At 44.3% G+C, this 288,358-nt stretch overlaps 12 protein-coding genes and 3 long non-coding RNA genes across 114 annotated transcripts in view; 8 read left to right on the plus strand and 7 right to left on the minus strand.

The window, feature by feature from the left end:
* Positions 1–15,113: 15,113 nt before the first annotated feature.
* On the plus strand, positions 15,114–18,791 carry LOC127908447 (uncharacterized). 50 transcript variants are annotated; one of them, XM_052466894.1, is made up of 7 exons: positions 16,063–16,170; positions 16,589–17,212; positions 17,299–17,532; positions 17,773–17,967; positions 18,225–18,302; positions 18,342–18,458; positions 18,619–18,738. In XM_052466894.1, exons 1-7 carry the CDS (start codon positions 16,084–16,086, stop codon positions 18,736–18,738), a joined length of 1,455 nt encoding a protein of 484 aa, XP_052322854.1. In that variant the 5' UTR covers positions 16,063–16,083. The 50 variants fall into 50 exon arrangements, with proteins under 50 accessions (XP_052322875.1, XP_052322883.1, XP_052322869.1 ...); XM_052466908.1 differs by having other exon boundaries at positions 16,589–17,056; positions 17,135–17,212; positions 18,225–18,458; XM_052466907.1 differs by having other exon boundaries at positions 16,589–17,017; positions 17,096–17,212; positions 18,225–18,458.
* Positions 18,792–22,110: 3,319 nt separating this feature from the next.
* On the minus strand, positions 22,111–25,462 carry LOC127908449 (uncharacterized). Of its 4 annotated transcripts, none has more exons than XR_008067385.1 (3): positions 24,252–25,462; positions 22,617–22,694; positions 22,111–22,462 (listed from the first exon to the last, which is right to left on the minus strand). It is a non-coding gene; the product is annotated as an uncharacterized LOC127908449 (long non-coding RNA). The 4 variants fall into 4 exon arrangements; XR_008067386.1 differs by lacking the exon at positions 24,252–25,462 and adding an exon at positions 23,785–24,021; XR_008067384.1 differs by lacking the exon at positions 24,252–25,462 and adding an exon at positions 23,746–24,021 and having other exon boundaries at positions 22,111–22,423.
* Positions 25,463–31,853: 6,391 nt separating this feature from the next.
* Positions 31,854–34,318, plus strand: LOC127908448 (uncharacterized). 2 transcript variants are annotated; one of them, XR_008067382.1, is made up of 3 exons: positions 31,854–33,083; positions 33,117–33,248; positions 33,377–34,318. It is a non-coding gene; the product is annotated as an uncharacterized LOC127908448 (long non-coding RNA). The 2 variants fall into 2 exon arrangements; XR_008067381.1 differs by having other exon boundaries at positions 31,859–33,116; positions 33,150–33,248.
* A 13,345-nt stretch (positions 34,319–47,663) lies between these two features.
* Positions 47,664–54,375, plus strand: LOC127908493 (uncharacterized). Its single transcript, XM_052467057.1, has 2 exons — positions 47,664–47,708; positions 53,431–54,375. The coding sequence occupies exons 1-2, from the start codon at positions 47,664–47,666 to the stop codon at positions 54,373–54,375; spliced, it is 990 nt and encodes a 329-aa protein (XP_052323017.1).
* Positions 54,376–59,845: 5,470 nt separating this feature from the next.
* Positions 59,846–132,871, minus strand: kif23 (kinesin family member 23). Its single transcript, XM_052467058.1, has 25 exons — positions 132,768–132,871; positions 132,484–132,550; positions 128,404–128,532; positions 126,354–126,459; positions 124,261–124,397; positions 123,966–124,078; positions 119,650–119,820; positions 115,950–115,997; positions 115,478–115,590; positions 113,722–113,843; positions 109,368–109,470; positions 109,009–109,088; positions 101,077–101,196; positions 96,315–96,474; positions 93,581–93,636; positions 93,430–93,528; positions 92,108–92,143; positions 90,033–90,206; positions 81,483–81,683; positions 79,681–80,073; positions 79,011–79,247; positions 73,101–73,189; positions 63,676–63,757; positions 61,394–61,464; positions 59,846–60,066 (listed from the first exon to the last, which is right to left on the minus strand). Exons 1-25 carry the CDS (start codon positions 132,779–132,781, stop codon positions 60,051–60,053), a joined length of 2,937 nt encoding a protein of 978 aa, XP_052323018.1. The 5' UTR covers positions 132,782–132,871; the 3' UTR covers positions 59,846–60,050.
* Positions 132,872–134,686: 1,815 nt separating this feature from the next.
* LOC118396020 (protein FAM180A) lies at positions 134,687–140,308 on the minus strand. Of its 2 annotated transcripts, none has more exons than XM_035790166.2 (3): positions 139,918–140,308; positions 139,605–139,684; positions 134,687–137,110 (listed from the first exon to the last, which is right to left on the minus strand). In XM_035790166.2, the coding sequence occupies exons 1-3, from the start codon at positions 139,991–139,993 to the stop codon at positions 136,757–136,759; spliced, it is 510 nt and encodes a 169-aa protein (XP_035646059.1). In that variant the 5' UTR covers positions 139,994–140,308; the 3' UTR covers positions 134,687–136,756. The 2 variants fall into 2 exon arrangements, with proteins under 2 accessions (XP_035646059.1, XP_035646061.1); XM_035790168.2 differs by having other exon boundaries at positions 139,605–139,704.
* Positions 140,309–140,474: 166 nt separating this feature from the next.
* kbtbd4 (kelch repeat and BTB (POZ) domain containing 4) lies at positions 140,475–146,166 on the plus strand. Of its 2 annotated transcripts, none has more exons than XM_035790164.2 (7): positions 140,475–140,535; positions 140,935–141,103; positions 141,383–141,537; positions 141,662–141,833; positions 142,283–142,424; positions 142,526–142,632; positions 142,848–146,166. In XM_035790164.2, the coding sequence occupies exons 2-7, from the start codon at positions 140,957–140,959 to the stop codon at positions 143,706–143,708; spliced, it is 1,584 nt and encodes a 527-aa protein (XP_035646057.1). In that variant the 5' UTR covers positions 140,475–140,535; positions 140,935–140,956; the 3' UTR covers positions 143,709–146,166. The 2 variants fall into 2 exon arrangements, with proteins under 2 accessions (XP_035646057.1, XP_035646058.1); XM_035790165.2 differs by having other exon boundaries at positions 140,512–140,646.
* Positions 146,167–155,548: 9,382 nt separating this feature from the next.
* On the plus strand, positions 155,549–185,148 carry rapsn (receptor-associated protein of the synapse, 43kD). The gene is made up of 9 exons (XM_052466945.1): positions 155,549–156,807; positions 162,999–163,178; positions 164,241–164,399; positions 166,885–167,043; positions 177,348–177,446; positions 178,002–178,178; positions 178,518–178,717; positions 179,591–181,982; positions 182,145–185,148. Exons 1-8 carry the CDS (start codon positions 156,523–156,525, stop codon positions 179,661–179,663), a joined length of 1,332 nt encoding a protein of 443 aa, XP_052322905.1. The 5' UTR covers positions 155,549–156,522; the 3' UTR covers positions 179,664–181,982; positions 182,145–185,148.
* A 9,782-nt stretch (positions 185,149–194,930) lies between these two features.
* On the minus strand, positions 194,931–225,385 carry ighmbp2 (immunoglobulin mu DNA binding protein 2). The gene is given in 19 exon segments (XM_052466946.1): positions 194,931–195,234; positions 197,432–197,634; positions 201,552–201,873; positions 202,147–202,325; positions 202,573–202,762; positions 209,250–209,425; positions 209,505–209,628; positions 209,771–209,865; positions 210,344–210,462; positions 210,848–211,030; positions 215,752–215,926; positions 216,165–216,312; positions 216,813–217,013; positions 219,364–219,527; positions 219,725–219,822; positions 220,875–221,070; positions 221,257–221,426; positions 225,304–225,346; positions 225,349–225,385. Coding segments are annotated over 19 exon segments (3,018 nt in total). The 5' UTR covers positions 225,380–225,385; the 3' UTR covers positions 194,931–195,033.
* A 3,652-nt stretch (positions 225,386–229,037) lies between these two features.
* chid1 (chitinase domain containing 1) lies at positions 229,038–244,714 on the plus strand. Of its 5 annotated transcripts, none has more exons than XM_052466950.1 (13): positions 229,039–229,567; positions 230,202–230,351; positions 230,914–231,046; positions 231,230–231,274; positions 231,749–231,855; positions 232,606–232,667; positions 232,792–232,884; positions 238,662–238,760; positions 238,908–239,057; positions 240,670–240,750; positions 242,583–242,625; positions 244,426–244,453; positions 244,485–244,714. In XM_052466950.1, coding segments are annotated over exons 1-13 (1,122 nt in total). In that variant the 5' UTR covers positions 229,039–229,438; the 3' UTR covers positions 244,487–244,714. The 5 variants fall into 5 exon arrangements, 4 of the variants coding, with proteins under 4 accessions (XP_052322907.1, XP_052322910.1, XP_052322909.1 ...); XM_052466949.1 differs by adding an exon at positions 244,154–244,262 and having other exon boundaries at positions 229,040–229,567; positions 244,426–244,569; XR_008067387.1 differs by having other exon boundaries at positions 229,041–229,567; positions 244,154–244,453; positions 244,485–244,541.
* A 943-nt stretch (positions 244,715–245,657) lies between these two features.
* On the minus strand, positions 245,658–248,556 carry gatd1 (glutamine amidotransferase class 1 domain containing 1). Its single transcript, XM_052466952.1, has 7 exons — positions 248,388–248,556; positions 247,992–248,068; positions 247,790–247,895; positions 247,483–247,590; positions 246,990–247,084; positions 246,768–246,861; positions 245,658–246,105 (listed from the first exon to the last, which is right to left on the minus strand). The coding sequence occupies exons 1-7, from the start codon at positions 248,434–248,436 to the stop codon at positions 245,990–245,992; spliced, it is 645 nt and encodes a 214-aa protein (XP_052322912.1). The 5' UTR covers positions 248,437–248,556; the 3' UTR covers positions 245,658–245,989.
* Positions 248,557–251,484: 2,928 nt separating this feature from the next.
* On the minus strand, positions 251,485–254,570 carry tmem258 (transmembrane protein 258). The gene is made up of 4 exons (XM_035790161.2): positions 254,409–254,570; positions 252,291–252,400; positions 251,845–251,974; positions 251,485–251,621 (listed from the first exon to the last, which is right to left on the minus strand). The coding sequence occupies exons 1-3, from the start codon at positions 254,409–254,411 to the stop codon at positions 251,848–251,850; spliced, it is 240 nt and encodes a 79-aa protein (XP_035646054.1). The 5' UTR covers positions 254,412–254,570; the 3' UTR covers positions 251,485–251,621; positions 251,845–251,847.
* A 505-nt stretch (positions 254,571–255,075) lies between these two features.
* On the plus strand, positions 255,076–256,171 carry LOC127908451 (uncharacterized). Of its 15 annotated transcripts, none has more exons than XR_008067389.1 (4): positions 255,076–255,553; positions 255,696–255,741; positions 255,875–255,998; positions 256,031–256,171. It is a non-coding gene; the product is annotated as an uncharacterized LOC127908451 (long non-coding RNA). The 15 variants fall into 15 exon arrangements; XR_008067403.1 differs by lacking the exon at positions 256,031–256,171 and having other exon boundaries at positions 255,875–255,916; positions 255,953–255,981; XR_008067401.1 differs by lacking the exon at positions 256,031–256,171 and adding an exon at positions 255,840–255,861 and having other exon boundaries at positions 255,696–255,751; positions 255,893–255,975.
* myrf (myelin regulatory factor) overlaps positions 255,906–288,358 on the minus strand; it is a 138,775-nt gene continuing 106,322 nt past the window's right edge. For 5 of the 6 annotated variants that reach the window (XM_052466956.1, XM_052466958.1, XM_052466957.1 and 2 more), the window contains exons 18-25: positions 284,867–284,928; positions 284,478–284,594; positions 272,037–272,418; positions 267,187–267,249; positions 262,661–262,766; positions 262,413–262,487; positions 256,835–262,318; positions 255,906–256,802 (exon numbers count right to left, since the gene is read on the minus strand). In XM_052466956.1, coding sequence (XP_052322916.1) covers positions 262,226–262,318; positions 262,413–262,487; positions 262,661–262,766; positions 267,187–267,249; positions 272,037–272,418; positions 284,478–284,594; positions 284,867–284,928 — 898 coding nt within the window. In that variant the 3' untranslated portion in view covers positions 255,906–256,802; positions 256,835–262,225. Of the gene's footprint in view, positions 262,319–262,412; positions 262,488–262,660; positions 262,767–267,186; positions 267,250–272,036; positions 272,419–284,477; positions 284,595–284,866; positions 284,929–288,358 lie in introns of all 6 variants that reach the window. The other variant, XM_052466954.1, reaches the window with a different exon arrangement.
* On the plus strand, positions 257,813–259,814 carry LOC127908450 (zinc finger protein 814-like). Of its 22 annotated transcripts, none has more exons than XM_052466977.1 (3): positions 257,813–258,829; positions 259,054–259,215; positions 259,666–259,713. In XM_052466977.1, exons 1-3 carry the CDS (start codon positions 257,813–257,815, stop codon positions 259,711–259,713), a joined length of 1,227 nt encoding a protein of 408 aa, XP_052322937.1. The 22 variants fall into 22 exon arrangements, with proteins under 22 accessions (XP_052322937.1, XP_052322926.1, XP_052322935.1 ...); XM_052466966.1 differs by lacking the exon at positions 259,666–259,713 and adding an exon at positions 259,440–259,573 and having other exon boundaries at positions 257,813–259,081; positions 259,188–259,215; XM_052466975.1 differs by lacking the exon at positions 259,666–259,713 and adding an exon at positions 259,350–259,573 and having other exon boundaries at positions 259,054–259,081.

Consider the following 288,358-nt stretch of genomic DNA (forward strand, 5'->3'; position numbering starts at 1 on the left):
GTTCATAGTGAATGATGGCAGGCCCTACTGTCTGGAAACACACAGTCCAGTTCATAGTGAATGATGGCAGGCCCTACTGTCTGGGAACACACAGTCCAGTTCATAGTGAATGATGGCAGGCCCTACTGTCTGGGAACACACAGTCCAGTTCATAGTGAATGATGGCAGGCCCTACTGTCTGGGAACACACAGTCCAGTTCATAGTGAATGATGGCAGGCCCTACTGTCTGGGAACACACAGTCCAGTTCATAGTGAATGATGGCAGGCCCTACTGTCTGGGAACACACAGTCCAGTTCATAGTGAATGATGGCAGGCCCTACTGTCTGGGTACAGTCCAGTTCATAGTGAATGATGGCAGGCCCTACTGTCTGGGAACACACAGTCCAGTTCATAGTGAATGATGGCAGGCCCTACTGCCTGGAAACAGTCCAGTTCATAGTGAATGATGGCAGGCCCTACTGTCTGGGAACAGTCCAGTTCATAGTGAATGATGACAGGCCCTACTGTCTGGAAACACACAGTCCAGTTCATAGTGAATGATGACAGGCCCTACTGTCTGGAAACACACAGTCCAGTTCATAGTGAATGATGACAGGCCCTACTGTCTGGAAACACACAGTCCAGTTCATAGTGAATGATGACAGGCCCTACTGTCTGGAAACACACAGTCCAGTTCATAGTGAATGATGACAGGCCCTACTGTCTGGAAACACACAGTCCAGTTCATAGTGAATGATGACAGGCCCTACTGCCTGTGAACACACAGTCCAGTTCATAGTGAATGATGACAGGCCCTACTGTCTGGAAACACACAGTCCAGTTCATAGTGAATGATGACAGGCTCTACTGCCTGTGAACACACAGTCCAGTTCATAGTGAATGATGGCAGGCCCTACTGTCTGGGTACAGTCCAGTTCATAGTGAATGATGGCAGGCCCTACTGTCTGGGTACAGTCCAGTTCATAGTGAATGATGGCAGGCCCTACTGTCTGGGAACAGTCCAGTTCATAGTGAATGATGGCAGGCCCTACTGTCTGGGAACAGTCCAGTTCATAGTGAATGATGACAGGCCCTACTGTCTGGGAACAGTCCAGTTCATAGTGAATGATGACAGGCCCTACTGTCTGGGAACAGTCCAGTTCATAGTGAATGATGACAGGCCCTACTGTCTGGGAACAGTCCAGTTCATAGTGAATGATGACAGGCCCTACTGTCTGGGTACAGTCCAGTTCATAGTGAATGATGGCAGGCCCTACTGTCTGGGAACAGTCCAGTTCATAGTGAATGATGGCAGGCCCTACTGTCTGGGAACAGTCCAGTTCATAGTGAATGATGACAGGCCCTACTGTCTGGGAACACACAGTCCAGTTCATAGTGAATGATGGCAGGCCCTACTGTCTGGGAACAGTCCAGTTCATAGTGAATGATGGCAGGCCCTACTGTCTGGGAACAGTCCAGTTCATAGTGAATGATGACAGGCCCTACTGTCTGGGAACACACAGTCCAGTTCATAGTGAATGATGGCAGGCCCTACTGTCTGGGAACAGTCCAGTTCATAGTGAATGATGACAGGCCCTACTGTCTGGGAACACACAGTCCAGTTCATAGTGAATGATGACAGGCCCTACTGTCTGGGTACAGTCCAGTTCATAGTGAATGATGGCAGGCCCTACTGTCTGGGAACAGTCCAGTTCATAGTGAATGATGGCAGGCCCTACTGTCTGGGAACAGTCCAGTTCATAGTGAATGATGACAGGCCCTACTGTCTGGGAACACACAGTCCAGTTCATAGTGAATGATGGCAGGCCCTACTGTCTGGGAACAGTCCAGTTCATAGTGAATGATGGCAGGCCCTACTGTCTGGGAACACACAGTCCAGTTCATAGTGAATGATGGCAGGCCCTACTGTCTGGGAACAGTCCAGTTCATAGTGAATGATGGCAGGCCCTACTGTCTGGGAACAGTCCAGTTCATAGTGAATGATGGCAGGCCCTACTGTCTGGGAACACACAGTCCAGTTCATAGTGAATGATGGCAGGCCCTACTGTCTGGGAACACACAGTCCAGTTCATAGTGAATGATGACAGGCCCTACTGTCTGGGAACAGTCCAGTTCATAGTGAATGATGGCAGGCCCTACTGTCTGGGAACACACAGTCCAGTTCATAGTGAATGATGGCAGGCCCTACTGTCTGGAAACACACAGTCCAGTTCATAGTGAATGATGGCAGGCCCTACTGTCTGGGAACACACAGTCCAGTTCATAGTGAATGATGACAGGCCCTACTGTCTGGGAACACACAGTCCAGTTCATAGTGAATGATGACAGGCCCTACTGTCTGGAAACAGTCCAGTTCATAGTGAATGATGGCAGGCCCTACTGTCTGGGAACAGTCCAGTTCATAGTGAATGATGACAGGCCCTACTGTCTGTAAACACACAGTCCAGTTCATAGTGAATGATGACAGGCCCTACTGTCTGGGAACACACAGTCCAGTTCATAGTGAATGATGACAGGCCCTACTGTCTGGGAACAGTCTAGTTCATAGTGAATGATGGCAGGCCCTACTGTCTGGAAACACACAGTCCAGTTCATAGTGAATGATGGCAGGCCCTACTGTCTGGGAACACACAGTCCAGTTCATAGTGAATGATGACAGGCCCTACTGTCTGGGAACACACAGTCCAGTTCATAGTGAATGATGACAGGCCCTACTGTCTGGGAACAGTCTAGTTCATAGTGAATGATGGCAGGCCCTACTGTCTGGAAACACACAGTCCAGTTCATAGTGAATGATGGCAGGCCCTACTGTCTGGAAACACACAGTCCAGTTCATAGTGAATGATGGCAGGCCCTACTGTCTGGAAACACACAGTCCAGTTCATAGTGAATGATGGCAGGCCCTACTGTCTGGGAACAGTCCAGTTCATAGTGAATGATGGCAGGCCCTACTGTCTGGGAACAGTCCAGTTCATAGTGAATGATGACAGGCCCTACTGTCTGGAAAACACAGTCCAGTTCATAGTGAATGATGGCAGGCCCTACTGTCTGGGAACAGTCCAGTTCATAGTGAATGATGGCAGGCCCTACTGTCTGGGAACAGTCCAGTTCATAGTGAATGATGACAGGCCCTACTGTCTGGAAACACACAGTCCAGTTCAAAGTGAATGATGACAGGCCCTACTGTCTGGAAACACACAGTCCAGTTCATAGTGAATGATGACAGGCCCTACTGTCTGGGAACACACAGTCCAGTTCATAGTGAATGATGGCAGGCCCAACTGCCTGTAAACACACAGTCCAGTTCATAGTGAATGATGTCAGGTCCTACTGCCTGTAAACACACAGTCCAGTTCATAGTGAATGATGACAGGCCCTACTGTCTGGAAACACACAGTCCAGTTCATAGTGAATGATGGCAGGTCCTACTGTCTGGAAACAGTCCAGTTCATAGTGAATGATGGCAGGCCCTACTGCCTGTAAACACACAGTCCAGTTCATAGTGAATGATGGCAGGCCCTACTGTCTGGGAACACACAGTCCAGTTCATAGTGAATGATGACAGGCCCTACTGTCTGGGAACACACAGTCCAGTTCATAGTGAATGATGACAGGCCCTACTCTCTGGGAACAGTCCAGTTCATAGTGAATGATGACAGGCCCTACTGCCTGTAAACACACAGTTCAGTTCATAGTGAATGATGGCAGGCCCTACTGTCTGGGAACACACAGTCCAGTTCATAGTGAATGATGGCAGGCCCTACTGCCTGTAAACACACAGTCCAGTTCATAGTGAATGATGGCAGGCCCTACTGTCTGGGAACACACAGTCCAGTTCATAGTGAATGATGACAGGCCCTACTGTCTAGAAACACACAGTCCAGTTCATAGTGAATGATGACAGGCCCTACTGTCTGGAAACACACAGTCCAGTTCATAGTGAATGATGGCAGGCCCTACTGTCTGGGAACACACAGTTCAGTTCATAGTGAATGATGGCAGGCCCTACTGTCTGGGAACACACAGTCCAGTTCATAGTGAATGATGACAGGCCCTACTGTCTGGGAACAGTCCAGTTCATAGTGAATGATGGCAGGCCCTACTGTCTGGAAACACACAGTCTAGTTCATAGTGAATGATGTCAGGCCCTACTGTCTGGAAACACACAGTCCAGTTCATAGTGAATGATGGCAGGTCCTACTGTCTGGGAACACACAGTCCAGTTCATAGTGAATGATGACAGGCCCTACTGTCTGGGTACAGTCCAGTTCATAGTGAATGATGACAGGCCCTACTGTCTGGGAACAGTCCAGTTCATAGTGAATGATGGCAGGCCCTACTGTCTGGGAACACACAGTCCAGTTCATAGTGAATGATGACAGGCCCTACTGTCTGGAAACACACAGTCCAGTTCATAGTGAATGATGACAGGCCCTACTGTCTGGGAACACACAGTCCAGTTCATAGTGAATGATGACAGGCCCTACTGTCTGGGAACAGTCCAGTTCATAGTGAATGATGACAGGCCCTACTGTCTGGGAACACACAGTCCAGTTCATAGTGAATGATGACAGGCCCTACTGTCTGGGAACACACAGTCCAGTTCATAGTGAATGATGACAGGCCCTACTGTCAGGGAACAGTCCAGTTCATAGTGAATGATGACAGGCCCTACTGTCTGGGAACACACAGTCCAGTTCATAGTGAATGATGTCAGGCCCTACTGTCTGGGAACAGTCCAGTTCATAGTGAAGGATGACAGGCCCTACTGTCTGGAAACACACAGTCCAGTTCATAGTGAATGATGACAGGCCCTACTGTCTGGGAACAAACAGTCCAGTTCATAGTGAATGATGGCAGGCCCTACTGTCTGGGAACAGTCCAGTTCATAGTGAATGATGGCAGGCCCTACTGTCTGGGAACACACAGTCCAGTTCATAGTGAATGATGTCAGGCCCTACTGTCTGGGAACAGTCCAGTTCATAGTGAATGATGACAGGCCCTACTGTCTGGAAACACACAGTCCAGTTCATAGTGAATGATGACAGGCCCTACTGTCTGGGAACAAACAGTCCAGTTCATAGTGAATGATGGCAGGCCCTACTGTCTGGGAACAGTCCAGTTCATAGTGAATGATGGCAGGCCCTACTGTCTGGAAACAGCCTAGTTCATAGTGAATGATGACAGGCCCTACTGTCTGGGAACAGTCCAGTTCATAGTGAATGATGGCAGGCCCTACTGTCTGGGAACACACAGTCCAGTTCATAGTGAATGATGGCAGGCCCTACTGTCTGGGAACACACAGTCCAGTTCATAGTGAATGATGGCAGGCCCTACTGTCTGGGAACACACAGTCCAGTTCATAGTGAATGATGGCAGGCCCTACTGTCTGGGAACAGTCCAGTTCATAGTGAATGATGGCAGGCCCTACTGTCTGGAAACAGCCTAGTTCATAGTGAATGATGACAGGCCCTACTGTCTGGGAACAGTCCAGTTCATAGTGAATGATGGCAGGCCCTACTGTCTGGGAACACACAGTCCAGTTCAAAGTGAATGATGGCAGGCCCTACTGTCTGGAAACACACAGTCCAGTTCATAGTGAATGATGGCAGGCCCTACTGTCTGGGAACACACAGTCCAGTTCAAAGTGAATGATGGCAGGTCCTTCTGTCTGGAAACAGCCTAGTTCATAGTGAATGATGACAGGCCCTACTGTCTGGAAACACACAGTCCAGTTCATAGTGAATGATGACAGGCCCTACTGTCTGGGAACAGTCCAGTTCATAGTGAATGATGGCAGGCCCTACTGTCTGGGAACACACAGTCCAGTTCATAGTGAATGATGACAGGCCCTACTGTCTGTAAACACACAGTCCAGTTCATAGTGAATGATGACAGGCCCTACTGCCTGTAAACACACAGTCCAGTTCATAGTGAATGATGGCAGGTTTGTGTGGCAAATTACTTATTTGCACATAGGCCTACTTTTGCTCTGATTGGCTATGGCGCACCGGTCTGTGTCTACTGCAGTAGAGTCTGGTCCAGAGGTGCGTTCAGTTTGCAGTAGAGTCTGGTCCAGAGGTGCGTTCAGTTTGCAGTAGAGTCTGGTCCAGAGGTGCGTTCAGTTTGCAGTAGAGTCTGGTCCAGAGGTGCTCAGTTTGCAGTATCCAGAGGTGCGTTCAGTTTGCAGTAGAGTCTGGTCCAGAGGTGCGTTCAGTTTGCAGTAGAGTCTGGTCCAGAGGTGCGTTCAGTTTGCAGTAGAGTCTGGTCCAGAGGTGCGTTTTCTGGTCCAGAGGTGCTACTTTGCAGTAGAGTCTGGTCCAGAGGTGCGTTCAGTTTGCAGTAGAGTCTGGTCCAGAGGTGCTTCAGTTTAGTAGAGTCTGGTCCAGAGGTGCGTTCAGTTTGCAGTAGAGTCTGGTCCAGAGGTGCGTTCAGTTTGCAGTAGAGTCTGGTCCAGAGGTGCGTTCAGTTTGCAGTAGAGTCTGGTCCAGAGGTGCGTTCAGTTTGCAGTAGAGTCTGGTCCAGAGGTGCGTTCAGTTTGCAGTAGAGTCTGGTCCAGAGGTGCGTTCAGTTTGCAGTAGAGTCTGGTCCAGAGGTGCGTTCAGTTTGCAGTAGAGTCTGGTCCAGAGGTGCGTTCAGTTTGCTATGTTGCGGAACTGTTTGTGCTGAATGACACGTTCCCCCCATCAAATGACTAAACAGACTTTAAGGTATTTTAACTCCCGTTTGGTGGGCGTGGCAAGGTGTGGCTTCAGGTAATGAGTGACGTATTTAAAGGGGAAGTGGCCATGCTGACAGCGTCCCCACAACCCAACTCTGGTCATTCAGTACCGCTTCCGTTCGATTGAGGTAATGAGTGACGTATTTAAAGGGAAGTGGCCATGCTGACAGCGTCCCCACAACCCAACCCTGGTCATTCAGTACCGCTTCCGTTCGATTGAACGTCCCAGAACGTAAAAACGTAGCTGGACAAGACAGACAACGTTTTTAAACTTTTTTTATTAGGTTTTATATACTGCAGTTTCTATGAAATGTCCAAACACACGGCCACTTTCCCACTCTATATTGCTATAGAATCATCCCCCAAATTCTATTAAAGTATGAAAACGATCATAGGTAAGATGTCACTTCTCAGAAAGTGTATTCTTCTTCCTGGATGGGTGTGTATGATTTCATGTGGCTAAAACGCTGTCAGTTCCACTTTAAAGTCATCTGCTATTGAGCTCCTCTAAAGCATGACAAAATGTCATATTCAATAGTTTTATTTTTCTGTATTTTCATTACAAATTATACATCATTCAAAATGTGCCAGAATATAAAGAGGGTTAAAAGAACACCAACCAAACTCAATTTAACTCATTAAGTAAATAACTCAGAAGTGCTTAAACATTTATGGTTCTATGGTTCTGTAGAAGGTTCTAGGTGGTTCTAAGGATTGTTCTGCTGGATGGACTGTTGGATCTGCCTCTTCATCCACGTGTCTCATCAATTATCTCTTTATACTTCTTCTAAAGGCGAACCCCACCTTCCCCAGAGTTGGTCCCGACCTTCCCTGGGCCTCCAGCCCTGCCCTTCCCTGCTTGGGAGGAGAGAAGAGAGGTGCTAGCGGGACCAACTGGACTGGCCAGTACTGAGAGGAGGTAGGGGGGTTAGGACTAGGGCTGAGAGGTGGATGGGGTTAGGGCTAAGAGGTGGAGGGGTTAGGGCTGGGAGGTGGAGGGGGTTAGGACTAGGGCTGAGAGGTGGAGGGGGTTAGGACTTGGTGATAAGGGAATGTATATGTTTAAAGTAATGACTAAAGAATTCCACCCTGAAACGTAATTAACTGTGTGAAATGTGTTAGGATTATTAAACTATAATCCAATAATATATGTTAATATTTCCACAGCTACTTATAAATATTAATATTCCTACACCTACTTATCAATATGAATATTTCTACACCTACTTATCAATATGAATATTTCTACACCTACTTATCAATATGAATATTTCCACAGCTACTTATTAATATTACTATTTCTACAGCTACTTATTAATATTAATATTTCCACAGCTACTTATTAATATTCAAATTTCTACAGCTACTTATCAATATGAATATTTCTACAGCTACTTATCAATATGAATATTTCTACAGCTACTTATCAATATGAATATTTCTACAGCTACTTATTAATATTAATATTTCTACAGCTACTTATTAATATTAATATTTCTACAGCTACTTATTCATATTTCTACAGCTACTTATTCAATATTTCTACAGCTACTTATTAATATTAATATTTCTACAGCTACTTATCAATATGAATATTTATACAGCTACTTATCAATATGAATATTTATACAGTTAATATGAATATTTCTACAGCTACTTATCAATATGAATATTTATACAGCTACTTATCAATATGAATATTTCTACAGTTAATATGAATATTTCTACAGCTACTTATCAATATGAATATTTCTACAGTTAATATGAATATTTCTACAGCTACTTATCAATATGAATATTTCTACAGCTACTTATCAATATGAATATTTCTACAGTTAATATGAATATTTCTACAGCTACTTATCAATATGAATATTTATACATCTACTTATCATATGAATAGTTCTTTAGCTAGTTATTTTCTCTGTTGTCCCGGTTGTGTTGGTTGTGCTCTGGACAAAACACAGAGGTTAGAGTTAGGGTTGGAGATACTTTCTATTTTATTAGGATCCTTATTATCTGTTTCAAAAGCAGCGGCTACTCTTCCTGGGGTCCACACCAAACATGAAACATGACATAATACAGAACATTAATAGACAAGAACAGCTCAAAGACAGAACTACATACATTCAAACATGGCGCGCGTAGCCTACATATCAATACATACACACAAACTATCTAGGTCAGATAGAGGAGAGGCGTTGTGCCGGGATGTTTTGCTTTGTCTGTTTTCTGAAACCAGGTTTGCTGTTCATTTGAGCAATATGAGATGGAACGGTAGATCTCGTACAACGCTGTGTACTACTCCCTTCACAGAACAGCGCAAACTGGCTCTATAACCAGAATAGAAAGACGAGTGGGAGGCCCCGGTGCCCAACTGAGCCAGACGACACGTACATTAGAGTGTCTAGTTTGAGAAACAGACGCCTCACAAGTCCTCAACTGGCAGCTTCATTAAATAGTAACCGCAAAACACCAGTCTCAACTTCTTCAACAGTGAAGAGGCGAATCCGGGATGCTGACCTTCTAGGCAGAGTTGCAAAGAAAAAGCCATATCTCAGACTGGCCAATAAAAATAAAAGATTAAGATGGGCAAATGAACAGAAAGAAAAACAAGGACATTTCTAAGTGACCCCAAATGTTTTAACGATAGTTTAAGTTTTCTCAACAACAGGTTATGGTCAATAATATCAAAGGCTGCACTGAAATCTAACAGTACAGCTCCCACAATCTTCTTACTATGAATTTCTTTCAACCAATCATCAGTCATTTGTGTCAGTGCAGTACATGTTGAGCGCCCTTCTCTATAAACATGCTGAAAGTCTGTTGTTCATTTGTTTGCAGGGAAACGGTTGGAGCGAGCGGTCGCATTCGCACTTCGCTCTGCAGGTTGTATAACTTTTTATAACTTTTTCATTACATTTCATTATAGTACAACGGTTGATTTGTCTAATCTTAGCAATTCTTCTTAGCTAGCTACATAGCCGTCCTTGTATCAGAGATAATTGCATAATTATCGTATTTCGTCGCCCTAACGTAGCCTTCACTGCTATTCGCCCAGGAGCTAGCTAACGCACACAGATTAGCATCACTGTAGTGCTATTCACTCAACTGTACGACTTGATTAGTTCAGTGTTAGCTAGCTACATAGCTGTCTTTGTTTCAAGATAATTGTGTAGTTTAGTGTGTGTAGCCTTGGAGTGATTATCTTAATTCACTGAGGTTCGCTAGCCAGCTATTTGTCGTCCTTAACGTAGGAGACTCTGCTAGCTAGCCAACAGCTAACTGCTAACAGCTAGCCAACGTCTGCTGTTTTGAATTCAACAACCCGGTCAGGTGGTTTCACATTTTCGTTTCATTGCAGTGCAGCGGTTTGATTTGTTTGATCGTGGCTAGCTGCATAGCCGTCTTTGTTTCAAAGATAATTGTGTAGTCTAGACCGATTCCCTAGGTTAGCTAGCCAGCTAGCCCCGAATAACAGCACTGTAGCACTATTACACTCAACGGAACGACTTGATTAGTGTAGTGTCAACAACGCAGCTACTGCCAGCTAGCCTACTTTAGCAGTACTGTATCATTTTAATCATTTTAGTCAATAAGATTCTTGCTACGTAAGCTTAACTTTCTGAACATTCGAGACGTGTAGTCCGCTTGTCATTCCAATTTCCTTGCATTAGCGTAGCCTTTTTCTGTAGCCTGTCAACTATGTGTCTGTCTATCCCTGTTCTCTCCTCTCTGCACAGACCATACAAACGCTCCACACCGCGTGGCCGCGACCACCCTAATCTGGTGGTCCCAGCGCGTACGACCCACGTGGAGTTCCAGGTCTCTGGTAGCCTCTGGAACTGCCAATCTGCGGCCAACAAGGCAGAGTTCATCTCAGCCTATGCCTCCCTCCAGTCCCTTGACTTCTTGGCACTGACGGAAACATGGATCACCACAGATAACACTGCTACTCCTACTGCTCTCTCCTCGTCCGCCCACGTGTTCTCGCACACCCCGAGAGCTTCTGGTCAGCGGGGTGGTGGCACCGGGATCCTCATCTCTCCCAAGTGGTCTTTCTCTCTTTCTCCCCTTACCCATCTGTCTATTGCCTCCTTTGAATTCCATGCTGTCACAGTTACCAGCCCTTTCAAGCTTAACATCCTTATCATTTATCGCCCTCCAGGTTCCTCGAGAGTTCATCAATGAGCTTGATGCCTTGATAAGCTCCTTTCCTGAGGACGGCTCACCTCTCACAGTTCTGGGCGACTTTAACCTCCCCACGTCTACCTTTGACTCATTCCTCTCTGCCTCCTTCTTTCCACTCCTCTCCTCTTTGACCTCACCCTCTCACCTTCCCCCTACTCACAAGGCAGGCAATACGCTTGACCTCATCTTTACTAGATGCTGTTCTTCCACTAACCTCATTGCAACTCCCCTCCAAGTCTCCGACCACTACCTTGTATCCTTTTCCCTCTCGCTCTCATCCAACACTTCCCACACTGCCCCTACTCGGATGGTATCGCGCCGTCCCAATCTTCGCTCTCTCTCCCCCGCTACTCTCTCCTCTTCCATCCTATCTTCTCTTCCCTCTGCTCAAACTTTCTCCAACCTATCTCCTGATTCTGCCTCCTCAACCCTCCTCTCCTCCCTTACTGCATCCTTTGACTCCCTATGTCCCCTATCCTCCAGGCCGGCTCGGTCCTCCCTCCCGCTCCGTGGCTCGACGACTCATTGCGAGCTCACAGAACAGGGCTCCGGGCAGCCGAGCGGAAATGGAGGAAAACTCGCCTCCTGCGGACCTGGCATCCTTTCACTCCCTCCTCTCTACATTTTCCTCCTCTGTCTCTGCTGCTAAAGCCACTTTCTACCATTCTAAATTCCAAGCATCTGCCTCTAACCCTAGGAAGCTCTTTGCCACCTTCTCCTCCCTCCTGAATCCTCCCCTCCCTCCCTCCCTCTCTGCAGATGACTTCGTCAACCATTTTGAAAAGAAGGTCGATGACATCCGATCCTCGTTTGCTAAGTCAAACGACACCGCTGGTTCTGCTCACACTGCCCTACCCTATGCTCTGACCTCTTTCTCCCCTCTCTCCAGATGAAATCTCGTTGACGGCCGGCCGCCCAACAACCTGCCCGCTTGACCCTATCCCCTCCTCTCTTCTCCAGACCATTTCCGGAGACCTTCTCCTTACCTTACCTCGCTCATCAACTCATCCCTGACCGCTGGCTACGTCCCTCCCGTCTTCAAGAGAGCGAGAGTTGCACCCCTTCTGAAAAAACCTACACTCGATCCCTCCGATGTCAACAACTACAGACCAGTATCCCTTCTCTCTTTTCTCTCCAAAACTCTTGAGCGTGCCGCCCTTGGCCAGCTCTACCGCTATCTCTCTCAGAATGACCTTCTTGATCCAAATCAGTCAGGTTTCAAGACTAGTCATTCAACTGAGACTGCTCTTCTCTGTATCACGGAGGCGCTCCGCACTGCTAAAGCTAACTCTCTCTCCTCTGCTCTCATCCTTCTAGACCTATCGGCTGCCTTCGATACTGTGAACCATCAGATCCTCCTCTCCACCCTCTCCGAGTTGGGCATCTCCGGCGCGGCCCACGCTTGGATTGCGTCCTACCTGACAGGTCGCTCCTACCAGGTGGCGTGGCGAGAATCTGTCTCCTCACCACGCGCTCTCACCACTGGTGTCCCCCAGGGCTCTGTTCTAGGCCCTCTCTTATTCTCGCTATACACCAAGTCACTTGGCTCTGTCATAACCTCACATGGTCTCTCCTATCATTGCTATGCAGACGACACACAATTAATCTTCCTTTCCCCCTTCTGATGACCAGGTGGCGAATCGCATCTCTGCATGTCTGGCAGACATATCAGTGTGGATGACGGATCACCACCTCAAGCTGAACCTCAGCAAGACGGAGCTCCTCTTCCTCCCGGGGAAGGACTGCCCGTTCCATGATCTCGCCATCACGGTTGACAACTCCATTGTGTCCTCCTCCCAGAGCGCTAAGAACCTTGGCGTGATCCTGGACAACACCCTGACGTTCTCAACTAACATCAAGGCGGTGTCCCGTTCCTGTAGGTTCATGCTCTACAACATCCGCAGAGTACGACCCTGCCTCACACAGGAAGCGGCGCAGGTCCTAATCCAGGCACTTGTCATCTCCCGTCTTGATTACTGCAACTCGCTGTTGGCTGGGCTCCTGCCTGTGCCATTAAACCCTACAACTCATCCAGAACGCCGCAGCCCGTCTGGTGTTCAACCTTCCCAAGTTCTCTCACGTCACCCCGCTCCTCCGCTCTCTCCACTGGCTTCCAGTTGAAGCTCGCATCCGCTACAAGACCATGGTGCTCGCCTCCGGAGCTGTGAGGGGAACGGCACCTCAGTACCTCCAGGCTCTGATCAGGCCCTACACCCAAACAAGGGCACTGCGTTCATCCACCTCTGGCCTGCTCGCCTCCCTACCACTGAGGAAGTACAGTTCCCGCTCAGCCCAGTCAAAACTGTTCGCTGCTCTGGCCCCCAATGGTGGAACAAACTCCTCACGACGCCAGGACAGCGGAGTCAATCACCACCTTCCGGAGACACCTGAAACCCCACCTCTTCAAGGAATACCTAGGATAGGGTAAGTAAGGGTAAGTAATCCTTCTCACCCCTCTCTCCCCCAACAAGATTTAGATGCAAGTGGCTGTTCCACTGGTTGTCATAAGGTGTATGCACCAATTTGTAAGTCGCTCTGGATAAGAGCGTCTGCTAAATGACTTAAATGTAAATGTAATGTAAATGTAAATAGCATTGTTTTTGGTCAACACACTTTTTTCCAACAGTTTGATAGGTCTGCTGTTAGAACCAGTAAAGGCCGCTTTACCACTCTTGGGTAGTGGAATTACTTTGGCTTCCTCCAGGCCTGAGGACAAAGACTTCCCTCTATGCTCAGATTAAAGATATGACATATAGGAGTGGCTATAGAGTCAGCTACCATCCTCAGTAGCTTTCCTTCTAAGTTGTCAATGCCAGGAGATGAATAAGCCATCTGTCTCGATGAAAGATGGAGTGGAATTTGTCTGTCTGCCCATAATTTCATTTAAGGTTTTTTATATCATAATCTGCTCATCTATCACTCCAGTGTTAATGCTAAATTGTAATTATTTTCACCTCTATGGCCTGTTTATTACCTTCCTCCCTCTTCTACATTTCCACACACTGGACATAGATTTTTCTATAGTGTTATTGACTGTGCGTTTGTTTGTGTGTAACTCTGTGTTGTTGTTTGTGTCACACTGCTTTGCTTTATCTTGGCCAGGTCGCAGAGAGAACATGCTTCCTACAAGGCTCTCCCCGCCCTCCCTTTGGCAAATCAGATCACGCCTCCATTCTGCTCCTCCCCACCTATAGGCAGAAACTTAAACAGGAAGCCCCCATGGTAAGGACTGTTAAACGTTGATCTGACCAATCGAAATCTATGCTTCAAGATGTTTTCATCACGCAGACTTGAAAATATTCCATGTCGCCTCTGGGAATAGTGTCAATGTACACACTGACTCTGTGACTGGGTTCGTCAAGAAGTACATAGAGGATGTTGTTCCCACTGTGACGATTACAACTTATCCCAACCAGAAACTGTGAATAGATGGCACCATTTAACCACAGCAAGATAACTGGGGACAAGGACGAGAACAAATAATCTAGCCATGCCCTCCGTAAAGCAATCAAACACACTCCTTCCGGCCCAGACGGCATCCCAAGCCGTGTCCTCAGAACATGTGCAGACCAGCTGGCTGGAGTGTTTTATGGACATATTCGATCTCTCCTTATCGCAGTCTGTTGTTCCCACTTGCTTCAAAATGTCAATCGTTGTTCTTGTACCAAAGCAAGCGAAGGTAACGGAACGAAAAGACTATCGCAACGTAGCACTCACTCCTGTCATCATGAAGTACTTTGAGAGGCTAGTTAAGGATCATATCACCTCCACCTTACCGAACAGATCCACAGACGATGTGATCACCATCGCACTGCACACGGCTCAGTCCCACCTGGACAAGAGGAATACCTGTGTAAGAATGCTGTTCATTAACAACCCTGGGTCTAAACCCCTCCCTGTGCAACTGGGTCCTAACCTTATGACATGGCACAGGTTACAAGGAGTATATACAGGGATATGACATGGCACAGGTTACAGTGGAGTATATCCCTATTCATATGACATGGCACAGGTCTACAATGGACAAGTTTGCTGGGATATGACAGTGACCTGATTACAGGTGACAGCCTACAGGGAGGGAGGGCACAGGTTACAGTGGAGTATATACAGGGATATGACAGGACAGTTACAGTGGAGTCTCCAGGGATATGACATGGCACAAATATTTGGGACAGGTTACAGTGGATATGACATGCACAGGTTACAGTGGAGTATATACAGGGATATGACATGACACAGGTTACAGTGGAGTATATACAGGGATATGACATGGCACAGGTTACAGTGGAGTATATACAGGGATATGACATGGCACAGGTTACAGTGGAGTATATACAGGGATATGACATGGCACAGGTTACAGTGGAGTATATACAGGGATATGACATGGCACAGGTTACAGTGGAGTATATACAGGGATATGACATGGCACAGGTTACAGTGGAGTATATACAGGGATATGACATGGCACAGGTTACAGTGGAGTATATACAGGGATATGACATGGCACAGGTTACAGTGGAGTATATACAGGGATATGACATGGCACAGGTTACAGTGGACAGTATATACAGGGATATGACATGGCACAGGTTACAGTGGAGTATATACAGGGATATGACATGGCACAGGTTACAGTGGGTTAGTATATACAGGGATATGACATGGCACAGGTTACAGTGGACATGGCACAGGTTACAGTGGAGTATATACAGGATATGACATGGCACAGGTTACAGTGGAGTATATACAGGGATATGACATGGCACAGGTTACAGTGGAGTATATACAGGGATATGACATGGCACAGGTTACAGTGGAGTATATACAGGGATATGACATGGCACAGGTTACAGGGATGGGCACAGGTTATGGAGTATATAGGGATATGACATGACACAGGTTACAGTGGACAGGTATATACAGGGATATGACATGGCACAGGTTACAGTGGAGTATATACAGGGATATGACATGGCACAGGTTACAGTGGAGTATATACAGGGATATGACATGGCACAGGTTACAGTGGAGTATATACAGGGATATGACATGGCACAGGTTACAGTGGAGTATATACAGGGATATGACATGACACAGGTTACAGTGGAGTATATACAGGGATATGACATGGCACAGGTTACAGTGGAGTATATACAGGGATATGACATGGCACAGGTTACAGTGGAGTATATACAGGGATATGACATGGCACAGGTTACAGTGGAGTATATACAGGGATATGACATGACACAGGTTACAGTGGAGTATATACAGGGATACAGGGATATGACATGGCACAGGTTACAGTGGAGTATATACAGGGATATGACATGGCACAGGTTATACAGTGGATATGACATATATACATGGCACAGGGATATGATATGACATGGCACAGGTTACAGTGGAGTATATACAGGGATATGACATGGCACAGGTTACAGTGGAGTATATACAGGGATATGACATGGCACAGGTTACAGTGGAGTATATACAGGGATATGACATGGCACAGGTTACAGTGGAGTATATACAGGGATATGACATGGCACAGGTTACAGTGGAGTATATACAGGGATATGACATGGCACAGGTTACAGTGGAGTATATACAGGGATATGACATGGCACAGGTTACAGTGGAGTATATACAGGGATATGACATGGCACAGGTTACAGTGGAGTATATACAGGGATATGACATGGCACAGGTTACAGTGGAGTATATACAGGGATATGACATGGCACAGGTTACAGTGGAGTATATACAGGGATATGACATGACACAGGTTACAGTGGAGTATATACAGGGATATGACATGGCACAGGTTACAGTGGAGTATATACAGGGATATGACATGACACAGGTTACAGTGGAGTATATACAGGGATATGACATGGCACAGGTTACAGTGGAGTATATACAGGGATATGACATGGCACAGGTTACAGTGGAGTATATACAGGGATATGACATGACACAGGTTACAGTGGAGTATATACAGGGATATGACATGGCACAGGTTACAGTGGAGTATATACAGGGATATGACATGGCACAGGTTACAGTGGAGTATATACAGGGATATGACATGACACAGGTTACAGTGGAGTATATACAGGGATATGACATGACACAGGTTACAGTGGAGTATATACAGGGATATGACATGGCACAGGTTACAGTGGAGTATATACAGGGATATGACATGGCACAGGTTACAGTGGAGTATATACAGGGATATGACATGACACAGGTTACAGTGGAGTATATACAGGGATATGACATGGCACAGGTTACAGTGGAGTATATACAGGGATATGACATGGCACAGGTTACAGTGGTACAGTGGAGTATATACAGGGATATGACATGGCACAGGTTACAGTGGAGTATATACAGGGATATGACATGGCACAGGTTACAGTGGAGTATATACAGGGATATGACATGGCACAGGTTACAGTGGAGTATATACAGGGATATGACATGGCACAGGTTACAGTGGAGTATATACAGGGATATGACATGGCACAGGTTACAGTGGAGTATATACAGGGATATGACATGGCACAGGTTACAGTGGAGTATATACAGGGATATGACATGACACAGGTTACAGTGGAGTATATACAGGGATATGACATGGCACAGGTTACAGTGGAGTATATACAGGGATATGACATGGCACAGGTTACAGTGGACAGTATATACAGGGATATGACATGGCACAGGTTACAGTGGAGTATATACAGGGATATGACATGGCACAGGTTACAGTGGAGTATATACAGGGATATGACATGGCACAGGTTACAGTGGAGTGGATATACAGGGATATGACAGGTGGCACAGGTTACAGTGGAGTATATACAGGGATATGACATGGCACAGGTTACAGTGGAGTATATACAGGGATATGACATGGCACAGGTTACAGTGGAGTATATACAGGGATATGACATGGCACAGGTTACAGTGGAGTATATACAGGGATATGACATGACACAGGTTACAGTGGAGTATATACAGGGATATGACATGGCACAGGTTACAGTGGAGTATATACAGGGATATGACATGGCACAGGTTACAGGGATATACAGTATGGACATGACACATTGAACAGGGATATATACAGGGATATGACACAGGTTTACAGTGGAGTATATACAGGGATATGACATGGCACAGGTTACAGTGGAGTATATACAGGGATATGACATGGCACAGGTTACAGTGGAGTATATACAGGGATATGACATGGCACAGGTTACAGGAGTATATACAGATATGACATGGCACAGGTTACAGTGGAGTATATACAGGGATATGACATGGCACAGGTTACAGTGGAGTATATACAGGGATATGACATGACACAGGTTACAGTGGAGTATATACAGGGATATGACATGGCACAGGTTACAGTGGAGTATATACAGGGATATGACATGGCACAGGTTACAGTGGAGTATATACAGGGATATGACATGACACAGGTTACAGTGGAGTATATACAGGGATATGACATGGCACAGGTTACAGTGGAGTATATACAGGGATATGACATGGCTTGGTTACAGTGGAGTATATACAGGGATATGACATGACACAGGTTACAGTGGAGTATATACAGGGATATGACATGACACAGGTTACAGTGGATATGTATTATAGTAGGGATATGACATGACACAGGTTACAGTGGAGTATATACAGGGATATGACATGACACAGGTTACAGTGGAGTATATACAGGGATATGACATGGCACAGGTTACAGTGGAGTATATACAGGGATATGACATGGCATTGTAACGTGTACTATTGAACTGACAGTGTGTAACAACCCCCCACAGGCTCCTCCCTCACGTCCCACTACTAGCTCCGGATTGGCTACACCAGATAATGTGATTTAACTAAAGATAGTTGGTATCCATTACTGGGAGTTAGAGGAGAGGTACTGTTTGCACAAAGCGTTTTCAACCAACCATAGTGATACTGTCTTTTTGTCCTTGATTCGTGGAGAAACAGGTGTCTCATAAAACGTCTGTGTCCAGTTGCAGAGGGGTCAGTTTTAAATGTTGCGTTATTTAAATAAATACTTGTTTTCTAAATTCAAACGGACCCCCTGCTGAGGAGAGGAAACAGGCCTGTTGATTGGATGAGTGAAGGAGAGGAGGCAGGCTTGTTGATTGGATGAGGGGAGGAAGGGAGACAGACCTGTTGATTGGATGAGAGGAGGAGGGAGACAGACCTGTTGATTGGATGAGGGGAGGAAGGGAGACAGACCTGTTGATTGGATGAGGGGAGGATGGGAGACAGACCTGTTGATTGGATGAGGGGAGGAGAGGAGACAGGCTTGTTGATTGGATGAGGGGAGGAAGGGAGACAGGCTTGTTGATTGGATGAGAGAAGGAGAGGAGACAGGCTTGTTGATTGGATGAGAGGAGGAGAGGAGACAGACCTGTTGATTGGATGATTCTTCTGTTCTGCATGTTTAATCATCGTCACTCTCCCTCTGAAAGGCTCTGTTACAGGAGACTGCAGAAGCAGAACTGCTCATTGGATGATACTTCTGCCTGTACATGTCCATCTGAATGGCACTTAGTTTCATCACAGCCTGTCAGCACTGAGGGTCCTGTGTGAATGGAGGTTCAGGCCAGAGCATGTTGCTGTCAGCCTGTTGGTTTAACAGTCTGCTGCTCCATCTCCTCACTAGATCTGTCACCTAGGGATTTCACAACATACTACTCCTCCACATTCCTCAGTCTCTCTCTGCCGTAAAACCGTGTTCTCAGTGAGAGCACGACATTCAGCGTGGGAATGTGGGTTCAAATGTATCTCATTCACCTCATTGTTTTCTTGATGAACTGTGTGTATATCGTGTCTATTTGTAGAGGCAGGTAGCTTAGTGGTTAGAGAGGCAGTTAGCTTAGTGGTTAGAGGCAGGTAGCTTAGTGGTTAGAGAGGCAGGTAGCTTAGTGGTTAGAGAGGCAGGTAGCTTAGTGGTTAGAGAGGCAGGTAGTTTAGTGGTTAGAGAGGCAGGTAGCTTAGTGGTTAGAGAGGCAGGTAGCTTAGTGGTTAGAGAGGCAGGTAGCTTAGTGGTTAGAGAGGCAGGTAGCTTAGTGGTTAGAGAGGCAGGTAGCTTAGTGGTTAGAGAGGCAGGTAGCTTAGTGGTTAGAGAGGCAGGTAGCTTAGTGGTTAGAGAGGCAGGTAGCTTAGTGGTTAGAGAGGCAGGTAGCTTAGTAATATATAATAATAATAATAATAATATATGCCATTTTGCTGACGCTTTTATCCAAAGCGACTTACAGTCATGTGTGCATACATTCTACGTATGGGTGGTCCCGGGAATCGAACCCACTACCCTGGCGTTACAAGCGCCATGCTCTACCAACTGAGCCACAGAAGGACCAATAGTGGTTAGAGAGGCAGGTAGTTTAGTGGTTAGAAAGGCAGGTAGCTTAGTGGTTAGAGATGCAGGTAGCTTAGTGGTTAGAGAGGCAGGTAGCCTAGTGGTTAGAGAGGCAGGTAGCTTAGTGGTTAGAGAGGCAGGTAGCTTAGTGGTTAGAGAGGCAGGTAGCTTAGTGGTTAGAGAGGCAGGTAGCTTAGTGGTTAGAGAGGCAGGTACCTTAGTGGTTAGAGAGGCAGGTAGCTGAGTGGTTAGAGAGGCAGGTAGCTTAGTGGTTAGAGAGGCAGGTAGCTTAGTGGTTAGAGAGGCAGGTAGCTTAGTGGTTAGAGAGGCAGGTAGCTTTGTGGTTAGAGAGGCAGGTAGCTTAGTGGTTAGAGAGGCAGGTAGCTTAGTGGTTAGAGAGGCAGGTAGCTTAGTGGTTAGAGAGGCAGGTAGCTTAGTGGTTAGAGAGGCAGGTAGCTTAGTGGTTAGAGAGGCAGGTAGCTTAGTGGTTAGAGAGGCAGGTAGCTTAGTGGTTAGAGAGGCAGGTAGTTTAGTGGTTAGAAAGGCAGGTAGCTTAGTGGTTAGAGATGCAGGTAGCTTAGTGGTTAGAGAGGCAGGTAGCTTAGTGGTTAGAGAGGCAGGTAGCTTAGTGGTTAGAGAGGCAGGTAGCTTAGTGGTTAGAGAGGCAGGTAGCTTAGTGGTTAGAGAGGCAGGTAGCTTAGTGGTTAGAGAGGCAGGTAGCTTAGTGGTTAGAGAGGCAGGTAGCTTAGTGGTTAGAAAGGCAGGTAGCTTAGTGGTTAGAGAGGCAGGTAGCTTAGTGGTTAGAGAGGCAGGTAGCTTAGTGGTTAGAGAGGCAGGTAGCTTAGTGGTTAGAGAGGCAGGTAGCTTAGTGGTTAGAGAGGCAGGTAGCTTAGTGGTTAGAGAGGCAGGTAGCTTAGTGGTTAGAAAGACAGGTAGCTTAGTGGTTAGAGCGTTGGGCCAGTAACCGAAAGGTTGCTGGATCAAATCCCCGAGCTGCCCCTGATTCCCCGTTCTGCTCCTGAATAAAGCAGTTAACCCACTGTTCCCTGGTAGGCCGTCATTGTAAATAAGATTTTGTTCTTAACTGACTTGCCTAGTTAAATAAAGGTTTAAAAATATATATATTTTAATATACGGACACTATCTGATTAGTCATAAGGCAGGGGAGCCCTTTGTGACCATCTGCAAGGCATCGGAGGGAGGTCCGAGGACCTTACGACCTGCAGCAACCCCGCGGCAATGTGACCCCTCCCCCTGTCCTCTGCCTTCTGCCCTGGTACTCCTGGTCACACTCTTCCTGGTCTCACTCTTCCTGGTCTGACTAGTCTTTAACCCCTCACCTCCCACCCTGCAGCGTGGACTAGTCTTTAACCCCTCACCCCCCACCCTGCAGCGTGGACTAGTCTTTAACCCCTCACCTCCCACCCTGCAGCGTGGACTAGTCTTTAACCCCTCACCTCCCACCCTGCAGCGTGGACTAGTCTTTAACCCCTCACCTCCCACCCTGCAGCGTGGACTAGTCTTTAACCCCTCACCTCCCACCCTGCAGCATGGACTAGTCTTTAACCCCTCACCTCCCACCCTGCAGCGTGGACTAGTCTTTAACCCCTCACCTCCCACCCTGCAGCGTGGACTAGTCTTTAACCCCTCACCTCCCACCCTGCAGAGTGGACTAGTCTTTAACCCCTCACCTCCCACCCTGCAGCGTGGACTAGTCTTTAACCCCTCACCTCCCACCCTGCAGCGTGGACTAGTCTTTAACCCCTCCCTCACCTCCCACCCTGCAGCGTGGACTAGTCTTTAACCCCTCACCTCCCACCCTGCAGCGTGGACTAGTCTTTAACCCCTCACCTCCCACCCTGCAGCGTGGACTAGTCTTTAACCCCTCACCTCCCACCCTGCAGCGTGGACTAGTCTTTAACCCCTCACCTCCCACCCTGCAGCGTGGACTAGTCTTTAACCCCTCACCTCCCACCCTGCAGCGTGGACTAGTCTTTAACCCCTCACCTCCCACCCTGCAGCGTGGACTAGTCTTTAACCCCTCACCTCCCACCCTGCAGCGTGGACTAGTCTTTAACCCCTCACCTCCCACCCTGCAGCGTGGACTAGTCTTTAACCCCTCACCTCCCACCCTGCAGCGTGGACTAGTCTTTAACCCTCACCTCCCGTCCTGCAGCGTGGACTAGTCTTTAACCCCTCACCTCCCACCCTGCAGCGTGGACTAGTCTTTAACCCCTCACCTCCCACCCTGCAGCGTGGACTAGTCTTTAACCCTCACCTCCCACCCTGCAGCGTGGACTAGTCTTTAACCCCTCACCTCCCGCCCTGCAGCGTGGACTAGTCTTTAACCCCTCACCTCCCACCCTGCAGCATGGACTAGTCTTTAACCTCCCGTCCTGCAGCGTGGACTCCCCTCACCCCCCACCCTGCAGCGTGGACTAGTCTTTGCAGCGTGGACTACCCCTCACCTCCCACCCTGCAGCGTGGACTAGTCTTTAACCCCTCACCTCCCACCCTGCAGCGTGGACTAGTCTTTAACCCCTCACCTCCCACCCTGCAGCGTGGACTAGTCTTTAACCCCTCACCTCCCACCCTGCAGCGTGGACTAGTCTTTAACCCCTCACCTCCCACCCTGCAGCGTGGACTAGTCTTTAACCCCTCACCTCCCACCCTGCAGCGTGGACTAGTCTTTAACCCCTCACCCTGCAGCGTGGACTTTAGTCTTTTTAACCCCTCACCTCCCACCCTGCAGCGTGGACTAGTCTTTAACCCCTCACCTCCCACCCTGCAGCGTGGACTTTAGTCTTTAACCCCTCACCTCCCTAGTCCCCCTGCAGCGTGGACTAGTCTTTAACCCCTCACCTCCCACCCTGCAGCGTGGACTAGTCTTTAACCCCTCTCCCACCCTGCAGCGTGGACTAGTCTTTAACCCCTCACCTCCCACCCTGCAGCGTGGACTAGTCTTTAACCCCTCACCTCCCACCCTGCAGCGTGGACTAGTCTTTAACCCCTCACCTCCCACCCTGCAGCGTGGACTAGTCTTTAACCCCTCACCTCACCCTCCCAGCGTGGACCTGCAGCGTGGACTAGTCCTTAACCCCTCACCTCCCACCCTGCAGCGTGGACTAGTCTTTAACCCCTCACCTCCCACCCTGCAGCGTGGACTAGTCTTTAACCCCTCACCTCCCACCCTGCAGCGTGGACTAGTCTTTAACCCCTCACCTCCCACCCTGCAGCGTGGACTAGTCTTTAACCCCTCACCCTCCCACCCTGCAGCGTGGACCCCTCACCTCCCACCCTGCAGCGTGGACTAGTCTTTAACCCCTCACCTCCCACCCTGCAGCGTGGACTAGTCTTTAACCCCTCACCTCCCACCCTGCAGCGTGGACTAGTCTTTAACCCCTCACCTCCCACCCTGCAGCGTGGACTAGTCTTTAACCCCTCACCTCCCACCCTGCAGCGTGGACTAGTCTTTAACCCCTCACCTCCCGCCCTGCAGCGTGGACTAGTCTTTAACCCCTCACCTCCCACCCTGCAGCGTGGACTAGTCTTTAACCCCTCACCTCCCACCCTGCAGCGTGGACTAGTCTTTAACCCCTCACCTCCCACCCTGCAGCGTGGACTAGTCTTTAACCCCTCACCTCCCACCCTGCAGCGTGGACTAGTCTTTAACCCCTCACCTCCCACCCTGCAGCGTGGACTAGTCTTTAACCCTCACCTCCCACCCTGCAGCGTGGACTAGTCTTTAACCCCTCACCTCCCACCCTGCAGCGTGGACTAGTCTTTAACCCCTCACCTCCCACCCTGCAGCGTGGACTAGTCTTTAACCCCTCACCTCCCACCCTGCAGCGTGGACTAGTCTTTAACCCCTCACCTCCCACCCTGCAGCGTGGACTAGTCTTTAACCCCTCACCTCCCACCCTGCAGCGTGGACAAGGTACAGATCCAAGCTAGTGATGGGAGAATGCAGTTACAGTAATAGTTAGTCGCAATGTTATTTTTGGAGGATATTATATAGATACTTTGACACAAAGCATCAATTTGTGTTTTTTTTTTTAAGTAGCGTTCGCGACAGCTAGTCTGGTAAAACTCTGGTTTGGTAAAACTCTGGTATGTTTCATCCTATAGTTCTCCATCCTCTTTGTAAATAGTGAGCCAACGTGTTTTCAGCGTGTTTGTCGAAAGGTTAGTGTTGCCTAGGAAGTCAGTCCACACCCTTCCCCTCCCCCTCTCCCCCTCCCACACAGTAACAGCAACAGTAGGAGTCAGTTAGCCAAGGTAAACACAGTTCATCAACACCATGTCCTCTACTGTGAGACAGAGCCCCTCCCATGATTATAGCTCTTCCAGTGCCTTCGTAAAGTATTCATACCCATTAACTTATTCCACATTTTGTTACATCCTGAATTCAAAATGGATGACATTAGTTTTTTCCTCAGCTATCTACACACAATACCCCATAATCAACAAGGGAAAATATGTTCTAAGAAATGTTTGCACATTTATTAAAAATGAAATACAGAAATATTTAATTTACAATACGTTTTCACACTCCTGGGTCAATACTTTGCAGAAGCACCTTTGGCAGTGATTACAGCTGTGCGTCTTTCTGGGTACGTCTCTAAGAGCTTTCCACACCTGCTATGTGCAAATAATTCTTCAAGCTCTGTCAAATTGGTTGTTGGTCATTAGTATACATTTTCAGGTCTTGCAATAGATTTTCAAGCCGATTTAAGTCAAAAGTGTTACTAGGCCACTCAGAAACAATCAATGTCATATTTGGTATGATTTTCAAGTAAATTTCAGTTAAAACTGCAACTCAGGAACAGCAACCAGTATGATGCAGCAACCACTATGGAGCGTGGTGCTCAGTAATATGTTGTATTGGAGAGTGGTACTCAGTAATATGTTGTATTGGAGAGTGGTACTCAGTAATATGTTGTATAGGAGAGTGGTACTCAGTAATGTGTTGTAATATATGCCATTTAGCTGACGCTTTTATCCAAAGCGACTTACAGTCATGTGTGCATACATTCTACGTATGGGTGGTCCCGGGAATCGAACCCACTACCCTGGCGTTACAAGCGCCATGCTCTACCAACTGAGCCACATAGGAGCCATATTGGAGAGTGGTACTCAGTAATGTGTTGTATTGGAGAGTGGTACTCAGTAATGTGTTGTATTGGAGACTGGTACTCAGTAATATGTTGTATAGGAGAGTGGTACTCAGTAATGTGTTGTATTGGAGAGTGGTACTCAGTAATGTGTTGTATTGGAGAGTGGTACTCAGTAATGTGTTGTATTGGAGAGTGGTACTCAGTAATGTGTTGTATTGGAGAGTGGTACTCAGTAATGTGTTGTATTGGAGAGTGGTACTCAGTAATGTGTTGTATTGGAGAGTGGTACTCAGTAATGTGTTGTATTGGAGAGTGGTACTCAGTAATGTGTTGTATTGGAGAGTGGTACTCAGTAGTGTGTTGTATTGGAGAGTGGTACTCAGTAATGTGTTGTATAGAAGAGTGGTACTCAGTAATGTGTTGTATTGGAGAGTGGTACTCAGTAATGTGTTGTATTGGAGAGTGGTACTCAGTAATGTGTTGTATTGGAGAGTGGTACTCAGTAATGTGTTGTATTGGAGAGTGGTACTCAGTAATGTGTTGTATTGGATTGGAGAGTGGTACTCAGTAATATGTTGTATTGGAGAGTGGTACTCAGTAAGGTGTTGTATTGGAGAGTGGTACTCGGTAATGTGTTGTATTGGAGAGTGGTACTCAGTAATGTGATGTATTGGAGAGTGGTACTCAGTAATGTGTTGTATTGGAGAGTGGTACTCAGTAATGTGTTGTATTGGAGAGTTGTACTGGTATTGGAGTGGTACTCATGTGTTGTATTGGAGAGTGGTACTCAGTAATATGTTGTATTGGAGAGTGGTACTCAGTAATGTGGTGTATTGGAGAGTGGTACTCAGTAATATGTTGTATTGGAGAGTGGTACTCAGTAATGTGTTGTATTGGAGAGTGGTACTCAGTAATATGTTGTATTGGAGAGTGGTACTCAGTAATGTGTTGTATTGGAGAGTGGTACTCAGTAATATGTTGTATTGGAGAGTGGTACTCAGTAATGTGGTGTATTGGAGAGTGGTACTCAGTAATGTGTTGTATTGGAGAGTGGTACTCAGTAGTGTGTATTGGAGAGTGGTACTCAGTAATGTGTTGTATTGGAGACTGGTACTCAGTAAAGTATTGTATTGGAGAGTGGTACTCAGTAATGTGTTGTATTGGAGAGTGGTACTCATTAATGTGTTGTATTGGAGAGTGGTACTCATTAAGGTGTTGTATTGGAGAGTGGTACTCAGTAATGTGTTGTATTGGAGAGTGGTACTCAGTAATGTGTTGTATTGGAGAGTGGTACTCAGTAATGTGTTGTATTGGAGAGTGGTACTCAGTAATGTGTTGTATTGGAGAGTGGTACTCAGTAATGTGTTGTATTGGAGAGTGGTACTCAGTAATGTGTTGTATTGGAGAGTGGTACTCAGTAATGTGTTGTATTGGAGAGTGGTACTCAGTAATGTGTTGTATTGGAGAGTGGTACTCAGTAATGTGTTGTATTGGAGAGTGGTACTCAGTAATGTGTTGTATTGGAGAGTGGTACTCAGTAATGTGTTGTATTGGAGAGTGGTACTCAGTAATGTGTTGTATTGGAGAGTGGTACTCAGTAATGTGTTGTATTGGAGAGTGGTACTCAGTAAGGTGTTGTATTGGAGAGTGGTACTCAGTAATGTGTTGTATTGGAGAGTGGTACTCAGTAATGTGTTGTATTGGAGAGTGGTACTCAGTAATGTGTTGTATTGGAGAGTGGTACTCAGTAATGTGTTGTATTGGAGACTGGTACTCACCCCCCTCCCCCCTAAAAAGATTTAGATGCACTATTGTAAAGTGGCTGTTCCACTGGATGTCTTAAGGTGTATGCACCAATTTGTAAGTCGCTCTGGATAAGAGCGTCTGCTAAATGACTTAAATGTTAAATGTATATACAGTGTGTTACGGTACAGAGTCAATGTGGAGGCTATATACAGGGTATTACGGTACAGAGTCAATGTGGAGGCTATATACAGGGTATTACGGTACAGAGTCAATGTGGAGGCTATATACAGGGTATTACGGTACAGAGTCAATGTGGAGGCTATATACAGGGTGTTACGGTACCGAGTCAATGTGGAGGCTATATACAGGGTATTACAGTACAGAGTCAATGTGGAGGCTATATACAGGGTGTTACGGTACCGAGTCAATGTGCGGGGGTACAGGTTAGTCAAGGTAATTGAGGTAATATGTACATGTAGGTAGGGGGGAGTCAATGCAAATAGTCTGGGTAGCCATTTGATTAGCTGTTCAGGAGTCTTATGGCTAGAAGCTGTTAAGAAGCCTTTTGGACCTAGACTTGGCGCTTCGGTACCGCTTGCCATGTGGTAGCAGAGAGAACAGTCTATGACTAAGGTGGCTGGAGTCTTTGGCAATTTTTAGGGCCTTCCTCTGACACCGCCTGGTACTTACTCACATCGGCTACGGAGAGTGTGATCGCACAGTATATAGTCTCGCTATTGTTATTTTACTGCTCCTCTTTAATTACTTGTTACTTTTATTTCTTATTCAACTGCATTGTTGGTTAGGGGCTCGTAATGTAAGCATTTCACATGTCTAATAAAATTGTATTTGTTTTGACTTATTGATGAAGCCGGCAACTGATTTGGTATACTCCTCAATGCCACACATTTTCCGTCTGTGCTGTAGCTTAGCATCAGCGTCATCTGACCACTTCCGTATTGAGCGAGTCACTGGTACTTCCTGCTTTAGTTATTGCTTGTAAGCAGGAATCAGGAGGATGGAATTATGGTCAGATTTGCCGAATGGAGGGAGAGGGAGAGCTTTGTATGTGTCTCATTCGTCGTAACGAGGAAACCAAGGCGCAGCGTGATTGGAATACATTCTTCTTTTATTTAACAAAGGCCACTTAAACTATCGTAAAGCTATAAACAACTAGTGCTTCCATGCAACTACACATAGACAATAACCCACAAAACCAAAATGGAAAAATGGCAACCTAAATAGGATCCCCAATCAGAGACAACGATAAACAGCTGCCTCTGATTGGGAACCAATTCAGGCCACTATAGACCGACATTTACCAAGACAAACCAAAACCCCATAGATATACAAAAAAACCTAGATAAGACAAAAACACACATACCACCCTCGTCACACCCTGACCTAACCAAAATATATAAAGAAAACTAAGATAACTACGGTCAGGGCTTGACACTCTGTGTGTGGAGTAAAAAATGTTTCTTTCTCTGGTTGCACATGTGACATGCTGGTAGAAATGAGGTAAAATGGATTTAAGTTTGCCTGCATTAACGTCCCCGGCCACTAGGAGCACCGCTTCTGGATGAGCATTTTCCTGTTTGCTTGTGGCCTTATACAGCTGGTTGAGTGGCCTTTATACAGCTGGTTGAGTGGCCTTTATACAGCTGGTTGAGTGGCCTTATACAGCTGGTTGAGTGACCTTATACAGCTGGTTGAGTGACCTTATACAGCTGGTTGAGTGACCTTCTACAGCTAGTTGAGTGACCTTATACAGCTGGTTGAGTGGCCTTATACAGCTGGTTGAGTGGCCTTATACAGCTGGTTGACTGGCCTTATACAGCTGGTTGACTGGCCTTATACAGCTGGTTGAGTGGCCTTGGTTGATACAGCTGGTTGAGTGGCCTTATACAGCTGGTTGAGTGGCCTTATACAGCTGGTTGAGCTGGTTGAGTGGCCTTATACAGCTGGTTGAGTGCTGGTTGAGTGGCCTTATACAGCTGGTTGAGTGGCCTTATACAGCTGGTTGAGTGGCCTTATATACAGCTGGTTGAGTGGCCTTATACAGCTGGTTGACAGCTGGTTGAGTGGCCTTTATACAGCTGGTTGAGTGACCTTATACAGCTGGTTGAGTGGCCTTATACAGCTGGTTGAGTGGCCTTATACAGCTGGTTGAGTGGCCTTCTACAGCTGGTTGAGCTGGCTGGTTGAGTGTGGCTGGTTGAGTGGCCTTATACAGCTGGTTGAGTGGCCTTATACAGCTGGTTGAGTGGCCTTTGATATACAGCTGGTTGAGTGGCCTTATACAGCTGGTTGAGTGGCCTTATACAGCTGGTTGAGTGGCCTTTATACAGCTGGTTGAGTGGCCTTATACAGCTGGTTGAGTGGCCTTATACAGCTGGTTGAGTGGCCTTATACAGCTGGTTGAGTGGCCTTATACAGCTGGTTGAGTGGCCTTATACAGCTGGTTGAGTGGCTGGTTGAGTGACCTTATACAGCTGGTTGAGTGCTGGTTGAGTGGCCTTATACAGCTGGTTGAGTGGCCTTATACAGCTGGTTGAGTGGCCTTATACAGCTGGTTGAGTGGCCTTATACAGCTGGTTGAGTGGCCTTATACAGCTGGTTGAGTGACTATACAGCTAGTTGAGTGGCCTTATACAGCTGGTTGAGTGGCCTTATACAGCTGGTTGAGTGGCCTTATACAGCTGGTTGAGTGGCCTTCTACAGCTGGTTGAGTGGCCTTATACAGCTGGTTGAGTGGCCTTATACAGCTGGTTGAGTGGCCTTATACAGCTGGTTGAGTGGCCTTATACAGCTGGTTGAGTGGCCTTCTACAGCTGGTTGAGTGGCCTTATACAGCTGGTTGAGTGGCCTTATACAGCTGGTTGAGTGGCCTTCTACAGCTGGTTGAGTGGCCTTATACAGCTGGTTGAGTGGCCTTATACAGCTGGTTGAGTGGCCTTATACAGCTGGTTGAGTGGCCTTATACAGCTGGTTGAGTGGCCTTATACAGCTGGTTGAGTGGCCTTATACAGCTGGTTGACCTTAGCTGGTTGAGTGGCCTTATACAGCTGGTTGAGTGCTGGTTGAGTGGCCTTTATGGTTGACCTTATAGCTGGTTGAGTGGCCTTATACAGCTGGTTGAGTGGCCTTATACAGCTGGTTGAGTGGCCTTCTACAGCTGGTTGAGTGGCCTTCTACAGCTGGTTGAGTGGCCTTATACAGCTGGTTGAGTGGCCTTATGGTTGACAGCTGGTTGAGTGGCCTTATACAGCTGGTTGAGTGACCTTATACAGCTGGTTGAGTGGCCTTATACCGCTGGTTGAGTGGCCTTTATACAGCTGGTTGAGTGGCCTTATACAGCTGGTTGAGTGGCCTTATACAGCTGGTTGAGTGGCCTTATACAGCTGGTTGAGTGGCCTTTATACAGCTGGTTGAGTGGCCTTATACAGCTGGTTGAGTGACCTTATACAGCTGGTTGAGTGGCCTTTATACAGCTGGTTGAGTGGCCTTATACAGCTGGTTGAGTGGCCTTATACAGCTGGTTGAGCTGGTTGAGTGGCCTTATACAGCTGGTTGAGTGGCCTTATACAGCTGGTTGAGTGGCCTTTATACAGCTGGTTGAGTGGCCTTATACAGCTGGTTGAGTGGCCTTATACAGCTGGTTGAGTGGCCAGCTGGTTGAGTGGCCTTATACAGCTGGTTGAGTGGCCTTATACAGCTGGTTGAGTGACCTTATACAGCTGGTTGGCTGGTTGAGTGACCTTATACAGCTGGTTGAGTGGCCTTATACAGCTGGTTGACCTTATACAGCTGGTTGAGTGGCCTTATACAACTGGTGGAGTGGCCTTATACAGCTGGTTGAGTGGCCTTATACAGCTGGTTGAGTGGCCTTATACAGCTGGTTGAGTGGCCTTATACAGCTGGTTGAGTGGCCTTATACAGCTGGTTGAGTGGCCTTATACAGCTGGTTGAGTGGCCTTCTACAGCTGGTTGAGTGGCCTTGGTTGATGGCCTTACAGCTGGTTGACTGGCCTTATACAGCTGGTTGAGTGGCCTTATACAGCTGGTTGAGTGGCCTTATACAGCTGGTTGAGCTGGTTGGCCTTCTACAGCTGGTTGAGTGGCCTTATACAGCTGGTTGACTGGCCTTATACAGCTGGTTGAGTGGCCTTATACAGCTGGTTGAGTGGCCTTATACAGCTGGTTGAGTGGCAGCTGGTTGAGTGGCCTTATACAACTGGTTGAGTGGCCTGGCCTTATACAGCTGGTTGAGTGGCCTGGGTTGAGGGGCCTTATACAGCTGGTTGAGCTGGTTGAGTGGCCTTATACAGCTGGTTGAGTGGCCTTATACAGCTGGTTGAGGGCCTTATACAGCTGGTTGAGTGGCCTTCTACAGCTGGTTGAGTGGCCTTATACAGCTGGTTGAGTGGCCTTATACAGCTGGTTGAGGGCCTTATACAGCTGGTTGACTGGCCTTCTACAGCTGGTTGAGTGGCCTTATACAGCTGGTTGAGTGGCCTTATACAGCTGGTTGATACAGCTGGTGGCCTTATACAGCTGGTTGAGTGGCCTTATACAGCTGGTTGAGTGGCCTTATACAGCTGGTTGAGTGGCTGGTTGATGGCCTTATACAGCTGGTTGAGTGACCTTATACAGCTGGTTGAGTGGCCTTATACAGCTGGTTGAGTGGTCTTTATACAGCTGGTTGAGTGGCCTTATACAGCTGGTTGAGTGGCCTTTATACAGCTGGTTGAGTGGCCTTCTACAGCTGGTTGAGTGCGGTCTTTGTGCCTGCATCAGTCTATGGTGGTAAATAGACAGCTTTGTAAAATATAGATGAAAACTGTCTTGGTAAATAGTGTGGATTTGGACCTGGCCCAGTATCAGCAGTAAATCCTTTGAGTCCGATTCATTAAAGAAGAAATATTCTTCCAGTATGAGGTGAGTAATCTCTGTCCTGATGTCCAGAAGCTCTTCTTGGTCATAACAGACGGTGGCAGAAATATTATGTACAAAAGAAGTTACAAACGCGAAAAAACACATGAAATACCACAATTGGTTAAGATCCGGTGCCATTATGCAGCCTTCGTAAGAAACAGAGCAGTGTAGCTCATGCCTTTCATGCAACATTTTCAAATCATCATTCGAGTCACATCACGCAGCCTTGGAGTGTATTAAAAATCAAAACATCAACCTTTGTAGAACAGCTGAGGTTACATTAATAACTCTACATGAAGAAGATCGGAGGACCAGTTTCTTTGTTGACCTCTAAGCACAGAACAGCCGGATGTGCCTCACTCCCTCGGAAATCGACGGGGGAAAATATTATTTCTGTTTTAATTCAGCTCTGTTCAATTCTATTCTTCTTACTACAAAATCATATAAAATAATGCCACAGAAATTCTAAGCAAATCCTGTCTGCTAAATGAACTAGTGTAGTCCACAGCCATATGGAATAGCCAGATTGGGGCCGAACGAAGGGAAAACTCAGAATATGCAATTCTGTTCTTCTGAAATAAACTACATTTTCTTCATAGCATGTTTCTTTAGACCTGTCTAAAATAAATAATGGATTTATTGTGAAGGTGTAGGCTATGTTACATGGATTTATTGTGAAGGTGTAGGCTATGTTACATGGATTTATTGTGAAGGTGTAGGCTATGTTACATGGATTTATTGTGAAGGTGTAGGCTATGTTACATGGATTTATTGTGAAGGTGTAGGCTATGTTACATGGATTTATTGTGAAGGTGTAGGCTATGTTACATGGATTTATTGTGAAGGTGTAGGCTATGTTACATGGATTTATTGTGAAGGTGTAGGCTATGTTACATGGATTTATTGTGAAGGTGTAGGCTATGTTACATGGATTTATTGTGAAGGTGTAGGCTATATTACATGGATTTATTGTGAAGGTGTAGGCTATGTTACATGGATTTATTGTGAAGGTGTAGGCTATGTTACATGGATTTATTGTGAAGGTGTAGACTATATTACATGGATTTATTGTGAAGGTGTAGGCTATGTTACATGGATTTATTGTGAAGGTGTAGGCTATGTTACATGGATTTATTGTGAAGGTGTAGGCTGTTACATGGATTTATTGTGAAGGTGTAGGCTGTTACATGGATTTATTGTGAAGGTGTAGGCTATATTACATGGATTTATTGTGAAGGTGTAGGCTATATTACATGGATTTATTGTGAAGGTGTAGGCTATGTTACATGGATTTATTGTGAAGGTGTAGACTATATTACATGGATTTATTGTGAAGGTGTAGGCTATGTTACATGGATTTATTGTGAAGGTGTAGGCTATGTTACATGGATTTCTTAGTGTTTTTAGGTCTGCATCAGTGGCTACGAGTGGAAGCCGGGAGATGTTCATTACCAGTAGACAAGCAGTTATTTGCATGACAATCACCGTCTGACAAAATGTCATGACCGCAACAGCTGTAGTTGTGTTAGTTACCTCGGCTGGATGTGGCTGGCTGACAGCATGGTATCACTCTGTCATGTCTGAGCTCTTTCTGACAAAGGACCAACTCACACTCACTCTAATCAGGGTGGAATGGAGTGTTTGGGGTTGACTCCTATTCGACTCAAACCAACCAACCAGGGCTCAGGCCCAAGACTCGAACCAACCAACCAGGGCTCAGGCCCAAGACTCGAACCAACCAACCAGGGCTCAGGCCCAAGACTCGAACCAACCAACCAGGGCTCAGGCCCAAGACTCGAACCAACCAACCAGGGCTCAGGCCCAAGACTCGAACCAACCAACCAGGGCTCAGGCCCAAGACTCGAACCAACCAACCAGGGCTCAGGCCCAAGACTCGAACCAACCAACCAGGGCTCAGGCCCAAGACTCGAACCAACCAACCAGGGCTCAGGCCCAAGACTCGAACCAACCAACCAGGGCTCAGGCCCAAGACTCGAACCAACCAACCAGGGCTCAGGCCCAAGACTCGAACCAACCAACCAGGGCTCAGGCCCAAGACTCGAACCAACCAACCAGGGCTCAGGCCCAAGACTCGAACCAACCAACCAGGGCTCAGGCCCAAGACTCAAACCAACCAACCAGGGCTCAGGCCCAAGACTCGAACCAACCAACCAGGGCTCAGGCCCAAGACTCGAACCAACCAACCAGGGCTCAGGCCCAAGACTCAAACCAACCAACCAGGGCTCAGGCCAAAGAGTAAAACCGACCAAACAGGGCTCAGGCCCAAGACTCGAACCAACCAACCAGGGCTCAGGCCCAAGACTCGAACCAACCAACCAGGGCTCAGGCCAAAGAGTAAAACCGACCAACCAGGGCTCAGGCCCAAGACTCGAACCAACCAACCAGGGCTCAGGCCCAAGACTCGAACCAACCAACCAGGGCTCAGGCCCAAGACTCGAACCAACCAACCAGGGCTCAGGCCCAAGACTCGAACCAACCAACCAGGGCTCAGGCCCAAGACTCGAACCAACCAACCAGGGCTCAGGCCCAAGACTCGAACCAACCAACCAGGGCTCAGGCCCAAGACTCGAACCAACCAACCAGGGCTCAGGCCCAAGACTCAAACCAACCAACCAGGGCTCAGGCCCAAGACTCGAACCAACCAACCAGGGCTCAGGCCCAAGACTCGAACCAACCAACCAGGGCTCAGGCCCAAGACTCAAACCAACCAACCAGGGCTCAGGCCAAAGAGTAAAACCGACCAACCAGGGCTCAGGCCCAAGACTCGAACCAACCAACCAGGGCTCAGGCCCAAGACTCGAACCAACCAACCAGGGCTCAGGCCCAAGACTCGAACCAACCAACCAGGGCTCAGGCCCAAGACTCGAACCAACCAACCAGGGCTCAGGCCAAAGAGTAAAACCGACCAACCAGGGCTCAGGCCCAAGACTCGAACCAACCAACCAGGGCTCAGGCCCAAGACTCGAACCAACCAACCAGGGCTCAGGCCCAAGACTCGAACCAACCAACCAGGGCTCAGGCCCAAGACTCGAACCAACCAACCAGGGCTCAGGCCCAAGACTCGAACCAACCAACCAGGGCTCAGGCCCAAGACTCCAACCAACCAACCAGGGCTCAGGCCCAAGACTCGAACCAACCAACCAGGGCTCAGGCCCAAGACTCAAACCAACCAACCAGGGCTCAGGCCCAAGACTCGAACCAACCAACCAGGGCTCAGGCCCAAGACTCGAACCAACCAACCAGGGCTCAGGCCCAAGACTCAAACCAACCAACCAGGGCTCAGGCCAAAGACTAAAACCGACCAACCAGGGCTCAGGCCCAAGACTCGAACCAACCAACCAGGGCTCAGGCCCAAGACTCGAACCAACCAACCAGGGCTCAGGCCAAAGAGTAAAACTGACCAACCAGGGCTCAGGCCCAAGACAAATGCTCTGTCTTTATTATTATTATTTGTGTTTGGTATCTTGACGTCCCCACTTAGATTTGTTCATTAACCATTAACCATTATTTTACCAGGTATATTGACAGAAAACATGACTATCTCTCGTACACTAAGGACCTGGGGCAGAGGAGAAGAATGTGCCTGTTTGAAAGCAACAAAAAATAAATGTAGCTCGTAGCTATGTTAATTTCTTTATTAAGTATCTCATGCTAGAAAAGGTTGGAGACCCTTTATTTTTTTTTTTTTTTTTAATTTCACCTTTATTTAACCAGGTAGGCTAGTTGAGAACACCTTTATTTAACCAGGTAGGCTAGTTGAGAACAAGTTCTCATTTGCAACTGCGACCTGGCCAAGATAAAGCATAGCAGTGTGAACAGACAACACAGAGTTACACATGGAGTAAACAATTAACAAGTCAATAACACAGTAGAAAAAAAGAGTCTATATACATTGTGTGCAAAAGGCATGAGGAGGTAGGCAAATAATTACAATTTTGCAGATTAACACTGGAGTGATAAATGATCAGATGGTCATGTACAGGTAGAGATATTGGTGTGCAAAAGAGCAGAAAAGTAAATAAATAAAAACAGTATGGGGATGAGGTAGGTAAAAATGGGTGGGCTATTTACCGATAGACTATGTACAGCTGCAGCGATCGGTTAGCTGCTCAGATAGCAGATGTTTGAAGTTGGTGAGGGAGATAAAAGTCTCCAACTAAGGTGGAGCTTCACAGGCAGCAGAGTACTGGAACGAGCATGGACTTGTGAGATAACCTGGAGCCAGTGGGTCTGGCGAGATAAGGTGGAATGGATGTAGATAACCTGAGCCAGTGGGTCTGGCGAGGAATATGTAGCGAGGGCCAGCCGACTAGAGCATACAAGTCGCAGTGGTGGGTGGTGTAAGGTGCTTTAGTAACAAAACGGATGGCACTGTGATAAACTGCATCCAGTTTGCTGAGTAGAGTGTTGGAAGCAATTTTGTAGATGACATCGCCGAAGTCGAGGATCGGTAGGATAGTCAGTTTTACTAGGGTAAGTTTTGCGACGTGAGTGAAGGAGGCTTTGTTTTGCGGAATAGAAAGCCGACTCGAGATTTGATTTTCGATTGGAGATGTTTGATATGAGTCTGGAAGGAGAGTTTACAGTCTAGCCAGACACCTAGGTACTTATAGATGTCCACATATTCAAGGTCGGAACCATCCAGGGTGGTGATGATAGTCAGGCGTGCGGGTGCAGGCAGCGAACGGTTGAAAAGCATGCATTTGGTTTTACTAGCGTTTAAGAGCAGTTGGAGGCCACGGAAGGAGTGTTGTATGGCATTGAAGCTCGTTTGGAGGTTAGATGGCACAGTGTCCAAGGATGGGCCGGAAGTATATAGAATGGTGTCGTCTGCGTAGAGGTGGATCAGGGAATCGCCCGCAGCAAGAGCAACATCATTGATATATACAGAGAAAAGAGTCGGCCCGAGAATTGAACCCTGTGGCACCCCCATAGAGACTGCCAGAGGACCGGACAGCATGCCCTCCGATTTGACACACTGAACTCTGTCTGCAAAGTAGTTGGTGAACCAGGCAAGGCAGTCATCAGAAAAACCGAGGCTACTGAGTCTGCCGATAAGAATATGGTGATTGACAGAGTCGAAAGCATTGGCAAGGTCGATGAAGACGGCTGCACAGTACTGTCTTTTATCGATGGCGGTTATGATATAGTTTAGTACCTTGAGCGTGGCTGAGGAGCACCCGTGACCGGCTCGGAAACCAGTTTGCACAGCGGAGAAGGTACGGTGGGATTCGAGATGGTCAGTGATCTGTTTGTTGACTTGGCTTTCGAAGACCTTAGATAGGCAGGGCAGGATGGATATAGGTCTGTAACAGTTTGGGTCCAGGATGTCTCCCCCTTTGAAGAGGGGGATGACTGCGGCAGCTTTCCAATCCTTGGGGATCTCAGACGATATGAAAGTGAGGTTGAACAGGCTGGTAATAGGGGTTGCGACAATGGCGGCGGATAGTTTCAGAAATAGAGGGTCCAGATTGTCAAGCCCAGCTGATTTGTACGGGTCCAGGTTTTGCAGCTCTTTCAGAACATCTGCTATCTGGATTTGGATAAAGGAGAACCTGGAGAGGCTTGGGCGAGTAGCTGCGGGGGGCGGAGCTTTGGCCGAGGTTGGAGTAGCCAGGCGTAAGGCATGGCCAGCTGTTGAGGAATGCTTGTTGAAGTTTTCGATAATCATGGATTTATCGGTGGTGACCGTGTTACCTAGCCTCAGTGCAGTGGGCAGCTGGGAGGAGGTGCTCTTGTTCTCCATGGACTTCACAGTGTGCCAGAACTTTTTGGAGTTGGAGCTACAGGATGCAAATTTCTGCCTGAAGAAGCTAGCCTTAGCTTTCCTGACTGACTGCGTGTATTGGTTCCTGACTTCCCTGAACAGTTGCATATCGCAGGGGACTGTTCGATGCTATTGGAGTCCGCCACAGGATGTTTTTGTGCTGGTCGAGGGCAGTCAGGTCTGGAGTGAACCAAGGGCTGTATCTGTTCTTAGTTCTGAATTTTTTGAACGGAGCATGCTTATTTAAAATGGTGAGGAAGTTACTTTTAAAGAATGACCTTGCCCCAGGGAGTGTCTAGTATAGCATAATTCAGTGAGCTGGGTTGCTAGGGAGTGTCTGTTTTATGGTAATTTAAAGGAATGCAGTGAGTTCAGCATAGATAATGGCTACTCAGGGATAGTCAAGGTAACTATCAGACCTGTGTGTATAACAGTCTACTATTAGGCTACATTGTAACACAGTGTGTAACAGTCCACTATTAGGCTACATTGTAGCACAGTGTGTAACAGTCTACTATTAGGCTACATTGTAGCACAGTGTGTAACAGCCTACTATTAGGCTACATTGTAGCACAGTGTGTAACAGCCTACTATTGGGCTACATTGTAGCACAGTGTGTAACAGTCTACTATTAGGCTACATTGTAGCACAGTGTGTAACAGTCTACTATTAGGCTACATTGTAGCACAGTGTGTAACAGCCTACTATTAGGCTACATTGTAGCACAGTGTGTAACAGTCCACTATTATTGACTATGACTTGTAAAACAGTGTCAGTGATAACACCAGGGTGTGTACCCAACACATTCCTGAGCTACAGATAACATGAAACTGTCCAATGCTCTAGACATCAGATAACGTGAAACTCTCTCAGAGCTCTAGACTTCAGATAACATCAAGCAGCACAGAAAAGTCCAACTCTGTGAGGCTGAAACATTAGTTGGCTGCTCTCTCATTCCCTCTGTGGTGCATTCTTTAGTTAGACCCATAAATGGCTGTAGTCGTGGCAACAGAGCAAAGTAAACAACCAAACAGTCATGTGAGAGCAGTGAGTCACCACCGGGGTATTCCACTGAAGGAGGAGGAGGAAAATTATTCAAGACATTTAGCTAAAACATTCAGTGTTTTCTTTCTATTCATCCATTCCGTGCCACTGGCAGGTCTTGCTTAGTTTTGCGATTTGACTGGAGTTCACTGAAGTCTTACCTGTATAGGAGACAGTGCTGAAGTGTAGTAGTGTAGCAGTATAGTGGTGTGGTAGTATAGTAGTGTAGTAGTATAGTAGTGTAGCAGTATAGTAGTGTATTAGTATAGCAGTGTATTAGTATAGCAGTGTGGTAGTATAGTAGTGTAGTAGTGTAGCAGTATAGTGGTGTGGTAGAATAGTAGTGTAGTAGTATAGTAGTGTATTAGTATAGCAGTGTGGTGGTATAGTAGTGTAGTAGTGTAGCAGTATAGTGGTGTGGTAGTGTAGTAGTATAGTAGTGTATTAGTATAGCAGTGTGGTAGTATAGTAGTGTAGTAGTGTAGCAGTATAGTGGTGTGGTAGAATAGTAGTATAGTGGTGTGGTAGTATAGTGGTGTGGTAGTATAGTAGTGTAGTAGTATAGTAGTGTAGCAGTATAGTGGTGTGGTAGTATAGTAGTGTAGTAGTGCAGCAGTATAGTGGTGTGGTAGTATATTAGTGTAGTAGTATAGTAGTGTAGTAGTGTAGCATGGTCCTTCTGTGGCTCAGTTGGTAGAGCATGGCGCTTGTAACGCCAGGGTAGTGGGTTCGATTCCCAGGACCACCCATACGTAGAATGTATGCACACATGACTGTAAGTCGCTTTGGATAAAAGCGTCAGCTAAATGGCATATATTATATTATTTATTATTATTATTATATTAGCAGTATAGTGGTGTGGTAGTATAGTAGTATAGTATTGTAATAGTATAGTAGTCTAGCAGTATAGTGGTGTGGTAGTATAGTAGTGTATCAGTATAGTAGTGTAGTAGTATAGTAGTGTATTAGTATAGCAGTGTGGTAGTATAGTAGTGTAGTAGTGTAGCAGTATAGTGGTGTGGCAGTATAGTAGTGTAGCAGTATAGTAGTGTAGTAGTATAGTAGTGTAGCAGTATAGTGGTGTGGCAGTATAGTAGTGTAGTAGTATAGTAGTATATTAGTGTAGTCGTGTAGCAGTACAGTGGTGTGGTAGTATAGTAGTGTAGCAGTATAGTAGTGTAGTAGTGTAGCAGTATAGTGGTGTGGTAGTATAGTAGTGTAGTGGTATAGCAGTGTAGTAGTGTGGTAGTATAGTAGTGTAGTAGTGTAGCAGTATAGTGGTGTGGTAGTATAGTAGTGTAGTAGTATAGTAGTGTAGTGGTGTCGCAGTATAGTGGTATGGTAGTATAGTAGTGTAGCGGTATAGTGGCGTGGTAGTGTAGTAGTATAGTAGTGTCGCAGTATAGTGGTGTGGTAGTATAGTAGTGTAGTAGTGTCGCAGTATAGTGGTGCGGTAGTATAGTAGTGTAGTAGTATAGTGGTGTAGTAGTGTCACAGTATAGTGGTGTGGTAGTATAGTAGTGTAGCAGTATAGTGGTGTGGTAGTATAGTAGTGTATTGTAGTAGTATAGCAGCTTAGTAATATAGTAGTGTGGTAGTATAGTATTGCAGTATATTTGTGTGGTAGTATAGAATTGTAGTAATATAGAGGCATAGTAGTGCGCTATTATAGTAGTATAGTAGTGTAGCAGTATATTATTGTAGTAGTATAGTAGTGTAGTGGTATAGTAGTGTAGTAATATAGTAGTGCAGTAGTATAGTGGTGTAGTAATATATTAGTGTAGTATGGCAGTGTACTAGTATAGTAGTGTAGTGGTGTAGTAGTATATTATTGTAGTAGTGTAGTGGTATAGTAGTATAGCGGTGTAGTAGTATAGTAGTGTACTATTGTAGTACTAGTGTGGTGTAGTAGTATAACATTGTAGTAATAGAGTGGTGTAGTAGTATAGCAGTGTACGATTGTAGTTATATAGTAGTGTGGCTGTATAGTAGTGTACAATTGTAGTAATATGGTAGTGTAGTGGTGTAGCAGTATATTAATGTAGTAATATAGTAGTGTAGTGGTATAGTGGTGTGGTGGTATAGTAGTGTAGTAATATAGTAGTGTAGTAATATAGTGGTATAGTGGTGTGGTGGTATAGTAGTGTAGTAATATAGTAGTGTAGTGGTATAGTAGTGTAGTATAGCAGTATATTAATGTAGTAATATAGTAGTGTAGTGGTATAGTGGTGTGGTGGTATATTAATGTAGTAATATAGTAGTGTAGTGGTATAGTGGTGTGGTGGTATAGTAGTGTAGTATAGCAGTATATTAATGTAGTAATATAGTAGTGTAGTGGTATAGTGGTGTGGTGGTATAGTAGTGTAGTATAGCAGTATATTAATGTAGTAATATAGTAGTGTAGTGGTATAGTGGTGTGGTGGTATAGTAGTGTAGTAATATAGTAGTGTAGTGGTATAGTGGTGTGGTGGTATAGTAGTGTAGTATAGCAGTATATTAATGTAGTAATATAGTAGTGTAGTGGTATAGTGGTGTGGTGGTATAGTAGTGTAGTATAGCAGTATATTAATGTAGTAATATAGTAGTGTAGTGGTATAGTGGTGTGGTGGTATAGTAGTGTAGTATAGCAGTATATTAGGGTAGTAGGATAGTCGTATAGTATTATGGCAATATAGTAGTATGGTGGGGCGGTGGTTTAGTAGTATAGTAGTGTATTTTGTAGTAGTATAGTAGAGTAGTGGTATAGTAGTGCAGTGGTATAGTAGTGTAGTGGTGTAGTGGTATAGTAGTGTAGTAATATAGTAGTGTAGTGGTATAGTAGTGTAGTGGTATAGTGGTGTAGTGGTATAGTAGTGTAGTGGTATAGTAGTGTAGTGGTATAGTGGTATAGTGGTATAGTGGTGTAGTGGTATAGTAGAGTAGTGGTATAGTAGTGCAGTGGTATAGTAGTGTAGTGGTGTAGTGGTATAGTAGTGTAGTAATATAGTAGTGTAGTGGTATAGTAGTGTAGTGGTATAGTGGTGTGGTGGTATAGTAGTGTAGTGGTATAGTAGTGTAGTGGTATAGTGGTGTAGTGGTATAGTAGTGTAGTGGTATAGTGGTATAGTAGTGTAGTGGTATAGTGGTGTAGTGGTATAGTAGTGTAGTGGTATAGTAGTGTAGTGGTATAGTGGTATAGTGGTATAGTGGTGTAGTGGTATAGTAGTGTAGTGGTATAGTGGTGTAGTGGTATAGTAGTGTAGTGGTATAGTGGTGTGGTGGTATAGTAGTGTAGTATAGCAGTATATTAGGGTAGTCGTATAGTCGTATAGTATTAATGCAATATAGTAGTATGGTGGGGCGGTGGTGTAGTAGTATAGTAATGTATTATTGTAATAGTATAGTAGTGTAGTAATATAGTAGCATAGTAGTGTGGTACTATAGCCGTTTGGTAGTATATTCTTGTAGTGGTGTAGTAGTATATCAATGTAGTAGTATAGTAGAGTAGTGGTATAGTAGTGCAGTGGTATAGTAGTGTAGTAGTATAGTAATATATTCTTGTGGTAGTATAGTAGTGTAGTAGTATAGTAGTTTGGTAGTATATTCGTGTAGTGGTGTAGTAGTATATCAATGTAGTAGTATAGTAGTGTAGCAGTATATTATTGTAGTAGTATAGTAGTGTAGTAATATAGTAGTGTCGTAGTATAGTAGTGTGGTGGTATAGTAGGGTAGTAATATAGTAGTGTGCTATTGTAGGAGTAGTAATATAGTAGTTTGGTAGTATATTCTTGTAGTGCTGTAGTAGTATATCAATGTAGTAGTATAGTAGAGGTATAGTAGTGTAGTGGTATAGTAGTGTAGTGGTATAGTAGTGTAGTAATATAGTAGTGTGGTAGTATAGTAGTGTGGTGGTATAGTAGGGTAGTAATATAGTAGTGTGCTATTGTAGGAGTATATTTTAGTAATATAGTAGTGTAGTAAGATAGTGGTGTGCTATTGTAGTGGTATAGTAGTGTAGTAATATAGTAGTGTGCTATTGTAGTAGTATAGTAGTGTAGCAATATAGTAGTGTGGTAGTACATTATTTTAGTAATATAGTAGTACAATAGTGTAGTGGTATAGTAGTGTAGTAATATAGTATTGTTGTAATATAGTAATATAGTAGTGTAGTAGTATAGTAGTGTAGTAGTATAGTAGTGTGCTATTGTTGTAATATCGTAGTGTTGTGTCGTGTTGTATAGTAGTGTAGTGTAGTAATATAGTAGTGTACTAGTATAGTAGTGTAGTGGTGTGGTAGTATATTATTATGGTAGTATAGTAGTGTAGTGGTATAGTAGTGTAGTATAGCAGCTTAGTAGTATTGTGGTAATATAGTAGTATAGTGGGGTAGTGGTTAGTAGTATAGTAGTGTACTATTGCACTAGTATAGTAGTGTGGTAGTATATTATTGTAGCCATATAGTAGTATAGTAGTGTTGTGGTATAATAGTGTAGTAATATAGTAGTGTACTATTGTAGGAGTATGTTATTGTAGTAATATAGTAGTGTGCTATTGTAGTAGTATGGTAGTGTAGTAAAATAGTAGAGTAGTAGTATATTATTGTAGTAATATAGCAGTACAGTAGCATAGTAAAATAGTAGTGTTCTATTGTAGTACTATAGCAGTGTAGTAGTATAGTAGTGTATTAGAATGGTAGTATAGCAGTGTAGTGGTGTGGTAGTATATTATTGCGGCAGTATAGTAGTACAGTAGTGTAGTGGTATAGTATATTAGTATTGTAGTATGGTAGTGTGGTGCTATAATAGTATAGTAGTATTGTATAGCTTTATATTGGTGTAGTAGTATAGTACTGTGGTATAGTAGTGTAGTAATATCAGCATAGTAGTATTGTATATCAGTATTGTTGTATAGTAGTGTAGTGGTATAATAGTGTAGTGATAGTAGTGTAGTTGTATGGTAGTATAGTGGTATCGTAATATAGTAGTGTTGTAATAGTAGTATGGTAGTGTAGTGGTATATCGGTGTAGTAATTGTACTATAGTAGTGTGGTGGTATAGTTGTGTGGTAACAGTAGTATAGTAGCCCGGTAGTATAGTGGTGTAGTGGTATGATAGTGTGGTAATAGTAGTTTAGTAGTATAGTGGTGTGGTGATAGTAGTATAGTGTAGTAATAGTTGTATAGTAGTGTAGTGGTTTAGTAGTACAGTATAGTAGTGTAGCGGTATAGCAGTATAGTGTAGTGGTATAGTATAGTAGTGTAGTGGTTTAGTAGTATAATGTAGTAGTGTAGTAGTCGAGGTATAGTAGTGTAGTGGTTTAGTAGTACAGTATAGCAGTATAGTGTAGTGGTATAGTATAGTAGTGTAGTGGTTTAGTATAATAGTATAATATAGTAGTAGTGTAGTAGTATAGCAGTATAGTGTAGTGGTATAGTATAGTAGTGTAGGGTTTAGTTTAGTAGTATGGTATAGTGTAGTGGTATAGTGGTATGTAGTATAGTAGTGTGTAGGAGTTTAGGTTTGTAGTGGTATAGTGGTATAATAGTAGTGTAGTGGTTTAGTAGTATAATGTAGTAGTGTAGTAGTCGAGGTATAGTAGTGTAGTAGTTTAGTAGTATAGTGTAGTGGTATAGTGTAGTAGTATAGTATAGTAATGTAGTTGTTTAGTAGTATAATGTAATAGTGTAGTCGTCGAGATATAGTAGTGTAGTAGTGTGGAGACAGTGCTGGAGTGTCTCGGCCCACAGCAGACAGTCTTGGTAAAACTCCACATAACTCAGCTGGTACTCCATCTTGGACAGGACATGAACAGGAACCACCTGCCAGACAAACACAGGAAGCTTTAGTTACTTCACTGTTATATTGTCTCTTGGTTTACTAAAGGATTATTAAATGTTTACTCAACATTTACAAATGGTTTCCTAAAGGCAGTTGCATGTATTCATGGTTGCCAAGAGAAGCATCGGAGAAAGCATCCGAGCAGGTAAAACGGTGCCCCTTTGTAAAACGGTGCCCCTCTGTAAAACGGTGCCTCTCTGTAAAACGGTGCCCCTCTGTAAAACGGTGCCCCTCTGTAAAACGGTGCCCCTCTGTAAAACGGTGCCTCTCTGTAAAACGGTGCCTCTCTGTAAAACGGTGCCCCTCTGTAAAACGGTGCCCCTCTGTGAAACGGTGCCCCTCTGTGAAACGGTGCCCCTCTGTAAACGGTGCCCCTCTGTAAAACGGTGCCCTCTGTAAAACGGTGCCCCTCTGTAAACGGTGCCCCTCTGTAAAACGGTGCCCCTCTGTAAAACGGTGCCCCTCTGTGAAACGGTGCCCCTCTGTGAAACGGTGCCCCTCTGTAAAACGGTGCCCCTCTGTAAAACGGTGCCTCTCTGTAAAACGGTGCCCCTCTGTAAAACGGTGCCCCTCTGTAAAACGGTGCCCCTCTGTAAAACGGTGCCCCTCTGTAAAACGGTGCCCCTCTGTAAAACGGTGCCCCTCTGTGAAACGGTGCCCCTCTGTGAAACGGTGCCCCTCTGTAAAACGGTGCCCCTCTGTAAAACGGTGCCCCTCTGTAAAACGGTGCCCCTCTGTAAAACGGTGCCCCTCTGTAAAACGGTGCCCCTCTGTAAAACGGTGCCCCTCTGTAAAACGGTGCCCCTCTGTGAAACGGTGCCCCTCTGTAAAACGGTGCCCCTCTGTGAAACGGTGCCCCTCTGTGAAACGGTGCCCCTCTGTGAAACGGTGCCCCTCTGTGAAACGGTGCCCCTCTGTAAAACGGTGCCCCTCTGTAAAACGGTGCCCCTCTGTAAACGGTGCCCCTCTGTAAAACGGTGCCCCTCTGTAAAACGGTGCCCCTCTGTAAACGGTGCCCCTCTGTAAAACGGTGCCCCTCTGTAAAACGGTGCCCTCTGTAAAACGGTGCCCTCTGTGAAACGGTGCCCCTCTGTGAAACGGTGCCCCTCTGTGAAACGGTGTCCCTCTGTGAAACGGTGCCTCTCTGTGAAACGGTGCCCCTCTGTGAAACGGTGTCCCTCTGTAAACGGTGCCCCTCTGTGAAACGGTGCCTCTCTGTGAAACGGTGCCCCTCTGTGAAACGGTGCCCCTCTGTAAACGGTGCCCCTCTGCCCGTGAAACGGTGCCCCTCTGTGAAACGGTGCCCCTCTGTGAAACGGTGCCCCTCTGTGAAACGGTGCCCCTCTGTAAACGGTGCCCCTCTGTGAAACGGTGCCCCTCTCTGTGAAACGGTGCCCCTCTGTGAAACGGTGCCCCTCTGTAAAACGGTGCCCCTCTGTGAAACGGTGCCCGTCTGTAAAACGGTGCCCCTCTGTGAAACGGTGCCCCTCTGTGAAACGGTGCCCCTCTGTGAAACGGTGCCCCTCTGTGAAACGGTGCCCCTCTGTGAAACGGTGCCCCTCTGTGAAACGGTGCCCCTCTGTGAAACGGTGCCCCTCTGTGAAACGGTGCCTCTCTGTGAAACGGTGCCCCTTTGTGAAACGGTGCCCCTCTGTGAAACGGTGCCCCTCTGTGAAACGGTGCCCCTCTGTAAAACGGTGCCCCTCTGTGAAACGGTGCCCCTCTGTGAAACGGTGCCCCTCTGTGAAACGGTGCCCCTCTGTAAAACGGTGCCCCTCTGTAAAACGGTGCCTCTCTGTGAAACGGTGCCCCTCTGTGAAACGGTGCCCCTCTGTGAAACGGTGCCCCTCTGTAAAACGGTGCTTCTCTGTGAAACGGTGCCCCTCTGTCTCTCTGTGTCAACCATCTATCTGCTCCAAAGTGGTATGACATTGTTGCCGCTAGTAGCATTGAATGGAAAGCAAGGGAAGCCAGCGAGCATTTGACCTCCCTTGATAAAAAAAAAAGGTATAAGAAATTAGCCAATCAGCATTGAGCTAACCTGAGCAAGCTCAACTGTGAATGGTCCTGGCACACCAAAAAAACAAGTGTCAAGAGAAGCCACTCCAATCAAATCGCATTGAGAGCAATACGTCATTGAAAGAAACAACTTGAATTGTTGCATCTCGTTGTGTTGTTGTCCTCCGGTGGCTAGCTAGCTAAAGTTGTCCCTTTCCTAAATTAGCCGTGGATGGAGATGGGACTCGTGTTTTTACTTAATTCTCCTTACTGGTCAATGATTATAACGGCGATTCTGAACCAACCAGTCAAAAGTTTGGACACACCTCCTCATTCAAGTAGTTTTTTTCTTCTAGATTTCTAATCAATACAAAATGTAATTAAAATGACTGAATTAGGTTGGCTAAATGAGAAGGAGTCGGCTACAATGATCCAACCAACAGGTGGGCTGTTGTTTCATATGAATAGAGTTGTTGTAGACAAGGACGCCTCAAAATATCCTCAATTAGCCTTGCTACATCAACAAGCTAGATGGCTAGGCTAACTAAGCTGGCTAATGTAGCTAGCTAGCTTCTTTACAAGGATGTGGTGCAGTCAAGACAATTGATGATTTTTTTCACATGACTGGGCAGGGCCACAGCCATGCATAGGCCCACCTACTAGGGAGCCAGGCCCAGACAGCCATAATGAATTTTCCCCACAAAAGGGCTTTATTACAGACAGAAATACTCAAGTTTCATCAGCTATCCAGGTGGCTGGTCTGAGACGATCCCGCAGGTGAAGAAGCCAGATGTGGAGGTCGTGGTCTGCGGTTGTGAGGCCTTGTTGGACGTACTGCCAAATTCTCTAAAATGACAGAGGTGGCTTATGGTAGAAAAATGAACATTCAATTCTCTGCCAACAACTCTGGTGAACACAATGGTGTAAAGTACTTGTTTTTGGGGGTCTGTACTTTTGTATGTTTGACAACTTTCACTTAATGTACTTTTTACTCCATCTTTCCTTACGCACAAAAGTACTCATTACATTTTGAATTCTTAGCAGGACAGGAACATTGTCGAATTCACTTATCACGAGAACATCCCTGGTCGTCCCTACTGCCTCTGATCTGGAAGACTCACTAAACAGAGAACATCCATGGTCATCAGAGTGTCCCTGGCTATCTGTAAATGATGTCTGAGTGTTGGAGTGTTCGCCTGGCTATCTGTAAATGATGTCTGAGTTTTGGAGTGTTCCCCTGGCTATCTGTAAATGATGTCGTCGTGTTCCCCTGGCTATCTGTAAATGATGTCGTCGTGTTCCCCTGGCTATCTGTAAATGATGTCGTCGTGTTCCCCTGGCTATCTGTAAATGATGTCGTCGTGTTCCCCTGGCTATCTGTAAATGATGTCGTCGTGTTCCCCTGGCTATCTGTAAATGATGTCGTCGTGTTCCCCTGGCTATCTGTAAATGATGTCGTCGTGTTCCCCTGGCTATCTGTAAATGATGTCGTCGTGTTCCCCTGGCTATCTGTAAATGATGTCGTCGTGTTCCCCTGGCTATCTGTAAATGATGTCGTCGTGTTCCCCTGGCTATCTGTAAATGATGTCGTCGTGTTCCCCTGGCTATCTGTAAATGATGTCGTCGTGTTCCCTGGCTATCTGTAAATGATGTCGTCGTGTTCCCTGGCTATCTGTAAATGATGTCGTCGTGTTCCCCTGGCTATCTGTAAATGATGTCGTCGTGTTCCCCTGGCTATCTGTAAATGATGTCGTCGTGTTCCCCTGGCTATCTGTAAATGATGTCGTCGTGTTCCCCTGGCTATCTGTAAATGATGTCGTCGTGTTCCCCTGGCTATCTGTAAATGATGTCTGAGTGTTCCCCTGGCTATCTGTAAATGATGTCTGAGTGTTCCCCTGGCTATCTGTAAATGATGTCTGAGTGTACCCCTGGCTATCTGTAAATGATGTCTGAGTGTTCCCCTGGCTATCTGTAAATGATGTCTGAGTGTTCCCCTGGCTATCTGTAAATGATGTCTGAGTGTTCCCCTGGCTATCTGTAAATGATGTCTGAGTGTTCCCCTGGCTATCTGTAAATAAAAAGGAAAAAAATAAAGTGCTGTCATCTGTTTCTTTATAAAAATGAATTTTAAAAAGATGTATACTTTTGCGTTTGATAATTCAGTAATATTTAAAACCAAATACTTTTAGTCAAGTAGTATTTTACTGGGTGACTCACTTTTTCTATTAAAGGTATCTTTACTCAAGTATGACAAATGGGTACATTTTTCACCACTGGGTGGGTATTCAGAACAGGGCTCCGGGCAGCCGAGCGGAAATGGAGGAAAACTCGCCTCCCTGCGGACCTGGCATCCTTTCACTCCCTCCTCTCTACATTTTCCTCCTCTGTCTCTGCTGCTAAAGCCACTTTCTACCATTCTAAATTCCAAGCATCTGCCTCTAACCCTAGGAAGCTCTTTGCCACCTTCTCCTCCCTCCTGAATCCTCCCCCCCCCCCCCCTCCTCCCTCTCTGCAGATGACTTCGTCAACCATTTTGAAAAGAAGGTCGATGACATCCGATCCTCGTTTGCTAAGTCAAACGACACCGCTGGTTCTGCTCACACTGCCCTACCCTATGCTCTGACCTCTTTCTCCCCTCTCTCTCCAGATGAAATCTCGCGTCTTGTGACGGCCGGCCGCCCAACAACCTGCCCGCTTGACCCTATCCCCTCCTCTCTTCTCCAGACCATTTCCGGAGACCTTCTCCCTTACCTCACCTCGCTCATCAACTCATCCCTGACCGCTGGCTACGTCCCTCCCGTCTTCAAGAGAGCGAGAGTTGCACCCCTTCTGAAAAAACCTACACTCGATCCCTCCGATGTCAACAACTACAGACCAGTATCCCTTCTCTCTTTTCTCTCCAAAACTCTTGAGCGTGCCGTCCTTGGCCAGCTCTACCGCTATCTCTCTCAGAATGACCTTCTTGATCCAAATCAGTCAGGTTTCAAGACTAGTCATTCAACTGAGACTGCTCTTCTCTGTATCACGGAGGCGCTCCGCACTGCTAAAGCTAACTCTCTCTCCTCTGCTCTCATCCTTCTAGACCTATCGGCTGCCTTCGATACTGTGAACCATCAGATCCTCCTCTCCACCCTCTCCGAGTTGGGCATCTCCGGCGCGGCCCACGCTTGGATTGCGTCCTACCTGACAGGTCGCTCCTACCAGGTGGCGTGGCGAGAATCTGTCTCCTCACCACGCGCTCTCACCACTGGTGTCCCCCAGGGCTCTGTTCTAGGCCCTCTCTTATTCTCGCTATACACCAAGTCACTTGGCTCTGTCATAACCTCACATGGTCTCTCCTATCATTGCTATGCAGACGACACACAATTAATCTTCTCCTTTCCCCCTCTGATGACCAGGTGGCGAATCGCATCTCTGCATGTCTGGCAGACATATCAGTGTGGATGACGGATCACCACCTCAAGCTGAACCTCAGCAAGACGGAGCTCCTCTTCCTCCCGGGAAGGACTGCCCGTTCCATGATCTCGCCATCACGGTTGACAACTCCATTGTGTCCTCCTCCCAGAGCGCTAAGAACCTTGGCGTGATCCTGGACAACACCCTGACGTTCTCAACTAACATCAAGGCGGTGTCCCGTTCCTGTAGGTTCATGCTCTACAACATCCGCAGAGTACGACCCTGCCTCACACAGGAAGCGGCGCAGGTCCTAATCCAGGCACTTGTCATCTCCCGTCTTGACTACTGCAACTCGCTGTTGGCTGGGCTCCCTGCCTGTGCCATTAAACCCCTACAACTCATCCAGAACGCCGCAGCCCGTCTGGTGTTCAACCTTCCCAAGTTCTCTCACGTCACCCCGCTCCTCCGCTCTCTCCACTGGCTTCCAGTTGAAGCTCGCATCCGCTACAAGACCATGGTGCTCGCCTACGGAGCTGTGAGGGGAACGGCACCTCAGTACCTCCAGGCCCTGATCAGGCCCTACACCCAAACAAGGGCACTGCGTTCATCCACCTCTGGCCTGCTCGCCTCCCTACCACTGAGGAAGTACAGTTCCCGCTCAGCCCAGTCAAAACTGTTCGCTGCTCTGGCCCCCCAATGGTGGAACAAACTCCCTCACGACGCCAGGACAGCGGAGTCAATCACCACCTTCCGGAGACACCTGAAACCCCACCTCTTCAAGGAATACCTAGGATAGGGTAAGTAAGGGTAAGTAATCCTTCTCACTCCCCCCCCCCCCCAACAAGAGTTAGATGCAAGTGGCTGTTCCACTGGTTGTCATAGGTGTTTGCATCAATTTGTAAGTCGCTCTGGATAAGAGCGTCTGCTAAATGACTTAAATGTAAATGTAATGTATTCCTGCAGTCAGCATGCCAATTACACACTCTCTCAAATCTGCGGCATTGTGTTGTCACACAAAACCTCACATTGTAGAGTGGCCTTTTATTGTCCCTAGCACAAGGTGCACCTGTGTAATGATTACTGTTTAATCAGCTTCTTCATATGCCACACCTGTCAGGTGGATGGATTATTATGTAAGAGAAATTATCACTAACAGGGAATTTTTTTTTAACTAAAAAATTGTGCACAAATTGAGAGAAATAAGCTTTTTGTGCACATGGAACATTTGTGAACTTTTATTTCAGCTCATGAAACCAACACTTTGTTTGCGTTTATATTTTTGTTCAGAATATGAAGACAGAAAGGGGAGAATCTTCTACATGCTACTGTTCATCCAGTACATAACCATTCCCAAATCATTTAAATGTAAATGTATGATAAACCAGCAGAACTCAGGTTAACATGTCAGAATCAGATTCAATGGGGCGGCCTAGTGGTTAGAGCGTTGGACTAGTAACCGAAAGGTTGTAAGTTCAAATCCCCGAGCTGACAAGGTACAAAATCTGTCGTTCTGCCCCTGAACAGGCAGTGAACACACTGTTCCTAGGCCGTCATTGAAAATAAGAATTTGTTCTTAACTGACCTGCCTAGTAAAATAAAGGTACAATTTTTTTTAAATAAAAAAATAAATAAAAATCAGAATTCTGTTGTACATTTCAAAAGTGCTGAAAAATATAGTTATATTGACTACGTCTGTTATCACTAGCTCATGTCTAAATCGAAATGACAGATTGCCACTTATCCGCTCATCGTGTTTTTTTTTAAAAAGGCAGTAAATTAAGCTGAATGAACCGTTTCACTGCCAGACAAGGCTCCGCTGATAGCCAGGTGTAGCAGTGGTAAGGTGTTGGGACTCTGCTGATAGCCAGGTGTAGCAGTGGTAAGGTGTTGGGACTCTGCTGATAGCCAGGTGTAGCAGTGGTAAGGTGTTGGGACTCTGCTGATAGCCAGGTGTAGCAGTGGTAAGGTGTTGGGACTCTGCTGATAGCCAGGTGTAGCAGTGGTAAGGTGTTGGGACTCTGCTGATAGCCAGGTGTAGCAGTGGTAAGGTGTTGGGACTCTGCTGATAGCCAGGTGTAGCAGTGGTAAGGTGTTGGGACTCTGCTGATAGCCAGGTGTAGCAGTGGTAAGGTGTTGGGACTCTGCTGATAGCCAGGTGTAGCAGTGGTAAGGTGTTGGGACTCTGCTGATAGCCAGGTGTAGCAGTAAGGTGTTGGGACTCTGCTGATAGCCAGGTGTAGCAGTGGTAAGGTGTTGGGACTCTGCTGATAGCCAGGTGTAGCAGTGGTAAGGTGTTGGGACTCTGCTGATAGCCAGGTGTAGCAGTGGTAAGGTGTTGGGACTCTGCTGATAGCCAGGTGTAGCAGTGGTAAGGTGTTGGGACTCTGCTGATAGCCAGGTGTAGCAGTGGTAAGGTGTTGGGACTCTGCTGATAGCCAGGTGTAGCAGTAAGGTGTTGGGACTCTGCTGATAGCCAGGTGTAGCAGTGGTAAGGTGTTGGGACTCTGCTGATAGCCAGGTGTAGCAGTAAGGTGTTGGGACTCTGCTGATAGCCAGGTGTAGCAGTGGTAAGGTGTTGGGACTCTGCTGATATCCAGGTGTAGCAGTGGTAAGGTTTTGGGACTCTGCTGATAGCCAGGTGTAGCAGTGGTAAGGTGTTGGGACTCTGCTGATATCCAGGTGTAGCAGTGGTAAGGTGTTGGGACTCTGCTGATATCCAGGTGTAGCAGTAAGGTGTTGGGACTCTGCTGATAGCCAGGTGTAGCAGTGGTAAGGTGTTGGGACTCTGCTGATAGCCAGGTGTAGCAGTGGTAAGGTGTTGGGACTCTGCTGATATCCAGGTGTAGCAGTGGTAAGGTGTTGGGACTCTGCTGATAGCCAGGTGTAGCAGTGGTAAGGTGTTGGGACTCTGCTGATAGCCAGGTGTAGCAGTAAGGTGTTGGGACTCTGCTGATAGCCAGGTGTAGCAGTGGTAAGGTGTTGGGACTCTGCTGATAGCCAGGTGTAACAGTGGTAAGGTGTTGGGACAGCTTTGTCGGCCCTAACAGTTTGTGGGTACCATGTCACCTTTATAGTGCAATTAATGTATTATTTAGAATTGTGTAGTGGCTTTGCTGGCATGCATCTAAAATAATTTGGGGGAGTCTTCCCAACCAAGATTTACATGCTAAAATAGCCACTGCATTCAGGTAGTCTTTTCAGAGCTATTATTTCAGTGGCATAACTCGCCACTAGAGGACCCGCCACTAGAGGACCCCGCCACTAGAGGACTCGCCACTAGAGGACTCGCCACTAGAGGACCCGCCACTAGAGGACCCGCCACTAGAGGACCCGCCACTAGAGGACCCGCCACTAGAGGACCCTCCACTAGAGGACCCTCCACTAGAGGACTCGCCACTAGAGGACCCGCCACTAGAGGACCCTCCACTAGAGGACCCTCCACTAGAGGACCCTCCACTAGAGGACCCGCCACTAGAGGACCCTCCACTAGAGGACCCGCCACTAGAGGACTCGCCACTAGAGGACTCGCCACTAGAGGACCCTCCACTAGAGGACTCGCCACTAGAGGACCAGCCACTAGAGGACTCTCCACTAGAGGACCCTCCACTAGAGGACCCTCCACTAGAGGACCCTCCACTAGAGGACTCGCCACTAGAGGACTCGCCACTAGAGGACTCTCCACTAGAGGACTCTCCACTAGAGGACCCTCCACTAGAGGACCCGCCACTAGAGGACTCGCCACTAGAGGACTCTCCACTAGAGGACCCTCCACTAGAGGACCCTCCACTAGAGGACTCGCCACTAGAGGACTCGCCACTAGAGGACTCGCCACTAGAGGACCCTCCACTAGAGGACCCTCCACTAGAGGACTCTCCACTAGAGGACCCTCCACTAGAGGACCCTCCACTAGAGGACTCGCCACTAGAGGACTCTCCACTAGAGGACCCTCCACTAGAGGACTCGCCACTAGAGGACTCTCCACTAGAGGACTCGCCACTAGAGGACCAGCCACTAGAGGACCAGCCACTAGAGGACTCTCCACTAGAGGACTGTCCACTAGAGGACCCTCCACTAGAGGACCCTCCACTAGAGGACTCGCCACTAGAGGACTCGCCACTAGAGGACTCTCCACTAGAGGACCCTCCACTAGAGGACTCGCCACTAGAGGACTCGCCACTAGAGGACTCAGGCTGATGGTAGGTCTTCAGTGATGTCGTGTCTTTGTAATGGGTATAAAGTTCAACTCTTTACTGGCATACCTTGGTATGGCCCATCAACATAAGGTTCAAAGATGCCATGTCTATCAACTCAAATTGTCACATGTGCCGAATACAACAGGTGTTGTATTACAGTGAAATGCTAACTGACGAGCCCTTAACCAACAATTAAGAAAAGAGCAACAATAAAATAACAATAACGAGGCTGTTACGGTACCGATTAAATGTGGAGGACATTTTTATTTTACTTTATTTAACTAGGCAAGTCAGTTAAGAACAAATTCTTATTTTCAATGATGGGAACAATGGGTTAACTGCCTTGTTCAGGGGACCAGTGGGTTAACTGCCTTGTTCAGGGGACCAGTGGGTTAACTGCCTTGTTCAGGGGCAGAAAGACAGATTTTTATCATGTCAGCTCTGGGATTCGATCTTGCAACTTTCCGGCCACTAGTCCAACGCTCTAACCACTAGGCTACCCTGCCCCCCCTATATACAGGGTGTTACAGTAGAGTCCGTCTGGAGGTTATATACAGGGGTACAGGTTCGTCGAGGTAATATGTGCATGTAGGTAGGGCTAAAGTGACTGCATGGTTAAAACGGAGTAGCAGCAGCGTGAAAAAAGGTGGTGGGGGTCAATGCAAACAGTCTGGGTAGCCATTTGATTACCTGTTCAGGAGTCTTATGGCTTGGGGGTAGAAGCTGTTAAGAAGCCTTTTTGTCCTCGACTTGGCAATCTGGTACTGCTTGACGTGTGGTAGCAAAGAAAACAGTCTGACTTGGGTGGCTGGAATCTTTGACAATTATTAGGGCCTTCCTCTGACACCACCTGGTGTAGAGGTCCTGAATAGCAGGAAGCTTGGCCCCAGTGATGTTCTGGGCTGTACACACTACCCTCTGTAGATGTGAGCCACGACCAGCCTTTCAAAGCATTTCATGACTACAGACGTGAGTGCTTCGCGTCGGTAGTCATTTAGGCAGGTTACTTTGGTGTTCTTGGACACAGGCACTACGGCGGTCTGCTTGAAACATGTTGGTATTACAGACTCAAAATGTCAGTGAAGACACCTGCCAGTTGGTCAGCGCATGCTCGGAGTACACGTCCTGGTAATCCGTCTGGCCCTGAGGCTTTGTGAATGTTGACCGGTTTAAAGGTCTTATATCACCTACGGAGAGCGCGATTAGTCATCAGGAACAGCCGATGCTGTCATGCATGCTTCAGCGTTGCTCGTCTCGAAGCGCACATAGAAGTAATTTAGCTCGTCTGGTAGGCTCGTGTCACTGGGCAGCTCACGGCTGGGATTCCCTTTATAGTCCGTAATAGTTTGCAAGTCCTGCCAGATCTGATGAGCATCAGTGTAGTAGGATTCAATCTTAGTCCTGTTTGATGGTTCGTCAGAGGGCATAGCAGGATTTCTTATAAGCTTCCGGGTTAAAGTCCCGCTCCTTGAAAGCAGCAACTCTACCCTTTAACTCAGAGCGGATATTGCCTGTAATCCATGGGTTCTGATTGGGGTATGTACGTACAGTCACTGTGGGGACGACATCCTCATTGATGAAGCCAGTGACTGATGTGGTGTACTCCTCAATGCCATCGGAGGAATCCCAGAACATTCCAGTCTGCAAAACAGTCCTGTAGCATAGCAGTCATCTGACCACTTCCGTATTGAGTGAGTCACTGGTACTTCCTGCTTTAGTTTTTGCTTGTAAGCAGGAATCAGGATAGCATTATGGTCAGACTTGCCAAATGGAGGGCATCTACGCTTCTCTGTGTTTAGAGTAAAGGTGGTCTAGAGTCCCCCCTCTGGTTGCACATTTAACATGCTGGTAGAAATTAGGTGAAACAGATTTAAGTTTCCCTGCATTAAACTCCCTGGCCACTAGGAGACCCACCTCTGAATGTGCATTTTCATGTTTGCTTATGGCCTCTTAGTGAATCGGTTTGTGGTGGTAATTAGACAAATTCTCGTGGTAACCTGGGATGTTCACACACACTATTCTACTGTCAATGACACGCCAACATTGTTCACCCTAATATTTATATATTTCTTAACACCATTTACTTTAGGTGTGTGTATTGTTGAGAATTGTTAGATACTACTGCACTGTTGGAGATAGTGAAATGCTTGTGTTCCTACACCCGCAATAACATCTGCTAAATATGAGTATGTGATTTGATCTTCCTTAATATTAGATTTGGCGCACCAGCGGTGACCTATCAAATAGACCCACACCACCACACCTCGTCTTACCAGAGGCAGCTGTTCCCTCTTCCAGATGCACCGAAAACCCAGCCAGCTGTATGTTATCCATGTCGTCGTTCAGCCACGACTCGGTGAAAACACAAGATATTACCGTTTTTAATGTCCCGTTGGTAGGATAGGTGTTGAACGCAGCTCACCCGGTTTATTTTGAGTATGAGGAGAAAAACAGTAGATGTTCAGACTACATGTAAATCGAGGCAGGGGCAGGAGGAGGACAGAGACCATAGGAGGCATAGTTCGTAAGGAGAGAAGGATCTACAGCTAGCCTAAGCCAATGGCGTTACAACTTAGTTATTTTAGAGAGAGCTTGCAGGCTGGGAGGTTTCTCTTGTGGTGATGGGGAAGTTGTTTTTACACATTGCCCCAATCCCTTTTCCCCCCAGTGCATTCTTAGTTCAGGAAGAGAACAGCCCATCCTCTACAGTAAATTACAGTCATTCTTGTAATATCCAGTCCAGCCATTTATACTTTTTTACATTTTAGTCACTTAACAGATGCTCTTATCCTGGTCCTTCTGTAGCACAGTTGGTAGAGCATGGCGCTTGTAACGCCAGGGTAGTGGGTTCGATCCCCGGGACCACCCATACGTAGAATGTATGCACACATGACTGTAAGTCGCTTTGGATAAAAGCGTCTGCTAAATGGCATATATTATTATTATTATTATTATTATTATTATATCCAGAAGGGCTTTAGAATTGTGTACCATAAAACAGCTGATGATCTAGGTTAACACTTCACATGCAAAACTCATTCTATATAAAAAAAATACCACAAAAAGGTGTTTAGAAAGGAATTTAATTCCTAAACTACTTTTACAATGAAAGCTGTGGAGATCAGTTCAGTTCAAACCAGAATAAAATATCTTTACAAAACGACCAGAGAAATATGAAAAATATAATATACCAGCTGATTCAAAACGAAAGTGAACATTAATGAAGGCTTGAACTTAGTTTCAAACAGACAGAAAATCAGCAGAGAAAAAATTTCACTGAACAAAATGTATCCCGACATTATAGCCCGGTCTCAGATCTGTGTCGTCTTGTCAACTCCTGTGCTCATTGTCACGCCACAATAACTATAGTATTTAGCAACAGTACAAACGGATCTGAAACCAGGCTACTCTTCACTGACTTGCCTATGTGCCACCTAACAAAATACAACTATCCCTTAAATTTAAAAAAAAAATTAAAACTGAAAAAAAATAAAATAAAATCTGAAAACATTGAACTATTCTTATATTGTCAACAGGCCCAGTTCGTTATGAACCACAGCAGTCCATCTTTGGCTGAATCATGATGCATTCAGTTAATACTGGCTTTATATGTACCACACCACACACCAAAATATTAAATATTTTACAAAATAAGTTGATGTATATATACACACACACATACTACTGTACAAAAGTTGGGGGTCACTTGAAAATTTCCTCCTTTTTTTAAAAAGAAAAGCACCTTTTTTTGTCCATTAAAATATAATATTGATCAGAAATACAGTGTAGATATTGTTAATGTTGTAAATGACTATTGTAGCTGGAAAAATCTGATTTTTAATGGAATATCTACATAGGCATACAGAGGCCCATTATCAGCAACCATCACTCCTGTGTTCCAATGGCACGTTTTGTTGGCTAATCCAAGCTTATCATTTTAAAAAGGCTATTGATCACCATTTTGCAATTATGTTAGCACAGCTGAAAACTGTTGTGCTGTTTAAAAGAAGGAATAAAACTGGCCTTCTTCAGACTAGTTGAGTGTCTGGAGCATCAGCATTTGTGGGTTCGATTACAGGCTCAAAATGGCCAGAAACAAAGACCTTTCTTCTGAAACTCATCAGTCTATTCTTGTTCTGAGAAATGAAGGCTATTGCACGCAAGAAAGATGTCATACAACTCTGTATTACTCCCTGCACAGAATAGCGCAAACTGGCGGAGGCCGCGGTGCACAACTGGAGCAGGAGTACATTAGAGTGGCTAGTTTGAGCAACAGACGCCTCGCAAGTCCTCAACTAGCAGCTTTATCAAATAGTACCTGCAAAACACCAGTCTCGACATCAACAGTGAAGAGGCGACTCCGGGATGCTGGCCTTCTAGGCAGAGTTCCTCTGTCCAGTGTGTGTTCTTTTGCCCATCTTCAGGTACTATTTAATGAAGCTGCCAATTGAGTACTTGAGAGGCTTCTGTTTCTCAAACTAGACACGAATGTACTTGTACTCTTACTCAGTTGTGCACCCGGGCCTCCCACTTTCTATTCTGGTTATTGACAGTTTGCGCTGTTCTGTGAAGGGAGTAGTACACAGCGTTGTATGAAATCTTTCTCGCATGGAATAGCCTTCATTTCTCAGAACAAGAATAGACTGATGAGTTTCAGAAGAAAGGTCTTTGTTTCTGGCCATTTTGAACCTGTAATCGAACCCACAAATGCTGATGCTCCAGATACTCAACTAGTCTAAAGAAGGACAGTTTTATTCCTTCTTTTAAAAACAGCACAACAGTTTTCAGCTGTGCTAACATAATTGCAAAATGGTGATCAATAGCCTTTTAAAATGATAAGCTTGGATTAGCTAACACAACGTGCCCTTGGAACACAGGAGTGATGGTTGCTGATAATGGGCCTCTGTACGTCTATGTAGATATTGCATCAAATCTGCCGTTTCCAGCTACAATAGTCATTTACAACATTAACAATGTCTACACTGTATTTCTGATCAATTTGATGTTATTTGATGGACTTTTTTTGTTGCTTTTCTTTCAAAAACAAGGACATTTCTAAGTGACCCCAAACTTTTTAACGGTAGTGTATAACACACACTGTTTTTCATATATAAAAAAAAGCAATAGGAAATGTTTAAATAGTTGTTACTAAGGCTAAAGATTAAAAATAAAAAGTTTCCAGAGTGTTAGCTATTGCACACCAGCCGCGTGGAGGTGAGGAGGGAGGGGTTCGGAGGGCTGAGGACAGAGGGAGGGGTGAGGACAGAGGGAGGGGTTCGGAGGGCTGAGGACAGAGGGAGGGGTGAGGAGGGCTGAGGACAGAGGGAGGGGTGAGGAGGGCTGAGGACAGAGGGAGGGGTGAGGAGGGCTGAGGACAGAGGGAGGGGTGAGGAGGGCTGAGGACAGAGGGAGGGCTGAGGACAGAGGGAAGGCTGAGGACAGAGGGAAGGCTGAGGACAGAGGGAGGGGTTCGGAGGGCTGAGGACAGAGGGAGGGGTGAGGAGGGCTGAGGACAGAGGGAGGGGTGAGGAGGGCTGAGGACAGAGGGAGGGGTGAGGAGGGCTGAGGACAGAGGGAGGGGTGAGGAGGGCTGAGGACAGAGGGAGGGGTGAGGAGGGCTGAGGACAGAGGGAGGGGTGAGGGATGAGGGTGTATGGAGCAGCCCAGACAGGATCTTCAGGGCTTTCTGCGTCTAAAAACACAAAAACATAACAGTTACTCACTTTAGAAACACACAAACACCTTCCTAATGCGCTGAACATACCAAACATGGGAGCTTCTTCCTAATGCGCTGAACATACCAAACATGGGAGCATCTTCCTAATGCTCTGAAAATACCAAACATGGGAGCATCTTCCTAATGCGCTGAACATACCAAACATGGGAGCATCTTCCTAATGCGCTGAACATACCAAACATGGGAGCATCTTCCTAATGCGCTGAACATACCAAACATGGGAGCATCTTCCTAATGCGCTGAACATACCAAACATGGGAGCATCTTCCTAATGCTCTGAACATACCAAACATGGGAGCATCTTCCTCATGCTCTGAACATACCAAACATGGGAGCATCTTCCTAATGCGCTGAACATACCAAACATGGGAGCATCTTCCTCATGCTCTGAACATACCAAACATGGGAGCATCTTCCTAATGCGCTGAACATACCAAACATGGGAGCATCTTCCTAATGCGCTGAACATACCAAACAATCTCCTAATATTGAGTTGCATCTCCCCTCCACACTTTTCCCTCAGAACAGCCTCAATTCTTTCTTCAGGGCATGGACTCTACAAGGTTCCACTGGCCAACGTTGAGTCCAATGCTTCCGGAGTGTACAAAACAGTTCCAATCCTCAGAACAGCCTCAATTCTTCGGGGCATGGACTCTACAAGGTTCCACTGGCCAACGTTGAGTCCAATGCTTCCGGAGTGTACAAAACAGTTCCAACCCTCAGAACAGCCTCAATTCTTCGGGGCATGGACTCTACAAGGCGTTGAAAGTGTTCCACAGGGATCCTGGCCCATGTTGACTCCAATGATTCCCACAGTTGTTTCAAGTTGGCTGGATGTCATTTGTGTGGTGGACCATTCTTGATCCATATGAAACTGTGGAGCATGTAAAACCCAGCAGCGTTGCAGTTCTTGACCCAAACCGGTGCACCTGGCACCTACTACCATTCCCCGTTCAAAGGCACTGAAATATCTTGTCTCGTCCATTCACACCCGGAATGGCACAAATACACAATCCATGTCTCAATTGTCTCAAGGCTGAAGAATCCTTCTTTAACCCGTCTCTTCCCCTTCATCTACACTGAATGAAGTGGATTTAACAGGTGACATCAATAAGGGATCATATTCACCTGGATTCACCTGGTCAGTCTATGTCATGGAAAGAGCAGGTGTTCCTGATGTCTTCTACACTTGAGTATTAATTTAGAAACCTTGAAAAGTGTCCCCCGAAAGTTCAGACGCATTTGTAAAACAAAACCTATGGAAGACATTACACTCACTTACTTCTGATATCCATGGTGCTGGTAGCCTGGACCCAGGTTAGATCCAGCCCTCATCTCCACAGCCATAGAACACTGGAACATAGAACACACACAGTGTGGAAGCTTCTACAATGGTTAACTACAGGTAACTAACTGGTCAGAAATGTTTTAACATCAAAAGTGTCTTAAATGGGGGCCACCAAGAGCCAGAACAGCTTCAATGCACCTTGGCAAAGATTGTACTAGTGTCTGAAACTCTGTTGGAGGGATGAGACACCGTTCTTCCATATCATTTGGTGTTTTGATGGTGGAAAACTGGTCTTGGGAGCCGCTCCAGAATCTCCAATAATGTGTTCTATTGGGTTGGTGATCTGGTGACAGACTGCCCTGTGGATGGGGGCTTTGTCATGCTATAGCCATGGTAGTCAAAATAATGGCCTCCCAGCATTTTATACATGACCCTAGGCATGATGGGATGTTAATTGCTTAACTCAGGCACCACACCTGTGTGGAAGCACCTGCTTTCGATATACTTTGTATCCCTAATTGACTCAAGTGCATCCATTGTTTTGGCAGTTACCTGTACCTTACTGTATACCCTACAGCCATGACAGCCTGGTACCAGATACGAGTGTACGGTCTTGGTCATTGTCCTATGGTCAGTCACAGGTCGTGGTGTTAGCACACAGTTAGGCCAGGATACACTGCCACACTCCATCCCCCAGGGGCAGCAGAAACCTTGTCCAGTTGCTGAGCCTGGTTGATGACCACAGCTCAGGGTCCCAGCTGGTAAGCAGTGAGGCTTTTCCTTTGGTTCAGTCTTTAGTTTGGGGATGCCTTATGCATTTGTCCTTTTTGTACATGTGAGGCGTAACATATCTTAATCTTTACAAATACTCATTTGCTTGGAAGACCAAGAGGTCAGAGACAAAGCTGGCCCTGGACCAAGGTAATGTTGCCGTCTCCCTAAGTAAATATATATATTTGACACCTAGGCACATCCACTGATTTCTTACATAAATGCACACATTCATTCAGGTTCCAGACCAGTCAACAAGGCCTAGGACCCCTAGACATAATGATTCAGGTTCCAGACCAGTCAACAAGGCCTAGGACCCCCTAGACATAATGATTCAGGTTCCAGACCAGTCAACAAGGCCTAGGACCCCTAGACATAATGATTCAGGTTCCAGACCAGTCAACAAGGCCTAGGACCCCTAGACATAATGATTCAGGTTCCAGACCAGTCAACAAGGCCTAGGACCCCTAGACATAATGATTCAGGTTCCAGACCAGTCAACAAGGCCTAGGACCCCTAGACATAATGATTCAGGTTCCAGACCAGTCAACAAGGCCTAGGACCCCGAGACATAATGATTCAGGTTCCAGACCAGTCAACAAGGCCTAGGACCCCGAGACATAATGATTCAGGTTCCAGACCAGTCAACAAGGCCTAGGACCCCGAGACATAATGATTCAGGTTCCAGACCAGTCAACACGGCCTAGGACCCCGAGACATAATGATTCAGGTTCCAGACCAGTCAACAAGGCCTCGGACCACTAGACATAATGATTCAGGTTCCAGACCAGTCAACAAGGCCTAGGACCCCGAGACATAATGATTCAGGTTCCAGACCAGTCAACAAGGCCTAGGACCCCGAGACATAATGATTCAGGTTCCAGACCAGTCAACAAGGCCTAGGACCCCTAGACATAATGATTCAGGTTCCAGACCAGTCAACAAGGCCTAGGACCCCGAGACATAATGATTCAGGTTCCAGACCAGTCAACAAGGCCTAGGACCCCTAGACATAATGATTCAGGTTCCAGACCAGTCAACAAGGCCTAGGACCCCGAGACATAATGATTCAGGTTCCAGACCAGTCAACAAGGCCTAGGACCCCTAGACATAATGATTCAGGTTCCAGACCAGTCAACAAGGCCTAGGACCCCGAGACATAATGATTCAGGTTCCAGACCAGTCAACAAGGCCTAGGACCCCGAGACATAATGATTCAGGTTCCAGACCAGTCAACAAGGCCTAGGACCACTAGACATAATGATTCAGGTTCCAGACCAGTCACCAAGGCCTCGAACCCCGAGACATAATGATTCAGGTTCCAGACCAGTCACCAAGGCCTCGGACCCCTAGACATAATGATTCAGGTTCCAGATCAGTGAGTGCAGCAAAATCAGTGGGCTTGTTATGAGTTTCGTAACACTAGGGCTTGAACAGCAAAAACTGACCTGGGACCAGACAAAACAGTACAATAGCCAGTGTAGAGAGTGAGCCCTGTCTCTTACCCTGGTCTCCACATCTGTCCAGTCTCCCTCCATACGGTCACCCCCCTGGGCAGTGTTGCCCTCTGACGACCTCCTCTTACGGCTGAACGGAGGAACACACAGTGAGTGTTTGACATCAACAGACGATACAAAAGGAAATGATCTTCACCTTATCGTTCTGATCTAAGATTCACAAAACTATTATTATGTGATCCAAGATTAGACATTTTTACAAGTGTTTGCACACGGATTTTTAAAACTTTTACATGTATTTTACCAGGCAAGTCAGTTAAGAACAAATTCTTATTTTCAATGAGGAACAGTGGGTTAACTGCCTGTTCAAGGGCAGAACGACAGATTTGTACCTTGTCAGCTCGTGGATTCGAACTTGCAACATTTCGGTTACTAGTCCAACGCTCTAACCACTAGGCTACTAGGCTACCCTGCCGCTCAATAACAAGTATTCAGACTCTTTACGCAGTACTTTGTTGAAGCGCCTTGGGCAGCGACTACAGCCGCATGTCTTAGGTATGAAGCTACAAGCTTGGCACACCTGTATTTGGGGAGTTTCTTCTCTGCAGATCCTCTCAAGCTCTGTCAGGTTGGACGGGGAGCGTCTGAATACTTATGTAAACGTGATTTCAGTTTTTATTTTTAATAAACCTGTTTTTGCTTTGTCATGTGGTATTGTGTGTAAATTGATGAGCGGGGGGGAAAAAAACTATTTAATCCATTTTAGATTAAGGCTGCAACCTATCAAAAAGTGGAAAAATTGAAGGGGTCTGAAGACTTTCTGAATGCACTGTATGCATGAAAGTACAATGAACCAAAATATAAAACGCAACATGGAACAATTTTAAATATTTGACTGAGATAATAGTTCAACTAAGGAAATCAGTTAATTAAATGAGGCCCTAATCTATGGATTTAACATGACTGGGAAAACAGATATGAATCTGTTGGTCACAGATACCTAAAAAAAAATTGTTTTAAAGAGTTGAGCAAACAAGTCAGTATCTGGTGTGGATCAGAACACCAGTCAGTATCTGGCGTGGATCAGACACCCAGTCAGTATCCGGCGTGGATCGGAACACCAGTCAGTATCCGGCGTGGATCAGACACCCAGTCAGTATCCGGCGTGGATCGGAACACCCAGTCAGTATCCGGCGTGGATCGGAACACCAGTCAGTATCTGGTGTGGATCGAACACCAGTCAGTATCTGGTGTGGATCGAACACCAGTCAGTATCTGGTGTGGATCGGAACACCAGTCAGTATCTGGTGTGGATCGAACACCAGTCAGTATCTGGTGTGGATCGGAACACCAGTCAGTATCTGGTGTGGATCGAACACCAGTCAGTATCTGGTGTGGATCGGAACACCAGTCAGTATCTGGTGTGGATCGAACACCAGTCAGTATCTGGTGTGGATCGGAACACCAGTCAGTATCTGGTGTGGATCGAACACCAGTCAGTATCTGGTGTGGATCGAACACCAGTCAGTATCTGGTGTGGATCGAACACCAGTCAGTATCTGGTGTGGATCGAACACCAGTCAGTATCTGGCGTGGATCGGAACACCAGTCAGTATCTGGCGTGGATCGGAACACCAGTCAGTATCTGGCGTGGATCGGAACACCAGTCAGTATCTGGCGTGGATCGGAACACCAGTCAGTATCTGGCGTGGATCGAACACCAGTCAGTATCTGGCGTGAATCGAACACCAGTCAGTATCTGGCGTGGATCGGAACACCAGTCAGTATCTGGCGTGGATCGAACACCAGTCAGTATCTGGCGTGGATCGGAACACCAGTCAGTATCTGGCGTGGATCAGAACACCAGTCAGTATCTGGCGTGGATCAGAACACCAGTCAGTATCTGGCGTGGATCAGAACACCAGTCAGTATCTGGCGTGGATCAGACACCCAGTCAGTATCTGGTGTGGATCAGACACCCAGTCAGTATCTGGTGTGGATCAGACACCCAGTCAGTATCTGGTGTGGATCAGACACCCAGTCAGTATCTGGTGTGGATCAGACACCCAGTCAGTATCTGGTGTGGATCAGACACCCAGTCAGTATCTGGTGTGGATCAGACACCCAGTCAGTATCTGGTGTGGATCAGACACCCAGTCAGTATCTGGTGTGGATCGGAACACCAGTCAGTATCTGGTGTGGATCGGAACACCAGTCAGTATCTGGTGTGGATCGGAACACCAGTCAGTATCTGGTGTGGATCGGAACACCAGTCAGTATCTGGTGTGGATCGAACACCAGTCAGTATCTGGTGTGGATCGAACACCAGTCAGTATCTGGTGTGGATCGGAACACCAGTCAGTATCTGGTGTGGATCGGAACACCAGTCAGTATCTGGTGTGGATCGAACACCAGTCAGTATCTGGTGTGGATCGAACACCAGTCAGTATCTGGTGTGGATCAGAACACCAGTCAGTATCTGGTGTGGATCAGAACACCAGTCAGTATCTGGTGTGGATCAGAACACCAGTCAGCATCTGGTGTGGATCAGACACAGTCAGTATCTGGTGTGGATCAGACACCCAGTCAGTATCTGGTGTGGATCAGACACCCAGTCAGTATCTGGTGTGGATCAGACACCCAGTCAGTATCTGGTGTGGATCAGAACACCAGTCAGTATCTGGTGTGGATCAGACATCCAGTCAGTATCTGGCGTGGATCAGAACACCAGTCAGTATCTGGTGTGGATCAGAACACCAGTCAGTATCTGGTGTGGATCAGACACCCAGTCAGTATCTGGTGTGGATCAGAACACCAGTCAGTATCTGGTGTGGATCAGAACACCAGTCAGTATCTGGTGTGGATCAGACACCCAGTCAGTATCTGGTGTGGATCAGAACACCAGTCAGTATCTGGTGTGGATCAGACACCCAGTCAGTATCTGGTGTGGATCAGAACACCAGTCAGTATCTGGTGTGGATCAGAACACCAGTCAGTATCTGGTGTGGATCAGAACACCAGTCAGTATCTGGTGTGGATCAGAACACCAGTCAGTATCTGGTGTGGATCGGAACACCAGTCAGTATCTGGTGTGGATCAGAACACCAGTCAGTATCCGGTGTGGATCGGAACACCAGTCAGTATCCGGTGTGGATCAGAACACCAGTCAGTATCTGGTGTGGATCAGAACACCAGTCAGTATCTGGTGTGACCACCATTTGTCTCATGCAGTCAACACATCTTTCACATAGAGCTGATCAGGCTGTTGGATGTGGGATGTTGTTCCTCTTCAATGGCTGTGTGAAGTAGCTGGATGTTGGGAGGGAACTGGAACACGCTGTCGTACAAGTCGATCCAGAGCATTCCAAACATGCTCAACGGGTCACATGTCTGGTGAGTATATGCAGGCCATGGAAGAACCTCAATGCATGGCCCCTGCGACATGGGGCTGTGCATTATCATGCTGAAACATGAGGCGATGAGGCGGATGAATGGCACGACAATCGGCCTCAGGATCTCCTCACGGTATCTCTGTGCATAGTCATGCTGAAACATGAGGCGATGAGGCGGATGAATGGCACGACAATCGGCCTCAGGATCTCCTCTGCATTCAAATTAATAAAATGTAATTGTGTTCATTGTCTGTAGCTTATGCCTGCCCATACCATAACCCCACCATGGGGCATTCTGTTGACATCAGCAAACCGCTTGCCCACATGACTCCACACACGCCGTCTGCCAGGCACAGTTAAAAGTGGGATTGATCCGTGAGGAGCAAGTCAAGACACTGGTGAGGACGATGCACATACAGATGAGCTTCACTGAAAGGTTTGACAGTTTGTGCAGAAATTCTTTGGTTGTGCAAACCCAGTTTCATCAGCTGTCCAGGTGGCTGGTCTCAGACCATCCTGCAGGTGAAGAAGAAGGATGTGGGGATCCTGGGCTGCCGTGGTTACACATGGTCTGCGGTTGAGGCCGGTTGTACGTACTGCCAAATTCACTAAAATGACATTGAGGCGGCATATGGTAGAGGAATTAACATTAAATTCTCTGGGAACAGCTCTGGTGGATATTCCTGCAGTCAGCATGCCAATTACACGCTCCCTCAAGACATGTGGCATGGTGTTGTGTGACAACTGCACATATTAGAGTGGCCTTCTATTGTCCCCAGCACAAGGTGCAGCTGTGTAATGATCATGCTGTTTAATCAGCTTATTGATATGCCACACCTGTCAGGTGGATGGATTATCTCAGTGAAGGAGAAATGCTCACTAACTGGGCTGTAAAACACATTTTGGCACAAAATCTGAGCGAAATAAGCTTTTGTGCGTATGGAACATTTCTGGAGTATTTTAATTCAACTCATGAAACATGGGATGCATGAAGTTAGCAGTACCAGTAGTACTAGTAGCAGTAACAGTAGTACTAGTAGCAGTACCAGTAGTACTAGTAGCAGTAACAGTAGTACTAAGTTAGCAGTAACAGTAGTACTAGTAGCAGTAGCAGTAGTACTAGTAGCAGTAGCAGTAGTACTAGTAGCAGTAACAGTAGTACTAGTAGCAGTAACAGTAGTACTAGTAGCAGTACTAGTAGCAGTAACAGTAGTACTAGTAGCAGTACTAAGTTAGCAGTAACAGTAGTACTAGTAGCAGTAACAGTAGTACTAGTAGCAGTACTAGTAGCAGTAACAGTAGTACTAGTAGCAGTACTAAGTTAGCAGTAACAGTAGTACTAGTAGCAGTAACAGTAGTACTAGTAGCAGTACTAGTAGCAGTAACAGTAGTACTAGTAGCAGTACTAAGTTAGCAGTAACAGTAGTACTAGTAGCAGTAACAGTAGTACTAGTAGCAGTACTAAGTTAGCAGTAACAGTAGTACTAGTAGCAGTAACAGTAGTACTAGTAGCAGTACTAGTAGCAGTAACAGTAGTACTAGTAGCAGTACTAAGTTAGCAGTAACAGTAGTACTAGTAGCAGTAACAGTAGTACTAGTAGCAGTACTAGTAGCAGTAACAGTAGTACTAGTAGCAGTACTAAGTTAGCAGTAACAGTAGTACTAGTAGCAGTAACAGTAGTACTAGTAGCAGTACTAGTAGCAGTAACAGTAGTACTAGTAGCAGTACTAAGTTAGCAGTAACAGTAGTACTAGTAGCAGTAACAGTAGTACTAGTAGCAGTACTAAGTTAGCAGTAACAGTAGTACTAGTAGCAGTAACAGTAGTACTAGTAGCAGTACTAGTAGCAGTAACAGTAGTACTAGTAGCAGTACTAAGTTAGCAGTAACAGTAGTACTAGTAGCAGTAACAGTAGTACTAGTAGCAGTACTAGTAGCAGTAACAGTAGTACTAGTAGCAGTACTAGTAGCAGTAACAGTAGTACTAGTAGCAGTACTAAGTTAGCAGTAACAGTAGTACTAGTAGCAGTAACAGTAGTACTAGTAGCAGTAACAGTAGTACTAGTAGCAGTAACAGTAGTACTAGTAGCAGTAGTACTAGTAGCAGTAGTACTAGTAGCAGTAGTACTAGTAGCAGTAGTACTAGTAACAGTAGTACTAGTAACAGTAGTACTAGTAACAGTAGTACTAGTAACAGTAGTACTAGTAACAGTAGTACTAGTAACAGTAGTACTAGTAACAGTAACAGTAGTACTAGTAACAGTAGTACTAGTAACAGTAGTACTAGTAACAGTAGTACTAGTAACAGTAGTACTAGTAACAGTAGTACTAGTAACAGTAGTACTAGTAACAGTAGTACTAGTAACAGTAGTACTAGTAACAGTAGTACTAGTAACAGTAGTACTAGTAGCAGTAGTACTAGTAACAGTAGTACTAGTAGCAGTAACAGTAGTACTAGTAGCAGTAACAGTAGTACTAGTAGCAGTAACAGTAGTACTAGTAGCAGTAACAGTAGTACTAGTAGCAGTAACAGTAGTACTAGTAGCAGTAACAGTAGTACTAGTAGCAGTAACAGTAGTACTAGTAGCAGTAACAGTAGTACTAGTAGCAGTAACAGTAGTACTAGTAGCAGTAACAGTAGTACTAGTAGCAGTAACAGTAGTACTAGTAGCAGTAACAGTAGTACTAGTAGCAGTAACAGTAGTACTAGTAGCAGTAACAGTAGTACTAGTAGCAGTAACAGTAGTACTAGTAGCAGTAACAGTAGTACTAGTAGCAGTAACAGTAGTACTAGTAGCAGTAACAGTAGTACTAGTAGCAGTAACAGTAGTACTAGTAGCAGTAACAGTAGTACTAGTAGCAGTAACAGTAGTACTAGTAGCAGTAACAGTAGTACTAGTAGCAGTAACAGTAGTACTAGTAGCAGTAACAGTAGTACTAGTAGCAGTAACAGTAGTACTAGTAGCAGTAACAGTAGTACTAGTAGCAGTAACAGTAGTACTAGTAGCAGTAACAGTAGTACTAGTAGCAGTAACAGTAGTACTAGTAGCAGTAACAGTAGTACTAGTAGCAGTAACAGTAGTACTAGTAGCAGTAACAGTAGTACTAGTAGCAGTAACAGTAGTACTAGTAGCAGTAACAGTAGTACTAGTAGCAGTAACAGTAGTACTAGTAGCAGTAACAGTAGTACTAGTAGCAGTAACAGTAGTACTAGTAGCAGTAACAGTAGTACTAGTAGCAGTAACAGTAGTACTAGTAGCAGTACTAAGTTAGCAGTAACAGTAGTACTAAGTTAGCAGTAACAGTAGTACTAGTAGCAGTACTAAGTTAGCAGTAACAGTAGTACTAGTAGCAGTAACAGTAGTACTAGTAGCAGTACTAAGTTAGCAGTAACAGTAGTACTAGTAGCAGTAACAGTAGTACTAGTAGCAGTAACAGTAGTACTAGTAGCAGTAACAGTAGTACTAGTAGCAGTAACAGTAGTACTAGTAGCAGTAACAGTAGTACTAGTAGCAGTAACAGTAGTACTAGTAGCAGTAACAGTAGTACTAGTAGCAGTAACAGTAGTACTAGTAGCAGTAACAGTAGTACTAGTAGCAGTAACAGTAGTACTAGTAGCAGTAACAGTAGTATTAGTAGCAGTAGTACTAGTAGCAGTAACAGTAGTACTAGTAGCAGTACTAAGTTAGCAGTAACAGTAGTACTAGTAGCAGTAACAGTAGTACTAGTAGCAGTAGTACTAGTAGCAGTAACAGTAGTACTAGTAGCAGTAGCAGTAGTACTAGTAGCAGTAACAGTAGTACTAGTAGCAGTAACAGTAGTACTAGTAGCAGTAACAGTAGTACTAGTAACAGTAGCAGTAGTACTAGTAGCAGTAACAGTAGTACTAGTAGCAGTAACAGTAGTACTAGTAGCAGTACTAAGTTAGCAGTAACAGTAGTACTAGTAGCAGTAACAGTAGTACTAGTAGCAGTAGTACTAGTAGCAGTAACAGTAGTACTAGTAGCAGTAACAGTAGTACTAGTAGCAGTAACAGTAGTACTAGTAGCAGTAACAGTAGTACTAGTAGCAGTAACAGTAGTACTAAGTTAGCAGTAACAGTAGTACTAGTAGCAGTAACAGTAGTACTAGTAGCAGTAACAGTAGTACTAGTAGCAGTAACAGTAGTACTAGTAGCAGTAACAGTAGTACTAGTAGCAGTAACAGTAGTACTAGTAGCAGTAACAGTAGTACTAGTAGCAGTAACAGTAGTACTAGTAGCAGTAGCAGTAGTACTAGTAGCAGTACTAGTAGCAGTAGCAGTAGTACTAGTAGCAGTAACAGTAGTACTAGTAGCAGTAACAGTAGTACTAGTAGCAGTAGTACTAGTAGCAGTAGTACTAGTAGCAGTAACAGTAGTACTAGTAGCAGTAACAGTAGTACTAGTAGCAGTAACAGTAGTACTAGTAGCAGTAACAGTAGTACTAGTAGCAGTAACAGTAGTACTAGTAGCAGTAACAGTAGTACTAGTAGCAGTAACAGTAGTACTAGTAGCAGTAACAGTAGTACTAGTAGCAGTAACAGTAGTACTAGTAGCAGTAGTACTAGTAACAGTAGTACTAGTAGCAGTAGTACTAGTAACAGTAGTACTAGTAGCAGTAGTACTAGTAGCAGTAGTACTAGTAACAGTAGTACTAGTAACAGTAGTACTAGTAGCAGTAACAGTAGTACTAGTAGCAGTAACAGTAGTACTAGTAGCAGTAGTACTAGTAACAGTAGTACTAGTAGCAGTAGTACTAGTAACAGTAGTACTAGTAGCAGTAGTACTAGTAGCAGTAACAGTAGTACTAGTAGCAGTAACAGTAGTACTAGTAGCAGTAGTACTAGTAGCAGTAGTACTAGTAACAGTAGTACTAGTAGCAGTAGTACTAGTAGCAGTAGTACTAGTAGCAGTAGTACTAGTAGCAGTAACAGTAGTACTAGTAGCAGTACCAGTAGTACTAGTACTAGTAGCAGTAGTACTAGTAGCAGTAACAGTAGTACTAGTAGCAGTAGTACTAGTAGCAGTAACAGTAGTACTAGTAGCAGTAACAGTAGTACTAGTAGCAGTAGTACTAGTAGCAGTAACAGTAGTACTAGTAGCAGTAGTACTAGTAGCAGTAACAGTAGTACTAGTAGCAGTAACAGTAGTACTAGTAGCAGTAGTACTAGTAGCAGTAACAGTAGTACTAGTAGCAGTAACAGTAGTACTAGTAGCAGTAGTACTAGTAGCAGTAGCAGTAGTACTAGTAGCAGTAACAGTAGTACTAGTAGCAGTAGTACTAGTAGCAGTAACAGTAGTACTAGTAGCAGTAGTACTAGTAGCAGTAACAGTAGTACTAGTAGCAGTACTAAGTTAGCAGTAACAGTAGTACTAGTAGCAGTAACAGTAGTACTAGTAGCAGTAGTACTAGTAGCAGTAACAGTAGTACTAGTAGCAGTAGTACTAGTAGCAGTAACAGTAGTACTAGTAGCAGTACTAAGTTAGCAGTAACAGTAGTACTAGTAGCAGTAACAGTAGTACTAGTAGCAGTACTAAGTTAGCAGTAACAGTAGTACTAGTAGCAGTAGTACTAGTAGCAGTAGCAGTAGTACTAGTAGCAGTAGTACTAGTAGCAGTAACAGTAGTACTAGTAGCAGTACTAAGTTAGCAGTAACAGTAGTACTAGTAGCAGTACTAAGTTAGCAGTAACAGTAGTACTAGTAGCAGTACTAAGTTAGCAGTAACAGTAGTACTAAGTTAGCAGTAACAGTAGTACTAAGTTAGCAGTAACAGTAGTACTAGTAGCAGTAACAGTAGTACTAGTAGCAGTAACAGTAGTACTAGTAGCAGTAACAGTAGTACTAGTAGCAGTAACAGTAGTACTAGTAGCAGTAACAGTAGTACTAGTAGCAGTACTAAGTTAGCAGTAACAGTAGTACTAGTAGCAGTAACAGTAGTACTAGTAGCAGTACTAAGTTAGCAGTAACAGTAGTACTAGTAGCAGTACTAAGTTAGCAGTAACAGTAGTACTAGTAGCAGTAACAGTAGTACTACTAAGTTAGCAGTAGACAGGACACCTACCTTGGTCCAGTGGGCAGCTCTTGTCTCAGAGTTTCTATATCAGTGAACTGGACTGCCTGTCCTCCCCCTCGTGTCTTGAACACTTCACCCTAAAACAACACAGGCATCAGAACACATTTCAGTCATTGAGCAGACTCATATCCAGAGCCACAGTAGTGAGTGCATACATTTTCAATACTGGTCCCCCGTGGGAATCGAACCCACAACCAGACGTTTCCAGCGCTATGCGCTGCTGCCAACTGAGCCCCACAGGAATACAGACATGAGAACACAAGCATTAAAGATGGCGCTGTAGAGATGGACAGCTGTCACCTTTATGAGCTCCTGACCAATTCTGCATGGTGGTGGTAGTAGTACTGGTAAATTAGTCAAAGTAGCAGTAGTAGTAATAGTAAATTAGTAGAAGCCATGGATTACAGGCAACATCCGCACTGAGCTGAAGGATAGAGCTGGCTCTTTCAAGGAGCGGGACACGAATAAGAAATCCTGTTACGACGTCCGACAAGCCATCAAACAGTCAAAGCATCACTGCAGGACGAAGATCGAATCCTTCTACGTCGTTTCTGATGCTCGTCGGGTGTGTCCGGTTTGGCAAACCACCATGGATTACAAAGGGAAACAGCCACGAGCTGCCCAGTGACGCAAGCCTACCAGACGATCTAAATTCCTTCTACGCAAGCAACACTGTACCATGCATGAGAGCAGCAGCTGTTCCGGACGACTGATCTCGCTCACCTTAGAGGATGCAAGACCTTTAAAAAAACAGGGTAGCATTCACAAGGCCGCATGGCCAGACAGATTAACAGGACTCATACCCAGAGCATGCACTGACAAGGGTCTAAAGTGACATTATCAAACCTCTTTCTGACCCAGTCTGTAATACCTACATGTTTCTAGCAGACCACCATCGTCCCTGTCTGAGTCTGTAATACCTACATGTTTCTAGCAGACCACCATCGTCCCTGTCTGAGTCTGTAATTCCTACATGTTTCTAGCAGACCACTATCGTCCCTGTCTGAGTCTGTAATACCTACATGTTTCTAGCAGACCACCATCGTCCCTGTCCCAGTCTGTAATACCTACATGTTTCTAGCAGACCACCATCGTCCCTGTCTGAGTCTGTAATACCTACATGTTTCTAGCAGACCACCATCGTCCCTGTCCCAGTCTGTAATACCTACATGTTTCTAGCAGACCACCATCGTCCCTGTCTGAGTCTGTAATACCTACATGTTTCTAGCAGACCACCATCGTCCCTGTCTGAGTCTGTAATACCTACATGTTTCTAGCAGACCACCATCGTCCCTGACCCAGTCTGTAATACCTACATGTTTCTAGCAGACCACCATCGTCCCTGTCCCAGTCTGTAATACCTACATGTTTCTAGCAGACCACCATCGTCCCTGACCCAGTCTGTAATACCTACATGTTTCTAGCAGACCACCATCGTCCCTGTCTGAGTCTGTAATACCTACATGTTTCTAGCAGACCACCATCATCCCTGTCTGAGTCTGTAATACCTACATGTTTCTAGCAGACCACCATCGTCCCTGTCTGAGTCTGTAATACCTACATGTTTCTAGCAGACCACCATAGTCCCTGACCCAGTCTGTAATACCTACATGTTTCTAGCAGACCACCATCGTCCCTGTCTGAGTCTGTAATACCTACATGTTTCTAGCAGACCACCATCGTCCCTGACCCAGTCTGTAATACCTACATGTTTCTAGCAGACCACCATCGTCCCTGTCTGAGTCTGTAATACCTACATGTTTCTAGCAGACCACCATCGACCCTGTGCCCAAGATCACCAAGGTAACCTGTAAATTATTACCACCCCGTAACACTTACACATGTAGCCCTGAAATTACTTGGAAGGCTGACATGGCTCACATCAAATCCATCATCCCAGACACCCTCGGCCCACTCCAATTCGTATACCGCCCCGACAGATAACGCAATCTCTATTGCACTCCACACGGCCCTTTCCCACCTGGACAAGAGGGACACTGACGTCAGAATGCTGTTCATTGACTACAGCTCAGCATTAAACACTATAGTTCCTTCCAAGCTCATCACTAAGCTAAGGTTCCTGGGACTAAACACCTGCCTCTGCAACCGGATCCTCGACTTCCTGACGAGCCACCCCCAGGTCCCGAGTGGAAGCAACACATCCGCCATGATGACCCTCAACACGTGGGCCACTCGGGTGTGTGCTCAGTCCCCTCCTGTACTCCCTGTTCACCCACAACTGCGTGGCCGTGGACAACTCCAACAACATTATTAAGTTTGCTGGTCCGATCGACGACGAGAGCCTATAGGGAGGTCGTCAGACACCTGGCAGTGTGATGTCAGGACAACAACCTTTTCCTCAACGTCAGCAAGACCAAGGGGCTGATCGTGGACTACAGGAAAAGGAGGGCCGAGCACGCCCCCATCCACACCGAATGGGGCTGTAGTGGAGGAGGACGAGAGCTTCAAGTTCGGTGCCCATATCACTTAGGAATTATCATGGTACACACATCAAGAAAATATTTTGTATGGGCCCTCAGATCCTCAAAAAGTTCTACAGCTGCACCATTGAGAGCATCTTGACCGGCTGCATCACCGCTTGGTATGGTAACTGCTTGGCATCCAACTGCAAGGCGCTATATACACACTTTACACAGGGCGTTGTCAGAGGAAGGCCCTAAAAATGGTCATAAACTCCAGCCACTCAAGTCATAGACGGTTCTCTTCGCTACCGCACGGCAAGCAGTACCGATGCACCAAGTCTGGAACCAACAGGACCCTGAACAGCTTCTACCCCCAAGTCATAATACTGCTAAATAGTTAGTCCGGTATCTATTGTTTAACTATTTGCATTGATCATGAAGGCCAACATTTTGACTCATCACATACGCTGCTGTTACTGTTTAATCTGGTTGCCTAGTCATTGTATGTACATATCTACCTCATTCACTTCATACCCCTGCACATCGACTCAGTACTGGTACTCCTTGTATATAGACATGGTATTACCTCGTACCCCTGCACATTGACTCAGTACTGGTACTCCTTGTATATAGACATGGATGTGACTGTGGAACACAGAGAGACACTTGGACATCAGAAGGTTGAATAATTGAACAGTATTTCTGTATTCCAAGCAGTTGGAACGGTCAGTGGACACTTCAGTCATGTCGAGTTGGTTTCATCTGGTGACCTCATGAAGGACAGGAGAGACAACTGTTTTTGTTAGTATACACTTGTCGATTATGGGGTTGGAATGTTGTACAAAATAAATGATTAAGCATAAGAATACTTTTGGAAAGACAACGTGATGTTTGTCTTCTAAATGAGAATCGTTTTTCATAGTAACTTAGGATCAGTCAGTGGCCACGCCCCCGTGAGCACAGACATTACACGGAACGCCCCACGTGAGCACAGACGTTACACGGAACTCCCCAGTGAGCACAGACGTTACACGGAACTCCCCAGTGAGCACAGACGTTACACGGAACTCCCCAGTGAGCACAGACGTTACACGGAACTCCCCAGTGAGCACAGACGTTACACGGAACTCCCCAGTGAGCACAGACGTTACACGGAACGCCCCAGTGAGCACAGACGTTACACGGAACTCCCCAGTGAGCACAGACGTTACACGGAACTCCCCAGTGAGCACAGACGTTACACGGAACTCCCCAGTGAGCACAGACGTTACACGGAACGCCCCAGTGAGCACAGACGTTACACGGAACTCCCCAGTGAGCACAGACGTTACACGGAACTCCCCAGTGAGCACAGACGTTACACGGAACTCCCCAGTGAGCACAGACGTTACACGGAACGCCCCAGTGAGCACAGACGTTACACGGAACTCCCCAGTGAGCACAGACGTTACACGGAACTCCCCAGTGAGCACAGACGTTACACGGAACTCCCCAGTGAGCACAGACGTTACACGGAACTCCCCAGTGAGCACAGACGTTACACGGAACGCCCCAGTGAGCACAGACGTTACACGGAACGCCCCAGTGAGCACAGACGTTACACGGAACGCCCCAGTGAGCACAGACGTTACACGGAACGCCCCAGTGAGCACAGACGTTACACGGAACTCCCCAGTGAGCACAGACGTTACACGGAACTCCCCAGTGAGCACAGACGTTACACGGAACTCCCCAGTGAGCACAGACGTTACACGGAACTCCCCAGTGAGCACAGACGTTACACGGAACTCCCCAGTGAGCACAGACGTTACACGGAACTCCCCAGTGAGCACAGACGTTACACGGAACTCCCCAGTGAGCACAGACGTTACACGGAACTCCCCAGTGAGCACAGACGTTACACGGAACGCCCCAGTGAGCACAGACGTTACACGGTGTCATTGAACGCCTCCTGTTCTGCTAAAAGTATAAAACCCACTTCCGACAAAATGTACAATAGACTAGAAAACACGGAAGCTGTCGCTACACGTCGAAATGGTTGACAACTCTACCGAAGGACAAGAGCAGAGAACATGGAGATCATTCCCACGTTGAAAATGGCTAAGAAATCTACAAACTAAAAGAACATTTATTCAGACTGCAGCTGTTTTAATTCTATAGTTTGGTAAACACAACCGGTTGAACGACCAAATGGTACTCTGACGTATCCATTATAACAATCTACAACTGATCTAATCAATTCTGTGATTGATTAGTTAGTAAATAAATAACTAAGCCAGTTTGTATATCGCTGATTCATGATGTTAGGGTTGGTGCAGATCTCCAAGGGTTTGCAACATTCAGGAATGAGACTGATGAGGTCATAACACATTAATAGAAGACTGTAATCGATAAGAGTTAATTCGGGAAATAGACTATAAACATTTCCCTGTGGTGCCCCAACTTCCTAGTTAATTACAGTTACATGGTTAGTTTAATCCCTCCCGTAAGGAATAATTACACAGAGAATTGATTTGATAACAGTCTTCACATGTAATGACAGCAAACGCTACGACACCAGGCATCGGCACACATTTCAGCAAATAAACAGATTTCAAGGTTTACAATGGACAACTGATATTCCCACGGTCATTAACAAAATATTTTGTCATCGTTGCCAGCCATGGTGCCACCTAAAAGAAAATTACATCAAATTCAAGCTAGCAATGATCAAATTGACAGAACAAAATTTGGGTGAAGCAACAGCCAGGCAATCTGGGACCGATCCAAAAGTTAGAACGGCGAAGTCAAAAAGTAGAAGAAAAATCAGAAGAGGGTGAGACTGCAACGGTGGGGGTGGGGGGGGTTTAGTAAGGAAATAGAAGCCCCCGGGCCAAATAGAAGCCCCCGGGCCAAATAGAAGCCCCCGGCCCAAATAGAAGCCCCCGGCCCAAATAGAAGCCCTCGGCCCAAATAGAAGCCCCGGGCCAAATAGAAGCCCCGGCCCAAATAGAAGCCCCCGGGCCAAATAGAAGCCCCCGGGCCAAATAGAAGCCCCGGGCCAAATAGAAGCCCCCGCCCAAATAGAAGCCCCTCTCTAATAGGCCCAAATAGAAGCCCCGCCCAAATAGAAGCCCCGCCCAAATAGAAGCCCCGGCCCAAATAGAAGCCCCGGCCCAAATAGAAGCCCCCGGCCCAAATAGAAGCCCCCGGCCCAAATAGAAGCCCTCGGCCCAAATAGAAGCCCTCGGCCCAAATAGAAGCCCTCGGCCCAAATAGAAGCCCTCGGCCCAAATAGAAGCCCTCGGCCCAAATAGAAGCCCCGGCCCAAATAGAAGCACCCGGGCCCAATAGAAGCATCCGCCCAAATAGAAGCCCCTCTCTAATAAGCGCTGGTTGTGTTCAGTGATTAAAGTAAATAAACAGCCAGGCTATTCATTGAAATTTGCCGATAGATAAATTCAGAGAGCTGTCTGCAAGTCTGGCTGGTACATACCTTGATGAGTTTGGTCTGTATCTCTCCATCAGAGGCCACGTCTTGGTGAGTGAGCATGTACTTGTCACACTTGGCTAGGGCCTTCTCGCTGGGGGCCGAGACCTTAATGGCGTTGGAACCCAGGATGGGCTGCATCACCGTGTCCAGCTCCACGTTAGACGACGGCTTGTGGTCCACCCACCTCTCCCCGCCCGCAGAGTGGGAGCGCCTGTGGACCGCACGCACCGGGGGGCCCGTCTGGTCGTCGACGGAAACCAAGCAGAGTGGAAGTCAGAGAATCATGGGTTGCTAACAATAAAACCATTCCTGGAGTTAGTGACAATAATAGAACATCAACTCTACAGGAAGTACAATCTAGCCAAACAAAACAAAACAACTCAATCTGATTCAAATCAGGGATCAGTCATCATGGTGGTAGAAAACGACAAAACATGGCTTGGGAGTGGACATGTTGTTTTAGAAGAACCTGTTAAGTTAGAAAATCATTTTATTTCAGTCTAAAGTGTAAACAAGAACATAGTACCAGTTATATAGGAGGGAGTGTTCATACAAACATGAGCCCACAAACCTAAAGGTCAGCTGATGAGCTGGTTGAAGGAATCTACTTTAACCGCAGCTCTGCTACCTACCAGATGACCTTACCACCTTTAATCTGATGAGACTCACTGACCCTGTGTGCTCCTTCCTGTTCCTCTAGGTCTAGATCACAGGTCTGGTCAGGAACCTCTCTCTCTTCCTCTCTTTCTCTGGCCCTCTCCCAACACCTGCCTCTCCTCCTGCTAAGGCTGCTGGGTAGACCCTGGGTCTGAGCTAGGGTTCTAGTCTTAGGGGTCCCGTACTGGGCCGGGTCAGCATGTCTGTCCTGAGGGACTCTCTGCTCCCACTCTGAGATGCAGGAGGTGACAGAGAGGGAACTGGTGCCGGTGCTAGCGCTCTGAGGAGGGGAGGTGGGGTGGGAGCCTGGCCACTGTCTGACCTGCTGGGGATGGGGAGGGGCGTACACTGGGTCTAGGGCCTGGCTGGACCTGGAGTGGACGGGCTGCAGGGCAGAGTACAGAGTATGGTGGTGGTGCAGATAGACAAGTCAACCAGCTAGTTGGGATACATAGCATCCATCCATTACATACCATTCATCCCATACATGGCTGGCTGCACACACTAACAAACACACACAGGCTGCGTGAATCACCAGATAGACAACACACAATTACATAAATGTTACATTCAATCAAAGTATGACAAAGTATGGGATAGAACGGTGGATTTCAGTTAAACCTTCTACATAAAGGTCAGGGTCAGTAAATTCAACTCATTAAGTCCACATTGTAACACGTAAAATAACAGTCAGATGTGTTTTCACATCACGATTAACAGACCTGCCAGTCAGTCAGTCAGATGTGTTTTCACATCATGATTAACAGACCTGCCAGTCAGTCAGATGTGTTTTCACATCATGATTAACAGACCTGCCAGTCAGTCAGATGTGTTTTCACATCACGATTAACAGACCTGCCAGTCAGTCAGATGTGTTTTCACATCACGATTAACAGACCTGCCAGTCAGTCAGTCAGATGTGTTTTCACATCAGTCAGAGATGTGTTTTCACATCATGATTAACAGACCTGCCAGTCAGTCAGTCAGATGTGTTTTCACATCACGATTAACAGACCTGCCAGTCAGTCAGTCAGATGTGTTTTCACATGATTAACAGACCTGCCAGTCAGTCAGATGTGTTTTCAGTCAGATGTGTTTTCACATCACGTAACAGACCTGCCAGTCAGTCAGTCAGATGTGTTTTCACATCACGATTAACAGACCTGCCAGTCAGTCAGTCAGATGTGTTTTCACATCACGATTAACAGACCTGCCAGTCAGTCAGTCAGATGTGTTTTCACATCATGATTAACAGACCTGCCAGTCAGTCAGTCAGATGTGTTTTCACATCATGATTAACAGACCTGCCAGTCAGTCAGTCAGTCGTGTTTTCACATCATGATTAACAGACCTGCCAGTCAGTCAGTCAGATGTGTTTTCACATCATGATTAACAGACCTGCCAGTCAGTCAGTCAGATGTGTTTTCACATCATGATTAACAGACCTGCCAGTCAGTCAGTCAGATGTGTTTTCACATCATGATTAACAGACCTGCCAGTCAGTCAGTCAGATGTGTTTTCACATCATGATTAACAGACCTGCCAGTCAGTCAGTCAGATGTGTTTTCACATCATGATTAACAGACCTGCCAGTCAGTCAGTCAGATGTGTTTTCACATCACGATTAACAGACCTGCCAGTCAGTCAGTCAGATGTGTTTTCACATCATGATTAACAGACCTGCCAGTCAACAGAGGCTGGTCAACCTGTTAGCAGTAAAGGAGGAAACGGTAGTTTGATTAGGAAAGGAAAACACTTCAGTAGGGTATATTAGCTGGATGAGTCAGTGCTCTAGAAGCGCATGTCGTGGTAACGTACGGGAACGGGTGACGGTGAGGCCGATCTCTTGGCGGGAACGCGGTCCCTCTCCCGGGAGGGGCGCTGGGGCTTGTCGGGGACGGGGCGCTGGTCTGAGGGGGTCTTGCTCTCCGTCACGATGGCCTTCAACTGCTTCAGCTTCTCGTCTTTCACCCACAGCTTGTTCTGCATCTCCAGCTGCTTGGCGCACACACGACGCTCCTGGAAACACACCAGAACCAGCCAGGGTTAACACAACACGTGCCCAGATGATGGTTGTCAGTTCAAAACCAAGAACTCAGGACACGTGTTAATGCGAGAGCTTAATGGAGTAAGTTAACTAACGAGTAGGAAAACAGATGTATAGATCAAGCACCCTGATGAAGTCCAGTCTACATTTGTGTTCTTCAAATTACTTGCCACCAGCTGTTAGCCAGCTGCTCTGACCAACTAGAGTGAAGTTTAACACAGAATCCAAGTTTATTGGAGCCACCCTGCTTCATTTAAGTGCTGGGACTGTATTTCCAGACCCGAGTGCACACCATCTGTGCATATACAAGCTAGTTATGACTGAAGATGGGAGCCAGTTAAACTCCACAAAAACCAAGAAATGTGAGAACTCTAAATGTTTGTTTGTTTTAGTGTAACTCGCCGCCTTCCATTGTGAAAAACGTAAAGACATTTGAATTAACAGGTGGGATGATTTGGCCTCACTTGGAAGATCAAGGAGGTCCAGGAACAACCGGCCTTAATGAAGGATTCTACCCAATAGGAGGCATCTGAGAGCGCCACCCTAAACGACCAGGCCAAGCACCAATCAGAGGGGGTTCCTCAGCTGTAGTGGCAGGGGAGGGAGTGCTTAGGATGGTGCCTTCACACGCCTCACAGGCTTGCCTGCGCTACCCCCATCCAGCAGATCATTGTTGGAGGAAGGTGGGAGGTGCCCACGGTCACTCACAGCGGTCACCCACAGCGGTCACCCACAGCGGTCACTCACAGCGGTCACTCACAGCGGTCACCCACAGCGGTCACTCACAGCGGTCACCCACAGCGGTCACCCACAGCGGTCACCCACAGCGGTCACCCACAGCGGTCACCCACAGCGGTCACCCACAGCGGTCACCCACAGCGGTCACTCACAGCGGTCACTCACAGCGGTCACTCACAGCTTCCAGCCGCCCCCACCCCCATTTGACAACTTCCACCGTCATCGTGGTAAACTCCATGGCGAGGGAATTACATATACCGTTGGAAGTATGTGGGCACACTAAAGTCCACCGTCACCCCGGTGCCCGAGTCCGGAACATGTGATCGGGTTGAGAGATGCTTTGGCCTCCTGGGAACTGATTTGTATTCAGTTAGTACAGTATGTATTAATTCATCTGACCTCATTTTAGAAGTGATGTTCCCTACCCTGACAGTATGTATTAATTCATCTGACATCATTTTAGAAGTGATGTTCCCTACCCTGACAGTATTAATTCATCTGACATTTTAGAAGTGATGTTCCCTACCCTGACAGTATTAATTCATCTGACATCATTTTAGAAGTGATGTTCCCTACCCTGACAGTATGTATTAATTCATCTGACCTCATTTTAGAAGTGATGTTCCCTACCCTGACAGTATGTATTAATTCATCTGACCTCATTTTAGAAGTGATGTTCCCTACCCTGTAGTATTAATTCATCTGACCTCATTTTAGAAGTGATGTTCCCTACCCTGACAGTATGTATTAATTCATCTGACCTCATTTTAGAAGTGATGTTCCCTACCCTGACAGTATGTATTAATTCATCTGACCTCATTTTAGAAGTGATGTTCCCTACCCTGACAGTATTAATTCATCTGACCTCATTTTAGAAGTGATGTTCCCTACCCTGACAGTATGTATTAATTCATCTGACCTCATTTTAGAAGTGATGTTCCCTACCCTGACAGTATTAATTCATCTGACCTCATTTTAGAAGTGATGTTCCCTACCCTGACAGTATGTATTAATTCATCTGACATCATTTTAGAAGTGATGTTCCCTACCCTGACAGTATGTATTAATTCATCTGACCTCATTTTAGAAGTGATGTTCCCTACCCTGACAGTATGTATTAATTCATCTGACCTCATTTTAGAAGTGATGTTCCCTACCCTGACAGTATGTATTAATTCATCTGACCTCATTTTAGAAGTGATGTTCCCTACCCTGACAGTATGTATTAATTCATCTGACCTCATTTTAGAAGTGATGTTCCCTACCCTGACAGTATGTATTAATTCATCTGACCTCATTTTAGAAGTGATGTTCCCTACCCTGACAGTATGTATTAATTCATCTGACCTCATTTTAGAAGTGATGTTCCCTACCCTGACAGTATGTATTAATTCATCTGACCTCATTTTAGAAGTGATGTTCCCTACCCTGACAGTATTAATTCATCTGACCTCATTTTAGAAGTGATGTTCCCTACCCTGACAGTATGTATTAATTCATCTGACATCATTTTAGAAGTGATGTTCCCTACCCTGACAGTATGTATTAATTCATCTGACCTCATTTTAGAAGTGATGTTCCCTACCCTGACAGTATGTATTAATTCATCTGACCTCATTTTAGAAGTGATGTTCCCTACCCTGACAGTATGTATTAATTCATCTGACCTCATTTTAGAAGTGATGTTCCCTACCCTGACAGTATTAATTCATCTGACCTCATTTTAGAAGTGATGTTCCCTACCCTGACAGTATGTATTAATTCATCTGACCTCATTTTAGAAGTGATGTTCCCTACCCTGACAGTATTAATTCATCTGACCTCATTTTAGAAGTGATGTTCCCTACCCTGACAGTATGTATTAATTCATCTGACCTCATTTTAGAAGTGATGTTCCTTACCCTGACAGTATGTATTAATTCATCTGACCTCATTTTAGAAGTGATGTTCCCTACCCTGACAGTATGTATTAATTCATCTGACATCATTTTAGAAGTGATGTTCCCTACCCTGACAGTATTAATTCATCTGACATCATTTTAGAAGTGATGTTCCCTACCCTGACAGTATTAATTCATCTGACATCATTTTAGAAGTGATGTTCCCTACCCTGACAGTATTAATTAATCTGACCTCATTTTAGAAGTGATGTTCCCTACCCTGAGAGTATTAATTCATCTGACCTCATTTTAGAAGTGATGTTCCCTACCCTGACAGTATGTATTAATTCATCTGACATCATTTTAGAAGTGATGTTCCCTACCCTGACAGTATGTATTAATTAATCTGACCTCATTTTAGAAGTGATGTTCCCTACCCTGAGAGTATTAATTCATCTGACCTCATTTTAGAAGTGATGTTCCCTACCCTGACAGTATGTATTAATTCATCTGACCTCATTTTAGAAGTGATGTTCCCTACCCTGACAGTATGTATTAATTCATCTGACATCATTTTAGAAGTGATGTTCCCTACCCTGACAGTATTAATTCATCTGACATCATTTTAGAAGTGATGTTCCCTACCCTGACAGTATTAATTCATCTGACCTCATTTTAGAAGTGATGTTCCCTACCCTGACAGTATGTATTAATTCATCTGACCTCATTTTAGAAGTGATGTTCCCTACCCTGACAGTATGTATTAATTCATCTGACCTCATTTTAGAAGTGATGTTCCCTACCCTGACAGTATGTCGGAAGTTTACCTTAGCCAAATATGAGATATTTAGTCCAAATTGTGCAACCCTACATCACATCTCAGCTACAGGCCCTAAAAAACGCATCACTGACAGTATATCTAACACACAGTGCAATCGGAAAGTTAAACCAGACCCCTTCCCTTCTTCCACAATTAGTTTCGTTACAGCTTTACTCTAAAATTGATTAAATAATTCCCCCCCTTCAATCGACACACACCAACCCATAATGACAAAGGAAAAAACAGGTTTAGAAATGTACATACATACATACATACATACATACATACATACATAAAATAACAAAAGTAACTTATTTACATAAGTATTCAGCCCCTTCAGTCACTAGTCGGCTATCCTCCAGTACTGCTGCCCTATGTAGATGGTCATGGAGGCTATCCTCCAGTACTGCTGCTCTATGTAGATGGTCATGGAGGCTATCCTCCGGTACTGCTGCCCTATGTAGATGGTCATGGAGGCTATCCTCCAGTACTGCTGCCCTATGTAGATGGTCATGGAGGCTATCCTCCAGTACTGCTGCCCTATGTAGATGGTCATGGAGGCTATCCTCCGGTACTGCTGCCCTATGTAGATGGTCATGGAGGCTATCCTCCAGTACTGCTGCCCTATGTAGATGGTCATGGAGGCTATCCTCCGGTACTGCTGCCCTATGTAGATGGTCATGGAGGCTATCCTCCAGTACTGCTGCCCTATGTAGATGGTCATGGAGGCTATCCTCCGGTACTGCTGCCCTATGTAGATGGTCATGGAGGCTATCCTCCAGTACTGCTGCCCTATGTACATGGTCATGGAGGCTATCCTCCGGTACTGCTGCCCTATGTAGATGGTCATGGAGGCTATCCTCCAGTACTGCTGCCCTATGTAGATGGTCATGGAGGTTATCCTCCGGTACTGCTGCCCTATGTAGATGGTCATGGAGGCTATCCTCCGGTACTGCTGCCCTATGTAGATGGTCATGGAGGCTATCCTCCAGTACTGCTGCCCTATGTAGATGGTCATGGAGGCTATCCTCCAGTACTGCTGCCCTATGTAGATGGTCATGGAGGCTATCCTCCAGTACTGCTGCCCTATGCAGATGGTCATGGAGGCTATCCTCCAGTACTGCTGCCCTATGTAGATGGTCATGGAGGCTATCCTCCAGTACTGCTGCCCTATGTAGATGGTCATGGAGGCTATCCTCCAGTACTGCTGCCCTATGTAGATGGTCATGGAGGTTATCCTCCAGTACTGCTGCCCTATGTAGATGGTCATGGAGGCTATCCTCCAGTACTGCTGCCCTATGTAGATGGTCATGGAGGCTATCCTCCGGTACTGCTGCCCTATGTAGATGGTCATGGAGGCTATCCTCCAGTACTGCTGCCCTATGTAGATGGTCATGGAGGCTATCCTCCGGTACTGCTGCCCTATGTAGATGGTCATGGAACACTGGTCTCAACAGTCTACAGACTAAGCCCTGTCTACGCCTGGGGAGGGGTCTCCATATAGACTTCCATTCATTTTCCAACCGGGGGACCTTCAGACGAGTCTTGTGAAGCCTGTGGGTGTCGTAGAGCAAAACCACCAACGTGTGCGTGAGTCTAACCTTTCCATAGAGGGTCATATTATTGTGTAGCCCAAACTGTTCGGATACTACAGACAGAAGTTTGTAGATCGGCTAGCCCCCTAGAGTCGATTTATGTTAGTGGTTAGCTACAGTACATATGTACTGTGCATTCAGAAAGTTCAGACCCCTTTTCCAAATATTGTTATGTAACAGCCTTGTTATTTTCCCTCAGGCTACACACAATATCCCATAATGACAAAGCAAAAACTACATCTGGACCTTTGAATACTTATGTAAAATGTCAGTTCTGACTCTTTACTCAGAACTTTGTTGAAGCACCTTTGGCAGCAATTACAGACTTGAGTCTTCTTGGGTATGATGCTACAAACTTGGCACACCTGTATTTGGGGAGTTCCTCCCATTCTTCTCTGCAGATCCTCTCAAGCTCTGTCAGGTTGGATGGGGAGCGTCGCTGCACAGCTATTTTCAGGTCTCTCCAGAGATGTTAGATCAAGTTCAAGTCCAGGCTCTGGCTGGGCCACTCAAGGACATTCAGAGACTTCTCCCGAAGCCACTCCTGAGTTGTCTTGGCTGTGTGCTTAGGGTCATTGTCCTGTTGAAAGGTGAACCGTCTCCCCAGTCTGAGGTCCTGAGCGTTCTGGAACAAGTTTTCATCGAGGATCTCTGTACTTTGCTCCATTTATCTTTCCCTCAAATCCTGACTAGTCTCCCAGTCCCGGCCACTGAAAAACATCCCCACAGCATCATGCCGCCACCACCATGCTTCAACTTAGGGAGGGTGCCAGGTTTCCTCCAGACGTGACGCTTGGCATTCAGGCCAAGGAATTCAGTCTTGGTTTCATCAGACCAGAGAATCTTGTTTCTCATGGTCAGAGTCCTTTAGGTGGTTTTTGGCAAACTCTAAGCGGGATGTCATTTACCTTTTACTGAGGAGTGGTTTCCGTCTGACCACTCTACCATAAAGGCCTGCTTGTTGGAGTGCTGCAGAGATGGTTGTCCTTCTGGAAGGTTCTCTCATCTCCACAGAGGAACTCTGGAGCTCTGTCAGAGTGACCATCAGGTTCTTGTTCACCTCCCTGACCAAGGCTCTTCTCCCCCAGTTTCTCAGTTTGTCCGGGCGGCCAACTCTAGGAAGAGTCTTGGTGGTTCCAAACTTCTTCCATATAAGAATGATGGAGGCCACTGTTCTTGGGGACCTTCAATGCTGCAGAATGAAGATGGAGGCCACTGTGTTCTTGGGGACCTTCAATGCTGCAGAATGATGGAGGCCACTGTGTTCTTGGGGACCTTCAATACTGCAGAATGATGGAGGCCACTGTGTTCTTGGGGACCTTCAATACTGCAGAATGATGGAGGCCAATGTGTTCTTGGGGACCTTCAATGCTGCAGAATGATGGAGGCCACTGTGTTCTTGGGGACCTTCAATGCTGCAGAATGATGGAGGCCACTGTTCTTGGGGACCTTCAATGCTGCAGACATTTTTTGGTACCCATCCCCAGATCTGTGCCTCAACACAATCCTGTCTCGGAATTCTACCGACACTTCCTTCCACCTCATGGTTTGGTTTTTGCTCTGACATGAACTGTCAACTGTGGGACCTTTATATAGACAGGTGTTTGCCTTTCCAAATCATGTCCAATCAATTGAATTTACCACAGGTGGACTCTAATCAAGTTGTAGAAACATCAAGGATGATCAATGGAAACAGGATGCACCGGAACTCAATTTCAAATCTTATAGCAAAGGGTCTGAATACTTATGGGAATTAGGCTGTTTATTTTAAATTGAGTTCTGCCCCCACATTTTCCATAGGTTTGAGGTCAGGGCTTTGTGACGGCCACTCAAATACCATGACTTCGTCCTTAAGCCATTTTGCCACAACTTTGGAAGTGTGCTTGGGGTCATTGTCCATTTGGAAGACCCATCTGCGACCAAGTTTTAACTTCCTGACTGATGTCTTGAGATGTTGCTTCAATATATCCACATCCTTTTTCTTCCTCATGATGCCATCTATTTTGTGAAGTGCACCAGTCCCTCCTGCAGCAAAGCACCCTCACAACATGATGCTGCCACCCCCGTGCTTCACGGTTGGGATGGTGTTCTTTGGCTTGCAAGCATCCCCCCTTTTCCACCAAACTTAAATGGTCAATATGGCCAAACAGTTCTATTTTTGTTTCATCAGACCAGAGGACATTTCTCCAAAAAGTACGCTTTTTGTCCCCATGTGCAGTTGCAAACCGTAGTCTGGCTTTTTTATGGCGGTTTTGGAGCAGTGGCTTCTTCCTTGCTGAGTGGCGTTTCAGGCTGTCGATATAGAACTCGTTTTACTGTGGATATATACTTTTGTACCCGTTTCCTCCAGCATCTTCACAAGGTCCTTTGCTGTTGTTCTGGGATTGATTTGCACTTTTCGCACCAAAGTACGTTCATCTCTAGGAGATCGAACGTGTGTGTGTGTGTATATAAAAATGAGCAAACATGTCATTATGGGGTATTGTGTGTAGATTGATGAGGAAAATGTTTATTTAATCCATTTTAGAATAAGGCTGTAACGTGACAGAATGTGGCCTGAATACTTCCCGAATGCAGTGTATGCAGGAATCCCTTTGCCGATTTAAAACTTGAGCTTAATATGGGCAAAACTAAATACATTGTTTTTAAAGTTTGGTCAGAATGTTCCAGATTAAGGGCATGTTCCATCATCAGATGGTTCTCCAATGGAACGCGTTCCTGCAGATCAATACTGAGGCATTTGGATTTATATGGGTTGACGTTTATAAAACATAGAGATGAGCTGGTTAAGATAAGATTTAAAGTTTTCTTTTTCTACAGAAACAGATGGTGTCTTTCTCTGAGCAGTAGGAAGCAGATTATTCAGTCAACCTTTTGATCCGTTGTTTATTATGGTAATGTTATTTATGAAAGTGCAGCTGCTGCTGCTCTTAAACCTTTGGCTGCCATCTACCATAGTGCCCTTCATTTTGTTACAGGCCAGTTTTGATCCTGATCACTGTATCCTGTCTGAAAGGTTTGGCTAGACTTTGATAAAGCCTGTAGATCTCTCAATTTTTGTTTACAAGGAACGTCTTTGATGAGACAGTAGGAGGCACTCTTTCCTCTAGCCTAAAAAAAATATCCCAAAGCCCCAGGGCAGAGATCCCACCTCCTGCTATGGCACAGAGAGAGATTCCCCCACCCCCGCTGACACAGAGAGAGATCCTCCTCCTCCTGCAGAGAGAGAGATTCCCCCAACCCCCCGCTGCGGCACAGAGATAGACCCTCCTCCTCTAGGCTACTCACACACTCCTTCTCCCACTTGTGCTTGGTGTCCTGGACCATGCCCTGCATGCGTTGCTCCATGCGTCTCTTCTCCGTCTGCTCTCTCTGCAGACGCTGCTCTCTGCTCTCCAGCTCCTGCTGCAGCGTACGCTTGTCATCCTCATAGATGTTGGTGGTCTTCTGCAGGATCTCAATCTGACGGAGAGAGAGAGAGAGATGTTAAGTGACAGTACATGGCACTACAGACAGTTGTTATAGTTGTTATTTTACCTGAAATGCACAAGGTCCTCTACTCCGACAATTAATCCACACATAAAACGGTCAACCGAATCGTTTCTAGTCACCTCTCCTCCTTCCAGGCTTTTTCATCTTTGAACTTATATGGTGATTGGCATCTAAACTTTCATTGTATTACCACGACAACCAGCAACAGTTCATCTTTCAATCACCCACGTGGGTATAACCAAATGAGGAGATGGCACGTGGGTACCTGCTTCTATAAACCAATGAGGAGATGGGAGAGGCAGGACTTGCAGCTCGATCTGCGTCAGAAATAGGAATGACCCTTTTAGCCCTTGGCGTAGCAGACGGTCGTTGGCGCGCGCGGGGCAGTGTGGGTGTAATAATTGAATAACGTGGACACAGGGCGTGTCTGGTCAGCATGTTACTGTTCTCACTGTCAGAGCGCAAAACACAAGCTACACTTCATTCCATCTAAAAGTTGTCAATTTAGTTCTGGTCTTGAGAGCTCTTGTCAATGTAGAGTAAGGATGTGCACCCGATTACACATAGAAGTAGGCCTATAGACTACCTGAACTGTGGGCAAATGTGGGCATATCAATGTGCCCATTTGGGGATCTGATAGCATTTCTGATTGGCTTAATGCTACCACCACCACCACAATCTCAAAGTAATGTTTTCAGCTCAAAAACAGCAAGTAAACAAAGTCTGTTTTTACATCTATTGAAAATGACAATAGTTCTTCAATGTATTAGAAACATCTTTCAAGCCCTCTTCCTTTCAATAAACACTCAATGTGTTAGGGGCAACTTCATGAAATAGGCCTGTCTACCGCATTACATCTTATTCCTTGGGCAAATAGCCTACAGCTGTGTGTCCCGAGCTGCAGTGGTGGGGTAAACTCAGTTTGTCATGGCAAAAAGTGCCCCAGGCTCTGCATCGAAATGGCTGTCTGCCTGTCACCTACCTGCCTGCCTGGTACACTCAATATGTCCGTCTGTCACCTACCTGCCTGCCACACTCAATATGTCCGCCTGTCACCTACCTGCCTTTGGAACTTGGGAACTCTCCGTCATACCTTGTAGTGAATGGTGAAGGCCAGCAGTATATTGGGTACTATTTCATTGTGTTTACCTTGTGGTGTTTACTATTTCTTGTAGTGAATGGTGAAGGCCAGCAGTATATTGGGTACTATTTCATTGTGTTTACCTTGTAGTGAATGGTGAAGGCCACCTTGTTTACTCCAGCATCTTTTCATTGTGTTTACTTCTTCTCATTGTGTTTACAGAATGGTGAAGGCCAGCAGTCAATCTCAGTCTATATTGGGTACTATTTCATTGTGCTTGTAGTGAATGGGAAGGCCAGCAGTCTTGTCCTTCTCCCCTTGTAGTGAATGGTGAAGTATATTGACCATTGTGTTTACCTTGTAGTGAATGGTGAAGGCCAGCAGTATATTGGGTACTATTTCATTGTGTTTACCTGGTGAATGGTGAAGGCCAGCAGTTCTATTTCATTGTGTTTACCTTGTAGTGAATGAAGGCCAGGCTATTTCTGTGTTTACCAGCTCCTGGAATGGACTTCAACATGTCGCTGGAGGAGGATTGGGTAGGGAAACAAATTCATTGATCAAAAAGCCCCATCACAGCTTGTAGTTTGTGGCAGTATATTGGGTACTATTTACCAGCCCCGTATGTACTCCCGGGTCACCATCCTACCAGCCCCCGTTGTACTCCCATTGGGTCACCATCCTACCAGCCCCGTTGGGTACTCCCGGGTCACCATCCTACCAGCCCCCTGTTGAAGGGTCTTGTCCTTCTCCCCAGTTGTCACCATCCTACCAGCCCAGTTGTACTCACCAGCTCCTGGAGCATGGACTTCAACATGTCGGCATCCTAAAGGGGAGCCCCAAATTAAGACGTGATCAAAAAGCCCCATCACAGTACTCCCGGGTCACCATCCTACCAGCCCCCGTTGTACTCCCGGGTCACCATCCTACCAGCCCCCGTTGTACTCCCGGGTCACCATCCTACCAGCCCCCGTTGTACTCCCGGGTCACCATCCTACCAGCCCCGTTGTACTCCCGGGTCACCATCCTACCAGCCCCCGTTGTACTCCCACCATCCTACCAGCCCCGGTCACCATCCTACCAGCCCCGTTGTACTCCCGGGTCACCATCCTACCAGCCCCGGGTCACCATCCTACCAGTACTCCCGGGTCACCATCCTACCAGCCCCCGTTGTACTCCCGGGTCACCATCCTACCAGCCCCCGTTGTACTCCCGGGTCACCATCCTACCAGCCCCGTTGTACTCCCGGGTCACCATCCTACCAGCCCCGTTGTACTCCCGGGTCACCATCCTCCCAGCCCCCGTTGTACTCCCATCCTACCAGGGTCACCATCCTACCAGCCCCGTTGTACTCCCGGGTCACCATCCTACCAGCCCCGTTGTACTCCCGGGTCACCATCCTCCAGCCCCGTTGTACTCCCGGGTCACCATCCTACCAGCCCCCATTGTACTCCCGGGTCACCATCCTACCAGCCCCGTTGTACTCCCCGGGTCACCATCCTACCAGCCCCCGTTGTACTCCCGGGTCACCATCCTACCAGCCCCGTTGTACTCCCGGGTCACCATCCTACCAGCCCCCGTTGTACTCCCGGGTCACCATCCTACCAGCCTCCGTTGTACTCCCGGGTCACCATCCTACCAGCCCCGTTGTACTCCCGGGTCACCATCCTACCAGCCCCGTTGTACTCCCGGGTCACCATCCTACCAGCCCCGTTGTACTCCCGGGTCACCATCCTACCAGCCCCGTTGTACTCCCGGGTCACCATCCTACCAGCCCCGTTGTACTCCCGGGTCCCGGGTCACCATCCTACCAGCCCCGTTGTACTCCCGGGTCACCATCCTACCAGCCCCCGTTGTAGCCCCCTACCAGCCCCGTTGTACTCCCCTCCCAGGGTCACCATCCTACCAGCCCCGTTGTACTCCCGGGTCACCATCCTACCAGCCCCGTTGTACTCCCGGGTCACCATCCTACCAGCCCCCGTTGTACTCACCATCCTACCAGCCCCGGTCACCATCCTACCAGCCCCCGTTGTACTCCCGGGTCACCATCCTACCAGCCCCGCTGTACTCCCGGGTCACCATCCTACCAGCCCCGTTGTACTCCCGGGTCACCATCCTACCAGCCCCGTTGTACTCCCGGGTCACCATCTTACCAGCCCTGTTGTACTCCTGGGTCATCATCTGCCTGATCTTGTGTCTCTTCTCCAGCACCTCACCATGAGGCGGGGCCCCGTGTACGTCATCATGGGGTCCGTGATCTCGCTGGCAGGCAGAGGGGAAGGTTCTGGAGCAGTTGGTGCATCACTGACTGGGTGGATTCTAGACCCAGAGGGGAACACAGACCACAGTTCATAAGTACAACCCATTGGATAAGACCATCCTACCAGCACCAGTTGTACCCCGGGTCATCATTTACACCCCTTCAGATAACATACCATCCTACCAAACAACATAGTGTCTTCAGCAAGTATTCACCCTGGACTGAGTTGGGTTCCACAGTTTGAACACTGAGACATTAATAATATATAATAATAATAATAATAATAAAATATATTATATTATTATATATATTATATAACCATTATATAATTATTAAAGACATGATAGATCAGACCCATAGAAAGACAGATAGCTGTGGAATGTGTTGGGTGGACAAGAGGAGGGAAACGTGCTGATACAGGTGAGACATCTGTGGATTAGGTGAAGGAGGGGTTGAGGTCAGGACAGAGGGTCACCATCCTACCAGCCCCCGTGTTGATACAGGGTCAGATGGACATCTGTGGATTAGGTGAAGGAGGGTTGAGGTCAGGAGGTCAGGACAGAGATGTGTTGATACAGGGGAGACAGATGGACATCTGTGGATTAGGTGAAGGAGCCCGGTTGAGGGGTCACCATCCTATCAGGAGGTCAGGACAGAGATGTGTTGATACAGGGGAGACAGATGGACATCTGTGGATTAGGTGAAGGAGGGGTTGAGGTCAGGACAGAGCATGTGTTGATACAGGGGACAGATGGACATCTGTGGATTAGGTGAAGGAGGGGTTGAGGTCAGGACAGAGATGTGTTGATACAGGGGAGACAGATGGACATCTGTGGACAAACAACATAGGTGAAGGAGGGTTGAGGTCAGGACAGAGATGTGTTATAATAATACAGGGGAGACAGATGGACCTCTGTGGATCAGGTGAAGGAGGGTTGATAATTATATAATTCAGGACAGAGATGTGTTGATACAGGGGTGAGACAGATGGACATCTGTGGATTAGGTGAAGGAGGGGTTGAGGTCAGGACAGAGATGTGTTGATACAGGGGAGACAGATGGACATCTGTGGATTAGGTGAAGGAGGGGTTGAGGTCAGGACAGAGATGTGTTGATACAGGGGAGACAGATGGACATCTGTGGATTAGGTGAAGGAGGGGTTGAGGTCAGGACAGAGATGTGTTGATACAGGGGAGACAGATGGACATCTGTGGATTAGGTGAAGGAGGGGTTGAGGTCAGGACAGAGATGTGTTGATACAGGGGAGACAGATGGACATCTGTGGATTAGGTGAAGGAGGGGTTGAGGTCAGGAGGTGAGGACAGAGTCATCAGGAAGTAATAAACATTTGGTATCCTTTTACTCTCTTCCTGTGAAACCATAAGATGCAACCATTGGGAAGAAGGAGGGTCTTAAGTGGGATATATAATCAGAACCATTGGGAAGAAGGAGGGTCTTAAGTGGGATATATAATCAGAACCTGATACACCCAGTCACTACAAAGATACAGGCTTCCTTCCTAACTCAGTTGCCGGAGAGGAAGGAAACCCCTTGGGGATTTCCCCATGAAACCAATGGTGACTTTAAAACAGTCAAGAGTTGAATGGCTATGATAGTAGAAAACTGAGGATGGATCAACAACATTGTAGTTACTCGTAACCTAATTGACAGAGTGAAAAGAAGAACGAACAGACTATACAGAACAAACATTTTCCAAAACATGCATCCTGTTTAATCAGAACCATTGAGGCACTAAAGTAATATAATCAAAAAAATGTGGCAAAGGAATTAACTTTTTGTCCTGAATACAAAGTGTTATGTTTGGGGCAAATCCAATACATTACTGAGAACCACTCTCCATGTTTTCAAACAGTTGTGGCTGCATCATGTTATGGGTATGCTTGTAATAATTAAGGACTAGGGGTTTTTCAGGATTAAATCAGAAACCGAATGGAGCTAAGCACAGACAAAATCTAGAGGACAACCTGGTTCAGCCCGCTTTCCACCAGACACTGGGAGATCAAATCTCCGTTCAGCAGGACAATCACCTAAAACATTTACATTACATTACATTTACATTTAAGTCATTTAGCAGACGCTCTTATCCAGAGCGACTTACAAATTGGTGCATACACCTTATGACATCCAGTGGAACAGCCACTTACAATAGTGCATCTAAATCTTTTAGGGGGGTGAGAAGGATTACAAGGCCAAACCTACCCTGGAGTTGCTTACCAAGAAGACAGTTACGCCCTCGAGTCGCCATTGAAAATCTATGGTAAGACTTGAAAATGGTTGTCTAGCAATGATCAAGAACCAATTTGACAGAGTTTAAATCATTTTGAAAAGAATAATGGGCAAATATTGTACAATCAGATGTGCAAAGCTCTGAGCCTCACCCAGAAAGACACAAATCACTGCCAAAGGTGATTCTAAAATGTATTGACTCAGAGGTGTGAATACTTATGAAAATTAGATAAGCATTTTATTTTCAATACATTCAGAAAAATATGTTATAATTTTGTCGTTATGGGGTAGTGTGTGTAGACGGGTGAGAAAAACAATGGAATCCATTTTGAATTCAGGCTGTAACAAATCGTGGAATAAGTCAAGGGAAAGGAATACTTTCTGAAGACACTGTACACCCTCACTGTACCGTGATTGACTTTGAATAAAAGCTTCTGGCAAGTGGCATGATATATATTATTACTCAAAGTGCAACAGTCATCCTCGCTACCTGTATTGACAGGACCTCCTCGTTCCTCCAGGCGTCTCGACAACTCGTCTTTGAAAGCTTGGTTTTTCTGCCGGCGCCCAGCAGCTAAGCCACAGATGGGCCTGTCCACGGGCCTGGCTACCTCCACCTCCTGGGTCATCTCAGCAAAACGCATCACCAGCTGCAGAAACACACACAGATCAGACAGACCCCCAGCTGTAGAAACACACAGATCAGACAGACCCCCAGCTGCAGAAACACACAGATCAGACAGACCCCCAGCTGCAGAAACACACAGATCACCAGCTGCAGAAACACACAGATCAGACAGACCCCCAGCTGTAGAAACACACAGATCACCAGCTGCAGAAACACACAGACCCCCAGCAGTAGAAACACACACGGATCAGACAGACCCCCAGCAGTAGAAACACACAGATCAGACAGACCCCAGCTGTAGAAACACACAGACCACCAGCTGCAGAAACACACAGATCAGACAGACCCCCAGCTGTAGAAACACAGACCCCCAGCAGTAGAAACACACACAGATCAGACAGACCCCCAGCTGTAGAAACACACAGATCAGACAGACCCCCAGCTGTAGAAACACACAGATCAGACAGACCCCAGCTGTAGAAACACACAGACCACCAGCTGTAGAAACACACAAGATCAGACAGACCCCCAGCAGTAGAAACACACAGATCAGACAGACCCCCAGCTGTAGAAACACACAGACCACCAGCTGCAGAAACACACAGATCAGACAGAACACCAGCTGCAGAAACACACACAGATCAGACAGACCCCCAGCAGTAGAAACACACAGATCAGACAGACCCCCAGCAGTAGAAACACACAGATCAGACAGACCCCAGCTGTAGAAACACACAGACCACCAGCTGCAGAAACACACAGATCAGACAGAACACCAGCTGCAGAAACACACAGATCAGACAGACCCCCAGCAGTAGAAACACACAGATCAGACAGACCCCCAGCAGTAGAAACACACAGATCACCAGCTGCAGAAACACACAGACCCCCAGCAGTAGAAACACACACAGATCAGACAGGCCCCCAGCTGTAGAAACACACAGACCCCAGCAGTAGAAACACACACAGATCAGACAGACCCCCAGCTGTAGAAACACACAGACCCCCAGCTGGCCGAAACACACAGACCACCAGCTGCAGAAACACACAGATCAGACAGACCCCAGCAGTAGAAACACACAGACCCCCAGCAGTAGAAACACACACAGATCAGACAGGCCCCCAGCTGTAGAAACACACAGACCCCAGCAGTAGAAACACACACAGATCAGACAGACCCCCAGCTGTAGAAACACACAGACCCCCAGCTGTAGAAACACACAGACCACCAGCTGCAGAAACACACAGATCAGACAGACCCCCAGCAGTAGAAACACACAGACCCCCAGCAGTAGAAACACACAGATCAGACAGACCCCAGCAGTAGAAACACACAGACCCCCAGCAGTAGAAACACACAGATCAGACAGACCCCCAGCTGTAGAAACACACAGACCACCAGCTGCAGAAACACACAGACCCCCAGCAGTAGAAACACACAGATCAGACAGACCCCAGCAGAAGAAACACACAGATCACCAACTGCAGAAACACACAGACCCCCAGCAGTAGAAACACACAGACCCCCAGCAGTGAAACACACAGACCCCCAGCAGTAGAAACACACAGACACCCAGCTGCAGAAACACACAGATCAGACAGACCCCCAGCAGTAGAAACACACAGACCCCAGCAGTAGAAACACACAGACCCCCAGCAGTAGAAACACACAGACCTGGACAGACCCCCAGCAGTAGAAAATCACACAGACCCCCAGCAGTAGAAACACACACAGATCAGACAGACCCCCAGCTGTAGAAACACAGACCACCAGCTGCAGAAACACACAGATCAGACAGACCCCCAGCAGTAGAAACACACAGACCCCCAGCAGTAGAAACACACAGATCACACAGACCCCCAGCTGCAGAAACACACAGATCACCAACTGCAGAAACACAGACCCCAGCAGTAGAAACACACAGACCCCAGCAGTAGAAACACAGACCCCCAGCAGTAGAAACACACAGACCCCCAGCAGTAGAAACACACAGACCCCCAGCAGTAGAAACACACAGACCCCCAGCAGTAGAAACACACAGACCCCAGCAGTTTAAACACACACAGACCCCCAGCAGTAGAAACACACACAGACCCCCAGCAGTAGAAACAAACACAGACCCCCAGCAGGCTGAAACACACAGACCCCCAGCAGTAGAAACACAGACCCCCAGCAGTAGAAACACACACAGACCCCCAGCAGTTTGAAACACACACAGACCCCCAGCAGTAGAAACACACACAGACCCCCAGCAGTAGAAACACACACAGACCCCCAGCAGTAGAAACACACACAGATCAGACAGACCCCCAGCAGTAGAAACACACAGACCCCCAGCAGTAGAAACACACAGACCCCCAGCAGTAGAAAAACACAGACCCCCAGCAGTAGAAACACACAGACCCCCAGCAGTAGAAACACACAGACCCCCAGCAGTAGAAACACACAGACCCCCCCAGCAGTAGAAACACAGATCAGACCCCCAGCTGTAGAAACACACAGACCCCCAGCAGTAGAAACACACACAGATCAGACAGACCCCCAGCTGTAGAAACACAGACCCCCAGCAGTAGAAACACACACAGATCAGACAGACCCCCAGCAGTAGAAACACACACAGATCAGACAGACCCCCAGCAGTAGAAACACACACAGATCAGACAGACCCCCAGCAGTAGAAACACACAGGCCACCCATGGACCGGTGTGGCTCAGTAAGTAAAAGCATGGAGCTCAAAGCCAAGTTGTGGGTTCAATCAAGCAGTCATTTTGTCACCATAGAAGAATGTCAGGCCAAAGACGCATCCATTCCTACAAACAATAAACGGTGGGAGAATCATTCCACGTAGGGGATAATGGACTCACCATGGTTTCCACGTAGGGGATAATGGACCCACCATGGTTTCCCCACGTAGGGGATAATGGACTCACCATGGTTTCCACGTAGGGGATAATGGACTCACCATGGTTTCCACGTAGGGGATAATGGACTCACCATGGTTTCCACGTAGGGGATAATGGACTCACCATGGTTTCCCACGTAGGGGATAATGGACTCACCATGGTTTCACGTAGGGGATAATGGACTCACCATGGTTTCCACGTAGGGGATAATGGACTCACCATGGTTCCCACGTAGGGGATAATGGACTCACCATGGTTCCCACGTAGGGGATAATGGACTCACCATGGTTCCCACGTAGGGGATAATGGACTCACCATGGTTCCCACGTAGGGGATAATGGACTCACCATGGTTCCCACGTAGGGGATAATGGACTCACCATGGTTTCCACGTAGGGGATAATGGACTCACCATGGTTTCCACGTAGGGGATAATGGACTCACCATGGTTTCCACGTAGGGGATAATGGACTCACCATGGTTTCCACGTAGGGGATAATGGACTCACCATGGTTTCCACGTAGGGGATAATGGACTCACCATGGTTCCCACGTAGGGGATAATGGACTCACCATGGTTCCCACGTAGGGGATAATGGACTCACCATGGTTCCCACAGTAGGGGATAATGGACTCACCATGGTTCCCCACGTAGGGGATAATGGACTCACCATGGTTCCCACGTAGGGATAATGGACTCACCATGGTTCCCACGTAGGGATAATGGACTCACCATGGTTCCCACGTAGGGGATAATGGACTCACCATGGTTTCAGACACGTAGGGGATAATGGACTCACCATGGTTTCCACGTAGGGGATAATGGACTCAACATGGTTTCCACGTAGGGGATAATGGACTCACCATGGTTTCCACGTAGGGGATAATGGACTCACCATGGTTTCCACGTAGGGGATAATGGACTCACCATGGTTTCCACGTAGGGGATAATGGACTCACCATGGTTTCCACGTAGGGGATAATGGACTCACCATGGTTTCCTCGTAGGGGATAATGGACTCACCATGGTTTCCTCGTAGGGGATAATGGACTCACCATGGTTTCCACGTAGGGGATAATGGACTCACCATGGTTTCCACGTAGGGGATAATGGACTCACCATGGTTTCCACGTAGGGATAATGGACTCACCATGGTTTCCACGTAGGGGATAATGGACTCACCATGGTTTCTACGTAGGGGATAATGGACTCACCATGGTTTCCACGTAGGGGATAATGGACTCAGCATGGTTTCCACGTGGGGATAATGGACTCACCATGGTTTCCACGTAGAAATAATGGACTCACCATGGTTTCCACGTAGGGGATAATGGACTCACCATGGTTTCCACGTAGGGATAATGGACTCACCATGGTTTCCACGTAGGGGATAATGGACTCACCATGGTTTCCACGTAGGGGATAATGGACTCACCATGGTTTCCACGTAGGGGATAATGGACTCACCATGGTTTCTACGTAGGGGATAATGGACTCACCATGGTTTCCACGTAGGGGATAATGGACTCACCATGGTTTCCACGTAGGGGATAATGGACTCACCATGGTTTCCACGTAGGGGATAATGGACTCACCATGGTTTCCACGTAGGGGATAATGGACTCACCATGGTTTCCACGTAGGGGATAATGGACTCACCATGGTTTCTAGCGTAGATAATGGACTCACCATGGTTTCTACGTAGGGGATAATGGACTCACCATGGTTTCTTCGTAGTCCCCGGCTTTAGGATTGACACATACAACCATCCGTACTTTACCCTCCCCGTCAAAGTAGTTCTTGAACAAGTGAGTCACCTTGGAGTCACGGTATGGAACCATCTGTGTGTGGAAGAGAGAGAGAAAGACTTCCATTAGGCCTGTTCACGGTGCCTTGTTCTTAGCCCCAGACTGGCTCTGGGCTGGATTAGCATGCATGTTAACCCGGGGCTAAACTTTAAGGCCCCCAGCGATTCACACAGACCAACAACACGACACCAACATTCTCTCTGACATGACCAATGTTATTATAAGCAATACGACATGCATCAACACAGCTTCTAGCCTAGCATTTGATTTCCAACAGTTAACGGTTTGGATAAACCTTCCGCCTGACCTCGGAAAACAAGGTTTAACTTTTGAAATTCAATCTGGCCTGTACAGAGAATGCTGCGTACGTTTCCTGATCCAGGAGAAATCATTCAACATTATCATGGCTATATCATAGAAATAAAGAGCTATGAAACTAGACAAAATGGAGAGTTTGGTCATAAAGACCCTAATAAATGACTAGCTTAATTACTAATTCTATGCATTTGCTGCCCTTCAGACGTTAGGCACTGACCTGCATAGCAACCATTTTAGTTAGGCACTGACCTGCATAGCAACCATTTTAGTTAGGCACTGACCTGCATAGCCACCATTTTAGTTAGGCACTGACCTGCATAGCAACCATTTTAGTTAGGCACTGACCTGCATAGCAACCATTTTAGTTAGCCACCACCTGCATAGCAACCATTTTAGTTAGGCACTGACCTGCATAGCAACCATTTTAGTTAGCCACTAACCTGCATAGCAACCATTTTAGTTAGGCACTAACCTGCATAGCAACCATTTTAGTTAGGCACTGACCTGCATAGCAACCATTTTAGTTAGGCACTGACCTGCATAGCAACCATTTTAGTTAGGCACTAACCTGCATAGCAACCATTTTAGTTAGGCACTGACCTGCATAGCAACCATTTTAGTTAGGCACTGACCTGCATAGCAACCATTTTAGTTAGGCACTAACCTGCATAGCACCATTTTAGTTAGGCACTGACCTGCATAGCAACCATTTTAGTTAGGCACTAACCTGTATAGCCACCATTTTAGTTAGGCACTGACCTGCATAGCAACCATTTTAGTTAGCCACTGACCTGCATAGCAACCATTTTAGTTAGCCACTGACCTGCATAGCAACCATTTTAGTTAGGCACTGACCTGCATAGCAACCATTTTAGTTAGGCATAACCTGCATAGCAACCATTTTAGTTAGGCACTGACCTGCATAGCAACCATTTTAGTTTGGCACTGACCTGCATAGCAACCATTTTAGTTAGGCACTGACCTGCATAGCAACCATTTTAGTTAGCCACTGACCTGCATAGCAACCATTTTAGTTAGGCACTAACCTGCATAGCAACCATTTTAGTTAGGCACTGACCTGCATAGCAACCATTTTAGTTAGGCACTGACCTGCATAGCAACCATTTTAGTTAGGCACTGACCTGCATAGCAACCATTTTAGTTAGCCACTGACCTGCATAGCAACCATTTTAGTTAGGCACTAACCTGCATAGCAACCATTTTAGTTAGGCACTAACCTGCATAGCAACCATTTTAGTTAGGCACTAACCTGCATAGCAACCATTTTAGTTAGGCACTAACCTGCATAGCAACCATTTTAGTTAGGCACTAACCTGCATAGCAACCATTTTAGTTAGGCACTGACCTGCATAGCAACCATTTTAGTTAGGCACTGACCTGCATAGCAACCATTTTAGTTAGGCACTGACCTGCATAGCAACCATTTTAGTTAGGCACTGACCTGCATAGCAACCATTTTAGTTAGGCACTGACCTGCATAGCAACCATTTTAGTTAGGCACTGACCTGCATAGCAACCATTTTAGTTAGCCACTGACCTGCATAGCAACCATTTTAGTTAGGCACTGACCTGCATAGCAACCATTTTAGTTAGGCACTGACCTGCATAGCAACCATTTTAGTTAGCCACTGACCTGCATAGCAACCATTTTAGTTAGGCACTGACCTGCATAGCAACCATTTTAGTTAGGCACTGACCTGCATAGCAACCATTTTAGTTAGGCACTGACCTGCATAGCAACCATTTTAGTTAGGCACTAACCTGCATAGCAACCATTTTAGTTAGGCACTAACCTGCATAGCAACCATTTTAGTTAGGCACTAACCTGCATGGTTTCCATTTTAGTTAGGCACTAACCTGCATAGCAACCATTTTAGTTAGGCACTGACCTGTATAGCCACCATTTTAGTTAGGCACTAACCTGTATAGCCACCATTTTAGTTAGGCACTGACCTGCATAGCAACCATTTTAGTTAGGCACTGACCTGCATAGCAACCATTTTAGTTAGCCACTGACCTGCATAGCAACCATTTTAGTTAGCCACTGACCTGCATAGCAACCATTTTAGTTAGGCACTAACCTGCATAGCAACCATTTTAGTTAGGCACTGACCTGCATAGCAACCATTTTAGTTAGGCACTGACCTGCACTCAACCATTTTAGTTAGGCACTAACCTGCATAGCAACCATTTTAGTTGTCGGGCTTAGGCACTGACCTGCATAGCAACCATTTTAGTTAGCCACTGACCTGCATAGCAACCATTTTTGTTAGGCACTAACCTGTATAGCCACCATTTTAGTTAGGCACTGACCTGCATAGCAACCATTTTAGTTAGGCACTGACCTGCATAGCAACCATTTTAGTTAGCCACTGACCTGCATAGCAACCATTTTAGTTAGCCACTGACCTGCATAGCCACCATTTTAGTTAGGCACAGACCTGCATAGCCACCATTTTAGTTAGGCACTGACCTGCATAGCCACCATTTTAGTTAGGCACTGACCTGCATAGCCACCATTTTAGTTAGCCACTGACCTGCATAGCCACCATATTAGTTAGCCACTGACCTGCATAGCCACCATTTTAGTTAGCCACTGACCTGCATAGCCACCATTTTAGTAAGGCACTGACCTGCATAGCCACCATTTTAGTTAGGCACTGACCTGCATAGCCACCATTTTAGTTAGGCACTGACCTGCATAGCCACCACTTTAGTTAGGCACTGACCTGCATAGCCACCATTTTAGTTAGGCACTGACCTGCATAGCCACCATTTTAGTTAGCCACTGACCTGCATAGCCACCATTTTAGTTAGCCACTGACCTGCATAGCCACCATTTTAGTTAGGCACTGACCTGCATAGCCACCATTTTAGTTAGGCACTGACCTGTATAGCCACCATTTTAGTTAGGCACTGACCTGTATAGCCACCATTTTAGTTAGCCACTGACCTGCATAGCCACCATTTTAGTTAGGCACTGACCTGTATAGCCACCATTTTAGTTAGGCACTGACCTGCATAGCAACCATTTTAGTTAGGCACTAACCTGCATAGCAACCATTTTTGTTAGGCACTAACCTGCATAGCAACCATTTTTGTAAGGCACTAACCTGCATAGCAACCATTTTTGTAAGGCACCAACCACATTTCCATCCACAGTTTTTACGAGTGTAAAGTCAAGACAGTTGATGGAAACTGGAACAATTTTATAAAGGAAGAAAATGTGTTCAACATGTTGGGACCTCTGTGTGTCTGTCACATTAATTATGCGAGAAATGACGGTGGAAATTATTTTATGCACAAATATTGATATAATAACCATCTCATGGAAGTAAACAGGAGTGTATGCACACATGACTAAGTCGCTTTGGATAAAAGCGTCTGCTAAATGGCATATATTATTTATTATTATTCCTCCCCCGATTTAGGAAAGCATGCAGTTTATTAAGCTACAGATGCTACAAGTGATGAACTTCACAGGGTGGTGGAATGGCACGGTGACGAGCTTCATGCTCCTGTCAATAAATATCCAGGGTCTAATTCTGGTGACGTGACGACGGACGCTTGACTGCAGTTTGACTAATAAAATAAATATTCTCACTCTTATCCACAATAATGTCATCATGTAGAATAGGCTACCAGCACTGTATCTGCCAGCTGTTGGCCAGAGAGCACGTCAAGACCAGACTATTCAATGCAACAGTTGTGACTAAACTAAGGGGAGAGTTGAAAATGTGAGGCAAACATATGGAACAGTTTATGTACTACGTCATCGCTGTTATCCTCAACTACATTTGGTGGGAAAATGTACCCATTTACTTTACGCGGATCCGAGAATAGTCACTAGAAAACCTGTCACCAAAGTGGATGGAAACCCAGCGAGAGCAACCTAAGTTTCTACACAGATTAAAGTAGTTTGGTTTTTGTCCTCGGATGATTTAGTATGAATTAAGATACTTATCAACATAATGGGCAGAAGGTATTACAGGCATCACAAGCATATGACGATGCAGCATGGCCCGTCTGCCAAATACAGACCCTGTGATACAGCATGGCTCATCTACTCTGCCAAATACAGACCCTGCGATGCAGCATGGCCCGTCTGCCAAATACAGACCCTGCGATGCAGCATGGCCCGTCTGCCAAATACAGACCCTGCGATGCAGCATGGCCCGTCTGCCAAATACAGACCCTGCGATGCAGCATGGCCCGTCTGCCAAATACAGACCCTGCGATGCAGCATGGCCCGTCTGCCAAATACAGACCCTGCGATGCAGCATGGCCCGTCTGCCAAATACAGACCCTGCGATGCAGCATGGCCCGTCTGCCAAATACAGACCCTGCGATGCAGCATGGCCCGTCTGCCAAATACAGACCCTGCGATACAGCATGGCCCGTCTGCCAAATACAGACCCTGCGATGCAGCATGGCCCGTCTGCCAAATACAGACCCTGCGATGCAGCATGGCCCGTCTGCCAAATACAGACCCTGCGATGCAGCATGGCCCGTCTGCCAAATACAGACCCTGTGATACAGCATGGCTCATCTACTCTGCCAAATACAGACCCTGTGATGCAGCATGGCCCGTCTGCCAAATACAGACCCTGCGATGCAGCATGGCCCGTCTGCCAAAACACAGACCCTGTGATACAGCATGGCCCGTCTGCCAAATACAGACCCTGTGATACAGCATGGCCCGTCTGCCAAATACAGACCCTGTGATGCAGCATGGCCCGTCTGCCAAATACAGACCCTGTGATGCAGCATGGCCCGTCTGCCAAATACAGACCCTGTGATGCAGCATGGCCCGTCTGCCAAATACAGACCCTGCGATACAGCATGGCCCGTCTGCCAAATACAGACCCTGCGATGCAGCATGGCCCGTCTGCCAAAACACAGACCTACCTATGTGAGAATGCTGTTCATCGACTACAGCTCGGCATTCAACACCATAGTACCCTCAAGCTCGTCATCAGCTCGAGACCCTGGGTCTCGACCCCGCCCTGTGCAACTGGGTACTGGACTTCCTGACGGGCCCCCAGGTGGTGAGGGTAGGCAACAACATCTCCTCCCCGCTGATCCTCAACACGGGGCCCCACAAGGGTGCGTTCTGAGCCCTCTCCTGTACTCCCTGTTCAGACTGCGTGGCCACGCACGCCTCCAACTCAATCATCAAGTTTGCGGACGACACAACAGTGGTAGGCTTGATTACCAACAACGACGAGACGGCCTACAGGGAGGAGGTGAGGGCCCTCGGAGTGTGGTGTCAGGAAAATAACCTCACACTCAACGTCAACAAAACTAAGGAGATGATTGTGGACTTCAGGAAACAGCAGAGGGAACACCCCCTATCCACATCGATGGAACAGTAGTGGAGAGGGTAGCTAGTTTTAAGTTCCCGGCATACACATCACAGACAAACTGAATTGGTCCACTCACACTGACAGCGTCGTGAAGAAGGCGCAGCAGCGCCTATTCAACCTCAGGAGGCTGAAGAAATGGCTTGTCACCAAAAGCACTCACAAACTTCTACAGATGCACAATCGAGAGCATCCTGGCGGGCTGATCACCGCCTGGTACGGCAACTGCTCCGCCCTCAACCGTAAGGCTCTCCAGAGGGTAGTGAGGACTGCACAACGCATCACCGGGGCAAACTACCTGCCCTCCAGGACACCTACACCACCCGTTGTTACAGGAAGGCCATAAAGATCATCAAGGACATCAACCACCCGAACCACTGCCTGTTCACCCCGCTATCATCCAGAAGGCGAGGTCAGTACAGGTGCATCAAAGCTGGGACCGAGAGACTGAAAAACAGCTTCTATCTCAAGGCCATCAGACTGTTAAGAGCCACCACTAACAGTGTGAGTGGCTGCTGCCAACACACTGTCATTGACACTGACCCAACTCCAGCCATTTTAATAATGGGAATTGATGGGAATTATGTAAATATATCACTAGCCACTTTAAACAATGCTACCTTATATAATGTTACTTACCCTACATTATTCATCTCATATGCATATGTATATACTGTACTCTACATCATCGACTGCATCCTTATGTAACACATGTATCACTAGCCACTTTAACTATGCCACTTTGTTTACTTTGTCTACACACTCATCTCATATGTATATACTGTACTCGATACCATCTACTGTATGCTGCTCTGTACCATCACTCATTCATATATCCTTATGTACATATTCCTTATCCCCTTACACTGTGTATAAGACAGTAGTTTTGGAATTGTTAGTTAGATTACTTGTTGGTTATCACTGCATTGTCGGAACTAGAAGCACAAGCATTTCGCTACACTCGCATTTAACATCTGCTAACCATGTGTATGTGACAAATAAAATTTGATTTGATTTGATTTGGATTTGACCCTGCGATGCAGCATGGCCCGTCTGGCAGACCCTGCGATACAGCATGGCCCGTCTGCCAAATACAGACCCTGTGATGCAGCATGGCCCGTCTGCCAAATACAGACCCTGCGATGCAGCATGGCCCGTCTGCCAAATACAGACCCTGCGATGCAGCATGGCCCGTCTGCCAAATACAGACCCTGCGATGCAGCATGGCCCGTCTGCCAAATACAGACCCTGCGATACAGCATGGCCCGTCTGCCAAATACAGACCCTGCGATGCAGCATGGCCCGTCTGCCAAATACAGACCCTGCGATGCAGCATGGCCCGTCTGCCAAATACAGACCCTGTGATACAGCATGGCTCATCTACTCTGCCAAATACAGACCCTGTGATGCAGCATGGCCCGTCTGCCAAATACAGACCCTGCGATGCAGCATGGCCCGTCTGCCAAATACAGACCCTGTGATGCAGCATGGCCCGTCTACTCTGCCAAATACAGATCCTGTGATGCAGCATGGCCCGTCTACTCTGCCAAATACAGACCCTGTGATGCAGCATGGCCCGTCTACTCTGCCAAATACAGACCCTGTGATGCAGCATGGCCCGTCTACTCTGCCAAATACAGACCCTGTGATACAGCATGGCCCGTCTACTCTGCCAAATACAGACCCTGTGATACAGCATGGCCCGTCTACTCTGCCAAATACAGATCCTGTGATGCAGCATGGCCCGTCTACTCTGCCAAATACAGATCCTGTGATGCAGCATGGCCCGTCTACTCTGCCAAATACAGATCCTGTGATGCAGCATGGCCCGTCTACTCTGCCAAATACAGACCCTGCGATACAGCATGGCCCGTCTACTCTGCCAAATACAGATCCTGTGATACAGCATGGCCCGTCTGCCAAATACAGACCCTGCGATGCAGCATGGCCCGTCTGCCAAATACAGATCCTGTGATGCAGCATGGCCATTTACAGAGCGGTACAGCATACGTGGTGTCATGTGGTGTAGTATAGATACATATCCCCAACCGTACATAGTTGGCTCCACTGCCTACATCATCATATACACAACGATAGCATGGAGTACATAAATGGTCCAGAATCTATTAAATACAGTCCGAACCTTGTTTGTGCCACACATTTGATTCTCCCGAAGCACTTCGATACACGTCCTCAAAGTCATGAGCGACTGGTTGATGTTACCTGAAATCAGAAATATACATTTCAACTTGCAAGTAGAAAAGACATATTTCCTGAAGAAAATGTGAGCCTTCTTCAGCAGTCCAAGTAACGACGGTGTCTCCTGGTAGTGGGTAACATAGATACTCAGGGTTCTCCCTTTGGTTTAATACCATCGAAGGCTCTAGATGGCAGATGCAGGTGTTCAAAAGGCCCTCTCCCATCGTCCTCAGAAGCCCCACCTTGTTAAAACCGCCTGGGGAGAACCCTGACATTGTTGAATGGAAAGTGACTAGAACCCACCTGCTTCTCTGAGGCGGCTGCCCTCAGCCCGGGTCCTGCTTGTGCGCTCACTCCCCGCCAAGTCAACCAGGCACAGCTGACTGACGCTCACCTGGTTCTTATCCTGAGCACACAAAGTCAAAACATTTACACATATTTACTCTTCAACTAGACAGTTATTTTTACGACCCTATAGTCGATGTCCACACCCCCATAGGGGGAAGAAATGATTCTGTTTCGGCTAGAGATATGTCGATGTCAGCCTTTCAGATCTGCAGTGGAAGGTGGCAAAGCTACAGCAGTGTTTGGCAGACAAGGAGACATCCCGAGTCCCCACATGGAAACGTGACGGGACTCGTCTGAAGTCGGTACCACCGATCTGCCAACTTGCAGATCGGATCATTTAGCTATGTATATAAATATCCATAGCTTAGCAAGCATGCACAGGAAATACAAAAAAAAACATTCTGCAGATGAGTGATCCAATCAGTGGATTCAGAGGAAATCATTCTTAATCTTCCCTTGGCTGTGTATGTTTCTAACAGAACACAGCATCAGTGTCCAACACAAGTTAAAAATGCTCACCTCCAACGCTCGACAGAGCCCTTTGGGGCCTACTTCCCAAGCCGTTTGGCTCAGTTGACATGCTAGTGAGTGAAATAGAACAGCTGATCGAGCTGTCATGTGACCGAATGCTAGAGACAACACATTCGCTGGTCACTAAGGAGGAGTTTTGGGTCCTGCCGTCTCCCTCTGAGCATTAATGCTGCGTTCAAAACCACTGGGAACCCAGACCTGGAACCCAGACCTGGAACCCAGACCTGGAACCCAGACCTGGAACCCAGACCTGGGATATCTTAAGACTTCCAACTCCATTAAACTGATAGTACCCGTCGCCAGCTGACATCGATGTGAAGCTGGATTCAGTGCTCTCATCTGCGTTAAAACCTAATACCCATCCAGGTTGGATGTGACAGCAGAGATGAGGTGCTCACTGTCGACCACACCCCCTGACTTTGAGAAGCTCTGAAGCGACATTCATCAAGCCACACCCATCTCATTAGTGGTGGTGAGATAAGATACAGTATGTAAGACTAGTTTGAAATTGACGATCATCACAGCCCCACATTAACAGTATGTGAAGGTGAGTTGAGAAGTCAATCAAAAGTACTGTTCATGTTTTACAACTGACTGCTATAGCCAAACAATGAGAAAGTACTGTTCATGTTTTACAACTGACTGCTATAGCCAAAACAATGAGAAAGTACTGTTCATGTTTTACAACTGACTGCTATAGCCAAACAATGAGAAAGTACTGTTCATGTTTTACAACTGACTGCTATAGCCAAAACAATGAGAAAGTACTGTTCATGTTTTACAACTGACTGCTATAGCCAAACAATGAGAAAGTACTGTTCATGTTTTACAACTGACTGCTATAGCCAAAACAATGAGAAAGTACTGTTCATGTTTTACAACTGACTGCTATAGCCAAAACAATGAGAAAGTACTGTTCATGTTTTACAACTGACTGCTATAGCCAAAACAATGAGAAAGTACTGTTCATGTTTTACAACTGACTGCTATAGCCAAAACAATGAGAAAGTACTGTTCATGTTTTACAACTGACTGCTATAGCCAAAACAATGAGAAAGTACTGTTCATGTTTTACAACTGACTGCTATAGCCAAACAATGAGAAAATACTGTTCATGTTTTACAACTGACTGCTATAGCCAAACAATGAGAAAGTACTGTTCATGTTTTACAACTGACTGCTATAGCCAAAACAATGAGAAAGTACTGTTCATGTTTTACAACTGACTGCTATAGCCAAACAATGAGAAAGTACTGTTCATGTTTTACAACTGACTGCTATAGCCAAACAATGAGAAAATACTGTTCATGTTTTACAACTGACTGCTATAGCCAAACAATGAGAAAGTACTGTTCATGTTTTACAACTGACTGCTATAGCCAAACAATGAGAAAATACTGTTCATGTTTTACAACTGACTGCTATAGCCAAACAATGAGAAAATACTGTTCATGTTTTACAACTGACTGCTATAGCCAAAACAATGAGAAAGTACTGTTCATGTTTTACAACTGACTGCTATAGCCAAACAATGAGAAAATACTGTTCATGTTTTACAACTGACTGCTATAGCCAAACAATGAGAAAGTACTGTTCATGTTTTACAACTGACTGCTATAGCCAAACAATGAGAAAGTACTGTTCATGTTTTACAACTGGTGCTATAGCCAAACAATGAGAAAGTACTGTTCATGTTTTACAACTGACTGCTATAGCCAAACAATGAGAAAGTACTGTTCATGTTTTACAACTGACTACTATAGCCAAAACAATGAGAAAGTACTGTTCATGTTTTACAACTGACTGCTATAGCCAAAACAATGAGAAAGTACTGTTCATGTTTTACAACTGACTGCTATAGCCAAAACAATGAGAAAGTACTGTTCATGTTTTACAACTGACTGCTATAGCCAAACAATGAGAAAATACTGTTCATGTTTTACAACTGACTGCTATAGCCAAACAATGAGAAAGTACTGTTCATGTTTTACAACTGACTGCTATTGCCAAACAATGAGAAAGTAAACATTGACTGCTGTCAGTTTTTTTCACATGGTTGAGGTCACAGAATCTTCAGATATCAAAATGAGGTTATGGGCCCAAACCGTTTGGGAATGCCTGATGTAAACATCATTAAAGTGACCAGTGTCCAAAGACTATGTACATAGTACGGTTTACATTAGCCGGTAAAAGCTGGCTTTCGGACGTTATTTATTTTTGCCGATAAATCAAATTGGCGACTGCCAATTGTTCGGATCGTAGGGGGAAAAAAAGAAAAAAAAATCACTGTGAAATAATGAATTTCAGCCTCTTCATTGATTGAAATGCCAGTGGATGTAGAGAACCGGCAGCCGCTGCGGCTCAAACCGGCAGCCGCTGCGGCTCAAACCGAACCCAAAACATCTTGTCCAGGTGGGATAGGGCAGTGTGCAGCGCGATGGCGATTGTGTCGTCCATGGATCTTTTGGGGCGGTATGCAAATTATAGTGGGTCTAAGGTGTCACTGTCAGGTAAGGTGGAGGTGATAGGATCTATGACAAGCCTCTCAAAGCACTTCATGATAACATTTGCTCACAGGAACAATGGTGGACATCTTGAAGAAAGTGGGGACAGTAGATTGGGATAGGGAGAGATTGAAACTACCCATAAAGACTCCAGACAGCTGGTCTGCACATGTCATTTGACCGGGGAGCCTTGCGAGTTAAGATACTTAAAATGTCTCACCAGTTACCTTTCCGTGGTTAAATGCTGCCATCTATCCAGGGTTTCTGGTTTGGATAGGTTCTAGTCATCACAGTAGGAACAACATCCTCTATCCACTTCCTGATGAACCCAGTCACTGTAGGAACAACATTCTCTATCCACTTCCTGATGAACCCAGTCGCTGTGGGAACAACATCCTCTATCCACTTCCTGATGAACCCAGTCACTGTAGGAACAACATCCTCTATCCACTTCCTGTTGAACCCAGACACTGTAGGAACAACATCCTCTATCCACTTCCTGATGAACCCAGACACTGTAGGAACAACATCCTCTATCCACTTCCTGATGAACCCAGTCACTGTAGGAACAACATCCTCTATCCACTTCCTGATGAACCCAGACACTGTAGGAACAACATCCTCTATCCACTTCCTGATGAACCCAGTTACTGTAGGAACAACATCCTCTACCCACTTCCTGATGAACCCAGTCACTGTAGGAACAACATCCTCTATCCACTTCCTGATGAACCCAGACACTGTAGGAACAACATCCTCTATCCACTTCCTGATGAACCCAGACACTGTAGGAACAACATCCTCTATCCACTTCCTGATGAACCCAGTCACTGTAGGAACAACATCCTCTATCCACTTCCTGATGAACCCCGTCACTTGTAGGAACAACATCCTCTATCCACTTCCTGATGAACCCAGTCACTTGTAGGAACAACATCCTCTACCCACTTCCTGATGAACCCAGTCACTGTAGGAACAACATCCTCTATCCACTTCCTGATGAACCCAGTCACTGTAGGAACAACATCCTCTATCCACTTCCTGATGAACCCAGTCACTTGTAGGAACAACATCCTCTATCCACTTCCTGATGAACCCAGTCACTGAGTCATTGTATATGTCAATGTTATTTTCATAGTCAACACAGAACATTTCCCAGGCCACGTGAGCACCATCGTCTTGAAACATGGATTCCGATTGGTCAGAGTGGTTAAGGAGCGAGATCCTTGTCGGATTCCATTGAAGAGAATGAGATGAGATAAAAGGGACATTACCTGTAAGATGTTGTCCCCATCTGCATCTAGAGGGGCCTGGGCCAGTTTGATGATGAAGACACTGTGGGAGCGGCTGGACTCTCGGTTGAGCTGAGTGTTTGCTATACGCCTCTTCTTCTGTCCTGTAACAGACACAGTCAGCCTACCATCAATACACCTTTACAACATCACACTGTGGGAGAGACTGGAATCTCTGAGCTGAGTGTTGGCTATACAACATCACACTGTGGGGGAGACTGGAATCTCTATGGAACTGAGTGTTGGCTATACAACATCACACTGTGGGGGAGACTGGAATCTCTATGGAACTGAGTGTTGGCTATACAACATCACACTGTGGGGGAGACTGGACTCTATGGAACTGAGTGTTGGCTATACAACATCACACTGTGGGGGAGACTGGAATCTCTATGGAACTGAGTGTTGGCTATACAACATCACACTGTGGGGAGACTGGAATCTCTATGGAACTGAGTGTTGGCTATACAACATCACACTGTGGGGGAGACTGGACTCTATGGAACTGAGTGTTGGCTATACAACATCACACTGTGGGAGAGACTGGAATCTCTGAGCTGAGTGTTGGCTATACAACATCACACTGTGGGGGAGACTGGACTCTATGGAACTGAGTGTTGGCTATACAACATCTCACTGTGGGAGAGACTGGAATCTCTATGGAACTGAGTGTTGGCTATACAACATCACACTGTGGGGGAGACTGGAATCTCTATGGAACTGAGTGTTGGCTATACAACATCACACTGTGGGGGAGACTGGAATCTCTATGGAACTGAGTGTTGGCTATACAACATCACACTGTGGGGGAGACTGGACTCTATGGAACTGAGTGTTGGCTATACAACATCTCACTGTGGGGGAGACTGGAATCTCTATGGAACTGAGTTTTGGCTATACAACATCACACTGTGGGAGAGACTGGACTCTATATGGAACTGAGTTTTGGCTATACAACATCACACTGTGGGGGAGACTGGACTCTCTATGGAACTGAGTGTTGGCTATACAACATCACACCGTGGGGGAGACTGGACTCTCTATGGAACTGAGTGTTGGCTATACAACATCACACTGTGGGGGAGACTGGAATCTCTATGGAACTGAGTGTTGGCTATACAACATCACACTGTGGGGGAGACTGGACTCTCTATGGAACTGAGTTTTGGCTATACAACATCACACTGTGGGGGAGACTGGACTCTCTATGGAACTGAGTTTGGCTATACAACATCACACTGTGGGGGAGACTGGACTCTCTATGGAACTGAGTTTGGCTATACAACATCACACTGTGGGGAGACTGGAATCTCTATGGAACTGAGTTTTGGCTATACAACATCACACTGTGGGAGAGACTGGACTCTCTATGGAACTGAGTTTTGGCTATACGCCTCTTCTTCCGACGTATAAACAAGGAACAGGAGATCAAGCACGACCAAATCCCCCAACCAACCTCGATTACCTACTCAAGAACATGATAGGGCCCAGGTCAAACAGAATGGACGGGCTGTGATAGTATGAAAATGGTCTCTGGGTGGCTAGGACGAGTTAAGCACTAAGAAAACAGTATTGCTGTAAAAAATAAATAATAAAAAAATGTAAAGGGCTTTAATGGCTGCATTTACAGACAGACCAATCACCCCCCAATAATTGTGCAAATGGTCTAAAATCGGGCTGCGCCCTTGAATAGAATGTAATTGATTAAGTGTTTAGTGAAGGTTTGAGACGATCTTACCTCTCCAGAACACTTCAAAGGCCTCTTCTGTAGACTTAACCTCTACCTCGGTGCAGCCGGCCACATACATGTTGTGGTTCTGGTCCTCTCTTAGGAGCTTAGACTGGGGTGGTCTACAGAGAGGGACCGAGTGTCAACTGACTGATAGTGCTGAGCTAGCCTGGTCCAAGCTCTGTTTGTGTCGTCTGGCCAACAACAAATGGTCATTCGTAACATTCCAAACAGATCTGGAACCAGACTAATGCTGTGTATTATGATGGCAGCCACAGAAAGCTACAGTCAAGACTAAAGCAACATAGAAAGCCAAGCAACATTCCAAACAAAGCAATAGAGCATTCAACATGATTAAATGAAGCACTTCTGCCACTACAAAGCACAACAGACAATTCCATGAACACTTCCTGGTTGCAACATTCAGGATTAGGGTATATTATACATGTAGCTAAATGAGTATGCTCTATATGTGACATACATGAACTCTTGGTTGGGCTGCCTCTGAGGAGTACCTCCTCCATTCCACCTAACAAAGTAAGGAACAAACATTTATCTGACTGCAATAACTACTCTGATATGAAACTATACCTTCCAGTAGCACCAGGAGATAGCTACTACTCTGATGACACTATACCTTCCAGTAAGACCCGGAGATAGTTACTACTCTGATGACACTATACCTTCCAGTAGCCAGTAGGACCCGGAGATAGCTACTACTCTGATGACACTATACCTTCCAGTAGCCAGTAGGACCAGGAGATAGCTACTACTCTGATGACACTATACCTTCCAGTAGCCAGTAGGACCCAGAGATAGCTACTACTCTGATATGAAACTATACCTTCCAGTAGCCAGTAGGACCAGGAGATAGCTACTACTCTGATGACACTATACCTTCCAGTAGCCAGTAGGACCAGGAGATAGCTACTACTCTGATATGAAACTATACCTTCCAGTAGCCAGTAGGACCCAGAGATAGCTACTACTCTGATATGAAACTATACCTTCCAGTAGCCAGTAGGACCCGGAGATAGCTACTACTCTGATATGACACTATACCTTCCAGTAGCCAGTAGGACCCAGAGATAGCTACTACTCTGATATGAAACTATACCTTCCAGTAGCCAGTAGGACCCAGAGATAGCTACTACTCTGATGACACTATACCTTCCAGTAGCCAGTAGGACCAGGAGATAGCTACTACTCTGATATGACACTATACCTTCCAGTAGCCAGTAGGACCAGGAGATAGCTACTACTCTGATGACACTAAAGTAGCCAGTTCTACTACTCTGATGACACTATACCTTCCAGTAGCCAGTAGGACCAGGAGATAGCTACTACTCTGATGACACTATACCTTCCCTTCCAGTAGCCAGTAGGACCAGGAGATAGCTACTACTCTGATATGACACTATACCTTCCAGTAGCCAGTAGGACCAGGAGATGGCTACTACTCTGATATGAAACTATACCTTCCAGTAGCCAGTAGGACCAGGCTACTACTCTGATATGAAACTATACCTTCCAGTAGCCAGTAGGACCAGGAGATAGCTGATTTGAAACATTATAAAGTGCCTTCAGAAAGTCTTCATACCCCTTGACTTATTGCACATTTTGTTGTGCTGTAGCCTGAATTCCAAGTGGATGAAATAATTGTTCTCTCACCCATCTACACACCCCATAATGACATCACAATACCCCATAATGACATCACAATACCCCATAATGACATCACAATACCCCATAATGACATCACAATACCCCATAATGACAAAGTGAAAACAAGTTTAGAAATGTTTGCATAAAAAAAAAAAAAAAAATGAAATACAGAAATCTAATTTGCATAAGTATTCACACCCGTGTCAATACTTTGTAGAAGCACCTTTGGTGGCGATTACAGTTCCGAGTCGTCTCGGGGCAGGCCTGTATCAGCTCCGAGTCGTCTCGGGGCGGGCCTGTATCAGCTCCGAGTCGTCTCGGGGCGGGCCTGTATCAGCTCCGAGTCGTCTCGGGGCGGGCCTGTATCAGCTCCGAGTCGTCTCGGGGCGGGCCTGTATCAGCTCCGAGTCGTCTCGGGGCGGGCCTGTATCAGCTCCGAGTCGTCTCGGGGCGGGCCTGTATCAGCTCCGAGTCGTCTCGGGGCGGGCCTGTATCAGCTCCGAGTCGTCTCGGGGCGGGCCTGTATCAGCTCCGAGTCGTCTTGGGGCAGTGAGATTTAAGTCTGTTCTTTGGCTGGGCCACTCAGGGACTTTCCAAATTCAATTGATTGGACATGATTTGGAAAGGCACTGACTAATTAATCAGGCCTTTATGGTAGTGGCCAGACTGAAGCCACTCCTCAGTAGTAAAAGGTCAATTACACTTGGACTTTGCCAAAATGCACCTAAAGGACTCTCAGACCATGAGAAACAAGATTCTCTGGTCTGATTATTGAACTCTTCGACATGAATGTCATGTCTGGAGGAAACCAGGAACCACTCATCACCAGGCCAATACCATCCCTACGGTGAAGCATGGTGGTGGCAGCATCATGTCTGGAGGAAACCAGGTAACAATCATCACCTGGCCAATACCATCCCTACGGTGAAGCATGGTGGTGGCAGCATCATGTCTGGAGGAAACCAGGCACCACTCATCACCTGGCCAACACCATCCCTACGGTGGAGCATGGTGGTGGCAGCATCATGTCTGGAGGAAACCAGGCAACACTCATCACCAGGCCAATACCATCCCTACGGTGAAGCATGGTGGTGGCAGCATCATGTCTGGAGGAAACCAGGCACCACTCATCACCTGGCCAATACCATCCCTACGGTGGAGCATGGTGGTGGCAGCATCATGTCTGGAGGAAACCAGGCACCACTCATCACCTGGCCAATACCATCCCTACGGTGGAGCATGGTGGTGGCAGCATCATGTCTGGAGGAAACCAGGCACCACTCATCACCTGGCCAACACCATCCCTACGGTGGAGCATGGTGGTGGCAGCATCATGTCTGGAGGAAACCAGGCACCACTCATCACCTGGCCAATACCATCCCTACGGTGGAGCATGGTGGTGGCAGCATCATGTCTGGAGGAAACCAGGCACCACTCATCACCTGGCCAACACCATCCCTACGGTGAAGCATGGTGGTGGCAGCATCATGTCTGGAGGAAACCAGGCACCACTCATCACCTGGCCAACACCATCCCTACGGTGGAGCATGGTGGTGGCAGCATCATGTCTGGAGGAAACCAGGCACCACTCATCACCTGGCCAATACCATCCCTACGGTGGAGCATGGTGGTGGCAGCATCATGTCTGGAGGAAACCAGGCACCACTCATCACCTGGCCAATACCATCCCTACGGTGAAGCATGGTGGTGGCAGCAGCATGCTGTGGGAATGTTTTTCAGCGGCAGGGACTGGGAAACTAGTCAGGATCGAGGGAAAGATGAACGGAGCAAAGTACAGAGATTCTTGATGAAAAACCTGCTCCAGAACTCAGGTCCTCAGACTGGGGTGAAGGTTCACCTTTCAACAGGATAACAACCCTAAGCACACAGCAAAGACAACGCAGGTGTGGCTTCAAGACAAGTCTCTAAATGTCCTTGAGTGGCCCAGCCAGAGCCCAGACTTGAACCCGATCTAACTTTTCTGGAGAGACCCGAAAATAGCTGTGCAGCGACGCTCCCCATCCAACCTGACAGAGCTTGAGAAGCTCTGCGGAGAAGAATGGGAGAAACTCCCCAAATACAGGTGTGCCAAACTTGCAGCATCATAACCAAGAAGTCTTGAGGCTGTAATCGCTCCCAAAGGTCCTTCAACAAAGTTCTGAGTAAAGAGTCCGAATACTTATGTAAATGTGATAGCTGTTTTTTTATTTAATAAATTAGCAAACATTTCTAAAAACTTGTCTTTGCTTTGTCATTATGGGGTATTGCGTGTACATTTCAGCATAAGGCTGTAACATAATAAAATGTGGAAAAAGGGAAGGGGTCTGAATACCTTCTGAATGCTCTGTATTTGAGGAATTAGCCTCATCTAGGGTTATGCTGAGAAATTAAAATATGCTGGGTTAGGATTTTAATCCATAACTTCACTAGTTATACTTGCCATAACTACAGACTGACCGAAACATGAAAAATTAAAAACGATATCCACTTCCATCCATCTGCTGTAACTGTCTTACTTGGGTTTGATGGGGTCATAGGGGGCGTCTTCCAGCAGATCATAGATATAGTTGTTGTATATCTCGATGTAGGACACAAACACACTGTAGCTACTGTCCTCGTCCACCCCGTCCGCCCTGCAGGCCTCCTCTGGGTTGATCATGTCTGCAAACTCTGGGTCCAGCCTCTGCCTGGAAACCAGGGGTTGGAAACAAAATTAATTTTGAATCGTTCCGTTCTGAACAAAACCACATCCATTTTTGTTCAACCGTTTCCGACCCACAAAATAAAGTTCTGAACCGGGAACAAACACACAAAATACCAGGTTATATTGTGCCTTTGTTCCATTTTAAACCTCTGAAAGAATCAATTATTCACCTTCAGCTCAACATTAAATTACTTCACCAATCAGTGCGGATAGAGCAGCTTGCTATGGCACGTGCCAAGCTATATTTGTTTACATGGGCGACAGACACGTGTAGGGCGTGAGATGCGACTGACATGTTGCGTGTCAGAAGAGAGCAAGCGAGGGTAGTGGAGGAGGCTTGAAGCACTGGGCATCTTGTTATGATATCATTATCTGAATTAGGTCCACAGAATTATACCTAAGAGGCTTCTGTGGAGGAACCTTGAATGTCTTTACTTCCTGGAGTTGACTTAATGATGGACCGGAGCTAGCTAGGTAACAAGCGTGTGTGTGCAGAGCAGAACCAGGATTAAAACACACATCCTAACCTTTTTGTAGTTAATAAATCCAAAGTGAAACATGATAAATATAATATCCTTAAACAGCGTTGAAAAAGTTATTCCATTCTTCTCTAATAAATAGTTTCCCCTAATTTCTGAACCGCGCTTGTAACGTCAGCACAGTGGGCCGTGCTCCCGAGGGGAGGGGCCACAGTGGGCCGTGCTACCGAGGGGAGGGGGCCACAGTGGGCCGTGCTCCCGAGGGGGAGGACAGGGGCAGGTAGCGACAGGGACACCCCTGGTAAAGGGATTTCTAGCTGACAGGGGCAGACACTGGAACAAGTTCCTGAGTGACAGAGGGAGGGGCTACAGTGGGCTGTGCTGCGGAGGGGCAGGCAGACACTGGAACAAGTTCCTGGGAGGGAGGGGCTACAGTGGGCTGGTAAAGATTTCTGCGGAGGAGGGGCAGGCAGACACTGGAACAAGTTCCTGAGTGACAGAGGGAGGGGCTACAGTGGGCTGTGCTGCGGAGGGGGAGGGCAGGCAGACACTGGAACAAGGGTGACAGAGGGCTTTGTGCAGACACTGGAACAAGTTCCTGAGTGACAGAGGGAGGGGCTACAGTGGGCTGTGCTGCGGAGGGGGAGGGGCAGGCAGACACTGGAACAAGTTCCTGAGTGACAGAGGGAGGGGCTACAGTGGGCTGTGCTGCGGAGGGGGAGGGGCAGGCAGACACTGGAACAAGTTCCTGAATGACAGAGGGAGGGGCTACAGTGGGCTGTGCTGCGGAGGGGGAGGGGCAGGCAGACACTGGAACAAGTTCCTGAGTGACAGAGGGAGGGGCTACAGTGGGCTGTGCTGCGGAGGGGGAGGGGCAGGCAGACACTGGAACAAGTTCCTGAATGACAGAGGGAGGGGCTACAGTGGGCTGTGCTGCGGAGGGGGAGGGGCAGGCAGACACTGGAACAAGTTCCTGAATGACAGAGGGAGGGGCTACAGTGGGCTGTGCTGCAGAGGTTCCTGAATGACAGAGGGAGGGGCTACAGTGGGCTGTGCTGCAGAGGCAGACACTGGAACAAGTTCCTGAATGACAGAGGGAGGGGCTACAGTGGGCTGTGCTGCAGAGGGGAGGGGCAGGCAGACACTGGAACAAGTTCCTGAGTGACAGAGGGAGGGGCTACAGTGGGCTGTGCTGCGGAGGGGGAGGGGCAGGCAGACACTGGAACAAGTTCCTGAGTGACAGAGTGAGGGGCTACAGTGGGCTGTGCTGCAGAGGGGGGAGGGGCAGGCAGACACTGGAACAAGTTCCTGAGTGACAGAGGGAGGGGCTACAGTGGGCTGTGCTGCGGAGGGGAGGGCAGGCAGACACTGGAACAAGTTCCTGAGTGACAGAGGGAGGGGCTACAGTGGGCTGTGCTGCGGAGGGGGAGGGGCAGGCAGACACTGGAACAAGTTCCTGAATGACAGAGGGAGGGGCTACAGTGGGCTGTGCTGCGGAGGGGAGGGGCAGGCAGACACTGGAACAAGTTCCTGAATGACAGAGGGAGGGGCTACAGTGGGCTGTGCTGCGGAGGGGAGGGGCAGGCAGACACTGGAACAAGTTCCTGAGTGACAGGGGGAGGGGCTACAGTGGGCTGTGCTGCAGAGGGGCAGGGGACACTGGAACAAGTTCCTGAATGACAGAGGAGGGGCTACAGTGGGCTGTGCTGCGGAGGGGAGGGGCAGGCAGACACTGGAACAAGTTCCTGAGTGACAGGGGGAGGGGCTACAGTGGGCTGTGCTGCAGAGGGGCAGGGAGACACTGGAACAAGTTCCTGAATGACAGAGGGAGGGGCTACAGTGGGCTGTGCTGCAGAGGGGGAGGGGCAGGCAGACACTGGAACAAGTTCCTGAGTGACAGAGGGAGGGGCTACAGTGGGCTGTGCTGCGGAGGGGGAGGGGCAGGGAGACACTGGAACAAGTTCCTGAGTGACAGAGGGAGGGGCTACAGTGGGCTGTGCTGCGGAGGGGGAGGGGCAGACAGACACTAGAACAAGTTCCTGAGTGACAGAGGGAGGGGCTACAGTGGGCTGTGTTGGAGGGGGAGGGGCAGGCAGACACTGGAACAAGTTCCTGAGTGACAGAGGGAGGGGCTACAGTGGGCTGTGCTGCGGAGGGGGAGGGGCAGACAGACACTGGAACAAGTTCCTGAGTGACAGAGGGAGGGGCTACAGTGGGCTGTGCTGCGGAGGGGGAGGGGCAGGCAGACACTGGAACAAGTTCCTGAGTGACAGAGGGAGGGGCTACAGTGGGCTGTGCTGCAGAGGGGAGGGGCAGGGAGACACTGGAACAAGTTCCTGAGTGACAGAGGGAGGGGCTACAGTGGGCTGTGCTGCAGAGGGGGAGGGGCAGGCAGACACTGGAACAAGTTCCTGAGTGACAGAGGGAGGGGCTACAGTGGGCTGTGCTGCAGAGGGGGAGGGGCAGGGAGACACTGGAACAAGTTCCTGAGTGACAGAGGGAGGGGCTACAGTGGGCTGTGCTGGAGGGGGGCAGGCAGACACTGGAACAAGTTCCTGAGTGACAGAGGGAGGGGCTATGGTTATATTGGGAAATGATAACTTTGTAATCTGAATACTTTCCTTGGTACCCTTATTTCCTAGTTAATTACAGCTACACGATTAATTAATTAATTACTTTGATCGCGTTATCAAAGATTCCCTGTAATTAGTATAAAACTGTTTTCAATTTAATGATAGTAAAGACATGACAATGGATTGAACTACCCAGTTTATAATATGCAAATGTAATCCTTAATATTGGGTTCCGAGTGGCGCAGCGGTCTAAGGCAATGCATCTCAGTGCACTACAGTCCCTGGTTCGAATCTAGGCTGTATCACATCCGACCATGATAGCGAATACATAGGGCGGCGCACAATTGACCCAGCGTCTTCCGGGTTTGGCCGTCATTGTGAATAAGATCTGTTAACTGACATGCCTAGTTAAATAAACATTTTACAAAATGCTCACACTGTAGAGCCATGCAAATTGACCACCCGCCAACGTGGCTGGCAAAATAGACAGTCTCACCTGCCAATACCTAAATCTACCCACATTTGGCAGGTGGTCATTTAAAGCATTACATAGGGCTGAGAACTGCCAGGGACCTCACAATACAATATTATCACCATACCGAGGTGCCGACACCATATGTATGGCGATTCTACAGTATATGATTGAATTGCGATTCCCATAAAATACATGTGGCCATTTTAGTTTCTCACTGTTTTCTGTAGGTTTTCGTGAACAAAATCACGCGTTTTTAGGAAAAGCTTTTCCATCTGCCAGAAGACTTTTCATTAGCACGATCGCTAACGGCTACACAGTTACAGGAAATACGAATCACTGATGCATTCCATTCATGTCTTATGATAAACTTGGACAAATTCATTCATTTAAAATACATTTAGTTTATTCCCTACTAAGTTCAATACATCTGAATATTGTTTAATTATGTTTTAATGTCTTGATTCCGTGATTCTGTTGTCCACATTGCAACTTTTATAGGGCCCGAAATAAAACATATTCCATTGACATACAGTAATACAATCACACAGGAAAATATATTTGAGAGATTGAGTTTCAGGCTTCCTGGTTATAAAACACTCACCTGGAGGGTGTTTTAGGGACAACAGATGGCTGGTTTTCCCTCTTCTGGCGCTCCAACAGAGCATCCACCTGATTCTGGACCTCCATACCATTCTTATCATCTGTCTTTAACACCTGCACATCACAGTGGAATTAAATAGTACCAGACTGTCCCATTCAATATGAATCGAAGCTGGGAGATTTCTCTAACCAAGTCTCAACATCATTATAACACACGGTATGGTACGTATTATGGACATTAGACCAGCTTTGAAGAAGAAAACATCAAAACAAAAAAGTTAAGTTATTTCTCTTACGAATCGTTTGGCCTGGTAAGGGCCGACGCTGTTGAAGATCATGTCTAGGGAGCGGGGCAGGAGCCCCCCTTGTCCTGGAGACCCAGTCATAGTGAAGGTCTTTCCACTGCCTGTCACCCCGTAGGTAAACAGCAAACCTGGAGAAGGAAAAGAACGTCCTGATTAATAGACATACAACACCAGATGGGAAGACATTCCAGGGTCGTACATACATTAGTGCACACCGTAGCAAAACATTTTGCAATGGAAAACAAGTTACTCATGGAAGAGTTCAGGTCGTCCTTCCCCGTTTCCTGCAGTTTAGTTCCAAGTGGATAGACAGGTTAGCTGACAACCTAACAAAACAACGCTCCGCTTTAAAAATGTTGCCATGGTTCTGAAGGCCAGACAGCTAGCTACAATGACAACAAGCTGCTATGTGTTGTTATGGTTCTGAAGGCCAGACAGCTAGCTACAATGACAACAAGCTGCTATGTGTTGTTATGGTTCTGGATGGCCAGACAGCTAGCTACAATGACAACAAGCTGCTATGTGTTGTTATGGTTCTGAAGGCCAGACAGCTAGCTACAATGACAACAAGCTGCTATGTGTTGTTATGGTTCTGAAGGCCAGACAGCTAGCTACAATGACAACAAGCTGCTATGTGTTGTTATGGTTCTGAAGGCCAGACAGCTAGCTACAATGACAACAAGCTGCTATGTGTTGTTATGGTTCTGGATGGCCAGACAGCTAGCTACAATGACAACAAGCTGCTATGTGTTGTTATGGTTCTGAAGGCCAGACAGCTAGCTACAATGACAACAAGCTGCTATGTGTTGTTATGGTTCTGAATGGCCAGACAGCTAGCTACAATGACAACAAGCTGCTATGTGTTGTTATGGTTCTGAAGGCCAGACAGCTAGCTACAATGACAACAAGCTGCTATGTGTTGTTATGGTTCTGATGGCCAGACAGCTAGCTATAATGACAACAAGCTGCTATGTGTTGTTATGGTTCTGGATGGCCAGACAGCTAGCTACAATGACAACAAGCTGCTATGTGTTGTTATGGTTCTGAAGGCCAGACAGCTAGCTACAATGACAACAAGCTGCTATGTGTTGTTATGGTTCTGGATGGCCAGACAGCTAGCTACAATGACAACAAGCTGCTATGTGTTGTTATGGTTCTGGATGGCCAGACAGCTAGCTACAATGACAACAAGCTGCTATGTGTTGTTATGGTTCTGAAGGCCAGACAGCTAGCTTCAATGACAACAAGCTGCTATGTGTTGTTATGGTTCTGGATGGCCAGACAGCTAGCTACAATGACAACCTGCTATGTGTTGTTATGGTTCTGAAGGCCAGACAGCTAGCTACAATGACGAGAAGCTGCTATGTGTTGTTATGGTTCTGAAGGCCAGACAGCTAGCTACAATGACAACAAGCTGCTATGTGTTGTTATGGTTCTGAAGGCCAGACAGCTAGCTACAATGACAACAAGCTGCTATGTGTTGTTATGGTTCTGAAGGCCAGACAGCTAGCTACAATGACGAGAAGCTGCCATGTGCTGTTATGGTTCTGGATGGCAACATGGTCAGACAGCGAGCTACAATGACAACAAGCTGCCATGTGGAGAATCCTAGGTGGCTCGTTTCATCTCGTTGTAGATACCATGACTTGTTTTGAGGTGTTGACTGCTGTCATGTCTATGCTAATATGGTTCAAATGAGCTCTCTAGGTAACCAACAACTATAACGATGTATAGAGAAGTGCGCAAATGTATCTTGTTTTCAATAAACATTGGAGACAAATTATAGATACATATTGTCAACAATCTCAGCCAACCCAGTCAGTTTTTTCAATACCATAGTTGAGGTTGTTGCTAAGCAACCCATCTAGAATGCAGTTCACCCCCATTAACATACCAATACAGGGGTATCACGAGGGTTTTATTGACCAGGACCTTGTAATAACATCCCACTGTAGAAAACTGCAGGGGCCTGTGCATCTTCCTGTCAAACAGCAGCTGAAGAGTGTCGAAGCCTCTGATCACAGATGACCAGCTGTTGGGCAACAGAACAGAAGATGAAAGGGAACCGGTTTTCCCCCCCTTACCATTTTTACTGTGAATGAGGTCATCCACGAGGGGCTTGGCAACATCCTGAAACAACTCCATCTGGGACGTCTTAATGCAGAACACCTTCTTGAAGGAGTACTGCGTCTGTCAAAGCAAAGCGTCTGTTAGCCCAAATCTCTCTCTGGCCTTCTGTCTGATCCCAGGACACATCCTGGTTTAGCTTTAATGACAGACATGAAACATAGGTTAACAGTGGTTGCAGAAAGTATTCATACCCCTTGACTTACCACCATCACCATTACTTTATTCTTCCAGTGGGTCCAGTGGGCATCATTTGAAAGCATATTTTGCCAATATGACTAGCTCAATTATTATTATTTTTTAACATTTTACCTTTATTTAACCAGGCAAGTCAGTTAAGAACATATTCTTATTTTCAATGACGGCCTGGGAACAGTGGGTTAACTGCCTGTTCAGGGGCAGAACGACAGATTTGTACCTTGTCAGCTCGGGGGTTTGAACTCGCAACCTTCCGGTTACTAGTCCAACGCTCTAACCACTAGGCTACCCTGCCGCCTCTACACTCTAACCACTAGGCTACCCTGCCGCCTCTACACTCTAACCACTAGGCTACCCTGCCGCCTCTACACTCTAACCACTAGGCTACCCTGCCGCCTCTACACTCTAACCACTAGGCTACCCTGCCGCCTCTACACTCTAACCACTAGGCTACCCTGCCGCCTCTACACTCTAACCACTAGGCTACCCTGCCGCCTCTACACTCTAACCACTAGGCTACCCTGCCGCCTCTACACTCTAACCACTAGGCTACCCTGCCGCCTCTACACTCTAACCACTAGGCTACCCTGCCGCCTCTACACTCTAACCACTAGGCTACCCTGCCGCCTCTACACTCTAACCACTAGGCTACCCTGCCGCCTCTACACTCTAACCACTAGGCTACCCTGCCGCCTCTACACTCTAACCACTAGGCTACCCTGCCGCCTCTACACTCTAACCACTAGGCTACCCTGCCGCCTCTACACTCTAACCACTAGGCTACCCTGCCGCCTCTACCCTCTAACCACTAGGCTACCCTGCCGCCTCTACACTCTAACCACTAGGCTACCCTGCCGCCTCTACACTCTAACCACTAGGCTACCCTGGCTACCCTGCCTCTACACTCTAACCACTAGGCTACCCTGCCGCCTCTACACTCTAACCACTAGGCTACCCTGCCGCCTCTACACTCTAACCACTAGGCTAGGCTACGCTGCCGCTCAATGATGAAATATGATCTTAGTGTTGTGTGGAAAAGGATAGTTGTGGTGTGCATAGAATGGAGTCCGTCAGTGTGTTGGCCGCGGCGGCTGTTTGAAGTATTACATTCCTCAACATCTGATCTTTCAAAATAAATCAAGTCGTATCCAGCATTTCCCTCAGACAACTATTTTTTTTTTTGCAAAAGTTGCCAAATTAGTAGGAGGGATGGGACAGCTGTCAGACAAAACACATACAAATCAAATTATTTTGGCAACATACACATATTTAGCAGATGTTATTGCGGGTGTAGCGAAATGCTTGTTAACATTTAACATTTAACATTTAAGTCATTTAGCAGACGCTCTTATCCAGAGCGACTTACAAATTGGTGCATACACCTTATGACAACCAGTGGAACAGCCACTTGCATCTAAATCTTGTTGGGGGAGAGAAGGGGGGCAGTAAAGTGAAGTATTTAACAATTCACAACAATGCACACAAATCCAGAAGTAAAATGGAATTAAGAAATAAAAATAACACATTATATACATATGAGATCAGTAAAGCAGTATGTAAACATTGTTAAAATGACAGCGACCTGAAGCGCAGAGAAAGAGCTCTGTCGTCATGTATATTATTTTACTGTACAGCCACTGCATTCCAATTGAAGCATTAATCAGTGCCCAGATATGCCAGGTACAACCAATATATGGGCTGTACATGCACTCCTACATTCTTAGGGTGTCTGTCAACTCATGCTTTTCAGTTTCTTCTTCAGCAGCGGAAATGGCTAAGATTTCACACAGAGGTTTCAGACAAACATACCTCCTTGAACTCTCCATTCCTGTTGGCTTTGAGTCCGTCAGGAGCGTGTAGCTGGATGGTGGTGTTGCTGATCACCTCAATGCAACACTCCTCATCCTCCACTCCAAGAGGTCTCACACGACAGTAAACCTGAGAGACAGCATCAAAACAATTACAACGACTACAGCTAAAACAATTACAATGTGACGCACCTCAGAGTAGTCCTGTAGGAGTGGCCTGACGTCCCCCAACTCTTTCTCAGACTGAGCTCCAAATAACGCATTCCCTATTTAGTGCACTAATTTTGACCTATATTAGTACACTACTTTTGACTGGGGGGGCGTAGGGTTCTGGTCAAAAGGAGTGTACTACATAGGAAATTTGGGGGACACTTTATCAAACACTTACAGACATGGTTTTCATTGGCTGGATCATATAGTTAGCCAATTAGATTAATTCCATGGGCACAATTTCAATGTGATGAAGCTCGATCAGGTCCCCAACCCAACCGTCTCCAGATATTCAATACATCCCATCAGTCTCCAGACATTCAATACATCCCAACCGTCTCCAGAAATTCAATACATCCCACCAGTCTCCAGACATTCAATACATCCCAACCGTCTCCAGACATTCAATACATCCCAACCGTCTCCAGACATTCAATACATCCCAACCCACCCGTCTCCAGACATTCAATACATCCCAACCCACCCGTCTCCAGACATTCAATACATCCCAACCCACCCGTCTCCAGACATTCAATACATCCCATCCGTCTCCAGACATTCAATACATCCCAACCCACCCATCTCCAGACATTCAATACATCCCAACCCACCCGTCTCCAGACATTCAATACATCCCATCAGTCTCCAGACATTCAATACATCCCAACCGTCTCCAGAAATTCAATACATCCCACCAGTCTCCAGACATTCAATACATCCCAACCGTCTCCAGACATTCAATACATCCCAACCGTCTCCAGACATTCAATACATCCCAACCCACCCGTCTCCAGACATTCAATACATCCCAACCCACCCGTCTCCAGACATTCAATACATCCCAACCCAGACATTCAATACATCCCAACCGTCTCCAGACATTCAATACATCCCAAGACCAATACATCCCACCCGTCTCCAGACATTCAATACATCCCAACCCACCCGTCTCCAGACATTCAATACATCCCAACCGTCTCCAGACATTCAATACATCCCAACCGTCTCCAGACATTCAATACATCCCAACCCAGACATTCAATACATCCCAACCGTCTCCAGACATTCAATACATCCCAACCGTCTCCAGACATTCAATACATCCCAACCGTCTCCAGACATTCAATACATCCCATCCCAACCGTCTCCAGACATTCAATACATCCCAGACATTCAATACATCCCAACCGTCTCCAGACATTCAATACATCCCAACCCAGACATTCAATACATCCCAACCGTCTCCAGACATTCAATTCCCATCCCAACCGTCTCTAGACATTCAACCCAACCGTCTCCAGACATTCAATACATCCCAACCGTCTCAGACATTCAATACATCCCAACTCCAGACATTCAATACATCCCAACCGCCTCCAGACATTCAATACATCCCAACCGTCTCCAGACATTCAATACATCCCATCCCAACCGTCTCCAGACATTCAATACATCCCAACCGTCCCAACATTCAATACATCCCATCCCAACCGTCTCCAGACATTCAATACATCCCAACCGTCTCCAGACATTCAATACATCCCACCCGTCTCCAGACATTCAATACATCCCAACCGTCTCCAGACATTCAATACATCCCACCCGTCTCCAGACATTCAATACATCCCAACCCACCCGTCTCCAGACATTCAATACATCCCAACCCACCCGTCTCCAGACATTCAATACATCCCAACCCACCCGTCTCCAGACATTCAATACATCCCAACCCACCCGTCTCCAGACATTCAATACATCCCAACCCACCCGTCTCCAGACATTCAATACATCCCAACCCACCCGTCTCCAGACATTCAATACATCCCAACCCACCCGTCTCCAGACATTCAATACATCCCAACCCACCCGTCTCCAGACATTCAATACATCCCAACCCACCCGTCTCCAGACATTCAATACATCCCAACCCACCCGTCTCCAGACATTCAATACATCCCAACCCACCCGTCTCCAGACATTCAATACATCCCAACCCACCCGTCTCCAGACATTCAATACATCCCAACCCACCCGTCTCCAGACATTCAATACATCCCAACCCACCCGTCTCCAGACATTCAATACATCCCAACCCACCCGTCTCCAGACATTCAATACATCCCAACCCACCCGTCTCCAGACATTCAATACATCCCAACCCACCCGTCTCCAGACATTCAATACATCCCAACCCACCCGTCTCCAGACATTCAATACATCCCAACCCACCCGTCTCCAGACATTCAATACATCCCAACCCACCCGTCTCCAGACATTCAATACATCCCAACCCACCCGTCTCCAGACATACAATACATCCCAACCGTCTCCAGACATTCAATACATCCCAACCGTCTCCAGACATTCAATACATCCCAACCGTCTCCAGACATTCAATACATCCCAACCGTCTCCAGACATTCAATACATCCCAACCGTCTCCAGACATTCAATACATCCCAACCGTCTCCAGACATTCAATACATCCCAACCGTCTCCAGACATTCAATACATCCCATCCCAACCGTCTCCAGACATTCAATACATCCCATCCCAACCGTCTCCAGACATTCAATACATCCCATCCCAACCGTCTCCAGACATTCAATACATCCCAACCGTCTCCAGACATTCAATACATCCCAACCGTCTCCAGACATTCAATACATCCCAACCGTCTCCAGACATTCAATACATCCCAACCGTCTCCAGACATTCAATACATCCCATCCCAACCGTCTCTAGACATTCAATACATCCCAACCGTCTCCAGACATTCAATACATCCCAACCGTCTCCAGACATTCAATACATCCCACCCGTCTCCAGACATTCAATACATCCCATCCCAACCGTCTCCAGACATTCAATACATCCCAACCGTCTCCAGACATTCAATACATCCCATCCCAACCGTCTCCAGACATTCAATACATCCCAACCGTCTCCAGACATTCAATACATCCCACCCGTCTCCAGACATTCAATACATCCCACCCGTCTCCAGACATTCAATACATCCCACCCGTCTCCAGACATTCAATACATCCCACCCGTCTCCAGACATTCAATACATCCCACCCGTCTCCAGACATTCAATACATCCCACCCGTCTCCAGACATTCAATACATCCCACCCCACCCGTCTCCAGACATTCAATACATCCCAACCCACCCGTCTCCAGACATTCAATACATCCCAACCCACCCGTCTCCAGACATTCAATACATCCCAACCCACCCGTCTCCAGACATTCAATACATCCCAACCCACCCGTCTCCAGACATTCAATACATCCCAACCCACCCGTCTCCAGACATTCAATACATCCCAACCCACCCGTCTCCAGACATTCAATACATCCCAACCCACCCGTCTCCAGACATTCAATACATCCCAACCCACCCGTCTCCAGACATTCAATACATCCCAACCCACCCGTCTCCAGACATTCAATACATCCCAACCCACCCGTCTCCAGACATTCAATACATCCCAACCCACCCGTCTCCAGACATTCAATACATCCCAACCCACCCGTCTCCAGACATTCAATACATCCCAACCCACCCGTCTCCAGACATTCAATACATCCCAACCCACCCGTCTCCAGACATTCAATACATCCCAACCCACCTGTCTCCAGACATACAATACATGTAGCTCTGCTGTGGCTTTATTATAGCACATGAGTAACATATATAGATATATATAAAATAACTGTTTCCAAATGGATTTAGTTAAGTTATTCTTGCCATGCAGGAGAATTGAGGAAATCATTAACCCGATCACAGTAACCAACTCAGTGGCAGATACATTTTTCCAAATGTGCTGACTAGTTAGTAAGGAATGTTTTTGTCGTTTACTTACGCCAACTGGATCTTTCTGGTTGCTGGATGGCTTCTTTGGAGCAGCTCTGCGGGGGGTTTTATGCTTCCTAAGCAAATCAAATGAAAAACCCAACAACAGGAAACCAAGTTAGCGACTCGACCAATTTAGCCTTAGTTGACCTGGTCGGCTAGCGTTAGCCAGCTAACGACAACTTGACGCGGTTTACATTACGAAAATAGCGGTCTAAAGATATCGGTTATTTGCAAATAACATGATTTATTATTAAAATGTTATTTTATTGAAATTGTACTTTTTCTACTCACGTAGGTCGTATCATGGTGAATTGTTATGGTTTGATTTCTTGCTTCCAGCTCCAACGTTCCCTCTACCTCGCGGACTAAATATTTTTCAAATTTAACCAATCAGCGGAGACTGAACCGACGGAAGTTCCTCCCAACTATTTCTGGTAAACGAAAAAAGTCCGGAACTTCCAAATAAAAGCCATTTATACAACACTGCCGCTTACTGGGTAGAAGCTGTAACTTACAGAGTTAGGCACACAACACGTGTGGTGTATGCATGGAAATTGCAATAAAACGAAGAACAAGGAGCTCAACACATATGTTGAACTCGTGCATCAAGTAATTTGAAGAACATGCATTACATGCAGTCTGGCTGTCTGCCCTTTCCCCCTACCGTTTTCTTTGTTCTTGTGCAACCATCTAGCTACAGTAAATGTGAGTTTAATAAGCTATGTCGATCAGTGTGTTTGATTCCAATTTTGTTCCTAAATTAAAGTGATAGTTACCCAAAAAGTGTGTATGTTTGTATTCGTGTTGAGAAGAGTCAATTTCATCAGTCATAAATTCATTGGAAAGGTCTAATTTCCAGTGGTGTAAAGTGCTACTTTAAAGTAATACTTAAGTAGTTTTTCTGGGTATCTGTACTTTATTTTACTATTTACATATTTGACAACTTTTACTTTTACTTCACTACATTCCTAAAGAAAATATTGTACTTTTTACTTCGTACATTTTCCCTGACACCCAAAAGTACTCATTACATTTGGAATGCTTAACAGGACAGGAAAATGGTTCAGTTCATCCCTACTGCCTCTGATGCGGCAGACTCCCTAAACACACATGCTTCATTTGTAAATTAGGTCTGAGTGTTGGAGTGTGACCTTGACTATCCATAAATAAATAAAAAACAGAAAATTGTGCTGTTTGGATTGCCTACTTAAGCATATTTTTGCAAATAATTTTACTTTTAATACTGAAGTATACTTAAAACCAAATACTTTTAGACTTTTAAACTAGTATTTTACTGGGTGACTTTCACTTGAGTCATTTTCTATTAAGGTATCTTTACTTTTACTCATGTATGACAACTAGGTACTTTTTCCATAACTGCTAATTTCCATAAATAATGTCAAATAAATGTTTATTCGTCACATGCTTCGTAAACAACAGGTGTAACAGTGAAATGCTTACGAGCCCTTCACAACAATGTAGAGAGAAATAAAATAGAGAAAAGTAAAACACGTAATAATAAATAGACAATGAGTATCGAATGATAACTTGGCTATATACACGGGGTACCAGTACCGAGTTGATGTGCAGGGGTACGAGTTAATGAGGTAGATATGTACATATAACGAGGAATTATTCTGTGCCTGTATTTTCCATTCATTTAGAGTTGAGGCATCGGATATCATATCTGTATGTTGACAAACTGTTTTGTGTTGAATAAGAGTGATTTGTTTTTCGTTGCTGATTGTTTCATTTCTGCACCCAGCACACAGTCAGAAAGGAAACCGGCTAAGAAGGCTCTCCTCTGCCGTACCTTGATTGTTTTACTGTTGATGATATGTGGAAATGTACATGTACACCCTGGCCCATGTACTGTTGCTAGCCCCAATTCTGACTTGTGCTCTGATATGATATCTGCTTCACTGATTTCTGCTTTCGTAAAAGCCTGGGTTCTCTGCACGTTAATACTAGAAGCTTATTACCTAAAATTGATCAATTGAAAGTGTGGGTTCACAGCTCCAATCCAGATGTGTTGGTCATGACCACGCAGCCTTCATACCGCTCAGGGAGGAGACGCGCTCTGTCTTCAAGAGATGAACGTACTTTGGTGCGAAAAGTGCAAATCAATCCCAGAACAACAGCAAAGGACCGTGTGAAGATGCTGGAGGAAACAGGTCTACACTTGATGTATTCGGCGCATGTGACAAAGTTTGATTTGATTTATTATATTTTAGTTGTTTCGAACCATGTTCTTTTATTCAAAACTTCCATTGACAAACAAAGCAAATGCTGGAATGGATATAAACATGGACAAGCATGATTGACACCACAAATGTTTGAAATATGTCTTACAATGTTCCACTGTGTTTCAAAGTATTAATTGTGTTTCCGGTGTTCTGTATACCTCTGTTGCTGATGATAATTTGTTTAAACAAATATATACAGTACCAGCCAAAAGTTCGGACACACCTACTCAAATGTTTTTCTTTATTTTTCCTGTTTTATACGATGTAGAATAATAGTGAAGACATCACAACTATGAAATAACACATATGGAATCATGTAGTAACGAAAAAAAGTGTTAAAAAAATCTAAATCAATTTTATATTCTTCAAAGTAGCCACCCTTTGCCTTGATGACAGCTTTGCACACTCTTGGCATTCAACCAGCTTCATGAGGTAGTCGCCTGGAATGCTTTTCCAACAGTCTTGAAGGAGTTCCCACATATGCTGAGCACTTGTTGGCTGCTTTTCCTTCACTCTCCAGTCCAACTCATCCCAAACAATCTCAATTGGGTTGATGTCGGATGATTGTGAAGGCCAAGTCATCTGATGCAGCAGTCCATCATTCTCCTTCTTGGTCAAATAGCCTTTACACAGCCTGGAGGTGTGTTGGGTCATTGTCCTGTTAAAAAAACAAATGATAGTGGGACTAAGCTCAACCCAGATGGGATGCCTTGAATTCTAACTAAATCACGGACAGTGTCACCAGCAAAGCACCCCCATACCATCACACCATCTCCCTCATGCTTCAGGGTGTGAACTTCACACCATCTCCTCCATGCTTCAGGGTGTGAACCTCACACCATCTCCCTCATGCTTCAGGGTGTGAACCACACACCATCTCCTCCATGCTTCAGGGTGTGAACCACACACCATCTCCTCCATGCTTCAGGGTGTGAACCACACACCATCTCCTCCATGCTTCAGGGTGTGAACCTCACACCATCTCCTCCATGCTTCAGGGTGTGAACCACACACCATCTCCTCCATGCTTCAAGGTGTGAACCACACACCATCTCCTCCATGCTTCAGGGTGTGAACCTCACACCATCTCCTCCATGCTTCAGGGTGTGAACCTCACACCATCTCCTCCATGCTTCAGGGTGTGAACCACACACCACCTCCTCCATGCTTCATGTGGAGATCCGTTCACCTACTCTGCGTCTCACAAAGACACGGCGGTTGGAACCAAAAATCTCAAATTTGGACTCATCAGACCAAAGGACAGATTTCCAGCGGCCTATTGTCCATTGTTTGTGTTTCTTGGCCCAAGCAAGTCTCTTCTTCTTATTGGTGTCCTTTAGTCGTGGTTTCTTTGCAGCAATTTGATCATGAAGGCCTGATTCACGCAGTCTCCTCTGAACAGTTGATGTTGAGATGTGTCTGTTACTTGAACTCTGTGAAGCATTTATTTGGGCTGCAATCTGAGGTGCAGTTAATTGCCGATTACCTGACACTGGTAGCTCTAATGAACTTATCCTCTGCAGCAGAGGTAACTCTGGGTCTTCCTTTCCTGTGGTGGTCCTCATGAGAGCCAGTTTCATCATAGGACTTGATGGTTTTTGCGACTGCACTTGAAGAAACTTTCACATTTCTTGAAATTTTCCGTATTGACTGACCTTCATGTCTTCAAGTAATGATGGACTGTCGTTTCTCTTTGCTTATTTGAGCTGTTCTTGCCATAATATGGATTTGGTCTTTTACCAAATAGGGCTATCTTCTGTATACCAAACGGTGGCTAATTTGAAGAATTTAAAATATATTTAGATTTGTTTAACACTTTTTTTGGTTACTTTTGGTCCATATGTGTTATTTCATAGTTTTGATGTCTTCACTATTATTCTATAATGTAGAAAATAGTAAAAATGAAGAAAAACCCTTGAATGAGGAGGTGTGTCTAAACTTTTGACTGTTACTGTATATATCCTTTTGTACACTGTATTAAAAAAAGATAATTATAATCTTGGGACCAGGCTAATGAACAGTCTGTATCTTAATCTACGTGAATATTGTGATGGTCTCCAGTCTACGCAGCTCGTTGACTGTAATATTAGCCAGACGTATCAGCACCTCTCCCCATTTCTCCTGGTCCTTCTCTCTCTCCTGGAGCTTGGCCTGGTGAGCAGAGTAGACCATGCCCAGGATGAGGCTCTCAAAGCGGGGTTGGGCGAGAGGGAGAGGCCCTCTCTTGTCCTCCAGGTCCTTCACCATCTGCTCCATAGAAGAGAGCGTCTTGGGGATGTTGTCGTTGATGTGAGCCAGGAAAGCTCGTCCCTGCCTCATAGATGCCATCTCCAGGTCCAGCAGAGCGATGTTGTTGTCTTTGTCGATCTCTACTCCACCCAACAAGAACTGTATGGAGAGGTAAGAATCAAATGTGGGAAGATACACATGACTTGCTGCACCCTCGACAACTACTGTGATTATTATTATTTGACCATGCTGGTCATTTATGAACATTTGAACATCTTGGCCATGTTCTGTTATAATCTCCACCTGGCACAGCCAGAAGAGGACTGGCCACCCTTCATAGCCTGGTTCCTCTCTTCCTAGGTTTTGGCCTTTCTAGGGAGTTTTTCCTAGCCACCGTGCTTCTACACCTGCATTGCTTGCTGTTTGGGGTTTTAGGCTGGGTTTCTGTACAGCACTTTGAGATCTCAGCTGATGTATGAAGGGCTATATAAATACATTTGATTTGATTTGATACACGATATATACAAAAGTATGTGGACACCCCTTCAAATGAGTGGATTCAGCATTTTCAGCCATATCCGTTGCTGACAGGTGTATACAATCGAGCACACAGCCATGCAATCTCCATAGACAAACATTGGTAGTAGAATGGCCCATACTGAAGAGCTCAGTGACTTTCAACGTGGCACCGTCATATGATGCCACCTTTACAACAAGTTAGTTTGTCAAATTCCTGCCCTGCTAGAGCTGCCCCGGTCAACTGTAAGTATTGTTATTATGAAGTGGAAACATCTAGGAGCAACAACGGCTCAGCCGAAAGTGGTAGGCCACACAAGCTCACAGAACGGGAACACTGAGTACTGAAGCGTGTAGTGCATAAAAATGTGTGCGTAAAATCGCCTGTCCTCGGTTGCAACACTCACAAGCCTAAGATCACCATGAGCAATGCCAATCGTCAGCTGGAGTGGTGTAAAGCTCGCAGCCATTGGACTCTGGAGCAGTGGAAATGCGTTATCTGGAGTGATGTATCACGCTTCACCATCTGACAGTCCGACGGACGAATCTGGGTTTGGTGGATGCCAGGGGAACACTACCTACCCCAATGCATAGTGCCAACTGTAAAGTTTGGTGGATGAGGAATAATGGTCTGGGGCTGTTTTTCATAGTTCCGGCCTCTTAGTTCCAGTGAAGGGAAATCATAACGCTACAGCATACAATGACATTCTAGATGATTCTGTGCTTCCAACTTTGTGGCAACAGTTTGGGGAAGGCCCTTTCCTCTTTCCGCATGACAATGCCCCTATGCACAAAGTGAAGTCCATACAAAAATGGTTTGTCGAGATCGGTGTGGAATAACTTGAATGGCCTGCGCAGAGCCCTGACCTCAACCCCACCGAACACCTTTGGGATAAATTGGAACGCCGACTGCGAGCCAGGCCTCATTGCCCAACATCAGTGCCCGACCTAACTAATGCTCTTGTTGCTGAATGGAAGCACAGCCCTGCAGCAATGTTCCAACATCTAGTGGAAAGCCTTCCCAGAAGAGTGGAGGCTGTTATAGCAGCAATGTTCCAACATCTAGTGGAAAGCCTTCCCAGAAGAGTGGAGGCTGTTATAGCAGCAATGTTCCATCATCTAGTGGAAAGCCTTCCCAGAAGAGTGGAGGCTGTTATAGCAGCAATGTTCCATCATCTAGTGGAAAGCCTTCCCAGAAGAGTGGAGGCTGTTATAGCAGCAATGTTCCAACATCTAGTGGAAAGCCTTCCCAGAAGAGTGGAGGCTGTTATAGCAGCAATGTTCCAACATCTAGTGGAAAGCCTTCCCAGAAGAGTGGAGGCTGTTATAGCAGCAATGTTCCATCATCTAGTGGAAAGCCTTCCCAGAAGAGTGGAGGCTGTTATAGCAGCAATGTTCCAACATCTAGTGGAAAGCCTTCCCAGAAGAGTGGAGGCTGTTATAGCAGCAATGTTCCTACATCTAGGGGAAAGCCTTCCCAGAAGAGTGGAGGCTGTTATAGCAGCAATGTTCCATCATCTAGTGGAAAGCCTTCCCAGAAGAGTGGAGGCTGTTATAGCAGCAATGTTCCAACATCTAGTGGAAAGCCTTCCCAGAAGAGTGGAGGCTGTTATAGCAGCAATGTTCCAACATCTAGTGGAAAGCCTTTCCAGAAGAGTGGAGGCTGTTATAGCAGCAATGTTCCTACATCTAGTGGAAAGCCTTCCCAGAAGAGTGGAGGCTGTTATAGCAGCAATGTTCCAACATCTAGTGGAAAGCCTTCCCAGAAGAGTGGAGGCTGTTATAGCAGCAAAGGGGGGACCAACTCCATATTAATGGATAAGCGGGTGTCCACATACTTTTGATCAGGTAGTGTAGATGAGCAGGTGTCCACATACTTTTGGTCAGGTAGTGTAGATGAGCAGGTGTCCACATACTTTTGGTCAGGTAGTGTAATAACATGTGTACAAGAAAGAAGTTGAGGAAACAGATGGTGGGGCAAAACAGAAACTACAAAAGAGAAAATACAATATGCTCATATAAATTAAGCCTGTTCCCAAATCTGTTTGTTCTTTCTTGCTGACTTTGATGGTAATTGTCTACAAGACCAGACTGACTAACTGATCTGGGACCAGGCTAATAGAAGTGTAACTCTAACCTCAAACATCAGGTTTGAATCGGTGATGGATTGGCCCAAGCCCTGGGAAGGAAGACCGCCATGTACGGCACCAGACACATCTGAGAGAGAGAAAGTTGGTCTTTTCATGATAAAAATGAATAATGTTACTCTCAGAAATATAGGACTTAATTTAACTCAACTTCCACTTAGAACCTGTTGCGGTATTCAATTACATGCGAATGTAAATCTTGATATTACAATCCATCTATTTTATATCCATTTATGAATGCATTGCATTCAAAACACAACATATCTTTCATTCAAAGTTAGTTTAAAAACAATTCTAACTCACCTTCTAAAAGATCTTGACACCACACCATCGCTACGGTGACCCATATGAGAACTCTTGGTTGAGGTTTTGCCACCATCTCTCTCTCTTTTATGACCGTATACCTCTGATTGCAATGATGATTTCACTGTCTCCGTCTATCCTTTGCTACTCTTCAATAAAACTCAGTCCGATAGCCACGAGTCTAGGCTAGAATGCCATACATTCTTCCACCTAGGAAAAAGGCACGAGGGCCAGTTGGCTCATAAGTTTACAGCATAGTTGTTCCATCCTGGTCCTAAGGGACCTACTGGGTGTGCAGGCTTATGTTCCATCACGTTGGTAGGCCTACACACCCAATTCAACGATTCAACTACGGTCATCACTAAGCCTATGACCGAATGTGTAGTAGTTAAACAAAGTTCGGTACACCCTGTGTGCCCCAGGACCAGGATTGGAGACCTGCGATTTACACACACAAAAAAATGAAGTAGACTGTTGTAACATATCTCCACCACACAGTGGCAGCACCTATCTCTGGCACCAGCATCAGCTGAGCTGGCCAGGAAAAAGGTTTGTTTACTTCCGGTGAATATTACGCCGTCTTCCGTATGATGAAATAGATCAGATAGTGGAGCAAAGGTAGGCTGAAAAGATTTACTAGCCAATAAATGATATCTTAAACCAGAATCTGATATTGATTAAACTGTTAGTTAAACAACTCGGCGTGTTTGGTGTCAGCATAGTGGCGCGGTAAGGATTTGTACCGTTTGGTTGCTTCGCTTGCTACAGTAACTTAACTTTTACTGACAGCCAATGAATGAGCATTATCTATTTTTCTGGTTTCGTAAACCAAAATAATACATAACGTTAGTCCAGTTAAAACCAGTGTGATTTCAGTTCGCATAGAAACACGAACCAGCATGTTTTAAATCTCTGCACATTCGTAGTCTGCTTTTTAGTTATTTTTTAGTTGTCTTAACCGCCAGTGTTTTTAACTATACACACTAACTGTTGTGTTTCTCGATGTTTCTCATGTAGCCTAACCCTGCTAGCTGGTGAGATGGAGTCCAGTAGGGCCAGGTTCGGGGGACAGAGTGTAGGAGCAGGCTCCTTGGTGGCAGAGGAGAACTACTTCCTCGGTTACACCTTTACAGACCGCTCCCACTCCAGCCGCGTGGTGCAGAGCATCATGGACCTATGTCTGCAGGTAAGGAATCTCAATTCAACTTTCTCTGATTCATCGCATCCTATCTCCTCAAAACTTATAAGAGGTGAAGGTTCCCTCCCCTCAGGCCTTCATCTCCAATGGGGTTTGAAGAGGAGGCAAGGAGAGAGGATGTGAGTAATCAAGGAAAGATGAATATTGAGAAAGGGCCAAGGAATCATATATGCTCCATTCATTTGAAGTCTGTCTCCCAGTGCAGCATTAGTTTGGGAGGTATGATGACATTAACGGTTCCTCCATCTTATATCCCCGTGTCTTCAGGACGGCCTGTTTGCTGACGTGACCGTTAAGGTGGAGGGGAGGGATTTTAACCTGCACCGCCTGGTACTGTCAGCCCAGAGCAGCTTCTTTAGATCCATGTTCACATCCAACCTGAGAGAGGCTCACACACGTAGCATCCAACTGAAGGACGTCAGGTAGGGCTGCTGGTCTCTAATCCCATCGCCTGCCGTTGTGCCCTTTGCACATGGCACTTGACCCATAAACTACTCAATGAGTTGTTTCTCACCAATTGGACAATAAAGTCTATTTTCTACACAGCGCATCAGTCTTCCAGCTGCTGGTTGACTACATCTACCACGGGACAGTGAAGCTGACAGTGGAGGAGCTGCAGGACACCTATGAGATGGCTGACATGTACCAGCTGACTGCTCTGTTTGAAGAATGCTCCCGCTTCCTGTCACGCACCGTAGATGTCAAGAATTGCCTACAGGTGAGCTGATTGGCTGCGTTTCTATTTCCTGGACCTGATACAGCCAATCATTGGTGTCTGAATTAATGAGCACGTGTGTGTTCCCTTTGTAGATAGGAAGGACTCAGATAGAAATGTGAATTGTATTCGTCAAGGTACTGGATCTGTGTAGCTGCTGTCAATCTGACCATCTTGTCATTTTTATTTATTTATTTTTTACTTTACCTTTATTTAACTAGGCAAGTCAGTTAAGGACAAATTCTTATTTTCAATGACGGCCTAGGAACAGTGGGTTAACTGCCTGTTCAGTGGCAGAACGACAGATTTGTACCTTGTCAGCTCGGGGGTTTGAACTTGCAACCTTCCGGTTACTAGACCAACGCTTTAACCACTAGGCTACCCTGCCGTCATCTTGTTCCAACGGTAGCTTTCTGAAGTACTGTCAGTTGATTGACTTCTTCCTGCTGTAGGTGATGTGGCTGGCAGACAGGCACAGTGACCAGGAGTTGTATACTGCAGCCAAACATTGTGCTAAGATCCACCTGGTCCAACTTCACCAGACTGATGAGTTCCTCAACCTGCCACTCTGTCTCCTCATGGACATTATCAAAGGTACTTATTGATTTCTTACCCCACCACCATATTTATCACCCACCTGGGTAATGCCACGGCGGCCATTTTGTCAGACCCTTACCTGTGTTTCTGTTGTCCAGACGGGGTTCCAACCTCTCAGAACCCAACGGTCGCCATCCAATCCTGGATCAACCACAACAAGGTGGAGAGAGAAGAGTTCTCCACTGTTCTCCAGGAGAACCTCAAGGTTCAGTGTTCTCATTCTAGAACCCAAAACTCCACTGCACGTCTCTAATATTTCAGATTGGGGGGACTTTTTTTGAGATGCACCCAGTTTTACGGAGGTCGTAGCTAAAACATGTTCACCGACACAAATGTTAGTTTTTCCCCCCTACAATTTTAGTATATATCATTCTAGTTATACATGTAGTGACTATTGATTCCCTCACTGTGTCTTTGCAGGAGATCGGTGAGATGGTGCACATCTACCTGATAGGTAAGGAGGAGACGAGGACCCACTCCCTGGCCATTTCCCTGCACTGTGACGAGGACGATGCCGTCAGCGTCAGCGGCCAGAACAGCCTGTGTCACCAGATCACAGCAGCCTGTAAACACGGGCCGGACCTCTACGTGGTAGGGGGGTCCATCCCTCGTCGCATGTGGAAGTGTAACATGCAGACCATGGACTGGGAGCGCTGTGCCCCGCTGCCCCGAGATCGTCTCAGCCACACCATGGTCTCAGTCTCGCTCCAGGATGCCGTCTATAGTCTGGGAGGTAAGACGCTCCAGGACACACTGTCCAACGCCGTGATTTACTACACGGTGAAGGACAACGTGTGGACAGAGACTAGCCATCTGGATACGGCGGTGTCCGGGGCGGCGGGGGTTAACCTGGGAGGAACCATCTACATACTGGGGGGGGAAGAGAACGACATGGACTTCTTCACCAAGCCGTCACGACTCATCCAGTGCTTCGACACGAAGACTCAGAAGTGCCAACTGAAGCCTTACGTCCTGCCGTTGGCGGGAGTGATGCACGCCGCCGCACACATGGATCTGCTGTTTATCGTAGCAGAGGGGGACTCCCTGGTGTGTTACAACCCGCTGTTGGAGAGCTTCACCAGGCTACGCTTCCCCGAGGTGTGGAGCTGTGTGCCGTCCTTCTGGAAGGTGGCCAGCTGTAACGGCTCCGTCTACGTGTTCAGAGAGAGGTGTACAAAAGGAGACGCTCACACGTTGAAGTTTAACCCCGCTACGTCAGCCGTGACTGTTATCAAGGGGATTAAGATACTGCTGACCAACTGGCAGTTTGTCCTGGCCTAAAGTTTAAACTCACTACGGTGAGGGCATGAGGTATTTGAGAATATAGAATGGAAAATATTCAGATCCTTTTTACTTTGGCCGTTAAAGTCTTATTCTCTCAATCTACACACCAAACCCCATAATGACAAAGCAAAAGCAGGTTTTTAGATATTTTAGCAAATTTATAGAACCTCCCCCTCCCCCAGAAATATCTTATTTACAGTGCCTTGCGAAAGTATTCGGCCCCCTTGAACTTTGCGACCTTCTGCCACATTTCAGGCTTCAAACATAAAGATATAAAACTGTATATTTTTGTGAAGAATCAACAACAAGTGGGACACAATCATGAAGTGGAACGACATTTATTGGATATTTCAAACTTTTTTAACAAATCAAAAACTGAAAAATTGGGCGTGCAAAATTATTCAGCCCCCTTAAGTTAATACTTTGTAGCGCCACCTTTTGCTGCGATTATAGCTGTAAGTCGCTTGGGGTATGTCTCTATCAGTTTTGCACATCGAGAGACTGACATTTTTTCCCATTCCTCCTTGCAAAACAGCTTGAGCTCAGTGAGGTTGGATGGAGAGCATTTGTGAACAGCAGTTTTCAGTTCTTTCCACAGATTCTCGATTGGATTCAGGTCTGGACTTTGACTTGGCCATTCTAACACCTGGATATGTTTATTTTTGAACCATTCCAGTGTAGATTTTGCTTTATGTTTTGGACCATTGTCTTGTTGGAAGACAAATCTCCGTCCCAGTCTCAGGTCTTTTGCAGACTCCATCTGGTTTTCTTCCAGAATGGTCCTGTATTTGGCTCCATCCATCTTCCCATCAATTTGAATCATCTTCCGTGTTCCTGCTGAAGAAAAGCAGGCCCAAACCATGATGCTGCCACCACCATGTTTGACAGTGGGGATGGTGTGTTCAGGGTGATGAGCTGTGTTGCTTTTACGCCAAACATAACATTTTGCATTGTTGCCAAGAAGTTCAATTTTGGTTTCATCTGACCAGAGCACCTTCTTCCACATGTTTGGTGTGTCTCCCAGGTGGCTTGTGGCAAACTTTAAACAACATTTTTTATGGATATCTTTAAGAAATGGCTTTCTTCTTGCCACTCTTCCATAAAGGCCAGATTTGTGCAATATACGACTGATTGTTGTCCTATGGACAGAGTCTCCCACCTCAGCTGTAGATCTCTGCAGTTCATCCAGAGTGATCATGGGCCTCTTGGCTGCATCTCTGATCAGTCTTCTCCTTGTATGAGCTGAAAGTTTAGAAGGACGGCCAGGTCTTGGTAGATTTTCAGTGGTCTGATACTCCTTCCATTTAAATATTATCGCTTGCACAGTGCTCCTTGGGATGTTTAAAGCTTGGGAAATCTTTTTGTATCCAAATCCGGCTTTAAACTTCTTCACAACAGTATCTCGGACCTGCCTGGTGTGTTCCTTGTTCTTCATGATGCTCTCTGCGCTTTTAACGGACCTCTGAGACTATCACAGTGCAGGTGCATTTATACGGAGACTTGATTACACACAGGTGGATTGTATTTATCATCATTAGTCATTTAGGTCAACATTGGATCATTCAGAGATCCTCACTGAACTTCTGGAGAGAGTTTGCTGCACTGAAAGTAAAGGGGCTGAATAATTTTGCACGCCCAATTTTTCTGTTTTTGATTTGTTAAAAAAGTTTGAAATATCCAATAAACGTCGTTCCACTTCATGATTGTGTCCCACTTGTTGTTGATTCTTCACAAAAAAATACAGTTTTATATCTTTATGTTTGAAGCCTGAAATGTGGCAAAAGGTCGCAAAGTTCAAGGGGGGCGAATACTTTCACAAGGCACTGTATATAAGAACCTTTGCTATGAGACTCTAAATGTAGCTCAGGTGCATCCTGTTTCCATTGATCATCTTTGAAATGTTTCTACAACTTGATTGGAGTTCACCTGTGGTAAATTCAAATTGATTGGACATGATTTGGAAAGGCACACACTAATAAGGTCCCACAGTTGACAGGTGCATGTCAGAGCAAAAACCAAACCATCTAAATAATTGTCCATAGAGACAGGATTGTGTCGAGGCAGAGATCTGGGGAAGGGTACCAAAAAATGTCTGCAGCATTGAAGGACCCCAAGAAGTTTGGAACCATCAATACTCTTCCTAGAGCTGGCCGCCCGGCCAACCTGAGAAATCGGGGGAGAGGGTCTTGGTCAGCCAGAACCTGATCAAACATCGCTGGAGAGACCTGGAAATAGCTGTGCAGCGACACTCCTCACCCAACCTGACAGAGCTTGAGAGGATCTGCAGAGATGAATGGGAGAAACTCCCCAAATACAGGTGTGCCAAGCTTGTAGCGTCATACCCAAGAAGACTCAAGGCTGTAATCGCTGCCAAAGTACTGAGTGAAGGGTCAGAATACTTATGTAAATGTGATATTTCCGTTTGTATTATTTGTAATAAATTTGCAAAAAAGTATATATATATTTTTTTAGCTTTGTCATTATTGGGTGTTGTGATGTCATTATTTTTATTTTACCTTTATTTTACTAGGCAAGTCAGTTAAGAACAAATTCTTATTTTCAATGACGGCCTAGGAACAGTGGGTTAACTGCCTGTTCAGGGGCAGAACGACAGATTTGTACCTTGTCAGCTCGGGGATTCGAACTTGCAACCTTTCGGTTACTAGTCCAACCACTAGGCTACCCTGCCGCCCCATTGGGTATTGTGATGTCATTATTGGTTATTGTGATGTCATTTTTGGGTATTGTGATGTCATTATTGGGTATTGTGATGTCATTATTGGGTACTGTGATGTCATTATTGGGTATTGTGATGTCATTATTGGGTATTGTGATGTCATTATTGGGTATTGTGCGTAGATTGATATGGATTTTTTCCCCCGTATTTTGAAAAAAAAAACAATTTTAGAATAAGGTTGTAAAGTAAGAAAATGAGTAGAAAGTCAAGGGGTCTGAATACTTTCTGAATGCTCTGTAAGGTGTTACATTACATAAGCTGATCTTTCTGTCTCTTATGGTCTCTGATGCAGTCATCCTCACAGCTGTAAATCATGTTCATTGTACAGCAATAAGTGATGGGATGAAACCACACGATCGGAGAATTCAGAGATCATATTTTCTTGCATATGTCACAAATACATCCCATTATCTGTAAATATATTCAACAAAGCTCACAAATAAAACTACAATGTGAACAAACAGGCTGTTCAGACATCCCTAATATTTACAACTGTGGATTTACGTATTCAGAATTTTTTTTTAACAAGTTATGCCTGTCGAAGTATTACAGTCAGCGAATGTGACTTCAGATGAGTCGACTATCTCCATTCATTGGGATTATCTTTGAGGCGCGTAGCGTTATGAGGTCACCGCATTCTCATTCGCCATTTCCTGGGAGAATAGTTTCTCGCTAGATAAAAAAACAACTTAATGAAATGTGAGTATAACGTTTTATTTATTAAATGTTAAAATGTTAACCAAATGACTTTTCATATGAATGTTAAATTCAATCATTGGGGGCATGCAACGCACTAGGCAATCTCGTCAGCTGTTTAGACCAAGTTAAATGAACTAGTTTATTCAGCAATGTGTCAATTATGAAGAACCGCTCAGTTTTAAAATCATGAATTGTTGATCTGGCTAGCCAGCTAATCTTTTTGAATATGTGATATTTTTGCAGCACAAAGCACTCTGTTCCGCCTTGTGTGGTGGTAAGAAATGTTAATATTATCTAATAAAAATCCAGCTGTTTTTCAGTTCCATGTTGGATGACCTGCAAGCAATGCCTGGGTTTCAAACCAACAGCTTGTTAGCCACTCCTAATGTTTTGGGCCTGTTCCACTCCCATGTTTTGGGCCTGTTCCACTCCCATGTTTTGGGCCTGTTCCACTCCCATGTTTTGGGCCTGTTCCACTCCCAATGTTTTGGGCCTGTTCTAACCCCAATGTTTTGGGCCTGTTCTAACCCCAATGTTTTGGGCCTGTGCCACTCCCAATGTTTTGGGCCTGTTCTAACCCCAATGTTTTGGGCCTGTTCCACTCCCAATGTTTTGGGCCTGTGCCACTCCCAATGTTTTGGGCCTGTTCCACTCCCAATGTTTTGGGCCTGTTCCACTCCCAATGTTTTGGGCCTGTTCCACTCCCAATGTTTTGGGCCTGTGCCACTCCCAATGTTTTGGGCCTGTCCCACTCCCAATGTTTTGGGTCTGTTCTAACCCCAATGTTTTGGGCCTGTGCCACTCCCAATGTTTTGGGCCTGTGCCACTCCCAATGTTTTGGGCCTGTTCTAACCCCAATGTTTTGGGCCTGTTCTAACCCCAGTGTTTTGGGCCTGTTCCACTCCCAATGTTTTGGGCCTGTTCTAACCCCAATGTTTTGGGCCTGTTCTAACCCCAATGTTTTGGGCCTGTTCTAACCCCAATGTTTTGGGCCTGTGCCACTCCCAATGTTTTGGGCCTGTGCCACTCCTAATGTCTTGGGCCTGTGCCACTCCCAATGTTTTGGGCCTGTGCCACTCCCATGTATAATATAATATAATAATATACGCCATTTAGCAGACGCTTTTTGGGCCTCCAAAGCGACTTACAGTCATGTGTACATACATTCTACGTATGGGTGGTCCCGGGGCCTGTTCCATCGAACCCACTACCCTGGCGTTACAAGCGCCATGCTCTACCAACTGAGCTACAGAAGGACCACGTCTTGGGCCTGTGCCACTCCTAATGTTTTGGGCCTGTCCCACTCCCAATGTTTTGGGCCTGTGCCACTCCCAATGTTTTGGGCCTGTTCCACTCCCAATGTTTTGGGCCTGTGCCACTCCCAATGTTTTGGGCCTGTGCCACTCCCAATGTTTTGGGCCTGTTCCACTCCCAATGTTTTGGGCCTGTTCCACTCCCAATGTTTTGGGCCTGTCCCACTCCCAATGTTTTGGGCCTGTTCCACTCCCAATGTTTTGGGCCTGTTCTAACCCCAATGTTTTGGGCCTGTTCTAACCCCAATGTTTTGGGCCTGTTCTAACCCCAATGTTTTGGGCCTGTTCTAACCCCCAATGTTTTGGGCCTGTGCCACTCCCAATGTTTTGGGCCTGTGCCACTCCCAATGTTTTGGGCCTGTTCCACTCCCAATGTTTTGGGCCTGTTCCACTCCCAATGTTTTGGGCCTGTCCCACTCCCAATGTTTTGGGCCTGTTCTAACCCCAATGTTTTGGGCCTGTTCTAACCCCAATGTTTTGGGCCTGTTCCACTCCCAATGTTTTGGGCCTGTTCCACTCCCAATGTTTTGGGCCTGTTCCACTCCCAATGTTTTGGGCCTGTTCCACTCCCAATGTTTTGGGCCTGTTCCACTCCCAATGTTTTGGGCCTGTTCCACTCCCAATGTTTTGGGCCTGTTCCACTCCCAATGTTTTGGGTCTGTTCTAACCCCAATGTTTTGGGCCTGTGCCACTCCTAATGTTTTGGGCCTGTTCTAACCCCAATGTTTTGGGCCTGTTCTAACCCCAATGTTTTGGGCCTGTTCTAACCCCAATGTTTTGGGCCTGTTCTACTCCTAATGTTTTGGGCCTGTTCCAACCCCAATGTTTTGGGCCTGTGCTTTGTCTCTTGAGTGTTCTGACGTCAGAGAAATGGTTTACCATGTTATTGTCACGAGAACTCACTACAGTCAACGTGGGGTGAAGTAGATACAGTAACAAACCAACAACTACTGGAATGTCACATTCAGCCTTCAAATGCCTTTAGCAGCATTACATCAAGTAAAAAAAAACACTCACAAATTGCTTCCTTATGTCTGCTGAATACAACCGGTAGACCTTACTGTGAAATGCTGAATACAACAGGTAGACCTTACCGTGAAATGCTGAATACAACAGGTAGACCTTACCGTGAAATGCTGAATACAACAGGTGTAGTAGACCTTACTGTGAAATGCTGAATACAACAGGTAGACCTTACCGTGAAATGCTGAATACAACAGGTAGACCTTACCGTGAAATGCTGAATACAACAGTAGACCTTACCGTGAAATGCTGAATACAACAGGTGTAGTAGACCTTACCGTGAAATGCTGAATACAACAGGTAGACCTTACTGTGAAATGCTGAATACAACAGGTAGACCTTACTGTGAAATGCTGAATACAACCGGTAGACCTTACTGTGAAATGCTGAATACAACAGGTAGACCTTACCGTGAAATGCTGAATACAACAGGTAGACCTTACTGTGAAATGCTGAATACAACAGGTGTAGTAGACCTTACCGTGAAATGCTGAATACAACAGGTAGACCTTACCGTGAAATGCTGAATACAACAGGTAGACCTTACTGTGAAATGCTGAATACAACAGGTAGACCTTACTGTGAAATGCTGAATACAACAGGTAGACCTTACTGTGAAATGCTGAATACAACAGGTAGACCTTACTGTGAAATGCTGAATACAACAGGTAGACCTTACTGTGAAATGCTGAATACAACAGGTAGACCTTACCGTGAAATGCTGAATACAACAGGTAGACCTCACTGTGAAATGCTGAATACAACAGGTAGACCTTACTGTGAAATGCTGAATACAACAGGTAGACCTTACCGTGAAATGCTGAATACAACCGGTAGACCTTACCGTGAAATGCTGAATACAACAGGTAGACCTTACCGTGAAATGCTGAATGTATTTATATAGCCCTTCGTACATCAGCTGATATCTCAAAGTGCTGTACAGAAACCCAGCTAAAACCCCAAACAGCAAGCAATGCAGGTGTAGAAGCACGGTGGCTAGGAAAAACTCCCTAGAAAGGCCAAAACCTAGGAAGAAACCTAGAGAGGAACCAGGCTATGTGGGGTGGCCAGTCCTCTTCTGGCTGTGCCGGGTGGAGATTATAACAGAACATGGCCAAGATGTTCAAATGTTCATAAATGACCAGCATGGTCGAATAATAACAAGGCAGAACAGTTTAAACTGGAGCAGCAGCACAGTCAGGTGGACTGGGGACAGCAAGGAGCCATCATGGTCGTCGTCCTGGGGCACGGTCCTTGGGCTCAGGTCCTCCGAGAGAGAGAAAGAAAGACCTTTACTGATTCTGACAGCAGATCTATCAGCTTGCTGCCAGCTCTTAGCAAACTGTTGGAAAAAAAAGTTTGACCAAATACAATGCAATTTCTCTGTAAACAAATTAATAACAGACTTTCAGCATGCTTATAGAGAAGGGCACTCAACATGTCCTGCACTGAGGACAAGTATATTAGAGGGTCTAGTTTGAGAAACAGATGCCTCACAAGTCCTCAACTGGCAGCTTCATTAAATAGTACCCACAAAACACCAGTCTCAACGTCAACAGTGAAGAGGTGACTCCGGGATGCTGGCCTTCTAGGCAGAGTTCCTCTGTTCTAGAGTTCTAGGCCATTGGTTGTATTTAGACATTTGCAAAAGGCAAAACAGACAGCCGCAACCAACCATAGAAATATAACCCATAGATGGTAATTCCCATTCAAGTCAGGACTGGCAGCCATAGAAATATAACCCATAGATGGCAGTTCCCATTCAAGTCAGGACTGGCAGCCATAGAAATATAACCCATAGATGGTAGTTCCCATTCAAGTCAAGACTGGCAGCCATAGAAATATAACCCATAGATGGTAGTTCCCATTCAAGTCAAGACTAGCAGCCATAGAAATATAACCCATAGATGGTAGTTCCCATTCAAGTCAAGACTAGCAGCCATAGAAATATAACCCATAGATGGTAGTTCCCATTCAAGTCAAGACTAGCAGCCATAGAAATATAGTGTACCCATGAGTTTAATAGACAAATTACCAGGTTCCACAACTCTTCTATTGATTATATGTCTACGGCCATAACACAACAAGGTGTATATTTGGCATGCATGCTGGGCCAACTGTAGGCAACCGGTAATCATGCTGGGCCAACTGTAGGCAACCGGTAATCATGCTGGGTCAACTGTAGGCAACCGGTAATCATGCTGGGCCAACTGTAGGCAACCGGTAATCATGCTGGGCCAACTGTAGGCAACCGGTAATCATGCTGGGCCAACTGTAGGCAACCGGTAATCATGCTGGGCCAACTGTAGGCAACCGGTAATCATGCTGGGCCAACTGTAGGCAACCGGTAATCATGCTGGGCCAACTGTAGGCAACCGGTAATCATGCTGGGTCAACTGTAGGCAACCGCAATCATGCTGGGCCAACTGTAGGCAACCGGTAATCATGCTGGGCCAACTGTAGGCAACCGGTAATCATGCTGGGTCAACTGTAGGCAACCGGTAATCATGCTGGGCCAACTGTAGGCAACCGGTAATCATGCTGGGCCAACTGTAGGCAACCGGTAATCATGCTGGGTCAACTGTAGGCAACCGGTAATCATGCTGGGCCAACTGTAGGCAACCGGTAATCATGCTGGGCCAACTGTAGGCAACCGGTAATCATGCTGGGCCAATTGTAGGCAACCGGTAATCATGCTGGGCCAACTGTAGGCAACCGGTAATCATGCTGGGCCAATTGTAGGCAACCGGTAATCATGCTGGGCCAACTGTAGGCAACCTGTACTCATGCTGGGACAACTGCAGGCAACCGGTAACCATACTGGGCCAACTGTAGGCAACCGGTAATCATGCTGGGCCAATTGTAGGCAACAGGTAATAATGATGGTCCAACTATAGGCAACTGGTAATCATGCTGGGCCAATTGTAGGCAACCGGTAATCATGCTCTGCCAACTGTAGGCAACCGGTAACCATGCTGGGCCAACTGTAGGCAACCTGTACTCATGCTGGGACAACTGCAGGCAACTGGTAATCATGCTGGGCCAATTGTAGGCAACCGGTAATCATGCTCTGCCAACTGTAGGCAACCGGTAATCTTGCTGGTCCAACCGGTAATCATGCTGGGCCAACTGGTAATCATGCTGGGCCAACTGGTAACTGATAATCATGCTGGTCCAACTGGTAACTGATAATCATGCTGGGCCAACTGGTAACTGATAATCATGCTGGGCCAACTGGTAACTGATAATCATGCTGGTCCAACTGGTAATCATGCTGGTCCAACTGGTAACTGATAATCATGCTAGGCCAACTGGTAACTGATAATCATGCTGGTCCAACTGGGAACTGGTAATCATGCTGGGCCAACTGGTAACTGATAATCATGCTGGTCCAACTGGTAACTGATAATCATGCTGGGCCAACTGGCAACTGATAATCATGCTGGTCCAACTGGTAATCATGCTGGTCCAACTGATAATCATGCTGGTCCAACTGATAATCATGCTGGTCCAACTGATAATCATGCTGGTCCAACTGATAATCATGCTGGTCCAACTGGTAATAATGCTGGTCCAACTGGTAACTGCCAAAATAAAGGTAACAGTTGAGTAAATGATGGCTACAAATAATAGGTTATGGTCTGCGGTGAATTTTCAAACTATCTCTGATTCAGATGACCATCCTACCCATGCTAGATTACGGAGACATAATTTATAGAGTGGCAGGTAAGGGTGCTCTCGAGCAGCTAGATGTTCTTTACCATTCTGCCATCAGATTTGCCACCAATGCTCCTTATAGGACACATCACTGCACTCTATACTCCTCTGTAAACTGGTCATCTCTGTATACCCTTTGCAAGACCCACTGGTTGATGCTTATTTATTAAACCCTCTTAGGCCTCACTCCCCCCTATCTGAGATATCTACTGCAGCCTTCATCTTCCACATACAACACCCGTTCTGCCAGTCACATTCTGTTAAAGGTCCACAAAGCACACACATCCCTGGGTCGCTCCTCTTTTCAGTTCGCTGCAGCTAGCGACTGGAACGAGCTGCAACAAACACTCAAACGGGACAGTTTTATCTCAATCTCTTCATTCAAAGAATCGTGGACACTCTTGCTGACAGTTGTGGCTGCTTTGCTTGATGTTTTGTTGCCTCTACCTTCTTGCCCTTTGTGCTGTTGTCTGTGTCCAGTAATGTTTGTACCATGTTTTGCGCTGCTACCATGTTGTGTTGCTACCATGTTGTGTTGCTACCATGTTGTGTTGGTACCATGTTGTGTTGGTACCATGTTGTGTTGCTGTCATGTTGTGTTACTACCATGCTGTGTTGTCATGTTGTGTTGCTGCCATGCTGTGTTGGTACCATGTTGTGTTGGTACCATGTTGTGTTGCTACCATGTTGTGTTGGTAGCATGTTGTGTTGCTACCATGTTGTGTTGGTACCATGTTGTGTTGCTACCATGTTGTGTTGGTACCATGTTGTGTTGGTACCATGTTGTGTTGCTACCATGTTGTTGTCATGTTGTGTTGCTACCATGTTGTTGTCATGTTGTGTTGCCACCATGTTGTGTTGCTACCATGTTGTTGTCATGTTGTGTTGCCACCATGTTGGTGTTGGTACCATGCTATGTTGCTACCATTCTGTGTTGTCATGTTGTGTTGCTGCCATGTTGTGTTGCTACCATGTTGTTGTCATGTTGTGTTGCTACCATGTTGGTGTCATGGTACCATGCTATGTTGCTACCATTCTGTGTTGTTGTGTTGCTGCCATGTTGTGTTGCTACCATGTTGTTGTCATGTTGTGTGGCTACCATGTTGGTGTTGGTACCATGCTATGTTGCTACCATTCTGTGTTGTCATGTTGTGTTGCTGCCATGTTGTGTTGCCACCATGTTGGTGTTGGTACCATGCTATGTTGCTACCATTCTGTGTTGTTGTGTTGCTGCCATGCTGTGTTGTTGTCTTCGGTCTCTCTTTATGTAGTGTTGTGTTCTCTCGTCGTGATGTGTGTTTAATCCTATATTATTATTATTACTTTTAATCCCAGCCCCCGTCCCCACAGGAGGCCTTTTGCCTTCTGGTAGGCCGTCATTGTAAATAAGAATTTGTTCTTAACTGACTTGCCTAGTTAAATAAAGGTTAAATCATCTTTATTTAAATTTTTTAAATCCTGGCATGGTTTAGGTCCACTTGTAGAATGTATGTCAAGGAGTATTGAAGCTGTTCTGGCAGCTCACTGTGTCCCAGCACCCTTTAAGACACTACGTTGGGTAATCCTTCCTTTTGGCAGTTTCCTGTATGTGCTTGTGATCACATTTAATCCACAGTTATTTTTGAGAAACTATTGATCCTCTGTGACTAAATTTTGCTCTGTGGTGTATTTTGAACATTGAGAGCGGGCTCCTGTGGTTGCCCCCAGAATCCTCCTGTGTTTGCCCCCAGAATCCTCCTGTGTTTGCCCACCCGCTGACTCACACAATTGACCAGTCACAGCCAGATTTTATTATGCATTTATATATATATATTAAAGTTAATCAGTTAACCAATCAAGGCTGGACCCCACAGTTGCCCCCAGAATCCTCCTGTGATTGACAGTTGCAGTAAGAGGTTGAAAGTGAAACGATATGGGGAATTACCTTCAACTAAATGTGTGGAATAAACACAGGTAGACACTACACCGGGCAGGCCAAGGCTCTGAGGCTCCCATCGATGTGTTTAAGGAGGCTGTTCAACTGAAACCCAAGGCCAGTAACATGTCGGACTTTGTGAACTATTCTGAGCATCAGTTGCTGACACCAGTGTGAGGGTTAAAGTGGGGGTTGTAGTGGCTGTGCGTGTGTGCCTCCAGTCCACTAGACCCACCCACAGGAATGAGTGACCAGCCAGCCACTAGGAGTAGTTTGTTTGACAAGCTACACCTCCAATGTTGTGAAATAACTTTGCTTATAGCTGTTGCTCTCCTCTCCCAGTTCAGACCCCCCCCCCCCACAGTTTGAGTGAGATGCCCAGGTCAGATCCATTTCTGGGTGTAGCTCTATGCATTTTCTGACGGCTGGGATGTGGAGGTAGCGTTTTATCTTCAGTCAGAGTTTGGTTGAAAGGTTGAGGTCTTTCTGTGAGGAGGGTAGAGAGGGTATAGCGTCTCCTATCGGGACCTTGGATCTGTGAACAGAGGACAGAGCAGGATTCCTATAGTGACACATGGTCCAGAGTGACAGGGACATCTGCTGCAGCGCCAGCCCAGGGACAGGGAGAGGAAAGGGGGGGGGACACTGGGGCGCTGGACATTCCTTTCACAGGGGTGCGGAGGGAGCAGATATTCTGGGATACCGCTGCCAGCACTTCGCAGGGAGACGTGTTTCTGCAGCGTTTTTCGAAAGCAGAATTTCTTCGGGAAGTGAACTGTGAACTCTTAAAGGTGTTACTGTTGGATCGAGGAAGTAGGGAGGGACACGTTTGGTTTTCCTTTCGCCTCGTCCTCAACGTGATTAGGTATGAAGGTGTTAGTTGGCTGGTCCTTTAAAGTCCTGGATCCAGTTTCCTCCCAGTCATCCTGACCCGTCGCCTGCCGGAGCTGAGAGAGTTGGATCAGAGAGAGAGATATAGAGACCAACTGGATCAGAGAGAGAGATATAGAGACCAACTGGATCAGACAGAGAGATATAGAGACCAACTGGATCAGAGAGAGAGATATAGAGACCTACTGGATCAGAGAGAGAGATATAGAGACCTACTGGATCAGAGAGAGAGATATAGAGACCTACTGGATCAGAGAGAGAGATATAGAGACCAACTGGATCAGAGAGAGAGATATAGAGACCTACTGGATCAGAGAGAGAGATATAGAGACCTACTGGATCAGAGAGAGAGATATAGAGACCTACTGGATCAGAGAGAGAGGCCTAGTACCACAGAGAGGAACGTCAGAGAATCGTAGATCGTTAGAGGATCCTCAGTCTTTACGACCAGATCTTTCTTAATGTAACTCACTGTACATGGGCAAGGAACTACTTTCTTAACGTAACTCACTGTACATGGGCAAGGATCTACTTTCTTGGTCCTCCACTGAAAGCCAAACAACACCTAAACGGATGAATATTTTTATGAGGCACCTCCTTGTAGCAGAGATGGGCCAGGACCAAACCAAGCAGCAGGTAGAGAAAGGCTTAAAGCTGTATCAGGCCAATCAGACTGACAAAGCCCTGCATGTCTGGACCAAGGTGCTGGAGAAGACCTCAGACCCCGGGGGGAAGTTCAGAGTGCTGGGCTGTCTCATCACCGCCCACTCTGAGATGGGGAAGTATAAAGAGATGCTCAAGGTAAAACAGAGAGAGAGAGTCCCTGTCAAATTCACTAGCCATGTTGAAATAGATGTTTTCTAATTTCTCATCAGTTCAACATACTGTTATTGAAGTGTTGAGATGTTAGCTATTTGGGCAGCATGTCACACAGTTGTAGACACATTCCACATCCTGATTGAACAGTTGATATTAGGCATTAGTCGAGTTAGACAAAAAACTATTTCATAGGATAGACTTTGTAGTATGATCCTCTGATATCCTCCAAGTCCTGTATGTATTATGTAAAGGATATCAAATCAAATCAAATGTATTTATATAGCCCTTCGTACATCAGCTGATATCTCAAAGTGCTGTACAGAAACCCAGCCTAAAACCCCAAACAGTGTCCATATTTTGGGATTATAACGCAGCACTATCAATTTTATAGCAGCAAAGGGTTGGAACTGAAATTATTTTCCAATCGTTTTGTTCTGAACATAAAAAGCTTGTAAGTGCCAACCAACAAAATAATGTCATGAACCGGTTCGAAAAACGAAACAAAAAGTACCGGTTTATATCTTTACTTTCTATTCCTTTTTTTAACCTGAAATCAACAGTTGTTTACATTTATCTCATTAAATTACTTCATGAAGCAGGCAAGCTAGTTGTTTAGACCAATCAGTGCAGGTGGAGGTGGTCAGCTAGTTGTTTAGACCAATCAGTGCAGGTGGAGGTGGTCAGCTAGTTGTTTAGACCAATCAGTGCAGGTGGAGGTGGTCAGCTAGTTGTTTAGACCAATCAGTGCAGGTGGAGGTGGTCAGCTAGTTGTTTAGACCAATCAGTGCAGATGAAGTCGGCCAGCTAGTTGTTCAGATGCATGATGGACACACAAGTGTAGTCTATGGAGCAAGACTCAACTGACATTTTGCAGGTGAGGAGAGAGCAAGAAGTGGTTGAGGAGGAGGCTTGTAGTGTTAAAGGGTAGCTTCCGTCCCTCTCCTCGCCCCAACCTGGGCTCGAACCAGGGACCCTCTGCACACATCAACAACAGTCACCCACGAAGCATCGTTACCCATCGCTCCACAAAAGCCGCGGCCCTTCGCAGAGCAAAGGGGGAACAACTACTTCAAGGTCTCAGAGCGAGTGACGTCACTGATTGAAACGCTATTAGCTCTCACCCCGCTAACTAGCTAGCCATTTCACACCGGTTACTCTGGGCATCTTGTTATGACATCATCACCTGAATTAGGTCCACAGAATTATACCTAAAAGAGGAGTGGCTTCTATGGAGGAACGTTGCATAGCTAGCTAGCTAACACGCTTGTGTGTGCAGAGCAGCAACAACATACGGACTCAACTCCAGTCACTTTAATCATGGAAAATGTATGGAAAAAATGTATCACTAGCCACTCTAAACAATGCCACTTAATATAATGTTTACATGCCCTGTATTGCTCATCTCATATGTATATACTGTACTCTATACCATCTACTGCATCTTGTTTACATACCCTACATTACTCATCTCATATGTATATACTGTACTCTATACCATCTACTGCATCTTGTTTACATACCCTACATTACTCATCTCATATGTATATACTGTACTCTATACCATCTACTGCATCTTGTTTACATACCCTACATTACTCATCTCATATGTATATACTGTACTCTATACCATCTACTGCATCTTGTTTACATACCCTACATTACTCATCTCATATGTATATACTGTACTCTATACCATCTACTGCATCTTGTTTACATACCCTACATTACTCATCTCATATGTATATACTGTACTCTCTACCATCCACTGCATCTTGCCTATGCCGTTCTATACCATCACTCATTCATATGTCTTTATGTACATACTCTTTATCCCCTTACACTTGTAAAGGTAGTTGTTGTGGAATTGTTAGGTTAGATTACTCATTGTTATTACTGCATTGTCGGAACGAGAAGCAAAAGCATTTCACTACACTCACATTAACATCTGCTAACCATGTATATGTGACAAAATAAGATTTGATTTGAACTAAAAACACTTCCTTTGTGTAGTTAATAAATCCAACATGAAACATGATAACTAGGCCTGTAGTATCCTTAACTAGCATTTGAAAAGGTGAATTCGTTCTTCTCTAGCTAATAAATCATCTCTCTTCCTATTTTCTGAATAATAATTGTAATGTCTGGTCAGTAGCCTGTGCTTCAGAGGGGGGAGGGGCATGTAGCCTACACACACACGGGCAAAGATTTTCAGGTGACAGGCAGACACTGGAATAAGTTACTGAGTGACAGAGTGAGGGCTTTGCATAGGTGCTTTGTTGCATTTTTTTTGTGGGTCTGAAAAAATTGCCTGGAATGAAAAAGACGGTTCTGTTCCGGAACAGTATGGATCACTTTCGTACCCGGTTCCATTTCTGTTCTTATGCGGATTTTCAGTTCTGTTCCTTGAACCGGTTCCAAGAATGCATGGGGTTTTAAACTGAAATGGCAGTAAATCTGCTGTGAGGTTGTGTGGAGAGATATGATGAGTGGATGCTGCTGTTGTCATTAATTTAATGTGTCATCCACCACGATGAATGATCGAGATACGTTCTCCAGCTCTTCCATTGCAGTATTTCAACAATGATCAAAGAACATGGTGTTGTTTCAAACCTCTCCTCCTGGGATTATCCATAGAAATAGATCGGACTAGAATAGACAAAGCCCCTCAGACCATGTCTGAGTATATAATATCTGACTGTAGTACATTCTATTTCTATGGCGTTATCTAAACTGAACCCTGAGGAGCATCAGGGGGTTAATGTGTGGCTTCCACAGGATACAGGCGACTGGGGGCACAGAGAAAGCCTTGCAACCAGAGCTCGGATGTGGGCCTTGTTGACATAAAACTCCCTACTCTCTCCTGTACGCACTGCTTAATGAATACTTCATTAAGTTAGTTACCGGGCCCCAAAACGGGAGACTGTGAAGTAAAACTTGAACTTCTGTAACTTCTTAACTCTTATGTGTTAAGGGTGACTAAATTGTTCTATATATTTAGGTACATGACATAATTTTATAAATAACAATATTCCATTACTTCTATCCTATCAAAAGGTTTTGTTTTGTAACTGCGAGGCCAGTCCCCCAGCTACAGATTAGGCCTAGTGATGGACAGAAAAGCACTTTCAATAGAGATCTGTCAAGATGGCATATAGTTTTAGTTACAGTATCTACATTGTGTTTATGGTGTTAGTGATCTACATTGTGTCCATAGTGTTAGTTATCTACATTGTGTCCATAGTGTTAGTTATCTACATTGTGTTTATGGTGTTAGTGATCTACATTGTGTCTATAGTGTTAGTTATCTACAATGTGTCTATAGTGTTAGTTATCTACATTGTGTCCATAGTGTTAGTGATCTACATTGTGTTTATGGTGTTAGTGATCTACATTGTGTCTATAGTGTTAGTTATCTACAATGTGTCCATAGTGTTAGTGATCTACATTGTGTCCATAGTGTTAGTTATCTACATTGTGTCCATAGTGTTAGTTATCTACATTGTGTTTATGGTGTTAGTGATCTACAATGTGTCTATAGTGTTAGTTATCTACATTGTGTCCATAGTGTTAGTGATCTACATTGTGTCCATAGTGTTAGTTATCTACATTGTGTCCATAGTGTTAGTTATCTACATTGTGTTTATGGTGTTAGTGATCTACAATGTGTCTATAGTGTTAGTTATCTACATTGTGTCCATAGTGTTAGTTATCTACATTGTGTCTATAGTGTTAGTTATCTACATTGTGTCTATAGTGTTAGTGATCTACATTGTGTCCATAGTGTTAGTTATCTACATTGTGTCCATAGTGTTAGTTATCTACATTGTGTCTATAGTGTTAGTTATCTACATTGTGTCTATAGTGTTAGTGATCTACATTGTGTCCATAGTGTTAGTTATCTACATTGTGTTTATGGTGTTAGTTATCTACATTGTGTCCATAGTGTTAGTGATCTACATTGTGTCCATAGTGTTAGTTATCTACATTGTGTCTATAGTGTTAGTTATCTACATTGTGTCTATAGTGTTAGTGATCTACATTGTGTCTATAGTGTTAGTGATCTACATTGTGTCCATAGTGTTAGTTATCTACATTGTGTCTATAGTGTTAGTTATCTACATTGTGTCTATAGTGTTAGTGATCTACATTGTGTCCATAGTGTTAGTGATCTACATTGTCTCCAGTGTTAGTTATCTACATTGTGTCTATAGTGTTAGTTATCTACATTGTGTCTATAGTGTAAGTGATCTACATTGTGTCTATAGTGTTAGTGATCTACATTGTGTCCATAGTGTTAGTGATCTACATTGTGTCTATAGTGTTAGTTATCTACATTGTGTCCATAGTGTTAGTGATCTACATTGTGTCTATAGTGTTAGTGATCTACATTGTGTCCATAGTGTTAGTGATCTACATTGTGTCTATCGTGTTAGTTATCTACATTGTGTCTATAGTGTTAGTGATCTACATTGTGTCCATAGTGTTAGTTATCTACATTGTGTCTATAGTGTTAGTTATCTACATTGTGTCCATAGTGTTAGTGATCTACATTGTGTCTATAGTGTTAGTGATCTACATTGTGTCCATAGTGTTAGTGATCTACATTGTGTCTATCGTGTTAGTTATCTACATTGTCTCCAGTGTTAGTTATCTACATTGTCTCCAGTGTTAGTTATCTACATTGTCTCCAGTGTTAGTTATCTACATTGTGTCTATAGTGTTAGTTATCTACATTGTCTCCAGTGTTAGTTATCTACATTGTCTCCAGTGTTAGTTATCTACATTGTCTCCAGTGTTAGTTATCTACATTGTGTCTATAGTGTTAGTTATCTACATTGTGTTTATGGTGTTAGTTATCTACATTGTGTCCATAGTGTTAGTTATCTACATTGTGTCTATAGTGTTAGTTATCTACATTGTGTCTATAGTGTTAGTTATCTACATTGTGTCTATAGTGTTAGTTATCTACATTGTGTCCAGTGTTAGTTATCTACATTGTGTCCATAGTGTTAGTTATCTACATTGTGTCTATAGTGTTAGTTATCTACATTGTGTCCATAGTGTTAGTTATCTACATTGTGTCTATAGTGTTAGTTATCTACATTGTGTCTATAGTGTTAGTTATCTACATTGTGTCCATAGTGTTAGTTATCTACATTGTGTCTATAGTGTTAGTTATCTACATTGTGTCTATGGTGTTAGTTATCTACATTGTGTCTATGGTGTTAGTGATCTACATTGTGTCTATAGTGTTAGTTTTATATGTTATTATTATTATATTATTATTATTATATATATTATGTTGTGTCCATAGTGTTAGTTATCTACATTGTGTCTATGGTGTTAGTTATCTACATTGTGTCTATAGTGTTAGTTATCTACATTGTGTCTATAGTGTTAGTTATCTACATTGTGTTTATGGTGTTAGTTATCTACATTGTGTCTATAGTGTTAGTTATCTACATTGTGTCTATAGTGTTATCTACATTGTGTCCATAGTGTTAATTAACTACATTCAATCCATAGTGTTAGTTATCTAGATTTGGTCTACATTGTTAGTTATCTACATTGTGTCTATAGTGTTAGTTATCTACATTGTGTCTATAGTGTTAGTTATCTACATTGTGTCCATAGTGTTAGTTATCTACATTGTGTCTATAGTGTTAGTTATCTACATTGTGTCTATGGTGTTAGTTATCTACATTGTGTCTATGGTGTTAGTGATCTACATTGTGTCTATAGTGTTAATTATCTACATTGTGTCTATAGTGTTAGTTATCTACATTGTGTCTATAGTGTTAGTTATCTACATTGTGTCTATAGTGTTAGTTATCTACATTGTGTTTATGGTGTTAGTTATCTACATTGTGTTTATGGTGTTAGTTATCTACATTGTGTTTATGGTGTTAGTTATCTACATTGTGTTTATGGTGTTAGTTATCTACATTGTGTCTCCAGTGTTAATTATCTACATTGTGTCTCCAGTGTTAATTATCTACATTGTGTCTATAGTGTTAATTATCTACATTGTGTCTTTAGTGTTAGTTGTCTACATTGTGTCTATAGTGTTAATTATTAATGATTAATTATCTACATTGGGCCGACCTATTTTGGCCAAATAGTCCTTCATCCAAATCGTTCTTCATCCTCTCTCTCTCTCTCTCCTCCGTCAGTATGCCTTGGCCCAGATAGACACAGCCAGGGAGATGGAGGACCCAGACTACCTGACTGAGGGCTACCTGAACCTGGCTAGGAGCAACGAGAAGCTGTGTGACTTCCAGAAGACTGTGTCCTACTGTAAGACCTGCCTGAACATGCAGGGAACTACTGTCAGTCTGCAACTTAACGGACAGGTGGGTCTCAGCAATAATATACAATAATATTATAATACTGTAATACATGCTGTTTCGCCTTATTTCCTGTTGCCAAACAACACAGGACACATACATAATGGTGGCAGAAAACAAAACAACAATAAACAACACGTTCTTACAGTAAGAGACAAAACAATAGGAAAATAAAGAGAATGGGACCTCTGGGACGTCTGGGACGTCTGGGACGTCTGGGACCTCTGGATGTCTGGGACGTCTGGGACCTCTGGATGTCTGGGACCTCTGGATGTCTGGGACCTCTGGATGTCTGGGACGTCTGGGACCTCTGGGACGTCTGGGACCTCTGGGACCTCTGGATGTCTGGGACCTCTGGATGTCTGGGACCTCTGGATGTCTGGGACCTCTGGATGTCTGGGACCTCTGGGACCTCTGGATGTCTGGGACCTCTGGATGTCTGGGACCTCTGGGATCTCTGGGACCTCTGGGATCTCTGGGACCTCTGGGATCTCTGGGACCTCTGGATGTCTGGGACGTCTGGATGTCTGGGACGTCTGGGACCTCTGGATGTCTGGGACGTCTGGGACCTCTGGATGTCTGGGACCTCTGGATGTCTGGGACCTCTGGATGTCTGGGACCTCTGGGACCTCTGGATGTCTGGGACCTCTGGATGTCTGGGACCTCTGGGACCTCTGGATGTCTGGGACCTCTGGGACCTCTGGGATCTCTGGATGTCTGGGACCTCTGGATGTCTGGGACCTCTGGATGTCTGGGACCTCTGGATGTCTGGGACCTCTGGATGTCTGGGACCTCTGGATGTCTGGGACCTCTGGGACCTCTGGATGTCTGGGACCTCTGGGACCTCTGGATGTCTGGGACCTCTGGATGTCTGGGACCTCTGGATGTCTGGGACCTCTGGATGTCTGGGACCTCTGGATGTCTGGGACCTCTGGATGTCTGAGACCTCTGGGACCTCTGGACGTCTGCGTACATCTGGGTTTACTGAATAAAATGCCACAATGCAAATGAAGTCAAGGCCTTTACGACTTCTGCCTTTATGACCTCTGCCTCTACTTGTGTTTCCAGGTGTGTCTGAGCATGGGCAACGCGTTCCTGGGCGTCAGTGTGTTCCAGAAGGCTCTAGAGAGCTATGAGAAGGCCCTGCGCTACGCCCACAACAACGATGACAAGATGCTGGAGTCTAGAGTCTGCTGCAGCCTGGGGAACTTCTACATCCAGCTCAAGGTAAAGTGTCGACAGTATGTCTATTATGACGTTCTGAGAAAATGTCCTATATTTGTTATTACATTGGTAAAAATAGTCTTTCGAAGTATTATCAATTCTCAGAAGAGTCCTCCTTCAATTCAACAAATGCATTTTGGTGCAAAGGCTGAGTGAGCCACATAGGCCCTGGTCAGAGGCCTGTTGTATTCAGGCCTGGTAGAGGCCTGTGTAGTAGTGTGTTTTGTCCCCTACACTGGTCCCAGACTAACTGTGTTGTCCCTAGTACAGTTGTTATTGTAGTTATGTTGTATTGTAGCCTGGTAGAGGTCTGTTGTATTCTAGCTTGGTGGAGGCCTGCCTGTGTAGTCGAGGCCTGGGTCTAGCCTGGTAGAGGCCCTGTTGTATTCTAGCTTGGTGGAGGCCTGCCTGTGTAGTCGAGGCCTGGGTCTAGCCTGGTAGAGGTCTGTTGTATTCTAGCTTGGTGGAGGCCTGCCTGTGTAGTCGAGGCCTGGGTCTAGCCTGGTAGAGGTCTGTTGTATTCTAGCTTGGTGGAGGCCTGCCTGTGTAGTCGAGGCCTGGGTCTAGCCTGGTAGAGGCCCTGTTGTATTCTAGCTTGGTGGAGGCCTGCCTGTGTAGTCGAGGCCTGGGTCTAGCCTGGTAGAGGTCTGTTGTATTCTAGCTTGGTGGAGGCCTGCCTGTGTAGTCGAGGCCTGGGTCTAGCCTGGTAGAGGCCCTGTTGTATTCTAGCTTGGTGGAGGCCTGCCTGTGTAGTCGAGGCCTGGGTCTAGCCTGGTAGAGGTCTGTTGTATTCTAGCTTGGTGGAGGCCTGCCTGTGTAGTCGAGGCCTGGGTCTAGCCTGGTAGAGGTCTGTTGTATTCCGTTTTGACACGTGAGATTTGTCCCAGTAATCCCTAGATTCCAACAAGTGGATTGGTTTCAATCAGGTCCAGATTAGCCGGCGTCCGGAGAATGAAAGTTGAATCTGCTCGCCCTAATAATACAGGACAGACTAAACTCTCAGCGGTCATTAATTAAATCGCCGGTTAGAATATTATGGCACCAAGTTAGAACGCTTATAAAGAGGTCAAGTTTATATCAAAACTGTAGTGTTGCTGATCCGGACTGCTAAATCTGGCTGTAGACCAAGTGTGTGTTTCACAGAGCTGCCCTCTTTTAGCAAGGACTCCCTTGTGAAAGAGAGATTCTGACCCGAATGGGATAACATGGTTCAATTAAATAAAAGTTCAATTCAATTTTTAAAATGGACGCCGGCTCCTCACGGCAGCGTAGCCTAGTGGTTAGAGCGTTGAGAACAAGGCAGTTAACCCACTGTTCCCTGGTAGGCCGTCATTGAAAATAAGAATTTGTTAGGGTTAGGGTTAGGGACTTGCCTAGTTAAATAAAGGTAAAATACATTTCAAAAAACTCATCCATCTGTTCTGTTTCCTCCCATCAGGACTATGAGAAAGCCCTGTTCTTCCTGTGTAAATGATGTCATGTCCTCCCATCAGGACTATGAGAAAGCCCTGTTCTTCCTGTGTAAATGATGTCATGTCCTCCCATCAGGACTATGAGAAAGCCCTGTTCTTCCTGTGTAAATTATCTGTTATGTCCTCCCATCAGGACTATGAGAAAGCCCTGTTCTTCCTGTGTAAATGATGTCATGTCCTCCCATCAGGACTATGAGAAAGCCCTGTTCTTCCTGTGTAAATGATGTCATGTCCTCCCATCAGGACTATGAGAAAGCCCTGTTCTTCCTGTGTAAATTATCTGTTATGTCCTCCCATCAGGACTATGAGAAAGCCCTGTTCTTCCTGTAAATGATCTGTTATGTCCTCCCATCAGGACTATGAGAAAGCCCTGTTCTTCCTGTAAATGATCTGTTATGTCCTCCCATCAGGACTATGAGAAAGCCCTGTTCTTCCTGTAAAATGATGTTATGTCCTCCCATCAGGACTATGAGAAAGCCCTGTTCTTCCTGTAAATGATCTGTTATGTCCTCCCATCAGGACTATGAGAAAGCCCTGTTCTTCCTGTAAATGATCTGTTATGTCCTCCCATCAGGACTATGAGAAAGCCCTGTTCTTCCTGTAAATGATCTGTTATGTCCTCCCATCAGGACTATGAGAAAGCCCTGTTCTTCCTGTAAATGATCTGTTATGTCCTCCCATCAGGACTATGAGAAAGCCCTGTTCTTCCTGTAAATGATCTGTTATGTCCTCCCATCAGGACCATGAGAAAGCCCTGTTCTTCCTGTAAATGATCTGTTATGTCCTCCCATCAGGACTATGAGAAAGCCCTGTTCTTCCTGTGTAAATTATCTGTTATGTCCTCCCATCAGGACTATGAGAAAGCCCTGTTCTTCCTGTAAATGATCTGTTATGTCCTCCCATCAGGACTATGAGAAAGCCCTGTTCTTCCTGTAAATGATGTTATGTCCTCCCATCAGGACTATGAGAAAGCCCTGTTCTTCCTGTGTAAATGATCTGTTATGTCCTCCCATCAGGACTATGAGAAGGCCCTGTTCTTCCCGTGTAAAGCGGCTGAGCTGGTGAATGACTACGGTAAAGGCTGGAGTCTGAAGTACAGGGCCATGAGCCAGTACCACATGTCTGTAGCCTACAGGAAACTGGACCGTCTGCCTGATGCCATGGAGTGCTGTGAGGTAACGTTTATTAGTGTTTAGTATTAGTGGCATTGTTCAGTCATCCAGTGAGTTATTATGTATTACCTACATTCCCAGAGATGATACGAGACTAGATACTGCTGTAAACGAGGGTTGGTGTCGACTCCATTTCCATTGCAAAAATTGCAAAAATCGCTGAAGCTGTAGACTTATATTTGGCTCACTAACTTTAAACATAAGCTATCTGAGCAGCTAAACCGATCGCTGCAGCTGTAAATAGCCCATCTGTAAATAGCCCATCCAACTACCTACCTCATCCCCATATTGTTTTTTAAAAACTTTACTGCTCTTTTGCACACCAGCATCTCTACTTGCTCATCATCATCTGCTCATCTATCACTCCAGTGTTAATTTGCTAAATTGTAATTACTTCGCTACGATGGCCTATTTATTACCTTACCTCACGTCATTTACACGCACTGTATATTGATATTCTTTTTTTTCTCTATTGTGTTATTGACTGTACGATTGTTTATTCCATGTGTAAATCTGTGTTGTATGTGTCGCACTGCTTTGCTTTATCCTGGCCAGGTCGCAGTTGTAAATGAGAACTGGTTCTCAACTGGCCTACCTGGTTAAATAAAGGTGAAATAAAATAAATAAAATAATTCAGAAGGTCAACGGAAAGTTCAATTAAAAGGTGACGGTAGTGGTAGGTGAGTTCAGAAACCACTGTGATATACTCTGCTATTCTGTACCATGTGCAACTCAATATTAGTGTTCTTAATGTTTTCTACACTTAGTTGTGTGTCTTTGTGTTAGAGAGTGACAGACCGTATCAGTGACAGGTGCGGCCGGCATACCAGGCAGTATAGTATGTCTTTGTGTTGTACGATCTTAGACCTCTGGGTATAAATATGCTGCCTCTGGTTTAAAGTGTTCATTAACACAGAGGGGACAGAGTTAACTGTAATACTTTACTGGAGAGACAGAGAAATACCTTGATGTCACTGCTAAGGACTGCAGGAGTGGTGGTGGTTGGGTAGTAGCAGAGCAGTGGGGAGGGGTATCCCAAATGACCATAGCCCTGTAGGGCTCTATATAGGGAATATGGTTCCATTTGACCATAGCCCTGTAGGGCTCTATATAGGGAATAGGGTTCCATTTGACCATAGCCCTGTAGGGCACTATATAGGGAATAGGGTTCCATTTGACCATAGCCCTGTAGGGCACTATATAGGGAATAGGGTTCCATTTGACCATAGCCCTGTAGGGCACTTTGACCATATAGGGAATAGGGTTCCATTTGACCATAGCCCTGTAGGGCACTATATAGGGAATAGGGTTCCATTTGACCATAGCCCTGTAGGGCACTATATAGGGAATAGGGTTCCATTTGACCATAGCCCTGTAGGGAACTATATAGGGAATAGGGTTCCATTTGACCATAGCCCTGTAGGGAACTATATAGGGAATAGGGTTCCATTTGACCATAGCCCTGTAGGGCACGATATAGGGAATAGGGTTCCATTTGACCATAGCCCTGTAGGGCACTATATAGGGAATAGGGTTCCATTTGACCATAGCCCTGTAGGGAACTATATAGGGAATAGGGTTCCATTTGACCATAGCCCTGTAGGGCACTATATAGGGAATAGGGTTCCATTTGACCATAGCCCTGTAGGGCACTATATAGGGAATAGGGTTCAATTTGACCATAGCCCTGTAGGGCTCTATATAGGGAATTGGGTTCCATTTGACCATAGCCCTGTAGGGCACTATATAGGGAATAGGGTTCCATTTGACCATAGCCCTGTAGGGCACTATATAGGGAATAGGGTTCCATTTGACCATAGCCCTGTAGGGCACTATATAGGGAATAGGGTTCCATTGGGGACTGAAATGGGGAGTGTTGTTTCAGATTTATCACCTCTGTTCTGCTGAATAGATTTAGCTCCAACATATTTCATTCATCCTGTCATAGTTAGAATACATCCGACCAAGGAAATAATTCATCCTGGAGTAAAAACAATAGCAGCCCTCAGTTAGCAGCCCTCAGTTAGCAGGCCTCAGTTAGCAGGCCTCAGTTAGCAGCCCTCAGTTAGCAGGCCTCAGTAAGCAGCCCTCAGTTAGCAGCCCTCAGTTATCAGCCCTCAGTTAGCAGGCCTCAGTTAGCAGGCCTCAGTTAGCAGCCCTCAGTTAGCAGTCCTCAGTTAGCAGGCCTCAGTTAGCAGGCCTCAGTTAGCAGCCCAATCAGCCCTCAGTTATCAGCCTTCAGTTAGCAGCCCTCAGTTAGCAGCCCTCAATTAGCAGCCCTCAGTTAGCAGCCCTCAGTTAGCAGCCCTCAGTTAGCAGCCCTCAGTTAGCAGCCCTCAGTTAGCAGCCCTCAGTTAGCAGCCCTCAGTTAGCAGCCCTCAGTTAGCAGCCTTCAGTTAGCAGCCCTCAGTTATCAGCCTTCAGTTAGCAGGCCTCAGTTATCAGCCTTCAGTTAGCAGGCCTCAGTTAGCAGGCCTCAGTTAGCAGGCCTCAGTAAGCAGGCCTCAGTAAGCAGGCCTCAGTTAGCAGGCCTCAGTTAGCAGGCCTCAGTTAGCAGGCCTCAGTTAGCAGCCCTCAGTTAGCAGCCCTCAGTTAGCAGGCCTCAGTAAGCAGCCCTCAGTTAGCAGGCCTCAGTAAGCAGGCCTCAGTTAGCAGCCCTCAGTTAGCAGCCCTCAGTTAGCAGCCCTCAGTAAGCAGCCCTCAGTTAGCAGCCCTCAGTTAGCAGCCCTCAGTTAGCAGGCCTCAGTTAGCAGGCCTCAGTTAGCAGCCCTCAGTTAGCAGGCCTCAGTAAGCAGCCCTCAGTTAGCAGTCCTCAGTAAGCAGTCCTCAGTTAGCAGTCCTCAGTTAGCAGTCCTCAGTTAGCAGTCCTCAGTTAGCAGTCCTCAGTTAGCAGTCCTCAGTTAGCAGGCCTCAGTAAGCAGGCCTCAGTAAGCAGGCCTCAGTTAGCAGTCCTCAGTTAGCAGTCGTCAGTTAGCAGCCCTCAATTTGCAGCCCTCTTTTAGCAGGCCTCAGTTAGTATTCCTCAGTTAGCAGCCCTCAGTTAGCAGCCCAATCAGCCCTCAGTCATCAGCCCTCAGTCAGCAGTCCTCAGTTAGCAGTCCTCAGTTAGCAGTCCTCAGTTAGCAGCCCTCAGTTAGCAGTTCTCAGTTAGCAGCCCTCAGTCATCAGCCCTCAGTCAGCAGTCCTCAGTTAGCAGTCCTCAGTTAGCAGTCCTCAGTTAGCAGCCCAATCAGCCCTCCGTTATCAGCCCTCAGTTAGCAGGCTTCAGTTAGCAGCCCAAGCAGCCCTCAGTTACCAGCCTTCAGTTAGCAGGCCTCAGTTATCAGCCTTCAGTTAGCAGGCCTCAGTTACCAGCCCATAGTTAGCAGCCCTCAGTTGAGCCCTCAGTAATGGACATTCAGTTAGCCCCCTGTAATGGTAGGACTGGCAAGCCAATGATCTGGCAAGCCAACACCATCCCTCTGTCATAAGCTACCTATAACACCATCCTAGTTACTGTCTATACACCCATCACCATCACACCATCCTATATAACTACTGTCTATACACACCATCCTCCTATATATCACACCATCCTACTTCTATACACACCATCCTATATAACTACTGTCTATACATACACCATCCTATATAACTACTGTCTATACACACCATCCTATATAACTACTGTCTATACACACCATCCTGTATAACTACTGTCTATACACACCATCCTATATAACTACTGTCTATACACACCATCCTATATAACTACTGTCTATACACACCATCCTATATAACTACTGTCTATACACACCATATATAACTACTGTCTATACATACACACCATCCTATATAACTACTGTCTATACACACCATCCTATATAACTACTGTCTATACACACCATCCTATATAACTACTGTCTATACACACCATCCTATCCTATATAACTACTGTCTATACACACCATCCTATATAACTACTGTCTATACACACCATCCTATATAACTACTGTCTATACTACTGTCTATACACACCATCCTATATAACTACTGTCTATACACACCATCCTATATAACTACTGTCTATACACACCATCTATATAACTACTGTCTATACACACCATCCTATATAACTACTGTCTATACACACCATCCTATATAACTACTGTCTATACACACCATCCTATATAACTACTGTCTATAGACACCATCCTATATAACTACTGTCTATACACACCATCCTATATAACTACTGTCTATACACACCATCCTATATAACTACTGTCTATACACACCATCCTATATAACTACTGTCTATACACACCATCCTAATATAACTACTGTCTATACACACCATCCTATATAACTACTGTCTATACACACATCCTATATAACTACTGTCTACTGTCTATACACACCATCCTATATAACTACTGTCTATACACACCATCCTATATAACTACTGTATAACTACTGTCTATACTGTCTACACCATCCTATATAACTACTGTCTATACACACCATCCTATATAACTACTGTCTATACACCATCCATCTATATAACTACTGTCTATACACACCATCCTATATAACTACTGTCTATACACACCATCCTCTATATAACCACTGTCTATACACACCATCCTATATAACTACTGTCTATACACACCATCCTGTATAACTACTGTCTATACTGTCTATAGACACACCATCCTATATAACTACTGTCTATACACACCATCCTATATAACTACTGTCTATACACACCATCCTATATAACTACTGTCTATACACACCATCCTATATAACTACTGTCTATACACACCATTCTATATAACCACTGTCTATATACACCATCCTGTATAACTACTGTCTACACTGTCTATACACACCATCCTATATAACTACTGTCTATACACACCATCCTATATAACTACTGTCTATACACACCATCCTATATAACTACTGTCTATACACACCATCCTATATAACTACTGTCTATACACACCATCCTATATAACTACTGTCTATACACACCATCCTATATAACTACTGTCTATACTGTCTATACACACCATCCTATATAACTACTGTCTATACACACCATCCTATATAACTACTGTCTATACACACCATCCTATATAACTACTGTCTATACACACCATCCTATATAACTACTGTCTATACACACCATCCTATATAACTGTCTAACTACTATACACACCATCCTATATAACTACTGTCTATACACACCATCCTATATAACTACTGTCTATACACACCATCCTATATAACTACTGTCTATACACACCATCCTATATAACTACTGTCTATACACACCATCCTATATAACTACTGTCTATACACACCATCCTATATAACTACTGTCTATACACACCATCCTATATAACTACTGTCTATACACACCATCCTATATAACTACTGTCTATACACACCATCCTATATAACTACTGTCTATACACACCATCCTATATAACTACTGTCTATACACACCATCCTATATAACTACTGTCTATACACACCATCCTATATAACTACTGTCTATACTGTGTATACACACCATCCTATATAACTACTGTCTATACACACCATCCTATATAACTACTGTATATACTGTCTATACACACCATCCTATATAACTACTGTCTATACACACCATCCTATATATAACTACTGTCTATACACACCATCCTATATAACTACTGTCTATACTGTCTGTACACACCATCCTATATAACTACTGTCTATACACACCATCCTATATAACTACTGTCTATACACACTATCCTATATAACTACTGTCTATACACACCATCCTATATAACTACTGTCTATACTGTCTATACACACCATCCTATATAACTACTGTCTATACTCACCATCCTATATAACTACTGTCTATACACACCATCCTATATAACTACTGTCTATACACACCATCCTATATAACTACTGTCTATACACACCATGCTATATAACTACTGTCTATACTGTCTATACACACAATCCTATATAACTACTGTCTATACACACCATCCTATATAACTACTGTCTATACACACCATCCTATATAACTACTGTCTATACACACCATCCTATATAACTACTGTCTATACTGTCTATAAACACCGTCCTATATAACTACTGTCTATACACACCATCCTATATAACTACTGTCTATACTGTCTATACACACCATCCTATATAACTACTGTCTATACACACCATCCTATATAACTACTGTCTATACACACCATCCTATATAACTACTGTCTATACACACCATCCTATATAACTACTGTCTTTACACACTATCCTATATAACTACTGTCTATACACACCATCCTATATAACTACTGTCTATACTGTCTATACACACCATCCTATATAACTACTGTCTATACACACCATCCTATATAACTACTGTCTATACACACCATCCTATATAACTACTGTCTATACACACCATCCTATATAACTACTGTCTATACACACCATCCTATATAACTACTGTCTATACACACCATCCTATATAACTACTGTCTATACACACCATCCTACACACCATCCTATATAACTACTGTCTATACACAACATCCTATATAACTACTGTCTATACACACCATCCTATATAACTACTGTCTATACACACCATCCTATATAACTACTGTCTATACACACCATCCTATATAACTACTGTCTATACACACCATCCTATATAACTACTGTCTATACACACCATCCTATATAACTACTGTCTATACACACATCCACCATATATAACTACTGTCTATACACACCATCCTATATAACTACTGTCTATACACACCATCCTATATAACTACTGTCTATACACACCATCCTATATAACTACTGTCTATACTGTCTATACACACCATCCTATATAACTACTGTCTATACACACCATCCTATATAACTACTGTCTATACACACCATCCTATATAACTACTGTCTATACACACCATCCTATATAACTACTGTCTATACTGTCTATACACACCATCCTATATAACTACTGTCTATACTGTCTATACACACCATCCTATATAACTACTGTCTATACACACCATCCTATATAACTACTGTCTATACACACCATCCTATATAACTACTGTCTATACACACCATCCTATATAACTACTGTCTATACTGTCTATACACACCATCCTATATAACTACTGTCGATACACACCATCCTATATAACTACTGTCTATAGACACCATAAGCATTTCACTACATCCACAACAACATGTGTACATGACCAATAACCTTAGATTTAATGTTACTTCAATCAAATTTAATTTATATAGCCCTTCGTACATCAGCTGATATCTCAAAGTGCTGTACAGAAACCCAGCCTAAAACCCCAAACAGCAAGCAATGCAGGTGTAGAAGCACGGTGGCTAGGAAAAACTCCCTAGAAAGGCCAAAACCTAGGAAGAAACCTAGAGAGGAACCAGGCTATGTGGGGTGGCCAGTCCTCTTCTGGCTGTGCCGGGTGGAGATTATAACAGAACATGGCCAAGATGTTCAAATGTTCATAAATGACCAGCATGGTCAAATAATAGTAAGGCAGAACAGTTGAAACTGGAGCAGCAGCATGGCCAGGTGGACTGGGGACAGCAAGGAGTCATCATGTCAGGTAGTCCTGGGGCACGGTCCTAGGGCTCAGGTCCTCCGAGAGAGAGAAAGAAAGAAGGAGAGAATTAGAGAACGCACACTTAGATTCACACAGGACACCGAATAGGACAGGATAATTACTCCAGATATAACAAACTGACCCTTTGTTATAGCCAGCAACAGGTCAAATGCCTGGTCCATGTTAATGTCCTTAATGTTAATGTTTTTAATGTTAATGTCCTTAATGTTCATGTCCTTAATGTTAATGTTCTTAATGTTCATGTCCTTAATGTTCATGTCCTTAATGTTAATGTCCTTAATGTTCATGTCCTTAATGTTCATGTCCTTAATGTTAAAGTCCTTAATGTTAATGTCCTTAATGTTCATGTCCTTAATGTTCATGTCCTTAATGTTCATGTCCTTAATGTTAATGTCCTTAATGTTCATGTCCTTAATGTTAATGTCCTTAATGTTCATGTCCTTAATGTTAATGTCCTTAATGTTCATGTCCTTAATGTTAATGTCCTTAATGTTAATGTCCTTAATGTTAATGTCCTTAATGTTAATGTCCTTAATGTTCATGTCCTTAGTGTTCATGTCCTTAATGTTAATGTTCTTAATGTTAATGTCCTTAATGTTCATGTCCTTAATGTTAATGTCCTTAATGTTCATGTTCTTAATGTTAATGTCCTTAATGTTAATGTCCTTAATGTTAATGTCCTTAATGTTCATGTCCTTAATGTTAATGTCCTTAATGTTAATGTTCTTAATGTTAATGTCCTTAATGTTAATGTCCTTAATGTTAATGTCCTTAATGTTAATGTCCTTAATGTTCTTAATGTTAATGTCCTTAATGTTAATGTTCTTAATGTTAATGTTCTTAATGTTAATGTCCTTAATGTTAATGTCCTTAATGTTCATGTCCTTAATGTTAATGTCCTTAATGTTAATGTCCTTAATGTTCATGTCCTTAATGTTAATGTCCTTAATGTTAATGTTCTTAATGTTAATGTCCTTAATGTTAATGTTCTTAATGTTAATGTTCTTAATGTTAATGTCCTTAATGTTAATGTTCTTAATGTTAATGTCCTTAATGTTAATGTCCTTAATGTTAATGTCCTTAATGTTCATGTCCTGAATGTTAATGTCCTTAATGTTAATGTCCTTAATGTTCATGTCCTTAATGTTAATGTCCTTAATGTTAATGTCCTTAATGTTCTTAATGTTAATGTCCTTAATGTTAATGTTCTTAATGTTCATGTCCTTAATGTTAATGTCCTTAATGTTCATGTCCTTAATGTTAATGTCCTTAATGTTCATGTCCTTAATGTTAATTTTCTTAATGTTAATGTCCTTAATGTTAATGTCCTTAATGTTAATGTCCTTAATGTTAATGTCCTTAATGTTCATGTCCTTAATGTTCATGTCCTTAATGTTCATGTCCTTAATGTTCATGTCCTTAATGTTAATGTCCTTAATGTTCATGTCCTTAATGTTCATGTCCTTAATGTTAATGTCCTTAATGTTCATGTCCTTAATGTTCTTAATGTTAATGTCCTCGGATGGTAAAAACAGGACTTAGCTGATGTACAGTAAGGATGTGTAAGGATGTGTTATATATTATGTGTTATTTAGAGGTTGTGTGTGTGTTGTTCAGAGGTTGTGTGTGTGTTGTTTAGAGGTTGTGTGTGTGTTGTTTAGAGGTTGTGTGTTGTTCAGAGGTTGTGTGTTTGTTGTTTGCAAGTTGTGTGTGTTGTTTAGAGGTTGTGTGTGTGTTGTTTACAAGTTGTGTGTGTTATTTAGAGGTTGTGTGTGTGTTGTTCAGAGGTTGTGTGTGTGTTGTTCAGAGGTTGTGTGTGTTGTTTACAAGTTGTGTATGTTGTTTAGAGGTTGTGTGTGTGTTGTTTACAAGTTGTGTGTGTTATTTAGAGGTTGTGTGTGTGTTGTTCAGAGGTTGTGTGTGTGTGTGTTGTTCAGAGGTTGTGTGTTTGTTGTTTACAAGTTGTGTGTGTTGTTTAGAGGTTGTGTGTGTGTTGTTTACAAGTTGTGTGTGTTATTTAGAGGTTGTGTGTGTGTTGTTCAGAGGTTGTGTGTGTTGTTCAGAGGTTGTGTGTGTGTGTGTGTGTGTTGTTCAGAGGTTGTGTGTGTGTGTTGTTTACAAGTTGTGTGTGTTATTTAGAGGTTGTGTGTGTGTTGTTCAGAGGTTGTGTGTGTTATTTAGAGGTTGTGTGTGTGTTGTTTATAAGTTGTGTGTGTTCAGAGGTTGTGTGTGTGTTGTTTACAAGTTGTGTGTGTGTTATTTAGAGGTTGTGTGTGTGTTGTTTACAAGTTGTGTGTGTGTTATTTAGAGGTTGTGTGTGTTATTTAGAGGTCGTGTGTGTGTGTGTGTGTGTGTGTGTGTGTGTGTTGTTCAGAGGTTGTGTGTGTTATTTAGAGGTTGTGTGTGTGTTGTTTACAAGTTGTGTGTGTTGTTCAGAGGTTGTGTGTGTGTTGTTTAGAGGTTGTGTGTGTTGTTCAGAGGTTGTGTGTGTGTTATTTAGAGGTTGTGTGTGTTGTTTACAAGTTGTGTGTGTTGTTTAGAGGTTGTGTGTGTGTTGTTTAGAGGTTGTGTGTGTGTTGTTTAGAGGTTGTGTGTCACACTAAAGTGGTTCCCATCCTCCAGGAGTCCATGAAGATAGCCCTGCAGCACGGGGACCGACCTCTCCAGGCGCTGTGCTTACTGAACTTCGCTGATATCCATCGCTGCCGGAATGACGTTGATGTAAGTAACCAAATACTGTCCGTGCTACACTGTTACAGATACATGGACGTAATCTGAAGAGCAAAACATTCCTTCAATATAGTCTGGGCTTGATTAATATTATTTTCTCTCCTCTCACCCTGTTCTCTCCTCCCTCTCCTCTCACCCTGTTCTCTCCTCCCTCTCCTCTCAACCTGTTCTCTCCTCCCTCTCCTCTTACCCTCTCCTCTCCTCTACTCTCTCCCTCTTCTCCTGTTCTCTCCTCTCCTCATCCCCTCTCCCCCTTCTCTCTTCTCTCCTCTTACCCTGTCCTCTCCTCTCTCTTCTCCTGTTCTCTCCTCTCCTCCCCTCATCTCCTGTTCTCTCCTCTCCTCCCCTCATCTCCTGTTCTCTCCTCTTCTCCCCTCATCTCCCGTTCTGTTCTCTCCTCTCCTCCTGTTCTCTCCTGTTCTCTCCTCTCCTCCCTCCCCTCATCTCCTGTTCTCTCCTCCCCTCATCTCCTGTTCTCTCCTCTTCTCGTCTCCTGTTCTCTCCTCTCCTCCCTTCCCTCCTCTCCTGTTCTCTCCTCTCCTCCAGAAAGCATTGCCTCGTTATGAGTCCTCCATGTGTATAATGACAGAGATTGGGAACCGTCTTGGCCAGACCCAGGTCTACCTGGGGGTAGGGAAGTGTTGGCTCCAGCAGAAAGAATTAGACAAGGCTCTGGATGCTCTGCAGCGAGCTCAGGAGTTGTCAGAAGCTTTAGGAACCAAGGTACAGTGCACATAGTTCTGAATAAACACCATGAAAATATGCTGCCTTTTTACTTTCACAAAACACAAAACAATCATGCAACAGTTAGATGCACGTCACACTTTAGCTCTGTGCTAAATTCCAGTTCTTGTCCCATTAGCTGTGTAGCCTGAATGAGGGAATCGACTGCAGTAAGTCAGCTACTTTCAGTCTGTGTGTTGATTCTAACCCTTACATACCTCTCTCTCTCCCTGTGTTAGCTGTGTAGCCTGAATGAGGGAATTGACTGCAGTAAGTCAGCCACGTTCAGTCTGTGTGTCGATTCTAACCCTTACATACCTCTCTCTCTCCCTGTGTTAGCTGTGTAGTCTAAAAGTGCACTGTCTCAGTGAGGGGATCTACCGCAGTAAGGAGAGGCAGGAGGAGCTGAGGGAGCAGGTTGTGAAGTTCCTGCAGTGTGTGGAGGAGCTGGAGCTGTACTGTGGAATGTGTGGCGAGTCCATAGGAGAGAAGAACCAACAGCTGCAGGCTCTGCCCTGCTCTCACATCTTCCACCTCCAGTAGGTGCTCTAACGATCACCCATCTACATGTTATGTAGTCTACATATTATTACTACATGTGGCTCTGCCCTGCTCTCACATCTTCCACCTCCAGTAGGGACTTTTTCCTTGATTAATAAATCCTCTACAGGATCGGTGTCACACCCACGGGACGGTTGAGCTAACGTAAGCTAATGTGATTAGCATGAGGTTGTAAGTAACAAGAACATTTCCCAGGACATAGACATATCTGATATTGGCAGAAAGCTTAAATTCTTGTTCATCTAACTGCACTGTACAATTTACAGTAGCTATTACAGTGAAATAATACCATGCTACTGTTTGAGGAGAGTGCACAATTTTGAACTTGAAAATGTATTAATAAACCAATTAGGCATATTTGGGCAGTCTTGATACAACATTTTGAACAGAAATGCAATGGTTCATTGAATCAGTCTAAAACTTTGCACATACACTCCAGCCAACTAGTGGCCAAAATCTAAATTGCAGCTGGGCTGGAATAATACATTTTGGCCTTTGTCTTGCATTTCAAAGATGGTACAAATGTTTTGGTTTTTTTTCTCTTTGTAATTATCTTTTACCAGATCTATTGTGATATATTCCCTGACATTCATTTCACATTTTCGCAAACTTCAAAGTGTTTCCTTTCAATTGGTATCAAGAAAATGCATATTCTTGCTTCAGGTCCTGAGCTACAGGCAGTTAGATTTGGAAATGTCATTTTAGACGATAAAATTGAAAAACAAGGGGCGTATCCTTAAGAGGTTTTAAAATATTCTACATGTTTTATGTCCAGGGGTGGAAACAGGGGGGAACTGTTAGGATTTGACATGAGTCAGTTCCCAGAGTCTCTACTTCTTCTATCCTCTCAGGTGTCTACAGAACAATGGTTCCAGGGGCTGCCCCAAATGTCGTCGGTCCTCCATGAAGCCTGGGTTTGTGTGAGGTTACGAGGCACGGTGCCTGGGAGTTGAGGACACTATGTGAAGCCCCGACCTCAGTCACATAGGAGAGCCAGACTGCACTTCTGAATTGGCAGACTGCTGAACACATATCTGAATGTCCTAACTAAACTGATCACAGACTCGGATACGGTTTGTTATCCAGTTTGTTATCCGGCTACGGTGTTCAGAGGATGTGCCACAGAAACAGGCACCAACCAGCCCATTACCTCGTCCCCGGGCTACTTACTACCGACCGAGCGAGAGCTGGCTGGTAGACAAGACTAACAATCCCAGGGTGAGGACAGACAGGACTGTACTTCAAGACACAGTCACAGTTCAAAGGTCACCACTCCACCGGTTTTGTACAGTGACCATGTCTCCTTAGACGGATGAGGATACAGTGATAGCTTTATTACACTGTTGTACATGATTTACTGTTGTTTGTTTTGTCAGAGGGTGAGGAGGAAGAAATCCAATATACTTCTTAGTTTTGTGGACGTCTGTTTTAGATCTGATAGTTTAGCATAACGTTCACTTTACTTTGGGTTAGGGTACGCTGGAAGATTAATTGCAATCATGTAATTGGAAATTATGTTAAACGTTATTGTTTGGGATAAAGTGAAATCACTAGGATTTTGGCCACACGTTCTATTATTCAAATGTAACAAAATTGCATTTTAAATAAATTTTAAATATACCCCATCGAAAGGCAAATTGAGCTATATGTTCTCTATAAATGATTACTGTAAAGTAATGGCCATATGTCATGAACATATTTCTCTACAATTGTTTTATCATCAGTTCTCAGTGAACGTAGTCCAATCACAGTCGAGAACACTTCAACTAAAGAACTCACGAAGATCAAATGGACGGTCAGGATACACTTGTGTTCGTTTGACTGTAGCGTTTGATAAAAATATTAGAACTATAAACTAGTATTTGTCCTTATTGCAGGGGTATGCAGTTTCCCCTTTTTTTCAACTTACAGTTAAGTTGAATTTTCACTTAGTCTCCCATTAACATCAGTGCATGACTAAGTGAAAATTGAACTCAAGCGGAAGTTAGGATTCACCCCTAAGTGACAAAGGAGCAGTTCAACCCACATTGTGTTATTCATTATTAGGTGAGCTTGCTGAAGGCAAAAGCACAACTCTAGATTATTATTATTATTATTCTGTCCGCTCTAGAGCTTAAACAATTTAAGCTATAAACATGAAAACAACTTGCGAATGTGCAGACTGCCCTAGCTTAGATTGCTTGAGAACATGTTTTTGATAGCATTTATAACTATAATATAATATTTAGATGAGCTCCCAATGCGTTTCAATGAAAGAGAAAAAGGTCCGTTAGACTTGATAAAGAAATGAAAACTTCTAAACCCATCTCCTCTTTCACTGTTTAAGCCTTCAACTCCACCACTACTATAACCAGTCACTACCACTACTATAACTATAACCAGTCACTACCACTACTATAACCAGTCACTACCACTACTATAACTATAACCAGTCACTACCATTACTACTGTAGACACTACCACTACCACTACTATAACCAGTCACTACCACTACTATAACCAGTCACTACCATTACTACTGTAGTCACTACCACTACTATAACCAGTCACTACTACTACTATAACCAGTTACTACCACCACTATCACCAGTCACTACCATTACTACTGTAGTCACTACCACTACTATAACCAGTCACTACCATTACTACTGTAGTCACTACCACTACTATAACCAGTCACTACCACTACTATAACCAGTCACTACCATTACTACTGTAGTCACTACCACTACTATAACCAGTCACTACCACTACTATAACCAGTCACTACCATTACTACTGTAGACACTACCACTACTATAACCAGTCACTGCCACTACTATAACTATAACCAGTCACTACCATTACTACTGTAGACACTACCACAACTCCAAACCAGATGTTCAGACTGGCCCAACTTAGTATGAAAACTCCTTTGATAAGCAATCTGCCTATACTTTAGGAACTGTAGCCGTTTCAAATGTGCATAGATTAGCATGGGTTTGAATGAGACCCATGGGAATACAGAGGCAGCTGTTCAAAAAGATACTGCTCCTTGGACAATTAAGCTAAAAGACTAACTTTAAAACACTCAGGCTATCCTAACTTCACATGATTTAACATCTTTATCAAGTATAACTATATAAAATAGCACACAACTATTGACCACAAGACTACTGATGACAACTACTGACCACATCCATACTGTAGTGCCCAAAGAGCCTGCAACCCAATCACACAACTACTGACCACATCCATACTGTAGTGCCCAAAGAGCCTGCAACCCAATCACAACTACTGAGCACATGCATACTGTAGTGCCCAAAAAGCCTGCAACCCAATCACACAACTACTGACCACATGCATACTGTAGGGCCCAAAGAGCCTGCAACCCAATCACAACTACTGACCACATCCATACTGTAGGGCCCAAAGAGCCTGCAACCCAATCACACAACTACTGACCACATGCATACTGTAGTGCCCAAAGAGCCTGCAACCCAATCACACAACTACTGACCACATGCATACTGTAGTGCCCAAAGAGCCTGCAACCCAATCACACAACTACTGACCACATGCATACTGTAGTGCCCAAAGAGCCTGCAACCCAATCACACAACTACTGACCACATGCATACTGTAGGCCCAAAGAGCCTGCAACCCAATCACACAACTACTGACCACAACTAACTGCTCTGGTCTGCACTATAAATTATAATTATTTAAATGTTCTACATTTGCATATAATACCCACCAACGGTTCAAGATAGAGACACCAAACCCAATTTCGAATGCTCAGGATACCCTATCCTGTCAATCTATCTTTTCATCTACCTACTTTTTCAACTTTAACCAGTCACTACCATTACTACTGTACACACTACCACTACTATAACCAGTCACTACCATTACTACTGTAGACACTACTACTACTATAACCAGTCACTACCACTACTATAACCAGTCACTACCATTACTACTGTACACACTACCACTACTATAACCAGTCACTACCACTACTATAACCAGTCACTACCATTACTATAACTATAACCAGTCACTACCACTACTATAACTATAACCAGTCACTACCACTACCACTACTATAACCAGTCACTACCACTACTATAACCAGTCACTACCATTACTACTGTAGACACTACCACTACTATAACCAGTCAATCAATCAATCAAATTTTATTTATATAGCCCTTCGTACATCAGCTGATATCTCAAAGTGCTGTACAGAAACCCAGCCTAAAACCCCAAACAGCAAGCAATGCAGGTGTAGAAGCACGGTGGCTAGGAAAAACTCCCTAGAAAGGCCAAAACCTAGGAAGAAACCTAGAGAGGAACCAGGCTATGTGGGGTGGCCAGTCCTCTTCTGGCTGTGCCGGGTGGAGATTATAACAGAACATGGCCAAGATGTTCAAATGTTCATAAATGACCAGCATGGTCAAATAATAGTAAGGCAGAACAGTTGAAACTGGAGCAGCAGCATGGCCAGGTGGACTGGGGACAGCAAGGAGTCATCATGTCAGGTAGTCCTGGGGCACGGTCCTAGGGCTCAGGTCCTCCGAGAGAGAGAAAGAAAGAAGGAGAGAATTAGAGAACGCACACTTAGATTCACACAGGACACCGAATAGGACAGGAGAATTACTTCAGATATAACAAATGGACCCTTTGTTATAGCCAGCCCCCCAACACAAAATAGTGGTCACTACCATTACTACTGTAGACACTACCACTACTATAACCAGTCACTACCACCACTATAACTATAACCAGTCACCACCATTACTACTCTATACACTACCACCACTATAACCAGTCACTACCACTACTATAACTATAACCAGTCACTACCACTACTATAACCAGACACTCCCACTACTATAACTATAACCAGTCACTACCACTACTATAACTATAACCAGTCACTACCACTACTATAACCAGTCACTACCACTACTATAACTATAACCAGTCACTACCACTACTATAACCAGACACTACCACTACTATAACCAGTCACTACCACTACTATAACCAGTCACTACCACTACTATAACTATAACCAGTCACTACCACTACTATAACTATAACCAGTCACTACCACTACTATAACCAGTCACTACCACCACTATAACTATAACCAGTCACTACCACTACTATAACTATAACCAGTCACTACCACCACTATAACTATAACCAGTCACTACCACTACTATAACTATAACCAGTCACTACCACTACTATAACTATAACCAGTCACTACCACCACTATAATTATAACCAGTCACTACCACTACTACTGTAGTCACTACCACTACTATAACTATAACCAGTCACTACCACTACTATAACTATAACCAGTCACTACCACTACTATAACTATAACCAGTCACTACCACTACTATAACCAGTCACTACCATTACTATAACCAGTCACAACCATTACTATAACCAGTCACTACCACTACCACTACTATAACTATAACCAGTCACTACCACTACTATAACCAGTCACTACCACTACTATAACCAGTCACTACCACTACTATAACCAGTCACTACCACTACCATAACCAGTCACTACCACTACTATAACCAGTCACTACCACTACTATAACCAGTCACTACCATTACTATAACCAGTCACTACCATTACTATAACCAGTCACTACCACTACCATTACTATAACTATAACCAGTCACTACCACTACCACTACTATAACTATAACCAGTCACTACCACTACTATAACCAGTCACTACCACTACTATAACCAGTCACTACCACTACTATAACCAGTCACTACCACTACCATAACCAGTTACTACCACTACTATAACTATAACCAGTCACTACCATTACTATAACTATAACCAGTCACTACCACTACTATAACTATAACCAGTCACTACCATTACTATAACCAGTCACTAGCATTACTATAACCAGTCACTACCATTACTATAACCAGTCACTACCACTACTATAACTATAACCAGTCACTATCACTACTATAACCAGTCACTACCACTACTATAACTATAACCAGTCACTACCACTACTATAACCAGTCAGTACCACTACTATAACTATAACCAGTCACTACCATTACTATAACTATAACCAGTCACTCCCACTACTATAACCAGTCACTACCACTACTATAACCAGTCACTACCACCACTATAACCAGTCACTACCACCACTATAACCAGTCACTACCATTACTATAACCAGTCACTACCACTACTATAACCAGTCACTACTACTACTATAACCAGTCACTACCACTACTATAACCAGTCACTACCATTACTATAACCAGTCACTACCATTACTATAACCAGTCACTACCACTACTATAACCAGACACTACCACTACTATAACTATAACCAGTCACTACCACTACCATTACTATAACCAGTCACTACCACTACTATAACCAGTCACTACCACTACTATAACTATAACCAGTCACTACCACTACTATAACCAGTCACTACCATTACTATAACCAGTCACTACCATTACTATAACCAGTCACTACCACTACCATTACTATAACCAGTCACTACCACTACTATAACCAGTCACTACCACTACTATAACTATAACCAGTCACTACCACTACTATAACCAGTCACTACCACTACCATTACTATAACCAGTCACTACCACTACTATAACCAGTCACTACCACTACTATAACTATAACCAGTCACTACCACTACTATAACCAGTCACTACCATTACTATAACCAGTCACTACCATTACTATAACCAGTCACTACCACTACCATTACTATAACCAGTCACTACCACTACTATAACCAGTCACTACCATTACTATAACCAGTCACTACCACTACCATTACTATAACCAGTCACTACCACTACTATAACCAGTCACTACCACTACTATAACCAGTCACTACCACTACCACTACTATAACCAGTCACTACCACTACCACTACTATAACCAGTCACTACCACTACTATAACCAGTCACTACCACTACTATAACCAGTCACTACCACTACTATAACCAGTCACTACCACTACTATAACCAGTCACTACCACTACTATAACTATAACCAGTCACTACCACCACTATAACCAGTCACTACCATTACTATAACCAGTCACTACCACTACCATTACTATAACCAGTCACTACCACTACCATTACTATAACCAGTCACTACCACTACTATAACCAGTCACTACCACTACTATAACCAGTCACTACCACTACTATAACTATAACCAGTCACTACCACTACTATAACCAGTCACTACCACTACCATTACTATAACCAGTCACTACCACTACTATAACCAGTCACTACCACTACTATAACCAGTCACTACCACTACTATAACCAGTCACTACCACTACTATAACCAGTCACTACCACTACTATAACCAGTCACTACCACCACTATAACCAGTCACTACCACTACTATAACCAGTCACTACCACTACTATAACTATAACCAGTCACTACCATTACTATAACTATAACCAGTCACTACCACTACTATAACTATAACCAGTCACTACCACTACTATAACCAGTCACTACCACCACTATAACTATAACCAGTCACTACCACTACTATAACTATAACCAGTCACTACCACTACTATAACCAGTCACTACCACTACTATTACTATAACCAGTCACTACCACTACTATAACCAGTCACTACCACTACTATAACTATAACCAGTCACTACCACTACTATAACCAGTCACTACCACTACTATAACTATAACCAGTCACTACCACTACTATAACCAGTCACTACCACTACTATTACTATAACCAGTCACTACCACTACTATAACCAGTCACTACCACTACTATAACTATAACCAGTCACTACCACTACTATAACCAGTCACTACCACTACTATAACTATAACCAGTCACTACCACTACTTTAACCAGTCACTACCACTACTATAACTATAACCAGTCACTACCACTACTATAACCAGTCACTATCACTACTATAACTATAACCAGTCACTACCACCACTAAAAGTTACATCAAAACATACTTTAAAACAAGCACGCCACATTTTATTCAGGAAATGTACTTTTCTAGTTAAGTTTCGATTACTTTTTCTATCCAGCATCTATTTCTGGAAAACTAAAAATATGTTTCTTTTGAGTCTATAACACTACAACAGTATTCAAAGCAAAACATTGTTGGGAATGAAACACAATTAGATCATGTATTATTGGGAAAACGATGTTGTCTGACCAATCACTTGCATGTAGAATAATAAGAAACTGTAAAGATATTTTCATTTATTTAGTTGTTGAAGCTCTGGTGTAAATAAGATTGGTTCTAATGGTGATTATTAGCAGTAACACAATGTGGATAGATGTTGCATGTTTACTTTGCCAAGTAGAACAAGTAATCAAATGTTTTATTAATATACATTCGTTTTTTGATTATCGAAAGTCACACTTTATATAAACACAATGGCTTTTCTATTTTATTGATTGATAATATTCATATTTATATCATTGTTAATCACCATTTTTTTCTTACAGATTTCCAATAATTTTAAGTAGATTGTATGAACATGTACACGAACAATATTGTGGAGTTTTTTCATTTGACAATCAATCCTAAGTTATCTGGAATGCATTGTTTTAACTTAATTCACTTTGTTTAATGTGTAAGAAGTATATTTTACTGGAATGCATTGTAACTTTCTAGAATTCATTGTTTTGCGTCATAACTTTGTTAAATGTGTAAGAAATATTTTACTGGAATGCCTTGTAACTTTCTAGAATTAATTGTTTTGCGTCATAACTTTGTTAAATGTGTAAGACATATATATATTATGATGTAGCATTTTGTAATTTTATATTTAATCCATTTCGATATAATGATACATCTGGTCAAAATGTTTTGATTATAAAATGGAATATGAACTATTCTTAGAATGTATTTATTCTTGTCTTTTTAATAAACCACCAAATCTACATATATGAACATTTTAGATAATCGTTTGACTTTATCTAGTTGGTGTTAAAGTTAAGACAAAATAAGGTATTATCTTTTCACACCTTCATGTAACATAATGTAGGCCTGTATGATGTGTAACATAATGTAGTCCTGTAGGATGTATAACATAATGTAGGCCTGTATGATGTGTAACATAATGTAGGCCTGTATGATGTGTAACATAATGTAGGCCTGTATGATGTGTAACATAATGTAGGCCTGTATGATGTGTAACATAATGTAGGCCTGTATGATGTGTAACATAATGTAGGCCTGTATGATGTGTAACATAATGTAGGCCTGTATGATGTGTAGGCCTGTATGATGTGTAACATAATGTAGGCCTGTATGATGTGTAACATAATGTAGGCCTGTATGATGTGTAACATAATGTAGGCCTGTATGATGTGTAACATAATGTAGGCCTGTAGGATGTGTAACATAATGTAGGCCTGTATGATGTGTAACATAATGTAGGCCTGTATGATGTGTAACATAATGTAGGCCTGTATGATGTGTAACATAATGTAGGCCTGTATGATGTGTAACATAATGTAGGCCTGTATGATGTGTAACATAATGTAGGCCTGTATGATGTGTAACATAATGTAGGCCTGTATGATGTGTAACATAATGTAGGCCTGTATGATGTGTAACGTAATGTAGGCCTGTATGATGTGTAACATAATGTAGGCCTGTATGATGTGTAACATAATGTAGGCCTGTATGATGTGTAACATAAGTATACCAAACAATAAGAACACCTTCCGAATATTGAGTCCATCCCACCCCACAGTTGTGTCGAGTTGGCTGGATGTCCTTTGGGTGTTGGACCATTCTTAATACACATGGAGCCTGTTGAGTGTGAAAAACCCAGCAGCATTGCAGTTGTTGACACACTCAATCCAGTGTGCCTGGCACCTACTACCAGAACCCGTTCAAAGGCATCTTTTGATTTAACCAGGTTAACCTTCTTTAACCTGTCTCCTCCCTTTCATCTACACTGATTGAAGTGGATTTAACAAGTAACATCAATAAGGGATCCTACTGTATCTTCTGACAGTGACACAGCGCCCCCTGTGGACTGACGCTGAACTTTACTACAACCTTAAATTTAACCCGGTTTAAAATTAATGTTGAGGTGGTAGAACTAACTAAATGAAACATGCTCATGTCTGTTATTTCCATATAGGATATGTAAAGTAAAAAAAACTGCCCATTATTAAATTTGAGAAATTATTTCATTGATCTTTTATTGTTCTTATGTTGACTTGTTCTATTGTTGCTACATTCACTTAGTTACTGACGTGTTCTATTGTTGCTACATTCACTTAGTTACTGACTTGTTCTATTGTTGCTACATTCACTTAGTTCACTTGTTCTAGTTACATTCACTTAGCTACGTGTTCTATTGTTGCTACATTCACTTGAGTTACTGACTTGTTCTATTGTTGCTACATTCACTTAGCTACTGACTTGTTCTATTGTTGCTACATTCACTTAGCTACTGACTTGTTCTATTGTTGCTACATTCACTTAGCTACTGACTTGTTCTATTGTTGCTACATTCACTACTGAGTTCTACTACATTCACTTAGACTGACTGTTCTATTGTTGCTACATTCACTTAGCTACTGACTTGTTCTATTGTTGCTACATTCACTTAGCTACTGACTTGTTCTATTGTTGCTGCTACATTCACTAGTTACTGACTTGTTCTATTCACTTTCACTTAGTTACTGACTTGTTCTAGCTACTGACTTGTTCTATTGTTGCTACATTCACTTAGCTACTGACTTGTTCTATTGTTGCTACATTCACTGACTTGTTCTATTGTTGCTACATTCACTAGCTACTGACTTGTTCTATTGTTGCTACATTCACTTAGCTACTGACTTGTTCTATTGTTGCTACATTCACTTAGCTACTGACTTGTTCTATTGTTGCTACATTCACTTAGCTACTGACTTGTTCTATTGTTGCTACATTCACTTAGCTACTGACTTGTTATACTGTTGCTACATTCACTTAGCTACTGACTTGTCCTATTGTTAGCAACGCTCCCCACCTGACAGATCTTGAGAGGATCTGCAGAGAAGAATGTGAGAAACTCCCCAAATACAGGTGTGCCAAGTTTGTAGCGTCATACCGGAGAAGACTCAAGGCTGTAATCGCTGCCTAAGTACTGAGTAAAGGGTCTGAATACTTATGTAAATGTCAAATTTCAGTGTTTTATTTTTAATAAATTTGCAAAAATGTCTAAAATCATGTTTTTGCTCTGTCATTATGGGGTATTTATTGTGTGTAGATTAATGAGGGAAAAAACCCATTTAATATATTTTAGAATAAGGCAGTCACATAACAAAACGTGGAAAAAGTCAAGGGGTCTGAATACTTTCCGAATGCACTGTACATTCATACAGTTAGGTTTGAGTCATTACAACTCATTTTTCAACCACTTCACAATTTTCTTGTTAACAAACTATAGTTTTGGCAAGTCGGTTAGGACACCTACTTTGTGCATGACACAAATAATTTTTCCAACAATTGTTTACAGACAAGATTATTTCACTTATAATTCACTGTATCAAAATTCCAGTGTGTCAGAAGTTTACATACACTAAGTTGACTGTGCCTTTAAACAGCTTGGAAAAGTCCAGAAAATGATGGCTTTAGAAGCTTCTGATAGGCTAATTGACATCATTTGAGTCATTTGGAGGTGTACATGTGAATGTATTTCAAGGCTTACCTTCAAACTCAGTGCCTCTTTGCTTGACATCATGGGAAAATTAAAAGAAATCAGCAAAGACCTCAGGAAAAAAATTGTAAACCTCCACAAGTCTGGTTCATCCTTGGGAGAAATTGCCAAATGCCTGAAGGTACCACGTTCATCTGTTTGCTGCAGGAGGGACTGGTGCATTTCACAAAATAGATGACATCATGAGAATGGAAATTATGTGGATATATTGAAGCAACATCTGAAGACATCAGTCAGGAAGTTAAAGCTTGGTCACAAATGGGTCTTCCAAATGGACAATGACCCCAAGCATACTTCCAAAGTTGTGGAAAAATGGCTTAAGCACAACAAAGTCAAGGTATTGGAGTGGCCATCACAAAGCCCTGACCTCAATCCTCTAGAAAATTTGTGAGCAGAACTGAAAAAGCGTGTGCGAGCAAGGAGGCCTACAAACCTGACTCAGTTACACCAGCTCTATCTGGAGGAATGGGCCAGAATTCACCCAACTTATTGTGGGAAGCTTGTGGAAGGCTACCCGAAAAGTTTGACCCAAGTTAAACAATTTAAAGGCAATGCTACCAAATACTAATTGAGTGTATGTTAACTTAGAAATAAATCATTCTCTCTTATTATTCTGACATTTCACATTCTTAAAATAAAGTGGTGATCCTAACTGACCTAAGACAGGGAATTGTTATGAGGATTAAATGTCAGGAATTGTGGAAAAACTGAGTTTAAATGTATTTGGCTAAGGTGTATGTAAACTTCCAACTTCAACTGTACCTATACCTACTTTAGGTCAAGGCCCTGTTGCATAAAACATATTTACTATCTTTACCTTAAGGAGTAGTTTTCCCTTACCGAAGAGAATTGTTTAAGGGTGTTGCATAGAGCCCCTCATATTTCCTCAGGTAAGGGCATAATTTAAAGATTTTATGGTAGTTTGAAGGCATGTGTAACAGTATTGCTTCCGTCCCCTCGCCCCGGGCCCTGCACACATCAACAACTGACACCCACGAAGCATCGTTACAACTACTTCAAGGTCTCAGAGCGAGTGACGTCACCGATCGAAACGCTATTAGCGCGCGCCGCGCTAACTAGCTAGCCAGCCATTTCACATCGGTTACACATGTATGGCAGAAATAGTATCTGGTTACCATGGAGATGGCCCGATTCACTGACTAAATGTCTCAAATAATGTATTTATTTTGTGGTATAAAATGTTTACATCTACAATAAACCAAGGATAATCAAATTGCTTCAGAAGATAATAAACCATGTTTATTGTAGTTACTAGTTTGTTGTATATTCCTTTCTAGCAAGTCAAGCTAGCTTACAGAGAGTAGCCAGCGAGCTAGCTTTGTAGCCACGGATTGTGCACCTTCCATTGTTTCACTAAGAAGCTAACTAGCTAGCTACCTAGCTGGTGGTTGTTTTTCTATTGAAACCAGGGCACCTCCACAAATGGGGTTTACATTGATATCCATACTGAATGAAGCAGTTAAGGGACATCATGGGCACCCATAACTTTTTCACTTAATTTATGAGGGAAATTCACATAAAAATGTTTTCTGACTGGCCTTTCTAGGGAGTTTTTCCTAGCCACCGTGCTTCTACACCTGCATTGCTTGCTGTTTGGGGTTTTAGGCTGGGTTTCTGTACAGCACTTTGAGATATCAGCTGATGTACGAAGGGCTATATAAATACATTTGATTTGACTTAAAGTGAAGGAAATTGTAAAGGAAACGATGAGGTGATGAATAATTTTGTGCAACCGGGCCCTGGTTGACTAAGTCAGTTGCACAAAATATTTTAAGGTGAATTTGTGCAGGCACATGTTTTCCTCTGCCCTGGTTGCAAAAGGGAAAACATCAACCAGCTAGCTAGATGTATAGCTAGCTAACAATAGCTACCTCATGAAACAATGGAAGGAGCACAGTCCATGGCTATGAAGCTAGCTGGCTGGCTAAGCTACCTACTCTGTAAGTTAGCTTGATGTGCTAGAAAGTAATAGAAACCAATTGAGATTAAAAGTAGATCATTTTTTTATGAATCAACTTGTTTCTCCTGTCTTGAATGTATTAGTTCAATTTTGTGATCTCCCAAAAACAAATGCTCTTTGATAAAATGTTCAGCTCATCTCCATGGTAACAAGAGGTTCTTTCTGCTTTACATGACTTTAAACTAGCATAAAACCCCTTAACCAGTTGAAGCTAGGGGGGCACTATTTCATTATTGGATCAAAAAACGTGCCCGTTTTAAGCGCAATATTTTGTCACAAAAAGATGCTCGACTATGCATATAATTGCCAGCTTTGGAAAGAAAACACTCTGACGTTTTCAAAACTGCAAAGATATTATCTGTGGGTGCCCCAGAACTGATCTTACAGACGAAACCAAGATGCAACTTCAAACAGGAAATGACCAGGATTTTTGAGGCTCTGTTTTCCATTGTCTCCTTATATGGCTGTGAAAGCGCCACGAATTAGCCTTCTATCGTTTCTCCAAGTTGTCTGCAGCATTGTGACGTATTTGTAGGCATATCATTGGAAGATTGACCATAAGAGACTACATTTACCAGGGGCCCGCCCAGTGTCCTTTGTTGAAATTGTTGCGTAATCTCCAAGCTGCTCGCATTCATCCATGTGATTGAGACAGAGAGGAGACTTCCAGGAATGATATATCATTAAGAGATATGTGAAAAACACCTTGAGGATTGATTCTAAACAACGTTTACCATGTTTCAGTAGATATTATGGAGTTAATGTGGAAGAAAGTTTGGCGTTTGGATGAAGGAATTAGTTTTTTTTTGGTAGCCAAACATGACGCAGAAAACGGACCGATTTCTCCTGCACAACTAATCTTTCAGGAAAACTGAACATTTGCTATCTAACTGAGAGTCTCCTCATTGAAAACATCCGAAGTTCTTCAAAGGTAAATGATTTATTGAATGTTTTTGCGAAAATGTTGCCTGCTAACGCTAACGCTAAATGCTAACGCTAAATGCTATGGTTGAGAAGCATATTTTGAAAATCTGAGATGACAGTGTTGTTAACAAAAGGCTAAGCTTGAGAGCAAATAGATTAATTTCATTTCATTTGCGATTTTCATGAATAGTTAACGTTGCGTTATGGTAATGAGCTTGAGGCTGTATTCACAATCCCGGATCCGGGATGGCTCGATGCAAGAGGTTAAGCCTTTACCTAGGGGCTCTGTGCAACACCATTGAACAATTCCCTTGGGTAAGGGGAAACGATTCCTTAAGGGAAACACATCAGATGTTTTATGCAACCAGGCTCAGACTACGTTGCTGGCCTCCACTTTATTGTCCATTAACTTACAGCGAATGGAAATGTGTCTTTATGCTCACAACCCAATCCCCCGAGACACACCCTGATGGCCTGGAGGCAATGGGTCAATGCAGCGTCCCTGAAACCGATCTATTATTTCTGGGCAAGTTGAGTGATGATGGACAAGTACATTTAAATGGCACCATGTGTTCTCTACTAGTAGGTTGAGACCCCGACTGAATTCCATTTAAAATGGCACCATGTGTTCTCTACTAGTAGGTTGAGACCCCGACTGAATTCCATTTAAAATGGCACCATGTGTTCTCTACTAGTAGGTTGAGACCCCGACTGAATTCCATTTAAAATGGCACCATGTGTTCTCTACTAGTAGGTTGAGACCCCGACTGAATTCCATTTAAATGGCACCATGTGTTCTCTACTAGTAGGTTGAGACCCCGACTGAATTCCATTTAAATGACCATTTGAGACCCGACTGAATGGCACCATGTGTTCTCTACTTTTTTTTTTACAATTTGTAGGTTGAGATTTACATTTAAAATGGCACCATCCTACTAGGGCCTTTAAATGGCACCATGTGTTCTCTACAAAATTTGGTGGGGCCTACAAAAGCCAGTTGCCCATGCCTGAAGTACATGATCAGATAAAAAAATTAAAAGGACACTTCAGTAGCACCTGACAAATATCAACCATAATCAAATCACAACCATTGATAAAGTTCTAGAAAAATTTTATAATATTAAAGTAGCCTAGTGGTCACTACCCAGAGAGTTCTCGTCCGAATCCCAGCTCAGATGGGAAAATCTAGTGCAGTGAGCTGGCAACTGGAGGGATGCTGGCATCATCCTAGACACCGTCCCCTGCCGTTGTGCCAATGACCAAGGCACTAACCTCCTACAAAATTTTTTTTAGGGACTGCGGCACTGCAGATGACTAATTGCCTCCAGTCCATCAGGGTGTGTCTTAGGGGATTGGGTTGTGAGCATAAAGACAATTCCATTCTCTGAGTTAATGGACAACAAAGTACTGGAAGTGATGTCCTGTATGTGTGAGTATAAGACGTATTTAGTTATATACTATATTAAAACACAAAATATTGACAGACCGGTTGAAATGATTTCGCAGTAATCTGTTTAATAATGACATCTATTCAGTCCACAAAGGGTCATCCTCAGAGCTTACAGTCACTGACAAACTGGAATTAAAAGGGTCAAAGGTCAATTATTGTCACTCTCTTTGGGTTTGGTCTTCCGCTGCTTTTCCATGTCTTTGAGTTTGGAGTCCAGCTTCCTGTGTAGATAGGCCTTCTTGTTAGGATCTACAGACTTGTCCTTGTGTCCACTACCAGCATACAGAACCCCTTCTTTACTGATCCTCATCCTGGCATTGGCCCTGGCTTGATCTCCACACCCATGGACCTGGAGGAGTCACAACACAGTCGCAGAGTCGCCGCGACACAGTCGCAGAGTCGCCGCAACACAGTCGCAGAGTCGCCGCAACACAGTCACAGAGTCGCCGCAACACAGTCAGAGTCGCCGCAACACAGTCAGAGTCGCCGCAACACAGTCACAGAGTCGCCGCAACACAGTCGCAACAGAGTCGCCGCAACACAGTCGCAGAGTCGCCGCAACACAGTCGCAGAGTCGCCGCAACACAGTCGCAGAGTCGCCGCAACACAGTCGCCGCAACACAGTCGCCGCAACACAGTCACAGAGTCGCGCAACACAGTCACAGAGTCGCCGCAACACAGTCGCCGCAACACAGTCACAGAGTCGCAACACAGTCACAGAGTCGCCGCAACACAGTCGCCGCAACACAGTCGCAGAGTCGCCGCAACACAGTCGCAGAGTCGTCGCAACACAGTCGTCGCAACACAGTCGCAGAGTCGCCGACACAGCAGAGTCAACACAGTCGCAGAGTCGCCGCAACACAGTCGCAGAGTCGCCGCAACACAGTCGCAGAGTCGCCGCAACACAGTCACAGAGTCGCCGCAACACAGTCACAGAGTCGCCGCAACACAGTCACAGAGTCGCCGCAACACAGTCGCAGAGTCGCCGCAACACAGTCGCAGAGTCGCCGCAACACAGTCGCAGAGTCGCCGCAACACAGTCACAGAGTCGCCGCAACACAGTCGCAGAGTCGCCGCAACACAGTCGCCGCAACAGTCGCAGAGTCGCCGCAACACAGTCACAGAGTCGCCGCAACACAGTCACAGAGTCGCCGCAACACAGTCGCAGAGTCGCCGCAACACAGTCACAGAGTCGCCGCAACACAGTCGCCGCAACACAGTCGCAGAGTCGCCGCAACACAGTCACAGAGTCGCCGCAACACAGTCAGAGTCGTCGCAACACAGTCGCAGAGTCGCCGCAACACAGTCGCCGCAACACAGTCACAGAGTCGCCGCAACACAGTCGCCGCAACACAGTCGCAGAGTCGTCGCAACACAGTCAGAGTCGTCGCAATACAGTCGCCGCAACAGTCGCAGAGTCGTCGCAACACAGTCAGAGTCGTCGCAACACAGTCGCCGCAACACAGTCGCAGAGTCGTCGCAACACAGTCAGAGTCGTCGCAACACAGTCGCCGCAACACAGTCGCCGCAACACAGTCGCAGAGTCGCCGCAACACAGTCGCAGAGTCGCCGCAACAGTCGCAGAGTCGCCGCAACAGTCGCAGAGTCGCCGCAACACAGTCACAGAGTCGTCGCAACACAGTCGCCGCAACAGTCGCAGAGTCGCCGCAACACAGTCAGAGTCGTGCAACACAGTCGCCGCAACACAGTCACAGAGTCGCCGCAACAGTCGCAGAGTCGCCGCAGTCGCAGAGTCGCCGCAACACAGTCGCCGCAACAGTCGCAGAGTCGCCGCAACACAGTCACAGAGTCGCCGCAACACAGTCGCCGCAACAGTCACAGAGTCGCCGCAACACAGTCGCCGCAACAGTCGCAGAGTCGCCGCAACACAGTCGCCGCAACAGTCGCAGAGTCGCCGCAACACAGTCACAGAGTCGCCGCAACACAGTCACAGAGTCGCCGCAACACAGTCGCCGCAACACAGTCGCAGAGTCGCCGCAACACAGTCGCAGAGTCGCCGCAACACAGTCGCAGAGTCGCCGCAACACAGTCGCAGAGTCGCCGCAACACAGTCGCAGAGTCGCCGCAACACAGTCGCAGAGTCGCCGCAACACAGTCGCAGAGTCGCCGCAACAGTCGCAGAGTCGCCGCAACACAGTCGCAGAGTCGCCGCAACACAGTCGCAGAGTCGCCGCAACACAGTCGCCGCAACACAGTCGCAGAGTCGCCGCAACAGTCGCAGAGTCGTCGCAACACAGAAACATCAAGAATAACCTTTTCCAAAAACGTGAAACTAAATGAAATCAGTCCACTAAATAGAAAATATACCTGAAAGTGACCACTGGTAGATAAGAGTTACAACAAATTAGGGATGTCAAACGGAAAACAAATGTAATTGAGTTAACTCGCAAATGCAGATGTAGTTTAGTGATCTGTCATTTAAAAAGGGCCAGTGCGGTCCAAAACGTGACTGTGTTTTATATATATACATATTTATTTATTTTTATTATATATATATTTTTTGATCTAGAAACAATGTGTCTTACCTCAGGTATGTGGTGACCGAGGCAGTATTGTCTGTTGCAGAACAGACAGAGTTGTCCCAGATGAATTACTAACGTTTTACACTTGACAAAACTACAGACGCGTTCTGCCTTCACCACAGCATCTATTAGGGTGTCAAAATCATCATCAGCCGTCGCAGCCGCAGCGATCTCACAGGCCCCCGCTTTGGTCTTTTTGGGCTTTCCTAGAGGAGAGAAATTATACAGATACAGTACCAGTCAAAAGTTTGTTTTTCACTATTTGTAGAATAATAGTAAAGCCATCAAAACTATTAAATAACACATATGGAATCATGTAGTAACCCCCAATTTTTATATTTGAGATTCTTCAAAGTAAACACCCTTGCACTCTTGGCATTCTCTCAACCAGCTTCACCTGGAATGCTTTTCCAACAGTCTTGAAGGAGTTCCCACATATGATGAGCACTTGTTGGCTGCTTTTCCTTCTCTCTGTAACGGTTTTGACTTGAGGTTATTGTTTATAGGGATACCAGGTAGGTTGTGTCAACCAGAGAAAATATTGAAAATATTGGTTTCTCGGGATTGAGTCCCGTCTGATCTGTCAAGTCTACACCAACACAAAGGACTGTAAAAGTCAGGAAGGAAAAACACTTTTCATAAACTCTTAAAACATTGGAAATAACGTCAAACAACTATTATTTTCCATGGATTGTATTACCAACATAAATGATCAAACACATAATAATATAACACATAATGAGCTCTGGTTCCTCCAGAAAAGTCCAGTACCTCGGGCCTAAAAGTCCAGCCCGGTAAAGGAGTTCAGGGAACTCAAGTGACCTTAGTCACACAATGTTTGTCCGTTCATACAAGTGTAGCATAAATCCAGTCTCAATCATACAATCAAAATATATTATTTTACCACACAACCATAAAGCATATCAAATCTTAATAAGTCCTCAACTACAACATCACGGTTCACATCCCATCAAAACAAATGAAATACCGTACGCAAACAGGTTGTAGTCAGTCGGTCAGTCAGACAATCCGCCAACAGATCTCGGAGAAAGGTCACGAAGAACAACGGAGAGGTGCAGTCCAACGGACTAATGAATGGATCCGATCCTGGGTAAACTTGCTATTAAAGCACACTTTTAAATGCAACAAAACAAACGGAGTAAAGAGCTTCGTAACTGAGGGTTGAACACACCCTCATTCGAGTCTCCATCACAACCAACACTTTTGCGCAGCTGAGGCTGGCTATTTAATTGGTAATTAAAGGGGAAGCGTCCTATTGGAGGGAGAAGCACTGAAACGGTTCAGACAAATTCAGGGCCATTACAGAACTCATCCCAAACCATCTGAATTGGGTTAAGGTCAGATGATTGTGGAGGCCAGGTCATCTGATGCAGCACTCCATCACTCCATTTGCCTCTGACTGTTCCCTGAGTTGTCATTGTCAAGGGATATTTCTTAGGAACCTGTTTTCAGTTCCAACCGCTTCCACTGGATGTCACCAGTCTTTAGAATTTGAGGTTATTCATTTGTGCAACAAAGAAGAAGCACATCCAGGAACAACGTTACACTATTGAGAGTTGCTCAAGACATTAAAAGGAGGATGGTTTGTTTACTTCCTGTATTGAAAACAGATCGCCCCATCTACAATTTGATCGATTATTAACTTGAAGCTAGGGGGCACTATTTTCATTTCTGGAAAAATAATGTGCCCAAAGTAAATGGCCTATTCCTCAGGACCAGATGCTAGAATATGCAGATAATTGACAGCTTAGGATAGAAAACACTCTAATGTTTCCAAAACTGTAAAAATATTGTCTGTGAGTATAACAGAACTGATATTGCAGGCGAAAGCCTAAGAAAAATCCAGTCAGGAAGTGACTTATGTTTTGAAACCATTGTGTTCCTTCCTATGCACCCCTTTGGGCCACTGAAAGGGATATCAACCGGTTTCCTTTTTCTACGTCTTCCCTAAGGTGTCTACAGCATTTTGACGTAGTTTCACGCCTTTATGTTGATGAATGAGCGTAAACGACGACATTGCGTAAGTGGCCAGCTGAGGGCTCTCAGAGTGATTCTTGCGTAAAAGACAGAGGTAGTCATTTTTCCTCTCGCTCCAACTGAAAAGCCAATTGTCCCGGTTGAGATATTATCGAATAGATATTTGAAAAAACACCTTGAGGATTGATTATAAAAAACGTTTGCCATGTTTCTGTCAATATTATGGATATAATTTGGATTTGCTTACCTGGTACTCAGTACTCCATTGTCCCTCTAATCACTCTGACATCAATGCAAATGTGTTCAAAAATCTAATCAAACACTTCATGAGATTTGGATTTTTTTTTTTTTTTTTTTTTTTTTGCGTGACGTTTTTGTCGTGACTGCTATTTCCGGTGGATTTCTCAACATAACGTGGAGGTATTTTGGGTATAAAAATAATCTTTATGGAACAAAAGGAACATTTGCTGTCTAACTGGGAGTCTCGTGAGTGAAAACATCCGAAGCTCAATGGTAAACGATTAATTTGATTGCTTTTCTGATTTGTGACCAAGCTTCCTGCTGGACATAATGCTATGTAAGGCTATCGATAAACTTACACAAACGCTCGTCTTGCTTTGGCTGTAAAGCATAATTTCAAAATCTGAGATGACAGGGTGATTAACAAAAGGCTAAGCTGTGTTTCACTATATTTCATGAATATGAATATTTTCTTAGTTTAATTTTTTTGACCGTTGCGCTATGCTAATTAGTGTAGTTGATGACAATTCTCCCGGATCCGGGATGGGTGGTTCCAAGAGGTAAAAAAATACCTAAAGTTACAAAAGTAGTTTGAAATATTTTGGCAAAGTTTATAGTCAACTTTTGAAATATTTTGGCAAAGTTTATAGTCAACTTTTGAAATATTTTGGCAAAGTTTATAGTCAACTTTTGAAATATTTTGGCAAAGTTTATAGTCAACTTTTGAAATATTTTGTCAAAGTTTATAGTCAACTTTTGAAATATTTTGGCAAAGTTTATAGTCAACTTTTGAAATATTTTGGCAAAGTTTATAGTCAACTTTTGAAATATTTTGGCAAAGTTTATAGTCAACTTTTGAAATATTTTGGCAAAGTTTATAGTCAACTTTTGAAATATTTTGGCAAAGTTTATAGTCAACTTTTGAAATATTTTGGCAAAGTTTATAGTCAACTTTTGAAATATTTTGGCAAAGTTTATAGTCAACTTTTGAAATATTTTGGCAAAGTTTATAGTCAACTTTTGAAATATTTTGGCAAAGTTTATAGTCAACTTTTGAAATATTTTGGCAAAGTTTATAGTCAACTTTTGAAATATTTTGGCAAAGTTTATAGTCAACTTTTGAAATATTTTGGCAAAGTTTATAGTCAACTTTTGAAATATTTTGCAGTGCGTTTTTTGGAAGCTGTTTTTTATGGATCAAAAATATTTTGCGTCAAATAAATAAATTGACTTTTGGATATATATGCTTTTAAAAATCGGATATGTTGGCTGGATTCACAACGAGTGTAGCTTTAATTGAGTATCTTACATGTGTGATTTAATGAAAGTTTGATTTTTATATCATTTTTTGAATTTGCCGCCCTGCATTTTCCCAAGTGGGACGCATAACCATAAGTAGTTAAGGAAAGAAATTCTACAAATGAACTTTTAACTAGGCACACCTGTTAACTGAAATGCATTCCAGGTGGCAGGGTAGCCTAGTGGTTAGAGCATTGGACTAGTAACCGCAAGGTTGCGAGTTCAAACCCCCGAGCTGACAAGGTACTGTTCCTAGGCCGTCATTGAAAATAAGAATTTGTTCTTAACTGACTTGCCTAGTAAAATAAAGGTAAAATAAAAAATAAATAAATAAATGAAGCTGGTTGAGAGAATGCCAAGAGTGTGTAGAAATGTCATCCAGGCAAAGGGTGGCTACTTTGAAGAATCTCAAATATATTTTTGTTTAGCACTTTTTTGGTTACTACATGATTCCATATGTGTTATTTAATAACTTCGATGTTTTCACTATTATTAAAATAAAAAACAATTAGAGTGAGCCTTGCTGATCAGAACTCATTTTAATCATCATTTTTTACTACTAATTCGATCAATTTTTTACACTAACCTTTTGCCTTGGTCTTCTTAGCAGTCTGAGTCTGTCCTGCTGTACGGATGGTATCTAGATGCTTCTCCTGCTCAATCTTCTGCTCTCTCTTCTTCTGCTCCCGTCTCATTCGTTCCAGATGTAAAGTCTTGAGATCTGCTGCCGGTTGCCCTACAGGAGGCCCTGTAACACTCTCTTCCTCCCGGACGGCTGCTGGTTCTTGGGCTTGTTGCTCCTCTTCTTCCCCAGCCTCGTTAGACCCTGTTGGGGGTCTGGAGACAGTGATGCATCTATCCTTTCCCTCTCCCTGACTCTCATGGTTCAGGCCCAGCTCCTCTGCAACCTGTTTTACAAAGGTAGTTTTTAGTTTTATTTTATTTGCAACAGGAAAAACAAAGCACAACATCAAAGTGCAACACAGGGTGCAGGTGAGGAAGAGAAACACAAGATAGGCTAATAAGTTGTACATTGATAATGTACAACTACAAAAAGTAACTTTGCTGAAGAAAAGAAAGTGTGTGCTTGTTTGAGCTGTCCAGAATAATTTGAAAATGGTAGCGGTAGAAGTTAGCGTGCTTGCATCAACAACTTAATAAAAACACAAAGTACTATGTACCTGGTGTACGAGCAGGCGGTCGTGGGAGTTGAGGGTCGAGGGAAACCGTAGCTCCGTCTGGTCTGGGTCCTGGAGAAACCACTCCACCTGGTTCTTGATCTCCAGGTATTTTTTCTGCGTCAGTCTCTGCTCCTCCTCTGTGGGGGTGGAACGTCTGGCTTGGCTGTGTGTGCCGGGATCTGTGTCATTTCAATCAACGTGAACATGTAAACTTTTGTTTAAATTTCAGTTGTGTGTATATTTCTGTAACACTTACCACAGCATGGGGTTAGATTAAACCTAGAATAAAACAACTATTTTCAATTGAGATTTTCCATTGAACTTGATTTTTAGTCTAGGACTAAGCTTAATCTGGTTCTGGCAAAACCAGCCTCCCCAAACCGTTAAACTTGTCCTTATTCTTACAGTATGTGAATAACGGCATACATGAACCTGTCTGGGGCTCTCCTCCCTGGGTCTTGTTCCCCCCAGAGGTCCTCTTGTGTCCTGGCTCCACCTTGCTCCCAGCCTGGCCTCTGCCCTTCTGCTTGTTGGAGGTGGAGCAGCTAGCGGTAGCTTTAGTGTTGTTAGACTTGGTATCTCTGTGGTCTCTGGTGTAGTTCTGGGGCACAATGTCCTGCAGGGATGGATGAGACTTTCAGTTCCGATTTATTACTCAGGCTAGCATTGCCCATATGGATAACAATAGTTTTTAGGCTAGCATTGCCCATATGGATAACAATAGTTTTTAGGCTAGCATTGCCCATATGGATAACAATGGTTTTTAGGCTAGCATTGCCCATATGGATAACAATAGTTTTTAGGCTAGCATTGCCCATATGGATAACAATAGTTTTTAGGCTAGCATTGCCCATATGGATAACAATAGTTTTTAGGCTAGCATTGCCCATATGGATAACAATAGTTTTTAGGCTAGCATTGCTTAAATCGATTGCGATATTTCATAGTTTAATATCGTAACATTATGACTATAACTACTGTTCCCTCAAGGAGGCAAACGACATGCAAATGACATACAACATGCTATGGGGAGTTGTGCCTGACAAGGCCAATGAAATCCGCGCCTCGCTAGAAGCCCTGCCTTCCACAGGTGATAAGTGTGAGGCTCGGATTCATTCCTTGCATGTCAAACCGCTCTTCACCGAGCTCAGGAATGGGTGGTACGGGACTATACAGGTGTTGTACCACGTTTCCCTCCTTCAGAGAACAGTAGTTATAGTCATAACGTTACGTTCCCTTTCATTCAGTCAGTCAGCCTACGTACAGCATACTATGGAGAAATATAATCCCATCTTTAAAGGAACAATTCCTTTACCTTGGCTCAACATTGCCACTTATATCCATACAGGCTTCTCATGGAGGGCGCCCCCTTGCAGACTGAACAGTAGCAATAATATTCAGAGATCTCTAGCTTTCAGATTGGCCTTCTTAGGGGCCCGTAACAACCAACTCTCTGGCCTCGCTTGCCAAACCTGCCCGTGCGCCTGGGACAATAGAGGTCCCTGCACAACGGGAGTTAACACGGGTCTACACGTAGGCACTGTGACACAGCCCAAACGTGTCTAAGCAGAGCCGGAACCCGGACACACTCCGTGAGGATAGAAAAGCTCCAGAACCAGAACACGCTGAGATGGGAGTCAGACAACTCTTTAAACTGGTTCCTTAGGAAGCCTAGTGACTGAATACGGGACAGTAACATGGATGTGCATAATACTGCCAATTGGCTGTAATAGCCAGAGGCTCTTGATTATTCTGAGGTGTTTGCTGAAGGGTCTAGAACGACACACAATGTTTGCACCAGCCATTCTGGATGTTCGACATGGGAACCACTCGGACTACCTGCTTCGGGTGACGGGAGGATTTTTCCTCTCTCAAAACAGGCACTGAGGCCTGGAGAACAGTCAACGTAATGACGCTGCAGGAACTCGGGAAAGAGCACCACAAATTGTAGCCTGTACCCTGACGTCACTGATCGCATGATCCATGGAGACACCGCGCATGCATGTAATTGGTCGGAGCAGACAGCGAGATTCCAGAGAAGTGCCATCTGGTTCTTCTTCCATTTCCACCACTCTTCACAACCGTGTACCTGAACATGGAGAAGGACCACACAGGAGACTACACTCGTGAACACTGTGGAACTCTGTTGAAACCCCCCCCCCAGTGTTTATCTGCCTGGGTTTGCCTAAAGCCCAGCCCACTCTGGGTACCCAGGGAAAGAAAGTTATCATGGAGGTTACCCTACCGACCAGTCAAAAAGCACCAAGCTGGGAATGGGACAGACAGCTCTGAAAAACAGACCCTCGATGTTGTAACACACAGGGATGATTCGTAATCCAATCTTATTCCCAGGAATGAAAAGCGTTGAGCTGGAGACCGCTCATTTGGGGGCTCCCATGAACCACAGAGACTGCGTGTGGGCACACTGGTCACTCAGACCTGTGTCAAAGTCCCTCGCACCGAGGGTTGTCACAGCCAAGTGCACATGGGGCTGCACACTAAACCATTTCCTTCTGATGAGTTCTGAACTTGAAATATCCTTATTCATGTCACCGAGGGAGAGAGAGGGGAATGCAGAACGTTTTACATTCTGTCATAACAGGTATATTGTTAGACATCAGGGATCCTGTGGAAAGGGGCCACAGTCTGGTTCAAGTCAACGGGACAGACGTGAGTTGGGGGAGGAGTCAGGAATTTGGGCCGAGGTCAGATGAAGAGAGAAAGATCAGGCATCACTAAAATCCTGCCTAGCAACAGATATCTATTGGCTGTCCAGATGTGGAAGGAGGAGACTCGGCATAGGAGGAAGGTATGAATACCAGTGCTTGTGTAAATATGTCTTTGTCTTATGCAGCTGTGTGACCCAGTGGGTGAATAAACTTGGTTTGAGCTTTACTAATCATCCGTGAGTTTTTTTTACTCTGGTTATTTAGAACCTAGCACTTCACTCCCTCCAACTCCAGGATCTGAAAATTGGAATGGTCCATATTACTGCCATAATGCAGGGGGGGAAGCAAGTAAGTAAGAATGGTAGTCGACGTTAGCCAGGAGGCTTTTTAAGCATAGGCTTTAGAGGCCTTCACCCGTCCAAAGAGTTGGACCGTTCTGAAATAGAACCGGGGCTTTCCCAACATGACCCGATATACATAAATAAAATGGTTAAAATAGAGACCAGTTCTGAACAGACCTGAGTACAACTAGAGCCGTTCCGAATAGGTCTGGTCGGATCCAGACCCGGTCTGATCCAAGTGAGGGAAGCAGCAGAAAATGACATTTTTAAGCAACCGGAGCTGATCAAGCGTGAGGGAGAAGATGACACTCTAGAAGGGGCTACTGTGCGTGTGAGCGAATTACACAGATGAGAGACAGCGACCAACCAACCAAGCCGACTCGAGCTATAGCAGACATGGCTTTGTTATTTATCATTGTAACGTGATGATGTAGTACCTGTCTTGACTGCATCAAACCTGCAGAAGCTAATTGAGCTAGCTAGCTAGGCTAATTATCATCCAATATGATGACGTAGTACCTGTCTTGACTGCATCAAACCTGGAGAAGCTAATTAAGCTAGCTAGCTAGGCTAATTATCATCCCTTCAATATGATGACGCAGACCAGTCTTGACTGCATCAAACCTGGAGTAAATAATTCTAATTGTCTGGGCCTGGCTCTGCTGGGTGGGGCCTGGCTAATGGGTGGAGGCTGGCTCCCTTCCTGGCTCCCAGGACCTCCACATCCGGCTTCTTCATCTGGGGGAGTCATGTCTATAGACCAGGGCCTAATTTATTTATTTAAATTGACTGATTTCTGATGAAATGTAAACTCCGTAAAATCTTCAAAATTGTTGCATAATTGTCTATTTTTGTTCAGCTCTGGCTATCTCGGTGGGAATGGGGCTTCTGGCTCCAAATCAGTGGGTTTCAAGAGCCTGGCTCCCTCTGTATGGGGCGCTCCGCACTGGGTGCTAACTCCTGGCTCTGCCTCATGGGTCTAGCCTGGCTGCCTTCGATGGGTGTGAACCATCAGATCCTCCTCTCCACCCTGGGTGGGGCCTGGCTCCCCACGTGGGTGGGGCCTGACAGCTCCCCAGGTGGGTGGCGGCCTGTCTCCCACCACGCGTGGGGCCTGGCTCCCCCAGGGCTGGGTGGGGCCCTGGCTCCCAAGTCACTTGGCTGGGGGTCTCCCTATCATTGCTATGCAGACGACCCTTCTCCTTTCCCCCTTCTGATGGGTGGGGCCTCTGCATGTCTGGCAGACATATCAGTGTGGATGACGGATCCTGGCTCCCAGTGGGTGGGGCCTGGCTCCCAGTGGGTGGGGCCTGGCTCCCAGTGGGTGGGGCCTGGCTCCCAGTGGGTGGGGCCTGGCTCCCAGTGGGTGGGGCCTGGCTCCCAAGGGGTGGGGCCTGTAGGTTCATGCTCTACAACATCCGCAGGTGGACCCTGCCTCCCAGTGGGTGGGGCCTGTGCAGTGGGTGGGGCCTGGCTCCCCAGGCACTTGTCATCTCCCTTGTCCCACCGCTGTTGCTGGGCTCCAGTCTGTGAAATCTATAGATTAGGGCCTAATTTATTTCCCATTTAAATTGACTGATTTCCACTGGCTTCCATATGAAATGTAAACCATGGTGCAGTAAAATCTTCAAAATTGTTGCATGTTGAATTTATATATTTTTGTTCACTGTTCATATCTGGCCTGCATTTACCACTTAAGTCATTCCCGCTAGCCCAGTCAAAACTGTTCGCTGCTTATCCCTCACGACAGGACAGCGGAGTCAATCACCACCTTCCGGAGACACCTGAAACCCCACCTCTTCAAGGAATACCTAGGATAGGGTAAGTATACAATCCTTCTCCCCCAACAAGATTTAGATGCAAGTGGCTGTTCCACTCTTGTCATAAGGTGTATGCACCAATTTGTAAGGCTCTGGATAAGAGGTTGCTAAATGACTTAAATGTAATGTAAATGTATATATCCACAGTCCCTTGACTTTTTCTAAATGTTATTGTGTTGCAGCCTGAAATTTAAATTAAGTTGAGATGTTTTGTCACTGGCCTACATACTATAATACATAATGTCAATAATGTCAAAGTGGAATTACGTTTGATTCATTAAAAGTGAAAAGCTTAAATGTCAAGAGTCAATATGTAGTCAACCCCTTTGTTATGCCTAAATAAAATGTGCTGAACAAGTTACATAGTAAAGTTTCATGGACTCTGTGTGAACTTGTGTTTTAAGATAACTACCTCATCTCTGTACCCCACACATACAATTATCTGTAATGTCCCTCAAGTCAAGCAGTGAATTTCAAACACAGATTCAACCACAAAGACCAGGGAGGTTTTCCACTGCCTCGCAAAGAAGGGCACCGATTGGTAGATGGGTAACACAACAAGCAGACATTGAATATCCCTTTGAGCATAGTGACGTTATTAATTGCACTTTGGATGGTGTATCAATATACCCAGTCACTACAGGCATCCTTCCTAACTCAGTTGCCAGGGAAGAAGGAAACCACTTGGGGATTTACCCGAGAGCGATGAATAGAAAATTACTTCCATAATCTGGTATTGGCGGACATGTACAGCCCTAGACTACAGCCCTAGACTACAGCCCTAGACTACAGCCCTAGACTACAGCCCTAGACTACAGCCCTAGTCTACAGCCCTAGACTACAGCCCTAGTCTACAGCCCTAGACTACAGCCCTAGACTACAGCCCTAGTCTACAGCCCTAGTCTACAGCCCTAGACTACAGCCCTAGACTACAGCCCTAGACTACAGCCTACAGCCCTAGACTACAGCCCTAGACTACAGCCCTAGACTACAGCCCTAGTCTACAGCCCTAGACTACAGCCCTAGACTACAGCCCTAGACTACAGCCCTAGACTACAGCCCTAGTCTACAGTAGCCCACAACACAAACATAACGGTTCTATGAAGAGCCTTGGATCTGACAGCAGGATGTTTTCACTTTGTCATCATGGGTGTAGATGTATCAGAAAAAAATATAACATTTCATCCATTTTGAAGTTAGGCTGTAACACAACAAAATGTGGAATAACTCAAGGGGTATGAATACTTTATGAAGGCTCTGTATTTGTGGCTAGTATTGCCGATATGGGATACAATAGGCTAGTATTGCCGATATGGGATACAATGGGATATTATGCCGATATGGGATACAATGGGATATTATGCCGATATGGGATACAATAGACTAGTATTGCCGATATGGGATACAACAGGATATTATGCCGATATGGGATACAACGGGATATTATGCCGATATGGGATACAATGGGATATTATGCCGGGATATTATGGGATACAATAGGATATTATGCCGATATGGGATACTATTATATATGGGATACAACGGGATGCCGCCGGTATGGGATATTATGCAATGGGATATTTATGCCGATATGGGATACAATAGGATATTATGGGATATTATGCCGATATGGGATACAACGGGATATTATGCCGATATGGGATACAAACGGGATATTATGCCGATATGGGATACAGGGATATTATGCCGATATGGGCCGATATGGGATACAACAGGATATTATGCCGATATGGGATACAACAGGATATTATGCCGATATGGGATACAACGATATTATGGGATATTATGCAATACAACGGGATATTATGCCGATATGGGATACAACGGGATATTATGCCGATATGGGATACAACGGGATATTATGCCGATATGGGATACAATAGGATATTATGCCGATATGGGATACAACGGGATATTATGCCGATATGGGATACAACGGGATATTATGCCGATATGGGATACAACGGGATATTATGCCGATATGGGATACAACAGGATATTATGCCGATATGGGATACAACAGGATATTATGCCGATATGGGATACAACAGGATATTATGCCGATATGGGATACAACGGGATATTATGCCGATATGGGATACAATAGGATAGTATTGCCAATATGGGATACAACATTTTTTAGGCTATTGCCGATATCGATAGCAAAACAAGTACGTTTAAATGGCGAGGACTACAAACACATTCCATTGATTAACTGATACGTTAGTGATCCCGAAAGGATATTAACCTACCTGCAGGTACTCAAAGGCGGTGCGTACGTCGCCGTGCTGGGTCATGTGATCGATGAGGGTCTTGAGGAAGCCGTGGGTCTGGACGGTCTGCGTGTCACACACCAGGGCCAGGTGACGTCTGGCTCGAGTCACCGCCACGTTGATCCTCCGGTCTTCAGCCAAGAACCCTATCTCACCTGAAGGAGAGATTGAACTTAGTACATCAGCACATTGGTAGAAATTTGGCGACACACACAAAAACAAACACTAGTTTACCTTTCCTGTTAGATCTGACCAAGGTCAGCACCACAGCCTCCTTCTCTCTACCCTGGAAGCCGTCTACAGACTTGATCTCCAGATCGGGATGTCGCGCTGAGAGACGCTGACGCAGGAGATCCACCTAAACACAGACAAGAACATAAACAGCCTCTGCATCTTCTGTCACAAACGTGTCAGATCAAGGCTTACTTACAAGACACTGGGCTCTGCAAAAAAAAAATGTAGCTAAAAGTTTAATAGTGCAGAAAGCAGCCCTGACTCACCTGCAGATTGTAAGGGGCAATAACAGCGATGTCTTTAGGTTTCACCCCAGCTTCAGTCAACGCTTTGATGTGCAGTTCCACAATGTCCACCTCACCTGTTTATCAGAAGACGAGTTCATCACAATTAGTTTATTAGATGTCAGCAACTCACATGAGTCCAAAGAAGATGGTCAGGTACAGGTGGTCCTGTAGCTCAGTTGGTAGAGCATGGCGCTTGTAACGCCAGGGTAGTGGGTTCGATCCCCGGGACCACCCATACGTAGAATGTATGCACACATGACTGTAAGTCGCTTTGGATAAAAGCGTCTGCTAAATGGCATATATTATATTATTATTATAAGACAACATACCCGAGTGAGTTTCCTCTTAGTTTAGACTAAGAGGAATAATAATAATAATAATAAATAATATATGCCATTTATCAGACGCTTTTATCCAAGGGAAGGGGAGGTGTTGAGGTAGGGGACATTTTGGTTTGGAAGTAGTAAAAATAAAATAAAATAAAAAAAAAAACATGATCACAACATAAAAACAACAACCAACAGGAAACAGGATATCATTTAGAAAGCCGACCTTGGTTTCCTTTGGACTGGTCGTCTGTCACCTCCATCTCACTAAGTCCACAGCCTGCTGTGTCTATGAGGAGGAGAGGGGTGCTGGTCTCTTCAACACTGGCTACTCCTGGGAGATCTCTGTTCAGGGGAAAGAGCCATGTTAGAACTGGGTTCCTTACAGGGTTTGGGGTCAATTCCATTTCAATTTAGGAAGTAAAGTGAAAGTCAACTTCATTCCGTCAATCCAGGAATTAACTGAAAGTCTAGAATGAAAGTCCAAATTGGACTTCCAGTTTAATTACAGAATTCACTGATTTCAAATGGAATTGAACCCTACCCTGATCCTAAACCTTCATTAAAATGTCTACTCATTTGATGTGAGATAAATGGGCTGTGTTTACACAGGCAGCCGAATTCTGATCCTAATTATTGATCTTTTGACCAAATCTGACCAGATGCCAATACAAAAATAACCTGAATTGGGTTGCTGGTGTAAACGTAGCCAAAAGGAGTCCGTTGTTACTTGAGCAGGTGTTTCTCCACTGAGCTGTGTGCGACGAGTTGACCCTGGTACATCTGTTCTGAGGCCCAGGTCATGATGTTACTGTTCATACGGTACTGCACTGTCAGCATCCTGACTACGGAGTCGCCATACTTCAGGATCAACCTCTCCATCAGGCTGACAGACAGGCCTTTAGATGCAGCCCTGGATGAGAAAAAAATGGTATTGATTGAAATCCAAGTATCCATTTTAAATATGGTAAAAAGACACAAGCAAGGAATGACACATGGATCTATGGAACTATTTACATGGCAGGTATGACTGGGGACAGTCAGAACCCACTACCATCACCTGTGGAGCCCCCAAGCAGGGCTTGAGAATACCCCCCCCCGCAGAGACGAACCGTCCCAAACGCAGAGACCAACCGTCCCAAACGCAGAGACGAACCGTCCCAAACGCAGACCACCGTCCCAAACGCGAGACCACCCGTCCCAAACGCAGAGACCAACCGTCCCAAACGCAGAGACCAACCGTCCCAAACGCAGAGACCAACCGTCCCAAACGCAGAGACCAACCGTCCCAAACGCAGAGACCAACCGTCCCAAACGCAGAGACCAACCGTCCCAAACGCAGAGACCAACCGTCCCAAACGCAGAGACCAACCGTCCCAAACGCAGAGACCAACCGTCCCAAACGCAGAGACCAACCGTCCCAAACGCAGAGACCAACCGTCCCAAACGCAGAGACCAACCGTCCCAAACGCAGAGACTTAGATTTAATCCCTAATAGAGACCAACCAGATAGTTGAGTCAAACGCTATTGTTGACCTACCGACCCAAACGCAGCTAGACTTAGATTTAATCCACTAATACTGACGTGTTCTATTGTTGCTACATTCAGCTACTGACGTGTTCTATTGTTGCTACATTCACTTAGTTACTGACTTGTTCTATTGTTGCTACATTCACTTAGCTACTGACTTGTTCTATTGTTGCTACATTCACTTAGCTACTGACTTGTTCTATTGTTGCTACATTCACTTAGCTACTGACTTGTTCTATTGTTGCTACATTCACTTAGTTACTGACTTGTTCTATTGTTGCTACATTCACTTAGCTACTGACTTGTTCTATTGTTGCTACATTCACTTAGTTACTGACTTGTTCTATTGTTGCTACATTCACTTAGTTACTGACTTGTTCTATTGTTGCTACATTCACTTAGTTACTGACTTGTTCTATTGTTGCTACATTCACTTAGCTACTGACTTGTTCTATTGTTGCTACATTCACTTAGCTACTGACTTGTTCTATTGTTGCTACATTCACTTAGCTACTGACTTGTTCTATTGTTGCTACATTCACTTAGCTACTGACTTGTTCTATTGTTGCTACATTCACTTAGTTACTGACTTGTTCTATTGTTGCTACATTCACTTAGCTACTGACTTGTTCTATTGTTGCTACATTCACTTAGCTACTGACTTGTTCTATTGTTGCTACATTCACTTAGCTACTGACTTGTTCTATTGTTGCTACATTCACTTAGCTACTGACGTGTTCTATTGTTGCTACATTCACTTAGCTACTGACGTGTTCTATTGTTGCTACATTCACTTAGCTACTGACTTGTTCTATTGTTGCTACATTCACTTAGCTACTGACTTGTTCTATTGTTGCTACATTCACTTAGCTACTGACTTGTTCTATTGTTGCTACATTCACTTAGCTACTGACTTGTTCTATTGTTGCTACATTCACTTAGCTACTGACTTGTTCTATTGTTGCTACATTCACTTAGCTACTGACTTGTTCTATTGTTGCTACATTCACTTAGCTACTGACTTGTTCTATTGTTGCTACATTCACTTAGCTACTGACTTGTTCTATTGTTGCTACATTCACTTAGTTACTGACTTGTTCTATTGTTGCTACATTCACTTAGTTACTGACTTGTTCTATTGTTGCTACATTCACTTAGCTACTGACTTGTTCTATTGTTGCTACATTCACTTAGCTACTGACTTGTTCTATTGTTGCTACATTCACTCAGCTACTGACTTGTTCTATTGTTGCTACATTCACTTAGTTACTGACTTGTTCTATTGTTGCTACATTCACTTAGTTACTGACTTGTTCTATTGTTGCTACATTCACTTAGTTACTGACTTGTTCTATTGTTGCTACATTCACTTAGTTACTGACTTGTTCTATTGTTGCTACATTCACTTAGTTACTGACTTGTTCTTGTTCTATTGTTGCTACATTCACTCAGCTACTGACTTGTTCTATTGTTGCTACATTCACTTAGCTACTGACTTGTTCTATTGTTGCTACATTCACTTAGCTACTGACTTGTTCTATTGTTGCTACATTCACTTAGCTACTGACTTGTTCTATTGTTGCTACGTTCACTTAGTTACTGACGTGTTCTATTGTTGCTACGTTCACAACTTTCCCCAGACCTTTATCGGCATATAGTATAATTAGGTAATAACTTAGCTATATACACAGGGTACAAGGTAATAACTTGGCTATATACACAGGGTACCAGTACTGAGTCAATGTGCAGGGGTACGAGGTAATTTACGTAAATATGTACATATAGATAGCGATAAAGTGACTAGGCAACAGGATAAACAGTAACAGCAGCAAATGTGATAATCTAACATATTTGCAAAAAAGGGTCAATGCAGATAGTTAAATAGTTAGTCTGGGTAGCTATTGGTTAACCACTTATCAGTCTTATGGCTTGGATGTTTTATGTTTTATGCCATTTTATGAGGCATGTCTTACCTTGTTTCAAAGTAGCCTAGCCAAAATCCTTGTTTCAAAGTAACCTAGCCAAAATCCTTGTTTCAAAGTAACCTAGCCTATATCCTGGTTTCAAAGTAACCTAGCCAAAATCCTTGTTTCAAAGTAGCCTAGCCTATATCCTGGTTTCAAAGTAACCTAGCCAAAATCCAACCATATAAATGCTGAGGGAATGACTGTATTAACATTTCCTGCGATTAAAAACAGTTTTTCTCTCATGTTCTATTGGTTTACAAATCAAAGTTCTTTCAATATCCAGCAGCCAAAGGCAACCCATGCCAGTTGTTGCATCTTCAGATATTTCCTCTACATTTCTAACAAATGTCATCTCGGTCTCATTAAACTGCTATTTTGTGCGGTACTCTTTGAGAACTGTGTTTTTCCGCAAGTTGCATTTTGGAACATTTGCGCAAAGCATTGTGGGCATTGCTGCGCTTTAATACGAAGCAATATAGTTTATCAACACTTTAAGCTAAACGTTCTGATCTGTTGCATCATCATTGTTGCTTTAAAAAAAAAAATGGAGTTGATTGTCCCTGAACTGTCCCAGAGTCTGTTTGGAACCGTCCCAGAGTCTGTTTGGAACCGTCCCAGAGTCTGTTTGGAACCGTCCCAGAGTCTGTTTGGAACCCTCCCAAACCCTCCCAGAGTCTGTTTGGAACTGTTTGGAACGTCCCCTCCCAGAGTCTGTTTGGAACCGTCTGTTTGGAACCCTCCCAGAGTCTGTTTGGAACCGTCCCAGAGTCTGTTTGGAACCGTCCCAGAGTCTGTTTGGAACCGTCCCAGAGTCTGTTTGGAACCGTCTGTTTGGAACCGTCCCAGAGTCTGTTTGGAACCCTCCCAGAGTCTGTTTGGAACCCTCCCAGAGTCTGTTTGGAACCGTCCCAGAGTCTGTTTGGAACCGTCCCAGAGTCTGTTTGGAACCCTCCCAGAGTCTGTTTGGAACCGTCCCAGAGTCTGTTTGGAACCCTCCCAGAGTCTGTTTGGAACCGTCCCAGAGTCTGTTTGGAACCGTCCCAGAGTCTGTTTGGAACCGTCCCAGAGTCTGTTTGGAACCCTCCCAGAGTCTGTTTGGAACCGTCCCAGAGTCTGTTTGGAACCGTCCCAGAGTCTGTTTGGAACCCTCCCAGAGTCTGTTTGGAACCGTCCCAGAGTCTGTTTGGAACCGTCCCAGAGTCTGTTTGGAACCGTCCCAGAGTCTGTTTGGAACCGTCCCAGAGTCTGTTTGGAACCCTCCCAGAGTCTGTTTGGAACCCTCCCAGAGTCTGTTTGGAACCCTCCCAGAGTCTGTTTGGAACCCTCCCAGAGTCTGTTTGGAACCGTCCCAGAGTCTGTTTGGAACCGTCCCAGAGTCTGTTTGGAACCGTCCCAGAGTCTGTTTGGAACCCTCCCAGAGTCTGTTTGGAACCCTCCCAGAGTCTGTTTGGAACCGTCCCAGAGTCTGTTTGGAACCCTCCCAGAGTCTGTTTGGAACCCTCCCAGAGTCTGTTTGGAACCCTCCCAGAGTCTGTTTGGAACCCTCCCAGAGTCTGTTTGGAACCCTCCCAGAGTCTGTTTGGAACCCTCCCAGATATACACTGCTCAAAAAAATAACACTTAAACAACACAATGTAACTCCAAGTCGTCCCGTTTGAGACTCCCAGAGTCTGTTGTTTGGAACCCTCCCAGAGTCTGTTTGAACCCTCCCAGGAGTCTGTTTGGAACCCCCAGAGTCTGTTTGGAACCCTCCTGCAGACAACCCTCCCAGAGTCTGTTTGGAACCCTCCCAGAGTCTGTTTGGAACCGTCCCAGAGTCTGTTTGGAACCCTCCCAGATATATTTTTTATCATCACTATTGTAAGTGGCTGTTCCACTGGATGTCATAAGGTGTATGCACCAATTTGTAAGTCGCTCTGGATAAGAGCGTCTGCTAAATGACTTAAATGTAAATGTAAATCACAGGAAGATGAGACACCTTTCATTTTAAGCCCTCAAGGTTCCGTTTTAGGCCCAATCTTATTCCTTATCTACATGCACCCCAATGGTCTCCCCCCCCAAAAAATCTAAATGTGTCCAATTCCACTGACTATACACAGAGCAACATATCGACCAATAAGAAGAGCTGATATTTACGTGTTAGACTTGATGGTGGGTGGCAGCTGCTTGTAATCTCCAGCCAGGATACACTTCCTGCCTCGGAGCAGCGCGATCCAGCAGGAGCTCTCCAACGCCTGGGCACACTCATCGATCACCACCCAGTCAAAATGGTCTACAGGTAGGTTCTTCAGAGGGCCACCATCATTAGCACCTGGAGACAACACAGACAGGTAATATTAACTGTTCACTAGGACACCATCCAGTCAAATCGGAGACATAGGGTTGTGTTCATTAGGCACCAAAAGGAAGATAACAGACTGAAATAGGAAGGGGCTACCAGGACTTGTTCAATCAGAAATGCACATTTTCCTTTTATGTTGCAAAACAATTTTGAAACGTTTTATAGTGTGTGCCCTAATGAACAACTGTTGATATCCACCATCACTCACCTGTGTTAGTGGCTAGAACAACATCAGCACGTTTGAGGACCTCAGCAATGGCTGTCGCTTCCCTGGTCCTCAGCTCTTTCCTCAGCTCTCCTACCTCCCTCTTCAGGTGGATCCGATCTCGTTTGTCATTCATCTTCTTCATCCCCATCTTCACCATACATTGAGAAAACACAACAATATCAAACCTAGAAGTCTTCCAATACATTATGAAAAATACACAGAGAAAATTAGCTTATTGTCTAAGTCTAAAAGTTTTTCACAAATTTGAAAAAAAAAGCGTGTAAAGCTGTCATCAAGGAAAAGGCTGGCTACTTTGAAGAATCTCAAATATTAAGTATATTTTGGTCAACACTTTTTTGGTTACTACATGATTCCATATGTGTTATTTCATAGTTTTGATGTATTCACTATTATTCTATAATGTAGAAAATAGTAAAAAATAAAGAAAAACCCTTGAATGAGTAGGTGTGTCCAAACTTTTGACTGGTGATGTATTACAGTAACTTCTGATACCAAAATATTAAAAAAATATATAATCATCATTTACCTGTCAAATAATTAGAGACCATGCTGGTGAAGCCCTACTGGAAATACATCATACTCGCATAAAGATGTGATTATCATTGACGCCACATTATCAATACTTACAAAAGCTTTGTCGATGTCTTTGCGTATGTCAGCGATGATGTTGGCGTTGTCACTGTGAGCGAGGACGGCGTCTAGCGAGTGTTTCTGAATGGACTCTAGCAGGCGGGCAGGGTGTCCCAGTCTCAGGACCTTAGCTTTGGCCTTAGCCAGGCGCTCAACCAGGTTATCCACGGCCACGTTAGAACCAGCACAGCACAGGACCTACAGGACAAACAGACAAACAGACAAACAGAGAAACAGAGAAAGACATTCAAATAAAATTACTGTAAAATGCTTGCTTATACAAGCCCTTAAAATGCAGTTCAAGAAATAGAGTTTAGAAAATATTTAATAAATAAAGTAAAAAAGTAACAACAAAAAAACAGTAATGAGGCTATATGTATGTATATATGTACAGGGGGCGCCGGAACCAAGTCAATGTGCGGGTTGGGTGACAATTTTTAGGGCCTTCCTCTGACACCGCCTGGTATAGAGGTCCTGGCAGGAAGCTTGGCCCCAGTGATGTACTGGAACGTATGCACGACCCTCTGCCTTACGGTCGGATGCCGAGCAGTTACCATACCAGGCGGTGATGCAACCGCTCAGGATGCTCTCGATGGTGCAGCTGTAGAACCTTTTGAGGATCTGGGGACCCATGACAAATCTTTTCAGTCTGCTGAGGGGGAAAGGTGTTGCAGTGACCTCTTCATGACTGTCTTGGTGCGTTTGGACCATAATAGTTGGTTTGTGATGTAAACACCAAGGAACTTGAAGCTCTCGACCTGCGTCACTACAGCCCCGTTGATAAGAATGGGGGCGTGATCAGCCCTCCTTCTCCTGTAGTCCAAGATCAGTTCCTTTGTCTTGATCACGGTGAGGGACAGGTTGTTGTCCTGGCACCACACTGCCAGGTCTCTGACCTCCTCCCTATAGGCTGTCTCATCATGGTCGGTGATCAGGCCTATCACCAGTGTCGTCAGCAAACTTAATGATGGTGTTGGAGTCGTGCCTGGCCATGCAATCGTGGGTGAACAGAGAGTACAGGAGGGGACTGAGCACGCACCCCTGAGGGGCCCCTGTGTTGAGGATCAGCGTGGCAGATGTGTTGTTGCCTACCCTTACCACCTGGGGGCGGCCCGTCAGGAAGGCCAGGATCCAGTTGCAGAGGGAGGTGTTTAGTCTCTGAGTCCTTAGCTTATTGATGAGCTTTGAGGGCACTATGGTGTTGGACACTGAGCTGTAGTCAATGAATTGCATTCTCACATAGGTGCTCCTTTTGTCCTGGTAGGGCAGTGTGGAGTGTGATTGAGAGTGCGTCATCTGTGGATCTGTTGGGGCGGTAGGCATTTAAGCAGGTTACCTTCGCTTTCTTGGGCACAGAGACTACGGTGGTCTGTTTGAAACATGTAGGTATTACAGACTCGGACAGGGACGATGGTGGTCTGCTAGAAACATGTAGGAATTACAGACTCAGACAGGGACGATGGTGGTCTGCTAGAAACATGTAGGTATTACAGACTCAGACAGGGAGAGGTTGAAAATGTCAGTGAAGAAACTTCCCAGTTGGTCAGCGCATGCTCTGAGTACACGTCCTGGTAATCCGTCTGGCCCTGAGGCTTTGTGAATGTTGACCTGTTTAAAAGGTCTTGATCACATCTTCTACTGAGAGCGTTATCACACAGTCGTCCGGTACAGTGTGGAGCTCTCGTGCATGTTTCAGTGTTACTTGCTTCGAAGCGAGCATAAAATAGATTTAGCTCGTCTGGCTCGCATCACTGGGCAGCTCGCGTTTGGGTTTCCCTTTGTGGACTTAAAGCCCTGCCACATCCGACGAGTGTTATTGCCGGTGTAGTAGGATCTTAGTCCTGTATAGACGCTTGGCCTGTTTGATGGTTCGTCTGAGGACGTAGCGGGATTTCTTATAAGCGTCCGGATTAGTGTCCCGCTCTTTGAAAGCGGCAGCTCTACCCTTTAGCTCAGTGTAGATCTTGCCTGTGATCCATGGCTTCTGGTTGGGGTATGTAGCTCAGTTACCAATTAGAGTCAAAATCTGGTGTGACTAACAAAACAATCAAGCCATTATTATGATTACAAAGGATTACCTAAACCATATATATTTAAAGGGATTACCTAAACCATATATATTTAAAGGGATTACCTAAACCATATATATTTAAAAGGGATTACCTAAACCATATATATTTAAAGGGATTACCTAAACCATATATATTTAAAAGGGATTACCTAAACCATATATATTTAAAGGGATTACCTAAACCATATATATTTAAAGGATTACCTAAACCATATATATTTAAAAGGATTTACCTAAACCATATATATTTAAAGGGATTACCTAAACCATATTTAAAGGATTTACCTAAACCATATATATTTAAAGGGATTACCTAAACCATATATATTTAAAGGATTACCTAAACCAAATTTAAAGGGATTACCTCAACCATATTTAAGCCAGATTCTGCAATTTTTTCAATATAACATATTGTTTGCTATAAGATTGCCAGTAGTTGATAATTGTCTTGATAAGAATGGACCAATGACACTCTACCTTCTGTCCCCGTTTGACCACTTGTAGGATGATTTCCACCACAGTGGTTGTCTTGCCGGTGCCTGGTGGCCCGTGTATTACAGCTACCTCTCTCTGAGACAGAGCAAACGACACCGCCTGTCTCTGAGACTCATCCAGACCACTGTTCAGGAAAGACAGATCATCTGAACAAAGAAGAGGGATAATTGTCAATCTTATATTTGCATCCGAGAGTTTTTTTTTTTTTTTTTATTGAATATTTTTTCTGATGTCCAAAATCACAAAGGCAAATCATTTTCACATTCTTCTATTTCAGAGAGTATAATTCCAGCTCTGGTGTGATACAGTAAGCTCATAACATATTCCTGAGAGGAAGCCTTACTTGGTTGTGATATCGAGCCAGGTTCTGAATAGCCAAAGAGAACGCTGATCAAATCCGAGGCTGGTCCACTGCTGTACGCATTCAGAGTGTTCAAGGCCCTGCGGACAACAAGTAATGGAATAGGTAAGGATTAGAGTCAGAGTTAGTAAGGATTAGAGTCAGAGTTAGTGAGGATTAGAGTCAGAGTTAGTGAGGATTAGAAGGATTAGAGTCAGAGTTAGTAAGGATTAGAGTCAGAGTTAGTGAGGATTAGAGTCAGAGTTAGTGAGGATTAGAGTCAGAGTTAGTGAGGATTAGAGTCAGAGTTAGTAAGGATTAGAGTCAGAGTTAGTAAGGATTAGAGTCAGAGTTAGTGAGGATTAGAGTCAGAGTTAGTAAGGATTAGAGTCAGAGTTAGTAAGGATTAGAGTCAGAGTTAGTAAGGATTAGAGTCAGAGTTAGTAAGGATTAGAGTCAGAGTTAGTAAGGATTAGAGTCAGAGTTAGTAAGGATTAGAGTCAGAGTTAGTAAGGATTAGAGTCAGAGTTAGTGAGGATTAGAGTCAGAGTTAGTGAGGATTAGAGTCAGAGTTAGTGAGGATTAGAGTCAGAGTTAGTGAGGATTAGAGTCAGAGTTAGTAAGGATTAGAGTCAGAGTTAGTTTAGTGTTGAGTCAGAGTTACGGTTAAGCTCTAGGTAAGGATTAGAGTCAGAGTTAGTGAGGATTAGAGTCAGAGTTAGTAAGGATTAGAGTCAGAGTTAGTAAGGATTAGAGTCAGAGTTAGTAAGGATTAGAGTCAGAGTTAGTAAGGATTAGAGTCAGAGTTAGTAAGGATTAGAGTCAGAGTTAGTAAGGATTAGAGTCAGAGTTAGTAAGGATTAGAGTCAGAGTTAGTAAGGATTAGAGTCAGAGTTAGTAAGGATTAGAGTCAGAGTTAGTAAGGATTAGAGTCAGAGTTAGTAAGGATTAGAGTCAGAGTTAGTAAGGATTAGAGTCAGAGTTAGGTTAGTGTTGAGATCAGGGTACCGGTTAAGCTCTAGGTAAGGATTAGAGTCAGAGTTAGGTTAGTGTTGAGATCAGGGTAACGGTTAAGCTCTAGGTAAGGATTAGAGTCAGAGTTAGGTTAGTGTTGAGATCAGGGTAAGGGTTAAGCTCAGGTTCTCTTACTAACTTTTTCATGCGTTTGTACGTGACATCGTTAGCCAGCTTCATGAGGTTGTACAGAGCGTCTGTGTCCAGGTTGAGTCCGTCCGGCGAGTCCTCACAGGCCACGGTGACAGCTGACTGACTGATGCGGGTCACTACACCAGTACACAGCTGGGAGGACGGCTTACAGCCATCCAGGTCATACAGACCCACTATGTCTCCTGCAACCACAGACAAAAACAATCAGAGAGTTAGTGATTTAGGTCAGTCTATGTAAATAGCCTTTTCATAGACCTGTATGTGATTTTTGCCAACATCAAGACATCAAATACATGGAACCAGGCTACTACTGTGTGTAAAGTCTTACATAGAGACAGACCATAAGCTATGCTATTCAGCGTTCTTACCGGGTCCAAAGTTGTTGCTAGGCAGCACAGAGACGCCCATGTGTTTTCTGGGTTCCAGAAGGAGGAGTGATCGTCCATAAAGGCCAGTTGACTGGCTTCCTATCTGCAGCTTCAGGAGACAAACGCCTTTACTCTGGAGATCTTTCAGAGAGACATTCTCCTGCCATAGCCTGCAGGTACACAACAAGAGGAAACATTCAGAACACTGCAATGTCCTCAATGAGGAAATTCATTTAGCAACCAACACAATGCAATCTGAACAAAACATCTTTACAAACAACAGAAAGGAAACATGGTTAGTTTTGCATGGTTCCGTTGGATGGGGTCTTCAATAGAAAACGACACTGGTTATGGAAGGGGCCAGGGCCCACATTCTGGCTCCCGTGGGGGCCACATTCTGGCTCCCGAGGGGCCCACATTCTGGCTCCCGAGGGGCCCACATTCTGGCTCCCGGAGGGCCACATTCTGGCTCTGGGGGGCCCACATTCTGGCTCCTGGAGGCCATATGTATGACGCAAAACTGATGTTGAGTTAACACTGAGACACTTGTATTGTACACTTGTCAGTGTCTGACCTAAATCCTTCAAGTCTGACTACAAGGCCCAAACCCCCCATCATTCGCATGTTGAAGAGACAGAGATATAGGGGTCGTAACCTGGATGGCTGTAAATAGGACAAATTAGCTAGCATGTGCAAGCTAGCTAGCTAAATTGCCATACATGTTCAATGCTTTTCGACCTGTCCCCTAATTAATGTAATTGGTTCAGAGTTTGTTTTTGATATTTTAACCTGCGTGTCGTGATCGCGTTTAGTGTGGGGGGACAAAATACATTTATTATGACCGGCGCATGCGCAGCCGGTTTGGGTTCCACGTAATCCGGACGCTTATAAGAAATCCCACTATGCCCTCCGAAGAACCATCAAACAGGCAAAGCATCAATACAGGACTAAGACTTGAATCCTACTACACCGGCTCTAACGCTCGTCAGATGTGGCAGGGCTTGAAAACTATTACAGACTACAAAGGGAAGCACAGTTTTGAGCTGCCCAGTGACACGAGAATACCAGACTAAATCTAAATGACTTCAATACGCCCCTCGAGGCAAGCAACACAGAAGCATGCATGAGAGCACCAGCTGTTCCGGACGAGTGTGTGATCATGCTCTCCATAGCCTATGCGAACAAGACCTTTAAACATTCACAAGGCCGCAGGGCCAGACGGATTACCAAGATGTGTGCTTCAAGCATGCACAGACCAACCGGCATGTCTTCACTGACATTTTCAATCTGTCCCGAACAGTCTATAATACCAACAATAACCTGCTTAAATAACTACCAACCTGTAGCACTCACGTTTGTAGTCATGAAGTGGCTTGAAAGGCTGGTCATGGCTCACACCATTATCCCAGAAACCCTAGACCCACTCCAAATTGCATACCGCCCCCAAAAAAATCCACGGATAATGCAATCGTCATTGCACTCCACCCTGCCCTTTCCCACCTGCACAAAAGGAACACCAACGTGAGAATGCTATTCATTGACCAGTTCAGAGTTCAACACCACAGTGCCCTCAAAGCTAATCAATAAGCTAAGGACCCTGGGACTAAACACCTGCCATGCTGATCCTCAACACCGGGGGCCCCTCAGGGGTGCGTGCTTAATCCCCTCCTGTACTCCCTGTTCACCCACGACTGGGTGGCCGCGCAGGAATCCAACGCCATCATTAAATTTGCTGACGACACAACAGTGGTTGGCCTGATCAGAGACATGTCTGGTCAGAGACATGGTAGTGTGGTGCCAGGACAACAACCTCTCCCTCAACGTGATCAAGACAAAGGAGATGATCGTGGACTACAGGAAAAGGAGGGCTGATCACACCCCCATGCTCATCAACGGGTCTGTAGTGGAGCAGGTTGAGAGCTTCAAGTTCCTTGATGTCCACATCACCAACTAACTGTCAAAACACACCAAGACAGTTGTGAAGAGGGCACGACATTGCCCATAGACTGAAAAGATTTGTCATGGTTCCTCATATCCTCAAAAAGTTCTACAGCTGCACCATCGAGAGCATCCTGAATGGTTTCATCACCGCCTGGTATGGCAACTGCTCGGCTTCCGCCTGTAAGGAACTACAGAGGGTAGGGGTTATATCCAGTACCAGAGGCCCTGCGGACCAAAAGGCCATTAACAGCTTCTATCCCCAGCCATAACACTCCTGAACAGCTAACCAGCTACCTGGACTATTTGCATTGCCCCCAACACTTTTTTCACTGCTGCTACTCAGTTTGTTTATTATCTATGCAGTCACTTCACCTCTACCTATTCATATTACCTGTGACTAACTGGTGCCCCTGCACTGACTCTCTACCCCTCTGTATATAGCTTCCTCACTGTCTCTGGACCTGAGCCCTGGACCATAGCCTCCCAGGACTGTCTCTGACATGAATCCTTGCTGTATATAGCCTCCACATTGACTCTGCTCCTGCACCCAGTTTATAGCCTCCACATTGACTCTGTACCGTAACACCCTGTATATAGCCTGACATTGACTCTGTGGGGTCCCACATTCGCACCCTGTATATAGCTGTCCACATTGCCACCTGTACTGGTACCCCCTGTATATAGCCTCCACATTGACTCTGTACCGGTACCCCCTGTATATAGCCTCCACATTGACTCTGTACTGTAATACCCTGTATATAGTCTCCACATTGAATCTGTACTGTAATACCCTGTATATAGCCTCCACATTGACTCTGTACTGTAATACCCTGTATATAGCCTCCACATTGACTCTGTACTGTAATACCCTGTATTAGCCTCCACATTGAGTTTGTACTGTAATACCCTGTATATAGCCTCCTGCATTGACTTGCTGTTTACCCTGTTTAGCCTCCACATTTCTGTACTGTAATTTGTAGATAGTCTCCACATGACTGTACGTAAGGGCTATATATAGCCCCCACATTTGACTTTGATTTGACTTAATACCCTGTAATGGCCTCCACATTGACTCTGTACTGGCAATACTTGAATCCTGTATATAGCCCCCACAGACTCTGGGTACGGTAATACCAGATATAGCGGACCACATTGACTCTGTACCGTAATACCTTCTATAGCCCCAATTGACTCTGAACAGCTAACCAAAGGCTATGGACATAGCCTCCACATTGACTCTGTACCGCACTTTAAACAGCCAAGATGTGTGCTTACCAATACCCTGTATGCTAGCCTCCACATTGACTCTGTGCAGTCATACCCTGTATATACCTCCACATTGACTCTGTACCGTAATACCCTGTATATAGCCTCCACATGACTCTGTACCCCCTGTATATAGCCTCCACACTGACTCTGTACCGTAATACCCTGTATATAGCCTCCACATTGACTCTGTACCGTAATACCCTGTATATAGCCTCCACATTGACTCTGTACCGTAATACCCTGTATATAGCCTCCACATTGACTCTGTACCGTAATACCCTGTATATAGCCTCCACATTGACTCTGTACCGTAACAGCCTGTATATAGCCTCCACATTGACTCTGTACCGTAATACCCTGTATATAGCCTCCACATTGACTCTGTACCGTAATACCCTGTATATAGCCTCTACATTGACTCTGTACCGTAACAGCCTGTATATAGCCTCCACATTGACTCTGTACCGTAACAGCCTGTATATAGCCTCCACATTGACTCTGTACCGTAATACCCTGTATATAGCCTCCACATTGACTCTGTACCGTAATACCCTGTATATAGCCTCCACATTGACTCTGTACCGTAATACCCTGTATATAGCCTCCACATTGACTCTGTACCGTAATACCCCGTATATAGCCTCCACATTGACTCTGTACCGTAATACCCTGTATATAGCCTTGTTACTGCTCTTTAATTATGTTATTTTTCCTTCATTTTTATTTATTGTTTATTTAGTAAATACTATTTTTTCTGAGCTGCATTGTTGGTTAAGGGCTTGTCAGTCAGAATTTGACAAACACGATATGATTCTAATATAAGAGTTAAATACATACTTTGTCTCCTCGATCTCTGCTTCTCTCTCCTCCTGAAGGAGCCTAGGGTCTTGGACACAAAGCATTCCACCTCCATTTCTCACTGAAATGACACAAACATAATGACCAGTTTATTAAAAAAAAGGGCTTTATAAATACATTTGATAGACTGATCCTGCTGAGGAACATGATGAATGGTTGTGTCGTGGGTACTGAGCTGATAGGGTGCTCCTGTCAAACTGTATAGGTAGCTCACATTTAGTTATTTGCTTTTAATTTAGGGATCGATGGTTATTGGTTTCCTTCATTTTTATGGTTATTGTTTATTTAGTAAATACTATTTTTCTTCTGAGCTGCATTGTGGTTAGGTTAGAGGGCTTGGTCAGGCGGCAGAGCCTCCCATGGTTGACAAAGGCACGATATGGTTATTAGAGGCTAATATAAGAGTTAAATACATACCTTTTGTCTCGGCGGGGATCTCTGGTTAGAGTCCACACTGTAGAGGCGGCAGGGTAGCCTAGTGGTTAGAGTGAAGGTAGCTAGTGGTTAGTGTAGAGGAGGCACAAGTGGTTAGAGTGTAGACCAGGGTGCCTTTCTCGGCAGGGTAGCCTGAAATGTACACAAAGCCTATGGTTAATAGAACAGTTTAAGTTTAAAAAGTGGTTAAGTGTAGGGTAGCCTTTTATAAATACATGGTTGATAGGGCTGAGGTCCTAGTGGTTAGAGGAACATGATGAATGGTTAGAGTGTCGGCAGGTAGCCTAGTGGTTAGAGTGTAGGGTGCAGGTCCTAGTGGTTAAGTGTAGAAGGGTAGCTAGTGGTTAGATTTAGATAGAGGCGGCAGGGTAGCCTATGGTTGAAGTTGTCATGGTTAGAGTTAGGGCGGCAGGTAGCCTAGTGGTTAGAGTGTAGAGGCGGCAGGGTAGCCTAGTGGTTAGAGGTAGGGCGGCAGGGTAGCCTAGTGGTTAGAGCGTTGGACTAGTAACCGAAAGGTTGCAAGTGGTCAAACCCCGAGCAGACAAGGTACAAATCTGTGGTTCTGCCCCTGAACAGGCAGTTAACCCAATGTTCCTAGGCCGTCATTGACTCTGTACTGTAATACCCTGTATATAGCCTCCACATTGACTCTGTACTGTAATACCCTGTATATAGCATTTGAATTTGTTCTTGCCGGCAGTTAAATAATGGTAAAATTAAAGGTAAAATTAAATTAAAAATTAGAAGCAGAAGGTTGCAAACAAAACAAGCCATGCAATGAATGAACAGCTTGATTTACAACATTAAAACCCATTCAGTCGGTCTACAACAGGCTCTCATAGTGCTGGATAGACTTCACTGTAACATCCTCACACAGTATGAGCTCCTGAGTTGGGAAATCTTGTATCCCCCAAATCCATTCAGCCACAAGAGCATTAATGAGGTCGAGCACTGATGTTGGGCAATTAGGCCTGGCTCGCACTCTGCGTTCCAATTCATACCAAAGATGTTCCTTTGGGTTGAGGTCAGGGCTCTGTGCAAGCCAGTCAAGTTCTTCCACACCGATCTCGACAAACTATTTCTCCATGGGCCTTGCTTTGTGCACGGGGGCATTGTCATGCTTTAACATCCTCAAACTGCTGCCACAAAGCTGGAAGCACAGAATTGTCTAGAATGTCACTGTATACTGTAGCGTTAAGATTTCCCGTCACTGGAACTAAGGGGCCTAGCACAAACCCCCAAAACAGCCACAGACCATTATAACTCCACCAAACTTTACAGTCGGCACTATGCATTGGGACAGGTTGCATTCTCCTGACATCCGCCAAGCGCAGATTCTTCCGTCATACTGCCAGATAGTGAACCGTGATTCTTCACTCCAGAGAACGTGTTTCCACTGCTCCAGAGTCCAATGGCGGTGAGCTTTACACCACTCCAGCCGATGCTTGGCGCATGGTGATCTTAGGCTTGTGTGCGGCTGCTCAGCCATGGAAACCCATTTCATGAAGCTACAGACAAACAGTTATTGTGCTTAAGTTTGTTCCAGAGGCAGTTTGGAACTCGGTAGTGAGTGTTATAACCAAGGACAGAAAAGTTGTACGTGCTTCAAAACTCCGTTTTGTGTGGCCTACCACTTCATGGCGGAGCCGTTGTTGCTCCTAGAGGTTTCCACTTCACAATAACAGCACTTACAGTTGACCGGGGGCAGCTCTAGCAGGTCAGACATTTGTTGAACTGACTTGTTGACAAGCGGGCATCCTATGACGGCGCCACGTTGAAAGTCTCACTGAGCTCTTCTGCTGCCATTCTACTGCCAATGTTTGTCTATGGAGATTGCATGGCGGTGTTCTCTACTTTATACACCTGTCAGCAACGGGTGTGGCTGAAATAGCCGAATCCACCAATTTGAACGGGTGTCCACATACTTTTGTATATACAGTGCACCAACTACAGTACCTTCACAAACAAAACATTAAAGACACGGCTAAAGGACAATCGGACTTGTGCACATAATTACTAGCTGTGTATTGCCGCTTTTCATGTAGCTTGTGAGGTGTTATAAACACTTTTTGGTTGATATATTGTATTATGTTTTATTGTTTGTTATGCTTACTTGTCCTATGTTATTCTGGGTGCTCTCTCACGGTCTGTCTGCACTGCTATTGGAATTGTTTTTAATAACCTGCCCAGGGACTGAAAATTAACTGGCTCTTTTACTGAAACGCGGATTATTTTTTACAGGGACAGGTGCGCGTTAAAAGAGCCAGCTAACTAGCTAGCCTACCATAGATATATAGCTGCTACTGTCATTTAATTTAAGACAATAACACAAGGAACGGCAGATTAACAGTGTCAACTACCATTCCCAACTGCTTATTAACTATCCGTTCTACAACGAAAGCAAACTAGTGGAGTTAAAACCCCAAAAAACTACCTGCTTGTTGAATCAGTTCGAGTTGAGCGAATTCATTATTTTCCTCTTCGGTGGATTAATGCGTCATTTCGCTGCAAACACCTCTCAGGTATATCGCCACCTGCTGAGCTGGAGCGTTTCTGAATTCATTTTACAGTTTATTTCATTTGCTACCAACAAAAAAAAAAGAGATTATTCTCTGTCCTTCGATTTTGTTTTTCCTGTAAATGTTGTATGCTGTAATATGTGTTTATTTCATTGTGCGACTTCCATGAGGAAAAGTTCGAAATACAAAACTCTTATTTTGCAAACTAGAATTGGAGGACCCGGAAGTGTCTCTTCTTCTTTTTTTCTGCCAGTTTGCTGTCAAACAGCTCGTACACACCATAGAGAAGGATAGAGAAAGCATCCCTATATCGTTTCTATTATGTCGTCTGCGCACAGGCAGCGCAATAAAGAACAATAGTAATCATGAATTTGCTCAACTCGAACTGATTCAACAAGCAGGTCGTTTTTTGGTTTTACCTACACTAGTTTGCCATGGTTCATTGGACACAGTCTACGGTAAAATTAATGTAGTTTTTGTAGTTTTTTGGGGGATAAATGCCCAAAATAAGGTCTTTGGTAAACACAGGCTGAGGAGATCTTATACATTTTGGTCTAACATCTTCATTAGCTAACGTCACTGTTTGTGAATATTGAAGCTTTTATGTAATTAAAAAACAAACATCTTGATTGGCTTATTCTTCCTGATGACCCTGTTGGACATGACTCCAACAGGGTCACCAGGAGGGTTCAGCCAATAACGTTGAAAGTCCCACCCAGTTGACCACATTAAAATGGTGGATACTGGTGGATAATGCCCATACTAATACATGTTAACATGGCCTTTTGGCTACTAGAGGCCTCTATCATTCTCTATGGTATACACAGCCACAAGGACCTGCAACTTCATGAGTAGAGTTGAGTGAGATTACTAGTAATATTCGTGATTTCTCACTGTTTATAATTCATATCAAAACGTCGAATTGGCTGTGGGCACCATGCATCATTGGGTGTTCAGCTGACTTGACAACATTAACACCGTAACTCCAGCCAGGCTGCTTGCCGGAACTCGCAAATGCTTCCGACACAGTTTCCTGTATCACACTTGCTAGAACTTGTAATTATCTGAGTGTAAAAAATTCAGTTCGTGTTGATGCAGCCAACTGCAGTAGCAGCAATTGGTCCCATTCCTGTCTATGTGTAGCTTGACTCAGAGGAGAGATGAGAGTAGAAGCGACGTTAATCATTGTGCTACACACCATACTGTCTACCCTGTTGGTCAGCTATGTTAGTGCTACGCTGTCCAGGACTGATGCCAAGAAGAAGGACTCCAAAACACAGGAGCCCGAGGTGAGGAAGAGGAGGATAGTGGTGATTTTATGATGAGGACGAGTGGTGGCATCAGTATTGTGCATCCTGGAACCAGTGTATGTAACGGGCTCAGTGAGCTATGCCTATGGACACTGGAGTTAAGTGTCCTCGCTCGGGCTCAGCCCATGTATTTCAGTAAATTACCAGTATTGTAGAATGGACATAGACCACAATGAAGTCATTATATATATTGTCAGTGTTTATTTAGTTAGTCTCATCCCAGTACCCACAGATGCTGTATCTTCCTCACAGCTCCACAAGTCTGGCAACAAGACAACCAGGGTTGGGGTCAATTGTAATTGAAGGCAGACAATTCAGGATGTGATTTGAAGTTAAAATCCAAGAAACTGAACATCTTTAGAAATAAATGTACAGCTTTTTTCCAGGTTATTGAGAAAATCATTGAAAATGGATGCCCTTTTTTTCAGGTTATTGTGGAAATCACTGAAAATAGATGCCCTTTTTTCAATGATTGAGTTGGAATTTCAGTTTACTTCCTGAATTGACAGCCTTCAAATTCAAATGGACTTCAACCTTGGAGACTACAGTTTGTCTGGTTTTACAACTACACATGCAAATAGTTGTTTCTTGTGTTGGTTTATCATTATATCAGACGTCCCAGGCAGAGCGGTCGGTGCTGGAGCGAGGTCTGGTTGTTACTGACCCTCAGTGGAAGGACATTGTAAAGGAGGAGAGGAGATACTGCCAACAGGCTGCGACTCAACACACGTTCCAAGGGCCCGTACTGGGGTATATAACTCCTGTAAGTGCAGTGCTTGATTTGGGATGGAGCTCAACCGGAGCTGAGTTCCTGCACCTCTTATAAAAATGATTAGCTTATAAGTATTGCATAGTTCCTGCACCTATTTCAGTCTAAGTTAGGCGCTGTGTAAGTCTCTAAAAGCAGGATGGTGTGTTGGTTTAGAGTCTGGTTAAACCTGAATGCTGCAGTCACCTTTTGAACAACATTGACACATGATCCTTTACAGAAATGTTGCCCATCGTCTGCCTGCAGGTTAGCCTGGAATCCAGAACCGGATTCACTAATATTCCACTCCTTGTACTCCATGTTTAGCATGGTAAGGAGTGGCATGATAACGCAATACAGACTGGTACCCAGGCTACCTGCAGGTACCCACGCGTTTATCTGGGTGATTCTGATCACCCTTCTATTACTATTTCATGTCTGTGTATTTAATAGTGTCACTATCTTCTTACTACTGTTGTGTACGAGCTATATCTCATCAACAGGCTCCTTGAATACATTTTGAATCAATTCTTCATGTAACCTCTCACTTCCTTCTGCTTTATTTCCCACCCTCCAGTGGAACTCTCATGGTTACGATGTTGCCAAGGTGTTCGGTTCCAAGCTGACCTCCGTATCTCCAGTGTGGCTTCAGCTGAGACGGAGAGGACCTGAGAGCTTTCATATCACTGGTCTACACGATCATGACCCAGGTAATCTGTCATAGACTAACCAGATTAAAGCCAGACAAAGTTGTGATGTTGTCAGACAAAGTTGTGATGCCTAAGAAATGTGTACTAAGGACTTGTCAGAGTTGTGATAGTAAGACATGTGTACTAAGGGAGTATATGGCAAATATAGAAAGTTGTCTTTCAAAGACTCTCCTTCTTTTCTAGGTTGGGTAAAAGCTGTGCGGAAGGCAAACAAACAAATCAAAATGCGTAAGTCTGTTAAACTCAGCTTCCATTTAAATAAGAAGTATACTTCCAGATGACCTCACTATGGTATCGATCAGTCACATTCAGTTCCAATGGTCACTCTCTCCTCCTGGTCAAACTCTCCTCCTGGTCAAACTCTCCTCCTGGTCAAACTCTCCTCCTGGTCAAACTCTCCTCCTGGTCAAACTCTCCTCCTGGTCAAACTCTCCTCCTGGTCAAACTCTCCTGGTCTCTTGTCCTAAAAAGGGTCCCTGTGTTTGGTAATAATGTGACATGCCTGAATTTTTCATCAAACTGTCCCGTTTAGTTTTTCTATCAGATGTTCCAGCACCATCCTCAGACAAATGCTTTCATTTTTTTTGGTGTAATTCTTATTTCTGGATTAAAAGGCTTAAAATACAGGATTAGAATCCTTCTGTCACATGATAACCAAACACAGGGCCTTCGTCATCTGATGCTTCTCTTCTTTTCGCTCAGTTCCTCGTCTGTTATTTGACGTCTGGTCGTACCAGGACTATATGAGTGTTCTGGGCAGTGAGGATGAGATCGAGGAGCTGGGGACTGAGATGGTGGACGTAGCTAAGGTAAGGAGGAGCATTTATGCTTTATTCAGATATTAGAAACTAGGAGGGAGACAAAATGGGAAAGGATGAGATGGGGCTCAAACCCTGGTCTCTGGGGTACTAGACCATGGGGCCTGCATATAAGGAGTTAAATTCACAATATAATACTAATGCATTATAGTACCTTTATATCACATATCAGTTGGCAAGTGAGACTGAAAACAGTTTATCAACTGCCAAAAACGTTGAATGTGTTATGTGTTTTTTTACGGTAAATATTCTCATATAGTAGTATACCCTAAAGTGAATGTTTGTTGCAGATGTTGACTTCCACTGTTTATATCATAGGAGTGTATACTGAATGACTAACATGGGACCGGACGACTAACGTGGGACCGGACGACTAACGTGGGACCGGACGACTAACGTGGGACCGGACGACTAACGTGGGACCGGACGACTAACGTGGGACCGGACGACTGACGTGGGACCGGACGACTGACGTGGGACCGGACGACTGACGTGGGACCGGACGACTGACGTGGGACCGGACGACTGACGTGGGACCGGACGACTGACGTGGGACCGGACGACTGACGTGGGACCGGACGACTGACGTGGGACCGGACGACTGACGTGGGACCGGACGACTGACGTGGGACCGGACGACTGACGTGGGACCGGACGACTGACGTGGGACCGGACGACTGACGTGGGACCGGACGACTAACGTGGGAAATGTAAATGCCTAATTGTGTTCTGCCTTTGCAGACAGAAGGCTTTGATGGCTACACGCTGGAGCTGTGGAGTCAGCTGGGAGGGAACAAGAGAGTGTGAGTAACACAGCACTACATGACACCGTGACCTGTCGTAGTCATGGTAATGACCCCTCTGAAGAGTTTAAAATCCACTTTTACAACCTTGGTTTGTATTGACTGTAAACACTATTCCATTCAGGGAGCTGGTCCACATGATTACACACATCTGTGAGGCTCTTAAGGAGAAGAAGCTGGACTGTGTACTGGTCATTCCGCCAGCCGTCACACCAAGGTAGGCGATACACACGTCATAAAAATATCACAACATGATTGATTGACTATTTTATCAGATCATTAAAACACAAAAGCCTGTCTGAATTTGAGAACATTTTAGAGACCAGGGTGTGTAATTTTAATTCAATTTTCTGCAATTCTACAGATGTCTCTACGGCACTGAGAGAAAATGTTGCATATTTAAAGCACATTTCCTTCTTTTCTGTCTTGACTAAAGCTGTGTTCTTTTGCTCAAACAATACAATCAATACTGTTACATTCATTGTTTTAGTCATTTTCAATTCTTCTTGAATGTCTAGCTTTTATTTGGGTAATTGTTAGTACTCAAAGATTAGATTATATTTTTTTTAAATCTCTAGGTCTGTCAAGGTAAAAAGGAGAGCAGTTGTGGATGAAGTCAATGAGAAATCACTCTGTTGCAGCAGGGAGACAACCTCCAGTATGGGAACATAGACAACTGTAGAACTAGAGAAGGACTTGAAAACCACTACCAGGAACCACTGGTCTGACAACAATGTAAAATAGGAACTCTAAACAACGCCTAGTGACCCTGGCTATTGGCATCATGCAGACAACAATGTAAAATAGGAACTCTAAACAACGCCTAGTGACCCTGGCTATTGGCACCATGCAGACAACAATGTAAAATAGGAACTCTAAACAACGCCTAGTGACCCTGGCTATTGGCACTATGCAGACAACAATGTAAAATAGGAACTCTAAACAACGCCTAGTGACCCTGGCTATTGGCACCATACAGACAACAATGTAAAATAGGAACTCTAAACAACGCCTAGTGACCCTGGCTATTGGCATCATGCAGACAATATCAGCTGCTCTAGAATCACACCAGTGAGAGGCTTGTAGGAAGACAACAGCTGCTCTAGAATCACACCAGTGAGAGAGGCTTGTAGGAAGACAACAGCTGCTCTAGAATCACACCAGTGAGAGAGGCTTGTAGGAAGAAGACAGCTGCTCTAGAATCACACCAGTGAGAGAGGCTTGTAGGAAGACAACAGCTGCTCTAGAATCACACCAGTGAGAGAGGCTTATAGGAAGACGACCGCTGCTCTAGAATCACACCAGTGAGAGAGGCTTGTAGGAAGACAACAGCTGCTCTAGAATCACACCAGTGAGAGGCTTGTAGGAAGACAACAGCTGCTCTAGAATCACACCAGTGAGAGGCTTGTAGGAAGACAACAGCTGCTCTAGAATCACACCAGTGAGAGAGGCTTGTAGGAAGACAACAGCTGCTCTAGAATCACACCAGTGAGAGGCTTGTAGGAAGACAACAGCTGCTCTAGAATCACACCAGTGAGAGAGGCTTGTAGGAAGACAACAGCTGCTCTAGAATCACACCAGTGAGAGAGGCTTGTAGGAAGACAACAGCTGCTCTAGAATCACACCAGTGAGAGAGGCTTGTAGGAAGACGACAGCTGCTCTAGAATCACACCAGTGAGAGGCTTATAGGAAGACAACAGCTGCTCTAGAATCACACCAGTAAGAGGCTTGTAGGAAGACAACAGCTGCTCTAGAATCACACCAGTGAGAGGCTTATAGGAAGACGACAGCTGCTCTAGAATCACACCAGTGAGAGAGGCTTATAGGAAGACAACAGCTGCTCTAGAATCACACCAGTGAGAGAGGCTTGTAGGAAGACAACAGCTGCTCTAGAATCACACCAGTGAGAGAGGCTTATAGGAAGACGACAGCTGCTCTAGAATCACACCAGTGAGAGAGGCTTGTAGGAAGACAACAGCTGCTCTAGAATCACACCAGTGAGAGGCTTATAGGAAGACATCAGCTGCTCTAGAATCACACCAGTGAGAGGCTTATAGGAAGACAACAGCTGCTCTAGAATCACACCAGTGAGAGAGGCTTGTAGGAAGACGACAGCTGCTCTAGAATCACACCAATGAGAGAGGCTTGTAGGAAGGCAACAGCTGCTCTAGAATCACACCAGTGAGAGGCTTGTAGGAAGACAACAGCTGCTCTAGAATCACACCAATGAGAGAGGCTTGTAGGAAGGCAACAGCTGCTCTAGAATCACACCAGTGAGAGAGGCTTGTAGGAAGGCAACAGCTGCTCTAGAATCACACCAGTGAGAGGCTTGTAGGAAGACAACAGCTGCTCTAGAATCACACCAATGAGAGAGGCTTGTAGGAAGACAACAGCTGCTCTAGAATCACACCAATGAGAGAGGCTTGTAGGAAGGCAACAGCTGCTCTAGAATCACACCAGTAAGAGGCTTATAGGAAGACGACAGCTGCTCTAGAATCACACCAGTGAGAGGCTTGTAGGAAGACAACAGCTGCTCTAGAATCACACCAGTGAGAGAGGCTTGTAGGAAGACAACAGCTGCTCTAGAATCACACCAGTGAGAGAGGCTTGTAGGAAGAAGACAGCTGCTCTAGAATCACACCAGTGAGAGAGGCTTGTAGGAAGACAACAGCTGCTCTAGAATCACACCAGTGAGAGAGGCTTATAGGAAGACGACCGCTGCTCTAGAATCACACCAGTGAGAGAGGCTTGTAGGAAGACAACAGCTGCTCTAGAATCACACCAGTGAGAGGCTTGTAGGAAGACAACAGCTGCTCTAGAATCACACCAGTGAGAGGCTTGTAGGAAGACAACAGCTGCTCTAGAATCACACCAGTGAGAGAGGCTTGTAGGAAGACAACAGCTGCTCTAGAATCACACCAGTGAGAGGCTTGTAGGAAGACAACAGCTGCTCTAGAATCACACCAGTGAGAGAGGCTTGTAGGAAGACAACAGCTGCTCTAGAATCACACCAGTGAGAGAGGCTTGTAGGAAGACAACAGCTGCTCTAGAATCACACCAGTGAGAGAGGCTTGTAGGAAGACGACAGCTGCTCTAGAATCACACCAGTGAGAGGCTTATAGGAAGACAACAGCTGCTCTAGAATCACACCAGTAAGAGGCTTGTAGGAAGACAACAGCTGCTCTAGAATCACACCAGTGAGAGGCTTATAGGAAGACGACAGCTGCTCTAGAATCACACCAGTGAGAGAGGCTTATAGGAAGACAACAGCTGCTCTAGAATCACACCAGTGAGAGAGGCTTGTAGGAAGACAACAGCTGCTCTAGAATCACACCAGTGAGAGAGGCTTATAGGAAGACGACAGCTGCTCTAGAATCACACCAGTGAGAGAGGCTTGTAGGAAGACAACAGCTGCTCTAGAATCACACCAGTGAGAGGCTTATAGGAAGACATCAGCTGCTCTAGAATCACACCAGTGAGAGGCTTATAGGAAGACAACAGCTGCTCTAGAATCACACCAGTGAGAGAGGCTTGTAGGAAGACGACAGCTGCTCTAGAATCACACCAATGAGAGAGGCTTGTAGGAAGGCAACAGCTGCTCTAGAATCACACCAGTGAGAGGCTTGTAGGAAGACAACAGCTGCTCTAGAATCACACCAATGAGAGAGGCTTGTAGGAAGGCAACAGCTGCTCTAGAATCACACCAGTGAGAGAGGCTTGTAGGAAGGCAACAGCTGCTCTAGAATCACACCAGTGAGAGGCTTGTAGGAAGACAACAGCTGCTCTAGAATCACACCAATGAGAGAGGCTTGTAGGAAGACAACAGCTGCTCTAGAATCACACCAATGAGAGAGGCTTGTAGGAAGGCAACAGCTGCTCTAGAATCACACCAGTAAGAGGCTTATAGGAAGACGACAGCTGCTCTAGAATCACACCAGTGAGAGGCTTGTAGGAAGACAACAGCTGCTCTAGAATCACACCAGTGAGAGAGGCTTGTAGGAAGACAACAGCTGCTCTAGAATCACACCAGTGAGAGAGGCTTGTAGGAAGACAGCTGCTCTAGAATCACACCAGTGAGAGAGGCTTGTAGGAAGGCAACAGCTGCTCTAGAATCACACCAGTGAGAGGCTTGTAGGAAGACAACAGCTGCTCTAGAATCACACCAATGAGAGAGGCTTGTAGGAAGACAACAGCTGCTCTAGAATCACACCAATGAGAGAGGCTTGTAGGAAGACAACAGCTGCTCTAGAATCACACCAATGAGAGAGGCTTATAGGAAGACAACAGCTGCTCTAGAATCACACCAGTGAGAGGCTTGTAGGAAGACAACAGCTGCTCTAGAATCACACCAATGAGAGAGGCTTATAGGAAGACAACAGCTGATCTAGAATCACACCAGTGAGAGGCTTGTAGGAAGACAACAGCTGATCTAGAATCACACCAGTGAGAGGCTTATAGGAAGACGACAGCTGCTCTAGAATCACACCAGTGAGAGGCTTGTAGGAAGACAACAGCTGCTCTAGAATCATACCAGTGAGAGAGGCTTGTAGGAAGGCAACAGCTGCTCTAGAATCACACCAGTGAGAGAGGCTTGTAGGAAGACAACAGCTGCTCTAGAATCACACCAGTGAGAGGCTTGTAGGAAGACAACAGCTGCTCTAGAATCACACCAGTGAGAGAGGCTTATAGGAAGACGACAGCTGCTCTAGAATCACACCAGTGAGAGGCTTGTAGGAAGACAACAGCTGCTCTAGAATCACACCAATGAGAGAGGCTTATAGGAAGACAACAGCTGCTCTAGAATCACACCAGTGAGAGGCTTGTAGGAAGACAACAGCTGCTCTAGAATCACACCAATGAGAGAGGCTTATAGGAAGACAACAGCTGCTCTAGAATCACACCAGTGAGAGAGGCTTGTAGGAAGACAACAACTGCTCTAGAATCACACCAGTGAGAGAGGCTTGTAGGAAGACAACAGCTGCTCTAGAATCACACCAGTGAGAGGCTTGTAGGAAGACAACAGCTGCTCTAGAATCACACCAGTGAGAGAGGCTTGTAGGAAGACAACAGCTGCTCTAGAATCACACCAGTGAGAGAGGCTTGTAGGAAGACAACAGCTGCTCTAGAATCACACCAGTGAGAGGCTTATAGGAAGACGACAGCTGCTCTAGAATCACACCAGTGAGAGGCTTGTAGGAAGACAACAGCTGCTCTAGAATCACACCAGTGAGAGGCTTGTAAGAAGACAACAGCTGCTCTAAAATCACACCAGTGAGAGAGGCTTGTAGGAAGACAACAGCTGCTCTAGAATCACACCAGTGAGAGGCTTGTAGGAAGACAACAGCTGCTCTAGAATCACACCAGTGAGAGAGTCTTGTAGGAAGACGACAGCTGCTCTAGAATCACACCAGTAAGAGGCTTATAGGAAGACAACAGCTGCTCTAGAATCACACCAGTGAGAGAGGCTTGTAGGAAGACAACAGCTGCTCTAGAATCACACCAGTGAGAGAGGCTTGTAGGAAGACGACAGCTGCTCTAGAATCACACCAGTGAGAGAGGCTTGTAGGAAGACAACAGCTGCTCTAGAATCACACCAGTGAGAGAGGCTTGTAGGAAGACAACAGCTGCTCTAGAATCACACAGGGTCACAGATCATTAACAGTGTCTTTGAATCATCTTTAACCATAACATTCAATACTGCCAGACATTTGATAGTGGCAGTTTAACAGGTCATCAACAGGTGTGAGTTTTAATTTCTTACATTCCCCAGGATCTTTTCTACCTTATCTGCTTTTAGTATTTTTTAATTTCCACTGAAAGTGTTTTTCTATCCTGAAAACACACTACACTGTTTTAACTTGGGCAACCTGTAAAAAATACTAAGGCTGCCCGCTCAAGGATTTCAATCGCAGAAAAATCCCTGCAAATACAATTACTACCATGTTTTGATCCTGAGAGAGAGAGAGAGGAGTTGAATCTTTCTGTTGTGATCAGTTCAGGCCAGCCGGGGATGTTTGGGAGGGAGCAGTTTGAGCAGTTAGCTCCTGTAGTGGACGGATTCAGTCTAATGACCTACGACTTCTCCTCTGGACGGTAAAGTTTCCTTCTCACTGAAACAATCATATCCTTTATAAAAATATATATTGGTAAAATGACCATCACTGAACATTTTGACTGATGTTATAGGCAACGCCCATGTTCTTAGTATATCAATAAATCAGGTTCTATCTTCCCTCCTAGACCGGGCCCCAGCTCCCCCCTACCCTGGCTGAGAGAATGTGTTCTAGAGTTGTCCCCTAACAACCAATGGAGACACAAGATACTGCTGGGACTCAACCTATATGGACTGGACTTCTCCACCTACGGAGCTGAACCACTGCTGGGGGGCAGGTAGGATACTCCTAATAATACTCTATACTAGTAGTAATCTATACAGAAGATTCTATCTCTGTCACTTCTGTGTCACCTCCAGTCCCCCTTCAACCCTCTCTCTCTGTGTCACCTCCAGTCACCCTTCAACCCTCTCTCTCTGTGTCACCTCCAGTCCCCCTTCAACCCTCTCTCTCTGTGTCACCTCCAGTCCCCTTCAACCCTCTCTCTGTGTCACCTCCAGTCCCCCTTCAACCCTCTCTCCCTGTGTCACCTCCAGTCCCCCTTCAACCCTCTCTCTGTGTGTCACCTCCAGTCCCCCTTCAACCCTCTCTCCCTGTGTCACCTCCAGTCCCCCTTCAACCCTCTCTCTGTGTCACCTCCAGTCCCCCTTCAACCCTCTCTCTGTGTCACCTCCAGTCACCCTTCAACCCTCTCTCTCTGTGTCACCTCCAGTCACCCTTCAACCCTCTCTCTCTGTCACCTCCAGTCCCCTTCAACCCTCTTCTCTGTGTCACCTCCAGTCCCCCTTCAACCCTCTCTCTCTGTGTCACCTCCAGTCCCCCTTCAACCCTCTCTCCCTGTGTCACCTCCAGTCCCCCTTCAACCCTCTCTCTGTGTGTCACCTCCAGTCCCCCTTCAACCCTCTCTCCCTGTGTCACCTCCAGTCCCCCTTCAACCCTCTCTCTCTGTGTCACCTCCAGTCCCCCTTCAACCCTCTCTCTCTGTGTCACCTCCAGTCCCCCTTCAACCCTCTCTCTCTGTGTCACCTCCAGTCCCCCTTCAACCCTCTCTCTCTGTGTCACCTCCAGTCCCCCTTCAACCCTCTCTCCCTGTGTCACCTCCAGTCCCCCTTCAACCCTCTCTCTCTGTGTCACCTCCAGTCCCCCTTCAACCCTCTCTCTGTGTCACCTCCAGTCCCCCTTCAACCCTCTCTCCCTGTGTCACCTCCAGTCCCCCTTCAACCCTCTCTCTGTGTCACCTCCAGTCCCCCTTCAACCCTCTCTCTCTGTGTCACCTCCAGTCCCCCTTCAACCCTCTCTCCCTGTGTCACCTCCAGTCCCCCTTCAACCCTCTCTCTGTGTCACCTCCAGTTCCCCTTCAACCCTCTCTCTCTGTGTCACCTCCAGTCCCCCTTCAACCCTCTCTCTCTGTGTCACCTCCAGTCCCCCTTCAACCCTCTCTCTCTGTGTCACCTCCAGTCCCCCTTCAACCCTCTCTCCCTGTGTCACCTCCAGTCCCCCTTCAACCCTCTCTCTGTGTCACCTCCAGTTCCCCTTCAACCCTCTCTCTCTGTGTCACCTCCAGTCCCCCTTCAACCCTCTCTCTCTGTGTCACCTCCAGTCCCCCTTCAACCCTCTCTCTCTGTGTCACCTCCAGTCCCCCTTCAACCCTCTCTCTCTGTGTCACCTCCAGTCCCCCTTCAACCCTCTCTCTCTGTGTCACCTCCAGTCCCCCTTCAACCCTCTCTCTGTGTCACCTCCAGTCCCCCTTCAACCCTCTCTCTCTGTGTCACCTCCAGTCCCCCTTCAACCCTCTCTCTCTCAGTCACCTCCAGTCCCCCTTCAACCCTCTCTCTCTTTCTCTCTGTCACCTCCAGTCCCCCTTCAACCTCTCTTTGTTTCCTGTAAAGGTTCATAGAGCTGTTGAAGGAGCTGAAGCCTAGACTACTATGGGATGAACAGGCTGAGGAACACTACTTCAGCTACAAGAGGTACAGTCTCCTAGATTATGGTATTAGAGGGACAGTTAGTCTACCAGATTATGGTATTAGAGGGACAGATAGTCTTCTAGATTATGGTATTAGATGGACAGTTAGTCTCCTATATTATGGTATTAGAGGGACAGATAGTCTCCTAGATTATGGTCGCTCTGGATAAGAGCGTCTGCTAAATGACTTAAATGTAATGTAAATGTATTAGAGGGACAGATAGTCTACCAGATTATGGTATTAGAGGGACAGATAGTCTTCTAGATTATGGTATTAGAGGGACAGTTAGTCTCCTAGATTATGGTATTAGAGGGACAGTCCTATATTATGGTATTAGAGGGACAGTTAGTCTACCAGATTATGGTATTAGAGGGACAGATAGTCTACCAGATTATGGTATTAGAGGGACAGATAGTCTACCAGATTATGGTATTAGAGGGACAGATAGTCTACCAGATTATGGTATTAGAGGGACAGATAGTCTACCAGATTATGGTATTAGAGGGACAGATAGTCTACCAGATTATGGTATTAGAGGGACAGATAGTCTACCAGATTATGGTATTAGAGGGACAGATAGTCTACCAGATTATGGTATTAGAGGGACAGTTAGTCTACCAGATTATGGTATTAGAGGGACAGTCCTAGATTATGGTATTAGAGGGACAGTCCTAGATTATGGTATTAGAGGGACAGTCCCAGATTATGGTATTAGAGGGACAGTTAGTCTACCAGATTATGGTATTAGAGGGACAGTTAGTCTACCAGATTATGGTATTAGAGGGACAGTTAGTCTACCAGATTATGGTATTAGAGGGACAGTTAGTCTACCAGAGTATGGTATTAGAGGGACAGTCCTAGATTATGGTATTAGAGGGACAGTCCTAGATTATGGTATTAGAGGGACAGTCCTAGATTATGGTATTAGAGGGACAGTCCTAGATTATGGTATTAGAGGGACAGTCCTAGATTATGGTATTAGAGGGACAGTCCTAGATTATGGTATTAGAGGGACAGTCCTAGATTATGGTATTAGAGGGACAGTCCTAGATTATGGTATTACAGGGACAGTCTACCAGAGTATGGTATTAGAGGGACAGTCTACCAGATTATGGTATTAGAGGGACAGTCTACCAGATTATGGTATTAGAGGGACAGTCCTAGATTATGGTATTAGAGGGACAGTTAGTCTCCTAGATTATGGTATTAGAGGGACAGTTAGTCTACCAGATTATGGTATTAGAGGGACAGTCCTAGATTATGGTATTAGAGGGACAGTTAGTCTACCAGAGTATGGTATTAGAGGGACAGTCTACCAGAGTATGGTATTAGAGGGACAGTCCTAGATTATGGTATTACAGGGACAGTCTACCAGAGTATGGTATTAGAGGGACAGTCTACCAGATTATGGTATTAGAGGGACAGTCTACCAGATTATGGTATTAGAGGGACAGTCTACCAGATTATGGTATTAGAGGGACAGTTAGTCTCCTAGATTATGGTATTAGAGGGACAGTTAGTCTACCAGATTATGGTATTAGAGGGACAGTCTACCAGATTATGGTATTAGAGGGACAGTTAGTCTACCAGATTATGGTATTAGAGGGACAGTCCTAGATTATGGTATTAGAGGGACAGTTAGTCTACCAGAGTATGGTATTCTTTAACTTCATATTATGTCAATTAAAAGAACGATCATTTCTAGATTATGTGAAATGTAGTTTCCATTCAGCACTCCTTTATCTACTGTTTTTGTGAAGAAATGGGTCTCGTCTGACATCTTGCCAGTATCATCACACCACAATAACTCACTTGATTTGTGTTCCACATTCTAGGAGTAATGGAGTGAAGCATGTGGTCTATTACCCAACTCTGAAGGTACGACCTTTTGATGTACAGAATACATCAGACACCTTCACTTTCTTCACATTTTGTTACGTTACAGCCTTCTTCTAAAATTGATTTCCCCTCAATCTACACACACTACCCCATAATGACAAATAATTTAAAAAAACAGGTTTTTCTACATTTTTGCAGATTTATATATATAATTTTTTTTTTTACATAAGTATTCAGACCCTTTACTCAGTACTTGCACACCTGTATTTGGGGAGTTTCTCCTATTCTTCTCTGCAGATCCTCTCAAGCTCTGTCAGGTTGGATGGGGAGCGTTGCTGCACAGCTATTTTCAGGTCTCTCCAGAGATGTTCGATTGGGTTCAAATCTGGGCTCTGGCTGGGCCACTCAAGGACATTGAGACTTGTCCCGAAGCCACTTCGGCATTGTCTTGGCTGTGTGCTTAGGGTCATTGTCCTGTTGGAAGGTGAACCGTCGCCCCAGTCTGACGTCCTGAGAGCTCTGGAGCAGGTTTTCATCAATGATCTCTGTACGTCAAGCCTGACTAGTCTCCTAGTCCATGCTGCTGAAAAACACGTTGCCACCACCATGCTTCATAGGGATGGTATTGGCCAGGTGATGAGCGGTGCCTGGTTTCCTCCAGACGTGACACTTGGCATTCAGGCCAAAGAGTTCAATCTTGGTTTCTTCAGAACAGAGAATCTTGTTTCTCATGGTCTGAGAGTCCTTTGGTGCCTGGACACTACCGTAAAGGCCTGATTGGTGGAGTGCTGCAGAGATGGGAGAACCTTCCAGAAGGACAATCATCTCCACAGAGGAACTCTGGAGCACTGTCAGTGACCATTGGGTTCTTGGTCACTTCCCTGTCCAAGGTCCTTCTCCCCCGATTGCTCAGTTTGGCCGGGCGGCCAGCTCTAGGAAAAGTCTTGGTGGTTCCAAACTTCTTCCATTTAAGAATGATGGAGGCCACTGTGTTCTTGGGGACCTTCAATGCTCGATACCATTCTGTCTCAGCGCTCCACAGATAATTCCTTCAACCTCATGGCTTGGTTTTATAGACAGGTGTGTGCCTTTCCAAATCATGTCCAATCAATTGAATTGACCACAGGTGGACTCTAGGACGATCAATGGAAACAGGATGCACCTGAGCTCAATTTCGGGTCTCATAGCAAAGGGTCTGAATACTTATGTAAATAAGGTATTTATGTTTTGTGTTTTTAAATCATTTGCTTAATTTTAGAGGATGTAACAAACTGTGGATAAAGTCCAGGGGTCTGGATGCTGTCCAAATGCACTGCAGATGATTCTCAAAATAGCCGGATAAATACACAAAACAAGAGTATCACCAGATTTAAGTTACGTTGATTTGATTCATGATCAAACAACATTTTCCAGAAACACAGATCCTTATAAATGTATTGCCCTCTCTCTCCCTCTCCCTCTCCCTCTCTCTTTCTCTCCCTCTCTCTCTCTCTCTCTCTCTTTCTCCCTCTTTCTTTCTTCCTCTTTCTCTTTCTTTCTCCCTCTCTTTCTTTCTCTCTCCCTCTAGTCTCTCCATCAGCGTATCTCTTTAGCCACTGAGTTAGGTACAGGAATCTCCATGTGGGAACTGGGCCAAGGGCTGGACTATTTCTATGACCTGTTATGAGCCAATCAGAGTAAGAGACTTCGAGGTCCTTTCTTTGTTAGCGCATCGATAAACCAGTACCACATGTGCAAATGGTATATAGTTCATGGTAATATTTGCTGAGCCACTGAGCACCAACCAAGCATGAGGATTCTACGACTTTAAAAAAAAAATGAATGAGTGTCTTATCTCAGGACGATCATTGGAGACGGAGGCCAAGTTGTATGTGGAGTGACACTCAAACTGAACTAAGGAACATGAAGCTGTGGCAGGAGCAGAGTAAAACCATCTATCAAAGCAGTTCTTCAGCTGGGGGTTGGTGACAGGGTTATTATGGGATATGTCACACACACACACACAAGGTGTTCATGTTTTTAAAATGGAAATATCCAGATGAAAAACGGTAAGATAGGAAGTATTCTTCTACCATGTTTAAGAACTGCAGGAATGTTTCTTTGACATGAAATAAAAAGGTACATTGTTCAGTGTTGTTTTTAATATACAAATGTAAATCGACAATAGAAATGTACATACATACAGTGATACTTTTTCTAATACCTCACCGATGGTTGCTGAATTAGGCTTGACGTGTGTGTGTGTGTGTGGGGGGTGTGGGGGGGTAGCTAAGCTAGTTGTACTACAAACCTCTGCTGTAGTAGACTGCAGGGTTGGCCTCAATTCCATCTATAATCCAGTCCATTCAGGAAGAGCACTGAAATTCCAATTCTCTTCAATAAAAGGTAGAATTGTAATTTGTTTTACTTTCTGAAATGGAATTGCACCAACTCTGCTGTACAGTACATAAGACAGGAGTTGTACAGCATGTCCTCATATCTTACTAAGTGCCTTTGTACCCAGAACCTTTATATTTGTCCTTGATAGCACTAAATGTAAAGGCGCTCTACTTTGAGATGTTGCCTGCGACACCTGTATTTGAAAGGTTCAGTTTTTTTTGTTACTGTATGTATACTCTGATGAGCCCTGTCTGCTAAATCATATCCTGTTCATGTCAAAATAAGGCTGAGGTTAAATCCGATCGCGCTTTGTGGGCAATGCACCTTTTAATAGAGCCACGGAAGCAGCCGATTGGCACATATTTTTCTGTTGTTTATTAGAGAAACAGATTTCAGTTTTGGAGGTGTTTCCTGACTGATTCCGAGGTTTAGTTAATGCTGTATGTCTCCCCCCACGAAGCCTATTTCACTTCCTGAAAATCCCCAGATTAAATCTAAGATAACTCAATAAATCTGTAATAAATGTAGACGTTTTTGTCGAGGATGTTATAGTTGTGTAATTTTACATCTAAAAAAGGTTTTTGGTGCAGTATTTCTCAGGTAAAAAAAAAAAAATGTGCGAATTGTCTTGGAGCTGCTGGGCAGGTCGGTCACAGTTTTTTCTATTGGATAGAGAGCAATCACAGCAGCTGTTAGTGAGTAAATAGACACTTTTTTATTTTATTTACACTTTTGTCAATTTTGACAGTAGAACAACTGTTTCTAACTCATAATCGACACCAAATTGGCCATTTTCCAAATGGATTCGTTGCTTTTCAAAGGCAGTAGCTCCTTAAAAGGCAGTAGCTCCTTAAAAGGCAGTAGCTCCTTAAAAGGCAGTAGCTCCTTAAAAGGCATCGCATTCATGATTCAATGGCTGATTACCTTTTTTAAAAACGGCGCATAGCCATCAAAGCATGATCGGATTGAATCCCCGGCCCCAGGCTTTTTAGCTTGGTCCCTACATAGCAGAACAGGAAACCTGTTACTTTCCATTACAGAGCATGATGAGGTTATTGACAGCGACTGACGTAGACAGGATGTTCTGTCCGGTCACCAGGTGTCTGTCGATCACTACATGCACGGCATCCTCCTGGCTCGCTGGGAAAACGACAGCGATAGAAATTTGTCAGGTTACATCTTTTTGCTGTCGTTGCTTGAGACACAAAACTAAAACATCCACGTCAGTCATATTGATTGGCTTCCTGCCGTGTTAAACATCACTTCCTTGTGTAGAGACATGAGACCAAATCAGATCTCTGCACTATTCTGGAGTTGTGTTGAACATCTAATAATAATAATATAATAATATAATATAATGTTTTAATAATAATAATAATATCCTAGTTAGTACATAATATAATAATAATAATATATGCCATTTAGCAGACGCTTTTATCCAAAGCGACTTACAGTCATGTGTGCATACATTCTACGTATGGGTGGTCCCGGGAATCGAACCCACTACCCTGGCGTTACAAGCGCCATGCTCTACCAACTGAGCTACAGAAGGACCAACATGGCAGGAAGCCAATCAATATGATCTACTGATAGGGTGGCAATTCTACTCACACACAAAAAAAAAAAAACAGGTTTCCCAGAAATTCTGGTTTGTAAGTATTCTGGATGTATTGCTTCCTGATTCTGGGACTGTTTCAACTTGGATTTTGGGGGAAAGTTACCAGAATTTTGCAACCCTACTTATTGATCATTTGCCCAAATCGTCTGCCACAAAAATACCAGTTATCTCCCTCCACACTCACCGGTGTACGATCCTCCGCTGTCCTTGACGAAGTCCTCCACGATCAGAGGCAGGTTGGCAAAGTCTGGGCTCCTCACCAACTCAAACACAGACGGCTGGAACACAACCGGGAGAATGGAAGTTGTATGACACGAGTAACCAGATCTATTCTAGCAAATCAGGTATATTATTGGCTTTCATGAATTTGGAATGTGGTGTTATCCCCCCTCCCTTAGAGACTAACCCCAGTGAGACTGTAGCCTGTGAAGATCCACTTCTGTCCCTCTACTATGGCACAGCACAGACCAGATACCCCTTGTCCTATAGCGCACACCGCCTCTGGTAGGGTCAGACATGGTCGTGTCATGTAAAACAACATCTCACAAACCATGCAACAATGTTTCACAGTATTAGTTTCTTAAACTTTTTTGAGTCCCAAGATTTAGCTGAGGCCCCTGTCGGATCTGGATCGCTGTGCGATAGAAATGTAAAAAGGTCATTTCTGATTGAGCCGGCAGATACTTAATGTTAACCATGAATGCAGTCTCCACCCAATGCAGGAGCACTACTCGCTGGTCCAGCTGGGTCTGCTGACCTATGACCTGTGTGTCAACTCTACAGGACCATTACATTTGTATTGGGCTTTAGCGGATTGAATAGAGACCTAATCTGTGTCGGGGGATCTGTCCTGTAGAGACCGACACTAGAGACTAGGGGACACAGGGTAGGGTACTGACTCTGCTGTGAGGCGAAGTGTGTGAGGATGCGTGCCAGAGAACCACTGTGTGCCAGGTCAGTGAGCGCCCCAGGACAGTCTGGAATCAGCAGAGCTTGGTACCGAGCACCTGGAATACAGGGGACATCATCACGTGACCTTCAGCAAAGGACTACGCAAATTATTTCCATTTGTATCTTAACAGTCAAATAACTGACCTCTCAATTACTGTGTAACAATTGATAAGATTTTGGATATGAATGGATATGAATGTGGCAGAGAAATACACAAAGGTGACATCTTACCGTCTGCTCATACTATAATCTTACCGTCTATTGACTCCAGCTTGGCTGGGGTTGCAAAAGACTTCTGGCTTAAGTCTTGGATCCATCTGGCCGTGGTTTCATCCACCCCGACAAAATCTATGGGCTTGCCCTGGAAATGACAAGGCACCAACATCGTGTGTGTGTTTTTTTTGGTGTGTGTGTATCTCCGTGTGTATCTCCGTGTGTATCTCTGTGTGTATCTTACCCCTGGTGTAGCAGTCTGCAGGTTGAACACTGAACTACAGAGACAGAAGGCTTGATGGAACGACTGAGCAGAAACTCCTAATGAGAGGAGAGAGAGAACTTAAAACAGCAGACTAGCCACTAAAGCAGCAGTATGAGCCATTCATGGTGATTATTGTACAATATGATAATGATTGTGTCAAACCAACAATCCGGAATAAGATAACAGTACAGCCCCCGAATTAGTCATATTTCACTTTTTTTGACACAGAAAATATACTATCAAACATGACTAATATGGGTGCAATAGCTATCTAGTTCATTGAAAATATTAAGCCTCATTGTGTCCGTCACATGACATGAGGTTACGTTCAGCAGCGCTCATATCGACTGAAGTGTTGATGTGTTAACGCCCTACCTTGTGCAGCTGCACTGGCCACAATTAGACAAGTGGGTTTAGAAGACATGTCGGTGGTTTGCCAAGATCAAATCCGTTGACTGCTACTTCAGACCATTGCTAAAAAAAAAAAATATGAAAACAGGAAGTGATCGCAGTTCAACATTGACTTCCTCTAGCCAATGACAGTTCAACTTCCTCGAGCCAATGACAGTTCAACACCCGTTTTCACTCTGAACGAATTTCAAAATAAAAGTCTAACGTACAGCAAGTGAAGGGAGCATAAAACGATGTGAATATCCTTTACAAAACCTTTGTATGTATATACAGTACCAGTCAAAAGTTTGGACATACCTACTCATTCGAGGGTTTAATTTTTTAAATATTTTTTTTAACATTGTAAAATAATAGTTAAGACATCAAAACTATGAAATACCACATATGGAATCATGTAGTAACCAGAAAAGTGTTAAACAAATTAAACAATGCACCTTCCCTAAGGGGGGGAGGATGACAGGAGAGACAAACTGATGCACCCTCCCTAAGGGGGGAGGATGACAGGGAAGAAAAACTGATGCACCTTCCCTAAGGGGGGGAGGATGACAGGAGAGACAAACTGATGCACCTTCCCTAAGGGGGGAGGATGACAGGGTAGATGCACCCTCCCTAAGGGGGGAGGATGACAGGGAAGATAAAACTGATGCACCTTCCCTAAGGGGGGAGGATGACAGGGAAGAAAAAACTGATGCACCTTCCCTAAGGGGGGAGAATGACAGGGTAGATGCACCCTCCCTAAGGGGGGAGGATGACAGGGAAGACAAAACTGATGCACCTTCCCTAAGGGGGGAGGATGACAGGAGAGACAAACTGATGCACCTTCCCTAAGGGGGGAGGATGACAGGGTAGATGCACCCTCCCTAAGGGGGGAGGATGACAGGGAAGACAAAACTGATGCACCTTCCCTAAGGGGGGAGGATGACAGAGAAGACAAACTGATGCACCTTCCCTAAGGGGGGAGAATGACAGGGTAGATGCACCCTCCCTAAGGGGGGAGGATGACAGGGAAGACAAAACTGATGCACCTTCCCTAAGGGGGGAGGATGACAGGAGAGACAAACTGATGCACCTTCCCTAAGGGGGGAGGATGACAGGGTAGATGCACCCTCCCTAAGGGGGGAGGATGACAGGGAAGACAAAACTGATGCACCTTCCCTAAGGGGGGAGGATGACAGGGAAGACAAAACTGATGCACCTTCCCTAAGGGGGGAGGATGACAGAGAAGACAAACTGATGCACCCTCCCTAAGGGGGGAGGATGACAGGGAAGACAAAACTGATGCACCTTCCCTAAGGGGGGAGGATGACAGGGAAGACAAAACTGATGCACCTTCCCTAAGGGGGGAGGATGACAGGAGAGAAAAACTGATGCACCTTCCCTAAGGGGGGAGGATGACAGGAGAGACAAACTGATGCACCTTCCCTAAGGGGGGAGGATGACAGGGTAGATGCACCCTCCCTAAGGGGGGAGATTGACAGGGTAGATGCACCTTCCCTAAGGGGGGAGGATGACAGAGAAGACAAACTGATGCACCTTCCCTAAGGGGGGAGGATGACAGGGTAGATGCACCTTCCCTAAGGGGGGAGGATGACAGAGAAGACAAACTGATGCACCTTCCATAGAATCCTATATATTACACTACTTTAGACCAAAGCCCTATAGAACCCTATTCCCTATATAGTGCACTACTTTAGACCAGGGCCCTATATAACCCTATATAGTGCACTACTTTAGACCATAGCCCTATAGAACCCTATTCCTTATATAGTGCACTACTTTAGACCAGAGCCCTATAGAACCCTATTCCCTATATAGTGCACTACTTTAGACCAGGGCCCTATATAACCCTATATAGTGCACTACTTTAGACCATAGCCCTATAGAACCCTATTCCTTATATAGTGCACTACTTTAGACCATAGCCCTATAGAACCCTATTCCTTATATAGTGCACTACTTTAGACCAAAGCCCTATAGAACCCTATTCCCTATATAGTGCACTACTTTAGACCAGGGCCCTATATAACCCTATATAGTGCACTACTTTAGACCAGAGCCCTATAGAACCCTATTCCTTATATAGTGCACTACTTTAGAGCAGGGCCCTATAGAACCCCATATAGTACACTACTTTAGACCAGAGCCCTATATAACCCTATATAGTGCACTACTTTAGGCCAGAGCCCTATTCCCTATATAGTACACTACTGTTGACCAGAGACCTATGGGTCCAGATATAGCTCTTAGTTCTAAGTACAGATTCCTATATGTTCTCGACTTCCTACTCCCATGTCAATGCCAGGGCTGTTGGCATGACGATCTGGAAGCACCAGATTCTTTCCTGAACAGTCATGTCACCTTTGTGAATGAGATGTGTCTCGGCAGTTGTCACTACTACTAACTTGAGGATAAAAAATAATGCCGCAATCACTGACTTATTGGGGACAATCTGAATTGCATTGATTCCTCACATCCTTAAAACTCATTTCACACGAAGGTCAAAGGTCTGACCTCATCCAATGGTGTTTTGAGAAGGAAGAGGAGAGGGTGTGAGGAATCCAGGCAATGCAATTCAGATTCACAGCGGTGCCCTCTGGGAGATGTCTCTAGCACCACCTAGTGGTGATCTATTTCTACTACAGTCCTGGGACTAATGAAGCCACTTGCAAAGCACCAATAGGCTGGCTCACTCCGATTCGGTCACAAGTTCACCAGTAAAGATGAGGTATAAATCCAAAACTGAGGCTTAAATACAGAAGCAAAATAAGTTTTATTTGGACATCGTAGTGCCCAAAAGTTGAGCGAGGAAAAGTGCATTAATAAAAAATAAAAACTGCTTATGATTTGATACCAAATGGCTTTTCTACATTGAGCATTGAAGCCTCAGTTTGGGATTTATTCCTCTTTAGATAGGGTGTGGGTTTCCATCTTTCATTATTCACATTTTGAAACCTACCTGGAATCAACACAGATTTGTAATAAGGACCTTTAAAAACAAAAACACACAGGCTGCCTCCTTTCATTACTATTATTATTATTATTACCAGTAGAAATGACGCAGTTTTGTACAAATGTCTCTTTATTTAGTGAAAGGCAACCCCGATCCCCACCCTCTTGTCCATCTCCTGTGGTGGAGCCCACTTCACGATGTCCTTCTGTTCCACTGGAATGGTCTTCTTCATTTGGCAATATAACAATCTGTAACAGGAAACACACAGGGACCATAAACACTATGGTGAACGAGTGTCAGAACTCGGAAATGGAGAAATGTCCAACTTGGAAACTCGTTGTAAAGAGTTAACACTCGTCAGAGTTTCCCCACTTGGAAAGAATCCGACCAATAGGAAGCTCTACAGAAATACATTTAAGTCACGAGGTTCCGACTCATCATGAATGCAGCACAAGTCTCTCGTTTCCTTACCCGTCAGACATAGATGCCGACCCACAGTAACAGAAACAGCACTCCGAAGCCCATGAAGAGAGACGCCACCAGGGAGATGAGCAGCTCTTTGAACACGTCTCTGGTGTATTTAGTGGACGTTACCTCGTAGCTGGGAGAGAGTTATGGTGCTAATCACAGTGGTACACAACAGACCCACCCACCGTTACATCCAGTCTATCAAAAACATTCTCACTTATTGCCAACATATTCACCTACAGTAGTGTATATTATCTCTGTGAATATTCAGCCTGTTCTTCATTCCTAGGTCGTAGGGAGACACAGGGCATATTAGTTGACATTGGTGTGTTAATCCTGGGCTGGAACACGTTCACAGTGTCCCCATTCACCAGGTTTGAAGACCACTGATTCATGGTAATAAATAAAACAAACAAACTGTCACTATGACGACAGACGGAGAAGGATACACAAAGAACCACGCAGTGAAGAACATGCCGATAGCCAGTAGGACCACAGTGAGGTGGGGGAAGACTGCCGGGTTCACCGGACTGGTGTATCTGGTCATGGCCTCCAGCTCCTGGGGGAAGAAGATGTGGAGATTCACTCAGTGTACTTCCGGTTAGGGACAATATCCCACATTTCTAAATGGACCGGTATGTTGCCAGCTGTAAATAAACACGGGGTTTCAACTTACTAACTAGGTAAATATGAGTTATGCACAGATCAACAAGCTTATTGACTGACTTGATCATAACAGGTGAAGTTCTCTGGTCTTTACTTGGCCTTGGCTGTGGGAGGCTGTATTTGGTGTTGGCTTACTAGCTACAGTAGCGAGTCAAGCTTGATCTATATATAGTTCCCGCTACATTAGCACAGCTAGCTACTGTATTCCCATCATAACATAGCTACATGTTATGTTAGTCAATTTAACTGATGAATAGCTATAAAACGTAGTTCACTAGCTACAGACATAACGTTAATGAATAAGGTTAGCTGAACTAGTATCTGTGCGTTAGAGACCTCTCGCCCAGAAAACTAGACAAGTCAAAAAAATAAAGCTTGTGATGTCATGACTTATGTGCACTTTTTACAATCAAGTCATACGAGAAATAGTTGGCATTTTACACAGAAAATGTATATGTTAAAAAGCGTTAATAAGTTAATTTATCACCAAACATGGAGTTTTGCTGAGCAACCATCTTCTTTTACTCCCGTTACGGCCGGTATGTACTTACAAAAACATGTCTACGAATAAATGCCTGTTCAGCCCGGACGCTCAGTCTGAACATTAACACACATCGCTTGCCGTACGGTTTTTAGAAGCATACGGATATTTCATATCGGAGAGAAATAGTTTTCCAAAACCTAAAGGTTAAATGGATACATCTTTGTATATGGTTAGGGTTTCCCCCACGGTCATATCTCCATGTTACGGCGCTTGTTTACTGAAAACAGACACCAGAGGACTGACTGTCTTCATGCGCTAATGAGTTATCTGCTTCTCTCAACACCTGTGTGGAAACGGAAGACACCAAACCTGTTGTCACTGAAAAATACTGTCGGCTGCAACTGTGTTAAAACAAAACTGTAAGTGTCTATTGTGTCTGTCTTATCCTGTGTCCTGTGTGAATTTAAGTATGCTCTCTCGGAGGACCTGAGCCCTAGGACCATGCCTCAGGACTACCTGGCACGATGACTCCTTGCTGTTCCCAGTCCACCTGGCCATGCTGCTGCTCCAGTTTCAACTGTTCTGCCTGCAGCTATGGAACCCTGACCTGTTCACCGTACGTGCTACCTGTCCCAGACCTGCTGTTTCCAACTCTCTAGAGACAGCAGGAGTGGTAGAGATACTCTGAATGAACGGCTATGAAAAGCCAACTGACATTTACTCTTGAGGTGCTGACCTGTTGCACCCTCTACAACCACTGTAATTACTATTATTTGACCATGCTGGTCATTTATGAACATTTGAACATCTTGGCCATGTTCTGTTATAATCTCCACCCGGCACAGCCAGAAGAGGACTGGCCACCCCACATAGCCTGGTTCCTCTCTAGGTTTCTTCCTAGGTTTTGGCCTTTCTAGTGAGTTTTTCCTAGCCACCGTGCTTTTACACCTGCATTGCTTGCTGTTTGGGGTTTTAGGCTGGGTTTCTGTACAGCACTTTGAGATATCAGCTGATGTACGAAGGGCTATATAAATAAAAATTAATTGATATTTAGCGTTTGTGAACTGAAAAGGGATTTGTGTTTCTAGAACCGTACCGCAATTGACATTTCCATTTAATTTGAGTATTTGGCTTGTATTGGTTTCCAGAACCAATTTGTATTTTAATAAACATAACATGTAGCTAAAATCCTTGGACTAAGGAGTAACGTGAATTTAGGTTCATTTCGTCCAATAGTGGGCTAGTAAGCTAATGTAGGCTAGTAAGCCATTACAACCCGGAAATGCCTATCTACAGCAACCATTTGAATACATATAATGTTAGGGTTTTAGACAAATCGCAAAACACAGCTGCTATAAGTCTCATTTCATGATCAAGTTATTCTTAGAAAAGTGTGCATTAGCTACAAATCACTTACCATTTTGTTGAGTTTCTTGTTCCGACTGCAGAATCCCAATACTTGTAAAGAGCCACGTCAGTTCTGCCGACTCAAGCAGCGTAAAAATACTTGGCCGCCACCTAGCGGGCTGGAGAAACAGTTTCATGCGGAATCCTTCGTTTAGTTGACCATTTTTTTATTCCGAAACAGAGATTTTTACATTAGATTCATTTTAAGATTAGCACAAAATAATTAAACAGATTATTTGACATTAAATTATTGTGCTAATCTTAAAATGAATCGATAAAACAACTTTCCTGGCTGTGATATGCTGCTTAGAGCGCTCTCTCTCTCTCTCTCTCTCTCTCTCTCTCTCTCTCTCTCTCTCTCTCTCTCTCTCTCTCTCTCTCTCTCTCTCTCTCTCTCTCTCTCTCTCTCTCTCTCTCTCTCTCTCTCTCTCTCTCTCTCTCTCTCTCTCTCTCTCTCTCTCTCTCTCTCTCTCTCTCTCTCTCTCTCTCTCTCTCTCTCTCTCTCTCTCTCTCTCTCTCTCTCTCTCTCTCTCTCTCTCTCTCTCTCTCTCTCTCTCTCTCTCTCTCTCTCTCTCTCTCTCTCTCTCTCTCTCTCTCTCTCTCTCTCTCTCTCTCTCTCTCTCTCTCTCTCTCTCTCTCTCTCTCTCTCTCTCTCCACCAACCAAAACACATTTTGTTTCCAATCAATATTTTATTTACTGCATGCGTTCATATTATGACAACATGCTCTTCAAAACAAAACAAAAAGACAAAAACAGCAAAGACTTAAAAATAACTGGCATGATCATGTATTAAAAACAAAGTAAGAGGTTCGACTAAAAAGCACACAGATTTATAGGGAGAACTTTTAAAGCAGAACAGGAATCATGTAGAGGTGAATGAGGGAGGGGGTGAATATGCTTTACAAAGTGATTCAATGTTAAAGTATTTTAGTGTTCTGAAGGGCTTTAAGCCAATTAGAGTAAGAAGATAAACCTATTTCAAAATGATTTGATTTGTTTCATTGTAAAGTTTTAATTAGAAAGTCGTGTGTGTGTGTGTGTGTGTGTGTGTGTATTGAGGTGTGTGTATTGAGGTGTGTGTGTGTGTGTGTGTATTGAGGTGTGTGTGTGTGTGTATTGAGGTGTGTGTGTGTGTGTATTGAGGTGTGTGTGTGTGTGTGTGTGTATTGAGGTGTGTGTGTTGAGGTGTGTGTGTGTGTTGAGTGTGTGTGTGTGTGTGTGTATTGAGGTGTGTGTGTGTGTGTGTATTGAGGTGTGTGTGTGTATTGAGGTGTGTGTGTGTGTATTGTATTGAGGTGTGTGTGTGTGTATTGAGGTGTGTGTGTGTGTATTGAGGTGTGTGTGTATTGAGGTGTGTGTGTGTGTGTGTATTGATTGAGGTGTGTGTGTTTGTGTGTTGTGTGTAGGTGTGTGTGTATTGTGTGTGTGTGTGTATTGAGGTGTGTGTGTGTGTATTGAGGTGTGTGTGTGTGAGGTGTGTGTGTGTATTGAGGTGTGTGTGTGTATTGAGGTGTGTGTGTGTGTGTATTGAGGTGTGTGTGTGTGTATTGAGGTGTGTGTGTGTGTATTGAGGTGTGTGTGTGTGTATTGAGGTGTGTGTGTGTATTGAGGTGTGTGTGTGTGTATTGAGGTGTGTGCGTGCACACGCCCATGTGTTTTCTTTCTCAGCGACACAGGTAAAAGGAGAATAGTGATTTTGATTGGCATATAATTTCATAAAACAACATTTACATATTAATGATACAACAGTAATAAGGAGTAAACATTATAGTGATAAAACAAGAACATAAAAAAAGGAGCATAGATTGTTACAAAATGAAGCTACATAGTAACACGTAATCAGCTTCTATACCAGTTGAAACCAGTTGGAACTGGTTGAAACCGGTTGGAACCAGTTGGAACCATTTGAAACCGGTTGGAACCAGTTGGAACCAGTTGGAAACACCATCAGAGCATTAAGCAGTCCGTATATACAGTGCTAAACTACACTTACTATGCTGGTGTCACTATAAAGGCTGGCTGGTGCATTATGAATAAGCTACAACAAACAGTACACTGTACTCATGTATGGCAAAATCATATTGGTAATACAGTATAATACTATATGTTTATATTGTGTCATCTTCAATTAAGTATATTCATTTGATTATTTGTTTTTTGAATTTAGATTTCTTATGACATGACAGGTCAGGTAAGATTAAACACATACTGGTCAGAGGGATCTTGTGTCAATACATCTGTTTCAACCAACCAGGGGCCTGTATTTGTGATCAAATATATTTTTGGGGGACATCGACAATGGGAACTTGATCCTAGACCAGCACTCCTATCCTGAGACCTGATACTAGACCAGCACTCCTACCCTGAGAACTGATCCTAGACCAGCACTCCTATCCTGAGAACTGATCCTAGATCAGCACTCCTACCCTGAGACCTGATCCTAGATCAGCACTCCCACTCTAAGGCGATTTCTGAAAACGGGCCCAGGTCTCTGTATCGGAGAGAGATGGTGCATTCTGAACTTGAGATGGGAATAAGTATTTAACTTGAGATATTCAGATACCAGATAATATCCAAAGGGGTCCTTCATCACATACTAATACATGTATATACTAGTTCTGTATTCCATGACATATGAGGAACAAAATCAATGTTGTTTCAAAGAGGACAGTGGTCAGTGAGTAAGGAAAAGATATCACTACAAAAAGTATAGGCTAATAACAGAGTACATGTGAAGAGGTGTGTTTTCCAGAGGAGATATTAGTTATAAACACGGCTGAAGGGAAAGGGTGTTGTTTCCCGTCAGGGAGGGGAAGACGAAAAGCGTTACACATGTTCAGAGCAATGAATGGAAAGGCTAGACTAATACAATACTCCAGTGTATAAATCCATCACTCCCTAACCCTAACCCTTTCAGTAGGCTGCTCGCGTGGCTTCTGGCCAAACCTTTTTCTCCTTCAGTTACACAAGGCCATGTCACAAAATGGACACCTTTTGTTAGTTTAAATAAATAGGATTTTAAACACTCTGTGGCTCAAACACGAACAGCATTCAATCAATCAGCATTCAATCAAGTCCATGAGCTGCTTCTGTCTTTAGATAAGCCAGCCTTCTTGTAGAGAAAGATAAGGCACCGGTGGTTTAAAAAACACCATTCAGATGTTGGTATTTGTGTGGGTTATCAACATCATCATCGAGAGCAGAAAGAAATCGCCAATCTTCTACAATTCAAGCATGTAAAGTTAACATACATGTAGCTAAGAAAGTACTTTGTCTAAAACACAAATGTAGTATTTGCTAGTGGTCCAGTCAGTGAGTTACCGTGTACTAAGTTTCCAGTGGGCAAGTTACAGTGTACTAAGTATTTTCATTGTTCTTCAAACATATAGTCAGTGTTGGACCTGAACAATGGATGCAGTTATCAGCTGCTGAGATCATACAGTGTATATACAGTGTTCCAGATCATACAGTGTTCCAGATCATACAGTGTATATACAGTGTTCCAGATCATACAGTGTTCCAGATCATACAGTGTATATACAGTGTTCCAGATCATACAGTGTTCCAGATCATACAGTGTATATACAGTGTTCCAGATCATACAGTGTTCCAGATCATACAGTGTATATACAGTGTTCCAGATCATACAGTGTATATACAGTGTTCCAGATCATACAGTGTATATACAGTGTTCCAGATCATACAGTGTATATACAGTGTTCCAGATCATACAGTGTTCCAGATCATACAGTGTTCTAGATCATACAGTGTATTTACAGTGTTCCAGATTATACAGTGTATATACAGTGTTCCAGATTATACAGTGTATATACAGTGTTCCAGATCATACAGTGTTCCAGATCATACAGTGTTCCAGATTATACAGTGTATATACAGTGTTCCAGATTATACAGTGTATATACAGTGTTCCAGATCATACAGTGTTCCAAATCATACAGTGTTCCAGATCATACAGTGTATATACAGTGTTCCAGATTATACAGTGTATATACAGTGTTCCAGATCATACAGTGTATATACAGTGTTCCAGATCATACAGTGTATATACAGTGTTCCAGATCATAAATGTAAATGTATATACAGTGTTCCAGATCATACAGTGTTCCAGATCATACAGTGTATATACAGTGTTCCAGATCATACAGTGTATATACAGTGTTCCAGATCATACTGTATTCCAGATCATACAGTGTATATACAGTGTTCCAGATCATACAGTGTATATACAGTGTTCCAGATCATACAGTGTATATACAGTGTTCCAGATCATAAATGTAAATGTATATACAGTGTTCCAGATCATACAGTGTTCCAGATCATACAGTGTATATACAGTGTTCCAGATCATACAGTGTATATACAGTGTTCCAGATCATACAGTGTATATACAGTGTTCCAGATCATAAATGTAAATGTATATACAGTGTTCCAGATCATACAGTGTTCCAGATCATACAGTGTATATACAGTGTTCCAGATCATACAGTGTATATACAGTGTTCCAGATCATACAGTGTTCCAGATCATACAGTGTATATACAGTGTTCCAGATTATACAGTGTATATACAGTGTTCCAGATCATACAGTATTCCAGATCATACAGTGTATATACAGTGTTCCAGATCATACAGTGTATATACAGTGTTCCAGATCATAAATGTAAATGTATATACAGTGTTCCAGATCATACAGTGTTCCAGATCATACAGTGTATATACAGTGTTCCAGATCATACAGTGTATATACAGTGTTCCAGATCATACAGTGTATATACAGTGTTCCAGATCATAAATGTAAATGTATATACAGTGTTCCAGATCATACAGTGTTCCAGATCATACAGTGTATATACAGTGTTCCAGATCATACAGTGTATATACAGTGTTCCAGATCATACAGTGTATATACAGTGTTCCAGATCATACAGTGTATATACAGTGTTCCAGATCATACAGTGTTCCAGATCATACAGTGTTCCAGATCATACAGTGTATATACAGTGTTCCAGATCATACAGTGTTCCAGATCATACAGTGTATATACAGTGTTCCATCCAGTCATATAATTAGAATTATTCTAACTCTATGGTTCCAGTACAGTGTTCCAGATTATACAGTGTATATACAGTGTTCCATCCAGTCATATAATTAGAATTATTCTAACTCTATGGTTCCAGTACAGTGTTCCAGATTATACAGTGTTCCAGATCATACAGTGTATATACAGTGTTCCAGATCATACAGTGTTCCAGATTATACAGTGTATATACAGTGTTCCATCCAGTCATATAATTAGAATTATTCTAACTCTATGGTTCCAGTACAGTGTTCCAGATTATACAGTGTTCCAGATTATACAGTGTATATACAGTGTTCCAGATTATACAGTGTAGCTGTGCTGCTGAGATCATACATTGTAGAGCCATACTGTGTATTTAAAAAAATATGGTTCTTATAAAGTGTATAGTGTTTATCCTCAGCATTGTGCGATGTTCCCAGTTATCTGAGTTGATATCCAGTCTTATCATGGCGAGTCATTCCTTGTAGATATAAAATGGATTTACTCCTGTGAATCAATGCATTTAAAATTAAAATGTGTTTCTTTATATAACATTGGCCTTCGTGGATCAGCTAGCGACCTATTTATGCACTACAGGGAATGGGGTTCTATAGGGCTCTGGTCTAAAGTAGTGCACTATATAGGGAATAGGGTTCTATAGGGATTTGGTCTAAAGTAGTGCACTATATAGGGAATAGGGTTCTATAGGGCTTTGGTCTAAAGTAGTGCACTATATAGGGAATAGGGTTCTATAGGGCTTTGGTCTAAAGTAGTGCACTATATAGGGAATAGGGTTCTATAGGGCTCTGGTCTAAAGTAGTGCACTATATAGGGAATAGGGTTCTATAGGGCTCTGGTCTAAAGTAGTGCACTATGTAGGGAATAGGGTTCTATAGGGCTTTGGTCTAAAGTAGTGCACTATATAGGGAATAGGGTTCTATAGGGCTTTGGTCTAAAGTAGTGCACTATATAGGGAATAGGGTTCCATAGGGCTCTGGTCTAAAGTAGTGCACTATGTAGGGAATAGGGTTCTATAGGGCTCTGGTCTAAAGTAGTGCACTGTATAGGGAATAGGGTTCAATAGGGCTCTGGTCTAAAGTAGTGCACTATGTAGGGAATAGGGTTCTATAGGGCTTTGGTCTAAAGTAGTGCACTATATAGGGAATAGGGTTCTATAGGGCTCTGGTCTAAAGTAGTGCACTATATAGGGAATATGGTTCTATAGGGCTCTGGTCTAAAGTAGTGCACTATATAGGGAATAGGGTTCTATAGGGCTCTGGTCTAAAGTAGTGCACTGTATAGGGAATAGGGTTCCATAGGGCTCTGGTCTAAAGTAGTGCACTATATAGGGAATATGGTTCTATAGGGCTCTGGTCTAAAGTAGTGCACTATATAGGGAATAGGGTTCTATAGGGCTCTGGTCTAAAGTAGTGTACTATATAGGGAATAGGGTTCCATTTGGACGCATCCAGTGAGTAAATCAATCTGACCCAGAATAAAGCAGCCCGGTACGTAATAACGTTACTCATGATACGCCACTGAGATCAGCTGTTTGCTGAGGCATAGCCTGCGCCCAAATGGTACCCTATTCCCTATTTAGTACACAATAGAGTGAAGGAGGTTCCATTTGGGACTAAGCCACAGTGTTCTAGAACCAAATGGAATTTCCATTAAACATTAAACCATTAGTTCAAAACAGGGTTTTGTTTTCAGTCATTAGGAAAGGTTAGAGTGTAGATAAGAAAACCAGTTCAGTAAAATGTGTAAGGATGCTATAAATTGGCAAAAAAACATAGTTATTAAGACATAATATACAGTGCATTCAGAAAGTATTCACACCCCTTGACTTTTTCCACATTTTGTTACGTTAAAACATTATTCTAAAATGGATTAAATCGTTTTTCTCCCCGTCATCAATCTGCACACAATACCACATAATGACGAAGCAAAAAACTGGTTTTTAGATTTTTTTTTGGCAAAAGTATAAAAGAAACAAAAACAGAAATATCTTATTTACATAAGTATTCAGACCCTTTGCTATGAGACTCTAAAGTTCAGGTACATCCTGTTTCCATTGATCATCCTTCTCTGGTCTGATGAAACCAAGATTGAACTCTTTGGCTTGAATGCCAAGCGTCTGGAGGAAACCTGGGACCATCCCTACTGGGGAAGCATGGTGGTGGCAGCAACATGCTGTGAGGATGTTTTTCAGCACCAGGGACTGGGAGACTAGGCATGATCGAGGGAAAGATAAATGGAGCAAAATACAGAGAGATCCTTGATGAAAACCTGCTCCAGAGCGCTCAGGACCCCAGACTGGGGAGAAGGTTCACCTTCCAACAGGACAACGACCCTAAGCACACAGCCAAGACAACGCAAAAAAAACCTAACTTTTTTTTGAATAAGGTTGTAACGTAACAAAATCTGGAAAAAGTCAAGGGGTCTGAATACTTTCCCGAATGCCCTGTAAGTGTAAATCATCATGATAGACATGCGTATCACATCATATACGGCATAGGAGCTTGGGTGGATACAGTTCCACAATCATGCCTCTCTCATAAGTTTGAGAGCAGAGCAAATAGTTTTTAGATCACCTATTGGAAGGAAAGAGCCAGGGAGAGAGGAGAGAGGAGAGAGGAGAGAGAGAGAGATGGGATAGGAGGTGTAGTAGTTAAGATACCCTGGGTCAGTCAGGGGAAACGTTCAAAGCAGCATACTAGTTTGCATGCTTAGTTTCCTCTCCTCTCACGAGCAGCTGCTTTGTATGAGGAAGTAGAAGTCAGAGTGTGGCGGTGTGGTAAATACGTTCTCCTCCTCTACGTCACACCTCACTTCACTCTGCCAGAAGGAGAAGAGTGCAGAGGTGAAGTTTAGAGGAAGCAACTTTCATAAAGATTGTAAATGGTCAAATGTGTTTATATTCAAGACTCACAGACTTGGCCACTCTGAAGTGATAGGTAACGTCCTGGAATGACAGTACAGATACTGACCACAGGTGATCTGTCCCCTGAGGAGAAAGAGGTCAAGAGGTCAGTCAGTAGCTCCATAAACTGGGAAGTCAGTAACAGGGGTATTGGGGTCAATTCCACAGTTAATTAGGGAAGTATTATAATGTCAGTTGAAGTGGAATTGACCCCCAAAACATCTCTATTGTTTTATGATGGTAGTGTGTAGATGAACCTCAGTAGCTGTCCTTTCTCCAGCGTAGAGCTCTGTCTCTCTGTGGTCAGGACACAGACGTCCTCTGGTGACTGCACACTGTTTGACCCACACGCTGACGCTGGATCTGAGGATGGGAGGGAGGAATATAATGTTGTTTGTACTATTGATCTTATCATTGGAAATATCCACGAGATGGTGTGCCTGGCAGTTGCATGTGTGTGAACGGGAGATATACTGTAGCTGTCAGGTGAATGGTAGATATACTGTAGCTGTCAGGTGAATGGTAGATATACTGTAGCTGTCAGGTGAATGGTAGATATACTGTAGCTGTCAGGTGAATGGTAGATATACTGTAGCTGTCAGAACGGTAGATATACTGTAGCTGTCAGAATGGTAGATATACTGTAGCTGTCAGGTGAATGGTAGATATACTGTAGCTGTCAGAACGGTAGATATACTGTAGCTGTCAGGTGAATGGTAGATATACTGTAGCTGTCAGAATGGTAGATATACTGTAGCTGTCAGGTGAATGGTAGATATACTGTAGCTGTCAGAACGGTAGATATACTGTAGCTGTCAGAATGGTAGATATACTGTAGCTGTTAGAACGGTAGATATACTGTAGCTGTCAGGTGAATGGTAGATATACTGTAGCTGTCAGGTGAATGGTAGATATACTGTAGCTGTCAGGTGAATGGTAGATATACTGTAGCTGTCAGAATGGTAGATATACTGTAGCTGTCAGGTGAATGGTAGATATACTGTAGCTGTCAGGTGAATGGTAGATATACTGTAGCTGTCAGAACGGTAGATATACTGTAGCTGTCAGAATGGTAGATATACTGTAGCTGTCAGGTGAACGGTAGATATACTGTAGCTGTCAGGTGAATGGTAGATATACTGTAGCTGTCAGAACGGTAGATATACTGTAGCTGTCAGAACGATAGATATACTGTAGCTGTTAGAACGGTATATATACTGTAGCTGTCAGGTGAATGGTAGATATACTGTAGCTGTCAGGTGAATGGTAGATATACTGTAGCTGTCAGAATGGTAGATATACTGTAGCTGTCAGGTGAATGGGAGATATACTGTAGCTGTTAGAACGGTAGATATACTGTAGCTGTTAGAATGGTAGATATACTGTAGCTGTTAGAATGGTAGATATACTGTAGCTGTTAGAATGGTAGATATACTGTAGCTGTTAGAACGGTAGATATACTGTAGCTGTTAGAACGGTAGATATACTGTAGCTGTTAGAATGGTAGATATACTGTAGCTGTTAGAACGGTAGATATACTGTAGCTGTTAGAATGGTAGATATACTGTAGCTGTTAGAATGGTAGATATACTGTAGCTGTTAGAACGGTAGATATACTGTAGCTGTTAGAATGGTAGATATACTGTAGCTGTTAGAATGGTAGATATACTGTAGCTGTTAGAATGGTAGATATACTGTAGCTGTTAGAACGGTAGATATACTGTAGCTGTTAGAACGGTAGATATACTGTAGCTGTTAGAATGGTAGATATACTGTAGCTGTTAGAACGGTAGATATACTGTAGCTGTCAGGTGAATGGTAGATATACTGTAGCTGTCAGGTGAATGGTAGATATACTGTAGCTGTCAGGTGAATGGTAGATATACTGTAGCTGTCAGAACGGTAGATATACTGTAGCTGTCAGGTGAATGGTAGATATACTGTAGCTGTCAGGTGAATGGTAGATATACTGTAGCTGTCAGAATGGTAGATATACTGTAGCTGTCAGGTGAATGGTAGATATACTGTAGCTGTCAGGTGAATGGTAGATATACTGTAGCTGTCAGGTGAATGGTAGATATACTGTAGCTGTCAGAACGGTAGATATACTGTAGCTGTCAGAATGGTAGATATACTGTAGCTGTCAGGTGAATGGTAGATATACTGTAGCTGTCAGGTGAATGGTAGATATACTGTAGCTGTCAGAACGGTAGATATACTGTAGCTGTCAGGTGAATGGTAGATATACTGTAGCTGTCAGGTGAATGGTAGATATACTGTAGCTGTCAGAACGGTAGATATACTGTAGCTGTCAGAACGGTAGATATACTGTAGCTGTCAGAACGGTAGATATACTGTAGCTGTCAGAATGGTAGATATACTGTAGCTGTCAGAACGGTAGATATACTGTAGCTGTCAGGTGAATGGTAGATATACTGTAGCTGTCAGAACGGTAGATATACTGTAGCTGTCAGGTGAATGGTAGATATACTGTAGCTGTCAGAATGGTAGATATACTGTAGCTGTCAGAACGGTAGATATACTGTAGCTGTCAGAATGGTAGATATACTGTAGCTGTCAGAACGGTAGATATACTGTAGCTGTCAGAATGGTAGATATACTGTAGCTGTCAGAACGGTAGATATACTGTAGCTGTCAGAACGGTAGATATACTGTAGCTGTCAGAATGGTAGATATACTGTAGCTGTCAGAACGGTAGATATACTGTAGCTGTCAGAATGGTAGATATACTGTAGCTGTCAGAACGGTAGATATACTGTAGCTGTCAGAACGGTAGATATACTGTAGCTGTCAGGTGAATGGTAGATATACTGTAGCTGTCAGGTGAATGGTAGATATACTGTAGCTGTCAGAATGGTAGATATACTGTAGCTGTCAGAACGGTAGATATACTGTAGCTGTCAGGTGAATGGTAGATATACTGTAGCTGTCAGGTGAATGGTAGATATACTGTAGCTGTCAGAATGGTAGATATACTGTAGCTGTCAGAACGGTAGATATACTGTAGCTGTCAGGTGAATGGTAGATATACTGTAGCTGTCAGGTGAATGGTAGATATACTGTAGCTGTCAGAATGGTAGATATACTGTAGCTGTCAGGTGAACGGTAGATATACTGTAGCTGTCAGAACGGTAGATATACTGTAGCTGTCAGGTGAATGGTAGATATACTGTAGCTGTCAGAACGGTAGATATACTGTAGCTGTCAGAACGGTAGATATACTGTAGCTGTCAGAACGGTAGATATACTGTAGCTGTCAGGTGAATGGTAGATATACTGTAGCTGTCAGAACGGTAGATATACTGTAGCTGTCAGAACGGTAGATATACTGTAGCTGTCAGAACGGTAGATATACTGTAGCTGTCAGGTGAATGGTAGATATACTGTAGCTGTCAGGTGAATGGTAGATATACTGTAGCTGTCAGAATGGTAGATATACTGTAGCTGTCAGAACGGTAGATATACTGTAGCTGTCAGGTGAATGGTAGATATACTGTAGCTGTCAGGTGAATGGTAGATATACTGTAGCTGTCAGAATGGTAGATATACTGTAGCTGTCAGAACGGTAGATATACTGTAGCTGTCAGGTGAATGGTAGATATACTGTAGCTGTCAGAATGGTAGATATACTGTAGCTGTCAGAACGGTAGATATACTGTAGCTGTCAGGTGAATGGTAGATATACTGTAGCTGTCAGGTGAATGGTAGATATACTGTAGCTGTCAGAATGGTAGATATACTGTAGCTGTCAGAACGGTAGATATACTGTAGCTGTCAGGTGAATGGTAGATATACTGTAGCTGTCAGGTGAATGGTAGATATACTGTAGCTGTCAGAACGGTAGATATACTGTAGCTGTCAGGTGAATGGTAGATATACTGTAGCTGTCAGGTGAATGGTGAATGTGTGGAGCAGGCTGTGTTGGTTCAGGTAAATGTGTGGAGCAGGCCGTGTTGGTTCAGGTAAATGTGTGGAGCAGGCCGTGTTGGTTCAGGTGAATGTGTGGAGCAGGCTGTGTTGGTTCAGGTAAATGTGTGGAGCAGGCCGTGTTGGTTCAGGTGAATGTGTGGAGCAGGCCGTGTTGGTTCAGGTGAATGTGTGGAGCAGGCCGTGTTCGTTCAGGTGAATGTGTGGAGCAGGCCGTGTTGGTTCAGGTGAATGTGTGGAGCAGGCCGTGTTGGTTCAGGTGAATGTGTGGAGCAGGCCGTGTTGGTTCAGGTGAATGTGTGGAGCAGGCCGTGTTGGTTCAGGTGAATGTGTGGAGCAGGCCGTGTTCGTTCAGGTGAATGTGTGGAGCAGGCTGTGTTGGTTCAGGTGAATGTGTGGAGCAGGCCGTGTTCGTTCAGGTGAATGTGTGGAGCAGGCCGTGTTGGTTCAGGTGAATGTGTGGAGCAGGCCGTGTTGGTTCAGGTGAATGTGTGGAGCAGGCCGTGTTGGTTCAGGTGAATGTGTGGAGCAGGCCGTGTTGGTTCAGGTGAATGTGTGGAGCAGGCCGTGTTGGTTCAGGTGAATGTGTGGAGCAGGCCGTGTTGGTTCAGGTGAATGTGTGGAGCAGGCCGTGTTCGTTCAGGTGAATGTGTGGAGCAGGCTGTGTTGGTTCAGGTGAATGTGTGGAGCAGGCCGTGTTGGTTCAGGTGAATGTGTGGAGCAGGCCGTGTTGGTTCAGGTGAATGTGTGGAGCAGGCCGTGTTGGTTCAGGTGAATGTGTGGAACAGGCCGTGTTGGTTCAGGTGAACGTGTGGAACAGGCCGTGTGTACTCACCTCATGTGTAGAGTGATTTGTGACATGGAGGAGTTCCTGGTTCCTTGGAGTGATACTGAATAGCTGTTGACAAAACCGAAAATCATTATACATGTCATGGGGTCATGTATTCCACATAGTGTCATGTATTCCACATAGTGTCATGTATTCCACATAGTGTCATGTATTCCACATAGTGTCATGTATTCCACATAGGGTCATGTATTCCACATAGTGTCATGTAATAATATATAATAATATATGCCATTTAGCAGACGCTTTTATCCAAAGCGACTTACAGTTATGTGTGCATACATTCTACGTATGGGTGGTCCCGGGATCGAACCCACTACCCTGGCGTTACAAGCGCCATGCTCTACCAACTGAGCTACAGAAGGACCACATGTATTCCACATAGTGTCATGTATTCCACATAGGGTCATGTATTCCACATAGTGTCATGTATTCCACATAGGGTCATGCATTCCACATAGTGTAATGTATTCCACATAGTGTCATGTATTCCACACAGGGTCATGTATTCCAGTGTCATGTATTCCACATAGGGTCATGTATTCCACATAGGGTCATGTATTCCACAAAGTGTCATGTATTCCACATAGGGTCATGTATTCCACAAAGTGTCATGTATTCCACATAGTGTCATGTATTCCACATAGTGTCATGTATTCCACATAGTGTCATGTATTCCACATAGTGTCATGTATTCCACATAGTGTCATGTATTCCACATAGCGTCATGTATTCCACATAGCGTCATGTATTCCACATAGTGTCATGTATTCCACATAGTGTCATGTATTCCACATAGGGTCATGTATTCATGTATTCCACATAGGGTCATGTATTCCACATAGTGTCATGTATTCCACATAGTGTCATGTATTCCACATGGTGTCATGTATTCCACATAGTGTCATGTATTCCACATAGGGTAATGTATTCCACATAGTGTCATGTATTCCACATCGGGTCATGTATTCCACATCGGGTCATGTATTCCACATAGGGTCATGTATTCCACATAGTGTCATGTATTCCACATAGTGTCATGTATTCCACATAGGGTCATGTATTCCACATAGTGTCATGTATTCCACATAGTGTCATGTATTCCACATAGGGTCATGTATTCCACATAGGGTCATGTATTCCACATAGTGTCATTGTATTCCACATAGGGTCATGTATTCCACATAGGGTCATGTATTCCACATAGGGTCATGTATTCCAGATAGGGTCATGTATTCCACATAGTGTCATGTATTCCATAAAGTGTCATGTATTCCACATAGGGTCATGTATTCCATAAAGTGTCATGTATTCCACATAGGGTCATGTATTCCACAAAGTGTCATCTATTCCACATAGTGTCATGTATTCCACATTGTGTCATGTATTCCACAAAGTGTCATCTATTCCACATAGTGTCATGTATTCCACATTGTGTCATGTATTCCACATAGTGTAATGTATTCCACATAGGGTCATGTATTCCACATAGGGTCATGTATTCCACATAGGGTCATGTATTCCACATAGGGTCATGTATTCCGCACAGTTGGTAGAGCATGGCGCTTGTAACGCCAGGGTAGTGGGTTCGATTCCCGGACCACCCATACGTAGAATGTATGCACACTTGACTGTAAGTCGCTTGGATAAAAGCGTCTGCTAAATGGCATATATTATTATTATTATTATTATAAGTGTCATATATTCCACATAGGGTCATGTATTCCACATAGGGTCATGTATTCCACATAGGGTCATGTATTCCACATAGTGTCATGTATTCCACATAGGGTCATGTATTCCACATAGTGTCATGTATTCCACATAGTGTCATGTATTCCACATAGGGTCATGTATTCCACATAGGGTCATGTATTCCACATAGGGTCATGTATTCCACAAAGTGTCATGTATTCCACATAGTTTCATGTATTCCACATTGTGTCATGTATTCCACATAGGGTCATGTATTCCACATAGGGTCATGTATTCCACATAGGGTCATGTATTCCACAAAGTGTCATGTATTCCACATAGTGTCATGTATTCCACATAGGGTCATGTATTCCACAAAGTGTCATGTATTCCACAAAGTGTCATGTATTCCACAAAGTTTCATGTATTCCACAAAGTGTCATGTATTCCACATAGGGTCATGTATTCCACATAGGGTCATGTATTCCACATAGGGTCATGTATTCCACAAAGTGTCATGTATTCCACATAGGGTCATGTATTCCACAAAGTGTCATGTATTCCACAAAGTGTCATGTATTCCACATAGTTTCATGTATTCCACAAAGTGTCATGTATTCCACATAGTTTCATGTATTCCACAAAGTGTCATGTATTCCACATAGTTTCATGTATTCCACAAAGTGTCATGTATTCCACATAGTTTCATGTATTCCACATAGGGTCATGTATTCCACATAGGGTCATGTATTCCACATAGGGTCATGTATTCCACAAAGTGTCATGTATTCCACATAGTTTCATGTATTCCACATTGTGTCATGTATTCCACATAGGGTCATGTATTCCACATAGTGTCATGTATTCCACAGTGTCATGTATTCCAGTGTCATGTATTCCACATAGTGTCATGTATTCCACAAAGTGTCATGTATTCCACATAGTGTCATGTATTCCACATAGGGTCATGTATTCCACAAAGTGTCATGTATTCCACATAGTGTCATGTATTCCACATAGTGTCATGTATTCCACATAGTGTCATGTATTCCACATAGTGTCATGTATTCCACATAGTGTCATGTATTCCACATAGTGTAATGTATTCCACAAAGTGTCATGTATTCCACATAGTGTCATGTATTCCACATAGGGTCATGTATTCCACATAGGGTCATGTATTCCACAAAGTGTCATGTATTCCACATAGTGTCATGTATTCCACATAGGGTCATGTATTCCACAAAGTGTCATGTATTCCACATAGTTTCATGTATTCCACAAAGTGTCATGTATTCCACATAGTTTCATGTATTCCACAAAGTGTCATGTATTCCACATAGTTTCATGTATTCCACAAAGTGTCATGTATTCCACATAGTTTCATGTATTCCACATAGGGTCATGTATTCCACATAGGGTCATGTATTCCACATAGGGTCATGTATTCCACAAAGTGTCATGTATTCCACATAGTTTCATGTATTCCACATTGTGTCATGTATTCCACATAGGGTCATGTATTCCACATAGGGTCATGTATTCCACAAAGTGTCATGTATTCCACATAGTGTCATGTATTCCACATAGGGTCATGTATTCCACATAGTGTCATGTATTCCACATAGTGTCATGTATTCCACATAGGGTCATGTATTCCACAAAGTGTCATGTATTCCACATAGGGTCATGTATTCCACATAGGGTCATGTATTCCACAAAGTGTCATGTATTCCACATAGTTTCATGTATTCCACAAAGTGTCATGTATTCCACATAGTTTCATGTATTCCACAAAGTGTCATGTATTCCACATAGTGTCATGTATTCCACATAGGGTCATGTATTCCACATAGTTTCATGTATTCCACAAAGTGTCATGTATTCCACATAGTTTCATGTATTCCACAAAGTGTCATGTATTCCACATAGTGTCATGTATTCCACAAAGTGTCATGTATTCCACATAGGGTCATGTATTCCACATAGGGTCATGTATTCCACATAGTTTCATGTATTCCACAAAGTGTCATGTATTCCACATAGTTTCATGTATTCCACAAAGTGTCATGTATTCCACATAGTGTCATGTATTCCACAAAGTGTCATGTATTCCACATAGTGTCATGTATTCCACATAGGGTCATGTATTCCACATAGTGTCATGTATTCCACATAGTGTCATGTATTCCACATAGGGTCATGTATTCCACAAAGTGTCATGTATTCCACATAGGGTCATGTATTCCACATAGGGTCATGTATTCCACAAAGTGTCATGTATTCCACATAGTTTCATGTATTCCACAAAGTGTCATGTATTCCACATAGTTTCATGTATTCCACAAAGTGTCATGTATTCCACATAGTGTCATGTATTCCACATAGGGTCATGTATTCCACATAGTTTCATGTATTCCACAAAGTGTCATGTATTCCACATAGTTTCATGTATTCCACAAAGTGTCATGTATTCCACATAGTGTCATGTATTCCACAAAGTGTCATGTATTCCACATAGGGTCATGTATTCCACATAGGGTCATGTATTGAATTACAGTTGAACTACACTTTACCAATCTTAGGCAGGTAGACCCACAGCTGTGTAGAGAACCACACAGGTAGACCCACAGCTGTGTAGAGAACCACACAGGTAGACCCACAGCTGTGTAGAGAACCACACAGGTAGACCCACAGCTGTGTAGAGAACCACACAGGTAGACCCACAGCTGTGTAGAGAACCACACAGGCAGACCCACAGCTGTGTAGAGAACCACACAGGTAGACCCACAGCTGTGTAGAGAACCACACAGGTAGACCCACAGCTGTGTAGAGAACCACACAGGCAGACTCACAGCTGTGTAGAGAACCACACAGGCAGACCCACAGCTGTGTAGAGAACCACACAGGCAGACCCACAGCTGTGTAGAGAACCACACAGGCAGACTCACAGCTGTGTAGAGAACCACACAGGCAGACTCACAGCTGTGTAGAGAACCACAGAAGCAGACTTACAGCTGTGTAGAGAACCACACAGGCAGACCCACAGCTGTGTAGAGAACCACACAGGTAGACCCACAGCTGTGTAGAGAACCACACAGGTAGACCCCCAACTGTGTAGAGAACCACAGAAGCAGACCCACCTGCAGCTGTCAGGATGGGGACAGTTGTGTGATGAAATGTGTTGGTTTGTCTCCAGGATGTGCAGATCTATAAGGGAAGGGGACAATCTTCCTCCTGTTTCCTCCTCCGTGCTGATGTGTGTGTTGTCCCTGCGTTGTCTCTGAGGCAGGGGCAGTGTCTGCTGGTCTTCAGGCCCACCCGGTCCAGGCAGCCGGTTGTTGACCCCCCCCACTCCCCCTACACCCCCCAGGTCCTGTGCAGGGGCAGGTTTCTTAGCCTTTGACAGGTAGATGGGGGCGGAGGTGTGGCTGAGACGGTTCCGGTACCGTCCGTCCTTGTCCATAGGCCTGGACTTGGCCTTCTTGTTGATGCTGCGCAGTGTAGGGACTGGACTACTCACTTCTACAAGAGAGAGGATGGAGAAAGGTACCATTAATGGAGACAGGTACCATTAACATAGACAGGTACCATTAATGGAGACAGGTACCATTAATGGAGACAGGTACCATTAATGGAGACAGGTACCATTAACATAGACAGGTACCATTAATGGAGACAGGTACCATTAACATAGACAGGTACCATTAATGGAGACAGGTACCATTAATGGAGACAGGTACCATTAACATAGACAGGTACCATTAACATAGACAGGTACCATTAATGGAGACAGGTACCATTAACATAGACAGGTACCATTAATGGAGACAGGTACCATTAATGGAGACAGGTACCATTAACATAGACAGGTGCCATTAATGGAGACAGGTACCATTAACATAGACAGGTACCATTAACATAGACAGGTACCATTAACATAGACAGGTACCATTAATGGAGACAGGTACCATTAATGGAGACAGGTACCATTAATGGAGACAGGTACCATTAATGGAGACAGGTACCATTTAATGGAGACAGGTACCATTTAATGGAGACAGGTACCATTAATGGAGACAGGTACCATTAACATAGACAGGTACCATTAATGGAGACAGGTACCATTAACATAGACAGGTACCATTTAATGGAGACAGGTACCATTAACATAGACAGGTACCATTAACATAGACAGGTACCATTAATGGAGACAGGTACCATTAACATAGACAGGTACCATTAATGGAGACAGGTACCATTAACATAGACAGGTACCATTAACATAGACAGGTACCATTAACGGAGACAGGTACCACTTAATGGAGACAGGTACCATTAATGGAGACAGGTACCATTAATGGAGACAGGTACCATTAATGGAGACAGGTACCATTAATGGAGACAGGTACCATTAATGGAGACAGGTACCATTAACATAGACAGGTACCATTAACATAGACAGGTACCATTAATGGAGACAGGTACCATTAACGGAGACAGGTACCATTAACATAGACAGGTACCATTAACATAGACAGGTACCATTAATGGAGACTGGTACCATTTAATGGAGACAGGTACCATTAATGGAGACAGGTACCATTAATGGAGACAGGTACCATTTAATGGAGACAGGTACCATTAACATAGACAGGTACCATTAACATAGACAGGTACCATTAATGGAGACAGGTACCATTAATGGAGACAGGTACCATTAATGGAGACAGGTACCATTAATGGAGACAGGTACCATTTAATGGAGACAGGTACCATTTAATGGAGACAGGTACCATTTCATGGAGACAGGTACCATTTAATGGAGACAGGTACCATTAATGGAGACAGGTACCATTAATGGAGACAGGTACCACTTAATGGAGACAGGTACCATTAACATAGACAGGTACCATTAATGGAGACAGGTACCACTTAATGGAGACAGGTACCATTAATGGAGACAGGTACCATTAATGGAGACAGGTACCATTAATGGAGACAGGTACCACTTAATGGAGACAGGTACCACTTAATGGAGACAGGTACCATTAATGGAGACAGGTACCATTAACATAGACAGGTACCATTAACATAGACAGGTACCATTAACATAGACAGGTACCATTAATGGAGACAGGTACCACTTAATGGAGACAGGTACCATTAATGGAGACAGGTACCATTAATGGAGACAGGTACCACTTAATGGAGACAGGTACCATTTAATGGAGACAGGTACCATTTCATGGAGACAGGTACCATTTCATGGAGACAGGTACCATTAATGGAGACAGGTACCATTAATGGAGACAGGTACCACTTAATGGAGACAGGTACCATTTAATGGAGACGGGTACCACTTAATGGAGACAGGTACCATTTAATGGAGACAGGTACCATTTCATGGAGACAGGTACCATTTAATGGAGACAGGTACCATTTAATGGAGACAGGTACCATTTCATGGAGACAGGTACCATTTAATGGAGACAGGTACCATTTAATGGAGACAGGTACCATTTAATGGAGACAGGTACCATTAATGGAGACAGGTACCATTAACATAGACAGGTACCATTTAATGGAGACAGGTACCATTAATGGAGACAGGTACCATTAATGGAGACAGGTACCATTTAATGGAGACTGGTACCATTAATGGAGACAGGTACCATTAACATAGACAGGTACAATTTAATGGAGACAGGTACCATTAATGGAGACAGGTACCACTTAATGGAGACAGGTACCATTAATGGAGACAGGTACCATTAATGGAGACAGGTACCATTAATGGAGACAGGTACCACTTAATGGAGACAGGTACCACTTAATGGAGACAGGTACCATTAATGGAGACAGGTACCATTAATGGAGACAGGTACCATTAATGGAGACAGGTACCATTTAATGGAGACAGGTACCATTTAATGGAGACAGGTACCATTAATGGAGACAGGTACCATTAACATAGACAGGTACCATTAACATAGACAGGTACCATTAATGGAGACTGGTACCATTAATGGAGACAGGTACCATTTAATGGAGACAGGTACCATTAATGGAGACAGGTACCATTAACATAGACAGGTACCATTAACATAGACAGGTACCATTAATGGAGACAGGTACCATTAATGGAGACAGGTACCATTAATGGAGACAGGTACCATTAACATAGACAGGTACCATTTAATGGAGACAGGTACCATTTAATGGAGACAGGTACCATTTAATGGAGACAGGTACCATTACATGGAGACAGGTACCATTAATGGAGACAGGTACCATTAATGGAGACAGGTACCATTAATGGAGACAGGTACCATTAATGGAGACAGGTACCATTAATGGAGACAGGTACCATTAATGGAGACAGCTACCATTAATGGAGACAGGTACCACTTAATGGAGACAGGTACCACTTAATGGAGACAGGTACCATTAATGGAGACAGGTACCATTTAATGGAGACAGGTACCATTAATGGAGACAGGTACCATTAACATAGACAGGTACCATTAACATAGACAGGTACCATTAATGGAGACTGGTACCATTAATGGAGACTGGTACCATTTAATGGAGACTGGTACCATTAACATAGACAGGTACCATTTAATGGAGACTGGTACCATTTAATGGAGACAGGTACCATTTAATGGAGACAGGTACCATTAATGGAGACAGGTACCATTAACATAGACAGGTACCATTAACATAGACAGGTACCATTAATGGAGACAGGTACCATTAATGGAGACTGGTACCATTTAATGGAGACTGGTACCATTAACATAGACAGGTACCATTAACATAGACAGGTACCATTAATGGAGACAGGTACCATTAATGGAGACTGGTACCATTTAATGGAGACAGGTACCATTTAATGGAGACAGGTACCATTTAATGGAGACAGGTACCATTAATGGAGACAGGTACCATTAATGGAGATAGGTACCATTAACATAGACAGGTACCATTAATGGAGACAGGTACCATTTAATGGAGACAGGTACCATTAACATAGACAGATACCATTAATGGAGACTGGTACCATTTAATGGAGACAGGTACCATTAACATAGACAGGTACCATTTAATGGAGACAGGTACCATTAATGGAGACAGGTACCATTAATGGAGACAGGTACCATTAATGGAGACAGGTACCATTTAATGGAGACAGGTACCATTAACATAGACAGGTACCATTAATGGAGACTGGTACCATTTAATGGAGACAGGTACCATTAACATAGACAGGTACCATTTAATGGAGACAGGTACCATTAATGGAGACAGGTACCATTAATGGAGACAGGTACCATTTAATGGAGACAGGTACCATTAACATAGACAGGTACCATTAACATAGACAGGTACCATTAACATAGACAGGTACCACTTAATGGAGACAGGTACCATTAACATAGACAGGTACCATTTAATGGAGACAGGTACCATTAACATAGACAGGTACCATTAACATAGACAGGTACCATTAACATAGACAGGTACCATTTAATGAAGACAGATACCATTAATGGAGACAGGTACCATTAACATAGACAGGTACCACTTAATGGAGACAGGTACAATTAACATAGACAGGTACCATTAACATAGACAGGTACCATTAACATAGACAGGTACCATTAATGGAGACAGGTACCATTAACATAGACAGGTACCATTTAATGAAGGCAGGTACCATTAATGGAGACAGGTACCATTTAATGGAGACAGGTACCATTAATGGAGAAAGGTACCATTAACATAGACAGGTACAATTTAATGGAGACAGGTACCATTAATGGAGACAGGTACCATTTAATGGAGACAGGTACCATTAACATAGACAGGTACCACTTAATGGAGACAGGTACCATTAACATAGACAGGTACCATTTAATGGAGACAGGTACCATTAACATAGACAGGTACCACTTAATGGAGACAGGTACCATTAATGGAGACAGGTACCATTAATGGAGACAGGTACCATTAACATAGACAGGTACCATTAATGGAGACAGGTACCATTAATGGAGACAGGTACCATTAACATAGACAGGTACCATTAATGGAGACAGGTACCATTTAATGGAGACAGGTACCATTAATGGAGACAGGTACCATTAACATAGACAGGTACCATTAATGGAGACAGGTACCATTAACATAGACAGGTACCATTAATGGAGACAGGTACCATTTAATGGAGACAGGTACCATTAATGGAGACAGGTACCATTAACATAGACAGGTACCATTAACATAGACAGGTACCATTAATGGAGACAGGTACCATTAATGGAGACTGGTACCATTTAATGGAGACTGGTACCATTAACATAGACAGGTACCATTTAATGGAGACAGGTACCATTAACATAGACAGGTACCATTTAATGGAGACAGGTACCATTAACATAGACAGGTACCATTTAATGGAGACAGGTACCATTAACATAGACAGGTACCATTTAATGGAGACAGGTACCATTTAATGGAGACAGGTACCATTTAATGGAGACAGGTACCACTTAATGGAGACAGGTACCATTAACATAGACAGGTACCATTTAATGGAGACAGGTACCATTTAATGGAGACAGGTACCATTTAATGGAGACAGGTACCATTAACATAGACAGGTACCACTTAATGGAGACAGGTACCATTAACATAGACAGGTACCATTTAATGGAGACTGGTACCATTAACATAGACAGGTACCATTTAATGGAGACTGGTACCATTAACATAGACAGGTACCATTTAATGGAGACAGGTACCATTTAATGGAGACAGGTACCATTTAATGGAGACAGGTACCATTAATGGAGACAGGTACCATTAATGGAGACAGGTACCATTAATGGAGACAGGTACCATTAATGGAGACAGGTACCATTAATGGAGACAGGTACCATTAACATAGACAGGTACCATTAATGGAGACAGGTACCACTTAATGGAGACAGGTACCATTAATGGAGACAGGTACCATTAACATAGACAGGTACCATTAACATAGACAGGTACCATTAATGGAGACAGGTACCATTAATGGAGACAGGTACCATTAATGGAGACAGGTACCATTTAATGGAGACAGGTACCATTAACATAGACAGGTACCATTAATGGAGACAGGTACCATTAATGGAGACAGGTACCATTTAATGGAGACAGGTACCATTAATGGAGACAGGTACCATTAATGGAGACAGGTACCATTAACATAGACAGGTACCATTTAATGGAGACAGGTACCACTTAATGGAGACAGGTACCATTAATGGAGACAGGTACCATTAACATAGACAGGTACCATTAATGGAGACAGGTACCATTAACATAGACAGGTACCATTAATGGAGACAGGTACCATTAATGGAGACAGGTACCATTAATGGAGACAGGTACCATTAATGGAGACAGGTACCATTTAATGGAGACAGGTACCATTAATGGAGACAGGTACCATTTAATGGAGACAGGTACCATTAACATAGACAGGTACCATTAACATAGACTGGTACCATTAACATAGACAGGTACCATTAACATAGACAGGTACCATTAACGTAGACAGGTACCATTAATGGAGACAGGTACCATTAACGGAGACAGGTACCATTAACATAGACAGGTACCATTAACATAGACTGGTACCATTAACATAGACAGGTACCATTAACATAGACAGGTACCATTAACATAGACAGGTACCATTAACATAGACAGGTACCATTAATGGAGACAGGTACCATTAACATAGACAGATACCATTAATGGAGACTGGTACCATTTAATGGAGACAGGTACCATTAATGGAGACTGGTACCATTTAATGGAGACAGGTACCATTAATGGAGACAGGTACCATTAACATAGACAGGTACCATTAACATAGACAGGTACCATTAACATAGACAGGTACCATTAATGGAGACGGGTACCATTAATGGAGACAGGTACCACTTAATGGAGACAGGTACCATTAATGGAGACAGGTACCATTAATGGAGACAGGTACCATTAATGGAGACAGGTACCATTAACGGAGACAGGTACCATTAATGGAGACAGGTACCATTAACATAGACAGGTACCATTAACATAGACAGGTACCATTAACATAGACAGGTACCATTAATGGAGACAGGTACCATTAACATAGACAGGTACCATTAATGGAGACAGGTACCATTAATGGAGACAGGTACCATTAACATAGACAGGTACCATTAACATAGACAGGTACCATTAACATAGACAGGTACCATTAATGGAGACAGGTACCATTAATGGAGACAGGTACCATTAACATAGACAGGTACCATTAACATAGACAGGTACCATTAACATAGACAGGTACCATTAATGGAGACAGGTACCATTAACATAGACAGGTACCATTAATGGAGACAGGTACCATTAACATAGACAGGTACCATTAATGGAGACAGGTACCATTAATGGAGACAGGTACCATTAATGGAGACAGGTACCATTAATGGAGACAGGTACCATTAATGGAGACAGGTACCATTAACATAGACAGGTACCATTAATGGAGACAGGTACCACTTAATGGAGACAGGTACCATTAATGGAGACAGGTACCATTAATGGAGACAGGTACCATTAATGGAGACAGGTACCATTAACATAGACAGGTACCATTAATGGAGACAGGTACCACTTAATGGAGACAGGTACCATTAATGGAGACAGGTACCATTAATGGAGACAGGTACCATTAATGGAGACAGGTACCACTTAATGGAGACAGGTACCACTTAACGGAGACAGGTACCATTAACATAGACAGGTACCATTAACATAGACTGGTACCATTAACATAGACAGGTACCATTAACATAGACAGGTACCATTAACATAGACAGGTACCATTAATGGAGACAGGTACCATTAACATAGACGGGTACCATTAATGGAGACAGGTACCATTAACATAGACTTGTACCATTAACATAGACAGGTACCATTAACATAGACAGGTACCATTAACATAGACAGGTACCATTAACATAGACAGGTACCATTAACATAGACAGGTACCATTAACATAGACAGGTACCATTAATGGAGACTGGTACCATTTAATGGAGACAGGTACCATTAACATAGACAGGTACCATTAATGGAGACTGGTACCATTTAATGGAGACTGGTACCATTAATGGAGACAGGTACCATTAACATAGACAGGTACCATTAACATAGACAGGTACCATTAACATAGACAGGTACCATTAATGGAGACGGGTACCATTAATGGAGACAGGTACCATTAACATAGACAGGTACCATTAACATAGACAGGTACCATTAACATAGACAGGTACCGTTAACATAGACAGGTACCATTAACATAGACAGGTACCATTAATGGAGACGGGTACCATTAATGGAGACAGGTACCACTTAATGGAGACAGGTACCATTAATGTAGACAGGTACCATTAACATAGACAGGTACCATTAATGGAGACAGGTACCATTAATGGAGACAGGTACCATTAATGGAGACAGGTACCATTAACATAGACAGGTACCATTAACATAGACAGGTACCATTAACATAGACAGGTACCATTAATGGAGACAGGTACCATTAACATAGACAGGTACCATTAACATAGACAGGTACCATTAATGGAGACAGGTACCATTAACATAGACAGGTACCATTAACATAGACAGGTACCATTAACATAGACAGGTACCATTAATGGAGACAGGTACCATTAATGGAGACAGGTACCATTAACATAGACAGGTACCATTAACATAGACAGGTACCATTAACATAGACAGGTACCATTAATGGAGACAGGTACCATTAACATAGACAGGTACCATTAATGGAGACAGGTACCATTAATGGAGACAGGTACCATTAACATAGACAGGTACCATTAACATAGACAGGTACCATTAACATAGACAGGTACCATTAACATAGACAGGTACCATTAACATAGACAGGTACCATTAACATAGACAGGTACCATTAATGGAGACAGGTACCATTAACATAGACAGGTACCATTAACATAGACAGGTACCATTAACATAGACAGGTACCATTAACATAGACAGGTACCATTAATGGAGACAGGTACCATTAATGGAGACAGGTACCATTTAAGGGAGACAGGTACCATTTAATGGAGACAGGTACCATTAACATAGACAGGTACCATTAATGGAGACAGGTACCATTAATGGAGACAGGTACCATTAACATAGACAGGTACCATTAATGGAGACAGGTACCATTTAATGGAGACAGGTACCATTAACATAGACAGGTACCATTAATGGAGACAGGTACCATTAACATAGACAGGTACCATTAACATAGACAGGTACCATTAATGGAGACAGGTACCATTAACATAGACAGGTACCATTAATGGAGACAGGTACCATTAATGGAGACAGGTACCATTAATGGAGACAGGTACCACTTAATGGAGACAGGTACCATTAATGGAGACAGGTACCATTAATGGAGACAGGTACCATTTAAGGGAGACAGGTACCATTAATGGAGACAGGTACCATTTAATGGAGACAGGTACCATTAATGGAGACAGGTACCATTTAATGGAGACAGGTACCATTAATGGAGACAGGTACCATTAACATAGACAGGTACCATTAACATAGACAGGTGCCATTAATGGAGACAGGTACCATTAATGGAGACAGGTACCATTAACATAGACAGGTACCATTTAAGGAGACAGGTACCATTTAATAGAGACAGGTACCATTAACATAGACAGGTACCATTAACATAGACAGGTACCATTAACATAGACAGGTACCATTAACATAGACAGGTACCATTAATGGAGACAGGTACCATTAATAGAGACAGGTACCATTAATGGAGACAGGTACCATTTAAGGGAGACAGGTACCATTTAATGGAGACAGGTACCATTAACATAGACAGGTACCATTAACATAGACAGGTGCCATTAATGGAGACAGGTACCATTAATGGAGACAGGTACCATTAACATAGACAGGTACCATTTAAGGGAGACAGGTACCATTTAATGGAGACAGGTACCATTAACATAGACAGGTACCATTAACATAGACAGGTACCATTAACATAGACAGGTACCATTAACATAGACAGGTACCATTAATGGAGACAGGTACCATTAATGGAGACAGGTACCATTAATGGAGACAGGTACCATTTAAGGGAGACAGGTACCATTTAATGGAGACAGGTACCATTAACATAGACAGGTACCATTAACATAGACAGGTACCATTAATGGAGACAGGTACCATTAACATAGACAGGTACCATTAATGGAGACAGGTACCATTAATGGAGACAGGTACCATTAACATAGACAGGTACCATTAATGGAGACAGGTACCATTAATGGAGACAGGTACCATTAACATAGACAGGTACCATTTAAGGGAGACAGGTACCATTTAATGGAGACAGGTACCATTAACATAGACAGGTACCATTAACATAGACAGGTTCCATTAATGGAGACAGGTACCATTAATGGAGACAGGTACCATTAACATAGACAGGTGCCATTAATGGAGACAGGTACCATTAATGCTTATAGCAACAAACACAAGTTGATATATTTGCTGTGTCACAGTAATGTTATGAAGTGAAGATACAGTGAAGTATTTCATCTGGTATGGTAATGAATGAATGGTTATGAAGTGAAGACACAGTGAAGTATTTCATCTGGTATGGTAATGAATGAATGGTTATGAAGTGAAGATACAGTGAAGTATTTCATCTGGTATGGTAATGAATGAATGTGTTATGAAGTGAAGACACAGTGAAGTATTTCATCTGGTATGGTAATGAATGAATGGTTATGAATGTGTTATGAAGTGAAGACACAGTGAAGTATTTCATCTGGTATGGTAATGAATGAATGGTTATGAATGTGTTATGAAGTGAAGACACAGTGAAGTATTTCATCTGGTATGGTAATGAATGAATGGTTATGAAGTGAAGATACAGTGAAGTATTTCATCTGGTATGGTAATGAATGAATGGTTATGAAGTGAAGATACAGTGAAGTATTTCATCTGGTATGGTAATGAATGAATGGTTATGAAGTGAAGACACAGTGAAGTATTTCATCTGGTATGGTAATGAATGAATGGTTATGAAGTGAAGATACAGTGAAGTATTTCATCTGGTATGGTAATGAATGAATGGTTATGAAGTGAAGACACAGTGAAGTATTTCATCTGGTATGGTAATGAATGAATGGTTATGAATGTGTTATGAAGTGAAGACACAGTGAAGTATTTCATCTGGTATGGTAATGAATGAATGGTTATGAAGTGAAGACACAGTGAAGTATTTAATCTGGTATGGTAATGAATGAATGGTTATGAAGTGAAGATACAGTGAAGTATTTAATCTGGTATGGTAATGAATGAATGGTTATGAAGTGAAGACACAGTGAAATATTTCATCTGGTATGGTAATGAATGAATGGTTATGAAGTGAAGATACAGTGAAGTATTTAATCTGGTATGGTAATGAATGAATGGTTATGAAGTGAAGATACAGTGAAGTATTTCATCTGGTATGGTAATGAATGAATGGTTATGAAGTGAAGATACAGTGAAGTATTTCATCTGGTATGGTAATGAATGAATGGTTATGAAGTGAAGACACAGTGAAGTATTTCATCTGGTATGGTAATGAATGAATGGTTATGAATGTGTTATGAAGTGAAGACACAGTGAAGTATTTCATCTGGTATGGTAATGAATGAATGGTTATGAAGTGAAGACACAGTGAAGTATTTCATCTGGTATGGTAATGAATGAATGTGTTATGAAGTGAAGATACAGTGAAGTATTTCATCTGGTATGGTAATGAATGAATGGTTATGAAGTGAAGATACAGTGAAGTATTTAATCTGGTATGGTAATGAATGAATGTGTTATGAAGTGAAGATACAGTGAAGTATTTCATCTGGTATGGTAATGAATGAATGGTTATGAAGTGAAGATACAGTGAAGTATTTCATCTGGTATGGTAATGAATGAATGGTTATGAAGTGAAGACACAGTGAAGTATTTCATCTGGTATGGTAATGAATGAATGGTTATGAAGTGAAGATACAGTGAAGTATTTCATCTGGTATGGTAATGAATGAATGGTTATGAAGTGAAGACACAGTGAAGTATTTAATCTGGTATGGTAATGAATGAATGGTTATGAAGTGAAGACACAGTGAAGTATTTCATCTGGTATGGTAATGAATGAATGGTTATGAAGTGAAGATACAGTGAAGTATTTCATCTGGTATGGTAATGAATGAATGGTTATGAAGTGAAGACACAGTGAAATATTTCATCTGGTATGGTAATGAATGAATGGTTATGAAGTGAAGATACAGTGAAGTATTTAATCTGGTATGGTAATGAATGAATGGTTATGAAGTGAAGATACAGTGAAGTATTTAATCTGGTATGGTAAGACAGGCGGGTCAATGTTTTCTTACCCAGTGTTGACTGGTTGTTGCTTGGCGACAGAGTAGTTGCTGATTGGTTGTTTGTGGCAGTTGTAGGTGGACAGCAAGCTGCAGGATTGGCCAGTGAAGGAGAGGGTGGGACTGTATCTACACAGAATAGATAGGTTCATCACATATGATTCATGATGATGTCCTGTAGGATCAGTTTGGTTTCTAATGTCTTTATGAGAATCCTAAAACAATATCATCTATACATCGTGTTTAGATCGTAAAGTATGTTACAAATACATGGTGCCCATCTTTAGTCAGTCCAATAACTAACAATTGTAAATAAGCCTCAGAGATAGCTAGTCCTTTCTACCACTAAATACTGCCCATCTAGCAATCCAAAGAGGGATGTATATGTCTGTGTCTCTGACCTTGACGCGTGGAGATGGTGGATCGAGGAGCAGAGGCCATCCTAGATGATCCCTCTGCAGACCTGGACCAGAGGGGTATGAAAATATACTGTGAGAGGAGAAGGGAGAGGGAATGGAATAGAATAGAAGGGAATAGAATAGAATAGAATGGAATGGAATGGAATAGAATAGAATGGAATAGAAGGGAATAGGATAGAACAGAATGGAATAGAAGGGAATAGAATATAATATAATGGAATAGAATACAATGGAATGGAATAGAAGAGAGATGGAATGGAATAGAATAGAATGGAATAGAATAGAATGTAATGGAATATAATAGAATTTAATGGAATAGAAGAGAGATGGAATGGAATAGAATAGAATGGAATGGAATTGAATAGAATGGAATGGAATAGAATAGAATGGAATAGAAGGGAAGAGAATAGAATAGAATGGAATAGAAGGGAATAGAATAGAATGTAATGGAATAGAATAGAATGGAATGGAATAGAAGAGAGATGGAATGGAATAGAATAGAATGGAATAGAATAGAATAGAATGTAATGGAATATAATAGAATTTAATGGAATAGAAGAGAGATGGAATGGAATAGAATATAATGGAATGGAATTGAATAGAATGGAATAGAAGGGAAGAGAATAGAATAGAAAGGAATAGAAGGGAATAGAATAGAATGGAATGGAATAGAAGAGAGATGGAATGGAATATAATAGAATGGAAAATAATGGAATGGAAGGAAATGGAATAAAATAGAAGGGAATGGAATAAAATAGAAGGGCATGGAATATAAGGGAATGGAATAGAATAAAATGGAATAGAATAAAATGGAATAGAATAAAATGGAATAGAAGGGAATATAATGCAATAAAATGGAATAGAAGGGAATGGAATAAAATGGAATAGAAGGGAATGGAATAGAAGGGAATAGAATATAATAAAATGGAATAGAATGGAATAGAAGGGAATAGGGAATAGAATAGAAGAGAGATGGAAGGGAATGGAATAGAAGGGAATGGAATAGAATGGAATAGAAGGGAATGGAATAGAATGGAAGGGAATGGAATAGAAGGGAATGGAATAGAATGGAAGGGGAGGGAATGGAATAGAATGGAATAGAAGGGAAGGGAATGGGATAGAATGGAATAGAAGGGAATGGAATAGAAGGGAATGGAATAGAATGGAAGGGAATGGAATAGAAGGAATGGAAGGGAATGGAATAGAATGGAATAGAAGGGAATGGAATAGAATGGGATGGAAGGGGAATGGAATAGAATGGAAGGGAATGGAATAGAATGGAATAGAAGGGAATGGAATAGAATGGAAGGGGAGGGAATGGAATAGAATGGAATAGAAGGGAAGGGAAGGGAATGGAGTAGAATGGAATAGAAGGGAATGGAATAGAAGGGAATGGAATAGAATGGAAGGGAATGGAATAGAAGGAATGGAAAGGAATGGAATAGAATGGAATGGAATAGAATGGAATGGAATAGAAGGGAATAGAATAGAATAAAATGGAATAGAATGGAAGGGAAGGGAATGGAATAGAATGGAATAGAATGGAAGGGAATGGAATAGAAGGGAATGGAAGGGAATGGAATAGAATGGAATGGAATAGAATGGAATAGAATGGACGGGAATGGAATGGAAGGGGATGGAATAGAATGGAAGGGAAGGGAATGGAATAGAATGGAAGGGAATGGAATAGAAGGGAATGGAAGGGAATGGAATAGAATGGAATGGAATATAATGGAATAGAAGGGAATGGAATAGAATGGAAGGGAAGGGAATGGAATAGAATGGAATAGAAGGGAATGGAATGGAATGGAATAGAATGGAATGGAATGGAATAGAAGGGAAGGGAATGGAATAGAATGGAATAGAAGGGAAGAGAATAGAATAGAATGGAATGGAATAGAAGAGAGATGAAATGGAATATAATAGAATGGAACGGATTGGAATAGAAAATAATGGAAAATAATGGAATGGAATAGAGGGAAATGGAATAAAATAGAAGGGAATAGAATAGAAGAGAGATGGAATGGAATGGAATAGAATGGAATGTAAAAGCAGGGAATGGAATAAAATTGAAGGAATGGAATATAAGGAATGGAATAGAATAAATGGAATAGAATAAAATGGAATAGAATAAAATGGAATAGAATAAAATGGAATAGAAGGAATGGAATAGAAGGAATGGAATAGAATAAAATGGAATAGAATAAAATGGAATAGAATAAAATGGAATAGAATGGAATAGAAGGAATGGAATAGAATAAAATGGAATAGAATGGAATATAAGGGAATGGAATAGAATAAATGGAATAGAATAAAATGGAATAGAAGGAATGGAATAGAAGGAATGGAATAGAATAAAATGGAATAGAATAAAATGGAATAGAATAAAATGGAATAGAATGGAATAGAAGGAATGGAATAGAATAAAATGGAATAGAATGGAATAGAAGGAATGGAATAGAAGGAATAGAATAGAAGAGAGATGGAAGGAATGGAATAGAATGGATTGGAAGGGAATAGAATAGAATAGAATGGAATAGAAGGATTGGAATGGAAGGAATGGAATAGAATGGAAGGGAATGGAATGGAAGGGAATGGAATAGAATGGAAGGGAATGGAATAGAAGGGAATAGAATAGAAGAGAGATGGAAGGGAATGGAATAGAATGGAATGGAAGGGGAATAGAATAGAATAGAGATGGAAGGGAATGGAATAGAATGGAATAGAAGGGAATGGAATAGAATGGAAGGGAATGGAATAGAAGGAATGGAATGGAAGGGAATGGAATAGAATGGAAGGGAATGGAATAGAATGGAAGGGAATGGAATGGAAGGGAAGGGGATGGAATAGAATGGAAGGGAAGGGAATAGAATGGAATAGAATGGAATAGAAGGGAATGGAATGGAAGGGAATGGAATAGAAGGGAATGGAATAGAATGGAATGGAATAGAATGGAAGGGAATGGAATAGAAGGGAATGGAAGGGAATGGAATAGAAGGGAAGGGAATGGAATAGAATAGAATGGAATGGAATAGAATAGAATGGAATAGAAGGGAATAGGATAGAACAGAATGGAATAGAAGGGAATAGAATATAATATAATGTAATGGAATAGAATAGAATGGAATGGAATAGAATAGAATAGAATGTAATGGAATATAATAGAATTTAATGGAATAGAAGAGAGATGGAATGGAATAGAATAGAATGGAATGGAATTGAATAGAATGGAATAGAATAGAATGGAATAGAAGGGAAGAGAATAGAATAGAATGGAATAGAAGGGAATAGAATAGAATGTAATGGAATAGAATAGAATGGAATGGAATAGAAGAGAGATGGAATGGAATAGAATAGAATGGAATAGAATAGAATAGAATGTAATGGAATATAATAGAATTTAATGGAATAGAAGAGAGATGGAATGGAATAGAATATAATGGAATGGAATTGAATAGAATGGAATAGAAGGGA

Source organism: Oncorhynchus keta, chromosome 17 (genome assembly GCF_023373465.1).
Source record: "Oncorhynchus keta strain PuntledgeMale-10-30-2019 chromosome 17, Oket_V2, whole genome shotgun sequence".
NCBI lineage: Eukaryota > Metazoa > Chordata > Actinopteri > Salmoniformes > Salmonidae > Oncorhynchus > Oncorhynchus keta.

Bases quoted from the DNA above. Each gene is read 5' to 3' on its own strand.
- LOC127908447 (XM_052466888.1), top strand. From the start codon at position 16,084: ATGGCACAGGTTACAGTGGAGTATATACAGGGATATGACATGGCACAG. The intron at 17,968-18,224 runs GTTACAGTGGAG...GACATGGCACAG, and splicing joins AGGGATATGACATGGCACAG to GTTACAGTGGAGTATATACA. The intron at 18,459-18,618 runs GTTACAGTGGAG...GACATGACACAG, and splicing joins AGGGATATGACATGGCACAG to GTTACAGTGGAGTATATACA.
- LOC127908493 (XM_052467057.1), top strand. From the start codon at position 47,664: ATGAACATTCAATTCTCTGCCAACAACTCTGGTGAACACAATGGT. The intron at 47,709-53,430 runs GTAAAGTACTTG...ACCCGCCACTAG, and splicing joins ACTCTGGTGAACACAATGGT to AGGACCCCGCCACTAGAGGA.
- kif23 (XM_052467058.1), bottom strand. The intron at 124,079-124,260 runs GTAAGAGAAATA...TGTGATGTGCAG, and splicing joins CTTACCAGGCCAAACGATTC to GTGTTAAAGACAGATGATAA. The intron at 113,844-115,477 runs GTAAGATCGTCT...TGTCTGTTACAG, and splicing joins CTTTGAAGTGTTCTGGAGAG to GACAGAAGAAGAGGCGTATA.
- LOC118396020 (XM_035790166.2), bottom strand. From the start codon at position 139,993: ATGGTGGCAAAACCTCAACCAAGAGTTCTCATATGGGTCACCGTAGCG. The intron at 139,685-139,917 runs GTGAGTTAGAAT...TCTCTCTCTCAG, and splicing joins GTGTCAAGATCTTTTAGAAG to ATGTGTCTGGTGCCGTACAT. The intron at 137,111-139,604 runs GTTAGAGTTACA...CTCTCCATACAG, and splicing joins ATTCAAACCTGATGTTTGAG to TTCTTGTTGGGTGGAGTAGA.
- kbtbd4 (XM_035790164.2), top strand. From the start codon at position 140,957: ATGGAGTCCAGTAGGGCCAGGTTCGGGGGACAGAGTGTAGGAGCAGGC. The intron at 141,538-141,661 runs GTAGGGCTGCTG...TTTTCTACACAG, and splicing joins ATCCAACTGAAGGACGTCAG to CGCATCAGTCTTCCAGCTGC. The intron at 142,633-142,847 runs GTTCAGTGTTCT...GTGTCTTTGCAG, and splicing joins TTCTCCAGGAGAACCTCAAG to GAGATCGGTGAGATGGTGCA.
- rapsn (XM_052466945.1), top strand. From the start codon at position 156,523: ATGGGCAAGGATCTACTTTCTTGGTCCTCCACTGAAAGCCAAACAACA. The intron at 167,044-177,347 runs GTAACGTTTATT...CCCATCCTCCAG, and splicing joins ATGCCATGGAGTGCTGTGAG to GAGTCCATGAAGATAGCCCT. The intron at 178,179-178,517 runs GTACAGTGCACA...TCCCTGTGTTAG, and splicing joins CAGAAGCTTTAGGAACCAAG to CTGTGTAGTCTAAAAGTGCA.
- chid1 (XM_052466947.1), top strand. From the start codon at position 229,439: ATGAGAGTAGAAGCGACGTTAATCATTGTGCTACACACCATACTGTCT. The intron at 231,047-231,229 runs GTAATCTGTCAT...CTTCTTTTCTAG, and splicing joins TCTACACGATCATGACCCAG to GTTGGGTAAAAGCTGTGCGG. The intron at 232,668-232,791 runs GTGAGTAACACA...TATTCCATTCAG, and splicing joins CTGGGAGGGAACAAGAGAGT to GGAGCTGGTCCACATGATTA.
- gatd1 (XM_052466952.1), bottom strand. From the start codon at position 248,436: ATGTCTTCTAAACCCACTTGTCTAATTGTGGCCAGTGCAGCTGCACAA. The intron at 248,069-248,387 runs GTAGGGCGTTAA...TCCTCTCATTAG, and splicing joins GGCCAGTGCAGCTGCACAAG to GAGTTTCTGCTCAGTCGTTC. The intron at 247,085-247,482 runs GTCAGTACCCTA...TGACCCTACCAG, and splicing joins ACACTTCGCCTCACAGCAGA to AGGCGGTGTGCGCTATAGGA.
- tmem258 (XM_035790161.2), bottom strand. The intron at 251,975-252,290 runs GTATCCTTCTCC...ACTCTCTCCCAG, and splicing joins TTCACTGCGTGGTTCTTTGT to CTACGAGGTAACGTCCACTA.
- LOC127908450 (XM_052466960.1), top strand. From the start codon at position 257,813: ATGCAGTTATCAGCTGCTGAGATCATACAGTGTATATACAGTGTTCCA. The intron at 259,082-259,131 runs GTAAATGTATAT...CAGATCATACAG, and splicing joins CAGTGTTCCAGATCATAAAT to TGTATATACAGTGTTCCAGA.